The 218,575-nt window shown below is 40.1% G+C and overlaps 1 protein-coding gene across 1 annotated transcript; it reads left to right on the forward strand.

The window, feature by feature from the left end:
• Positions 1-58,185: 58,185 nt before the first annotated feature.
• On the forward strand, positions 58,186-198,691 carry ncanb (neurocan b). Its single transcript, XM_085347851.1, has 16 exons — positions 58,186-58,211; positions 58,694-58,776; positions 73,516-73,745; positions 73,852-74,020; positions 78,591-78,765; positions 81,907-82,034; positions 89,182-89,475; positions 90,414-91,283; positions 97,291-98,490; positions 121,582-121,698; positions 160,744-160,857; positions 182,950-183,108; positions 187,461-187,543; positions 187,758-187,902; positions 196,306-196,488; positions 198,555-198,691. Exons 1-16 carry the CDS (start codon positions 58,186-58,188, stop codon positions 198,689-198,691), a joined length of 4,113 nt encoding a protein of 1,370 aa, XP_085203977.1.
• The last annotated feature ends 19,884 nt before the right edge of the window (positions 198,692-218,575 follow it).

The raw sequence follows: 218,575 nt of genomic DNA on the forward strand, positions 1-218,575 counted from the left end.
AAGTCCACTCTAAATTGAGCGTCTCTGTCCTGCATAAAAATGTTGCCAAACTGCCTAAAATGCTATATTTATAGTCCAGACTTTTCTTGTGTTACTTATTTATGTTCCAATTTAAAACACGGACACAAATGAACAGCTCTTTCAGTTAATCCAGATGGAGCAAACTGACAGTCTTCATGCACTCCCTGCATTTTAAGATTTCACTTATTTTCAACTCAATTTATATACAGCGCCAATCACAGCAACATCGCCTCAAAGTGTTTAATAATGTAAGGTTAAGATCCTATAATAATACAGATAAACCCCAACAATCAGACGACCCCCTTATGAGCAATCACTTTGGCGACCATGGGAAGGAAAAACTCCTTTTTAACTGGTAGAAACTTCACACAGAACCAGGCTCAGGGAGAAGCTCTGGGAAAAACTCCCAGTGAGTAGAGCCTACATTTCTTTTTCTATTAACAAAGCGCTATATAAGAATCAGTCCATTTACCATTTCCCACGCTCCAGCCAGCACACCTGTTTTTTTTTCTGTTTTATTTGTTTTTATCAGTCTAATCACCTGCCTGCATATAAGGTCTTGCTCTATCAACCTTCACCAGATTGTGTCCTGCATGGCTGCAATTCTTCCAGACTCACTTACCTGATTCCATCAAACCGATCCATGCCTTCTGGAAATCTCAGGTCAAGAACTCATCTCTTGGATCTACCTATGTACGACCTACCTGTCTCTACTTTTTCCAAAAACATGACCAGTGGCTTTGCCCGCTGTTTACTTCAAGTGTCTCCAAAGTGAGAATACCTACCTGCATTCAGAAACTGCCTCTTACGTTGTTAGTCTTACGTTGCAAATCTAAACATATTCCAATATAAAAACAAACAAAATAATAAATGTTACTCTGTGGTCTTCTAGTAGAAAAAGCAATGGAAAATGTCATTAGTCAAAATGCACTGAAAATATGCTTTGTTATCAAATCGAATGAGATACAGTATCCAGACACCGTCATCCTAGCTGTGCTTTTCTTTTATCTTCCTCGAAGGCACGGCATTACTTTAGATGTCTGTTAGAAATTCAGTGTATTAAAGTGCTGGGGTTACAAGGGTTTGATCATGAATGTATATATGCAGTTTGATGTGGGTAGTGTATATGGTGCAGTGTCTCTTTTCTTGGTCCAAAGCATGCATATCACATTGTTGAGATCAGCAGTTGTGTTTCCAGCAAAGATTAGTCATGACACTGGCTCTGATACTGTCTGCTTACGGACTCATTTATAAATTCTTATATGTTTTGACAGGTACGAAATATGTTTGGACAGCTGAAACACATCAGACTGCATATTCTAGTGTCAAACACCATTTTAGTAACTGTTCTGAAATCTGCAGTGTTAAGACTGGCTGCGCGGTAAATATGTGTGTTTCAACAGACGATAATGAGCGACAGATACAAAGTGAGAGCGAGGAAATAAAAGACAAGAGAAAGCAGATTTTATACATCCTTAATTGTCTTCCTCTGCCAACATCAAACAGAACAGTGTGTGGCATCTTGAAAGAGACTTCATCCATAATTTTGAATGCAGCTCCACAATGTGCTGTGTACTTGCATAAATAAAAAAAATACACATAACATGCAGAGGAAACATGATATGAAGACAGAGAAGGAAAAGTTACGAGGCACTGCTCAAGAGTGGCCTCAACTGCTTACAGCTACAAACCGTCACCAAAATTTAAACTAATGATGAATGGAAGTGGTTGATCTTATTTTCTAACCTTAAACTGTACTCTAAAATTTAGTGAAGGAACATTATGCAGCACTGTATGATGCAATAACTCAGATATGGCATTGCTCCATTCTCACTTACCCAATGGAAATTATTTTTTTCAAAGAAATAATTTGTTTAATTACCCCAAGTGGTGGAGCCAATTAAGAATATAAACTCAATTAAGTCTTAAGTGTGAATTTTTACTTGGAAATCAGATAATGAAGTGAAACAGACAGGAGCCTCTCTGATAAGTACAGTCATTCATAAAGAGGATTGTTTACGTGTGTAATTACTCTCCATGGCTTTTCTACCATGACGGGCTTGCCTTGAATTTTGACTTTTTCTTTGTGTAAACCTTCTGTGAATGTGTTGGTGAGTGAAAGTGACTTTCAGATCCATGTTACTGATGATGGCTGGACCTCTGAACCTGCTGTCATTGAGTTTCAAAAGTCTGCCAAGATCTGCTGAGATTTTATAGATGTATTAAGTAGCTGATTTTCAACAACTCTTTTATTTATAAATTATACAAATCGATGGAACCACATTGCTGCAGCTAGAGACAATATTTCCCTGCCAATAACAGAGAATTTGTTTTTCCGCTTGTGCAAAACTAATGGACGTCTGGCAACTTCCCTCTTGGGTTGCTGCCAGTGTGGTTATATAGATGATAATAATGAGCCTCTTTTAATTTGGTACCATGTTGTTGGGTTTTTTTTTTGTTTTGTTTTTTTTACTTCTTATTTAGTACTACTGCGATTTAAAAAAAAAAAAAAAAAAGCAGTTGGTGTATTGAACAGAATATTTCATTCTTGGACTATATTGTCCCGAATGTCCATTGTAATTTTAGTTACAGAAAGGTAGTGCACTCTTTAGTTAAAATGTAATTTCAACTGAGATGCAAATTAATTGCTCCCACTTTTGTAAAAAGGCATCTCTTAGCAAGAAAGTAATTCTCTCCATCATAAATATTTCCATCTCTGAGTCCACCCATTGTTTAAGATTTGGAGTTCTTTGTAATTGCTTTGTTTTCTTGTTTTTTTTCCCCGTTAGCAGTAATGAGTTTTAACAACGTTCTCTTTTTATTACCCCAAGGTACAATATCATGACATCTTGGGGATTTCATTTCATCAGCGGTTTTGGTGCACATTGACATGACAGCATCTCACAGTTGCTGCAGATTCGTCAGCTACACATCCATTGTGCGAATTTCTCATTGCACCACATCCCAAAGGTGCTCTATTTTATTGAGATTTTATGGCTGTAGAGGCCATTTGAATACAGAGAACCAATTGTAAAGTTCAGAAAACCAGTTTAAGATTATTTGAGCTTTGTGATAAAGTGCATTGTCCTTTTGGAAGCAGCCATCAGAAAATGGGTACACTGGTCATAAAAGGATGGACATTTTCAGAAGCAATCCTCAGCTAGGCTGTGGCATATAAATGACCCTTAGTTTGTACGAATGGGCCTAAAGTGTACCCAGTAAATATTCCTCATACCATTATACCACCAGCAACCTGAACCGTTGAGATGAGGCAAAATGTATCCATTCTTTCGTGTTGTTTACACCAAAGTCTTACCATACCATCTAAATGTCACAGCACAAATTGGGACTTGTGAGACCAGGCAATGTTTTTCTGGTATTGTGTTACTGAGTTTTGGTGAGCCAGTGTAGACTATAGCCTTAGTTTTCTGTTCTTGGCTGTTTCTCCAAATGAGTCTTCTGCTGCTGTAGCCCATCTGCTCCAAAGTTCGATGTGTTGTGCATTCAGAGATGCTCTTCTACATACTTTGGTTATAACAAGTTACTTTCGCCTTCTTATCAGTTTGAAGTAGTCTGGCCATTCTCATCTGACCTCTGGTATCAACAAGCCATTAGTTTTCTGATTAATTCTCTTTAAACCCTAGAGATAGTTTAGTTGGGAAATGCTAGTAGATTATTCTCAGAGAAGTCTATTTGATTGGTTGATTAGATATCTGTGTTACCAGTAGTTGAAAAGGTACATCTAACAAAGTACCCAGTGAGTGTGTCCACACTGTCTCCAGTAGGGCTGAACGATATATCGCATTTGCGATAATATCGCGACATGATCAAGTGCAATTTTCTAACCGCAAAGGCTGCGATTATACTCTGGACATGTCCAAATTCATGGGCTGCATCCTCCTGAGGCCGCATTTGTAGACCGATTACGTCACAGCGACGCGCCGAAGGCTGTCCAAATTACTACCATATCCCAGAATTCATAGCGCGGCCCAGCCAAACTCCAGTTTCCAACAATGGCGGCCGCTACTAAGTTTTAAAATTACTCATACTAATCTTTCTGGGTCACAAAATAAACTTTTAAAATATTTTCAGGCGAGAAAGTAGTTGTGTAAACATCAAATATCTGCTCGGTTTATCAAGATATCCCATATTTGCAAAAGTGCTTCGACGTTTTCAGAGGCGTCTGCTACCCACCAGCTCGACAGCTAGCCGGGAGCTCGAGGGTTACTGATGCGGCCGAGAACGGCACAACTCCCGGCACATCATTTTCAGATCACCGCGGAGTTTCGCTGCTCGGGTTAAACGTGATATATAAGTCACTTAGACAACCTAAAAATGTTATTGTTGGGCTTTTTTCAGTGTTTTGTTTGTTCGTGAGTAAATCGGTTTGGCTGAGATTAAAGTTATTAGATTAGATAAAATAAAACTTTATTAATCCCCCGGGTGGGTTCCTCCTTGGTTTTCACACAGCTGACTAAACGTCAAACAGAAAACTTATTAAACAGAAGTATGAGACAGTCGAGAATTTACACCAGTGTCTGGTTATATTTTAGATAGCAAGAAGCAGACGGCCGAGTTTATTAAACTCCACCGAGACAGCGGTGACGCTAATCAGAACTAGCCTTCTGATTCAGAAGGCTAGACCGTCCAATTTCACGCCTTTAAATTTTAAAGGCGTGTTTGTGTGTGTGTTTATACAATTGCTATTATGTTTGCACTTTATGTGTAATGTTACTGACTGCAGAGATCAGTAAGATGTGTGTATTTTTTATTTATTAGTTTTATTTATTTAATATTATTTTTTAATTGAATGACTGTCTAGTAGTTCACAGATGTCGAAAAACTGAGTGTGGTAAAGCCACTGATTTTGTTTATGTATATTTCTGCAATCTGCACATTGTACTGACTTTCATTTTAATGTTTACACCAGGGTTCCTTGTCAGCACTTTATGCTCAGATGTTTGTAAGCTAAAAATAAACTATTGTGTATGTTCAAATATACTGTTGTGATTGAAGAAGTTAAATAAAAATGTCAGTCATCAATTCATGCATCACCTCATGTCATCATAACAGAGGTCTGTCTTCCAGGAAAGAACAGTTTAAAATTAATGTAATATAGTATTGGCCATACTATATGATGTATTGCTTGTCTTTGTTTAATAATACAGAAGACAAAGACCTTAAAAAATAATCGCATATCGCATCGCAATCGCAATATTGGGGCAAAAAATCGCAATTAGATTATTTTCCATAATCGTTCAGCCCTAGTCTCCAGCATGGCTGCTATGACTAGAATTGTGTGCTTTTCATGTAAAAATGTAAGTTAAAAATAAAAATATACAAAATTCCAGCCAAATTCTCTCCACTTGCATGAGCTAGTAGATGTGAGTTGTATTACCAAAATGGAGTGACAATCGTCTTCAGATTTCTTTATTTAGTTATTTTTTCCATTTTTTTTTTTTTTTACACATCTAGTTTTATTTGCACATGTATCTGTTTCTGTAGATACTGGTGTAATTTAGAGATGGTTTTCATATTAGTGTGTTTATGTGGTTCAGTCAAAATGTGTACTATCTTTAATTGGCAGCAGCTTATCTACAAGAAAAAATCTAAAAGGCAGTTTATTTAAAAACGAATTTTAATATATTGTAATAGGTAAACATGTCTAAATATAAAGATGAAAGAGAAATCAATTTAAGAGTGAAAGCAAGCCAGCCTCCCTTCAACATCTACTACAAGGAAAATATAACTTCTAAACGATCACATTTTGAAAACCTAAAGTTAACTACTACTACCAGTTTAAAAAAATGTTACATTAAAAACTCATGGTCTGTAAGGCTATGTAGCCAATAAAGCTTTTCACCTGGAAAACTCTGAAGTCCTTGTTTTATTACCTGCCACTTTCTATACTGTTTGTAATCTGAAGGGTGTAAAAAATACTGGTTATATTATATTAATTTGGTGTGTTTTTAATTAATATCTGATGTTCAGATAAAAGCCCCGGGACTTAAACTGTGATGTAAAGACATAAAATAATAAAATAATCTTAACCTCATTCTAATTCTCCCTGACAAGCACCTCATGCCAGACGGCTCTCCTGATAGGCGATGCCAAAATGAGGTGAAACACAGTGCGAGGAGAGGGCTCTGCATGCAAGATTAAAGCTATGTTGATTTTGTCAGCAAGCAGAGGTTGTCTGGAGTTTAACAAATCAGGGAAATTCACACTCGCAGGACTGGGGCTTTTTCAGGACAGGCCAATAAAGAATAATTTTTTTCCCAACGGACCTGCAGTGTAGATTCCCCTCTGCCATTACTGTATCACTTCCTCTTTGCCTTTTACCTCCCTTTCGCCCCCTCTACTTCTCCAAACCAAGTCCCCTGGCACATAGCTTCTTACTCATCTTCTGTCTTGTCTTTTATGCCATATCTTTTCTCTTCACCTACTATTCTTAGCCAGAGGCATTTTGTTTTTTCTCCTTTTTGCCCTCTCAGCCTCCCTCGAGCCTTCTGTCTCCTTATCTGTCTCTGTCCATCTAGTCTTTTGAGTCACAAATAAAATTTTCTGTCTGCCATAGATGGTAGAGGAAGGAAAAACCAGTCTCAGTAAGGTGATGGGCCGACACATGCCACCAGAACACTAATTCATCGTGGCATTGATTCTCCAAGTAGTTCGGACTCTACTGGAAGGATGGAAGACTATTCTCCCAAATATATGCCCTTACTTGGTGTTTTGATGATGTCAGTGATTCAGTTCAGTGACTGCACCTGCCTTATGGATGAAGCATTGTAATCCCAAAAGAAAGTGACCCTATTAGTTGTCTTTTTATAGGATAAATGAAGGACTTTGCACTAATTTTGCAGCGATCTTTCCTTCTTATACAGCAGTCACAATGGCAAAGTGCACCCAACTACTTTGTTGCAGAGTTGCCGTGGAAATGATGGTCTAGTTTTCACCAAACTCTTCTTTTGTGTATATCTACGACCATGAAAACATAGGATTGGTTAATGCTTTATCATGTCACTGTAGAGCCAAAAAACGGAATACTGTTTATTAACATGCTTTTTCTTATTTTTTGTCATATTTATAATATAGATCATATATAAAATAATGAGATCAGCCTATATAGAAGTAATCCCTGTGAGCAACAACCTGAGGTTTCAGTTTGCTTTAACTATGTTGCAGAGAATTTCTACACTCTGCGTCATAGAGACCAGATATGAATAATATTGTCATCTCAGACACACAGCTTAGTTTGCAAATAGAGAAACCCCACCTACCATCAGATCTTTTGTTTGCCAGTGGCAGCCAGTCATTGGAAAGTTAGCTTGAGGAGGCTTAAAAGAGTCCAAGAATAGAGTGGAAAATGAGCAAAATCCCACACTTTACCACTGTTATTACCTGAAGCAGATTTAAAAGTGTGTTAAAATGTATAGGACATTCAGTCACCCAGGGACAATATAACAGTGCTATCAGAATGACATTTATTACTCCAGGCACACAGTAATGATATATATCATCCTACCTTTCATAATACTCTTGCAACCAGCAGTGTCAGTAACAGAAATGTTATTCCCAACACACTCACATCTTTATATATAAGACACATCGGATCAAGATCAAGAAGTTTCAAAGGTTATTTGTAAGGAAACCGACAGGTGAACAAAAGCCTTGTGAAGATAACGCACAAAAAGGAAAATGTCACTTCTGAGAATGTGGGGGAGCACATGTATGTAAATAGAGTGTATTTACATACTGGGCATGTTTGTACGTGTGTGAATGCAAGGAAGAAAAATTAGAGACATTTTAGCCACAGACAAAAAGCACATCTGAAGCGTATGTTCTGATTACCAAGATTTCTCCTTAAAGCAGAGATGTTTTTCAAAGTGAGTTTCTTTAAAAATGTCATCTCCTGCTTAGATAAATGGTTTACACCTTCTTTGCTGCCTATTGAGCCATCATAGTTCCTTTGTGTCGTAAAAAGAAGAGTATACTTAGTGCTATATAAAACTATAATAAACTTGCTCCCTGCAAATGTCTGCAAATCCTGATATTTATTCTTCAGGAAGATCATTAGAGAGGAACTGGAGGCAACCATATGGACACGAATGCTGCTCAGCTCAGTCCATTATTTAAATACAGATCTTGGTAGACACCACCAGTAGGCTTTCTCCATCTGCTGGCACAAACACATACCTAGGATGCAAGGCAGTAACTTGAACAAAATGTGTTATAGAAAATGTCCCTGTTCAGATGGTTTATTTTAAGTTGAGTTTTATTTCAATACTGAAAGTAAAAATAAGACATCATATTGGGAGCTGATAGACAATGACAGGTAATACTGTTGAAATCCAGAACAGTCAGCTTTATGAGAAATGTCTCGAACAGACAGTTGTATCTGAAAGTCAGCAAAATTGTTGCAAATTTCCCCTGAAACCATTTTAACACACATCCAAGCAGTTCATAGTCTCAGGATTCTGTTTGAATCATTAACCCGTATGAATGCTTAGAAATTACATGATTTGTTTTTGCAAAACAAATGTGAGCAAATGTTTTAGCTTTTAAAATTCAACATTTACACAGATTTATATGATAGCTGACATTATACATTACTGTAGCAACACGATCACAGTTTCTTTTACGACATCACCATAACGAAGGCACTAAACAGCAGCTTGGCTGCTCTTTTGTTTCATTTGACTCCAGAAGACAAGAGAAAGATCAACATGAAAAAGAAGCAAATTCATATTGCCCCCGGCATGCTTTTCCATGCTAAAATATGCATCAGAGGCTGTGATTATTATGCCTGTCTCTTTCTATGGAAACTAGTGGAGCAAGATTATTTGGTTCTACATAAAATGCAGCTGAGGATGCCTAATATCAGAGTAGTTCTGCTGCTGTATAAAGTTTTTTATAAGTTAAGGTAGATGAGTATGTGAAATTCTTGATGGTTTATGACATAGTTGATTGTTTATTTTTCACTATTCAAGTAGCCATCACATCACAGATATATAACATTTTGTGGTTGGCAGTGTGGCTATTAGGGAATTCATGTAGTACAATGTAAGGCAGAGGTCCCCAACCTTTTTTGCGCCACGGACCGGTTTATGCCCGAGAATATTTTCATGGACCGGCCTTTAAAGTGTCGCGGATAAATACAACAAAATAAAACTAGTACCGGTACCGAAAAAAATAAGATTTATTCATAACACATGTGAAAAGACCCAGGAAAACCGAGTAAACGATAAAAGCGATAACAAAATAACGCTGAAAACCGATAAAAACCCTGAAAACTATACATTTCACATCTGAGCCTCAACTCTCGCGGCCCGGTACCAAACGACTCACGGACCGATACCGGTCCAAGGCCCGGGGGTTGGGGACCGCTGATGTAAGGCACTCAACATGCTTAAATTAGCAGCAGGAATTGCTGGAGGTTGGAGAAAAGAAAAAAGGTATCATGCAAGAAAAGTGGAAAAGGAGGGCTGGAGTTAAATGATATGCACGAGATAATTAGAGATTGTGAAGTGAAGAGATGAAAAGAACCAAGTGCCTCAATATTCCAATACATGAGGGACCCTGCAGGTGGACACCAGGCCTTTAGGCTGAAATATATACACTCATTTTCTTGCCACCAATTGTACAAATTGTTCTCTGCGCTGGTCTATCTACACATGCTGTCTTTTCAGATAAAGCCAAGCCAAGGGAGCCGGAACGGCATGCTGTGTTTGGAGGCTTGATTATGCAGAGTGGCAGACTGAGAGAGGCGTTTGGAAACGCTTCAGCAGACAGATCACTGCTGGGCCTCTACGCGGTGTGTGTTTGCTGTCCAGTAGCCGAGCTTCACAGATAGTACTGCTTCCCTGTTGACTGGCAACTCTTTAAAGGCCCCCCTGGACTGAATGAGCTCTGTGGGAAGAATGAGAGGAAAATGGGTGAAGAGACCACTCAGGACAAACAAATTTAGAAGAAACAGGGAAAAGTGTACCTTTAGACAAAGGGATAAATACAAGAACTTATTAAAGATGCTTTATGAATTGTATTGTAATGAATTTTGAGAAGCCCAGAAACATGTTTGATTTTACTTCTCAATGGGGTCCGATGTATTACTTTCAGTGTAGTGAGCAATATTAAATACTGCCGACTGTGACTTCCGTACCTCAGCTCTTTATCAGATTGTTTCTGTCATTGCTTTCCTGCCCTCCACCTCATCAGAGACACTGGAGTGTCCGTGGATGAGACTTCTGCAGTGAAAAAACAGTTGCAGGCATCGTCTCTCTGGTTCCCTGCACTGACACTGCGATTTGTAGAAGTCACACACTACGGTGATTGCAAATAATGATGAGCTGGTGAAGAAAGGCCGAGGGAGAGATGAGGTGGTGATTGCTGCTGCACTGTGTAAGTCAATAATGGAGAATATATGTCATCTGCCATTATGTATCTTACAGCGCCCCCGTAACCCATATGCTAATTAATGCTGATTTATGCCTCATTATGTTGATTTATAACATGGCTACCAGAGTGCTGTTGACTGACTGCAGGACAAAACCCCAGTTTGAAACATGTTAGCATCACTCTCGCGTGGTCTTCGGGATGGCTCGGTGAAGCTGTGTCTCGTTGTTTTAAAAAAAATCTCACTTAGAATAATTTTTTGAGCGATCATGATAAATCTATGTCATAAATTTTTTTTATACTGCACCATTAAAGGGCCAAAACTGTAGCTCTATGTGATTCAGTCCATTAACTGCAAATCATGTACACTTTGCATTACTGATGGCCATTTTCCAAACCATAACTTTGATTTCCTACGTTCGAGTCACTCATTCATTTGCCTCATTTCAATAAAATACATACATCAACTTGCTGAGACTTGAAGCTTACTCGAAATAGGCAATCCATCATAGCTTTTACTGTATACATGGCAACTCATTTAAAAGTTTTAAAATATGGAGTGGCGGTGCTTTTATAGCAGCCTATGACATTCAAGTTTTCATTGTTACCTAGCATTTTGTACTAATTAGCTATGTTAGAAAAAAAAATCTCCGACCAAAACACGAGATGGAAGGCTGTTATTTTTCTTTCTCCTAAACTCTACACAAAGTAGCAGTACGAAAAGCCAGAAACACAAAACTGATCTACTATCTCTTCATAAAAAGTCATAGCAAACAAGTTTTAACCAAAAGTTGCCCATTTTCACATTTGTCAGACATGTAGCAACATTAGCATTATTTTGACTTATAGTTCAAGCCAAGTGATGGAAATAATTCCAGAATTCACTCTCATTTTAGCTTTGTTTATGTCCCGAGAAAGAGAGATATATGAAATATGTTAATGACAGAGCTGAGTTTGATCAGAAACAATAAAACTGTGGACCATAAATCAAAACCAGAGGAATGGAAGATGTTTAACAACATTGCAGAGCTGAGAAAAACTGAAGGATACCATTATTTGTATCTTCGTCAGGGCATAATATTACACTTTATTATTTGATTGATTATTAATATGTAAATTTAAATCAGAGGAGCTTTAAGGAACTATTTTTTTATGACCAAGTTTTATGCATGTTGGAATGATGGGGTCTATATTGCATGAATGAAAAAATCTAAAGCCTCCACTAAAGCCTCCACTAAACACGATCACAGACTTTAGAGGGAAAACCAGCACACCGCAGACCACGGCCTCTCTGTGTGAGGATCTAAACGTATTCTACGCTAGATTCGACACAGCGAACACCATGAGACCGGACAGTGTGCGCACCGCGGATGACGTCAGTGCGCACACTGTGTCTGAGGAGGATGTGCGGAAGTGCTTCAGGAAGGTGAACGCACGCAAAGCTACTGGTCCGGACGGGATTCCCGGCCACGTCCTCAAGTCATGCGCGGCTCAGCTGGCTGGAGTGTTCACGCACATCTTCAACCTTTCCCTCTCTCTGTCTGTAGTCCCAGCCTGCTTCAAAATGGCCACCATCGTCCCTGTACCCAAATCCTCCACCATCTCCTCATTGAACGACTGGCGACCTGTAGCCCTGACCCCCATCGTAAGCAAATGCTTCGAGAAGCTGGTCAGGGACTTCATCTGCTCTGCACTACCCGACTCACTGGACCCTCTACAGTTTGCATACCGCCACAACAGGTCCACTGATGATGCCATAGCCCTGACACTACACACTGCCCTGTCACACCTGGAGAAGAGAGACACGTATGTGAGGATGCTGTTTGTAGATTACAGCTCAGCATTCAATACCATCGTTCCCTCGAAGCTGGACAGGAAACTGCAGGATCTAGGACTGAGCAGCTCCCTCTGCAGCTGGATCCTTAGCTTCCTGTCTGACAGACGCCAGGTGGTCAGACTGGGCAGCATCACCTCATCCCCCATCACACTGAACACTGGTGCTCCACAGGGGTGTGTACTGAGCCCTCTCCTATACTCACTCTACACCTACGACTGCACAGCCACTAACAGCTCCAACATCATTGTGAAGTTTGCGGACGACACTACAGTGGTGGGTCTTATCACCAACGGTGATGAGACTGCTTACAGGGAGGAGGTCAGCGCCCTGACCCACTGGTGTCAAGACAACCATCTCACCCTCAACGTCGCAAAGACAAAGGAGTTGATAGTGGACTTCCGGAGGTGCAGAGAAGTACACAACCCCATCACCATCAACGGCGCTGCTGTGGAGAGAGTGAGCAGCTTCCGGTTTCTTGGCGTACACCTGGCTGAGGATCTTACGTGGTCAGTACACACAAACAAAACAGTGAAGAAGGCGCAGCAGCGCCTCTTCTTTCTCAGGAGACTGAAAAGATTCGGCATGAGCCCCCGCATCCTCAGGACCTTCTATCACTGTGCCATTGAGAGCATCCTCACTGGATGCATCACCACCTGGTATGGCAACAGCACCGCCTACAACTGCAAAGCTCTCCAGCGAGTAGTGCGGTGCTCTGAACGGATAATTGGAGGTGAGCTTCCCTCCCTCCAAGACATCTACAGGAAGCGGTGCCTGAGGAAAGCGGGGAGGATCATCAAGGACTCCAGTCACCCCAGCCATAAACTGTTCAGACTGCTTCCATCAGGAAGGAGGTTCTGCAGCATCCGGTCCCGTACCAGCAGACTGAGAGACAGCTTTTTCCATCAGGCCATCAGACTGCTGAACACGTCATAGACACCTCAGCTTCACTACTGGAACTTCAACATTATGCACTCCACACTGTATATAAATGCCACTTGTTTTGCACATATTCAACTCTGTATATTTTATATATTTTATTATTATTATTTTATTTTATTTTTTTTTTTTTAATTTTTAATTTTTATTTTTTTTTACTATTTAATTTGTAAAAATGTGTATATACACACACACACACACACACACACACACGTAGGAAAATATTTAGTATACACATCCAGAAATGCATACACTATTATATATTGTACATATATTTATTAGTTTCAGGTTGGCCATTCTTGTATTTTGCTCGTTTGTGTTGTTGTGTTTGCACATCTCTGTTGCTTGTGGGGCTCGCACACAAGAATTTCACTCGCATGTGCTGTGCCAGTGTGCCTGCACATGTGATGTGACAATAAAAAGTGATTTGATTTGATTTGATATCAAAAGATCAATGGCAATAATGTGAAATACACTGGCCACTTCATTAGATACACCTTACTAGTATTGGGTCCACTTGCTTTAATTCTTTGTTTCATAGATTCAACAAGATGCTGGAAACATTCTTTTGAGATTTCCTATTGATGTGATAGCATCATACGGTTCCTACAGATTTGCTACCCATCATGTGAATCTCCCATTCCACCATATCCTAAAGGTGCTCTGTTGGACTGAGCTCTGGTGACTGTGGAGCTCATTTGAGTACAGAGAGCTCATTATCATGTTAAAGAAACCAGTTTTAGGTGATCTTAGCTTATCCTCCTGGAAGCATCCATCACAAGATGACTACAGCATGATCGTCAAGAGATGAACATCATCAGCAACAGTTCTCAAGTAAGTTGTATAAATGATCTTCAGTTGGTACTAAGGGGCCCAAAGTGTACCCAGAATATTTTCCCCCTACCATTACACCACCACCACCACCAATCTGAACTTGTAATACAAGGCAGGTTGGATCCATACTTTCATGTTGTTTACCCCAAACTCTCACAATACCATCCAAATATTGTAGCAGACCAGAAAACATCTGTGATTATCCAATTTTAATGAACCCATGCAAATGTTATCCTCAGTTTCCCGATTTTAGCAGACAGGAGTGTCACCTGGTATGGTCTTCTGCTGCTGTAGCCCATATGCTTCAAGATTTGATGTCTGTGTATTTAGAAATGTACTTCTGCATACCTTGTTTAGAACATCTTCTGATCTCTGACATCAACAAGGCATTTTCCTCCCACAGAACTGGCGATCACTGGATGTTTTCTGCTTTGTGAACCATTCTCTGTAAACTCCAGAGATGGTGGTGCAAGAAAATCCCAACAGATCAACAGTTTCTGAAATACTCGGATCTGCTCGTCTGACACACCAATGATGCCACGTTCATAGCCACTTAAATCATCTCTCTTCCCTATTCTATTATTGATATGAACTTCAACAGTTCTCTTGGACATTTCTATTGGACGTGCTTAAATACACTGATTTGCTGGTGTGTGATTGGCTGATTGGTGTTTGCACTAACAAGGTGTACCTAATGAAGTGGCTGGTAAGTTTCTAGTTAATGGGCTAAAATATGGAAAATTATCAGTAAGTGCTTGTGAACACTTCACTAAATGCTAGAAAATGCTGATTGATTATACATATATTCAATTCTACCTTCTATTTCAGGCAGCAGGTTCAGAGTGGCCAAGTATACTGATATTTGTAAAGAAACTGTAAAACTGGCATTTGACCTACCTACTGTTTTTGTGCATGCTCCCTGGATTTAAAGCTTGTGTTTCATCTCAGCCTTCTGGACCATGGCAGACACATTTACTTCAGGCTTTTTCACCAAACAGTCATCTCCACCTTAACAGTCAGTCTTCAAAAGAAGAAAAAGTCACTGGTATCAGTGCTGATGGTGCTGTTAGTGGCTCCCATAGAAGTTTGTAATTCGGTCCCAGGATACAGTCTTTGATCAAATCATGCAGTTTCTGAAGCAGTGTCAGTAAAGAAAACAGAGTTTTGGCCACACTTGACTGAGCCTTTTACTTAGAAGCACTCACATGATGAAGGAAATGCATTAATTTTATTTGTAGTATAATATTTATATACACGATGTGATTTTCTTTGATAACACTCCTTTGATCAGAAGGGGGAGAACTGTCAGCAGATTGGAGAAGGGCTGGCGGTAGAAATACAGCTAAAATATGGTTTCACAAATAATGCTGTTCAAATGGAGTTCACATGCCTTTTTGAATTTGACAAAAACAAATCTGGTAAACTGGTTTGCTGATGAAACATCCCAAAACATAACATTTCCATAATTCACAACTGTCAAAAAAAAGGTTAGGACGCAAATGGAGGAAGTTAAAGGCTGATTGACTTAAACGAAAAAGCTTTAATGCTGAAGTAAATCCAATTTAAACAAAGTCCAAACATGAAAAGAGAACTCTATAAACACTAAAGGCAAAAAAAATTACAGTGCTGAACATAAGGAGAAAAAACAGGAAACGAGACGAAGGTCCAGTCCACAGTTAAAGGTTTAGCCTTGCTGCCTGATTCTGGCCGCCAGGCAAAGGCATTTTAACTTAATATCTCATGGTCATGATGACCTCCTTATAAAAGCCTATTTCATGAGCAGAACATACAGGAACACACTCAAAGTCGATACATTGCGCAATTGTCATTCTCGACCTCCATGACCATATCTGTGTGACAAGACAATCCCAAAGGCCAAAACTAAAACAGCTATACCAAAAGGTGATACCATGAAACAGACACTAGAAAAGAATATTTCAGTATGTCGTTCACATGGATGGCATGTTGCCTGGGTCCAGACATATGAATCAGTCCACTCCACTGAGTTGTCTGATTCATATGGGACGGGGAGATAAAAGGTGAATGTAGTCACTGTGACCTCACCCGTTGGTCTGTGTACTTCAGTTTTAAAGCTTAGGTTTCTTTAGATTTAATGTCAGTATCTTGATTTTTTTGAAGAAGAAAAACAGCAAGGAATAGGTCTGATGGGAACCCAGAAACAGATGGAGGACAAAGCATACCCTTCTATATCGTCTATTTTACCCTCAGTGTGACCATTATTTATAGAATAAAAAATATCCTGTAATGAAGAAGGCTTGAAATTACAAACTGAGACCATAAACTCATTAGGAAAATGTTTACTGAGGTAATAAATCAAGAAGTAGAAGAAAAGTTGGGCCTTTGCTCATAGGCTTCTATACAAGTTGACGTATTTTTGCAAGCAGAGGAGTTGGCCCCTGCTGGTTATGATATTTGCAGGTTTAATGCTGAAGGGGCAGTCTTCATGGACCACATGCTGTTATTTTTAATCTGATTTTTTTGGATTTGAGTTGTAAACTGATAGGGCTTATACACTTTGTGTTTACTGTATTTTTACCATAGCCAGCAATGCCAGCTGTTAGTAAAGAGACAAAAGCAAATATTGAACAAACAAAAATTGAGTAATATACAAGGTCAGTAAAAATAAAACCTGTGTAGGATGGCTTAGATATTTTTGTTTTAACCCTGCAGTGAAATTTGAATCTGTACATAATGGTTTCTAATCCCAGTTCTTATTGATTTTAGTATGTTGACACTTTGCCTTTATTATGTCCTCCCTGCCACGACCCTACAAAAACAGATACTGATAAAATACATTAGCAGGAAAACGCTAGATTCTGGCTACAAAAAAGCACATGTATTCTTTGTGTTATGCCTTTACTGGGAACATCATTAAACATCAAACCAAACCTTTCTTGCTCCCTGCCTTCCATCAGGGTCAGTCAGAGAGTCTCTGATTGGCTGTCTGTTTATAATAGGCTAAGCAAAGCCCAGCTAACAGCCTCTTGTCTCCTCCCCTCTCACCTTCATTTATTATAGATCACCTGCCCCCACCTGCATGGCTTCATTACTCCCTCATTTACAGCTTCTCTGGTCTGCTGACTCTTCTTTTTTTCCTCGGTGCCTAACAGCTCTCCTGGTGCTGCTGTTTCAAACCCCGCCAGCATCACCCCTCTCTTTGTCTGTCTTCCCTCTCCTCCTCCTATCCCTTTCTCTCGACCATCCTGAGTTCTCATTTTCATCCATTAGGTAATTTAAACCGTCATGCAGGCAGTCGTTCGCAATGATGGCAAATGACTGAGTGCAGTTTGCTGATAGCCTTTTAGTGCTAGTGTCATTCATTTCTGGGTCAGTAAGCTGCAGGACCTGGATTGGCACCAGTGGTGACCCTGACATATGACACACACAAATATCCCTCTCTATTTGTCAGACACACATGCACTGTTACTCCCTCCCTCTGTTTAGCTGCTTACCGATGAGCCTATCTAGAAAGCTGTCTAATGACTTGACAAAGCCATATAAACAAAAGAGAACAAAAAGTTATTGGCAGCTGGGCCCGGGAACCTTTTGCTGCCTTCTTATTTCTCTTAGTCTACTTATACGTGAAGGTGTAGTACTGTCTAAATAGTAATAAGCTAATTGACCAAAGAGTATTTATTTGATTGGCATTTACTAACCTTGCTATACCGGATTTTTACCTGCGTGTGCTCCCTTTATTTGTATGTTTAGGCTTGAGTTGCTTTCTCTCTTACCTTGTTTGGCCCTCAGGAGACAAGCTATCCTGAAAAAACAAAACAAACAAGCACAAACGTAAAATAAGCTTAAGGCCAAATCACTGTTGCTACCTGTGTACTATTGCTAGTCTGTGTATGTGTGTGTGTATTTTGAGTTAAAGGAAGAATAAGGTTTTAGAAATCTTGAAATGTTTGAATTTGTTGATGGAAAATTATTTAATGGGGAATGCACTCAGCATCAAGTCTTTTCATGCGCTCTCTTACATATACAGATGCCTTGAAACACAATAAAACCCACTGCTGCCTCCTCCACTTTTCACTTGGTTGTTTACTCAGGCTGGATGTGCATCACTTTCAGCTTTCTTTAAATGAAGGCAGCTGGTGGGAGTTTGTGTATTACAATTCTAAAGATTAACATCAGTTTGTCAGGATGCTTATGTAACTTATTAAATTTGTTTTCCATCACTGTGACCATTTAAATGTGAGGATTTCTCTGAATAATTGGAAGCAGGAAAATGCCGAGGTTGGCTGCGCAAAAAGTTTGTGTTCTGTTAAACAAGTTTAAACTCAATGCAACAAAACCATTGGGGATTAATTGTGATTTGTTACCACGCTAGCTGTGGGACACTAAAATGTTGTTACAGCAGGGAGAACACAACCTGCTGACCTTGGTAATTCTCTAATTTGGCCTGTGCAGTCACCAACTTTACTTGAACATACAGGTGTTAAAAATATGGCCCACAGGCCAAAATCAGCCTCCCAAATGAGTCAATCTAGACCATTTATGCAACAGTATTTTTGCACTTAACACTGTATTTTGTATAGAGGGACACTATGTTGCAAGATGCTTAGAATGAACAATGAGAGCAGCTGTCTGACCTAACACATTTCTGGTAAGAAATTTACATTCATCATGGGCGTTAATGTCTTAGTAATTTGGGGCTTTAAAAGATTTCTTTAAACTTTTCTTTTTCTAGGATGGAATGATTGCACAGCATACATAGTGACAAGTAGGGGCTTCTTTCTTGGTGAGCACACTGGCTTCACTGTGGACAGTGGTGCTGGTATTCCAGCAGTTTTCAGTTTATGACAGGCTTCAACCTTGGTGGTTTCTGGGTTCTTGAACATCAGAACCAAATTTCCCGTCATGTAAAGGTAACAGTTTGGGCCATCACCCAGACCATGGCAAAGTGGTAACACATCCAAATAACTTGTACTCATGTATTATTGTTGAAGGAATATACCATTATTTAAAAATCACTCCAACAGACCTTCCCAATTTTTGTAAAATGTAGAATCTCCTTAGAACTTCACTTTGGCCCTTGGACTTGCCTGTCGTTCGTAGTATTGGTCATCCAATGAGTGCTGTCAAACAAATGCTTTTTAGGGTGGCAAAGTGAAACTACCAGTTGCAGTCAATAAGGATCATGAAAAAGACCTTTGGGCAGATGTGTGCTGTAAAGTTATTCCAACTTGGAAAAAGAACAGTTCAAAGAAATTATTAAAAGCCCCAAATTACCACCACATTCATGCTCCTGATGACTGTATATAAATTTCTGCTCACAACTGTAGATTATTCTGGCCTACAGTATAGAGACTGAATGTGGAAAATCTGAGACATTGTTGAAACTGCATAATTTTTCTTATGATACTCATGTTGCTCATGAATGTTCTGAACGTAGTTCTTCACACCAAAATAAAGGACATTTGACGGTGTTTTATTGGTTTTTAATAAAATTATGTTAGTCTGACTAACTTGAAGTCAAATTAAGCTATCCCATGATCTAAAATGAACATGTTCAGGATGGATTGGCTTATCATTTTGTACAGATATTCACGATTTCCTGATGATGTCACAGGTCCAAACAGACTCAAGCGCAGACCAGGTTTATTTCAAAATGAAAGTCAACAGTTTATTTACAGAAACACCAAGTGCAATATAGACAATGTGCAGGGCCCGGGGCTTTCAGGGATCCATGGGGAGGAAGGGAAAAGGTCCCCACACACACGCAACGTTCCTCTTCAGTCACTCAGGCTCTCGCTTCACGCACATCTCGCCACTCAGCCACTCTCAGATAATCCAGGGACAGGAAAACGGAACAGGTCCAGAGGACTCTAAATACAGGAGAACATGGTCAGAAACAAGCTAGAGATTCGCACAGGATAAACAGGTTTGCTGGAGCTGCACTAAGACAGGTTACTCAATGATCTAGTGGCAAGAAGCGCTAAATCACCATCTTAAATAGCGGCCAGGTAATCAGGCAGATCAGCTGCCCGTGAGTAATCAGGCCAGGTACATGGGCCAAAGGCGGAGCCCAAGATGAGCTCCGCCCAGGTAGACCGAGGATAGAAGAGAGGACATCTGAGTTTCTAAAGGCACCATAAAGTTGACTTTTGTGGTTTTTCATGAATTGTTTGGAAAAATATTTGATGTGAACATACTGGCTGTCTAACCAGGGTGCAACCTGTTTCTACAACAACAGTTGCAGCCTGCATTTAATAAGTGGTTAAGAAAATGAATTGGTGGATTTGATGTTCCCATTATGAATGTAACAACTTAAATGGATCATTAACTTAATGTCCAGTGCCACCTTCAGATGAAGATATCCTTTTGCATTTGCTTTCACTTTTCTTCAGTTCCCTCTGTGTTAAGAGCTGATTGGTAGAATGCTAATACTCTGACTTCACATATTGAGCATGGTAAACATTATAGTAGTTACAAAGCAGTATGATTTGCATCCTATTGTTAGTTGTTGTTTTTTTGGGTTTTTTTTAAGCAAAAACTCCTAAGTGCTTCATTGCAATACTATTAATTTTTATTTTTGAAATTAAGGGCATAATGTGTAATGACATAAAAGATGGCTTTGTTATAAGGCTGCTAAATAGCTGTTTTTTGTGGATTGTCATTATATACATGCTACAGTTTATTTCGTATGATCAGGTCTAGTGTATGGCCAGGGCTATCTTATAAAGGGGATTTTAATCTCACTGGGATTTAATGTTAAATATATGTAAAATGGTAGTTCTTAGTGTTATAAATGTAAAGCTGACTGAATGCAAAAAGAGATATAGAGTGTAACAGGCCCTGTGATTTATAGCCAGATGGAGTCACTGATGCATTCAAGTAACTGTTTTAAAGATGAAGGTAGCTCACTGGGTAATCTTGCACTCTGGGTCAGAGTTTAAACACACATTTGTTATGTCTGATTGAGACTACAGAGAGAACAGATTATTTAAGATGGGAAAACAACAATGAGCACAAAGCTTTAATAGCAGAAGTCTGTCTGGGCGTCTGCATGTCTGCTGACCTTTTTCCTGATTTCCTCTTCCTCAGTGGCAGAAAAACAAGCTTCAATCAGTTTGTTTTAATTGCCAAACAAATATACGTTCTGTTAATTAAAACTGAAATACGATGGCTTTTCTTTGTGTTGACTTCACTCGAGATACTCACCCACGTACAGTACCGTGAGATGTTTTCAATGAGTTTCTGGGGATAGAAAATGCAGTGTTGTTGTCATTAAAGCTGATGTGTGCTTCTTGATTGTTACGCCTCTCAGAGTTAAGTCTGTGTGCAAACAAAAGCCCAGTTCCTGTCAAAGACTAGGGGGTAAACTTTATCCCAGAATCCTCTCAGGGACGAACGCATTTCTCTGCTCTGTCTAATTATTCCTTTGGGTTTCAGGGGTGGCTGGACAATGTTTTAAGAAGACAGTTCTCCAGGGATTAATTTCTCTCATGCTTTGCCTAATTAAGGTATTAACAAAATGTAATAAACTCTTGCCAGAGGATGCTTCAAAGCAGTGCATTGCTCATTGCTCCAGTTGCCCCATCAAATATATATTTAATCTAAGTATAATGTAGTGGCTACAGAAGATAAACACATTTACCCACAGCTATAAAGCCTAGGAATCGATATAAACCATTTCTTTGTTTACTCTCTTGTTTTGTTGTTTGATTGCCTTCAGGGAAACAGAGAAGCAGGAAAAACAGAGAGGCAAAGATTAAAACAAAAAAACAGGGAGTAAGAAAGCACTGTCTCTGTAGTCTTCGTCATCATCTCAATCATCACCACCATCATCAGAACTCTTCAAAGGATCCTGCCCTTTTGAAAAGTCGGGATATGAGGAGATCTGATAAGCTTGGGCTCAGGGTGGTGCTGCAGTCCTTTTGGTGTCAAACTCACTGGAGAGTCCGCCTGGCTTCAACCATTCTTTAAAGCTGAGGATAGTCTCAAGCACTTAGCCAGGATTAGCTGAAGAGCACTGCTTTGAACAGGACAAAGATTTCAGCCATCCCCACAGTACAGCCATTATGCCATCAGCAACCTGTCTGTAAGCATCAGATGATTTGCTCTAAGTGATGAGTTGTTTAAGTCTTTTTCTGCCAGTGATCATTAGAGTTGCCTCCCATGTTTTTTCATCAACTCTGAAATCCAATGATATTCCCAATATGCCTGCAAATAAAATCTGCTGTATGCCTGTTTATTAAATGTAAGTTGAGAGCAAATAAAATAATTGCAAAAAAAAGAATGATATTGATTGTAAGGCTCATTTTATAGTGAGCAAGCTAACTTTGATGCACAGAAACAAGGCTTATGAATTTCATGAGGTATCTTACAGTTTGTCATCCCTATTTGAATTATGAAAATTACATCATCACAATCAAAAATATTTTTTAATTCTAATTTGAGCATTTCTCTCACAGTCACTTTATAACTTCATAATTCTTGATTAACTGTCTTTTTCTGGTCTCTCCTTCAAACCTGCAGCATTACAATTGGCCAAAAGAAGATAATACATGATATACTTTCCAAAGTCTCACTCTTGGCTTTTATTTTATAATATATTTTATGATATGCCTTATGACACTGCTCAATTTTTAATTACTCAGGGGGCTAGCTCCCAAATATATAACACTTGTGGTTATTGGATAAGTCTTGTCTGCATCTTTATGTTCTCTGGCCTTTTTGTTGCTCCCTTAGCTAGGACTAACACTTGTGTTGAGGAAGCTGTAGTTTCATGGCCCTTTCCTCTAAAGCAGCCATCCAAAAGACCGGGAGGCATTTGAACCTGCTGACAGCTCCACAGAATTTCAAGTTATACTTTGTCAACAAAGTATTTAAATAATGGCAAACAGCAGCTGGGGTCAGCGTGAAGTATTTTTAAGTACCATCGAAGAATTGTTTTTCTTATTGCCTTTTCTCTGTCTTGTTATGCTTCTGCTATAATTAATAATTTAATGCCTTTTTAAAAAAAAAATGTACTGGAAGTACTATGGAGCTGGTTTAGACCACATTTAACCACTGACCTTCTGATTTGGGAGATAGCCAACTCTTCCTCCTGAGGCACAGCTACCCAATGATGAAAAATAAAATAACTAAGAAATGGTAAAAGTAATGTGTAATCATAAAAATAGAATTTAACAATGAATCAAAGATTTCTTTTGCTTATGTTCGTTCACACTTAACTATAGGAACAGAGAGCTTTAATGGTCTGCTGTGAAAGGAAAGACCTTATTTTTGGCTGTGTCTGATGAGATTAAATATAAAGTCTGTTTCATGATTTATTGATCATCATGTGATGATTTTAAGAGCTGAACTTCAAGGTGTCTTTTTCTGTGTGTGCGACTAGAATGGGAGAAAAAAAGTGAGCCATGGAGAAACCTTTTAAAGATTTTCTTTTTCTTGTTTTGCTTGTAAAAAGATATTGATTTAAGTCTTCCCAACTTAGAAAAAACATTTTAAAGCAAAGATGATAGACATTGTTTCGCTATGCATTTGATATTTGTGGCATGACAATGATTTATAACTGCCAGCTCTTTGGCGAGCAGACATGCAATCATGCTTTGGTAATGCCAATGATTTAAAATATTATGTCATTAAATCTAAGCAGCAGCCTAAACCATACCCCCGCCATGCATCCTTTCCACAGATGCAACCAGCAAACAGTGTATTGATTAGCACGAGGATAGCAAGATAAACAAAATGTAATTTGTGACATTTATATGTATCGTACTCATTACACAAGACAGACTCAAACAGACTCGAACTTTATCTCATTCTTATGTTTCAGTAAAAGCAACCGTCATTCAATACTTACTACCTTCAGGTCCAACATGAGCTGCTCACTTTCACTTGAGAAGGCAGAGGGAAGGCAGACACGGGGCACAAGTATAAATGGAAACAAGGTCCCTCCAGTTGTGGAGATTTAACGCAGGGCTATTCACACTTTATGCCGCTCAAAAGCTTCAGCACCACGGACAGCTCCTTTAGTCTTTAGATGCCGTGTGGTCTCCATTAGCGACCCTTTTTACAGCAGCCAAGAATACTGGAGGCATGTGGTAAAAACGCACTCTGCCTATAGAAAAAAAATATATACATGTAAAATCAACAAAAATGCAAGCTGCCCCAGTTATGCGTAAATTATACAACTCTGCTGAACAATGCCTTAATCTTCCTGTCCGCACGGGTCTCACGGGGGATCATTATTCTTTAACAAAGCAGTGGGTCTTTCAAACTGCCCGTGAATGTATACAAGCACCACTTTTGCAAACTCTTTCAAATGACCGTTTTTATTTTTATTATTTCACAAGCACCACAGTAATTATGCTAATGTTAAACTCCCACCGCGCAGACTTTACAGTGCAGGGTAGAAAGCCAGTAAGCCTCGCTATATGTCCATGTCAGATTCGCTCTTATGTGAAAAATGTTGATTCAACGTTTGCCGCTTAGGCCTGCCAACTAAATCCTTGGCGATTTGGGCATTAATCCAATTTGATAGCCTAAGCTCGCTCCATTGCAAGTAAATCTCAGGTTGAGGTCACTGCTACGCTGCCAAACAAGGTAATTCTTTCCCTAAAGTCATTAATTACAGCGCTCAGACAAAGGCCAAACGGGATTGTGGGGGCCTACAGTAGGACAGAGATGCCAAATCACGTCTTAAACTAAACCCTCTCCCTCCCCGACTGTCATAAATTCCTTGAACAGATAATGACTAATGGATTTGTGATTGTTGTGTGCCTGGGTTTATTACAAGCAACCACACGTCTTGTCAGGCGGTCTACATGCGTTACATTAGATGGTTTTCAAGAGATGCTCGAAGTACAAACTTCTGATCTTTATATCAACCTTAACACTAAAGGCCCCCCCCCCCCCCCCCCAAACACTCTTACACACACTCACACATCATCCTCCTCCCCTTCGTTCCGCACACCCAACCACCAGCACCCCCCAATCTTCGTTCATCCCTCTCTCCTGCTATTTGAATAGAGAGCCTGCGGAGCACTCTTTTGTTCAGTAGCGCTCAGCTGCTGGAGAGGTGAGCACCACTCTGGCTGGCGCTCATCCACTCATCGCTGCTGCTGATTCGACAAGTCCCCGAAAGACGCAAGGACACGTCTCTGCATCCAGGCGCACTGCACACGAAACGACACAGACCCTGTCTCCCTGTCTGACAGAAATTCCTCGGACTCGCGGGGCTTTTACGCGTCTCTTGGATGGTTCAGCTTCCCTGACTGTGGCGCTACCACCTGCACTGTATCACACAGACGCTCCTGTAAAGCTGCGGCATCGCTCTACATTCCTGTAGACGGGACCTGACTTGATCTGAAAGGTGAAGGCGAGTAGTCTTGTGTGTTTTTGCATATCTATTTATTTATGAATTTGTCTGACTGTATTATAAAATTAAGTCAATTTAACATTATTTTAATTCCACGAAACGAAATGGGTGTTTCACGAATTTTGTTCACTTAAAGTCGATCATCATTTGGAAATGTCCTTGTCGGTACTATTCAAAGACAAAGATATGTGGCTGTTACCAAAAGAAATGTGCTTTATATCGCAAAAGTGTGTAGTCTTTGCAAGCATGCGATTCACTGCTTGAAGCTAGTTACTGCTTCCATAAGGCTATTTTTCAATTAATCCTTTTAGGTTTTGCTGTGTTGGTGATTTAGTTTTAATAAGACTTCAAAATGCACTTTGACAAAAGTTAAGCGATTTTGCTTTTTTCTGTCTGTTTGAATTACGTCGTAATTGTCCAATTATGCAGCATCTGTTGAAAAGTAATAAATGTAGCAAAGCGTCGCTCCCTCTTATTTTCTCCTTTGAGGCTGCTTATGTTCAAAAGGATGTTTGACAGCGCCGGTTACTGTACGATTTGGATCTGTATGACCATGAGCTCACTTCTTTGTAGTGAAAATCCCATTTTCTTCTCCTTTGGTAAGCCTTCAGGTGAGGCAGATGGGGACAGAGGGAGCTTTTGGAGTGGGTGTAAGTCGATAGGCAGCGCAGGCAGGGCTGTCAGCGCTGTCAGCGAAGCAAAGGAGGGAAACCTGAGACATTATCTTGGATGGCACTTGTACTCCACCTAAAGGGTCTCTCAATTATTTCTACTGAAGAAAGGCTGGCATCTGGCAGAAGGAGCTCTAGGTCACAAACTGACTGAAAAGGAGGAGGTCCAGCCCAGCCTGCATGCCACGGTTCAGTCCTGTGTGGACATGGCTTTCATTTGCCTGTGTAGCAGCGAGGAGTGTTTTTTGTGGATGAAAAAGAAAGTAAAGTTTTGTTTCATTTTTCATGTTTGTCAGAGAACGGCAATGGAGCTGGAGTGGGGTTGCTCATGACCCCCTGGGAAATTAAGCAGAAATTCAGCCAAACTGTTTGTGAAATGGTTACTAGCCTCCCTCCCTCCCTTTTCTCACTCTCGCTGGGTTCTTATTCTGTCTTATAATTGTGTGTCTCAGGTATTTGCATACATGTGCACACATTCACTCAGCCAGCCAACCTAGAATTTGTCTAAGCAGTCTTCAGCCAAACAGATTATGCACCATTTTTATCTGATATTCCATCTCTCCAAATCTCCCACAACTACACAAATCTTTTGAATCTGTTTGGGCTTAGCATTGGCAATGTGATCCTTGATACTCCAGGTCTGCAAACTGACCAGCCTCATTTTCATTCTGTGACTGATTGTAGATAAAACATTCTCCTCTCACTGGTTGGGCAGCCATGTGTAGGTCTTTGCCTATCTGATAATTGTGTGTGTGTGTGTGTGTGTGTGTGTGTGTGTGTGTGTGTGTGTGTGTGTGTGTGTGTGTGTGTGTGTGTGTGTACATTTATGGCCACCGATGCTTCCAGTTGCTGAGTTTTGCTGTTGGATGATATGGGCATCATCAGCTCCTGTTGCACTATTAGTATCTGGCTGCACATTAAACTGCTGTTTAAGTCCCTCTGCTTCTTTCTGCCTTGTCCACTCATGCATATTGCAGAAGGTTTCTGTGTTTGTCTTTGTGTCTCTTTCTCTTGCCCTGCACTGTTTGGACTCTCACTCATCACTCTTGCACTGGATCGCAGGCTCTACTGTTAGCGCTATTGTTCTCAGAAGAGGTATTCTTTTTCTGTGGCATTGCCAGTTCACTGCCCCCATTTTCACATTTTCTGTGTGATGAGGCATTACAATGGATGAACAATATTCCTTTAGAGAGTGGTTCATCGCTTCTTAGTGGCTCCTCTCCAACTGCGGTCAAGGCCAAAAGCAGTTCGGAAATGTTGTCATCACATCTCATGAGCATGGACAGAAAAGCAAGACAGAACGAAAGAGGAAAGAGAGAAAGAAAGAAAGAGAATGAAGAAGGGATGTAACAGACTGTGGGAGTTTTACAGCATTATCTGCTCTTTGCATGAGGTTGCGTTGTCACATATTTCAATAATGTGTCTTTTCTGGTTGGCTGCGCTCAGCTTAGTGCAGACACTTGTAGCGGAAGACGTGAATGGGCCAGAATTCAATTTTGCACTTGAGTAGTGTCCAAGCAAGTAAATTGGAAACTGTGAATTTTTACAGAGATTTCGCAAATGTAAGACATTAATATTCCTACAATGAACCTTCTGCTATGCTTAAAACAAACAAAGCCGCCCTGGCACAGGATGAAACAAGGGAAAGCTGCCAAGCAACTGCACAATATCAGTACAGAAGATCTCTGGGCTTGAGTTAGACTGTTTGACTGGCAAAGGCCTCCAGCTTGAAATCCTGTAGTTGGAAGAGTGTGGCGCTATGAATCAGCTGTGATCCTGCTGTGTGTAATTTTACAGTGGGAAGGAACATTTATTAATATGTTTTTTCTTTTGTGTGTTTTCGATAAAGGTTCAGAGCTGTAGGCTCACGACGTATGTTACAAATGGGGGTAGTTTTTTTTCCCCCCATGGTGGGAGAAGGGCCAGGAGGGATACTGGAAGACTCCTGCAGTGAGAGACTAATTTACACACTTACAGTACATAACCTGGATCCAATTAGGCAGTGAAAACACTCACAGCAGCCTACGCGCATATTCAATTCTGTTTGTATAAATGATCATGAGAGTGTGCGCTTGCTATTGTCTGTTCAAGTTACACGTGTGTCGCAGCAGAACCCTGAGCACACACGACCATAGATCACATTTTAGGCCAGGATCCACTTGGCACCTCTGTTCCCCCAGCCCCAGGGTCATTTCATTGGTTTAATGAATGCTGTACCTTTGCTCGCTGGACGACGTCAGTCTCCTTGATAGACAGCTCTGGGTCCCTCCATTCCTCCAACCTGACACCACCAAGCAGATGGAGCGGAGCCTAAGTGGGCTGCTGCTAGCTTTGCCTTGGCTAATAATATAATAGCCTGGCATTAACCATGTTGAACTAGCCACTGTGCGTAGCGCCAAGCAAATGAGCAGCGCAGCTGGGCCATCATGGCAAGTGGCAGAGCAGACAAAGCCCAGGAGGCACAGAGGCAGAAAAAAAGGTAGTTTAGCACAATCCCTCCAGACGCAGCTTGTGAATATTCATCAGTCAACCTCTCCATCCCCACCTCCCCAAATCCAGCGCTCTCACCAAATGTATTATTCAAAAGAAGCATTTTCACTATTAAATACTATAAATAAGTAATGACATCTGGTAACAGTTTTTGTCTGCTGAATTAATGACAGGAGCACAGTTGAGTATCTTCCAGTGATTGGAGAAATTATTCCTGAAGGTGGATTTTTGTTAAGCCTTCCTTTCCCCTTTGTCTTGCCAGTTCAGTGTGTTGCCTCTTTTGTTAAACTCATTTGGCACATCAGTAAATCTGAATTGGCCCATGTCTCTATCATTCACCTTCTAAAACACCCAAGAGGAGAAGCAAATACTAAGAAGCTGCTTATTTTACCATTATGTCTGCATTTCCTTGCCTGAGCTAATCTTCGGAAAATGAAAAGCTCCCTGTTGGCTCTTTCTGTGGTTTCAGCACTGGACAGCACCTGAAGAATTGCCTGTTTTGTCTACCTCATTGTTTTTCTTTCCTGCCTAACAAAAACTCAACAGGGTTCCCACATCTTCACGCACATAGTGTACAACTGAAAGACGTCTTACTGAAGGATATCAGCTATAAAATGCTGGAATTATTGTTGTACAGACTGTATCTGTCAGACTCTGATGAGCTGGTAAACAGGGAGTGCTTGGAAAGCCTACAGATGGTCAATGTTTTCCACTCATGTGTGCTCCATTTCCCAAAGGAGAAACCCACATTTTTGTTGTATGTGACAACAAAAGTGTTCGATTTTAATCTGTAGCGGTACAGAGGAGTCCCCTGGATCTGCTCGTTGATTTCCAGACAGGAAGATCATAACTAAAGTTTGAGAAACACAAGACATAAGTGGGGAGAACAATAAGAAGGACGTCTTGTTACCAAGAGTGATTTCTGTCTGTCTTCCTCTACTTTAGCCTGCCGCCTGGATTCTACACAGTGGGGCTATTTATGAAGCCGAGGCACCAGTATGATACTTATAAAGCCCTCCTCGCTAATAACAGATCTAGCTCTGGGGTTCCTGAAACCAATCACAGGGATTTATGGGAGAGAATTGGAAAGTAGTAAAATTAATTTTATTCAGAACCTTTGCACCCAGGTTAAGCTTATCCATGCACGCTGCTGCCAGGTGGGGAGCACATTATTCTAGTTCTGCAGCTGTTGATATTGGTTAGCACTTTTGAGCCACACAAAATAAGACACAATGTGATTTTCCCTGCTTGGTGTTATTCACGCAAATGTTGAAAAACTATTATGTTCAGTAGTCCTTAGTGCATGATTTCTGGAAAATTATTTGGCTTCAGAAGGTTTCTTGTTGGTTTATTTTGTCATTGTAAAAAAAAATAATAAATCAGTTCCGCTTTTTATTCTGTTCCCCATCCAGGAAAAAATAGGTTTCTGTAACCCTCCTGTCTGTCTCCCTAGAGGCAAAGAACTGTGAATCATATTTTTCTTAAAGGTTTTTATTGTTGTGGTAATATTGGCTTTTACTCTTGTTCACAGTTCTTCTGATGAAGCAGCTCTGCTCATTTTAATGAATCCAGACGCTCTCACAAATTAGATTAAAATATAACCGTCTTGGACTATGACAATCACATAAAAGTCACTCTAAAAATATAGTCTAAACTTTAATATGTAAATCTACTCTGACAGAAAGACCAAACCAAGCCTTCTTATGTTGTGTTTTATAGGGTGTGATCAAAAATATTTTCTACCTGGGATGTACCAGTTACTTAAATCCCTCCTTTTCCCACCATAACACTATTTAGGAATTTTGCATCCACCATTTGCTCCTCTTGTCACTTACTTTTTGGTTGCACATCACCTGCTGCTCATATCTCCTCCTTCACAGCTTGGTTGTAATTGATGACGTTTTTGTTTTTTGCCTGTGTGGTGAAACAGATTAGTTTCCACTTTTAACAGTTTCCTTCATATTTTGCAAAGTATCAAACTTTGTTGGAGGTCTGACCTCTTGTATCCCAGCCACTTCCTGTTATTGAAGTAGCTCCCTTTTTTAGGTACTTGGATTTTAGGTAATTGGATGCTGAAATGCTGGACTCGCTCTTAGGCATGTTTGGGCTTGTGTTGTTGTTGTGGATAGTAGGGAACATAACGCATGGCATTACTATATCACTGAAAGCATAATACTGTTTATACAGTAAGTGTACGGTATGAGGAGGTGGCATTTGGACTCCTGGTTTAGAGGAACTGATTTAATCAATTTTTTGGGAAGAGAAGAACTCATTTTCCCAGTGTTCGTGGGATTGCTAGCAAGATCACAGCTTGTTTAAAGAACAATTTTCAATTCAAATAGCTTTTCCTGTTTATTTTTCCAAAGCACTGATCAAACAAAGAAATAAAATCTCTGTTGTCTGCTGTCCAAATCATGACGAAACCAAGTTACTCACCGGGTCATCCAATTTGTCACACTACATGTGGAGGTCCATTTTTGTGGTTGCAAATTTTAATGTACAAGGCTGTTAAACAATTACCGAGTTGCGGCTTTGCACAGACTCTCTGCAGGCCAATTCCCCTCAGCGCTTAGAGTAGCTTTTCAGTTCTGCTCTGGCAAATTCAAAATGAGCTGCTGGGGTGCATACCAGTACTGTTTTGTAATTAACTGTCACACTGCTAAATTAATAGAGAAGAAAATAAAGCATGGAAAATGCAGAAAATGAAGAGCCCTTGCTGCAGTCACTCAATCTTTAGTCAGACAGGAATTACATTAATCAGCCGTTTTTCTTTATGTCAAAGTGTAAATCTTCAACCCCAACATCTGGTTTCTCTGTCATTGAGGCTTCCTGCATCCCTGCCTCTTGCATCCAACAAAAAGCCACATTCAGTTTGTGCCCCTTATGTTCTCTCCCCATCCACTCTTTCTGGGATTTTTTCCCCACAGCTGTAATTAAAGGGGCTGTCTCTCTGACTTTCTAACTGTCCTAATAATTACACATTGGTGCAGAAGTGCTGGAGCCCTCCGGATTGCTCCTGGACCTCTTTGATAAATTTGGCAACTGCTCCCAGAGCTGTTGCTGGGGCACCTCTAGTGACTGTGAATGCCCGTGACTTGGTGGATCTGTGTGTGATAGAAAGGTTGGTGTGAGATCACTGCCACTGTATCCCCAAGCGTTCAGTTCTCTGCAGAGATTGATTGGGGTTGCTGTTTGTGATGGACCCTTCTGTGTGCACTCTTGTTTGCACTGCAAAGGGGTTTCTGCAGTTGCACTGAGGACTGTGTGTGATTATGTGCACACATTCATTACCAGATCATCCGCATTTTAGTCTGACTCTTCTTATCTGTTTTGACTTGCTCCAGCCGTTACATTGGAGTCCATTGGCTTCGTGGATAGCAGCCAGGAAAACGGTGCATAATAATTGTAGTAAAATGTCTCTTCTCACTGGTGTCCTCTTTTTGCTTTAATGTGTGTTGGGACATATGGTTTCATAATGTTTGACTATCCAAATGCCTGCCACCCCCTCCCGTGGTCAGAAGCACACATGCAAACCCTCTAGACAAAGAAAAACACAGAGATTCTCTTTGCTCACTTCAGGTATTTGAGGCCAAGCTCTAATTGGACCTTGTCTTAGTCTGACCTTCATTGTTTTCACAGAGAAAAGATCGCAGAGAGACATTCCTCTCCTCTCCATGTCAAACTATCAGGCTCAACAGTAAGGAGGCATGTTAAAGCAACCTTTAGCTGCCACCCAAAGCTTCTCCAAAAGGGTCAGCGCTGTCTGAAGCTTTGGAGTTTATTTCTTAGCACTCTCCTCGGTAGGTAGTCAGTGTGTGTGTGTGTGTGTGTGCCTTTTGATTGTTATATGCACATTTTGTGTGTGTCTTGCCTGCGACTGCAACAAGACAAGCACCCAAGAATTGCAAGTTTCAAATAGTGAGTCGGCTTTCGAGTTCGTGATGTGATTTACCACTGAGCCATTAGCAGTCAAGCTGGGTATGCTTCAGGTGTTCTCAGAGGGAATGGGAAAAGAAATACTCCCCACTGCACTGCACACTGATTTTAAAAGCTCCCTTGTGATTTATTAGGAAAACACCCGCAATCACTTCACTGCCTTAGAACGTATAGATGCAGAGTGTGCACACAATCGCAAGCTCGCATGCTGAAGTAGCAGGAGAGCAATTTGGGGCGGATTTTAAGTGGCCATTGGAGATTCACAGTAAATCACTAGATTTTCTCTTCTCTGAGCTCTAAATGTCCTGTCATCGTAATGCTTTGGTAGGTGCTTTACAGAGCTGCTTGTGCCAATATCTACATGTTTTTGCTGTCTACTCCCACTTGGGGTACGGCAATATATCATATAACCTTTAATGTGAGCTACTCTTGTTTTCGTTTGTGCTCCCCCGTCGATCCTTTAGCTTTTGCTGTGCTGTGGAGAAGACAGATGTCTTAATGTTCATTAATTTCTTTGCAGTGGTGAGAAACTGAAAAGTCAAAATTGTTCACTGTTTCTGCTTTTCATTCATTCCACAATAATCTTTCGGTCTTTGTTTCTTTTATCTTCTTTGTCTTTATTGTTACTCCTGCTATGATTGTTCCCTTTCCAAGTTTTAGACCAACTGCCATTTCAGCCAGTGGGTAGCATCATCACTGCTGGGTAATACTCCAAGCACGTGTCTGTTAAGATGCTACCAGAACCAATTCTTACAATAACTTTTTTCTAAATTTCAGCATTCAGAATTGTTTTTTTAATTACTGTTTTTTGTACTGTAGGTGACATTAGCAGTGTACATACCAAGTCTGCAGTTCCTCCAGAGCTGTTGGGGGCAGCATAAGTTTACAGGTGTTCTTGTCTGACTTTACATCCTGAAGAAGGAGGAAATTTGCAAATCAGGGATAAGCTGGATTGGCTTGTGTTACTGCAAAATTGGGCTGACTGAATACCAAGTAAATACAGGGCCAGTATAATAGATACCCCCCCCCCCCCCCCCCCAAAAAAAAAACAAACAAAACAAACAAACAAACAAACAAAAAACAAAACAAAACAAAAAACTTTTAATTTGTAAAGACAGCTTATGTAAGAGACAGTGGTGTGTCTCCTGAAAAAATAACAATAACAATAACTAGGTTTAACACAAAAGGGTTATTATATCTGGATATCTTCATACTTCATGTTTATGTATGGTTTTCAGTTCCAATAATATAATTCATTTAACAAATGTCAGTGCGCTAAATATATTATGTGAATTTCTGAATGTGTTTTATAATCAGTGTGCTGAAGTACCAATTATGATGACTAATAACGCTTTGAAAATTACCTTTGATTAATGCAGATCTGACATGAGTCATGACTGAATCATCATTTTCACCACTATATGAGCTACCTGGTTATTCTTTGCTTCTCTTAAAGGACTTTGCTAGTGGGCAGATAAACCCAGTCGGGTTGACCTGGGTTTATCTGAAAGATTCCCTCAGATTTTCTTCACTCCAGCAAAAAAAATTTTTTTTTAAAAAAAAGTTCCAAAGTTTTCATGTTTTTTCGTATATTTCTATAAATTGGTTTTGCTACCTCAGTAGAGAATTTCTTTCTGCATCGTTTGGGAAATTTTCTTATACAGCTGCAACATATCTCCACGTGATGCTCCTTTTTTTCACTCACTGAAGCTTGCATCTGTCTGCTTAGTGCAACTGAGTCACATGGAGATAGCAAAACACAGCCGAGGACGGGGAGGGGGTGCTTGCATAAGGGAAGTTTGCACAGACATGTGTACTGTTTGATGAAATGGGAACAACGTACTGAACATAGCTGAGAGAAACAAACGAAAGCATTGATCCTATCGTGCTAGCATCAATCTGACACCAGTTCAATGTTGGTATTGAGACTATCAGAAATACTACACATGGACTCTCAGAATAGCTCTGCCTGGATGTCATTCATATCCCAAAATACAAGTTACCATTTCGTTGGAGGCAGAGGGCATTGCCATTGTGAAATCATGCATGATTCCTAAGTTAAAAGGTTTTTAATGGATAATGTTTTATCAACCAATGGAAGCCTATCCAGGAACCATGTAATGTTAACATTTTATGGCTTTCCATCACCGTCTCATTGATTTTGAATGGTTAAACATTTAAAACTTTTTACTGAAGGAGTTTATCAAAGTCAAAGTAAACTTTATTGTCATCTCTGCTATATACAGTACAGTATATATAGAGACGAGACGACAAGGCTCCGGTTCCATTCAGTGCAAAAAACAACAATAAATCTAATTGTAAGAAATAAATATACTCTTTAAGACTAAGGTAAGGGGAGTCAATATGCACTTAAACTAAAAAGGATCAGTCACAGTCTAGCTTTACAATTTACAACTGAGATTTAAAGTGACCTTGAAGTGGTTTAAAGAACATGGGATAATATGATTCTTTATATTTCATTCTGGTAAAAGAATTGGTTATTGAGTAATGTGTAATTCTACTTGTACGAGTATCAGCTGGTATTTCTGGTATCATTCCCAGTCTTTGTAGTCTCTACATTGCTAACACTTTATTACAGGCATTGTAAATTAAATAAATAGTAAGGCTTTTTTAAAACTGTTGACACATAATCAAATTATAATTAATAATGTTTACTGATTTGCTTATGACATAAACATAGATTGACTCATGCTTACTATTTATAATTAATTATCATTTGATTGTTTACAAATGAAAGAAGTCTTATATAAACATATTTTATTAACTGCCAATGCACAATTTATGAACAATAGTTGTTATAACCTGCTACTGATTTCCCATAATCCTTTCCACATAGATGGAGAGCTAATGGATATTGTAAAGAATGTGTCTAACTGATTATGCATAATGTGTGTTGTGTTTAGTACGACTACTACAAACATATTACATCTCCACACAAGGAAATCATTGATTCTTTCTTCCTCCTGCTTTTTTTTTGCATCTCGCTGAATCAAGGTCACATTTGAACTTTAGCACGTTTAAGAGGCCAATCCTGCAATCACGCTTCCTGATTGGGGTGTTTATTCTCAATCAAGATCTCAGGAAGGCCAACATCTTTAACAGCCCATCATCACACCTCACAGCAATCACAGCATTTGTCATTTCTTGTCTATTACTACAAACACCCTTAATTGGCTGCTGTATCTCCCTGGACCACGCTGCCGCTACCGCTGCTGCTGATGAAGTCACTCAGGATTAATAGCCCTTTTTCATAATGCAGACTCTGAAATTAGCTCTGTAAATGAATTCTCAAGATTATGGCTTGGCTGCAGTTTTTGTTTTATTTGATTTTAAATTGTGTTTTTTTAAAAGGTCTTGCTCCAGTTCATTATGGGTTTTATGTTCCCCCTGACCTGGCTGACCTTAAGCTTTGGCCGAGCTCTGTTTTAAACTGCTTGCCTGTGTGCTGTCCAACACCAGTGTTTGTCCGAGCAGCTTTGCCTTTTCCTAAAGCCAGGAGCTCGGGCTGCTCATCTTGTCACTACCGTGGATCCAACTGCCAGCTCCTCAGGCCCCCAGTGACATCTGCTCTTTGCATTTGGCTGCCAGATAAATGAGGTGTTTGCTTTTCTTTGGCACATCAGTACCTTTTGGAAGGTCATTGAGGGTGATTTCACCAGGGAAAGTGAACACTGTTGATATTAAAGGACAAGTAGTTCTGAATGTGTTAGCCCATTAAACACAAATCATATACGCTATAGGTTACTGCCAGCCATTTCCCAAAGGCGACTAGGTATTTACATAAATTTCTTTGCTTTACCTATCCCACAGCAAAGTGAATATTTCTTGATGTTAGTAATCCATCAGGGTGAGCATTAAGTTCATGAAACCTCTTTGTGTCCAACCTCTTTTGTTCCATTTGTTGAAGGTTGCAGGCTGTAGATTTTGTAGCTACTGAAAACTACCAGAAATACAGTAGAATTCTCAATCCTCTCAAATTTATCAGAATGATTAATCCCCTACCCCTCTCACAAGTTTGTAGTCCCTTCCCACAGTAAAGTGAAGTTTTCAAGATCAAAAGAGCTTCTATTGGAGACTTCAGTTAAAAGAAAGGAAATGAAAAGCTTCTTCGATATCTGACCATTACTTTAAGTAACATGCAGTATTCACATTTCTCACCAGGCGTCAAGACCAGGCATTAGTGGCAGTTTGTTCATTCTGTCCCATTTAGGAAATGCTTTTACTGGTGAAAAAATTATACCCACAAACAGGAGCAGTCTAGTATTACCATTTTTGTGAATGTGTCAACGTTACACTCAAAACGCAGCTGATGAACAGCCTTGCAGAGCTGCTAGTATTTTAGAAAAGTATGTGCTTTTTGTTGTTTTTATATGACTGGGAAATGCATGATAGCAAGCTCTGACAGTCATACAAGCAAAGCCAAGGCAAAGTACAGGGTGTACTGGTTTAGGAAGAAGTTTAGAAAGAAGTTTAATGTGAAAGCACATGAGTGTTTAGTTTTAAAAGAAAAAGTCTTAAAAGAAAAAAAATCAGGATAGGATTCGAGATAGTTACCTTGATGTCTGATGAATGTCTTACAGACAAAAACATTTATTATATAATGTATTATATTAATACAGTTATTACGGATTGTTATAGATAATGTGAATCTGTAATTCACGTAAAAAAAAAACCTCAAGCAGAGAACTTGAGCAACCCCAGACAAAGGTAGCATGTCTAAGTCTCCTTATGTACACAAAACATATCAAATTTAAAGCTGCAAATTTCTCATCTCTCCCTTTGACATGCCAGTGCTGCTACCATCCATTGTTGGCTGCTGTTTCAGCTCCTCTACCACCTCAACATCCACTCAGGCTCCATGTGAATAATTACTCATCATTCCCCAATTTTATATGTAACATATTTGCAGCGACACGCTTGGCACCTAGATGCCAAACTCTAATTATGTTCCTCTGCTGTAATCATTTCAACTGTAAGATGTCTGTCTAAACTATGCTTCTTGCTTTCTTTTGCTCATGTACTGCAGTTAGCTGGCATGCAGCATCGGTCTCTGGCTTCAGAAGTCAGATTCAAAGCTCCCAGAAAATTGAAAAGGAAAAGAAATGTGATATACAAAACCACAAACATGTTTAGAGGATATCTTTTCTGTTAATGGGTCAGACTGGTCGAAGCCCAGTGTATCCAGCTCACGAATCTGTCTCAAGGAATACACTAAATCTCTTTATTATGCCAGTGCCTTCTGCCTGCACATCTTTCTCAGTAGGCAAATGTTTTGTATTCTTTTACTTCTCTCTACCACACCGATCCTCCGCTCATCCATTTATAGACAGCTCTGTATTTGCCCTCCCTCTTCTGATTCTTTCAAGTAAATCCTCCCATGATCATTTACTTAACATAGCTCCTACTCAGACCCCCCATCACTTCACCCAGCCTCTGCATGGAAATGTGCTTTGAATTAGCGCCAAGTGTTTGTTTTTCCTCTTTCAGTAAACATTGTTTGATGAGATAAATTAGCTTTGCCATGCCTTCTTCTTTAGAGCAAAGGTACGCCACAGGAACAAGAGTGCGTCACACACACTCCGTGAAGCTTTAAATTCCCTCATACAGATCACCGTCACCTTTGATTAGCTTTGAATTTTCTCTTGTGTCTCATTTAGGACTTCTCTTTCCTCAGTGCTTTTTGTGGCCACTGTGTAACATGTAAATCTTCCTTCCTTGATCTCAAACCTCGGTTGCTGGAGTGCCTACTTTTATGTTCACTGTCATTAATTATACAGTACCTACGTAAGTACCGTGCATAATTATCTCACAGCCTCAACATGGAAATGTCTTGTTGCTGTTCCTGTTCCATATGGGAGTTATTTGTCAAGATGCAAAACAAAATGTTATAAAGAAAGACACTTGTGTTATTTACCTCTTATGCACTGTAAATAAATGAAATTACACAAGAAAATGATGTAGTAAAAATAGTTCCTTAACTTCAAAAGGCACTTTTCCCAAAATCTAAATATTTTTCATTCTTTTAGATCTTATTTCTCTATAAATATTATTGTCGCAACATATATTGCATCTTTCCACTAGTTTTCACAGTCTTTTACCACTGTCTATAACTCAGACAAGTAGTATTTTCATTGCCCGACAGCATGGCACATCCCACCTCTTTGACTTTTTCTTTTGTCAGGTTATAGAGATTCATCTTGTAGCTGTCAGAATGAATGAGGTGAAACATATGTTTGAGGTAGAAAATGTCCAGTCCGTATCTGGACAATCTTTTCCATATAAATATTATATTTAAAGGATGAAAAAAATATTGCTCTAAAAGTTTTACTTAGGGAGTAAGAGAAACATCAAAAGAAATAACTGCCAAAAGACTCCTGAGTCCAGGGCATCACTACAAATTCACTTAACATGCTTAGTATAGTTGAAGGACTAGTGTGGTGTTTTGGAAAATACACCTGAGGTGGCTGCTTGCAGGTTAGATGAGAATACTGATTAGGATACAGTCAATTAGACTGGAAGAAGGTTGCACCTCATATTTTGTTTCCAGGTACAGGTAAACACATTCTGGCAACCCACTGGTTAGTCCGCCACAAAAACACCGATGACACATGTGGGATGGTTGAAGAGTCCAGGCTCAGTTATGTAGGTAATCTTCTGATGTATTTGCCACCACTTCATATCTTAAATAATGCTCACTGGTAGCTTCTTCAATGATGTGTCTCAAAGTTGTACTAAGTTACTTAACTGAATGTTATTTCACCTCTAATTGCTACAAGCTTCTAAATTTCATTTAGGACTTCAAGTTCTGTCCAAACAAATGAAGCATGAGGACTTTGAAATGCTAAATAATCATTTTTTAGCTCTTACAACCACAGCGGCTTAAACTTGGGTGGCCAAGAGAACCTGGACTGCAAAGGGACTGCATGTGGAAACTGGAAAGCTTCAGGTGTCTCCACATATCTAGTGTAGCCATATGTTTAATCTGTTTATAATGATTAAACTAAATATGATTCAACCCAAGGATACTGATGATTGACATGAGCAGGTGGTAAATACATTAGAGGATTACCCAGGCAACTGTAGCCTGGAATGCCCACTAGCTATAAGTGGTCAGCAACAAAATAATGGGCATAGAGCAAATCCCACATATACTTAATTTTTTTAACTCTTCGGATTGAGCCGGAATACGTTTTTAGTTCTGTCTCCTGACAAATACAGGTTAGTAGGAAACACCCTCAAAGAGCAGCATGAAATTACATGTATCCAACAATAATGACTCATATGATGCAATTCGTGCATAATTTACATTTCTACTGTGCTTATTTCACGGTTACAACATCCACCTGCTTCTCAGAGTTACTCTTTTTGAGAGAAATTCATCCACCTATGAAACAGGATTTCTGTTCTGACACTACTCTGATGGGATTAGCGCTGTTCAAATGTGCAAAATACTCAATTTATCAAGAAGCCAACAACTGGGAATCATGTGAAATTAGAAATGAAATGCTGTTTCTCATATAAACCTGTACCAAATAAAGACTTGGATCTCTTTCTGCAAATAGGGTGCATAAAGACCTAGCCACTATTTGAGCATTTACAGTATTTATGGGGCACATGTAGTATAAGATACATAAACCTTGTGATTGAAATTCTGAAGATGTTATAGTCTTCCTTGTCATTTGTTGCACAAGCCTATTGGCATCACACTTTCTTCTCTTCCTTCCACCTGTGCCTCTCAACATTGCAACACTTTGGCTTTCTCTCAGTCAGCTGTTATGATATGTTGTGACACTTTCCCCTCAAGTAATTGTGTGTGAAGGAGATGTCGCTGAACTTGAACTGCTATCACGGCCATATTACTCCCACCAAAAGCAGAAGAATACAGTAGCTTTGTTTCTTTGTAACTTTACCTCCCCTTTGACTTAATCTTTTCACCACTTTTCATTCACCAGGCGGTGGGTCAAAACCATCAACGGAGAAGTAAAAAAAGAAAAAGAAAAAAGGGAACAAAAAAGGAGGAAAATGGGAAAATGTAGAAATGGTTATTTGCAACGAGATTTTGAGGAACTGCTGAGTTCACCCCACAATCAAATATAAATGTTTTCCCTCTGAGTGGTAGTGCCAGATTTACATTTAGATTGTTTTAGCGTGAGATGTACAGCATTGGAGATATCGTCTTTTTAAATGTTGGTGCTCCCTCTGATATGTAGTAGAGCTAACTGGCAGCAATGTCAGTGCACCAAAAGTCATGTTTTGTGTTCCTCAAAAAAAGAAAAAAATCCACAAATGTTGTTACGTTAGCTTCATGAACTATTAGTGTGAAAACTATAAAGTGTGAAAAGAAGCTCATGCTAACACAAGCGTGGCAATGCTAAACTTCTGCACAAAGACAGAAGACAATGTTGCTGAGCTTTTAATTTTTGGGTACTTGAGCAATACAAAGCAAGGGGACTTAGTTTCATTATAATCAAGGCAAGGCAGACACCTCTATAGCTGAGAATCCAAAAACTGGGCAATACACATCAATACAGGCGAATGGAAAATACATACTTTTAATTTTCAGTTATCGAAAGAAAATCATGTTAGAGAATAATTATAGAATAATTGAAGATGTGGAGCAGCTATTAAAATCAAATGTGTCCCTAAGCTGCCAGTGCTGTATCCTGAGGAAGACAGGTAATGGGCGGCGGTCGGGGGGATGAGAGGCATCCGCTGCTTGAACAGTTGGCTACACTGACAGGACAGCATCCATCAGGGCTTCATGGATGACGGCAAGTTACCAGGTACGAGCCCAGAGAGAGTGAAAGAGCTGGCCGCATTGACAAACACACATTCACAAATCTTATCCCAATATTTACCCATCATTGCTTGTGAAATATGAAATGTGGGTTGTTTATCCTGAAGGTAATAACCAACCATGTCCGTAATTTGCCTCAGTTGGTGTAGAGGGAACTATTATTTGATGCATGACTCCACCTCGGAATTGCAGATCATGCCTATGAAGTCCCACTACAGTGGTAATGCAGGAGGACAGCTGAGAGCCTGTGGCTGTGTGTGGTCGTGATGAGATGTGTAATTATCCAAAGCAGCCTGACAAAGTGCTGCAGGTGCATGAGAGATGAAAGGAAATGAGCCAGGAGAGAGGTCAGGCAAAGAGGAGAGGAGTAGTTATTGTAGCCTGCAAAATTCAAGGTTGATCCAGTTTGGTGAAGTCATGCAATGATATATTGTTTTTTAGTCTTTATGTCAGTGAATTCAATACTCTCTTGCTACGTGCTCGAGTCAAAGCATTTCTCATTCAGTCTGGAAATACAGTGCTTTGATAACCACTGCTGAGGATGACTATCAAGGCTACAGTATGAATCAGGTACTTTGTTTGCACTGCCAAGAGTCCAGGTGGAAGAGGTGGAGGTTAACATCACCGATCAGGGTAATTAATTGCTCCAATTTAGTCATTAAGTGTTGAGCTGGAACCGATAGCTGACACCTGCAGGGTCTCTGAGAGAGTCACAAAGAGAAATGATAGGGGGAACTGGAACAGTGGGATGGAGGGACAGGAGAAAGGTAGTGACTGTATCGTTTTAAAAATAAAGGGAAGTATATAAGCTAAAAATGAATGCAAATGACCTATTCTCGTAAATTGAGTGATATTACTACAAGAAACCTGTATTGATTTGTTATGTAGCTCATTTTGGCTGCAGTTTAAAATTCAGTGGCAGTTCATAGGTGGTTACTGTGTGTGTGTGTGTGTGTGTGTGTGTGTGTGTGTGTGTGTGTGTGTGTGTGTGTGTGTGTGTGTGTGTGGGTCTGTGGCCACTGAGGTAAATTCTGACAGGCCCCTGGAGTGACACCTTCACTGGTTCTGCTTCTGCCAAGACACTCATCAGTGATCCCACGGAGAGGGAGGAACAGAGCAGAAAATTGGAAGGCAAGAGAGAAAGAAAAAAGTTAGAGGAGAGGCAGAAATGTGTACAAAAGAAAATCTAGGCAAAGAGAACAAATGGCAAAAAGTTTAAAAAAAAAAAAAGATGGCGTAGCTATTAATCTGCAGAAAGACTTTTAGAATAGCACAAAAAATACATATAATTTTAGGCTTCTGAAAAAGTGCAATTATAAAATGAGACTTTCCTGATTGGAATCTTGATTTAAATTCAGCTCAAGTAAAAAAAATACTTAAACTCTGTAAAATCTGCTTCCCAAATAGTTATAATAAAGCCACAATAGAGGCCACATAACATTCCCTGTAATTTTACCTAGGTCATTGTGGTTAAACGGTACAAAAACAAAAGGTTGCAAAGACTGAAATTCTCACATGAAATCCACTGAACTCTAATTAAGTTTTGTTTTGTTGCAAGCACATCTAAACGGAAACGTTTCAATAAGATAACCACAATTTGTGGCTTAAGCTCATTTTTACAATGGAGACCAAAGTGGTATGGATGTTCTCATTAGATTGTGAGAAACAAAAGCAATAATTTCTCACAAATGCAGACTATTCTTTGAGTTGTTGCGTAAAGCATTTGGGTAAAGAAATACAGATAGAGAAAGAGCAATGGGAATTAAGCACCCAGTGAGTGGGGTGTCATCCAGAAAAGGCTTTCCATCCCTGTCTGTTCTGTACAAGTAGGTTTTCGTGCAACAGATGGTCCAAGCAAAGCTAGCCAGCCACTTTTTACCTCAACTTTTAAATAATTTCTCACTCTTACAGTCTTTTCCTCTACTTCCCAAGTTGCCTTGACCTTTTCTTCATCGCTTTCTTATTCCTCCCTCGCTTTCAAAATGCTTCTAGAGCTCCTTCACCTGCTTTCATTGTCTTCAGCAGTGCCTGCTCTGTAAATCCAGTGTTTCTTCTTGGGTTCCAGTGCTGAGTAATTACAGCACAGGCTGGAGGAGGTTACGTTTGCCACACCAGCACTCTTTTTCTCTGATATTCAAATGAGCTTTTGCGTCCTCATTTGTCATCTGTTCGATGTTGCGTGCACGCGCGTGTGCTTACATGTTTGTGTACGTTGCGTCTCATCTCTTATTTAGTGAACGTCGGTGAGGTGAGAAATTAGAAACGGGGCTGATTAATTCCTGGAAAAAAGGAATTAAAGGGTTCTTCCCTGCCATCCTCTTTGTGGAGGAGCTGGGATTTACCTGCAGTGTGATTGAAGGTGGCTGCTCTGCGCTGCCACTGTCATTAATAATCACCAGCCTTCAGAAAGATTCATGCTGCCATGTGCTAGTTGGTTCAAAACACTTAGCCATTACACATGACACCGAGGGCTTGATAAATGACAGGCTAATAGCTCTCCATTCCAGCACCAAAGTTGTGGGACAACAATAAGAACCATTAAGCTTTTATCAAAAAGATTACAAGAACAGGTTACAATTCAACAAAAGTGGCAGCTTGTCAGAAAACTGAACAAAAATGAATGACTGTAATGGAAAATTAGTACAGCTTGGTTTATTCTCTATTTGTTTGGCTGGTATTGTAATAAATTTTAAAAAGAATCAGAGGCTGTGCATTTCTCGTTTGGGGCCTGTGTGCTTGGAATGAATATTACTGGGGAGAACACAGGCGCTGTTGACTCATAAGCAAGAAGCATCTTTCTGATGGAATGGCTTTGCTTCTGTGATGCTCTCATTTAGTCAGCTCACAGAGTAAAACCTTTAAAGCCCCCCTACTCCACTTCTTCTTCTCATGTACAGGGAAAAATATAATAAATGTGATCAAATTTACAGGTTGCTAACAGTGTTCTCTCCTGTAAAGCAGGTTAATTTGTCTCCAATAAAGAAGCAGTCGGAGCAAAATCGCTTTATTACTTTAGATTCAGGATGGAGTGCCTTAGTTTTTTTTGTGTTTAGCGCTGCAGCACAGCCTTTTACCTAGCCCGAACTCTTCATGTGTTGCATGCAAAATGAAAAAGCAACACAAATGACAGCATGTTACACTTTTAAAAAATTACATATTAGTAACGGCCTCAAGGATATAACTGAAACAACCACCTGTAGTGTAAGAGAAATACAATGGCACTTATATATTGGAGGGCATAAAGTATTTCCATGCTTAAATTTTGCAGGTTGCACGGGAAGCTTTTGGGATCCAAAGTCTGTCAATTACTGACAAAAACGTGATAGAACTGAACTGATCAAAGGCTGTCCTGATGTAGTCTGGCCTCTTTGTTCCTTTCTCAAGGGATGGGGGAAGGGGTTGTATTGATGCTCTGCTGCGACTTCACATTCAAAAGGCTTCTCTCCAGACCAGAAAGCAAACAGAAATTCAATGCATATGCTGAAGACCAACGCACATGCACAGTCACAGACATACAGTATTCGTACAGATTGACTCACCCGAGCATGAGAATGGCTAGCGACAATTTGTCACATCAGAGCTACGCGCCTGTACAGGTGCACGGTCTGCCCCAAACTGCGTTAGAATGATATCATATGTTTTCCTGTCGCCCTCCCAGAGAGACCTGCCTGACCAGAAAGATGATCGCCACGCCTGAGATTAATTCTGGTTTTTGCTGCTAATTATTTTATGCCTTCGTTTGAACTGTCTGATGAAATCCAATTATCAGGCAGTCTGTGTAGCTTACAAGATTGGGGCGGCGACGAGGGGAGGGGAGAAATTGGAGGGCTGGGAGAGAAACAGGGACAGGGGAAACACTGTCTGCTTGTGAGATATGAAGAACCTCACAGAGCAATCCTTTATATACGATGCTTTTAAACGCTTGTTTACTTTGAAATGGTGACTGTGTTTCTTTTTGCTTTTCAAATCACCAAATAGGCAAAAGGCTTCAAGCAATAGTTTGTCTGGCTGGAGCTGGTTAGCTTGGATTAGCTTAGCCTCTGTAATTGGGGTGAAACACTAGCATGGGCTCTGTTTAACAACATCAAATATCTATCTACTAACACCTCTAAAGGTCACTAATTAAGACACTGTCTTTTTTTACACAAAAACTGAGGAATAGCACCAGCAGCCCCACAGATTAAGTAACAAGCTAACAAAATTAAGGCTTTGGAGATCTTTGTAGTATAAATCTAGAACTATTTCTTGAGAAAAACGGGTACACAAGAGAAAAGATGGAGTCAAATGGACAGGAAGTCTCCAGATATCTTCATTGTTGACGAAGAACTTAAATGACAACAGGAGTATCGACTTTGCAGCAGGGAGTGACATGTTGCTCATGTTAAAATCGACTTGTCTGTATGTAGGATAAGTGAGCCTAACAACAAATAGCCTAAAACTAACAATCAAGTGAACCTTAAATTGAACTACACACCTCTGAGAAATGTCAATTTGTGTTGCCTAGCTGGTTCTGCTTTATGCAGCTCATGGGTTAAATCTGTGTTCTGCTGCATGCTCAGTGTCCCGCTCTTTCACATCCACTCACATGTTCTGAAATTGGTTGTCATGCTTGGACGTGGAGGGCTGCTGGTAGCCCCAGCAGGTAGCCACTTTATTCCAAGACAGCCAGGAGCAGGGCTAGAGCAGACACCAGATAAATAGGTAAATAAACCTCTGCCTTAGGCAGGTATCATCAATTTTGATTCTCCCAAATGAGTGTGCCTGAGAATCGATATACCTAGGGGATCCTGGTCCATCTCCATCTCAAACCGAGAACTCGTGCTTGGACTTAGACCGCACTGTGGCACTTTGCAATAAAGCCTGAAATAAGCCAGACTGCACCATCGCCTCTTGCTTTCTATCGCTCTTTTCCATCCTCAGTCGTTCTACTTTTTTACAGAGTTGCCCAAACTTTCCATTCTTCTCTTCATCTCCCATGGCTTCACTTCCACCAGTGCCTCACACCTTCCTCAACCTGCTTGTTTACACGTTAACAGCAATTATACTCCTTTGCCACGCTTAAAGAAAGACTGGAGACATCTGTACATTTCTACAACTCATTAACACTTCTGCATGTGACTTTTTAATGCATTTAAGAGCAGTGAAGCTACTCCCACTATTATGTGCCTGCTTCATTTCACCTTGCATTTTACACCCCACCCCCCACACAGAATTTCCTTTCTTAGTGCTTTGAGTATTTGATTCCCCCCCCCCCTTTCTATTCTCACACTTCGATTCTTCCGCCTCACACAGTTATCACAGCTCAGTGTCTTTCTCCTTCATGCGGTTTCTTTTCTTACACTCTCTGTCTACCCTGTCAAAATCAGGTTCCCTTCATGGCCCGAGTATGCTCCAATTCCAATTTCTGCTCAATTTATTCACTGTACTTTTCATCTTGTCTTGGTCTCTCAGTTTTTTTTTTTAAACCTCCATTTTTTCCCCAGTTTCTTTCCATGTTATTTCCTATATATCCGCTATCTGGTACAATTTGTCAGAGCTGATTCATTGTCAGAATCTTATCAGCAATCTCATTGTCACTCTTCTATATTTCAGTTGCCTATAAGACTTCGGACTTGTTAATCAGCCCTTTTTCTTTCAGTCGCACTTCAATTTTAGACTGAGATTAACACAACTTCACGTTTCTAGTCCTGAACATTTTTAGTCACATCTCACTGCTCTTATTAACTGTACTCATTTATTTGTCTAAAAAATTAAGAATTTTCTTCTAGGGGCTATAGCTTTTAGATCAGAGTTGTAGAATGTGGATGTATTTTTAGTCAAATCAAATCAAATCAAATCACTTTTTATTGTCACATCACATGTGCAGGCACACTGGCACAGCACATGCGAGTGAAATTCTTGTGTGCGAGCCCCACAAGCAACAGAGATGTGCAAACACAACAACACAAACGAGCAAAATACAAGAATGGCCAACCTGAAACTAATAAATATATGTACAATATATAATAGTGTATGCATTTCTGGATGTGTATACTAAATATTTTCCTACGTGTGTGTGTGTGTGTGTGTGTGTGTGTGTGTGTGTGTGTGTGTGTATACACATTTTTACAAATTAAATAGTAAAAAAATAAAATAAAATAATAATAATAATAATAATAATAAAATATATAAAATATACAGAGTTGAATATGTGCAAAACAAGTGGCATTTATATACAGTGTGGAGTGCATAATGTTGAAGTTCCAGTAGTGAAGCTGAGGTGTCTATGACGTGTTCAGCAGTCTGATGGCCTGGTGGAAGAAGCTGTCTCTCAGTCTGCTGGTACGGGACCGGATGCTGCAGAACCTCCTTCCTGATGGAAGCAGTCTGAACAGTTTATGGCTGGGGTGACTGGAGTCCTTGATGATCCTCCCCGCTTTCCTCAGGCACCGCTTCCTGTAGATGTCTTGGAGGGAGGGAAGCTCACCTCCAATTATCCGTTCAGAGCACCGCACTACTCGCTGGAGAGCTTTGCAGTTGTAGGCGGTGCTGTTGCCATACCAGGTGGTGATGCATCCAGTGAGGATGCTCTCAATGGCACAGCGATAGAAGGTCCTGAGGATGCGGGGGCTCATGCCGAATCTTTTCAGTCTCCTGAGAAAGAAGAGGTGCTGCTGTGCCTTCTTCACTGTTTTGTTTGTGTGTACTGACCACGTAAGATCCTCAGCCAGGTGTACGCCAAGGAACCGGAAGCTGCTCACTCTCTCCACAGCAGCGCCGTTGATGGTGATGGGGGTGTGTACTTCTCTGCACCTCCGGAAGTCCACTATCAACTCCTTTGTCTTTGCGACGTTGAGGGTGAGATGGTTGTCTTGACACCAGTGGGTCAGGGCGCTGACCTCCTCCCTGTAAGCCGTCTCATCACCGTTGGTGATAAGACCCACCACTGTAGTGTCGTCCGCAAACTTCACAATGATGTTGGAGCTGTTAGTGCAGATTTTACTGCAAACTCTTAAAACTAATGATGAACAAAACCCACTTTATTGCATTTTATTTTAAGAAGCACCACAAAAAGATTAAATTGGATCATCGGTATGCTGTTTCATTCAGCAGTCACAGACATTACTCATTAATCATTCACAAATGGTGGGTGTATTCTTAAACACACAATCTTTTTTATGTTTTTTGCAGCTCATTAGCTTCACGTCCTTGTTTTTGCCTGAATGTAGTGTTTTAATAGTTTCAGTTTGTCGTCAGTCCTGCCATGATATTTTCTGTTTTCCATTTCTCATGTGGCATACTCTCTCAATGCCCGACTTCCTCTAGTGATGCCATAACATCAAAGGTATGGCTTAAATTCAAATTTTCTGTCACAAACACTCAGTGTCCAACTCAGGAAGAAGAATATTTATATTTTAATATTTTACAAAGCCCTTGTATATCTGCTACACTGTCAGACCAAATAATGTTATCTTCTGGATTAGCAAAGAATGATGCTAACGCTCACGCTCTAAAAGTAGAGCTGCACTCTTCAACTGGGTGGGGACCAGAATTGGCCAATTTTCAGTGTTCTTAATCATGACTGGCAAGTCTGCATCATACGTTTCATCCATGTGCAAACCAAGCAAATAGTTGCATATGCAATCACAGCTAAGTGGTAAAAGGTCATTAGTGTAGAAGCTTTTCACTGTGGGCAAAGACACAAACGTAGCCATGAAAACATTCTTAACAAGAAACCTAATCAGACACTTAAATCACATTTTAAAAGGCTTAAAGAGGAGAAATGGCCAAAGCTATAGATATCCACCTCAGAGCCCACTGTACGCCAGTGTCAAGGTGACGATGTGTGGCAGGCAGGATGTGGACCCAAACGCAAGACTCAAGACGAAGGAATAAACTCAAAACGGCAACTTTATTGCTGGAAAAACTTCACGTCAAGTACAAAACTAAACTAGGAACTGGAATCAAGAAACTCGAACACTAGGAAATAAACCAGGAACTGAGAACTAGGAATTAACTAAGAACACGAAGGGGGGGAAATACAGCATAGTGAGAGTACAACATGACAACGGACAGAGGAAAACACAGGGCTAAAATATACCAGTGAGTAATGAGGGAATGGAAAACAGGAGGAAAGCACAGCTGGGGCTAATCTGACATAACGAGACAAAGGAAACAAAGCAGAATACGCTAACATAGGACACAGACTGTCAAAGTAAAACAGGAAGCACAAGGCATTCACAAAGACGCAGACTAGAAAGAGACATGGAAACATGACAGACTCTGGAACAGAAGGAACACAAAGCGAAGAGACGAAAGTAACAAGACATGGGACACAGGGAAGAGATTAATTAATAAATAAGCTGGAGAAAAAAAACAAATGTCAGATACTTACATTATTGTTACTTACACTGTTTTGTTATATAAATCTGTCTAAAAGTGGGTGCACAGCAGCTCGTTTTCAGTTAATTACGTGTACCTTCTTTCTAATAGCAGAGCAATTTTCAATTATTTAAATGAGAGATGATCTTTAACTTACTACAAAATATTATTGTGAATTAAAAGAAACATTTATATTTGCTCGTGTAGGATCTTAAAAAAAAGAAAAAGCTCTTAAAAAGTCTGACTAGCTTATCCTAAAAAATCTAATTATAATAACTGCTATTGCTGTTATCCCATAGATTCAGTTCTTTCAGTGATGTCTCTCTCTCTCTCTCTTATAACGTCTATGGTTTGACCGTCAGTCAGCCAGAAACTGTGACACCAAAGGTCACAGTCCAGTCCAGTTCCCGCTCAGGGGGCTGCAGTGTTAGCTGAGCCATACACACAAACATCCAACCCTTGTGAACATGATACAAACACACCATCTGTCCATCTGCATCCTGGTGACTTCACGGTTAAGTTTGTGTGTGTGTGTTTCAGATGGATGTCTGTGTCTGGCAGTTGCAGCAATCGTGATGAGATGTAGACTGATTTAATTGCACATCAAAGCAGCAATTTACCCCTGCCACAGGGCTAGTGTGTGTGTGTGTGTGTGTGTGTGTGTGTGTGGGAGAGAGAGAGAGAGAGAGAGAGAGAGAGAGAGAGAGAGAGAGACCACCTATGCATAGTCTTCTCAGTGTGTTAATTGTGATATGGTTTAATGAAAAATATAAAAGTGGATTATATGGATCTCGCGTACACACACACACACATACACCGATTTTGTGTCATACTGGGGTGTTTCTATATAAATATTTCTCTTATTTTGGTCAACCCTCCCAGAATGGCTTCTCAGCTTCCTTTTGAAAATACAAGGGACAATTAGATAAGTCCCTAAACGACAGGCAGCTCTCATCCCTCTGTTAATTAGTCTGCTCTCTCTGTGTGGCTGACTTGCATGATGAGGGAGGTGGAGGAATGAAGGAAGGAGAAGGAGCATGTGTATCACCAAGGGAGGAAGGATGGAGTATTCAAACTCATCCATCATAGACAACTGAAACAACTGTGATGGCAGTACTGGGTTTAGTTCATTAAAATCCTAAACTTTAATAAATGTGTATCACAGGAATAATTATCAGAGTATTGATATGAATATTGATCAGATGAGAAAATCACATCTAAAATGATCTAATTTATTCTCAGTGCAGCTAATTTTGCTCCACAACTCTTCATATGCATTGCATACTTTTGCAGATTTGATAGCATTACATCATGTCACAATACTAAAAATAGAGGAGAATACACCAGCCACCCTTTTCTGTAACCCATCATGCCTGTGGTGTGGTGGTTGAAAAGCAAAACTCGAGTCAACTCATGCTACTGTACATACTGTATGATTGTGCTGATCTATAGACTGCTGTTCTATTTATTCTAATGGGAGAATCTGGTGCACAGTTGATAGTGCTGGTTTACTGACCAGCTCCTTGGCCTTTGCCTCAGCATGATTTAGTGCCGCTGCTCTGCTGACATTGATTAACTGAGGAGTCTTTACAACCTGCAGTCAACATCCTGGATTTACTGTATCCCATTCGTCCCTGGATCCTGAAAACAGACCAAAAAAGGGACAAATTGAGAGAGGAAACACAAAGACGTACGAGCTGGAGTCAGATGACAGAGAAGAAACAATGTAGAAAAGAGAGAATAAGAGAGTGAAAGAAGTAAAGAGAGGAAAAATCTTGGCAGCTTTCCCAGAGAAGTATGTCCTTCTCCAAGACCTGCTGTAATAAACTGATAACATCCTTTCAGCACCGCCATGTACAGTGGTATACAAAATATGTTTGAGCCTGTGTTTAGTAGCTATATTGAGAGGAGGATGGTTTATATAGATAAATAGATAGATAGATAGTCTAAACGAGCCCTGACGGCAGATGCAACTTTGCCTCTCGTGTTCAAGGTGTTGAAACCATTTCTTTCCTACACCCTGCCTCAAGCTACATTTACTATTCCAGGCGAAGGCAAGTAGGCAGCCAAGGGGACCTTGATGTCACCAGAACAAGTTTAACATTTGCCACCATATAAAGTGGCTTTGCAGGCAGGCCAATGAGAAGCCTCAGACATTTGAAAATTGCCTGGCCACCCTTCCCGCACATAAAAAGCTTTCTGTCACCTCATTTTTCAGGAGAATCTCTCACTCTGTTCCTCCCTCTCTCTGTTCGTTACCTTTCTCTTTCTATCGTTCACTCTTGCCCTTTTTTATTCACATGTAGGATGAGCTCGCCTTTTCTGGCCACAGAGAGCAAGGTAATATGTTTTAGAGAAAGTAATGGGAGATATTCCACTTCCAGCTGACTCTTTAACAGGAGCTCGGGTTGTGGTGGCTGGTGTGTGGGTGCGCTGTATGAATGAGGGAGACCAGGGTGGCTTTCAGCTGTAAGTAATGGCTTTCTGTATGGTTCTGGGCAGCCCTGAAGCCTATTCCCACTCGGCACCATCAGGGTGCTCAGCAGTGTCAGCCCTGCTTTCTATAGCATAGAAGCTCTTTCTCTTTTTTTAACCTGTCCTTTGCCACTCAGACCATCGTGTTTATTGAAAATTTGAGGAATCGCAGCAGAAAAGCATCTAAATGCAAACATTCAGACAGACAAATGGACTTGATAAAAACACCTGTCTGGGTTTGGGTAAGTGTGCGCACGCAGTTTTGTGCAGTAAAACACAGTAATTGACAACACTTTTCAGCTCTGAGGCACACAATGGTGGAGGAAGCGCAGTCTCATCCTTGCTTTTTATTCCCTCTTCCTTCATGGCTTTTTATCCCTCTGTCCCTCTTGTCCCAACTCCTGATTAACTGCACCTTTTCATGTGAGTACGAGGAGCTCCTCATTCATGTCCTACAGAGCCTATTAAAAAATAATCTGCATTCGTGTGGGACCTTTAAATATAACAATTACAGAGTTCTTTGTAAAATAAAATGCCTCACTTGCAATATCAAAAGAAAAGCGAACAATAAGAAAAACAAAAGCATGAAACTCTTTGTTTAAAAAAAAAAAAGGCACAAATTATCTACAAAAAGCATTCAAGTGTGTCCTGAGTTGAGATGTATGCGCAGGTGTATGCACTAATGAGTTTATATCAAGTGCATGTCTGCATTCGAGTGCGTGCGAGCAAGCATCTGTTCATGTCATCCACACTTCATTCACACTCTTAGCACACAGGTATATCCACATTCCCATAGGTATTTTAAACATTACTTATTCAGTGTTCATAATATTCCAGGCTTCATTTTAATGCAGATCAGTTCTCCTCCCTCATAAACAGTGCCTTCTTCAGACTTTCAGATTCTAAGGAAAATTTTATTGCCTGTATTTGCACTGTTGGCATGCATACGTGCGTGCGTGTGTGTGTGTGTGTGTGTGTGTGTGTGTGTGTGTGTGTGTGAGAGAGAGAGAGAGAGACAGAGAGAGAGAGATGGAATAAACCTGTCTCTGAGTTAACCTGTGTGTCTAAGCCCATATGGTGGTTTCTTAATCTCATGGCAACTTTTGCGTTTTGGGAGTCTTGCCATATTCCCTCACCCTGGTCTACGAGCTTCTGTTCCCTTCCAAGCATATACAGAGAGTGCAGGCATAGCAAAGCATCAGGGGAAATTTATGGCTGCTTAAGATTCAAGTTCCCCTCTCATCCACTCAGGCTTGGCATTTGAGTTGGGCTGAAATAAGCCTTGGCTTTCTCAGTACCGTTTTTGTTTCTCTGTGCCTTTTCACACTTTGTTTACCTCACTTCCTTCCGCTTTTATTTCAGCTACCTGCCCATTTTTCTTCCTCTCTCAATTTGGATGGTAATTGAGGAGTTATCAATGAGTCATCTCAATTGTCAGCTGTACAACTTATTCTCTTCCAGCACACAGTATATGTTCCTTTTTTCTTTCATTCTTTTTTCTTGTCTGAACAGCCGTACGGTCCTGCTGTTTTGCCTCATACAGGTTTTATAAGCTGGAATATAGCCACCCACTCAGCCATTGTTTTTATTTAGGTGTTTCATGCTGTAGCTCGCCAGCAACAAAAGAAACCCACCCAAGGATAACACATGCTTCAAGACAAGATAAGATAAGATAAGATAAGATAGAACTTTATTAATCCCTCGGGTGGGTTCCTCTGGGAAATTCGATTTCCAAAAAAGCACAGCACCGACAGAAGTTACAGAGTTATACACACACACATATATATAAATACAGAGACAATATAAATAAAATATACGAAGGGGATAAATAGAATAAATAGGAATAAAAATAAAAATAAGGTGCAAACACAGAACAGTCCCCTTTTGTGCAGAAAATGTGAAGTGCTAAAGCCATTTATGTATGACACAGCGTGACAGGTTGCTTGCTAAAACCTTGGTAATATCCTCCTGGAAGGAAAACAGCCCTTTGTCACTCGAAGGGTAGCCTCATTTTTCACTCTAAGGGACTTATACACAGACACTGATGGGACTAACTCCCCCTGTGAAACCAGCATTAATGTGTGCGTGAATGTGTGTGCATGTGTGCTGCGGGGACAACAGAAGTGTGTGGCGATGGAGTGACAGGCAGCCCGAGTGATTAATGTGCCTCCTTAATAATGCAGCATGGCGAGGAAAGAGTGTTGCGACAATTTGAGAAAAGCAAATAAATGAAGCAAGATCAAACTTGTGTGTGAGAAAAACACACACAAAAAAAGACTTCTTTGAGCCATGGGTAAAGATGGTGGCAGACGTAGACTGGCAGCTAATTTTATCCAAATATAGATAGACAGAAAAAGGTAGAAGGTGAGATTAAGATGGAACGACAGATGGATTGAGCAAGTCATCCATGAAAGGCTGAGGTTGGACCAAGGTCTTTGGAACTGAAAGGAAAATGCGACAGCTTGGCTCTGTATCTTTCTTTCAGGATGTCTCTGTATTTTTGTCCGTCTGTCTGTAACCATCTAGCTGTCTGTCTTATCTACAGTATCTGTGACAGGCATGGTGGGGAACAGGGCACATCTCTGACATGCTGAGATCTGGCTGAATCTTTCCTGCTGATATTACCACACAGCAGGAGAGATCATACTGACTTTCAGTTGCGATTAGTCAGCTTCGGTTGGAAGACTTTCTAATAGCATTAATAAATCAAGGAATCTCTGTATGTTTTTCTGCCTTTATTTTCTTTGCATATCTCATTAGCTATTCACCCGATCCACTTCACACTTATATTATGGGGGACCTAGATAAGTGAAGCGTCAGCTTTGAGGCTGTATAGATGAGGGGCTGGGCGGTAAAGGTAGTATTTGTAGGTTCTTATGCTAGATTTATTACTTCCTGTCTGTGATCTCATATAACATATTCAAGTCACATAGTTCAAAAAATAAACCTTCATTGACTTGTTGTCATTTATTCTCCTTTTTTGGTAGGAAAAATCATATTAAAAGTAGCTGAACTCTTTTAGTCTTTCAGTTTCTCAGCATCTCTTAACGTGTACTCAGCACAAAATGATGTGACACAGCAATTGTAATCTTATTTTTCAGTTGGTGTCAACAAAGTGGATATCTTCCTTTATGAATGTTTCGACAATATGTTGCCACATCCTTACAATTTACTGCACAATGGAGCTTAATGTCAGCTGCACCGGATAGTTAACTGATTCTCATTTCTAGTCAGTTAGCAGTGACTTAAATAGAGACTTAAATAAAAGAATAGTAAATAGTAAAGAAGTAGAAGTAGAATAAAAGTAGTCTTAAATACCAGATCTTATATGGTTTGCCTACTCTGATGTCAGTGGTAAGCATACTGAAGAGTCCATCCACAGGTGATACTTAAAAAGCACGTGCTACTGGTAGGATCAGGAAATTGGTACAAGATAAAAGACCTAAGCTGATCAAAAATCTACATCAACATGTATGGTATGATTCTTGTGAGGCAGAGCCAGTTAAATGGTATATTATGTTGCAGTATTATAGTTCATCAAAAATGAAGAGTGGAGCAGAACGTCTTTAATATTTAACTATCAGACCAGCTAATATTCAGGCTCCATACATAGTGAACTCTGCTGCACCTATTTAGTAATTAAACAGCCCTGATTCTGACTGGAATTTGCCTGAGTTCAATATATAAATGTGGAGCCAAGACTGGAGCCAAATTCACATGGATCAGAATATTTTTCTTGCATCCCCCAAACTCTTGATGGAGAATTTACGCTGCTGAATTTAGACTCGATGTGGGAGTTTAATGTCAGGTCTGACTCAAGTGAGCTGATGTTTTCAAAGGACAGTCTCAGCATGTTGTCTGGAACATACTTTGTAGAAAGCACTTAGAATACAGATGTAGAAAACCGCTCTCACTTATACAACATTGTCCTAGAATCCTTGTAACAGCCAGAGTCCTATTGTGGATATACAAGAGATAACCTTGCATCACAAAAGAGGAGAGAGGAGGAGAAAGGAGGGCACAGCGGTCTATAGAAAGGTGTGATGTACCAATGCAAAGCATTAACGTTGTCCTGGAAGAGTTTAATACACAATTTGCAGAAAAGGGCATACTAAGATAAAATGTTGTACTTTTTATTTACTATAGCTTTGTGGAGGCCTTAAATTTAAAATGCAAAGGGAATGAAAAGCAAACACCATGAAAAAAGTGAAGGAACGATGGATAGTAGACTAAATGTAGAGATGATGGTTGGGTAAAATAAAAGGAAGCGATGAAATTGGTTGGTCACAGTAAACAAAATTGTGACCGGAGAGTGCACATGAGTAGCTGCTAATGATTAACAGCTTTGATAAACTGAGGAGGGAAAGACACAAGAAAGAGTCAAACCTAGCAACCAGTGAAGGAAAAATAAAGCACAATATCAAACTATGATGAATATGGAGCTGCAAGACAGAAGGAACAGAGGTGGAAAGGAAGATTCATGAATGCACTGGAGGAAGATGTGGCTCAGTATACATGAAGAGGATGCAAGAGATAGGGTGAGATGGAGGCAGATGACCTGCTGTGGCAGAAGCTTAAACTGTGACTGTGTAATTACTTAAGCAATTTTGAAAACAATATGCTTTTATTTTAGAATTAATTAAAAAAGTTCCGAATGTTAGAAAATACAGCACCAAGCCAAAATAGCAATTAAGATAGACTTTTAATACATGCTGTTTGGACTTGCAGAGTCTTCTGTGTATATTCTCATGAAAGTTGAAATTAAATACCTGATGCTGATCTAGCTTTTCTAAAAAAAAAAAAAAAAAAAAAGAAAAGAAGAAAAAACAGATCAGTTCAGTTAAATTGAACTTGTATTGTGATGCCTGTCCTGCACATAATTAAGGCTGCAGGCTTTTAATAATTACTTTCAGAGAGTTTTGTAAAATAGCTGCATTTATTTGCCTTAACCATTTGCTATCAAGCAGGATTTTACAAAGGTTCAGCTTCAAAAATGTTCTTTTTGCAAACTTGCTGTTTTGACGTGTGCTGCCACCGTGGACATTGAGCTGTTGCAGAGCATATGTATTTGGTATGAGGTCAGTGTTTTTGTCCTTGGCTGTAACGTTGAGATTGAGTCAGAGAGACCAGCGCTGCCGTAACTGACACTGGTTATCTATGTCCTGCATCTCTGCGACCAGCCACTAAATCCTCCTCCATCCCTCCCACCCAGCTCCTCTCCTGCCCTCAGGCCCCGCTCGGCCTGCCATGTCTCCAGAGATGCCATACTCATTATTTACACCCGGGACCCAACAGCAGGAGGCCGACTTACCTCATTTGGTCTCCATCCCCTTGCTTTTGTGACTTAAAGACATTATGTTATAGTCACATATACATAAATAAATGCTCAGATAATAGTGTTACTTGAGCCTTGTTTGTATGGTCGTCCATCTCTTGTTTTCTTGTTGGCTGCTGTAAACTCTCGGACAACTACGATGAAAAATACAAAAGGTTGCAAAGATCTTGGCAAGAGAGAAAAAATATTCAGTCCTGTGATGTACACTGGCATTGGGTAGTCATTATCAGCATGTTTTAGTTCCTATACTCCTTGAATTTTAAAGTGAAAGCTAAGCCAGCATCGGTGTAAGTCACAAATATCCCTAGTTATTTAAAAAATGTTTTCCAGATAAACTTATACAGACATACCATAGACACCTCCTGTCAACCTACCTCTCAAATACATAGCTTTTTTTGTTGAATGTGGCAGACTCGATCCTGCTTTGATTCAGCAGAGTTTTCAGCAGGCAGTGTGGAACAAGCGAACCCAGAGGTCCATCATGTTAGATTTGGCTCTAGTATCCTTATCTATCTATTTTTATTCTTGAAATCCATCAGCATCTCTTCCTCTTCTTCAGCATTTTTCCCAAAAAGTCTCTTTTGCTTTCCCCCCCTCCATTAAACCTTTGAACAGCTTGCTATATCAAGCAAGCCATTAGGCACATTATATAGTTAATATTTTTTACCAGAATTTTCATCACATCTATTGCCAGTTGGTTGATGGCTTAGTGCGCAAAGATGGTATGGCATGGTTTTTGAGAGCTTGGATATAAGGTGAAAATTTATGCCATGAAATATTCTGAGAAAGAAGCACATATTGGGATAGATTTAAAGATAAAAGGTAAATCTCAGCCTGTACATTTAATTCTGAGCAATAGCTATTTGTGAAGTGTAAAGATAATCGTCTATTTCTTTATTGTACTTCAAAAGGATTAAGCACAATGGTCACATCAAGTCGAGGTATTTATTACATAGCCTTTAAAAGCCTTTAATCACCATTGTCTGAAAAGGCTTCAGAAGACTTTATCCCACCCACATTACGAAACAGCAAATTAAACTGAAGAATGAACTGTATGTGTGTCCTAAGGCCTTCACTGAGCAACAGGGGGGGAAAAAATCCCTTGAAAAGGAATTATTAATGATGACTCATCCAAGCATGTCTAGTGTATTAGAAGAACTTCACAAGGGCAATGTGTTGATTACAGTTTCCTTTGTGTACTCACATTTCCTCCCTCTCTCTTCATCTCTGTCTCCAGGTGCAGCAGGATGCAGGGCTTACTGCCTGTTTGTGGACCGCAGCTCCTGCTGGCCCTCCTTCTGCTTCAAACTGCGGTCTGGGGTGAGTCCTCATTAAACTGTGGGCAGTCCCCATCGTCTGACCTAGAGTGCATGTAATACAGAACTTTCTGATAACCATCTGCACACATAGCCATTAAACCAGTGTCTCGGAAATCTTCCCAGAAGCTAAAGTTTCTACAAATTTTCTCTTACGTGTATGATTCTACAGTGTGCATTAGATTAATTATAAACAATTAAATCACAAGATTTAGGTTCTCTGATACACAGACCACTCTTGCCTCACTTTTCTGACCCAGAAGTTATATCCGAGTTTTATATCTTTTGTTTCTTAGCAGTAGCTGATAATGGCTAGCTGTGCCAATTAAGGACAATATAATATGGATAATAGCTATAGTCATTTAGATGTGGCCAATTTGTGAAATATTGCGTGTTGTGAGCAGTAGCCCTCCGCAGCTATCTTCAAGGAGATTAAAAAACCACATCTCTTTACATTTCTCATTAGCTCTTCTCGGTCGTGCTGACATTTTCTTTGTCAGTGTGTCCATTTCCCTCTAATTCTGTAGCCGCGCTCACGATGTGAATGCTTGGCAGACCTTCACCACCAGCCCACTTACTTTCATTTCATCTGCTCGTAATTACCCCAATGGCTCATGAAAGGATGAGAAGTACAACAGAAATCACATCTGAGATCTCCGAAGCTAGCTTTCACCCTCTCAGCCATTTTAGAGAGACTGAAATGATTTTGATTGAGATTTGATAAGTCTCTGAGATATTTATTTCTAATATAAATTTGCAGAGCTCATTAAACTTTTCTTTGATTGGGCTCAAAAGCTGGACTTTACGATCCTAATCCTCTCATTATGTGTCAGCGAGTTAGCCAAACTTTTGAATGTTTGTTTTACTGACTCACTAAACCTTTGAGTTTAGAAAAGGACATCGTGACAGAGAAACATGTAATTGGGTGTATGAAAAGAAATCATCCATACAGTTAAGACGGAACTCTAAGTCTTGTCAGCCTGTACGCCTAATCTGGTTAACTGCTATCTTATCTGTCTGTTTAGTAGTGTTATCTGTCCATTACAAGGACACAGTATGCAATACAAGGATCTACAACCCACGGTACTTCTTTGCCCTCTCTAAACTCTCCTTGTACACTCCTGCTGTGTATCTGTGTGTATCTGCATGTGCTGGTGTGTATGTAGGACAGACTGCACGCCCCCTCACTGCTCTCAGTGGCCTCCCCAACCGTCTGCTCAGTGTATTGCATTGTTTCTGCCTTCTGTGCAAGAAAAAAAAATCTACTGTCCTGGCAGCAGGGCCTTTCTGTGACTCAGGGCTCTGATTCCACAGCAGAGAGATGATGAAAATGCAGCCAACTCTTCTGTCTTTCTCTGTGTGTATTTGTTTGTGTGAAAGCCTCAGGTTACATCTGCCAGGTAGTTGCAGCCAACTTACAGAGAACTGTAGCCCGCACACACACAGAGCATCTCCAAGGAGTCTGATAACACACTCGTGACAATTCAGAGTGTGTATGTCATGCGAGAAGACACTCCCTGCTTCTGTTTTGGAGTTTTGGAGGAGTTTTTGAGGCCATCAACATCGCCTGTTCTCGCTTTCTTTTTTTCCTCCTTGCATTTTGTGCTTTTTTCCACTTGAGTGGCTCTGGAAATAGTCAATGGTAGGGGACTACTGGGAGGGGTGGCACTAAAGCTCACCCTGTGACACTTTGCTTGACAGCCCTGAAATGGAAAGATGGTGGGGAAGGAACAGATTAGGTGTGAGCTTTTTGCACATGTGTCTGTCTGTGTGTTGGCGATAGTGTGAGCTTGCCTTGCACTCCTGTACAAACGCTGATATACTTGTATATATGCATGTTTATGAATTTTAAAATGTCGGCAGTGTGCCAAGCAAGATAAAGGTATCATTATGCCTCAGAAGGTCCAAAATTAGTCATGGCAGCAGCCTCAGGGAAGTTAGTGTGAAGCCTGACATGGCCTGGTAAAAGTCAGCTCAGGCACAGAGAGCTACAGTGAGAGGGTTAATAACTGTCACCTAGGAAGGCGGAGGAGACAAAGCATGTAGTCAGATTTAGAAAGGATTTAAGGCATGATTTAAGATTACAGTAGGTATGGGGGAATATACCTGATCACAAAATACCCAGGGAGTTGGTAACGAGGGTCATTTACTTTAATCACCTGCTTAAATAGATTTGTTTGATTTGATTGTTGCTTGCTGGCATCGTGACTTGTGCAATAAGTTGAGCTGTTGCTTTCATGGTAAGGCAAGGCATGGGAGAGAGTGTCTGGCACCGTCAAGTCCTGCATTGCACGAGCGCTAGAGGATGGCACTGGTTCGGATGGTAAGAACAATTTGTGGAGTGACACAGTTTGCTGTGTATGATAGTCTTTTTCAACGCTGGACATTAAACAGCCAAAATGCCTCCACATTCCCATATTCCGTCTTTTCTACAGTGCCCTCTTTTGGGACATGTGAGCCTTGAGCTGCGTCAATTGGGGTGCCATGTTTGGTAACGTTGTTTTTGTCTTTTATCTCGCTCACACTCCTAATGTACTGGTGTACATTAACATTAGTAGAAGTGGTACTCTTGCAGGCTGTGCCTCAAACCTACCCTCACGTGGCTTTAACTGTATTCAGACCACATGCCTGGTTCAGGATGGGACTGTTAAATTAGAGCTTTTCAAAACCAAACCCTAGTGAGCAGTCTGGAAATAGCAGCAGCACTATAAGCAGTCCAGAATTGCATAGGAAGGTTGCCTTGAAGAAGCGATTGGTCACATTTAGATCATATATGTTTTTTGCCTTTTATGATTATGCTTCTTGTACAGAAAAAAAACGTGCCTGGCTCTAACCAGGTCAATAAGCACTGTGTTCATTTATCAAGGCTTAATTATAACAGACGTGTATTAGATAAATTCCCACCCTGCAAATTTCACAGCACAAAATAAATCCATCTTTAATCCAAACTCTGGCTGTTTGAACACTATTATAGTTTCGAACACAAGTCACAGTTATTCTTTCTCACTTGATCTGATTGTTGCAAACTCTGCTTTCCGCTGCAGTGTGATCATTCAGAAGGCTGACTTGCTCAACAAAGCACCGACTGTCTGCGTTTAGTTACAAGCAGATAAAATATCTGTTAAGATCCAAGTAGAAAGATTTCTGCAGGTGACATTTAGAGGAAGGAATAAATGTCTGAGACGCAACGTCAGTCGGCCATTCATTTCAGCCAGTATATCAAACTGAGCATAATCTTAACTTTATTGTATAGCCACATTGTATATTCCTGTTACATAGCACAGCATCAGTTCAGTCTAAATATCAGAAATGTTTTCCTGATTTGTCTCATCTGTTCTGTCTTGTTTTCGCTAAGACTGTGGATTCGCTCTATCTTCCGTCTGTAAATCTTTTTTTCTTCGCACAACTGGTAACATTAGCACACATCTCTGGCAGAGACATAAAGCAGCTAAAATGCAAAATGCTGCTCATTAGTGTGACATGTCAAGTGGCAGAAACAGTTTGTGAAAAAGAAATCCTTTTGCAGAGGATACATTTTACAAATCAGGAACATAACAAAATACATGTCTGCATATGGCTGCTGTTAATTAAGTAAGACAGGAATTTGCAATTAGTGCATGTGTACATTCTCCTGTCTGTCACATTAGGTTTTGTTTCCAAAGGCTACTTTTCATTAATTTTAGTCTAGCTTTGAAATAGGATTAGGATTTATATGAAGAAAAGCCAAACTGAGAAAAATGAGGAGCAGGCGTTAAGAGAGAAAGAAGTCGGTTAGGCAGAAAAGCATAGGTGGTATATAATAAGAGCACAAAATACCCAATGGATGGAGAAGAAAGACGTGAGCGCAATAGGAAAGAAAACATCAAGAAGCTGAGGAGGACTCCTGGAAACAAGTGGGAGTTGAAGGGATGCTTTGGTGGAAGATATCATGAGAGAGAATGTCAGCAAGAAGACATTAATTCCAAACCCTGCATGATGTCCGCCTGGCAGATCTGGTGTGCTTAGAGAGGTGACATGAATGTGCATGGACACAGACACACACACATACACACAGACACAGAAAACTTAGTGTGTCTTTGAATGTCTTTGGTTTAGAAGATCCAACTGTTTGTGTAACTTTGTATATTTACAGTGTGCGTCTCTGCAGATGAGACTGTGTACTTCCTGTAGGGGTAGTGCAGCTGCACTGCAGTGAAACACACACCACTGATCAAACACGATGGAAAAATGAGGAAACCAGCCCTTCGTTTAATTTACATTATACAGTACATAGCATCAGATCTGCTCTTTGAGGAGGCCACCGACAACGCACACAGTTAAAGTGTGTATGCATGTGTGAGCGCGCGTGTGAGTGTGCTTTTAATCAGAAGCTTCTTCCCGCCTTTTTTTGCACTTGTGGCGCCTCTGTTGTCATGGTTATGGTTTCTTGGCTTGGACAGGGCGGCATCAGCCTCAGCGTCGTTTACTGTGCTCTTCGTAAGCGATAACGTGGCAGTGCTTAAGGATCAGCCATCGCCGTTTTCATGTTATTCATCTTGTTCTCTCCATTTGTCTTTGTGCATCATCCAAGGTCTTTTTCAAAGGATGCATTTCTTCACAACCAACAAAGAAAACCCCAAAACAATAAAGACAGCAAACGAAATGCTCTCAGGAAAACAAAACTAACCCCCACTTACCACCATTGCCCTTGACGTGTTTTATTCACACAGAAGGCAAAACTTATACAGCTTCCACTTGCTCTAAAAAGTTCGACTTTACCCTCTTTCTTTTGTTTTCCCTGTTTACCAAAGAAACTTACCACAGTAAAATACATATAAATATTTCTCCTTGTGTGTTAATTTGAATAATTTCTTGTGAAAAAATTTAAATGCAACTATAACCTCATACTAAGCAGCTACATAGTCAGTTTTGAGGGCCACTTTGAGGTCTAATGATTTTTAACTTTAAACAGGAGTACCTGTTTTTTTATTTTGTTGTTGTTGTTAGTTTTTTTTTAACTTGCAAAGTATATGGTTAATCTGATTATTATTAATTAAACAACTGAGCAGTATTTGAGTATGCAGAGCGGTAATGTGCATCTAAAATAAACAGCATCATTAAAACACTTGTCATGTGCATTAAGTGCATTTTATCGGATGTCTTTGAACACAGAACTTTCATTTCTGGCAGATTATTTAACCCAGTTCTGTGTTTTTTAGTGAGGTATCAGAGCACCAAGTGCACAGGAGGCCAGTTAAACATACAAAACTGTTACAGTCTACAAATAATCAGAACTAATCTAACCGTATCATAAATAAATACTTGAGTAAAAGTGCAACAGAAAATTTCTTAGGAACTCAACAGTTGCAAATCTGTTTATTTTTACACAATTATGTTTCTGATAATCATATATGAATTATTAGTAAGGCATTTACCTATTGCAGTTAAATAAATATAAACCGCTTCCTGTGAACTGTCTCTTTATGTAGCACCTCCCAGGTGAAAGCAAAATCTCAAAAGAGTTCAAGCCGTGCCTGCTGCTGTGCAGTTGTATGTGTTGTATCGACTGTCATTTCTTAACACAGTAATCAACAAATAGCGGCGTGACTCTGTCAGACAGCTCGTCTGTCATGATTTATGACCTGCACACACTTGTCCACACACACACACTTACACAAACATATAATCAGCTGGCATGCAGGCAGCAGAAGTGGAGTGCCGACGACTGCAGAGGGATATACTCGATCAGTCCCGGGAGCTCTTGACTGGCAGGTTGGCAGCTGTGATGTTGGCAAATTCAGAATCAGAATCAGAATCAGAATACTTTATTGATCCCTGGGGGAAATTATTTTTTGTTACAGTGCTCCATTTTAAACCAACATTAAGACAAGACAGACAATACGCTAACTAAGAATAGTACAATATATACATATATATACATACATACATACATAAGTCACTTATAAATAAATAGTTGGAAAAGAAACATGTGTAGCTGTAGCAGCAAACAGTGTGTTAAGTGGATGCGTTGTACAGGGAGATGGCCACAGGCAGGAATGATTTCCTGTGTCGTTCAGTGGTGCTTTTCGGTAATCTCAGTCTCTCACTGAACGTGCTCCTGTGACTGACCAACATGTCATGGAGTGGGTGGGAGGTGTTATCCAACATTGTCTTTATCTTGGACAGCATCCGCCTCTCCGACACCACCTTGAGGGAGTCCAGCTCCATCCCCACAACATTGCTGGCCTTACGGATCAGTTTATTAAGTCTGTTGGCATCTGCGACCCTCAGCCTGCTCCCCCAGCATGCAACAGCATAGAGGATCGCACTGGCCACCACAGACTCATAGAAAATCCTCAGCATTTTCTGGCAGATGTTGAAGGACCTCAGTCGCCTCAAAAAATAGAGACGACTCTGGCCCTTCCTGTAAAGTGCTGTGGTGTTTTTAGCCCAGTCCAGTTTATTGTCAATGTGTACTCCAAGGTATTTATAGTCCTCCACAATGTCAACACTGACCCCCTGAATTGAAACAGGGGTCAAGTGTTTCCTGGTCTTCCTGAAGTCCACGATCAGTTCCTTGGTCTTTGCCACGTTGAGCTGCAGATGATTCTGCTCACACCACGTGACAAAGGAGTCGACCACAGCCCGGTACTCTGTCTCATCATCCCTGCTGATGCATCCAACCACCGCAGAGTCATCAGAAAACTTCTGAAGATGGCAGGTCTCTGTGCAGTGGCTGAAGTCTGTGGTGTAGAGGGTGAAGAGGAAGGGGGAGAGGACAGTCCCCTGTGGTGCCCCTGTGTTGCTAATCACCTTGTCAGACACACACTGTGGGAGACGTACATATTGTGGTCTTCCTGTCAGGTAATCAACAATCCAGGACACCAGAGAAGCATCCACCTGCATCGCTGCTAACTTATCACCCAGGAGGGTCGGCCTGATGGTGTTGAAAGCACTGGAAAAGTCAAAAAACATGACCCTCACAGTGCTCGCCGGCTGGTCCAGATGGGTGTAGACACGATTGAGCAGGTAGATGATGGCGTCCTCTGTTCCGAGACGAGGCTGATAAGCGAACTGAAGGGGATCCAGATGTGGTCTTACTATGGGTCGCAGCTGGTCCAGGATGAGCCTTTCCAGGGTCTTCATGATGTGGGAGGTCAGTGCCACGGGCCTGTAATCCTGGGGGCCACTGGGACGAGGCGTCTTTGGTACAGGGACGAGGCATGATGTCTTCCACATCACCGGGACCCTCTGCAGACTCAGACTCAGCATAAACAGTTTATGAAAGACTCCACACAGCTGGGGGGCACAGGCCTTGAGGACAAGGGGACTCACTCCGTCTGGTCCAGCAGACTTGCCTGAGTGAAGTCTCCTCATTTGCATCTCAACCTGGTATTGAGTGAAGGTGATGGGTGGGGGAGGGGTGTCAGGAATCTCACAGGAGGCAACATGTGAAGAGAGAGGCTGGCACATTGAAGACAATGCTGCCTTTATCTTTGGAAAACCCATTGCAAGCCCCATGGAAAGAAAGAAAAGGAGGAAGAATAAGAAAGAGAGAACGAGAACAAGGAATGATGTTCTCAATTGTGTTCCTATTACAGTGAAAATGCCATTACCGCCCACCTTGTGTCTGTGTGCAGCTCCGTGCCAGCTATATAAAGGCTCTCCGACTGTTTAATAATTCGAGAGCACCTCTAATGGAAAGACAGATGGGTCAGTGGTGATGATCACGCAGATGCCTCTGTGAACCAACAGAGAAAATGGGAAAATCTAAGCTCTACCTGCAGGCTGCTGGAAGTGGATCTTCCGGGAAGAGTTGCACGATGTGTCCTGTTACACCTTACCCTTCTCGTACCCATGCAGGCAAAGACACAAGATGAGGTCAATAAAAGATCACCTGGTGACATTTAGAAGAGTCCTCCATAGCACCTTGGGTTTTGCTATCCAATGTTGCCAGTGGACAAGTTTTACTGAGCACACGCTCCCTTTTTGAGCACCTTTCTGCTTTGTATTGACATTCAGGATTTCCTCTTGTCTTTTTTCACCTCACAGCCAGCCAAGCCTTGTTTAGAAAAAAGAATGACAATGAGAAATATGAAACAAGGATAGATAACAAAACAAAAGAGCCTTGTGTGGGTTATGCCTGTGACAACATTTCCATCTAAATGCAGATTTCAGATAGAGGTGGCACTGGCGCCCTTGCTTGTTTACATTCATTACCATGGAGGAAGAGAGCAATGTTGTTGTTTGTCTTGTTTTTTTTTTTCTTTCAAAATTCCCCCAGTCCCCTTCGAGATGTAATTTAGGCTTTTCAACAAGTGAATCGGCAATTTATTTTATTTAATTTCTCTGAGCAAATTGCAGCACTGGCCATGTAACAAAGATAAGCATTTGTCCAAATAAAGTGGACAGAAAGAGTGAAGAGTGGGCGGGAGAATGTGAATGAGATTTTGATTGTGAAACTTGGTTGGCTACATTTAAAGCTTTGTATCGCTTTTGGCAACATTGGGGTTGTTACCCAAATGACACTTACGCAGGTGGAACTTGGCAAGAAAATGGCAGGCCAATTAAAAGAATAAATTTGCCTATTTTTGTTCTGTGCACGCTTTAGGCAAGGAAGTTTGTAGGTTGATTGTCTTCTGGGAGCGCGTTTCACTCTATTTGTGTGTGTCCGGGCATGTGTGTTGGGAGGAGGGGCACGTGCATGAGTGTGTGACAATCAAAGACGAGTGCCACATCCTCAAGGGGGATAAAGCAAAGAGCGTGACAGCAGGTAGTGGAATCTGATAGCCTCTCTTCTGAAAGATGTTTTTTTTAAGTGCGCTTCTGTTTGTGTTTGTGTGTATGAGCATGAATGTCTCACTTTGTCAATCTTTACACATCTCCTGCTGAATCATAACAGTGCATGTCTACTTTTTCCATCATCTTCTCTTGACTCCCTTTCCACATCACATCACTTCAATTTTCCTGTTACACATACCCCCTGTTTCTTTTTTCCTTTTCTTTCTGTTCGTTTGGATATTGGGTTTGTTTCTCTCCCATTCCTTACCTCCTTCCAAACTCATCATCCTGGACTCTGTCATGATTGAGTCAGTTGTGTATCTTTTAGATTACTTCTGCAAGTTCTTCTATCAATGCAAAATGATATTGTTGCTGCCATCAAGTAAAACAGAAGTCAGAAGTAAATTATTTCCTGCACGTCTACTCTCATACCAGAGAGCTCAAGTATTTTCTGTGCTGTTATTGACAAAATTAATATGAATAATTTATTAGAAATTATAAGCATCCCAATACACCTGGTAACCTTGATGCTTTGATAAACTTAAACCTTCCACTGAGTCAACATTCAGCCGATGTGAGCTGCTCATTATATAAAAACATTGCTTAGTAATCAGGACTAGTGAAAGTGCCTGAAGTCATTTCATTATTATTTGCAAAAAGGGACTTTCTCAGTGTCACCGCTTGCCTTGACTGAAGGTGTCTAAAATATGTGGCACTCTAAAACACTTTGCAAAAACTTAATCAGATGCATTCCCTGTGCAGCTAAGCAGACCAACAGTGACCACATGAGCTGCCAGGCAGGAGGAAAAGAGGAAGACCACAGAGGAGATTTATGGAAGCAGTGAAGGAAGACATGCAGAGGGGTGGTGTGACAAAGGAGGATGGTAGAGATGGGATGAGCAGAAAGTTAGATGAATAGAAGAGAGAATGACATCACAGTCCAATAAACCCTCAACAAACATGGTTGTGGGAATATGCTTTACTTTCTACAAAATCACCTGACATAAACCCCAATGGGAGCATTAAATACTGAGAAAGTCAAGCATTCATTACATGGCAAGAGGCTATTTGGAACAGCCATGCTGGCAAAACAGTGGTATCCATGGTTTACATGAACGTGTGGTGTCTGTTCAGCTGAGATGTATGGTTTCATATATATGTTTTATATTTTGATAATAAAATTAATATTGTTATTGATTGAGCCTAACAACGCAGGAACTCCAGCAACACGTAAAGCTAAAGAGGAACAACTTTTGTTGCTATTTACTGATTGAGCCACCAGAAAATAAATATGAGCATTCATCTAACTAAAAAAACATTTTTTTAATACATAGGCGAGAAAAAACAGTAATCAGAAAAAGGTGTCTTCTCTAAGTAGCCACATGGTAACAACCCACACTGCTTTGCTTATTTATTCCTCACCTCCCCTTCTTGTCTTATCGTTCTGCTTTCGAAAGCTTCATGCATTTTGTTTCACAGGTCACCTCACTCGACGGGCTGAACGCCTCTCGAGTGCAAAACGAGAGGCCATTTCAGAGCACAAATGCTGTTTGATGTTGCCATGCCAAGCAACACAGATCTGTCGGTGAGGGAGTTAAACAAGTAGCATTTGTCTAAGGCGATGTCACTGGGAGAAGCAGAGAAGTGGGTATTAATGTGTGTTTATGCGTCTGTGGGGAGGTGAAAATGTGATGGGAGGGCTGATGTTAAGCTATCAGGGAAGAGGCACTCATCCTCTTAGCTTGAGCAACTGCAACAGGATAAGGGCTACAGGAATGAGCAATGACAGCTAATCATGCACATTTTTTATGTGTGTTCAAAGGCACATTAACTATCCAGTAAGGGATGAAATGTGGCAGCAAGGTTTGTGTGTTATGTGTGTGTGTCTGTGTGTGCAGAGCAGAGAGTGTGCACTTGATGTTCCATGAATAGTAAATAAGAGATAAGATTTTTTTTTCCACTTGCAAGTACACACACACATTCACATCATATTCCCCTGTTGGGAGCATTGCATTCAGTGGCTGTCAAAGATAAGGCAACTAATTCAAAGTTGAGTCAGAATGGTGGAATAAGTGAATTTTTACAGAAGGGCTAAGGAGGATCAAGTCCTGAAAACAATAATAATAATTAAAAAAAAATAGTATATCTTTATACATATGTGGAATAAAAATACAAAAATAAGAAAAAGTGAGTTGAAAAGCTCATCTGAAAGCTGGCAGGTGGTTGTACTGCAGGGGACGAAGAGGGAAAAGAGAATGGCAGGAGATGGGGAGAAAAATGACAAGGATGGGAGAAGGACGGAGGGGTTGAGCAGCTCACGCAGCGATGCGTCTGTGATCACTGGAAAAGCACTGTTCCAGAAATATGCCATTTAATTACAGGCAGGACAGGCTGACCTTATAGCGTGTAGTACTTTAACATGGATTCAGACAAATAGGAATGGAGCATGACAGCGGAAACCGACACTAATAAAAGAAATCGGGTAGGCTCATTTTGTCACGGCGGGGTGCGCCGATGTGAATGGAAACAGGACCCAAAAGCAGATGAGGACAAGGAGTAGTAAGGTCTTAACAGAAAGGTGAGGCTTTATTAAAATGACGGCAGGGTTAAACCAGGAAACCAAAACGAACTGGCAAAACACTAAGAAACAAAACACTAAAGGTACTAAGACCAAAAACTATAACTATGACTGAGGTGGAAATAAACAGGCTAAGACTATGACTAACGTGGAAATACAGACGAAGACTAGAACTATGACTGAGGTGAGGTAAACAGACGACCCGACAATGACATGCAGAAAACAGAGGGCTTAAATACATACATGAGGTGATCAGGGGAAGTGGAGACACATGGGGGAAACAGCTGACTGACATAAACCTAAATGACAGGACCAGGAGGAGGAAAGCTAAATGCAATGAACAAAGAACACATGACACTGTCAGAATAAAACAGGAAATACTAAAACTAGACATGACAACACAACTTAACAGACCTAATACGTGAAGAATAATACAAGAACCCAAAACATAGAAAACCAAGGGAACAATAATAAATAACAGCTTAAACTAAAGCTAGATAGGAAATGACACAAAAACTAATCACATATCAAAATGAGAAAAATACAAACATGAACTCAGAGCGCTGGGTCAGAGACCCAGCCTGTGACACATTTTCCCCACCTCACTGTCTGTTTCACAATCCTTGGCTGTGCTAAATTCTTTATTTGTTTTTTCTCTCTACTTGTCTTTTGTCACTCATTCTTAGCAGCAGCTGTACCTGTTTGATATAGATCTTCAACTTCTCTGCAGGTCAAATTGTGTTTCTAATTATTTGCTGACTGACTGACACTACAGGCCAGTTTTAAAACATGTTTTATTAATAAAGTAACTTACTGTGGACCCTGGTCTGTTCCCAGAGTTTTTGAAGTCTCAGTTTCTTATTTATTTTTAGGTACTCTCTGTTTCTTTGCTTTAAGGTTTCTTTTATTCTTAGTATATTGTTGTTTAGTGCTGAGGTTTTATTTTCAATTATTCCTGACCATTATAATGCTTGTTATCTTTTAGTAATAGATACTGTTTACATTCATGAATTTATTAATCCCTGTGTGTCTTTCCTCATTTTAAATGAAACTGGTGTTTATATAGTGCTTTGCTATTCCAATCATTTTAGTAGTACAAGCCTTATTAATGCATTCACATTCATACAACCACTTTTATCTATGGCTAAGACTTTTAGCCTAACATTCAGACGCTCACACTTTGATGGATGCATCAAGGGCAACTCTGTCTCACTCAGGAACACTTTAACATGTTTTATTTTTATAGTTACTTGTCTCTTCTGTCTTGATTGTCCTCACAAGTGACTCAAGTGACTCACACTTGTGTCTCAGCTGTTTCCACTTCCCTGATTACCCCATCTGTATAAATAGTCCCATCTTCTCCTCAGCCTTTGTCTCACTATCTTATTAGCTCCCTGTGTTAAGTTCTCGTGTGGCCTGAACGATCTTGGATTCTGTATGGGACTTTTGTTTACCAAAGACAGACAGCAGCATTAAAGATTTAAATGCAACTCATGTGAGATAGTTTTACAGTCTAGGGTTAGAGGGCAGAGCAGGGTGATAGTGAACAGAGTTCAGTCTTCTAACATCCTGGTGAATGAAGCTGTTTATCAGTCTAGCAGAGCGAGCCCGGATGCTCTAGAAATCTTCTTCCCGAAGGCAAGAAGCTGAAAAGGAAGTGTGAAGGGTGGAAGAGATGGGTGTTGAAAATGTCCATGAGGAAGGGCAGGAGGGCACAAATAATCTTGTTGGCTGCACTCACTATGGCTTGCTGGGTCTTCCGGTCAGCCGGTCTTCTGGCAGGAGGTTGTGCAGCCTCGGTTCCACACAGCAACCAGCGAGGACACTTTCAATGGTGCCCTTGTAGAATGAATACATGATAACAATTGCTAATGACAAAAAACAATTACAAGAGCAGAAAGCTAATCGGGGTATTCCATATGTATTTTTCCAGCAACTAACAAAACTTTAGTCAGCCTAATTGTTTCCTGTTCTTCTTGGGGAATCCAGAGACACTGCTGGGCCAGATAGATATCACCCCTGAAATTCCAGGTCTACCCTGAGGTCTTCAAGGGAAGTTTCCCTGGAGGAATCCTGATTAGAGACCTGCACCACATCGCATGGCTTCTCTTTGACACAAGGGAGCAGCAGCTCTATATTTCTAAAGCTATTCCCTGCCAGCCTACGGAGGAAATTAATTCATCTAAATGTATCTGCAGTCTAATTCTTTTGGTCACTACCCAAAGCTCATGACCATAAGTAATAAATCAAAGGATTTTCTTTCTTGCTCAGCTCTTTCTTCACCATAAGTCTGCTACACAACCCTCATCACTTGCAGCCCTACACTAACCCACCTGTCCATCTCACAGTCATGACTTCAGATTTGGAGGGAACAATTCTCTTCAATTAAACGAACAAAAAATACAATGAACCTTTCATGTAAGAATTGCTTTCCCAAAAGATTGAACCCTCCTGGAGTCATGGAGCTCAGCCAGGCACGGCTGCAAGAAATATCATTAAGCCACCCATCAGCTGCTGCATACACACAACTGTACATTGAAAATGAATGTGTTTCTTGGCTGTTTCTTGTCTTTGGGGCAAATTAGATAAGACAGCAACATTTTTTATCAGGATTCTTAGAAATAAGAGAAAGGAAGTAGTGACTGATAAGCGAACTATAAAAAAGTGAGATGAGGGGAAAGCGTTTACAGGTAAACCTCATTCATACACTGTGCACAAGAGAAACAAAGAAGTGGATAAAGCTCAGAAGTGATAAACTGCATCACTGTGTTGTTTTGTTTCCCTCTCCAATGTAAATGAGCTACCTATATCTTTTCTGTGAAGGTGGCACCGGATTAGAGCATAAAGATAATGTATGATGTGTATTAAAGAAACTCTACCATTGAAAAAAGAGTTTTACACTGGTTGAAAACAAATATCAATAACAGAACTTTGCAGGATTTTGCTCAAGACACTACCTTTTCTTAAAGTCATTCATTTTAATAATATCCTGTCCCTGCATTTAGGATAAAATATTTTTATTTTTACGGTGGGGATGGTGGTGACTTAAACTGCAAAAAGAGGTGTGTAATATTGATCCTATAATTCATATCCACATTTGATGTATGGTTCATGAAAGCACCTTTGAAATCTTTTATATATATGCCTCCCAGTGTTAGATATCAAGCTAATGGTCTGTTGGATCAATGACGGATAATCAATAATCATAGGGACACAATGAGCTTGTGTTTTTTCCCTTCTACTCTACTACAAGAAAGATCTGATGGGGTAACGGAACTCAGAGGGAAAGCACATGCTTGACTCTCAAAGAAGCAACTAAGAGAAACCTGCTTAATGAGACAAAACATTTTGTTACTTCATTTACAAATGAAAAGCACTGATTTATTTCTCCTCTCCTCTTCTCAGGCTTAACCAGTGCAGATACAGTGGTGAATATGCGGAAGGTTACCCATCAGACCATAAGTGAGGAGCTTTCTAAAACAGTTCTGCTCCCTTGCCTCTTCACCCTCCGCCCCAGTGCTGGTTCATTCCATGAGCCGCCCAGAATCAAGTGGACTAAGGTTTGGGGCCAAAGAGGCTCTGATGGCCTGCAAAAGGAACAGTCAGTCCTGGTGGCCAAAGACAATGTGGTCAAGGTACAGTAAACATATTTACCGTTAGTAAATGCTTGACTTACCTGTAATTTAGCTATTTCTCTCAAACATTTTTTTTTCACTATTTTTCTCACTCTCTGCTCCTCAGGTGAAGAAGGCCTTCCAGGGTCGTGTCACACTGCCTGGTTATAATAAGAACCGCTACAATGCCAGTCTCGCTCTGACTGGGCTGCGCTCTAGCGACTCTGGTCTATATCGGTGTGAGGTAGTGGTGGGCATTAATGATGAGCAGGACACAGTTCCTCTGGAGGTCACAGGTGAATAAAATGTAAACTTTTCTTTCACTGTGATAGTTATTTTAAATTTAAGGTAAAGTTTTCAACATTTCACCTACATTTAAATTACTTCTGGTAAAATATAGTGAGTAGTCACACTAGCATCACCCGCTCCTCACCCTACCTCTAAGGCAGAAAACTCCAGAAGTGGAAGATTTAGAGCTCGATAACCTCATCCACAAACTAGTAGGAAGAAAACTAGGCGCCAAGCATTTGGTGGCCAGATCTGTAACCATGATGCTCGGTCAATTACAGTGGAAAGAAATAGCATGAACCCCTGTCTAGCAAAGTCCATGTATCTACCCCATCCTGTGGATGCACCACCTGCAGGGATAGGCATTGATGTTGCGTTCAGTGTGAGCTGGGAGGTAGGCAAAAGTAGGCTCCAGGGTCTTTTTTTGTAAGCAGTTGCAAAATAAATATACCTGCAGTGCTGAATTACAATAAAACAACAGTATAATATTTGTGACTGGATGACTGATTCTGTTTTAAAATTGCTCCAGTTTCATTTCAAAATGATCCCAGTTACGGTCCAGATGATTTTAAAATTATTTAAAAGCTTACACTTCATTATTTAGTAGTGTGTACAATATCTGTGCAACTGATTCAGGATGTAGTATCTGTTATATAAAGAAACAACTTGGAATACAACGCAGTAGCAATTTAAAATTACTGCTAGTTCATCTGGTTAGATGTAGCATCATTAGGAGTGCAGACAGAATTACCAGTAATAAAAAAATCAAGAACTAAACTAATAAAAAGATTCAAAAACTCAAACAGCATATTTGGGGTAATCTTCATTAATTGTTTGTGTTATTATTGTAGTGTTCAGTTATACCACTGCCTCCTCTCATCCTAATCAGAGTTTGTACATGTAACAAACTTAGGACGTGACCAGGTTTTGTTTTAATTTGATGGCTATAAGACGAATTATTAACACTATTTTCAATGTTTTGTAAGAAAAAGAAAAAAGGTAGAAAGCAGGAAGTATCTTCATAAAAACTGATTATTTCTATTCAGTGTGTGTTGATGTACGCGATTACATTATGTATGCGTTATGTGTGTTTAACCAACACAAAGAACTGTCTCAGCAAATAACTGCCGCGCTGGTTGTGTATAGCTCCATTGTAGCTCTCAAGGTCTGCCACTATGAATAATAATGACCCTGTTTCCGTGTCAGGCTAGTACAATCATTACAGCAAGGGTTGTTTACTGTTTATGTAGAATGTATGATGATAGGGAAAAGGTGAAGGAACTCAAACACATTAAACATCATTGACCTGGGCCATTCAGGTGCTGTTCATGCACTGAAAACCTAATGAAGCCAATAAGGTAGAAACCCAGCAGGGCACAGTGTTGTCAAATAGCATTGCACCGAGAGCTCTGTGTGGCTCTAGGTGGCTTAACTAAATAGGCAAACCATTTGTTCTGTCCAGGAAACCGATATTTGTGGAATACCACGCTACTTGGAGGTAGCTCGCTCTAGTGGAACTATTATTACCGTGTCTGGGTGTTTTATCTGCAAAGCTATCATAGGTTTTTGTTGGGGCACTCACTATTTTTAATAATAACCTACTATCATAATGACTGCCGGGAACTGATTGATGCATTAGGCACTGTACACCACGCCACCACTTACTACGAAGCCATGCTACCGCTAACATAACCAACAGAAGCTGTAAAAGTTCAGAGGACTTTTGGCTCCATTTTCACTCTTCATAGTAATAGAGACAGACTGCACTCAGTTTCTGCACATGGTTCAAATGTGAACACGTGCAAGCTTGTTAATGTCTGTGGGAAATTTGTGTGTGCCTGTTTGTAAAGACCACTATGCCTAATGCCTAATTTCAGTACTTCAACAAGGATGCCATCTGGTTTTGTCAAGTATGAAGAACACCTAATAGGTGCTCATAGAATACATTTCATAAGTGAGACCCCTGCCACTATGCTTAGGAGACCCTGTGTCCTCCCATTCTTGGCCAATTGATTAATACACCATGAAAACCACTCCTTCAGAGAGAAGCCAATTACGTAGCTGGCGAGGAGTAGCCTTCTCCAGGGCTTAGTCTTAATTGGAAGTCATGGTACATGGCAGACCACAGCCGTCCTCTCGCTAATTCTACCAACTGCTCAACATGTTAATTAGCAGGTATTGATACTGCTCAGCTGTATTAATATCATATTAATCCACACCACTCTTCTTATAGAGTAATTTGTGTGTTCCCTGATGTCCTCTTCTGCCATTTGTTTTTTTTTTTTTTATTTCTCCCTTGTTCCCTCTGCCTTTCTTCCTCCTTGTTTTGTCTCCATCGTCTTCCTTTCTCCTGGCACATATTGACTGACCAATTGGCTGTGTCTCACCAATTACAACGCAGTGCTATTGATTGTGTTTGTCAGACTTTCTCTGTGGTGACATATGGCAGCTCACTGCTGTAAGAGCAGTGCATAGTGTATCTGCACTGACTATTGTTAATGTAACCTCTGAATGGAAGGAAACTACTTGAATGGCCAGATCATGTCAGCTATAAGACGACCATCTAGAAAAGCTGATATCAACTCTGCAAGTTTCTGAAAGTTTACTGGAGAGATTGAAGTTGTTTTCTTTTTTCCAAAAGTTTGTTTTTGTTTTGTTTTTTTCTTATTTTGTGGATGATGATTGTAGTGCATCGAACAGCAGTGTCTAACACACTAGTCTAAAATGTCACTGCTTTGAAATGTTTCCTCATATAGCGCTTGTGTAACTTACAGGTCAGCACTGCGACTGTTTAATTTTACTTTATGTTCTGTTGTTTCCTTTGTCACCTTTTCTGCGTTGTCACAAATTAGGAATGAAAGTGTGGTTTAGAAATCACACTCTGAACTTAAAATACATCAGTTGCAGAAAGATGATACAACCAAGAGGTGGGAGTAAACTATCTTTAGACTTGTAATGCATTGCTCAGTTTGTTAACTTCATTGTGACACATTCATTATTTACATGTTGTGCCTTTAATCCAATTGCTTGCAGTTCAGACATATGTGTTTAAAGTGATATGTAAATATCACTTGGCCCAATGTAGTAGAGTTACTGTTGCTCCTTTCAGAATGGCACAAAATGTTCAAATGCTGTCAGACTAGCTGTTTCTGTATTTGCTGTGTTTATATTGTCAGACTTGAAAGTGGTTCTCTCATCCATGGCCAGAAAGCAAGTAAGTGATTGTATTTTCAAAAAAATTAGCACTTTGAAACAGCTCTTACCGCTCTGTAATTTAAACAAAAAAGGTTGATCATTTATTCAAAATTGCCTCATTGTATTTGTTGGGTTAAATAAAGAAAAATAATTATACATTTTTAAACACTAAAGCACATTGCGCCATATAATAATTCAAGTGTCAAGAGACACCAGCTCCTGATTAGTGTAGCAACGAGGGCATCATATGGTGGCTTTCTGTTTTTCCCTTAGGAGACTGTGTGGGGATGTACAAAGATGCATCGTGGTAAAAATAGATGAGATGAGGTATTGTGCATTCCCTGTGGAAAGGCACTGGGTTTCCCATGCTGAGAGGAAACCCATTTATCTCTCTGGTGCATGTGTTAGCCAGCAAGCTACAGTAGCATCTATGTTTGGACAAAACCCCGCAGCCTCAAAAGAGAAGGGATGGAGGCTGAGAAATTAGGAGAAGAGAAAAGAAACAAAACATTTCTTCTGCCCGCAACAGCAGATGCACTGCTGGTGCTGTGGGAACTCTCTCTGTCTACAAATGGCCCTGCTTACTCTCTGCGCTAAAGCCTGGAGTGTTAATGCTCAAATTGTCACAAGGGCCCTACGTCTCACATAGGAATATCTATCACTCTCCCAGACAATGCCAGCGAAGATAAAGGCGATGTATTAGTTGCCAAACAGCCACTAGCTTTCATGTTGCTGGATGCACATCAGGGGCACAGTGTTGTGTGAAAGGCAACCAGAGGTGTGAACTGAAGGATAAACACTTGAACTTGGATAGACCTTCTGATGCAGTTCTATTCCAGGTTCGATGGAATATACTGTGTCATGTCTTTCTACTTCAAAATTTTTAACCAAGCTTTTCATATTCTCTGCCTATTTTTCTTTTCACTTTGGTTTAATGCACGCATGGTTTTCCTTTTCTTTGTCTGTCTTCTTTGTCATTCCATCATGGGTTCAGAGGCAGGCGGCGTGCAGCAGGGGGACACTGTGTTTGTACTGTTAAATCAGTCAAATAAACATCACCACTGTTTGTCAATCTCTGTATCCAAGGGCAACATCTCTTTTCTCAAATAAGCCAACAGACTATCCGATGCAAATGAGACTCACGTACAGAGGTTCCTGAATCTGAATCCTGTAGTTTCATATCACACAGATGGAACAATGTCAACACCTGATGAGGATGTCAAGGGGGCTTTGTGCACATATGCCTGTGAGCATGTACATGCTCATGTTTCGATGGTGCAAGGTTATAGTTCATAAATACTTTGGTGAATTGAAGGTTGCATGTTATGTATTCGTGTTTTTTGAGCTTCCTCTTTATTTCTTATCACAATTTCTTTGCTCCAGGTGTGGTATTCCACTACCGGGCCCCTCATGACCGCTATGCCCTGACCTTTGCTGATGCCAAGAGGGTGTGCATGGAGAACTCAGCGGCCATCGCAACACCTGGTCAGCTGCAGGCTACCTTTGCTGATGGCTATGACAACTGTGACGCTGGCTGGCTTTCTGACCAGACTGTACGGTGAGGCTTTTCAAGCTGGGTACAAGAGCTATTTGGGTTTTGTTGGAATAAAATTCAAGAATACATTATTCAATATGACTAGTTAATATACTGGCTGAATTACTACATTCTAGAAACTGTATATAAACAATGTAAATAGCTTCCAGGTCTTAAAAAAATATATCCAGTTTTGAAGTGCATTAAATCTGCTTTCTTTCTCCTCTGTCATTACTTTCTTATGATGTGATGGCCCAAATCACTGGTTTCAAGTTATTTATTCACAATGTCCGTTTTTTAAAATTCTGGCCCAACGTAGAATGGCCTGGCTAACCGCCCACCTCACTGCTGCTAAATTTAGATGTTTTTTGCTTCTATCATTAATTACCCTTTTATTTACCCCAAATCACTCAAATCCACTCCCCACTCATGGAGTCTGCTTTAAATAACACAAGATGTTCATAGCCAGTTCACAAACCCAAGTGACTCCTCAGTCTTTTTGTGGAATCTGTGCAACAAACCCCCATTAAATAAAGGGTATCATCAGCAAATCCAGAAGAAAAATTGTGAAAAAAAAGACATATTTTCCCTCTGGCTAGAAATGACAACAAATAAGCTGTGTGACTCTGAAGTCTTGTTCTGTATGTCTGTAAATTTTCTCCCCAACAAACACAACAATGTCGACAAAACGTCGTCACCTGCAGGTGTCTTTGGTTTCATTCTACAATACTGGACTTATTTTTCTACAAGGTTTGAACTTTGAGTGTTAAACAAGAGAGAAAAGTGTGAAATGTTCATCCCTGTCTGAGAAAAGTGTATAAAGTGTGTAGTGAGGGCTTTTACAGCCTTAAAACATCTATAATAATTGGCTAATTTGCAGATTTCACCTATCGCGGGTTATTTTTAGAACGTAACTCCCGTGAAAAACAAGGGACCACTGTAATGGGAAATGGCATGGGTTCATGCATAGTTTCATAACATGTGTAAGAATTGGTACCCTCAATTTATTTGAATTGTTTTCTGCTAATCCAATTGAGAAAACCTGGGGTAAATTTTAAAAGGTCATTAATGATAGCTGAAATGAAAAAACAGTGGTGAGCAGTTAGGCAGGACGCTATGGGATAATGATCTAATAGTGCCAAAAATCACAATCACTTTCTGTAAGCTCTGTCTTTTCACTTTCATAAGGCTTTGTCTGAAGTTCATCTATGTCACTTGATTGGTGCTTTTCATTGGCTGTGACTTAAGAACGCACATGAGTTATTTAAAAAATCCCAACAACATTTGACTGAAGGTATTTTTGGGGATGACTGGAAGAGGTCTTCAAAACATCCATTACTTTGGTGATTTTGTATGGTGGAAATTGACCTTGTAACATGCTTTGAACGCTTTGCTTGATCCTTTTTGAATCCTCATTTATGTGGTTTAAAGATATATGCACAAAATTACTTTCAGCAAGCCCAACCCCATTGGTTGGGATTGCTATGCTCGAGGTGTAGTCATGAGGTTTGGTGAAAAATATCAGTCAGTGTGCCAAATTTCAAGTTTTAGAGAATCTGTGAGGAAACTGTCTTCGGTTACAGGCAACACATTATTTATCCTATAGACACTGACTGACTCATAGATTGCAGCTGAACTTGACTTTTAAATAAGTTATCTATCTAGTTCTCATACTAACACGGTTTGCTGAAGAGAGTTATCGTATAAAACCTCTTTCAAGCAGTAGATAAGACTAATATTTGTGATTGCTTTCCTCACTATCAAACATTATAACAAAAGACAATCTCTAAATAATACGTCTACAAAAACACAAGTTAATGAACTATCTATAAGTATAAAGTATCAAAGTTTGAAAGTCATTGTGATATTTTGGGGGTTTTCATAGACTTGATACTGTGCAACATAATTGGACCTAATAGCTTGTTTGTACACTGGAAAGGCAGTTTAACTACATCAGCCCCCTCTGAGCTGCCTGTCAGCCATGTACTTCAGCTTGCCACTTTCTGTTAAATCCCTTTTTACATTACCAGTCAGAGCCTGCCTCTCCACATTGTTTTCCATATCAGCATTTTAATTTCAAATTGCCGTTGCTCCACTTGGCAAGCACACTGACTGTTGTCTGCCTGACAGTTTTTCACAGACTTCCTGCGGCACGACTTCCTTGCCTTTTTCTTTCTCGCCTTCCATCCCGCACTCCTGTTGTTTTCACTCGGGAGCTACCTAATTGGTCTAGATCCAGGAGGCTCTGACTGCACATCAGCCAGGAGGAAAGTGTCCAATTAATACTTGGTGAAAAAATATAGACATCAACCGCCATTTCATCAGACACCAAGCAAAAAGAAAGTAGCTGCGGCCTGAGACACTAAAAGATTTTGTTCTCTTCTTATATCACAAGCATGTCTGTCTTCTTCATGTATATTTGATTGCGCATCTTTTCCAAGTGCTTCATAAAGTCCCTGTATGCCCAGCATAATCTTTTCAATCAGCCTCTTTGTTTGCACTGTGGTGCTGCAGGAAACAATGTTCTTGTGGAATAATTGCTCAGTTGGAGCCTAAATATAGATTGTTGATGTTGTTTTTTTCTTTTTAGCCCCACAGGCATGCCAAGCCACCACACAAATTCCTGATTCTTTTAACCTCTTCTTGACTTTCTATCTCTCTTTCTTTCTCTTTCTAAAAGCTCGAGCATTGACAGTCTTATACTGCTAGAGCACTAAATGCATTTTCAAATGATTTAAAATGAAACGATTTGGTTGTGAAACTCACACCGAGGGCAGAACAATTAAAACAAACAAGATAGTGTATCCATTGAAGTGCTTGCCAATTATTTTCCCGCGGTTGTTGTCGCATATTGTGAATGTTACTATATTTCTTGCTTCCAACCAGATTCAAGAGAGGACATCTCTGTGTTTATTTTTCATTAGTATTTGGGAAATATATTTTGGTCAACTCTGAGAGGAAGATATGTTTAAACTTATTGTATTTCAGGGCAGGCAATGATAAAAGTGTACCTTTTATCTTATTTTGTATGCGTGTGAACACAGACTCATCCCAGGGGAGCCAAGTCTCTGGCTGCTTTTTTCATGGCCAGGCTATATTAATCTCACTCTCTTTTCTTCTCTCACTCTCTCTGTCATTGTCCCTATCTCTTGGGTTCCTCTGCAGGTATCCCATCCAGTCACCACGGCCAGGTTGCTATGGGGATTGTGAGGACTCACCTGGAGTTCGTAACTACGGCAATAGGTCCCCTGATGAGCTGTTTGATGTCTACTGTTTTGCTAAGCGTCTTCAAGGTAGGAGTCAGGAGCTTCTACCATAAATTTGAGTTTAGTCATGCATGGGTCCACTAAGCCGAGGGTTCGCAGTGCCAGAAGGCTGTGACCAGGCCTTAATACTCTGTTAGCACAGTGTAGAGAAGAGCAGTGGGAGAGGAAAGGGAGGAGAGTTTGTTCAACTGAGGGAGATGCAGAGGCCTGAAGGCAGAAGCTAAGTGGGTCAGTAGTGTTATCATAAAAGTTTGCTCTGATTTGCAGCGCCACAAGAAGAGGTGGCACTGGGCACATCTTATGTGTCCAAAATCTTATTTACCCCATCCCCAATTGCTGCATGTTGTAAACGCAATAGCTTACACAATAAAACTGGGAAATCTATAGATTTGGTGTCATGCTTATTCCATTTTTATCGTTTTAATCTTTATTGTGAGATTTTTACAAGGATGTAATAAAGATGTCATGGACTGTGTGTCAAAGATCGGCTGTGTGGGAGTCGAAGGTGGACTGCAATAGAAAAAGCAAAACAACCTTAATCCTGTCTTGCAAAATGTAAACAACGCCTAAAAACAGGGCCATAAAATACAAATAAAAGACAACAAGGAACAAAGGAACGCAAAGCAATGAGGGACGACGTGGCAAACAACAAGGCGACTCAGACGACATATACTCACATGATAACAAGGTGGAGAGGTAACGGGTGAGAACACAGCTGAGGATAACTTAACATAATGACTCAGAAGGAATAAAAAAATAAAAATGGGAACAAAACAGAGACTAAACAAGCCATGAAAACACAAGGGAGGCAGGAACACACAGGAACTCAGTGACTTAAATACCCAACTTGAAGTAAAAGTAAAAACAGAAAATATAAATATAAAGAAACCGACCAGGAAATGCTATTACAAGAAAAATGTCAAAACAAATGATTCTCAAAGCCAAAAGAATAATATTATACAGAAAACTCAGAACCCTGACAGCACACTTATAACTGCAAAAAGGTAGCGGAAAGCTCTCTTTACACATTAGAGACTTAATATAGATTTACTTTGCAAGTTAGGGGGCATATCCTGATTTCATAAAGTGTTGCTCCACCTTTAAGTTGTTCTCCAAGTTGGCTGACTTTTTGCCTATAGCCTAAATCTGTTAGCGTCACATCATATAAAATATATAACAATTGAATGCATGTTTGAAGCATTTTTACAGAGTATTCTGTTCAATGCCAGTTAGCTGGAAGCATTGCAAGACAGATGGAGACAGAGTTGGTTTTCATACATCAAAATCAATGGTTGTTGGCTAGAAATTGGAGGCCTGCTTTGGTTTTCTCTCGCAAATGTCCATAAATCTTGAATGATAGATCTGACAACTATGTCAGTGTTTACTGCATCACCTCAAAGCCTGACGATTATAGCAAGAGTAGCTGGTAGGCTGCACCTTATAAAGCTGCTACTGTGCAAAATGAAAGTCCTCCAAATCTACAAGAACTTCAAACCATTTTTAAGGATTAGAGAAGAAAGATGGCCACGTGATCAAGCTATTTAAACGTTATTTAAAGAAAACATTTGTACTTACATCTTGAAATCAAATATTGCAGTGATGAAACATTTTCTGTCATTGTCTGACTTTTTCTTTTTGACTGAATGACAGAAAAATCAGACGGCCGTCCATCATTTTTGACAGATTAGAAGAATGGCCTGTATTTGTATAGCAAATAATTCATATGCAATAGTGACAAGAACAGTGCTCACAGCATTGGTGACTTCTCTTTTTCTAAACATAACATCAAACATTATACAGAAATATCCTCCCTCAATTTCTTTGGGTGCATCTGTGACCACTGCAGGTCATAGATGGATTCTGTTGCACCCTGATACAGAAGAAACGCATGTGGTCTCATGTAAAAACAGTATTGCTGACCTCTGATCGCCTCCCTGGGGGCAGCGTTTCTAGACTCGTCCATCCCACCCATCCATTCTCTTCAGCTATAATAGAGCAAGAGGCGGGGTGCACCCTGGACAGGTCGCCAATCTTCAATATATGAGGTTATGATGAGGGTTATTATATGATTACTGACAGTGGCCCCATCAGTTATCTTACTTTATCAAGCGAGCATCCTGTTTTCGTCACATTTGGTTGTTTAATAACAATGGTTGGAGTATTTTAGTGTCACTTTGAGTAAAAACTTATGTGCTTCTTGTGGTGTTGACATGAGGAGTGATCCCAAGGTCTGTGAAACTGTCTGTCCTTTCCTGATAAATGCATGTTCTCTACTCTGTATTAAACAGTGACTGAGTTGTTTCTTTATTATCTTTTTATTGAATATATTTCTTTATCAGGATAAATTAAAATTAAAATGACTGGTAATAATAGATTATGATGGACATTTTATGACCCTGTCTGTCACAATGACAGATGATGCAACCTCAGCTTGAAAGACATCAAGTCAGCCAGTGACCTTTATGATGCTTATTCCTCTTAAAGAGTCATTGATGTGCTTTGAGATTTGCCTTCTTTCTTCTCAAACGTCTCAGTTACATTTTTAGCCCTCTATTCTTTAATCTCAACATTGGATACACAGTATTTGTTGCCATCTTGATGAGGACTGAGCAGCGGCTAAACACCAGGGGAAATTATGGATATAAATCAATTAAACTAGTTGATAAGTTTTATTGTTTTTAGGTCAAATTAACAAACATATCTAACATTTTGCTCCTCCCGTTTGATTTAATTGGTGACTGAAGCCTCTCCACTCATTACTTATCTTAGATAGATGACAGCTGTGCAAGTGTGCTCAGGCATCACAAGTTCACTACCGCTCATACTACATGACAAGCTCTATGAGTGCAATTTACCGTACGTCCAGTGTATCCTTTGTGTAACGCAGTATATTTAAGCTGTCAGAGCTCTGATTGCTCTCTTGTTGCCACACTGCTATGATAGCCCTTCTTTCAAGTGTTAGTGCTGTTTTTAGAGAATATTAGATCACCTCCAAAAATCCAACTGTAGATTGTAAGTATGTGTTCCTCAAGGGGGAAAGTGATTATCATCTCTCTCTCTCCTCCCTGCTGTGCTGAGCGTGGTGTTTCCTCTAGGGCAGGGGTGCCCAATCCCAGTCCTCGAGAGCTACCGTCCTGCAGCTTTTAGATGCATCCTTGTTCCCACACACCTGAATCAAATGAATGGCTTGTTATCAGGCCTTTGCCAAACATGATGGCATGCTGAAGAGATCAAACCATTTGATTCAGCTGTGTTGGAGTAGGGATGCATCTAAAAGCTGCAGGATAGTAGCTCTCGAGGACCGGGATTGGGCACCCCTGCTCTAGGGGAATGATGGGCTCAGTGCTGAAATGGCAAATATTAACACTGCATATATTCGTCATTCACACCATAATCACGTCTATGCCTGACTGAAATTAAGTGTTTGTCATACTTTAACCTCGTGCAAATTCCAAAGCCCAATTATAATAACCGGCATCCGTTTTTCTAATAATTTTAACACCGCATTCTGACCTGCAACAGGGGTTACTTTATCTAGGTCTCTCAGTATGAGGTGTGCAACTGTCATTAAGCATCATAGTAGTAAGAAAGCCATTCCACTATTTAAAGACAATATTAACACCTAGTATGGGACTGATGTGCTGAGAAGAGAAAATTGTACGACAATCTCTAGACTTTATATCCTGCAGTTAAGAATGTTGTTCAGTGGAATTAACAACCTGATTGAAGTAATCAGCAAATAATTGTCTGCAGTCAAAGCAAAATTCCTGGGTGATACATAGCTGGCGTTTCATTCATTAATAAGAAAACAACAAAAACTAAAAGATGAATTAATAAACTCAGCAACAGACCTTTCTCTACATGTACAAAAGCTCAATGGCGTATCCAGCGGGGTGGCCTGGGGGGGCACAGGCCACCCCCCCAACCAGACTGGCCACCCCAGGTGCCACCCCAAAGGCAAAACAATAAAATTCAATCAAATATCAAATGTCCGATTATGTTTTCACGGTGACGCTCAGATATCCGAGTGTAAGTGAATGCAGCATCGGCTTCTGCGCTATGTGCATCACGTTAGCAAAGGTAGGAGAGCCAAGCACGAAAGACGTCACTGCAGGAAACAATTTTTCGGTGAAAGAAAATGAGGACAGAATAAATGTCCCGGTAAGTAATATTAAGTTTGTTGAGTTTAGTAAACTTCGGCGAAATTAGAATACCAAGGAAAAAATAACACTTAAAGAATTATTGCAGCCGTGGAATATTTCAGACAGTATGCTACAGAGGGCAGCTAACATAAGAGTTATGAGTTATAAGATGTAATCTAAGTCGTAACATTGCTGTATGGAGCTGCAGATTTGGTTGCAGGTTAACATAGCTGGACTGGCCATCGGGCTTATTTGACTTATTTTTTATTTTTTTTGTAACGGCATGAACAATGAGAGGTGGTGGATTGGCCAGATGCAGGTCGATGTGTAGAAATAACTCCGTTGTTTGGTGGTGGCTATGGCGGGGCTTCCACAGAGGCAGCAGGTGGATGAGGGAAGGGGAGGCAGGAGGAGAGACCCGAAGCAGCCACCAGTCCGAGTGTCAGGTGAACTGAACTTCAGGTAAGAAGTCATGACCTGCAGTCTATCTGGGTCAGATATAAACTAAGTTTAGGTGGAGTTTATTTTCGTTGTGCTGACTTTTTACTGTCAGTTGCAATAACTCATACTGCGTTCTAGCCAGCTTGGAGTTTTTATACAGCTGTTCGGTTGCTATGATGTTACTGATAGTGAACTTTATTTTATTCATAAGGTTAGTTAGTAGAGTTGCCAACGGCTCCTTAAAAAAATGGAATGGTCCCTCAATCAGAGAAAATATTACACGTTTCGTAGTGAGCTGAGAAGAGACACAGTTTGTCCCGAACTTCAGCTAGAATGGAAAAAGACACAAAGCTGGATTTATTCTGTCTTTACGCTGCACAGCTGCCTCTTCTCTCATCCTGCCTCTCCTGTTGCTACTTCAATCATGAAACTGATCGATGATCAGCTGATCGGCTTTTCTCTCTTGTTTGTTTATCGCCCACTTTGCGCCAGAAAGACGAAACCAGCAGATGTCGCGCTAAACAACAGCAGCACGTTTAAGCTTGATCGGCTGTTGTTAGAATTTATTTAATATTAATTTCTAGTATCAGCTGATGTTTGCTGGAGCCACAGCTGTAAAGCTGCTGGTCATGATGTCGGTTTGGATATCTGGTGAGAGGGAAACGTGAAGACCACCCACCAGGATCCTTTTTTATGTAGCTGACAGCTGGTAACTGTGCAGGGGCGGGTCTAGCAAAGTTTTGCCAGGGGGCCAGGTAGGGCATTAACAGGGAAAGGGGGCACAAAGAAATACTTTTCTTTCTTATTCTCATTTAAAATATCTAGCTTTTATTAAATAATTATCTAAATCTTACAACCAAAGTTTTTATCTGACGTAAAATGTATAGAAATCATACATATACCAACAAGACTGTACATCACTGTCACAACAGCATTTGTTTTCATTCAAAGTCTTTATGGCTTTAATACCTGGTGGGTCGGTCTGTAGTCAAAATGCCCGATTTTCTGTCCCAGTCCAGCCCTGCAGGTTATACTGGCAGTGTCACCATGCCAGCTGAATGTATTTCATCATCAGCCAGTGTTGTTCTTTATCAATATTACCAAAGTTTACCATAAGGCAGCATAGAAAGTATTTACTTGCTTTCAGGTTTTATTCAAATATTAGTCTTTTCAGTTGTTTCTCCACTTTTTTCCTGTTTCAAAATCAAACACCAGTTTGTGAGAAGATTATCTTCTTTTTTTAACAGGCAGAGAAAGTTTTACATTGGAACTGGCTAATTTGTCAATTGTTTGCTACAAATGTTCGTATTTTAATATTCAAAAATGTTTTTGCCCAAAACATATGTGCAGTATATGTCAGTAAAAATACTATGCAAATATTGCTGTCCTTGAATGCTGAGTAAACACTGACAAAGCACTGATTGTATCTCTTGTACTTTATCAACGCAGTATCTAAAAACTTTGCACCGTAGTGGTTAAAATCTCATTCTAATAAGAGTTAAAAGTGCATTTGGTTATTAGGTTTATAGGATTATTGAATTATGGTTAAGGGTTGGTAGAATTTTTTTTTTTAAACATTATCTGCCAATTAAATCTGCCACCCTTCTCCAAATCTGTGCCCCTACCTGGCCCCCCCAACAAAAATTTTCTAGACACGCCACTGCAAAAGCTCAGCTGGGCTTGATTTGCACAAAAAAATGACAGTATATAGGTCTTTCGCTGATTTGTCAATCTTTTCTAATTTAATCTGCAATCTATAAAAATTAGCACATTTTCAGCACCTTTTAAATGCCTATTTAAGCATCTTCTAACTTTAGTTCTGACAAATAACACCTCATATATCCCCTTTCTGGCTCTTTCCCATTTTATTTTGCTTGGATCTTGACCTTTTTAACTGTTCAGAAAAACTGAAGTGACATTCTTCTTTCTTGACATAAATCTCCTAGATCCTCGTATCAAATGTGTTCTTCTGGTTTCTGCTCCTCATTCTTACTGTCCAACCCTCCAGCTTATATATTTTTCATCACCACACCCTGAGCTGCCAGCGATCATATAAATGCATTTGTGCTATGTTCTTCTTGAGCACTCTCTGTCTTGCCTGTTTTTGAATTTCTTCTTTATCAGCATCAACAGCACCATTCTTCAGCCTCTTTTTTCTTCTTTTCTTTTATTCGCTGTCTGTGTACTTAGATCTTCTTTTTTTAAATGTCTTTGATTTCAAACAATTTCCTTTAGTCAATACTTTGAATTACTGATTTCCTTTTATTATTGCAGGCAACAATAAATGCCTTCTGCTTCCTCACTTCTAGTCTACACCTCTTACTTTTTTTACAGTTCACAAAGGAGAAAGAGAAAATGTCTAGAACTGATTGCCGTTATAGCACCTTAAAAGAAAATACTAATACGGTTCAACCAAGAAGAGACAGACACAAACCCAAATTCATTTAACATCAGTTTGCAATACCAAATGATCCAAGAATCAACCAGCACTCAAAATCCTGCTACTGCCAACCAACAAAACAAAAATTTTCTCGAGGCTGAAGTGCTTTTGCTCTGTAATACAACTCAACGTTTCTTTTTACACCTTCCAGGTGAGGTTTTTCACTCCACAGTGCCAGAGAAGCTGAGCCTTGCCACCGCCTCCACTCACTGCCATTCCCTGGGAGCCCAGCTGGCTACTGTTGGGCAGCTCTTCCTCGCCTGGCAGGCTGGTCTTGACCAGTGTGATCCCGGCTGGCTCGCTGATGGCAGCGTTCGCTATCCCATCAACGTCCCGCGGAAGAACTGCGGCGGAGACGAGCCTGGGGTACGGACTGTCTACAACAACCCGAACCGGACTGGGTTTCCTGACACCGCAGCTCTGTTTGATGCCTACTGCTACCGAGGTACTAAGCCTTCTGCGATAATGAAGGTGATGCAGTTACATTGTGGTAATTGCCATGGTAACGAGCGTTGTATCTGGGGAATTGTTTCCCCTTCTGATTTTTAATTAACATGAGATGTTGGTGTCACACATGAAGGAGTTGTGAAGAGACTGCGACATTTGTTTCCCCTCAATGGATATCAGGGCTTGTATGTTGTGGGTTGCTGCGCTTGCAAGACAGAATGGAAATGTGGATCAAATAAGAGTGAGAGCATGACTAAAGCAAGTCTAGCTGGGGTCTGCAGTGACTGTGTCTGGCCTTGTCCTCTTATCTGCTGACACACGAATAAGTTGGGCTCATCTTCAAACCGAATGAACTATTTTGTTCACTGTTTGTAGCCAACTTCTTCCACCAACACACACAGAATAAGAACTGATATTATGAGAAGACTACAAATTAATATTTAGGTAGGAAAAAAGAAAGAATGACAATTTCATCTTTCACATTGTCAGCCCATGAAAATGTAACTGAAGTGAAACATCTGCATAACCCAGTAATTTTAAAGTAAACAAGAACAGCGTGAGAGCAGAGCAGCAGTGAATCTGTCAAAACAAACAGCTGACAGATGAAGGTTCATAGCACCAACAATGCTGAATGCAGATTTACAAGAATAATGTCTTTCAGATAGCTAAAAGTAGATAAAAATGGTAATGGATTTTGTTTATTAACATAGATATGGTTCGTGTGAATAATATTGTGGATACAGTCACATTTATATATTTGCTGATTTCAAATGGTTGTAATTTTTTGTAGAAAAACAGATCTACTTGTGATATCTATAACACATGTGTGTCCTACTCTGGATTTAATCTTCTTAAAAATAAGGAATGTGAGGTTTTGGGCTGTGTTGTAAGGTAGAAGACAAAACAAGTCAATTGATGTTTGATTGTGTGTTTCAGCCCACCAGCCAGCAGGGGTGCAGGCTGCGGAGCCACAGCCTTTGTATCAGACACCTCACCTGGCAGCAGAGGCCATGTCCTTATTAACCGAAGCCCAGGATAGTGCCTCTATTCCTAAGACTTCCACCTGGACTGGCCTTGTTGACTTAGATGAAGTACGAGTCCCGTCCATTGCTGGAATCAACAACTCATCTGAGATCTCCGAAGAGCATGTGATCACCCACTTAAGGCCTGAGGAGGGTTGGGATGAAACTCAGGATGGACCTGGAACGCCAGAACCCAGCCAGAATGAGTCACACAGCTTAAATAACAGCAAGACTCTGGGCGTTTCTGACCTTGAAACCTTCGAGAAGCATGGAGGCTCTGCCCATGAGGAAGAAGATGGAAGCTACTTTGGATCTGAGACCCCAACATTATCCTCAATTTCTACTTCCACGCCCCAAGTTCAAACCAGTAATAGTATTCTGACTGACTTTGTTAACACTCTTATGAGGCCTTTTAGATACTGGACTCAGAGTGAGAAAGGCGATGATACAGAGAAAACACCCATGGTGCCAGACGAAAAGACAACAAATAACCAAACACAGGGGGAAGCGCCCAGCAGGAACCCAAGTTTTCCAAAACCCAGTGGGAAAAAGGGCAGCATAGATAATGCCATTATGGAGCACAGAAGTGGCACTTTTTCTTTCAGGAGTCCGGTGACTGAGCTGCAGAACTCAGAAGAAGGTCTTTCCAGTGAGGAGAAAGAGGTGATGCCATTGATTCAGTTAGTACCTGCAGTCCAAAGCACAGAGGCAAGTGGTACGAGCAGCCCTCCAGGAGAGAGAACAACGAGCCCCATCGCTGACCACACTCAATCTGCTGTTAAAGGTATGCGTTCAGCTTTTAATTTGTATGTATATTTCTATCTACAATTCAACTTTACCCTTTAAAACAAATAACTACATGTGAAATTGAAACAGAAATGAGCCTAAATTGAAGCTGTTTTGTTTCAAATGGAGGCGGGGTGCATTTGAATATCTCTGGTAAATATAGAATCTGTTTGTGTCATGCCTTTTAAATAGTCTCTGCCTCTCCATTCCACTCTATCTTCTTTCCCCTCGAGTATGCCATAATATATTCCTCCGCAGGGCAATTTGAAGTATCGCTGTAAATTTAATTAAACAGTAATTGCAAACAAACAAAGGGGGCACAGCACATACAGTAATGCAGGGTGTTGGAGTGTTCTGCCTTCATTCTCATATTTATTCAAAAAGCGCTTTGTTTACATTGCAGGCTGTAAGAGTAACAGCTATGCTTACTTTTTTAAACCTATTTGAATGTGATGAAATGTGTTTTTTTTTTTGTCTTTTGTATTTTTGTTTAAAAGAGGACAACTTACAGCCTGTTTTTTTTTTTAGGAAATGGAGCTATATTAGACTATATTAGTGGGAATACCTGTGGCTAATATTATAATATAGAATAATATAGAAACATTTCAAAATCCATCTTTCATAGTGATTAACAAGGATACAAAAAAAATCCAAACATACAAGTCCTAAAATCCTGAGATTTAAAGGAAGACATGAGAATCTGGAGTGCAAAGTCTGATATATAATACTGTGCTAAAGTCTTGAGCCCCTCATTTCTTTTTGCTTTGATTCCAAGGAGCCAGATTTTCTTGTGATTGTTTTAAAGTGGCGTTGGGCTATAGTTCTCTCAGCTGTCTGAAGGTCTTTCAAAGTTTGTCTTTGATCATTGGCCGCTCTTTCACACATTTTCCATCCAGTCCCTGTATGTGGCCATTTTGAAGATAGAGTGCCTCTTTGCTTGTTAAGCCACCTAAGACTGACCTTTGAATCCTTCAAGCATAAAAAGGGGCACCTAACTCAAGGGACGAGCCAGCGTTGTGACAGACAGCTTAGCAAAGAAAATTTTTAAACTGTTTCTTTAGCTAGCCTTATAATAGCAGCCTGTTGTAAAAGCACGTCATTTGTTGCTATTTCTTCTGTTGAATCTACAGAAATGCCAAAAATAACACAGTTTGATCGGCATAAAATAGTGTTTGTGGTACAATAAAGTAATTTTCGAAGAGTTATTAGCCAAAAACAGGCATTTTTAGGATAGTTTGCTGTGTGTCCTTAAACGTTTTGAGGAAACAGGACAAACAGAGGACAAAAGAAGAAATAGCAGGTCTAAAAAAAACTATCTGCAGCAGAAGAGCAGTATCCAGCAAAGACCTGACAGAGGACTTGAGAGAAGCAGCTGGCCCTTCAGTTGATTCATCATCCATTCACTGAAGCCTTGTCGGAAATGGTCTCAATGGAAGTGTAGCTGTCAAGGAGCCATTCTCGGATAGACAACAGCAAGAAAAGCCTGACAACTGCCAAATTACACAAGAGCTGGGCTGAAAATCAATGGCAACAGGCCTGATGGAGTGATGGCTCTAAATGTGAAATTTCTGGTTGAAACCGTGATCAACAAGTGTGGAGCAATTCAGAAGAGAGGCACAACAGTGAGTGTCCACAGCCATCTGTAAGACATGGTGGAGGCTCTGTCATGGTTTGGGGCCACATTTTAGCGAGTGGTGTTGAAAATCTTGTCAAAATTGATGGGAATTATGAATGCAGAGAAGTACCATCAGATTTTGATCCACCATACAATACCATCTTTAAAGTATTTGATTAGTAAATAAGTTAATTGATTAGGTCAGTGCATACAAGCATACCTGGATGGAAAAAGACAATGGAACACTATCAGTCATGGATTGGCCTCCCCAGAGCAACACTCCCGAAGCAACGTTGCCTCATCTTGACAAAGAAAAGAACAAAAAGGTAGCCAACATCCAAAGAAGAGCTTTGAGTGTCCTTCAGGAAGAATGGAGAACTATTCCTGAAGAATAGTAAAAGGAATTACAAGAAAACTGTCTAAGAGAGTTCAGGCTGTGTTAAAAAATAAATATGGTGTTACCAAATACTGACTTTAAAGCTCATCAAAATTGTACACATCAACTGTTTTGCCTTATATAGTGTATTCTACTATAATACTAAATTAGAGCACATCAGAAAGAGGTAAACAAGCAAGGCTAAAAAGAAAGTGTACTACAACCTTGGGTTGATGGAAGCAGGAAGCTTTTCTTTAATGGCTGCCACAAATAACACATCCATGGCGCCAGCTAAATAGGAAAGATCCAAAGTAAGACAAACATTCACACCAGCAGCCAAAAGAATGATTCAATAAAGGTGCAAGGCTTTTCTCACCTAGCGATTGCTGGCTTTATTAATATAAATACTCACTGCTGTGCTACCTGAAATCCCATAGCAACCCAATCCCAAGGTATTAATGAAAATCCATCCTTTAGTCCGCATGCATTATTCACAACCTTATCCAATTAACATGGAGGCTGGGCTGCAATGCCGTTCACTCTAACCACCATCCATGTCTCTGCCAATTAGGCCCCAGCTCTTTGAAGGTAGGCAGTAATGATCACTACAGTGTGGGTGAGCAACACACGAGGAGCGTGAGTATAGGAGGGAAGAAGCAAACAAAGGGAAAGATGGAGGAAGGACTGTGAGGTGTAGTTTTTTTTTTCTTTAATGTTGCTGTGATGGAAAACTGCCCAGCTGATGTCTAGTAGAACCAATGAACTAAATTAGCTGTTGTTGTGCATCAAGGGCTCAACACTTGATAGCGATTAACATTGCTGTTTTGTCTCTTTGATTGAGGGGAGGAAAACATTTGTTAAGATGGGAATTTATATAATGATCACATTTATTTCAGATGCTTAAAAATTCTTTGCATCAAGAGCATTCAGTTAAATTATTTGCCAAGAAAATATGAGTATTTTGAACATTTTAATAAACTGAAACAGCATGTTAACAAATTATATTCAGGTCAAGAATCACAGCTGAGGAAATATTTGCCAGCTTCATACCAGTCTCAGAAGACAGTGAGGTCTTCACACTGACACTCAGTGTGGCTGCTCCTGACATGATTCACCTGGCCATGCAATAACTTTGCCTCAGTCTTTTTTTATTAGATGCCATATCTGTAGATGGAATGAGCTGGCATTAGTACCATCTTCTGTCTCGCGCGCCTTCTCTTTCTATCATTGTCAGTCTCCTCGCTCGCAATTTAATATCATGTCTGCCTGACCTGCAGGGATTCTTTCAGCCCGTTTACTCCACTAAAGTGGAGTCAACACAGCAGAACCACTCAGTGGAAGCACACAATTACTGTCTGAATGAGGTTCATTATAAGTTTATTTTGCAGCATTTTTGCTCTGAGTTCTGGCCATTTCCACCAAGCCCTCCACCAGCAGATTTACAGCAGCTGAGCTGAACTCTAACCATGCTCTAAATAGCGCCATGAAATCACCCAAACCTATGCCTAATTGTCTCATTTTATTTATTACATGGTTCATTACATAGATGATCAAACCAGATTAATGTGTTTAATTATTCTCACTTCCATCAGTGTGTGTAGTAAAAGTATGTAATTAGCTATTTGGATTATTAATAGGACAATTACACCAGGCTACATGGCTCTTATGGAAATGAACCTCAGGCTCGTAAACCTCACTTAGGCATACGGCAACAGCGAACCTTCTGAATAATTTACATACACTTTAATATTTTATGCATAGACATATTTGTGCATGTTGTCCATCTTGAGGTAATTTGTTGTGCTGTATTGCTATACTTTTCTGGCACGTTAACCGAACTGAGGGTAGCCAAACTGGGCTGAATGATTATAAAGGTGGGATCACTAACTAGACCTCTCAGTAATGTGACTGCACCACTCTCCTAAAAAAAATCCCCACGAACATCATCCATGAGTTACACATGCAGACAGAATGAATTATTGATGGTGTAGACAGAGTCTGGTTTAAAGCTGTAAGCTGATAACATACAGTGGAACATTTCATCTAAATAAACAGATCGAGATGGAGCTTGTTGTGGAGCCAGTCATTTGCTTATCGTGCTGCAAGTGCATCTGCATTTTTCCACATGGCTTCTCTCACTACAGGCAACTGTATACCAGCAGGAATTTGTTTTAGGTAAAAGAATCCACAGGGAGTGGAGAAACAGGGACAGAGAAGTGTGAAATTACATTTGAATACATCCTCCCATCCTTTTGGTGTGAGTTTATTCGTGGGCATGTGTGCATATACTCCAGAAGAGGAGGTTCCCATTTTTGTCTACAAACTCCAGCAACTTTAATACCCACACTGATCAGCTCCAGTGGTGCAGAAAAATATCCAAAACATCCAGCTTACAGTAAATGGCAGTTAACTGCTTCTTTTAGTTTGCCAAAATTATCATTTGACTACAGCTTCAAGGAACACACAGAAGAAAAAATTGAACCTACATCTCAGGTACATTGCGTCCGTAGTAAACGTGTAAAAGCACAGTTAAGATTTTAAAGACATTTTAATACACTTTAAGTTGTTGCAGCAGTGCATAAAAATGTAGAAAATATAGTTTTATGGAAATAATAGAAAAAGATGGCATGGCTAAACTACAATTGTTCTCTGCAGGTGATTGTGTTACAAACCAAGACTAAGAAGAGTAAATTCTACTCGAGAATGCAGCTTTGAGGGAAATGGGCTCCATAGGCAATAAACACATCTGAGAGAACTCTAGATTGTTTACTTTGTTTGATCTTGGTTGATATAATTCATTCTGAAATAATGTGTTTAAATTATTAACAGCTTTAGTTTATTACATGATAAATATGATGAACAAAAACTGTACTTTCCAAGCTCAATTGGAAAGCGCAGTGTTGGATATTTCTGTGCTCCGGTCAAGCACGAGGAACATTTTGCTGTTCTTTTTTTTTGCATCCTGATAGATAAGTGTGAATGAAATCAGTTTGAAGCCATAGCCACTCAGCCTGATTGGTCAAGTAACCAAGAATTATTCTTTGTTTATTTAACTTCTTATAAAAAACCCCCAAAAAAACAGGGATATTACTGATGGAGATTATGGAATTGTTGCTTGTGTAATCAGGAATCAAATGGTGAAGAAAGGCATAAAAGGAATGACTTCATGGCATTTCAATCTACATTGTTTCATGGTGAACTCCCTCTTCATTATTTACATGCATTTTCACACACTTGATTATTTTTACACATTTGGACCTGATTATTTGAGTGTTTCTCTCACCAAGACTTAGCTAAGACTGGCTGGCTGTGCAAGCCCTTTCTGACTTCTGTTTCCCTACTGGCAGGCTGACAGCCACTGTATCTAAAATCCTCCATTGGATAGATTCCAACTCCACTGTCTTGTGTTGCATCTAATGATGCTATTCTTTGCTTTTAAAGTTCACTGTTGGTCTCTAACCAAACGCTGTGCAGTGCAGAACAAGGACCACTGTTCTTAACTGCTCTCCAAGGGCACAAGGTTGCTCATGGCTCTGTGGTTTATTTGCCGTAAAGTAGAGCAACTTTTATTTGCAGAGTTGCATCGTTTATGTCGTGTTATTTATTCGTTCTTGATCAGTGAGTGGGTGAGTGGTTGCACAAACCAGTGAACCTACCTCATTCTTCAATATCCACCCTTTCCATTACCGCAAATTGAATCCAATTCCAGTTCGGTTGGGAAAAAAGCAGAATTCTATTATTTCATAACTGCGTACAATGTGTGTGCAGGAATAAAGGAAATATGCAAATACTATGAATGAAATCAGATACAGTTAACACACAGCATTTCCAGCTCAGAGCACTGGCCACAGCAAATCTGTGTTCTTGCTGTTATCATTCATTTTTTAACTATGTTCCCTGAACAGTCTCCATGGGGTTGATGTAGTCTGTGCTTGAGTTTTAAATTGCTAATTCTAGATAACGTCCCCTGATGCTTTGCTTAATTAGTCTGTTCTGTCTCTGTATTTTCTATAGAAATCCCTGAATCGGATCCCACTGAGAGCTCACCATCCAGTGAACATGTCAACTTCTCCAGTCTTCAGGGTCTCAGGCGACACCCTACCTTTGTTCCTGCTCCCAGCTCCCAGTTTCAGTGGGCCATCAAATCAATGCGCATTCCCAAACTAGGCCTTCCTAAAAATGTGGGCTATGTGGGTAAAAAACCCACCTGGGAGCCAATGGAAGCTAAAGCAGGACCCATTGAGATGATGACCCTGCCTACCTTCCTTCGACAGGACTACACAGATAATTATTCAGGTGAAGGCAAAGAGCAGGATACAGAGAATGTCAATACTCCAACTGCCAGAAGCGCATCAGGAGAGGAGAAAGTGATAGAGGGTAGTGGAGAAGGGAGCAACGTGGCGGATGGATTTGGAGTGAAAGACAACAATTTGGACAGCAGTGGCATCAAAGTGATTACTGAGTCGAAATCTTCACTCAGCCACAGTGATTTTGCCACTGTGACTGAGCGCACAACTCTGTCCCACTGGCAGCTGGTGGAACAGCCCACCACCCCACCTCAGGTCTCCCAGGAAACAGAGTCAGCAGAGGAGGCTAGGGGCGAGATCTTCTACATTCACAGGCCTACTGACAAGCTCTCATCTACCTCCTCACACAGCGGGGAAGTTAGTTCAAACTCCGGATTCACCCCAGTTTATAGAAAAGACAGTAAAGATACAAGCACTGATGAGGTGATGATTACTGCACATGAGGCTTTGATAGAGATGCTGACAACTTCTGAAATGACGACGGCAGAGCTTCTGGGCAGAGATGCACAGACAGTGGATCCTGCTACCACAGCAGCCACTATAGAAAATAGATCTTATACAGAGGAGCCATCTATTTCCATTTCATGGGCTCAGGAAGACAAGGAGAAAGCTACAAGTTTCCCCAACATGCAGGGCCTCTCATCGACTCCCTCACCCGAAGGAGCATCCACAACCACTTCTGGAGTCATTCACTTGACTACTGCCGTATCAGACATCAAGGTTGCTGCTACAGAAATGGAATCCAGATCTGCCGTTTCTGAGTCTTTTGTTGTGGGAAGCCATTGGACGCCATTCAAGGGCTTAAAGTCAGAGGAACATAAAACCCCGCCAACAACAGAAGATACTGGTACAAAGAATCCTTTTGGCATTCTTGTACCCAGCTGGGAATTTGGGCTCATCCCATCAGGTAGGTTAGCTTCATGTTGTTCCCAGTGAATTAACTGTCATTATTGTCTTCATCATTGTGATTGTCTAATCAGCAGAGATTTATTTAATTATGTATGCAGATTAGTTGGAGACAAAAGCATCAGTACCCTCCACCTTAAAACTAACTCAGATATAAAACATATGCTCCCAACTTGGTCTGTCTGTCACTTGTTGTTTCATTCTACATCCTGTTTCTGTCTCCTGCTTTGACATATATCATGCATTCTTAATCCAGCCTCGTTTGCCCTTTGTGCCTTCACATTTACTTTCATTCCTTGTCCCACCCTCCCACACTGGTATGGAGACAACTTTAGACAGAGAAGTAGTGCAGTGAAGTGAGACCAGCTAGGTCTTAGTGAAGTAATTAGCGGGTCACAGTGAGTGCAATTAGGTGAGCTGGGAAGAGGCAGAGATCCTAGTCCCCAACAAATCAATGTAGACACAAACTACAAGATGGAACTCGTAATAGACTGTGGTCTCTTCTTCTGTCTCATTTTCTTTTGTGTTCATGTTTATTTGACTCAGTCTTCCATTTTTGGCTCAACTATGTTTTCTTATACACTCACAATAATTGCAATGTCTGTGCTCTTTGTCTCACGACAATCACATCGATTTCTTTTGATACTTAATGCACCTGCTACTTGTGGCAGAAAACCTCAAAGTAAATGAACACGGAAAATGCTGCATGCTGTATAAGTCTACTCAGGTCTCTGAAATTTGTCTGGTTTTAACAACCAAAATGTGTTTGCTCAATGTTTAATGAATCTATGTGGAAGGATTGCAATATTTATTGCTCCTTAACTAATGCCTTATATTCATCCTCAGATCTGTGCTTCTAGGTTTTGAAAATGCATTTTTAACATCATGATTTGGATTATGAGTCATCCTGCTCAGTAAAGTGCATTTCTTTTTTTTTTCTTTTTTTTTTTCTTTTTTTTTTTTAAATGACATCAGAAACAGCAGTATGCGACATTACGTGATGGCAGAGCTTCAGTTCATCCTTTGTCATTTTTTTTTTTTTTTTTTTTTTTTTTGATAAATAGGACAGGGAGAATGAATGAGAGAAAGAGGAGAGAAAGAAAGAAAACCAAAGGGGAGAAGAGACGGTGAGAAGGGGGGGGAAGAGAGAGAAAAAAAAAAGAACTCCTGGGTCACCTGTATGGAGAAAAAAAAAAAACAAACAAAAAAAACAAACAGAGGAGACAGCAAACAACAAAGAGCAACATAATAATAGAGAAAACAAAGCACCATCACAATAAACTAGCTAGTCATAGATATCAATATTTACTAAATAATAAACGATATTGTGCAGCACGCAAGATAGACAGCGCACAGTGTGCTTTGAGGCAGCAGCCAAGAAAGCTTTAGTCCGCGTCTGTGAATACCCATGTGTGCATACCTGTGTGGATCAGCATGCTTGCATTCCAAAGGTTTCTCCATGTAATGATCTGCTAGGGAGTGTGGGGGGGCCACAGCCCCGTCCTCCAGGGTGTGAAGCGGGTATGGAGGAGATCAAAACTCCAGACATCCAGAGGCCCCCAGAACACAAGAGACCATGGAAGACCATGGATTGCAATATTTATTGCTCCTTAACTAATGCCTTATATTCATCCTCAGATCTGTGCTTCTAGGTTTTGAAAATGCATTTTTAACATCATGATTTGGATTATGAGTCATCCTGCTCAGTAAAGTGCATTTCTAAAAGTTTTATGTCATCACATGGAGTTGGTGCTGTTGGGAATCACATTGCACGTGGCCCACATACTGTACAGTTTTTTATATAGATAGATAGATAGATAGATAGATAGATAGATAGTGTAAATCAATCAATCAATCTATCTAACAGTCAAAAGTTTGGACGCACCTTCTTATTTAATGGTTATTCTTTATATAGGCCAAGGGTTTGCAGCACTGTCAATAAAACAAAGGGTGGCTACTTTGAGGAATCTAAAATATACGCCAATTCCATATCTTGTTTTAAAATATTTGATGTTTTCAGTATGAAGACATTGAGAAGGTGTGTCCAAACTTTTGACTGGTATATGCATTTAAAAATTATTATATATATTAAAATAAAAAGTCTGAATATATCGAATGAAGACATCCCCACAGGAGAAATCAGATTTGGTCGAGTGATGTTTTCTAGTTTACAGGGAGCTGTAAAGCAGGAGATGAGCTTTCATCCGTTTAATAACAACAGGAGTAGGAGATAGATTTTGATTTCAGTCGAATGCACCCCAGCAAACCAATAACGTAGGCTCAACTCTGTCTTGTTTGCTTCAGGTGCATGCAATCAATATATTTCACATTTTATGAATGCTTTCCATGGAGCATGACCATGACCCATTATGCAATCATTTAATTTAGTGAACGTGTAAATCCTGCCAAATTATTTTATTCAGAGAAGGAAAAAACTGTTTATATAAGTGCAGCTCAAGGGCATTTAAAAAAAAATGTAAACACTATATTCTCTGTGTTCAACTGTTTATTACATCAGAAAAAGAAAAGAAAACAGTCAGTAGTAGAGGACATTTTGTCTTTATCATGGTGATATTTGAATGGACTGAGTGGCCCTGCTCTTGTTGAGTGATTAGAAGCATGAGACCACTTCCTCTGTGTGACCTTTTATAGTTGTCAGTTTTTAGTACAGAGGAAATTACAGCAATGGTTGTCTGCCCATTACTTCAGAGAGATAGAGACAGAGAGAAGGGAAAGGGCAGGAGGATGGACAGCCCTGGGAAGTAAGAATAGGGGGCGGGAGGGTTGAGGCAGTGCTTGAGAGAGGTGAGCATGTCCTCCACAATGCTGTGGGTAGGAGAACATAAAGCTCTTTAATCAATGATCAGAGACTACACTAACCATAGTCCTGTGGGCATCCAGAGAGCACATTGTTCCTCCCCATGTTTTCTTTTTCCTCTCCTCCTTTTTCTTTTTTAAATTTATTTTTTTACATGTCTGTGCTTCCTTCCGATCTTCATTCATCGCTGTCTGATCAGGCTCAGCTCCTCTGTGTCCTGTTTGGCTATATATCTCTGTGCTAAGACAATGGTATATAACGAAACACCCAGCTTTTCCAATCCCTTGTTGCTTTGCCCTCCAGCTAAACCCACACAGATGGGTGGACACACACACTCAAACACAAACACATACATAAGGGGGAAAAAGATATGTGAAGAAGCACCAGCATGCACAGCTCACTCTGAAGTAAACCTCTCTAATCCATCCCACATGTCACACCATCATATACAAACACACACACAGGATATGTGCTAATCCCTCTCTGTGAACACTGTGAAAAGTAGAGACATTTATTTTCTTTTTAAAATTTATTTTATCTTAATTTCCATATTGTATAATCCTAAAGACGGCATTTGTTGAAGTTTGCAACTACGAAAAGTTACAAAAATTGATTTCCAATCCAACGTGTCTCAACAAGCATGGAAATTTACCAAATGCTTCGGAGCACTGGCATCCGGCCCTTTAGGGTGATGAAGCGAGGCAGGTGTATACAGTAATATTGGCTGTCTATCCAACCTTTAAATTACCAATGCTGGTCTGATACTCTGGCAAACAGGGAGCAGGATGCCTCTGACTTATAGCCATTTTGACTGAAGCCTTGTCCCAGGCTCTAGATGGATCAGACCTCTGGCAACATCAATAACACGGCAGCCAGCCCTCTACCAAATTAGAGTGTTAAATTTGGAGGAGAAAAGCCAGTAGGTTGAAGTGTGTGCATGTGTGCGTGCGTGTGTATGTGTTTATGGGAGGAGACGGAGATAAATGGAGACAGGGACAGACTGGGGTGGCATATTATGAGTGTGGGTCTGTGGATAGATGTTCAGTTTGTCTGCTGGCTGTTGGAGTCCTTGGATAGGCTGTCTGGAGCAGCAAGAGGGCACATTCTCAATGCTGCATATAGAAGTGTATTGATTTTTCTGCCTCTCGCTCCCTGTGTCTTCCATCTTTTTTTTTTCTTGACTATCCTTCTTTCCCTCTGCCCTACTAGCTTTTCTCATCTCCCTCCTTACCCATCTCCCTGACTTTATGTCTTTTATTACTCTGCTGGTCATTGTTATGACTCTCCCTGGCATAATGTTTTGATAGCCTCTTGAACTCCAACATGATACAACACAAGGCAGTCAATTGCTGTCTAACTATATCTGTCCCCTGTAGGATCCTCTGCCTCAGCAAAATCACTTGTGTTTAAAAAAGAAGTCACCTCACTTTAAATCCATTCATTGCCTAATCAGTCATCCTCCCCTCTACTTTCCATCTCCAAGTTTCTCTTCTTTCTTTTCATGGTGTAATTCCACCATTTTTCCATATCAAACACTCCTGCCGAATCGAATCCAGCGCCACTGGCTGCTGCTTATTAAATGAATGGGCTTTGTGAAAGAGGAGCCTTAAGGGACTTTTGGTTCTATCGTGGTGTGGGATGAAATGGTGTTACATACCGCTCTGTGCTGACTGAGCATAGGCCCTTTGTATCCCGTTAACCAGGGAAATAACAGCACTACCAAAGTGTTGAAAATGAGCTCAGATCAACTATGCTGAGCCTTTTGTGTACATCATTAACTGTTAATGATATTAATGCAGACCAGTCTTAAATCCACTGAATTTCCATCAAATCCTACTGTCAGTTTCTCTGTAAACAGATGTATAACTTTGAGGATATCTCAGTGATTAGTCTCAGGTGAAGTCTACTAAGGAGAGGATGTCATTCTTTGAGGAAATAATCATGCAGGGACCCAAATACAGAAACCACGGAGGCAAAATGGAAATTTACAAAAAATTCACTCCTTTATTTTCAGCACACAAGTATGACTGAACAAAATTTCATTCAATACAAGTCTATTTTTCAAAAACATACACTAAAAGTCCTAATCAAAACAAACAAATGTAGTAGATTATCTTGAGATCACAAATGAATTATATGCAGAAACAGAAGGGCTTTGTGACAGCAACCTGACGAATATGGAGGGAGAAAATGCATACTAAATAAATACACCAGGGAGAAGGGTAAGAAGGTGCAGGTGAATTCAATTAAGACAATAATGAGGATGGGAGACGGAAAAAAAGAAGACAGTAAGATGCAGAAATTAGCATGAAGAACTAACCTACAAAATGATTACTGATTACTACAGCTATAAAAAAAAGTCAGTAATTTGCCCCTCAGGGATAGGAGAGCAGAGACAAACAGAAACAAACAAATCCATTGTTTTACTGACAAACTAGTCTTTTCTTCATTCTTGCTACAGTTACTTGTTATGTTGTCAGTTTGTATTCCCTCAATGATCAGACACAGTGTTACCACCCTAAGATTAGCCTTTAGGTCCGTATCCTCAGGTAAACAAGATGGTCTCAATTTCCAGTCAACTGAAAGATCTCTTACAAGTGTGAATCGATAACCCCTGTTTTACCCCCAAATCACAGTTTACAAGAGAATGTTGGACAGCAGGACAATAAGTACAGCTGGTATCAAAACCTTCTTTCATTTGTTCTTACAGAACAGAGCAAAACTACATCAATACTATCACGCTGTTAGTCATGGCATTAACTCCAGCAAACTATAGACTGGATGGACATGATGGATGTAGCCCTTTTTTAAACTCTATATTGCTCAGCCAGCTATACGTGCAACTTAGGTGCAGTTTGTTTGTTTTTTTAATTATGGTTGGATCTGCCCCTTAATGCATCTCCTCATACTGTGTTTCATTCTTAATCATAGTAAGAATGAAACATTCCATTATGCAAGAACATAATTCATTAATTTGAACTTGGAAGAGTTTTCATTTTTGTTGTTTTGTTCCTTTGAAAATTGATAATATGAAATATACCATAAAGTACATGAGGAATAACATAAACCGAGTACATAAGAAGAAGAGTAAAGATTAAAGAGAGCAATAAAACAAAAGCAGCCTTGATGAAGTACAGAGAGCTCAGTCAAACATGATTAACCTTTCCCAAGTCAAGCTGAGCTTTACTTGCTGAGCAACGTCCAAGAAGTGGGTAAGCACAAGGGCCAGTGATACAAACGCTGTGCCTGGCAAGGTCATCATCTAACATCAACAGCAGTGATATAAAAAACAAATTCTTGCTCCTTTGCAAAGCACTGTTGGTTTTCAATGAATAAACTCAAACCCATCCTGAGTAAATTTCACCAGGGAATTTTTATTTTCATGCTTTTCATGCAATTTTTTATTTTACATCAGCCAAAACGCTCCAGCAAAAATATCTGTTATCAGTGTTCACTGTCTTCTGGGAATGGAGAGCATTCTTTAAACATGTAAAAGTCAATGACATGCCACTTAAGTTGGTAAAGCTAATACTCTGTGAAAATTTTTGGTTTATTATTCTGCAGCAAGCTTGGAAAAGCATAGAAAAGTCTTGAACAGGCGTTTTTATGGCATCATAAAAATGCTTTATTATGTTTGCTGCCACAACAAAACCTGGTGATTATTCAGCCTAGGAGCCCCATCACAGGCAGCTGTATTTTATTTTTTAGATTGTGTGACCCAGAGCTCCCATTATGGCAGATGAATGACTGCATCTCTTGACTGTTCCTGGTAGCAAATCCGCAACAGAATTGATAAACAAGTTTTGTTGTTGTTTTTATGACTATTTTCTCATCTCAAAGCCCTCTAAAGATCAGTTGGGAGGCAGACAAAAGTGTGGCGTTAACTCTAGTAATGCAGTAACAATCGATACTAAACTTCAGTTTTTTGTGTCCCTGGGCACAACATATGTCTTCTAATCATGCATTTGTCTTTTTATTACTCAGCTTTATACTCGCATATGCACAAAGCCCCTTTGTGTGACCATTTGTGGTCTTTTCTCCCATTCAGCTCTCAGTAACTTTGCATTTTTGTATTGCAAGTTTACGATAATTGATCCTAGTCCCATACCAGCCAAAATATGGCAAACATTTGCTCCTGTTGCCTTTATGAATGAGTCACATTCAAACCAGCTGACTCAATGAGGAGTAAAACAACTAAAAGTAAAATCTCACAGCAGATACAGCCATCAGCTGCTTGGTGGAGCATTCAGGCAACCTCATCTCTGCCTGTTTTATGGTACTCATTTTCATTTTGAAGCTGCTCAAAAGAAGATGAATGAAGACCCATCCTGGGTTGTATGTCACCCTATTTAAAAAAAAAAAAACAAGAACAAAAACCAAAGAGCATTTCACTCAGGGATTTTTTTTTCTTACCCAATGAAAAACTGAGTGTTTGTTGTCAGGCACAGACTTTGGGATCCTGCTGGTTTGTAGAGTTTCAGTGAAGCAAAGAACAACATCACCTCTGTGTGCCACCAATTGTGAGGTGATAGGGGCGATGGATGGAGACAGAGAGCTGGACATGGTGCTGTCAGACAGAATAAAATCCTTTATGTGGAGTCATTGTGTGACTGTGCAGAGTAGAAAACACTCACCTGGTTGCATGATATAGGTTACAGTGGAGCATTCAAGTGCCATCAGATTAGATGTCAGGAATCAGCTTCCTTCTGCTGAAAGAGACAGGTAACAGTTCTATCCTCTCCGAGGTCAGAGAAATGAGACAAAATATCAGCTACTTTTATTACAACCAAATGCGGAGCATGTAGGCATTCATTTTATGGTAACAGGTCACTAGGCAGAGCATAAAAACAATGGCTGCCAAACATGATTTGAATACCAGCATCCTTGCGTGTTCCTCTCACGTTTTCGCACTCCATTTGCAGTCAGACACACGCGTGTACACCTGTCAGGATCTCAGCAAGTCACACATGCATGCACTTGCCGTCAAAAATGGAGCTGCCTGCCATCAAGGTTAACAGCGAAATGTATGATTTCGAATTGAGGTATTTTCTAGCTACAGACGAGTGGCAGCAGAGGGGATGAGTGCACTCAGCTGGGGGTTTTGAGTTGCCAAATTGCCTGACTGACTTTGCTCCTTCTCTGTGGTGCTAAAGGCAGAGCAGTGGCAGCGGTGTTTGGCTCCCAGCATCAGTCACAACGCATCATGTAGCAGCCAGCCCACAGCGGGTGCAAGGGCTGAGCGGTCTCTTCATGTAGGGCATGTCAGACACACCCACGGATCTGTCCCAGCGAGAAGGATTCAGAGACGAGGAAAAATTACAAGTCACAAGAGGGGGAAGGTCTCTAAATGGGTAGAGGATATGAAGGTGTAAATTATACAATTTTCTGAGTTTCTGCTGGCAAGCAGCACTCTGGGGTCATCTAAAGTAGTTCTTCTTTGTTGAGTTTTAAATATTTCTACAGGCAAACCCTCCTGCCCACAGCTTGCTTGTAGTAATAGTGCTGCAATGCTGTCAGAACAACTTCCTCGTGGTAACCACAGTGGGATAGAGACATACACACAGGGGAAGATGAGATTCCCTAACCACACACGCGTGTGTGTGTGTGTGTGTGTGTGTGTGTGTGTGTGTGTGTGTGTGTGTGTGTTCCCTTCTATTACCAATTTTCTGACCTAAATCCATTTAGATAGTTGCATTGGGGAGACCTGACTAGATTTCAGGGACAAAAAGCAAGTCCCTAAAGTTTAACTCATTCAATATAAGGTTAGGCAAGAAGTAGTTATCCTTAGGGTTTAGAACCCTGAAACGAATAAAAGTGTAATGTCCTCTAAAGGAATAGAAATAGAACTGCTCGTGTCGCCTTTCCTTTTCATTTAAAGCAAAAAAAAAATGTCGCGTGTCCAAAGTCAGTGAGGGTGTTTCCAAGCATGCTTGGCATATTTGTAGATTTTTGCAGAAAAGATTTGGAAAAAGTAGAATAGAAACTGAAGTATTTTGGAGTTTAATCATTGCCTTCTCAGCCAGTCTCAGCATTAGCCTCATCTCTTTTAAGCATATGTGTCAATCGCAGTGAGGAAATGGCTCATCATTTTCAAGTGTGGAAATAAGCTTCACCAAGCAAGAAAGTATTTTTGTTTTTGATTCAGTTTAACTAGACACAAATGTACACCATCGCACTGTGTTTCCAAGGGAGGTTATTCCTTTTAAAATTTCATTTAAAATTCTAGTGTGTCTCAGTGATGTGCACCTAGTGCTTAGTTCCATGATTTCTAACAATCACAGTTAGAAATGCAGTGTCTTTTAGGTGTGAAATGTTTCTGATCTATACACCCACCAAGAGTTATATCCAACACAGTCCAACACAGGTACAAAAATTAAATATGAATGACTTCAAAGAAACCCTCTCAGAGCAGCACCAGCTTCTTATTGAGAACAGTCTGGGCTTGGGTGAGGTTGGACAGGTAGGTCACCATTAACAGGTCATTGATGTTGGAATTGAGCATGTTCTCAAAGTCCTCAGGTGAGATAGTGGGTACTTTGTTTACCAGATCCATCAGGAAATGGCCCACGCTGTTGTCTGCTGTCACCTTGCCAGACAGCACATCCTCAATGTATGCCAGCACTGTGGTCAACATGTACAAACAGCATTAGATGACATATAACAGAAATATAAATGATAATTGGTTTTACAGCTTATTTGAAACAATGTTTAACAAATCATCAAAAGCATTTTTTCTTGCTAAAACCTCCTTATTATTCTGAAAATGCCGAAACTCACAAAATTCAACCATTTTCCAACCTCTTGCTTCTGATTTGCATGGAACTCCTTTGTAAATCTTTTGCACCACATGTGCTACAAGGGCATAAAAATATCAGAGGAGGACTGTGGATTTCAAGGTCAAAGCATACCATCATGTTCCTTGCACTTCATGTGGCACATTTTGCAGTGCAGCTTACTGAATACTGAAAATATGAAACAGCGTACTGCACTCGTTGCACACTTAATTTGACAGCATATTTTTCATTCACCGTGCATCTTGATGGAATTGTTCAATCACTTCATGTGTAACGCTGCAAATTCTTTAAGTCAAAATATAAATAATTCATAATCATTGGCAGTGTTTAAGCCCCTTTTTAGTTCTGTGGGTATATAAAATGTTATTAGACAGTTAAAAATGGGAGGATGTGGTTGATTCAATATTCTATTTCACAAAGCTCTGAAAATGAAAGCAAAGACAAATTGAAGAGAAGGGGGAAGAAACCCAAAGTGGATCGAATGTGTTTGTGATGATAAGCCAGGATGGATTATTTTGCTGCCACTCTGACAGTCCAGATAATGCAATTTATTTAGCACGATCGGAGACGCTACAAGTGCTGCTCTTGTAACAATGGACCCTCAATTTGTTCGTCAGTCTCGCTTTACAGGGCTGTGGAATTGGGTTGTGTTGAATCCCTGGTATGTTACTCCTCCCTGGTCCTATCCAGGCTGATTCAGTGTGACGCTCGGCCCACAAGGTGCTCACTAAGAGTGCATCGGCTGCTTTCTGCTGTCTCGGGCTGCTGGTGCTGTAGCTAATCGCAAGTGTCATGCTTTTTCATATTTTGTGTTGTTGTGTGTGCGCGCTTGTGTGTGTGTGTGTATGTGTTTGCTTGGAGAAAAAAAAATTAAATATAGTTAAAAAGAGATGAAGTTGAAAGTGGAAAGTTTTATTTAAATTTGCAATGGACCAAAAGCCAGATTGGGCTAAAGTAGATTTCTAAACTTTCATCAGCTTCAGCTTTTTGTATATATATTTTTTTCTTGTATTGTGAAAGTGCAAGTTTGTTTGAATTAATTGTTTTTTCTGTAACGCATCTGAGCCTGTTTGCTTCTCTTTTTGTTTTGGGTTTGTTTTTGTGTTATATTTTGAAAAAAAAATTGCAATGGACTCTCGGGTTGTCTTGCTATTTACACAAAGAAAAATTGATAAATAACTCTAAATATGCTTTATATCTTAGATTCCTGAGAGTAGCCACCCTTTGCTGGTTTATTGACAGCGCTGCAAACCCTTGGCCTTTTCTCAATGAGCTTCATGATGTAATCACCTGAAATAGTTTCCACTACACAGGTGGGCCCTGTCAGGGTTCATTTGTGGAATTTCTTGAACTCTTAATGGTGTGGGGACCATCAGTTGTGTTGTGCAGAAGTCAGTTTGGTACACAGTTGAGAGCCCTATTTGACAACTGTTAGAATTCATATTGTGGTAAGAACCAATCAGCTAAGTAAAGAGAAACAACAGTCCATCATTGCTGAACTGAAGGTCAGTCAGTGGAGAAAATTACTAAAACTTTGAATGTGTGCCCAGTCACAAAAACCATCAAGTGCTACGATGAAACTGGTTCACATGAGGACTGCCCCAGGAAAGGAAGACCAAGAGTCACCTCTGCTGCTGAGGATAAATTCATCCGAGTCACCAGCCTCAGAAATTGCAAGTTAACAGCACTCAGATTAGAGCCCAGATAAATGCTACGAGTTCCAGTAGAAGACACATCTCTTCATCAAATGTTCAGAGGAGACTGCGCGAATCAGGCCTTTATGGTCAAATAGCTGCTAAGAAACTATGACTAAGGAAAAGCAACAAGCATAAGAGATTTTTTTGGGCCAAGAAACACAAGGAGTGGACATTAGAGCAGTGGAAATCTGTGCTTTGTTCTGATGAGTTCAGATTTGAGATCTTTGGTTCCACCTGCTGTGTCTTTGTGTGACGCAGAAAAGGATGGTCTCTACATGCATGGTTCCCATTGCGAAGCGTAGAGGAGGAGACGTGATGGTGTGGGGGTGCTTTGCTGGTGACACTGATGGGGATCTATTCAAAACTGAAGGCCACAGCATCCTGCAGTGACATCCCATCCGGATTGTATTTAGTTGGACCATCATTAATTTTTCAACAAGACAATGATCCCAAACACACCTCCAGGTTGCGTAAAGGCTGTTTGACCAAGTAAATGAGCCATGGAGTGCTGTCCCTGATGGCCTGTCCTCCACAGTCAGCAGACCTAAACTCAGTCGAGATGGTTTAGGATGAGATGGACCACAGGGGGAAGGCAAAAGAGCCCTCAGTGCTCAGCATCTGTGGGAACTCGTCCTCATGAAGCACATCGAGAGAATGCCAAGAGTGTGCAAAGCAGTAATCAAAGCAAAGCGTGGCTTTAAAAACCATTAAATGAGAAGGTGTGTCCAACCTTTTGACTCGTGTGTGTGTATATATATGGTCTTGTTTTTCATTTTAATTTTTTATTTGGTAATACATCTTATTTGGGCTTTTTTCCTTTATGCGTCTCCACAGCTCTGTCTGTTTTGTGTCACATACACCAGCAGGGTTAACTTACCCCATTGAAATATGACTGAAATTGATCCCCGTACGATTTAAATAAATAATACTTTGGAACAGTTTAATATATTGGCAAGGTAGTAGGAGTCATTTGAGTAATCCAGTGTTGATTGCAACTTTAAGCATTCTTATTAATAATTAATGGAGCACTGTTAATGGTTACTTGTGGAATGGCTGAGCAGTGTGTTTGACATCTAGAACTACAGTTTAGATCCAGTGTTGCTTTCACCCCTTTTCACCTCTGGACACACTCTCTCTCTCACAGACACACAAAGGTGTGTAACGGCAACTAGACAAGGGACATCATATGTGGTCAGATGGACAGAAAAAGCTTCTCCCTCCCCTGCAGTGCTCATAAATCCTATTTTGTCAGACTCAGTGCAGTAATCACATCACTACACCTGCTCCATGAACAACCTTGCCTCTAAGATGTGAACACATTCCCAAAGGGTGCAGGCTTCTGTCTGCAGCTTTTGAAGTACATCAGGTGTTCTGATCATCCAATCAGCTCCTGCGAGATCAGTAGTCAGGAGACTGATCGATAGAATTACAAATGACTTCACACTGTTTGTAGTTTTTTGGCCTTTACATTCACCTACCCTAATCAGTTTTATCACTACATTGACAATGTGACTTTGCACAAAGAACTTTCCGGTGTTTTATAGATTAACACTGACAATTGAAACCTTTGACTTTTGAGAGACAAAAAACAGATTTAGATGTACATTTACAAGCCGTTCAATAATGACATTAAATCATAGAGAACACACTTCTGAGGCAGCTGCTCCTAGACTTTTTTTTTTTTGCAGAATTTGCCTGATTGCTATCCCTTGGTCTTCCAGTTAAATGCAGACTGTGTCATTTCCACCCCTAGGGGTTTCTCAATAAAACTGATAATAAAAAAGGTAATTTGACAGCGTTGTGAAGGAGGATGAGGTTGTAGAAGTTGTTGTCTTACTACCATTGCCGCAAAAGTCTAGTGTGGGTAAAACTTTTTAATATAAAACCTCATGGTATCTTTCAGGGAAACAGGGGTAAGACGATAACGTCCGTCAGTGAATATTATTTTAACTCGAAACACGATATCTTGATGTTGGTAAGATGATATTTCAAATAAGCCAACCCTATCCCAAAACGCTTTCTCCAGATGAACAGATTCAACTTTTTGGGATTTACTTACCTGGATGATTGAGCATGCATCAAGACAATCTAACTCTATCAATTCATTCTAATGAAATATGTAACTTTAGCTAAGATAACGTTATTTTCTTACCTTCCCACTAAACATTGGCTGTTGGATAGATGTACAGATCATTTTTTTATTGGATTTTGTTATTTATAAATATCAACATTATTGTTTGAAAAATAACACAAAAGAACAGATTATTTATAAACAAAAACAATTTATTACGTGTTGGCCAATTTATTTTTTGTGCTTATTTTACATTTTCTTGTTTTTCCTTAATTGGTTTATTTATTTGTTGAATAAATCAACTTAATTGTTTGTAACCAGGCTAAAACTTTATTAAAATGTGTTGAAAGATTAAAAACATTGAGATCCATGTTAAAATATAAAATAATAATAGTATTTAGTATTTAGAAAAACTTTTTGAAATTCCTTTTAGAAGGAGTACAATGTGTTTACTAAGTTTAAAAGAGCTTTTGCACTATATATGATTATTTTTTATGAGTACCCTGTTTTATTGTGAAGAGCTTTGAAAGAGGAAGTCAATGTTGTTGTGATCGGCAGCAGGACAGACAAGTTGCGATGGAGTTTATACAAGTGTATGTATGAACTGGACTATCTGCTCGACAGTCTTTGTTGATGTGCACATTTTGCAAACTGTCTGTGAGAAGCTGGGGACATATCTGGTCGAAATCCACCATGCAGCTGCTCACTTTTGTTTTAGCTTAAGAGCCCACAAAATCTTGGAGATGTCCGCTGATCACTGCATTCCTTCACACACAACTTTTTGTGTACAGGAAACATGCCCTCCACTCTTTGGACACATGGGACTACAGAGCCTTCAGAAGCAGTATAAAAACAATCTCTATAATGAGTCGAAGTTTGCCATTGAAAAAACGTCCACAACAACCACATTTTGGCCCGTACCTGGAGGTCATATGGATAACAACACTAGACGTTGCCTGGTGTTACAAAACAAACCCTTCAGTAGCTGAAAATTGCACGTCCATAGTTGCATATGCAACTATCCATAATTAACATTTAGCTGATTATCCCTTCGAGGTCATTTTTTTTGTGTATGTTCAAGCAGCTTACTAAGCAGCTTCTGTTGTTAGGTTTGCCACTGGCAGTCCTGCTATATTGCCTTGCACCATTTATGGTGTATTACACTGAATCTGTTCTGTACACTGAAATGTCTTCTGTTTATCACCTTCGCCTCTCCGTGTGGGATGCACTGGCATTTGCCTCCCAGGTAGACACTAAGCCGAAGTTGTTGGTATGATCAAAAAATGATGGCATATGCAGCAGGTCAGGTGTTTTCTGCTGAATATTCCCCATCAAAGGCCACAGGATGTTATACAAGAAGTCAGTTTTGATAATCTCACCGAGGGACAAATTGGAGGCGCACAACATCTGGAAAGTTGAAAAAATAGCAAAGAATGGTCCTGGTCCCAGCCCTTGACTTGACACATCACTCTAAGTTTTGAAAAAAGTAGAATTTTGAAGCAAAAACTGCTGTTTGGTTTCTGAGTCATAGCTGGAGATCCAGCATTTTTTACCACCAATGATCCTCCACTCAAAAGTCAGGCCATTTGAAAACAAAATTGGTATTTGACCTTGGGGTCAGTGGTAAAATCACACAAGTACATAGGATCAGAACAGGTCTACCAGGGACTGTTCTGAAAATAGTTGTATGCAATAGCTTGGTAGCTGGCAAGAGTAAAGTGCAAAATTTACATTGTTCAGTTTGTAGCACAGATGCAACTGACTTTTCGTTAAAACCATGAGATTATATTTTTAAATCCCCACTTGTTTTAATAGAGTAACCAATAGGAAGTGAAAATATTGCAATTATATAGCATTTCACCAAGAAAGAGGAAGTACAAAGATAATTTTTAAAACCTGAAAACCACAGTTGTGATAGCCTCCAGCTCCCTAATGACCCTTAACTGGATAAATACAAGAGGATGGATGGATGGAATGAATTGCATTCAGTTAAACCATATTTAATTTTCTTCTAAAAGGCTACCAGTCTTCACACGTATCTTGTGTACCACTGCTTTAGACTGGTAAAGGGAGAGCAGGAAGCAGCTTTTTCCCAGGGAGTTGAGACTGGCTGTTGTGTACATGATCCCTTAACTTGTAGGCCTGAGAAGTTTAGTGTAATGCTCCAGACTGCAGACCGACAGCTCTTGGGTGCATTAAATTGACGGTTGGGGCACCGACATCAGTAAGAGGCGAGAGCTGCACTACCCACAAGTAAACTTAACCTCTGTCTCACTCTATCTCTTCTTCTGCCCTTTTCCACTTTCTTACCTTCCCTTTCCACCTTTGTGTAGCTCACCTCTGTAAATCAATCACTTTGAAGTAATCTAAGATTGCATTGGGGTCTGCATCTCTGTGCTAGAGAGACGTGTTATCTATATTTCAACACAAAGCGGTTTTATATTTCCCCAGTGTGTATTCAGCTTGCAGTGGCAGTAATTGTGGCTGATCTGCACTGAGTGACTTTCCTGCCCAGGGGACACTGATACATGGCTAATGTTCAGACATGTGAGTCTCTATGTCATTCCTGTCAGAGGCGAGATGGAAATTTGAAGTCATATAGGTCATACGGATTATTGACTGAACCGTAGACTTTGGCAGAGCAGACAGTAGAGCCAACTTTTTACAATGGGTGTATTTTTCATCATGGAAAGTCATGCCGCACCTAATTATCTTAAAGAGCACTTCTAGTTTTATACAATCTGGCCTAGTACTCATTGCTGAGCTGTGCAAACACTAGAAGTATTAAGGAGAAGATAAGAATGATTAGAACTTAGGTGTGAGATCCCTAAAAGTTAAATGGGCTTTCATTGCTTTCTCATTTCCTGTGTGTCTGTATACCATAAAAGGTGTGACTATGAAGTTCAGCAAGTCTGCACCTAAAAATTAAAAACATTGTTTTTAATTTTTTGACGTGCACATCGTTTCTGAAACATCGCCAGGAAGTCACGTTTTGCCCTCTTCTTCTTGCGTGTCCGCAGCATTGTTTCAACATTTCTAGTTTTTTGCGTATTTTACTCTATTTTAAATTCTAGACTCCCCAAGTGTGGGGAATTCTTGGAGTTATACAGCACAGATGTTGCCACTTTCATATACAAAAAATGAACTTGTGATAAAATAGATGTTCACGGTGGCCATTGAACAAGTGACTATATAAATATTTCACACTGCACACACAGATGAGCTGCCACAGTGATGACAACAACTCTAGTGAAGCCCATACTTTGCAGTTTAGCCTGGCATTCATCTGGCTCTAACATTTCTGTGTGCTTCGGTACCTTTTCGGAATGTATTGTAGCATTAAAGTTTTATGGGCCAGCTCTTTCTTGGGCCTAGGTGATGGCTTATCACGCTCAGAGAGGGGGAACACTTGAACAGGCTGAGGTATGATCTATGTCTCAGCAAAGCTATTACAAGGTTCACTGAGTCCAAGCACAGCTAAATGGTGGGTGATAAGCAGGTGTATATACAGCAAATGTAAGTGCATATGTGTGCAGTTTTGCCACATGTGGGTGTGCGTGTCACACATTTATTCATGCAGACTTCAGTGTTTCTGTCAGCACAACCTTTTCAGCAGGCTTCCATTCAGATGAATTTGCTAACCACTCAGCCTCAGACTTCATAGGACTTGAGACATTTCCCCAAGTGCAATCCTCTTTTATGGTCCATTCTAAATCCTGTGTGTGTACGAGCACACATCGAGGAGTAGCTTCCCAAATATGCCACAACTCTAAGATAATCTCTCTCTTGAGAGGCTTAGAAAAAAACTAAAGATGACCCAATGGAGCAGTAAAATGTCACCCAGCAGAACATATTTCATAAAACTCTGCAGAGGAATGAAGAGATGTTGCAATATCTGCTCATTGTCAGGGATGAAGACTTTACATTATCTGTTTTGTGAGTATGAATTTGTGTCACACCGCAGACCTTAGCCCTGGAAGTTGAAACCCTGCAAGGCTGAAAATGTCTCTCTTTTGCTATATCTGCCTATTTCCGTGTGTCTATGTCAGGGACAAGTTTCTCTATCTTTCCCCTTGTCTTTTTTCGTACTCTAGCCTCCAATCTTTCTTCTTCGGTCTTCGGCACAGAAGGAGAAAGACACACAGAAAGGATAGAAGGAGCGACCTATTTAAAGACCAGTGTGTAATTAATCATAAGCTAGCAGCATTAAGAGAGGAAGAAATGTATGACAGTTCTCTCTGTGGCTTTCTGTCCCTCTCTAGTTGGCATTTTCTCATACTTGTGCTTCTCTTTAATAAATGTGAATTTCTATCTTCTCCTCCCATCTGTGTCACGGACCAGGGGCTTTATCTCCTCCCTCTCATACTTTTTAAAAACTGTTTTCCAATTATATAATAACCGCAGTTAATATACGTGTACAGACATGCCCACAAGTACACTGTTCCAAAAAATAGTAATGTCAAAGTATCTTACTGTATATTTTACAGTTTTGTACTGTCTTTCTAGAATATCATTAAATTTACATAAGTAGACTGTAATTTTACATGTCAAAGGTAAAATAACATATCATTACTGTAAATATAGTAAAACACAATTTACTTCTTTTCTAAATATATTTTTTGTACATATGCATATTTAGATTGTAAAAATACATTCAGAAATGTATCATAATTTCACAAATATTTGTCTGTTATGTGAGAGAATGATCTGTTAAATTCAAATTTAATACTATGGAAAAATATATAAAATGATCAAAAATTAATGAGAATAATCAATAATTTAAGGAGTATTTGAATTATAATTTTGCTGAAAATTTCATGTCATCTAGGTCTGATTCAATAATTCAGAGGTAACAAGTGAAAATATAATTAATAGGAATAAAAACTAAAAAAAAAAACATATAAAACATTGCACGGCCACTCTGTGCTAATTATATATTTTAAAAAATAAATGTAGAGGTAGGAATTGCAATTAATATAAATCTCAAAGTATTCACAACATTCCTGAACAGAAATAGGCCTCTGCACCTGGGGTGAGGGTGTGGCCATGAAAACAATGTGACATGCCATTGGATGTTGGGACACATAATAACATGACGCTAAGCATCGGCCAATGAATGTGAACTAACAACCACAAGGTCGCGGGTATGGCTGTACTGTAGGAAAAAATCCTAATATAAAAGTATTTTACTGCATTTTACAGTTTTGTTCTGTTCTTCAAGAATATCATTAAAGTTAGGTAAATAGACTGTGATTTCACATTTCAAATGTAAATTAACGTTAAATCACTGTAATGCAATAAAACATAATTTTATTGATATATTGATATATTGATATACCTTTATTAGTCCCACAAGGGGAAATTTCACAAATATATGTCCGTTATTTGAAAGATTGAACTGTTGAATTCAAATGTAATGCTATGGATTTGATTTGATATACCTTTATTAGTCCCACAAGGGGAAATTTCATAAGGCTGCCGACCTATTGCACGCAATGGCGGCGCCATCTTACCCTCCGACCATACATACATTACACAAAACATCACATGGGGAAGACAGGTCAGAGAGGTATAACAATGGAAAATGCACCACATGAGGAAAGATAAGGAGAAAAAAAGAACTCCCCCCAGACTGAGCTCCAACAGGGTGATCAGTTTGAGAACAGAAAAAAACACCTCTGCACATAGCACATGAAAAAACTCTTAATACACCAAAGAGAAACATGACAAGCAAGCAGGGGTGGGTAAAGGGTGAGAGACAGCCGATTTAGACAGTACATCCGGGCCTGCAGCCTGTACGCTGGTCTCCTTGATCCACCGTCAGCATCAGAGGGGAATAAGCGTCGAAGGCGTTTGGAAAGGGAGGGGGGGATGAGTGTGTGGAAAAGTATATAACATGATTCCTATAACCTTGTGTTACATCACATAAGTATTATTATCATTGCTATTTAGGGCAATTGCGGCTCAAGAGTTGGCAGTTTGCCTTGTGATCAGAAGGTTGCCGGTTCGAGCCCCGGCTCGGACACTCTCGGTATTGTGTCTGTGGTCAAGACTCTTCGCCTACTGGTGATGGCCAGAGGGGCCGATGGTGCGATATGGCAACCTCGCCTCTGTCAGTCTCTCCCAGGGCATGCAATCCATTATTATTTAAACCAACTGTTAACTGTATATTTCTGTACATTTACGTATTATGATTCATATTGCCACATTCATTGACCTTGTTTATAGGTAATTTCATTGTTTGATCACGTTAAAATGTTCCTAATTTGATGTCTAAAAGCACTTGGAAAAGGCAGAATCCCATGTGAGATTAGCGTAACAAACTGTATTTTCATTACTGAAAATAACTGTATTTTCATGAGGAAGTTATTTTCTGTTATTTTACGGTAGTATTTTGGCGCCCCAGCTGCCAGAATATTACAGTTTTTTTAAGATGTTTTTTTTAACAGTGTACTAGATGCAATGGGCTGGCTTTGTGTCTTCTTAAACATTCAAGCAGAACCTTGATGTGTACTGAAACTTTCCTGTACTCAATCCATACCTATGATTTCAGCACCAAGTCTGCAGGCTATTGTTTGTGGACAGATGGTGAAGAACACGGTCTCATTTGTGTGTAATAAGTCGTTACTAATTGTCTGCAGATTGGATCAATGTTCTATTCTGCTACAGCTCAGCTCCTTGTCTGTGTATTACCATAGACTGCACTGCCACCATTTATCACTGCTGGTAGAGGAAAAGTCCTTTTAAACTCATTATTAAGGCAATTTTGCTAGAACTACTTTAATTATAGCAAGAAATCATTTCTTTTGTGGCAAAAATTGAACCAATAGGAATTCATTTATGAGGTTTTTAAGGCATAAATGCATACATTCCCATATACATGAATAAACACAGCTGCCACACACAAGCTTTGCTCTAATTTTTCCTATCAGCTGGCAATGCCATTCACTGATATCTTAAAGAGCTTATGGATTACTTTTGAAGATCTGTCACTCTAATTTTTCACGATTGCAAAGAAGAGCCTTGTGCGACATTAATTCCAACAGCACCACAAGCCAAATCTATAGTGATACTCTCTGTGGTTTGACTGAATGGGGGTATAGTCATAAGGAGTTTGCCTTTTGGGTTCTGAAGCCTTTTTCACTGATAACCTGGTCCTCAGCTGCCAGTTACTTTGTGTGCATCGCTACCTTTTCTACTGCACCAGTAACTTGAGACATTTGTGTAACTGATTGAATGCCCCAAAACTGACAGAGATAATCAAATGGTAGACCTATTTTTGGCAGTATGTGGTAAAGTTTGAGTAAGTGTGACTCAAGCAGTTTATTTAAGTGGGAAAGAGACCATTGGTTTATTTCATTGCAACTTAAATGTAAACATTTAAAAGATAACATGTAGAGGTTTGTCGAAGAAGCCATATAGATATTTAAAACTCCAACATATTAGACTGTCTTTTTTTCTTTCAAACATATGAAACATAAACAGATTTCCCTAACATTTGTCTTGCATATTTATTTTTCCATTAATACTCGGCCAATCTCTGCTGGGATCAGCTAGTCGTTGTTTTTTGAGGCGTTCCAAACTGTGTTACCAACAGGGAAACTGCAGAAAGTCTCTACCTTCAAACTATGGAACATCAGCACTAACAATAGTTTAAGGATGTGTCTTGTCTCTTCTTTACTTTTTTAATTTTTGCTTTATCAGCAATTATAGATGCTGATACTGAAAGGCATTTACTAACAACATATAGCCAATATGGGCCAACCAGTAAATTGTTGGTGCTCTAATATAAAGTTGTATACTTGAAGTCTTGCTTCAGCCAGGTTGATCTCTACCTTAGCATATAAATTTGGTTTTAATACGAGCAGACGATACTTTTTATGGGGAATTAGACAATTATTAGCTCTTTTATATTTGAAGTGCATACCATAAGGGTATCTCGCTGATACTGATACCTTCAAACACTGCACAACAACATTGCGAAGGACATTTGCTTCGCCCCCAATTCCAGTTAATGGTTTTATTTATATTATACAATGTAAAATGTAAAAAAGTACATTTTACAATGAATTACATTTTTTTAAATTAAATGTGGATTTCTAAGATTTGCAAATCATTGCATTCTGTTTAAATTTTACAAAACATCCTAACTTAATTGGAATTGGGTTAAGTTAATATTAGCTTTGAGGCACTATGATTTCTCTCTATTCAAGAGAGGTCAAGAGAATAAAGTTCAATAGAATCTGTGCCGAGCTGAAATAAAAAACATTATCGTCACTACTATTCATCACTGATTATTTATCCCTAATTTTCCATTAAAAAGAATTCTATGCATTTCTCCTTTTTTATTTTTTATTTTTTGAAGTATGAAACATTATTGACTTTCAAGTCACTCGCTTTGAAGCTAAATGCATGTGTGTTACATGTGCACTGGTATTTATGGCGGCTAACCACCATTTCCACATTACCAATTTACCTTTAGCCCTGGTGGATGAATTGATAGACAGATAACAACTCAGAAGGTGTCTGTCCTTTACCTCTTTCCTTCATTTCCGCAATTTTTCTTTACCCGACATTTTCAAACCCAACCAAGCCTTCAAATTGACCATATCCTAAGTGTGTTTTCACTTTGTCATACACTACTAGTACTTAGAGATTTCCCCATTTCCATCAGCACGTCATTAACCTTTAAGCAATGTATGTTTTCAAATCACGTACAGTGTTGCTTTTTCCTCCCCACTGCTGAATTAAGAAATGAGCCTGTCTCTAATGGTTTTTCTCATTCGGCGAATCACTTTTATGTATTTTCAAAGCCAGCATTTCCATCATTGCCCCTGCCCGCTGTATCAACAGCAGCCCCTCTGCAACAGCAGGAGTTTATCACCATGTTTCACAGAAAATTGAACACGCGGCCACATTATATCTCGTGTGCATGCAATGAGTCAGGGTCAGAGAAACATCCAGATATTCACACACATATGCTTCCAGATGTGCACATGTATAAAGACAGTAATGCATCCACCAATGCAAGTGTTCCCACACTTTTAGACCAAGTGTACTCTGTGTTGTGCACAGCATCTCTATGCTCATACATCATTAAGTGAGCCTGGGTGTTATTATGGAGAAGATGCAGTGTATTAGATGCCCTGACAGATTGTGTCAGGGCCTGCAATCCTATCAGGATTGGATAATAAAAAGACACTTAATCTAGGCAGTTCCCTACAGTCCTTTGCACACAGAATAAAAAATCCTGATGATCATTCTGTGCTCTAACTGTCCTTGTCAAATTTTCTCCTCCCTCTGTCCCATACTAAAATATAAGTTCAATAATTACAAGTTAATCTCAATCTCCACCATTCATCTGCCAAAACATTTCCCATGAAAAGGCACAGAGTTATAGCCCACCAACGTAAAATGCGTTTATTATTTACTATCATTCATGATAAATAGGGGCATGACAGACACAACAACAGCCAATCCGTCACCTTGTTGAAAGTCATAGAGTCTGAGACATACTGTCTGCCTATGCTCTTCTTCTATCCCTGCCAGAGAGGAGCCAAAAATGAGCTCAGTAAGGGTAATGACAGAGGTATAATGCGGGCACATTGCCTGTTATAGTTTGTGAAGACACTTTTATAATGCTCTCTATCTATAGAAATATACCTGATAAATTCAGTTAACTTCTCCCTCGTCTTGTTTTCTTTCCTGACAGTGGAGAGTAATCCATGCCAGACCAATCCTTGCCTCCATGGTGGAAGCTGCCTGCAGGAAGGGGATGGTTACAGTTGCTACTGTCCTCAGGGGTTCTCTGGAGAGAGCTGTGAGATCGGTGAGTCACTGCCAGGTCAGGTATGAGTGAGGGAACCTCAGAGGTCAGCAGCTGCAAACTGCTGTGTCCCTGAAGCATAGGGGGAAATAATGACAGGCATATTCTGACTTAACATTTAACATATGCAGTCTACTGTGAGGTGACTTCACGAGGAAATGGCAGATTGCCTCTGTGGGCCTTGTTTCCATATTATGTGTTTGAATAACTGATTACAATCTCAGCCGCTTCACTGTCAGGTCCAGGAGGCCTGGGTCAAGCTCCCTGACTGAAAATGAACATGGAATCTCCATATGCTGCAAGTCGGCCGTTTGTGCCAGAGGCTGTTCAAGATGAAGTATAGAGTATGTGCCTCAACTGTGTGTGAGTGTGTGTGTGTGTTTTCACCTTCTGCCCTGAGAGCAGTGGGCAGCTCATGTTTCCACTCAGCTATGTGATGTGAGAATGTGTCTGTCAGAAAATGGCAGTGCAGTGATTTAGGTGAATGAGGCTGTGTGTGTGACACAAGGACATATAGGCCACAGAGGAGCTCTGAGCTCACTGAGCAGTGGAGCAGCTGATTAAAGTATTGTCGAAGCGGTGCACGCCGCAGTGGATGAGGGAAAATACAGGAAAGAAAAGGAAGATGTGGCAGTAGTAGAAAATATCAAAGTGACTTTACTACTTTGAATGGCACTTTAAAAACTGAGAAACACTCAGTGGAAGACTTTGACTGAGCTTAAACACATCACCTTTGATGCAAAGTTGTTGACAGCATTCAGTCTGACATTGATTCTGGGTCCTGGCCAAATTTCTGTGGGAAGACTACAGTAAATGTTAGCTTGTGCACAAGAGTTACACGATGTTGCAGTATGTGCATATCAAGCCATGTCCTGTTTTTGTGTTGTCCTTGCTGTAACAGCTCCAACAGATGAATTACAAACATCTCCAGTTGTGGTTCCGTCGTCCATGGTCTGATGTCTATGGTGTGATGGTCTTTTTCAGTTTTTCACAGTCATCCATGCAAAGACATTCGGCCACGCTGTGGTTTTAATGATCAATACTTATGGAAAGGAGTCACAGATCAGGGGTGAATATATTGACCTGGCTCTGATTATTCAATGCCTTTTAATGCTTTGACTCAAAAGTACCTATTATATAACATTTAGGCATGCCTGTGCATGAATGTCATTGAGGATCAATCAACACAACACTGGATCAATGAAAATTGATGCCAAATGAATGTATAACATCCACGAATGCACTTTGTAATGATTTTTAGCCATTGGATTTGGTTAAGGCTGCATAAAGCTTGATGGTTTATAGAAGCAGCTAGAATAAATTGTGATATTTTAGCTAAAATGTTTGGGCAGAAAAGCACTAAAAAGTCACAAAATATTGGTTATTTACTTATTTCTTCATTTCTGTGTCTCTCTTTGGCTTTCTTTTCTTTGAAGTTGTTATTTCCCAATGTAACTAAATTGCTGTGATGGCAATTAGAACAGCTGCATATCTGATGTGTTTTGCTATTACTTACCGCTAAAGGCAAAAAAGGTTAGCAACCTATAACAGAACATGCTTGACTACAATTTAAATATGTGCTATTTTGAAGAGGGAGTAGAAAGTCAGCTTTAATAACAGTGTTTCATTTCACATGTGTAGCCTCAGTGTCCTTAATCAGTCACTGATGGACAGCTTATTGAAGAGCTTCCATCTTTTTTCTTCTGGTTCAAATTGATTTTAGACAGCCAATACAATCCTATTATAGCCATAAAATCCAATAAACCAATATTCCACCCATTGCCCCTACTCCATACAAGGTGATTATTTAGGCAAAATGATGCAATGTCATCCTTAGGGACTGTCTCTGGAACTTTTGGGAATTCTTTGGCGAAAAGCATTTTAAAGAACTGGTGTCTTCATGCTTTTTGTTTCCTCTGTGAGTTTGTAGTTAGTATTTATGGAGGTGTGACAGTGTAAAAATTATCTTCCAACTCCACTCTAACTTCTATTCAGGGCTCTAACTTTATCTAAACCCACAGAAGGCTGTCAGTAAGACATATGGGCAGTAATAAATCTAAAGACATTAACAATCTTGTTTGAAGTTGTGGTATCCCACTGATCATGAGAACCAATTTTTAGAATGCTGCAATAGAAAAAGTGGTTGATGAGGCACATCAAAGCCTCTAAGTTTGATGGCCATGTGTTGATACACAGTGATTAATTATATTATCCATATCCCACAGCTGGAATGAGTTGGAGATACAGAATAATTTAATAAACATTTACTGCACAAATAAAATAGTTGAAGGACTTGTTGAAGTGATTATCTTTAATGATTCTTGTTGTAACAATGAAGTGTGTGGATTGCAACGTTAAGGTAAGGAGGCAAAGTTGACAGTTAACAGAAAGCTTTTAAATGCTATCCAAACAAATGCAACTTGAGCGGGGACAAACAAGAGCTTGTGAAAGGTAGGACACAACAGGTACATTCACAGAAAGCCTGACAAAGAGGGCAGGACTATTTATACACTGGAGGCTAATTGAAAACTAGAAAAAAGAAGCACATTCTGAGATGCATTACAAACCTAATAACTAACGCAGTTCACTATACAGCACACTTAATTATCAGGGCTCTAGACTAACTTTTTGCCATGGGCGTACTGGTACGCCTAACTTTAAAAAGTTAGGTGTACCGGCACAAAAGTTAGGCGCACACAAATTTTATAATAATTTATATAATATAATGTGTTTTTCTGGATACACTGTGCTTTTTCAGCATTCAAAGATTGATGACACCGTGTCAGAGCACTGGCTATGAATTTCAGAAGGATCAGGCCTTAACTTAACAGAAAAGTTATCAATAGTTCTTTTCCTATTACAGCTACATCCACTTCTGTCGTGCCTAGGCTGCTCACTAGGGCTGGGTATCATCACTGATTTCTATAATCCATTCGATTCCGGTTTTCAAAGTCCCGATTTGATTCAACTTAGCCTCAGACAGTCAGAAATATTATAATTCTGATCATTTATCAGTACTGACTTCATCAGAATTGTGAACATCACAGCAGATGCCTTTGTGTGAAAGTAACTGAGAATAAAACACAGAAAAACATGAAGGAGATTTTCCTGGTCTGGCTTTTTATAGCAGATAACCTTAAAAATATTCTACAATGTTCTGTATATAAAGTTTAAATTTCTTCAGTATTGAACAACAGAAAAAATAGGCTTTCTTGTCCGAGGTCATTTAAGTGACAAAAAGAAAAAGAAAAGAAAAAGACAGCAGCCGACAGCGCTGTAAACAACGGTAGACTGGTGGGTAATAAGCGAATGAATAATACAGAAAACAGAGATTGGAGACGGGAAACTGTTCTTGAAGTACAGAGAGAGATAGAGAGAGAGCTAGCTGTGCATGAAGTGTGTTTTTAATAGTCGTGGAAGCAAAACAGCAAAATTCATGATGACATTGATCAAATGTGAAGCGTAGTTTGCTGCTTCTTTTGCTGCTGGCTTGGTGAATTTTGGTTGGAGAGAGACAAAACCTGCAGCTCAGAATCAGCGCAAAAAGACGTAATCACAGCGCGGACCGGACGCATCAGAATCGCTAAGCTCCGACAGCGTGTCCGTCTACGGGCCATCGGGTGAGAAAGCCGAGAAAGACAAAGCTGATTCTGATGCGTCGGCTCTGTGTTTACGTCTTTGTGTGGAGTCCGTGTACCTGCTCTCGTTTGCTGTTTGGTTGTTGTTGAAATGGTTTTGTGAGCTTTAATCTGAGAATCTGGCGTTTCTGGCAAAACACAGTTATATTTAAAAGTCGATTCAGGATTTAATGAATTGATATCGCTTTATTCAAGCTACTCACCTCCCACTTCCACCTGCACTTTCAACTGGACCACGGCCAATCAGAGAGGTCCCGCCCCTTACTATCTCTGATTGGTTTAGTCCACGATAGGGGCATAATGTGTCTGTTGTTGACCACAGGGAAGGTTGCAGATTTTTTTTTTTTTTGCTACCCGAACAGTTGGTCGCACAGGTGCAACCAAATATTTTTTTTTAGTCGCACCACTGAAAAATTTGGTCGCATTTGCGACCAAATTGGTCGCACTCTAGAGCCCTGATTATTGTTGAGTGATGACTAAAAGGCTTGTTGAGAAATGATAGGTATGTGTGGGTGCGAAATGCTGGGTGCTTTTAATTAAAAAAATGAAAGGACTTAAGTTTGTGTGAGCCAAACAACTTTAACAAGAGCACAGCAGCACAACAAGCATCGACTTCGTACATCTACTTTTCAAAACAGAGATCTGCCAGCCTTCTACAACTGAGGTTAATAAAAGCCCCATTTACTTTTTTATGAAAAAACACACAAACCAGATGCAGTGCCCCCAGGCATTAGTGTATCCCAAGTAACCATGATAATAAATATTAAATCTTGTTTAAAAATCTTTCTTATATTTATTAATACTAAAATCTCTAAATTTCACACACACTATAACTTTATCTGCCAGCTGTAAACACTGATTGAATCCTAATGGAACAGACCTGAGGGGTGTACTATGAAGTGAGATTAGTGTCTTAGCTATGCTAAGCTTAAAATCAGAGGGTTTTTTTTTTTTGTATCATGAAAGAGGCTCCTTTCTCACCTGGCTAAGTCATAGTGGTAACTTTAACATTTCATTTACACCATGTTTTACATTAAGTGCATTATAGATTCTCTGTTGGCAGATCTGTTTTATATGTGGAAGTTGTTAAGCCACACCTTACTAAAACCACCACCAAATGAAGTGCACACCACAATATCACAGGAAGGTGCATAAATTAATTTAGTGATGCCAAAAATGTATAAATGCCATTATAACTGATCCTAATCTGCTGCTAAGTCTATTTTACACTGCTGGAATTGCAGCTACTAGAAGACAGAACACACACCAATATTACCTGTTCAGTGAATGAAAGTAATTTCACTTTGATCTGTTGACAAATTTCCATGTCTCCTTTATTGGGCTATGGGACAGTAACCTTTAATGTTCAAACGTATCCAGTTTAAAGTTTCAGAAGTCTAATGTGCAGCCAACAGCGTAGAAACAGACAGCAGTGCTGAGAGCGCACGCAGCAATAAAATGATTAACTCGCATTGGAATTGTTTATTTTACTGCTCTGTGCGCTAACGCGCCAGATTAATGATTTTCTGAAGCATTAATCTCGTCTCTTATTTGCGACAGTTACATTTTACTTTTAGGGTTTTTTTTATGGGCTTTATAGATTTTTATCATCATCATCTGATAATGTCTCTGCTTGGAATAAGCAGCACTCACAGAGATTATTTTGTGTGGAAGAAATGTCATGTGACCCACCAATGGCCCATTTTTATGTGAGTGTGCACAGAGCCAGAAGCACGAAGCTCTGCTTAACAGAGAAAGTTAATAATCACAACTGTGATACAAGTCAATGGGGTTTAAAAATTTTGTGAAATCCTTCCTCTACGAAACTAGTATTAGTACACCTCTCTGGTCTGACTTTACTTGACTGGACTCTCATAATCAACTTGAGAGTGTCTCCACTTTACAATGACACTTAAATGCATGAAGTAAACTAGATCATTAACTTTTCTCAGTGTTAATTTTTCAACAATACACGTGTAATACTATTAACCAACAGTTTAAATGCAAAACCTGAAACCAGATGCATATGATAGTCCACAAATCATCCAGTTTCTATAAAAGAATTAGGTAGTAGTGAGAATTTGTGCAAGTCATGGACATACATGACATGCACACGCAGTTTCCTAGTTTTAGTGATAACTATCCTTTCATTTTATCATCAAGTATTAAATACTTTATGAGATCTTTTAAAGTGCGAGCGCTACAAATGTTTTACATTAATGGTACAGCTTCTATGAATATCCACAGCCATATGTAGCAGTTGTTCATGGTGACAAATGCTCTGGTGCTTTTGGAGGGTTTTGCCCATGTGACACAATGTGTTCATTGCCATCCATTCTGTTAAAAGGTCTATTAAGTATTAACTGCACTGCAAACTAATATATTTATGCCCATTTCATTCTAACTGGAGAGGGAAAAGCAGCCTTATGCACATAAATTCATAAAGCAAAATCAAGTACATGTTTAGTTTTATCTCATACTATTTTTTTGTCTGTGTATGTTCACAGTGTCACTCGTGGGTTTTTTGTAGTTTTGTGTGGTATCTTTCCTGTACTCCTATGTTTTGTAAAAAGAATGCTCCCACATTCATCACATAAAACACCACGATTACATTTTAGTTAGAGTGATTTTGTTTGTTCATGACCTTGAAAATGGCAGCAGCCATACACTTCATTCTTCAGTACTTCCTGCCTGTATCGCACATTCTGGCAAATCCAGCAGGTTTATTTTATTCAGTTGTTGTGTTAAATTTAAATCAACATGGATGAGAAGTCAGAGTTCAGGATCCTGTGGCTTCTAATCAAATGTACTCTGCTGTCTGTATATAGTATATTTAAAAAACAAACAAACAAACAAACAAAAAACTCCTGCCATGCAACACCAACAGGGTTATAATGGTGCAACATTTGTAGTTCTTTTGATTTAGAATCTGCAACCAGAGCAATAAATCACAAATTTAATAGATTCCTCCAAGATTAGGACCGTTGTTTGCCTTTATTTATAGTATAAAACCAAAATCCAACTCTTTCTGACAGAAGCAGCTTTTTCTGTTTAGTTCAAATGTGGTTTGTCGAGAAGGAAATGCATTAACCTATCTCCATCTATTTCTAAAGACTGGCCAACAAATCACAGTGATTCTAGGCAGACCAGGAATTATGCAAATTATTTCAGGTCAACTGCTATTTGCTTTGCCAGAAGATCTCAATCACGCCATCAGTCCGTCAATCAGGACAAAAAAGGGAGCAGGCAGGTAAGCAATTTCAGGCTGTAAATCACTCATATGCATCTAGATTAACAACAACACACTGTTATTACTGGCAACACATACAAGTCTGAGATAAAATCAAAGCTAAAAGCTAGTAAATGAACTGTGATTTTTGGATTTCATATTCAGCGTGTGTTATTCAGCGATCGTGGCTCAAGAGTTGGGCGTTCGCCTTGTAATCGGAAGGTTGCCGGTTCGAGCCCCGGCTTGGACAGTCTCGGTCGTTGTGTCCTTGGGCAAGACACTTCACCCGTTGCCTACTGGTGGTGGTCAGAGGGCCCGGTGGCGCCAGTGTCCGGCAGCCTCGCCTCTGTCAGTGCGCCCCAGGGTGGCTGTGGCTACAATGTAGCTTGCCATCACCAGTGTGTGAATGTGTGCGTGAATGGGTGGATGACTGGATATGTAAAGCGCTTTGGGGTCCTTAGGGACTAGAAAAGCGCTATATAAATACAGGCCATTTACCATTTACCATTTTATAGGGTGAAGAAGGTAAATGGTGGTGTTAAAAGTGGGAAATTACTCTGGTCATCCTATTCTCACTTCCTGTGTTTTAACCCCTGTCTCACTTCATCTCTGTCCATCTTACTCATGGCCTGGTGTGGATTCCCCTCCTCCACTTTCTCTGTCATTTGCATGATGAATTGGAGGAGATAATAGTACCTGTGCTGCTTCATAAAGTTCGACAGTTTGGCCGAACTGACATGGTCACAGTTGCCTTGTAAGGACAAGCTCCCATTCTCATAAACTGCAACTAATGATCTGAGTAACTGCTACACAAATACTGATCATCGAAACTGACGACTATAATTGCCACATACAGTAATAGAATATTGGTAAATAAGACTCACACACTGTGTATTAAAATACATGTATTGTTTGTTTGTTGAATTGTCACATTATCACGGGAGTGATACGGGGCAGGGTTGTTCCACTTGACTGTAAAACATATTGTATGTATGTGTCATGAAACGCTGTGTGGCAGGCAGGGATTGGACCCAAACGCAAACTCACGGGGACAGAACTTGAACTCAAAAGCACAGCTTTATTGCTGGAAAATAGAACACAAGCAATACAAAACTGAACTGGGAAAAGCTAATTATAACACATACCAGAAGACATGGGGAGAATCACACACAGCATGAGGGACGACGCGATACTGACTCAGAGAAACACAGGGTTTAAATACAATGGGAAGTAACGAGGGGAATGAGACACAGAAGGAGAGCACAGCTGGGAGAAATCAGAACTGACGAGACAAGGGAGCAAAGTAGGATACACTCACATGAGACACAGACCTTCAAAGTAAAACAGGAATTAGCAAAGATGCAAACTAGACTAGGGGAGACAGCAACTAAGAAACACAGAGGGCAGCTACTAAATACTCAGAGAACTAAACAGAATACAAGAACACCAAACTAAGACACTACACTAAAGAACAAGCTAGGACAACAACGAGAACTAAGAACATAATACAGAAAACTCAGAGGCACAAGAAACTCAAAACACTGGGTCACTGACCCAGGACCGTGACAGTATGATTTATTGTTTGCTAGATGCCGGCTGAATAAAAAGGCTTATGCTAACATAAGCCAGTAAAGGCTGCATATTTTAATTCATCTACTGAAGAAACTTAACTCCCAGGGTGTTCAGGCAAAATAGTTCTTTGGTTGCAACCTTTTATTAATTCTGGGAGGACAACATCAAGTGGATTTTAGGTAGCAGGGTCTTTGGTTTTACTGGTTAGATGCACAATTGGAGTCAAAGCTTTATATATATTTATTATGGGCATTAATGTCATGGTGAGTCTGGGCTTTTAGTGATTTCTTTAAACTGTTCTTTTTCCAGGGTAAAATTATATCGCAGCATACATCTTTAATGACTTTAAAAAAATTAGAAATGCACAAGTTTTAATTTATTTAGGATTTTCTCTAATCCAGACAGGGTCAAAAGAATGCTCACTAATATTTGGTTAGCAAGTTGCGCTTCAGCCAGCCACCTCACCTTTTGATAGTCATCAACACGCGTCTGGTATAGTTCTGAATGGATTCTGAATTCCCTACTGAATTTGTTGGATTCATTTAAATTGGTTACCTGACGAGGACCAAGCTCTTAAGCATAGTCCACAAAGTTTCAGTAGGGTTGAGGTTGGGGGTGTAGGAAGGCCATTCCAGAAGCTTAACGTTAGGCCGCTTTATGCATTCCAAAACCATTTGCAATGTGCTTGGGCTCATCATCCTGTTGGAACACCCAACTGTGTCCAAGTTTCAACCATCCAGCTGTTGATTTCATCAAAAGTGTCTGGTTAAGTTTTCCCTTGCTAAGGGACATTTATTATTAATGTCCATAGATTCAGTCTGATGTAACCTTTTAACTACAACTTTATGTATTTATTGATTGCTGTTTATTTGTATTTATTGGGCGATGGTGGTTTGTTAATGTGGATGGAGATTTTAAATAATTTAGGAAAGGGTTTTATGTAAGAAGTCTCTTTGAATCTGCTTATAGTACACATCCAGTAGTATTTAAGCAGAGGCCCACTTAGTGTGTCAGTTGTTGTCATTGATGGGATTGACTTGTGTTGTGTTTGAACTGGTGTTGGGATCTGTCTGTGGAGAGTGCTAGTCAGAATTGTTTCTTATGTTATCTGGTGGAACAAATAAATGTGTTTCATGTTTCAAAACTCCTCTTGGACTTGTGATTTCCTCTTTCTGCCTCTTGGGTCACTTGACCAATTTCACATGCCTCATAAACTCGTCTTATTTCTTATCCATAATCAGCCTTGCTCATTTCTTCTCAGCTTTCCAAAAATTTCTCAAGTAAATCAGTCAAAAACAACACCACGTCTAATAGGCATAAACATCTATCCAGTTCCTTTTCAATTTAACAGAGCACATTTGCTCAGACTTACAGGTGGTTTAAAGAACTCCCTGGTCAATTTCAGCAAAATAAATTGAAAAGCGACATCTTTTGCAGTATGTTTGCACATAGCAGAGTCATTTGTCATTTGTCGCTCTTTCACGCTCCATCTCCTTATTTTCTTTCCTAGTTGCCATTTCCTGTATTTTCCTTCTCCTTCTGCCGTTCTTTTGCACCCATTTCTTCCCTCTCTTCTGCTCAGACCATCATTTTTTCCTTCATCCTTCCTCCCTTCCTTGACCCCTCCAGAACATCGCTCTTTGGCAAAGCCTGCAGTGTAGGGCTGCATTGAAATCGCGCTGCAGTGCAGAGATTGGGGTGAACACAAACCCTCCACCCCACACTATCACCTCCAGTTCTCCCAAATAACACATTTTATTTCCTGCCACACTTCCTCACTCTCTTGCAACCCCGAACCTCTCCCCCCACCTCTCTCTGTGGCTCCATGCCTTTTTTTCTCCCTCTCTTGCTCAGTATTTTTCTGTCAAAGGCCAATACAATTATTCATACCGAAATGTCTCTGTACTCATGCATAAAATGAAACTTATTCAAGCTCACACGCTCACTCACCTGCATACTCGAATTGCCAAATATGCTCACAAGGGCGTGTGCAAAATGTATTCTCCTTTTTATGTCCATTTTTTCTCTACACAGATATGACCTCCCCCCCACACACACACCTGTTTGTACCTGTCTTATGTTAAACTAATATGTACTCAAGACTATAAGAAGAGCTAATGCACAACTCTTGTTTAAAGAGGGCATTAGAAATGCCTCCACTGGTTGATGTATTAACTAATTCATCCTCTAGGGCCAACTCCTTTCACATCAGCTCATATGATTGAGCCTGAAAGATTCATGAGGTTGAGGCTATTCATATCAGCGGCCCATACCCACTTCACCAAAGGTCCATACATCTAAGCGGTGAGGTCAAAGACGATTGTGAAAGTGGAAAGCACAGACTGTAGCTGAACATGGTGGATGTTCTATGGCAGATACACACAGGCTGTTCAGATATTTGTCAGCAGATTCTCTCAAGATTAACAAAGTGTGAAGCTAAAGTTGGTATTCTTAGAGCTAGAGGTGATTTATGCAGTAAAGCAAAGAGTTATAATCAGAAGTGTAAAAAAGTAAGAAAGAAATGTGCAGATCGATAGATCCTAGGTGAGTTGTTAGGTTACATATAGGAAGATAGATGGAAGGAGCAGGAGCTGCCGTGCTGCTCCCCTCAGGACATCTCATTCATTCCATCATTAATGATGCAGTGGATTTATGTGTTTGGCTCCAAATCCTTCTAGTTCTAGAGGTTAGGCCCATATGTTATAGAGTTTCTAGTGCTTTTTCTTTGCTTCTATTTTTCCTGCAATAGTAGGGCAATCACCACCAGGTAGGAAAAAGTGATATTAAGAAAAGGTCATTCATATGCCACCAACAACTCTGACAAACTCAACCATGGGAAAATACAGTCCTGGTCTTTAATGATCCTGGATTTTTTTTAATCAGACGTCTTTTAACTCAAACAAGACGCTTTTAAGAGCAATCTTTGCTGAAAAATATGGGGTGGTGATGCATTTTGTGGTTAAAATAAGACTTTTTTGGTGAATTCTTTTGGTTTGAAGGCGGTATAACAACAAATGACTCAGCATTGTGACTCAAAATGAACAATCCATGAGCTACCATGTGATGGCAAGTGTGCGAATGGCAGAGAACATCTCTTTTGGTGTGATTGATGACCGGCAGTTTTTCACAGTTTGTCAGCAGCTGACGAGTTCTTAAAGGGCTATGATTGGCTGGCTCAGCCAGTACCCCATGTCTCATTAATTCGTCCACATCACTGGATTCCTCAATCAGCATTATGATTGGCTGTACCCCCGCTGCCACTACCATGCATACTCTTACCCCAACACCACCAAGAATGCCAAAAAAAACCTGTAGTACTGATTGACACTGTTGCGCCTGCAGCTGACTCAGTTGGTGGTGCATCCATTAGACACATTCAAAAAAACGCCACAAAAAAAAACATTAATAAAAAAAAAACCAAGCATCTGCAGAGGGGTACTGGAGTGTAGGCAAACTCTGTTCACAGAAGATATGAGATACAGTGGGGCAAAAAAGTATTTAGTCAGCCACCGATTGTGCAAGTTCCCCCACTTAAAATGATGACAGAGGTCAGTAATTTGCACCAGAGGTACACTTCAACTGTGAGAGACAGAATGTGAAAAAAAAATCCATGAATTCACATGGTAGGATTTGTAAAGAATTTATTCGTAAATTAGGGTGAAAAATAAGTATTTGGTCACCTCAAACAAGGAAAATCTCTGGCTCTCACAGACCTGTAACGTCTTCTGTAAGAAGCTTTTCTGTCCCCCACTCGTTACCTGTATGAATGGCACCTGTTTGAACTCATCATCTGTATAAAAGACACCTGTCCACAGCCTCAAACAGTCAGACTCCAAACTCCGCCATGGCCAAGACCGAAGAGCTTTCGAAGGACACCAGGAAAAGTATTGTAGACCTGCACCAGACTGGGAAGAGTGAATCTACAATAGGCAAGCAGCTTGGTGTGAAAAAATCAACTGTGGGAGCAATCATCAGAAAATGGAAGACATACAAGACCACTGATAATCTCCCTCGATCTGGGGCTCCACGCAAGATCTCACCCCGTGGGGTCAAAATGATCATGAGAACGGTGAGCAAAGATCCCAGAACCACACGGGGGGACCTGGTGAATGACCTGCAGAGAGCTGGGACCAAAGTAACAAAGGTCACCATCAGTAACACACAACAACGGCAGGGAATCAAATCCCGCAGTGCCAGACGTGTTCCGCTGCTGAAGCCAGTGCATGTCCAGGCCCGTCTGAAGTTTGCCAGAGAGCACATGGATGATACAGCAGAGGATTGGGAGAATGTCATGTGGTCAGATGAAACCAAAGTAGAACTTTTTGGTATAAACTCAACTCGTCGTGTTTGGAGGAAGAAGAATACTGAGTTGCATCCCAAGAACACCATACCTACTGTGAAGCATGGGGGTGGAAACATCATGCTATGGGGCTGTTTTTCTGCCAAGGGGTCAGGACGACTGATCCGTGTTAAGGACAGAATGAATGGGGCCATGTATCGTGAGATTTTGAGCCAAAACCTCCTTCCATCAGTGAGAACTTTGAAGATGAAACGAGGCTGGGTCTTCCAACATGACAATGATCCAAAACACACCGCCCGGGCAACAAAGGAGTGGCTCTGTAAGAAGCATTTGAAAGTCCTGGAGTGGCCTAGCCAGTCTCCAGACCTCAACCCCATAGAAAATCTGTGGCGGGAGGTGAAAGTCCGTGTTGCTCGGCGACAGCCCCAAAACATCACTGCTCTCGAGAAGATCTGCATGGAGGAATGGGCCAAAATACCAGCTACTGTGTGTGCAAACCTGGTAAAGACCTATAGTAAACGTTTGACCTCTGTTATTGCCAACAAAGGCTATGTTACAAAGTATTGAGTTGTATTTTTGTTATTGACCAAATACTTATTTTCCACCCTGATTTACGAATAAATTCTTTACAAATCCTACCATGTGAATTCATGGATTTTTTTTCCACATTCTGTCTCTCACAGTTGAAGTGTACCTCTGGTGCAAATTACTGACCTCTGTCATCATTTTAGGTGGGGGAACTTGCACAATCGGTAGCTGACTAAATACTTTTTTGCCCCACTGTAGGTGATGGCATAATTTCTCAGTTTTCAATCACCATGGACACTCCCTCCTCTCAAACCTCCTCAGGACAATGAGAATCAAAGGACACACTGGCTGCAGAGTTGAATAAGAATGAGCTACAGGGCTCATAATGTGCGTGCGTCCATGTGTGAATACATGTGAGTGCAGCACACCGTATCTCTTTGGTGTGAACACATCTGCAGATTAATGAGCTCCTGGCCAAGTTGCCAGGATTCACCTCTCTCTTTTTATCTCTTTTTCACTCTCTCACCAGCTCACACATACACACTCACCACCACCTTGAGTTGACTCATCTTTTCTGCCACTCTTTGTAATTCACTTGTCAGCTGGAGTACCGAATATGCATAGAAATTGAATGAATATGCATGTATGTGGCTGATATGCGTTTGATTTAGCTCAGTGAGTATGTGTGCGTTGTGTTGGATGGAGAGAGGCAATGGTTCTGTATACATTGGGTGACAGCTGTGGGAGGAAGTGAAGCATATAAAGGCTGGCCACGTAGAAAGCGGGACAAATTGATTTCCCATGAAGACCGCAAACTGGGTTTTACACGGGAGGGTCTTATCAGTGTTCCAGAAACACTCACACAATGACACTCAAGTACAGACACACAAGCACCTGCAGACTGAGACTCAAACTTATGTCAGCTGTAAATATGAATTAAATACTTCTTCAACACAGTGCGCTCATGCAAGAAAATAAAAACATATGGCATGGTTTAGACAGGAACTGTATATATAAGATGGACTTAGCCAGTATGACATCATCGACTGGTTTTGACTTCACAGTTTGAAGCTGTTATCATTTAGCTGTCACCGTGTTGGCATGTTGGCTCTATGCAGACAGTCATTACCATATTTGAATGAAAGTGATTTCATTAATTAAAGAAATTAATTTGTTGGTGGAGCCAACAAATGTAGCAATGCACCTAAAAACGACAAATATGTAGTAGTTAACAGGCATAGGACATTTTTACACATGTAGTCTAAACAATGCCCACTTCTGTGCTGTTAATTCACTTACCATTAGTATCCATGGATACAGACTTTGTACTATGTGCTAGAATGTAAAGACAATTTAATGTCTGATTCATGCATCTGCATTCACCACCTGGTAATGACTAGATTAGTTTTGGAGCCCCTTGTAGGGGCTGAGCTGTCAACTGATCACCACCTGGTGGTGAGTTGGATCAGGTGGCGGGGGAGGACGCTGGACAGACCTGGTGCACGTAAACACGTAGTGAGGGTGTGCTGGGAACGTCTAGCAGAGGCCCCAGTCCACGAGATCTTCAACGCACACCTCCGGCAGAGCTTCAACAGCATTCCGAGGGAGACTGGGGACATTGAGTCCGAATGGACCATGTACAGTGTCTCCATTGCCGGCAATAAGTCGGACTCATTCCCGGTGGGTGATGGGCTCCGCCAGGGCTGCCCTTTGTCTCCGGTTCTGTTCATAATTTTTATGGACAGGATTTCTAGGCGCAGCCAAGTGGCGGAGGGCTTTCGCTTTGATGGCCTCAGAATCTCATCTCTGATTTTTGCGGATGATGTGGTTCTGTTGGCTTCATCGGGTGAGGGCCTCCAGCTCGCACTGGAACGGTTCGCAGCCGAGTGTGAAGCAGCGGGAATGAGGATCAGCACCTCCAAATCTGAGGCCATGGTTCTCAGCCGGGAAAGGGTGGAGTGCCCTCTCCGGGTCGGGGATGAGTTCCTGCCCCAAGTGGAGGAGTTCAAGTATCTCGGGGTCTTGTTCGCGAGTGATGGGAGAAGGGAGCCAGAGATCGACAGACAGATTGGGGCTGCAGCTGCAGTAATGCAGACGCTGCACCGGTCCATCGTGGTGAAGAGGGAGCTGAGTGTAAAAGCGAAGCTCTCAATTTACCGGTCGATCTACGTCCCTACCCTCGCCTATGGCTACGAGCTGTGGGTAGTGACCAAAAGAACGAGATCGCGGATACAAGCGTCAGAAATGAGCTTCCTCCGAAGGGTGGCTGGCCTCTCCCTTAGAGATAGGGTGAGAAGTTCGGCCATCCGGGAGGGGCTCAGAGTAGAGCCGCTGCTGCTCCACATCGAAAGGAGCCAGCTGAGGTGGTTCGGGCATCTGACAAGGATGCCCTCTTGGCGCCTCCTGGGTGAGGTGTTCCAGGCATGTCCCACCGGGAGGAGGCCCCGGGGCAGACCCAGGACACGCTGGAGAGATTATATCTCTCGGCTGGCCTGGGAACGTCTTGGTGTTCCCCCGGATAAGCTGGAGGAGGTGGCTGGGGAGAGGGAGGTCTGGGCCTCTTTGCTTAGGCTGCTGCCCCCGCGATCCGGCCTCGGATAAAGCGGATGAGGATGGATGGATGGATGGATAGTTTTGGAGCTGCATGTGTAAGAACAAATATAAGTATAAACACTGTATACTTTGCATATATTTGACATTTTTAATGAGGAATAAAATGCAAGAAACACTGTACTAAAATGTATGAGCAAATGCATTACTGTACACCTTGTGGTGGCCCAACAGTGTAAAGGATTTTTTTTTTGTTATATCTCCATAGCAGCAACCCAGAGGGTGGAAAATAACCAAAGAGATGAATGAGGTAGAGTGAGATGAAGCAAGAAAGCATGAAAGAGAAAGAGACAGAGCAAAGATGACTGAGGGGATAAAGTCCTTCACTAGGCTCATGTCTGAATGACTGTCAGATCTACACTGGCTGAAAAATAGTAAATAATTCCTTCTTAGTATTTACCAGAGGGCAGTTTTTTTTGATTTTCATTCAATTTCCTTACCAGAAATAGATTTAAGAATTCAACATCAGAGCTCTCACCACTCCGGAAAACATCCTTATATAATTTTACTGTCAGTGATTAATTGATTCTGACAGGACAAAGGGAAAAATAGATAATTTTAGTCTACTATTTCCTCTTTAACTATGTCAGAAATAACGACAGGAGGCAAAGAATAGCCTGTCACTCACCCCTCTAGGGAACTGCTCTACTTAAAGTTATTGTATTTTTTAAGTGTGCGCACTCATAGAGGTAAGGACCAAAAGACAAGGAGGCGAGGAAGGATGGAAAAGCATGCAAGGAAGGAAGCACAAAAATGAAAAAAATATAACAAAGTATGCACAAAAAGGAGGAACACAGATGGAAGATGGAGGACTGGAAAAAGCTTCAAGGAAGCAAGTGGAGAAAAGTGATATCACAAGCAATCCATTGTAAGATTTAGACGTGTGGCTCCTTTAAGCTGTGATGAGACGTGTTAATGATAACACCTGGCACCCTGGGTGTTACGGGCAGACAGAGCTGTCAGAGAACAGACCTTACACCACACAGCCTTGAGGGACACCACCACTGCTAACACCAGGAACCCTAAAGGGACACCTGTAAACCTTGTAGACTCAAAGGAAATCAGCCTGGTAAGAGCCACAGGGTGAACGAGGATAAACTTGCCATTAAAAGATCTCCAGAGGGAGAGAGAGAAAATAGAAGGTGAAGAGACTCGGAAGTGACTAATATAACAGTAGTAGCGAAGACAACGAGGGAGGAGAAATAGAAAGGAGAGGAAGAGGATTCTTTGGATCTGTTCTGCATGTTCTGTCACTTTACAGTCCTGAATATCTCCAGTTTCCTTCTTTCGACTTCTGTGGCGAGACAAAAATAGCGTGAGGCTGTAAGATACTGGTGGCATTGTGGCAGCTTGCTTGGCTTCTCCTGTCCCTGGCTTCCATTTCTTGGCCATTGGCCCCCTCCCACACAAAATATAAACAGACCCTGAAGATAAAGCCAGTGAACACACACAAACACACACACACAGCACTGGGGAGCGGAGTCAGACTGTCAGAAGTGAAGGCTAGCAGAGCGATTTGAGATGTTGTGACACTTTAGCTCATTACATTTTCCCAGGCTGTTATGAATGTTGCAACAGTGCTGTCAACCAAAGCGAAGACCTGTCTGAAACATACTGTGGGCACACACATTCACAGACACGCCACTGACGCAGCCTGCGCATTGCCACATCCACATTGCAGGCCTTGAATTAAGATGAATCTTTTGCTGTTTTTATTCTCAACGTTGCAGATTTTTGGGGGGAAATGTCTACAAGGACGGCTTTAGGCTCACTTTGCTCACTTTCCTTTGACACAAGAAAATCTGGTAACCCCTGACGAGCCGGATCCCTGCCTGCATGAAGCTCTTAGTACATCATCTGGGCTCCCACATGATGTACTGGTGAAGTAATGTAGTCCTGTTCAAAAGGGGTGAAATACTTTTCTCTATTTCTAACCAGAAATGCACAGTAAAAGATTGTGTTATCGTCAGACTGTGGATCCTCTGATCAGCTGATCACGCCCAAGCACGCTCTCTTGAGAGCAGCATAGAGCCTTGGGCAGTACCAGAGCTGCTGTGTAGTCTCCTCTTGTCCCTGCTGATCCTGATCCGTTTGTAATTCAGTGCACCTAAAGACAGCTTAAGGCCCAGGACTCTACTGTGTGCTGGTGGTACACACACATGCACACACAAAATTCGTATCTCACATACATTCATACACGTCCATGAGCTAAACACATATTTACACTGATTGCAGCTATTTTGTCTCCTGTCTGTCTGTATTTCACTGGCCTCAAGGAGACCTACGAGTACTGACCGTCGAATTTTGTTTTTTTCCCTTAAGTCAATATGCCGCAACCAAAAATTTTAGCTGTGATATATGACATATGACAGGTATTATTATTATTATTATTATTATTATTATTATTATTATTATTATTATTATGTCTGCCTCACCCTTAAAGGTGCAACCTAAGAAGATGGATACATATTTCTCGACTGTATAAATAGACAATGTCACACTAACAACTGTTTTTACATTTGAGGCTTGAGGTTGCTGTTCCCTCAACATAGTCCGCTGAATGGTTAATGTGGCTGTACTAAATTAAGCCCATGGTGAAATTGGGTTACACTATTAATGTAAGCTACATTTGCAAGAGAAAAACCAATAGGCAGAATTTTGTGACACTTGGTGTTGCGGTGGTTCACAGGCAACAGAAATTGTTATGTTTTGGTGCAGACTGGGACGACTTTCAAATGTTGGAAATAGGGAATTTGCACTTGCATCAGCAGTGGCAGTGACAGTGGTGGAGGACCTTGCTCTCAGATTGCCCCTTTTGTGTTAGCATGGCATACAAGTTAAATTTGTTGTATTTAAGGCTGTCTGATAAATATCAGTGAATTAGTGTTATTGCTATTTTTAGCTGCTGAAGACACTTCTATGTTCACCAGTTTGTTAACAATTTTGTCTGTTTCTGTTGGACAATGTAGAGGACTGGTGATCTTAAAAAAAAAAATCACAATCCCGTGTTGAAGTTATTTTTGGTAAATTAATTCAAAAAGGATAATTTTATTCACCTCCTTCACCACAAATTACTGCTCCATAAGGCGTGACATGGAGAGAAGCAGCTTGCAGCAGGCTGAGATGTTACTGAAGCCTAGCAGTGTTGGTCAAGTTACTTGAAAAAAGTATTTAGTTACTAATATTACTAATAAATGCAGCTGGAAGAATTGATATAAATAAGTAATAAATCTGCATATTCCAGCATATAAGACAAAAGAATGTTTTGTGTTTACACTCACTCTTTCAAATAGATGCAAGTAAAAACAAAAAGCAAAAAATAAATAAAATAGTGCTTTCAGTGTTATTCTCGTTAAAATGATGTTAACCGCATCCGCCATAACCGCATTAACGCGGCAAATCTCCTTTAGCAATCTAATGCGGATTGCCCCATGCGTGGGGCCGCACAGCGCTAACACGTTAACGAGCTAACCATGCTAACATGTTGACGTCATGCAGCCCCACGCACGGGACCATCCACATTAACTAACAGAGATTTGCCGTGTTGATGCGGTTATGGCGTTAACGTCATTTTAACAAGCTGGTAGCACTAAAATAAAATCAAAAATTGAGCGGCACTAAGTCCTGTTGCTCTTAAATCTATTGTCACCTGTTTAGCAGGAGTGGGGTTTGCCCAGTACCAGGAGTCATGTCAGTGGGGGGATCCGGGGGTTTCTCTGTGAATTTCACATTCCCGTGGCAGCTTACCAGGTGCTTGCTCAGATTTGAAGTTCAACTTTTTGCTGTAGAAAGAAGTTTTCTTCCCACGCAGAGTGTACAGAGGACGCTAATGTTTTTGTCACTTGTTACGGAATAAAACTTAAAGTAATGTAAGTACGTCCACGCTTTAAACGCTGCATGGTCGTACTCTCCCCCACACTCCATATTATCCATTGTTGATCTACACAGGTCTGTTGCTGCCACGAGCGTCGCACGGGCTTACGTCATTGTCACAACAGTTTAATAACGCAGTAACGCAGCATGCTTATGGGAAAGTAAGTAAAGAATAGTAATCCCTTACATTACGCGTTACTTGAAAAAAGTAATCAGATTACAAACTGCTCATCTCTGAAGCCTTCACCTTCTCTAGTTTTGTGTTAAGTGTTTCTCAACTTCCTCTTGATAATACAGTCATGTTGACTGGTCAGTCAAGCGCAGTAATAACATGGTCAGTAAATAATTTGATAGTAGTTTTGGCACTGTGCTTCTGGAAAAAGAAATGGTCTCCATTTGTCTGCAGATGGATGTAAGTGCTCTAAAGTCAGTCTCCTAGTAGACAACTGCAGTTTGCATTTGGTAAAACACAGCGTACCAAACAACACCAACACCAGAAGATGGCACGTCAAATCATCACAGAGTGCAGAGACTTCATACTGGAGAACAAACACCTTAGATTTTGTGCCTCTCCACTCATCCTTTCACTTGGAACTTCCAAATGAAATGAAAAACTTAGTTTCATCTGAAAAGAGAATTTTGGAAGTCCAATTCTTTTCCTCTTTAGCACAAGTAAGACACTTGTGATGTTGTTTCTGTTTCAGGAGTGGTTTGATATGAGAAATGTGACAGTGATTTTTGTGTGTCATAGTTCTTCATGCACTGACACCAGCCTCAGTGCACTCCTTGTGATTCTCTCCCAAGTTTTTGAATCAACATTTCTTGACAGTTCTCTGCAGGCTCTGTTCAGCCCTGTGGCTTGTGCACCTTTTCCCACCACACTTTTCCCTTCCAGTCACTTTTACACAAACATGCTTGAGTACAACACTCTGTGAACAGTCAGTCCTTTCAACAGTGACCTTATCCTGTCAGTGATATGCACAACTGTCAAATCAGCAATTTTCCCCACGATTGTTGTGTGCATTTCACTTTACATGAAATAAATACAGAATATATGAACGTTTACATTTTTGTGTGAAATTATGAAAAAAAAAATCAAACAAAATGTAACATTATGCATTAGAACAGTGGACATATCTGAGCTGACTTGTGATGCTGGAAATTATGTTATGAGGATTTATGATTTGCGAGTTGAAACTGGATTAAATGATGAAAGCAATATGCAAAAAATTAATAAATGAACCAAAATAGTTAGCTGAATGACACTAAAGCCCTTTCTGTTCAGTAAAACTGCAGAGCCGGGTGATAGTTCTCTTATATTCACATATAAAAAGGAAGACATCTTTTTATCCATTTTTAAATATAAAAATGGTAATTAGTGCTGCCAAAAATGCAAGCTAAAAGGGCTCTTGCTCAAAACAAAAGCGGGAGAATAGAGATCCATTTAGGCATCTTGGCACTAACACATACTGAAACACAAGTACATCGGCTGCAGCTGCAGATATGCAGTCTATAAACACACAAAAACATATAATTGTTTTCTCCTACACACTCATACACAGCCGTTAAACACACATTCACAAAAACATAACAAAATTCATTTTATGCTCATTAATGTCGCTGTACACACCCACACACACACACACAGCACTCACCTACATTATGGTTATTGACACAAAGCAACATGGTCCATTGTGTGCTGTTTGGACGAGCGGGCGCTCAATAGAAAGGTATCCTTCTTTGTAGAAGGGCATGGAAATGTCAATGCCCCTCAGCAAGCTAAAGGAAGCCAGTCTCCTAGGGTCTTTTAATATGAAAGATGACGAACACAAAAAAAAAAAAAACCTTTTAGCAAAAAACACTTTTTGTCATGAACATTTCAATGTCAAAGCCTCCATTTTGCAGGATCACATGTCAGTTTATCTTTGGATAATGTCAGTTGTCGTTCTTAGGCAATTAGAAGAATGCGTTTGTATATAGGTGTCTGAAGGCGATAGCGTCATTGGGAGTGTGTCATGGTTAATGTGCATTAATGTGTATTTTTCTGCATGTTACCCTCCCTCTGTGGTAATAATACTGTCCTTTCATCCCTTCTATGCCACACTGTCAGGTTTAGAAGTCCTCGGATGGCATTTAGTGGTTCAAAGGTTCTCTGTGTAATTGATCAGACTGCTACTTGATCTGTACAGCTGGCATTTAGTCCACACAGAAAAATGTGCTTTTCCAGCTCTGTTAGGATAAACTTGCTTTCAAATGTCAGTGCCTGCCACCGACAGAAGTTTGACATGGATGAATTGTATACAGAGCATAATGAGATTTCAGTTTCTCACCTTCCATCACTTGCTTTTGTGGGCATACAGGTATTTACATAATGAGTCAACACAATTATAATAGATGTGCCATACTGCAAATATACGCTCACTAATGGCTTTATTTTGTTATCTGAATGTTTCAAATTTTCTCTGTTGCTTTATTCTTTGTTTGCTTCTTCTTTTTTTATCATTTAACAAAGCTCTTTTTGGAAGGGTAATTATTTTTGACCAAAGCAGTTACACCATTTTGCAAAAACGACACTGTTTCTTTGTCAGAATTTTCCCTTAAATGTTAAATAGGTTTAAAAAGAAGTCAGCTGCAGCACTAAATTTCACAGCTCCTACTGCTCTTTCAAACAGTCATTATGTTGACAGGTAAATGGCTGCAATCTTGACCCTCTCAATAGGTGTTTATAGTGGTTTTGGGTAATCAGAATGGGCACCCAGCAGCTTTACTCCCTTCTCACTCCTCTCAAGCTACAAAGCAAACCCTAGATGCAGGATCATTAAAATCAGTTGATCAGAGGGAATTGTTACTATTTTTATATCAAAGCCCACAAAAAGTAAAAAAAAAGTCTTAAATGCTTTTCTTTTTGACGTTTGCTATCATTTGATGTGGTAGGTGAATATTTATGAGTGTCTGAAATAGGGATCAGGACATTTGCAAAAAAAAAATCAGAAAAGATGACCAAAAAGGACATAGTCACCCTTCAGTTAATTTTAATGAGAGGGGACAGATAAGAATATACAGATTTCAAGCACTGTCTTTCATCTGTGGAATGTGTTAAGGTTCAAAATTGAGGAAGGAGAGTACAAACCACCCTTGGTCCAGAAGGTCTTGGTCAAACAATGATTTTAATGAACACACGTGTGGGAAGAACACTCTGTACGCCGACAGCAAGTGATCTCCAACTTAATCAAAGCATGAACAGATATTTTATAGCATCAGGGTTTGATTTACTGACGCCCCTTCATGCGTCACAGATACATTTTATACATAGATCAGATCAACACCACAATGGCTTTTAACCCAGAAGATCATCTTCTATTTTCATGGCTGGTACTTTCCGTTCTTGTCTTAAAGTAAATTGTTCCTCTTTCTTGCCGAGACAACAAGGACGGTTCCTCTTTTACCGAGACACTTTTGCAGTTACAACCAGACATGACTAATCTCTCCTCTAAATAAATTTAACTCATGTGTGTGTGTCACGACCTCACATGCTCTTTCTCAATTCACCTGTTGCACTTCTGACCTTTCACCAGACCAGAGGCTCACTGAGACTATATGTATGTCTTCTACTAAATAAATGTTTTAACCAAGAACCTCTACTTAAAAGCTTAATATAAAATGACCTGATATATAAGTGTTTTGTAAGCATGTACTGCAATTCCTTCTATGGCTCCAAGTCACTTGCACAATAGATTGCCCGGACATCGCGCCGAACAAAGCTTCCAACCCCCAATTAATTGACCGAGCTCCAACTCTTTAATAAGCACAGATATGCATTGTGTATAAAATAGTCATAACTGCACCTGAAATACAAGGTCAACATAATAACTGTATGCATAACATCTTAAGGCCTTCTTAAAGCTATCTGTTACATTGTTAAAGCCTCGTCTTAGCCTGCTGCTCAAAATAACTTTCACTTCTGCAAAACTCTCCAAGCCTGTTTCCTGTCCTGTTACTTTTAGCCTTTCTGAAAGACACACACTGTTCAACCCCTGAATGCAATATAAACTCCAGGTTATATTATTAATGCAATGGTAATAATGATGATTATTTAACAATAGCAGTAAAATAATTTCCCTGCTCCACACTCCCTCTCTCGACCTCTGGAACACCAGAGGTCGCAATACATTGTGTCCTCGCTCAGACCCTCTCTAGCCGTCCTCTGGCTCAACCAGCTCCCATTCGAGAACACTCCATGCGTAAGCTTAGGTTTTCTCGGTCCCTCTCTGGTAGTTCAGCAGGCCTCGAGATCTCCAGGATCCTCGCCCCTCCTGTGGTCGCCGAGATCGATCTTCTGCAAAGGAAACAAAACACCTTTTCCTGCACCTCCCTAACTTATCCTATCTGGGACTCTTTAATCAAAAGCCTGATCCTAATTATGTTCTTAACTTATTGACTTATATTTATATATATATTCTTCAACGTTACTCATCACTTTAAAACTCTTTAAGCCCTGCTTTTACGTCCGGTTGCTCGCTCTATTTTTCCCTATCTGATCATCAACATCCTGTATACATTTCATCATAGCTAAATGCTGCCTTGAAACAACTCCTGTGTGTTAACACTAACTTCATTTTAAAACCTCACATTTCCTATGTTATCACCTGTTTTTGGTATAGCCTTTTTATTTCATTTGCTCCCTTTAATGTAACAATACCTTCTAATTCTAATTTATCAGACTTAACCAAAATATATGCTTTCCTTCCTCTTTGGTCCTTCTTTAAGTTCAATCAAAAAGCTAAATGAATTTGAGGCCTTTTGCCTGGAATCAATACTGTCATGTGTGTTTCTTAACTCTGTGTCTGTAAGCGTGTGCAATCCTTCAATAACTTCAATAACTCATATCAAAAAATGCAATATGTATAAAAATCATTTCTATTTACAAGCTCTCCCCTTTATCCTAAAAATACCTCCTATGTAATATCTGTATGTGTAAGCCTACATTATAACCACTACTTCTAGAAATCAAAAAGAAATCAAAGCTGTTCTACTCCTTCAACCCTCACTAATTTTCCCTCTAAGAATTATTCACAGCTTTGAAAAACCGGCATTGTATCTTCTAAACAGGATTCAGTTCTGTCATGGTCCTGGGCCATGTTGGCCCAGTATTCTTGGTTCCTTGTATTTTCGCTCCTTATTTAGGCCAGGTTTTCTGAGGTGTCCTGTTGTGGTGTTCCCTAAGTGTTTTTCCCTTTGTGACTCTTACCCCCTTGTGCCCCTCTGTGTATTTATGAGCTCTCGTCTCTCTTTGTGTTTATTCCATGTTTCCCCCAGCCTGTTATGTCTGTGTTCTCCCCGTGCTTTCTCTCCTCCTGTCTGAACCTCTGTGTACTTCCTGTTTTACTTTGACAGTCTCTCATCAGTATGCGTAATGTTGTGTTCACTCCTGCCCTGTCTCGTTATGTTTATCAGTGTCACCTGTGTTCCCCACCTGTGTGTAATCTCCCTGTGTTCTCTGGGTGTATTTAAGTTGTGTCTTCTGTTATGGTAGTTGCTGGTTCGTCTGTGTTGTTTCCCCTCGGTCTCCCTGCGTCTCTTGTGTATTTCCCCGGACCTCCCTGCATCCTCGTTTCTGGTTTGTGTTATTAGCTTACCCAGTTTAGGTTTCCGGTTTCTTGTTTTTCCACCAGTGCTGTTTTGTGCCCACCGTTGTAAATAAATATTCACCTGCACCAGAGCTGCCGCCTTTTGGGTCCTTTTCTACAACTCCACACGGCTTGCCCCGCAAACCGTGACAAGTTCACTTTAATCCTTTAACCTTAACTTAAAAATAACAGTTTCAGTTTTACCATATCCAAATGATCAAAACCCAAAAGGTCCTGAAATGATCCTAAATTATTAAACAATTAAATTATTAAACCCTAAACCCCCCTTTATCTTGATACATTTCATGTGTCAAGATACTATACAAAACTTAAAAATGCTCAGTTTCCCCACTCATGATCCAATCTATGTCATAAAAATAAACTTAAAACAGAACAGTTATCAGTCATGTGTTTCTTCAATTAATGGTAACTGAGTTACATCAAAAAATATTTCCCCTTTAGCATTTGGCATTCTCCCAACAATATACTATAATCCCATAATCTAACCCCACTTAATAAAACAAAACAGAAATTTTCTCTGGTAAAAACAAATTGTTTGTCCACATTTATTCATCCTCACATTCACTCACACATTCACTCCATATTTTTGCTAATAGTGGAGCTTCCCGCGTCAGATTCTCCACCCTCAGCAAAATGAGCTCAGTCATTTTTTATTTTCCATAGGAAAATATTTCTTTATGCTTTTGGACTGGATTGACTCGCATAAAATCCTTTTTACAGGGACTTACGACCTGAATAGTCCCCAGGTAGCTTTCTCCTCAGCCAATTGTAATCTGGAAAGCCCCCTTATATTTGCTCTTCCCGAGAATTTTCAGCGCCGTTATTCACTGTTGCAGGCCTGCTTAAAACAGAAATGAAAAAATAGAGCTGATTATTAGCTCATGAGAACACAAAACAAAATCACCTGACAGGTTTTCTTTAAGTGCACTGTTACAAAATAATGGGCCCAATTTTTAGACATGTCCATGTTTCCTAAAACTCCCTCTATTAAAAACAAAAACAACAACAACCCGAACCTTAAACACACAAAAGTTTTGCCACCACATAATTTCACCTCCTCAATACACCGAAAGTCTCATTAAAACCACACAATTTGCACACAAAAATCACCCCCTTATGCTCTGTAACATACTTACATTCAGCATAAGACCCCCTTACAACAACATATCACTAAACTATAAATTATTTCCTACCCAAATCTGCACTCCTCTTGTCTGCCGTGCTTCCTCTCCTGAAAGTCACTTCCTCAGTCACACACACACACACACAGGAAGTTCCTTCGTCACCACTCACTCCAACTAATTTGCATACTGAGTCATCTCTCAATGAGTTGCTGTAACAACAGAAACATATGTTTAAACATTACCACCTTATTAAATTATTTTATTTCTTTCTACAGTGATCACTGGTTTTGATCACTCAGTACGAGAGAGCACTCCTAAGTCACTCTTTTAAAACTACTTTAATCACTTTTTGTTTACATAACTCACTCCCTTTGTCATATGGCTTCTTCTATTCCTCAATTACAAACTCAAATGTATTTTATTAAACATTCACACCATTGTATCATTCATACAAAATAGCAAGCTGTTCTTCATTGCATATGTTTGTGTTCTTAGCCAGGTTTAATCAGTGTCTATGCATTAAACTCCATGAGCTTGTCTTGTCTTTATAAGGTTAATGCATTTTCTGTTTGTGTGTGTGAATTTGCATATGTTGCTTTTGCAGTGTGTCAGACTCCTTCATAATTTTGCCTTTAAACAGTCAATTTTCTCCTCCCCAAATTTACTAACCCAAATTCTGATTTCCTACCTTAAATAGCAGCATTCCTTGTCCTCAGCCAGAAGGTAGGGCTCCACTTGCCACTTACCCCCTCTGCCTCAACAGTGAATAACGGCGCTGAAAATTCTCGGGAAGAGCAAATATAAGGGGGCTTTCCAGATTACAATTGGCTGAGGAGAAAGCTACCTGGGGACTATTCAGGTCGTAAGTCCCTGTAAAAAGGATTTTATGCGAGTCAATCCAGTCCAAAAGCATAAAGAAATATTTTCCTATGGAAAATAAAAAATGACTGAGCTCATTTTGCTGAGGGTGGAGAATCTGACGCGGGAAGCTCCACTATTAGCAAAAATATGGAGTGAATGTGTGAGTGAATGTGAGGATGAATAAATGTGGACAAACAATTTGCTTTTACCAGAGAAAATTTCTGTTTTGTTTTGTTGACTGGGGTTAGATTATGGGATTATAGTATATTGTTGGGAGAATGCCAAATGCTAAAGGGGAAATATTTTTTGATATAACTCAGTTACCATTAATTGTAGAAACACATGACTGATAATTGTTCTGTTTTAAGTTTATTTGTAAGATATAGATTGGAACATGAGTGGGGAAAACTGAGCATTTTTAAGTTTTGTATAGTATCTTGACACATGAAATGTATCAAGATAAAGGGGGGTTTAGGGTTTATTAATTTAATTGTTTAATAATTTAGGATCATTTTAGGACTTTTGGGGTTTTTGATCATTTGGATATGGTAAAACTGAAACTGTTATTTTTATGTTAAGGTTAAAGGATTAAAGAACTGAATCCTGTTTAGAAGATACAATACCAGGGTTCAAAGCTGTGAATAAATCTTAGAGGGAAAATTAGTGAGGGTTGAAGGAGTAGAACAGGTTTGATTTCTTTTTTGATCTTTAGAAGAAGTGGTTATAATGTAGGCTTACACAGACAGATATTACACAGAAACACACATGACAGTATTGATTCCAGGCAAAAGGCCTCAAATTCATTTAGCTTTTAACTGAACTTAAAGAAGGACCAAAGAGGAAGGAAAGCATATATTTTGGTTAAGTCTGATAAATTAGAATTAGAAGGTATTGTTACATTACAGGGAGCAAATGAAATAAAAAGGCTATACCAAAAACGGGTTATAACATAGGAAATGTGAGGTTAAAATGAAGTTAACACATAGGAGTTGTTTTTAGGCAGCATTTAGCTATGATGAAATGTATACAGGAGTAATTGCTTATATGCTTAAACTTAATTGATTAAAGTGGTTGTTTTCTTTTGGATCTTTTAGAGTAGAGGAACTTGCAGCAGCGACAATTTGTGCACAGGATGTTGATGATCAGATAAGGGAAAAATAGAGCGAGCAACCGGACGTGAAAGCAGGGCTTAAAGAGTTTTAAAGTGATGAGGAACGTTGAAGAATATATATAAATACAAGTCAATAAGTTAAGAGCATAATTAGGATCAGGCTTCTGATTAAAGAGTCCCAAATAGGATAAGTTAGGGAGGTGCAGGAAAAGGTGTTTTGTTTCCTTTGCAGAAGATCGATCTCGGCGACCATAGGAGGGGCGAGGATCCTGGAGATCTCGAGGCCTGCTGAACCACCAGAGAGGGACTGAGAAAACCAAAGCTTACACATGGAGTGTTCTCGAAGGGGAGCTGGTGTTTATTACTGGACCAAGTAGATGACAGGAGGTTGTCTGATTTGCTGAGCGAGGACGCAATGTATTGCGACCTCTGGTGTGCCAGAGGTCGAGAGAGGGAGTGTGGAGCAGGGAAATTATTTTACTGCTATTGTTAAATAATCATCATTATTACCATTGCATTAATAATATAATCTGGAGTTTATATTGCATTCAGGGGTTGAACAGTGTGTGTCTTTCAGAAAGGCTAAAAGTAACAGGACAGGAAACAGGCTTGGAGAGTTTTGCAGAAGTGAAAGTTATTTTGAGCAGCAGGCTAAGACGAGGCTTTAACAATGTAACAGATAGCTTTAAGAAGGCCTTAAGATGTTATGCATACAGTTATTATGTTGACCTTGTATTTCAGGTGCAGTTATGACTATTTTATACACAATGCATATCTGTGCTTATTAAAGAGTTGGAGCTCGGTCAATTAATTGGGGGTCGGAAGCTTTGTTCGGCGCGATGTCCGGACAATCTATTGTCTTAAATGCTTTTCTTTTTGACGTTTGCTATCATTTGATGTGGTAGGTGAATATTTATGAGTGTCTGAAATAGGGATCAGGACATTTGCAAAAAAAAAATCAGAAAAGATGACCAAAAAGGACATAGTCACCCTTCAGTTAATTTTAATGAGAGGGGACAGATAAGAATATACAGATTTCAAGCACTGTCTTTCATCTGTGGAATGAAAAGGGCTTCCTCTGTGCAAGTAAATGCTTTTATAAGTAACATCATGTTCCTTGCAACTAGAACGTTCTGAGAAATGGACCTGTAACTGAATTTTCAATTTTATTTTTTTTTTAAATTCATGAAAAAAGAGGAAATATATGTAGACAAAATAATTTGGAATATTCAAAGAACAAAAATGGGGCTAATTTCATGCAATAAATATAAGACCTAGTATTTATTTCCAAATTGGTTTTATATCTTCAAACAGTCTTTAAACACAAAGTCCTGTACCAGGAAGCAGGATTTGGGGTTATTCTGGTAACTTCAGGGTAATCCTGTACAACACGGGTGGATTACTTCTTACTGTGGTGCATTGGCACACTAATGGTAGACCTAAGTTGCTCCAGAGAAGGTTATGTTCCAAATTAGAGATCAACAGGTTAAAAAACAAAATCACCTCTTTCTGATCTGTCAATTCTCCAGAAGTATAAAGTTTTAAACAACATTTCAAGGCTTCGTCTTTCGCTGATGGGCCTCAGCAAATATTGATGTTTAGATATAGCTCTATTCCTGTTAGACTAAAGAGCTTAATAGAAGGATAGTTCCAATCTTATAACCGTGGTATATATTTTATAGCATAGTTACTAGACCGCTAAAATAATATACTATGTTTTAATGCATAGTCCTTTGCTGAAATATTGATTTCTTTCTCGAAGCCTTTATTGCCCCCTAAGTGAACTGTCTCTTTGCTGTACTCTTCCTATTTTATCCCGATTCATAGCCATTAAATAATGATTGTTTTTCAAGTCTTGTTTATATAAAAAAAAGAAAAAGAGCTTTATACTTTTTATTTGGCCTCAATATTCAGAAACACGCAGGCTGGGGCGAGTGTTAAAAGTGTAACTCTCTCTGCTTGAAAGTAGAAAAAGACCCTCTGGAAGCACAAGCATGTCAGATAGGTCGACCGGGTGATGGAGTTGAACTTTAGCGTCACAATGCTCTGGATGAGTAAGCAGCTAATAGGAATTTAATCTGATCTATTGAACTGAGAGATAATCCAGAAAGGGAAATGGGGGAAAGGCTGGACCATGTTATTCTCCCACCCATTTTCTGTTGACTCCCACTCTTATTCTCTCTGTATCTCTCTGTTTCTTTCTCTGTCCCTTTTCGATTATTCATACTATGGTTTTGACACATGCCTGCAGTAAGCCTCCAGATATTCTGTCAAGTGACACCACCCCCAGTTTGTCTGGCTGCTCTCTCACTATCCTCCCCCATATTCCTCTCTCTATTTCCCCTTCCTCCATCCTCATAACTCACCAGCTCTCCTCAGCTACACACAGGAAGATGAGGATAAACAACAAGTGGAGGTCAAATTTTCATCTTGCAATCAGAAACAGCCCCATTCAAATGATGTAGTTAAACCTTAATTTGATATTTTTCATCACAGTAACTTATTAAGTTTTTGCATTCATTTGCTTCCTGCCGATTCAATTTAAAATACTGGCTCAAATAAAAGCTAGTAGGGTCACGAGTTTGTAAGCGACACACAGAAATTACCACAGTGGCTGGCACCTGTTTATTCCTCCATCCATTTCTCTGCCAGTAGATAAGTGGAGCACTGCTCTCCTCAACTCCCTGGAGACTGTACTAGTGCCCAGGCCTGATTTGGTTGTGCTGGGGAATGAGCCAGAGAGTGTGGACACACATACAAATTCTCAAATCCAGTCTCACACACACACTGCCACCTGCTTAAGTTGGATGGTCCTCTCATTAAGTCAGCCGGGCAGACATCGAGTGGATAGGCCCTACCGCACTTTGGCCCTCATCTCACTGTTTAAGGAGAGGAACAGTGTTTTCATGGCTATATAGAGCACAATGGTAATATTATATTTTTTCAGCAGCTTTAGATTTAGCATCAAAAGTTAACCTGAATGTTTGACCTTTACTGTGCTGAATGATGTATATAGTTCGGACTGCTGCAGGTACAAGGTTTAGCATTGTTTTGTGACAAGACAAGCAGCTTGGAAACCAGTGATGGGCAAGTAGGTAATTCCCACAAGTATACAGTGCAAACCTAGCCTCCAGCTCTCATTCACTGTGAATGGACTAGGAGGTAAAGGGCAGCCACTGCACATTCATACAGCCCTTCTTTTGAATAAGTAGGAAGATAAAGTAACACCTACTCAATATAGTTTAAAAAATGAACTATGTAATTAAACTTTTATACCAATGAAAATGTAGTTAGCAAACCATTTTAGTTGGACTTATTCTTTGGGTTTTTACTGAAGTCCTGTGATACCCACACAGTTATTATTATACTTTTAAGAAGCACATTAACATTTTAACAAATGATCCCTCATTTTTTAATAACTAATAGGTGTATGTGGGATATTTTACTCTTACTCGGTGGACAAGGTGATAGCAAATGCATTTTAGGTGTGTTTTTTTTCTTTATGCTTTTAATGTAGTGTTTCTCAAATGCCTGATTTCCCAAAATGTTTGATTGATAACTGTTTTATTTTAAAAAGGCTGTGTAAAGTCTTACTTGGTTATTTTCCCTATAGATATATATGTTACTTTAGTTTCACTTCATATTTGTCAATTCGTTTTCCATGCCTCCAGTGGCTCTGCACTTGAGAAACACTCGCTTAATCCAAAGTGACAGCAAATTTGAGTGAAGCCTACATCTATACATGCTCTATTAGGTCTTCAGCTGCTACTCCAAAGCTCTGTGTCATCAAGGTCACAGAAGTCTGAGAAAAATCTAGACAAAAGACTAGTGTGCTTTTCCCCAAGGCTTTTAAATTGGTTACAAGAAGATGAAATTACCTCTTCAGAAACTACACATGTGTGTGCACTTTTCTCTACTGTGAAAAAGGAAAAGGAAACCCATTTCCTACATAATCTTTTGCTTCTTTTATTTGGTCTCACTGAGATCCACTCTTGGTAATTGTACAGCGATGGTCCAATGCTAATACAGAATATGCGCTCTCTCTCTCGCTCTCTCTCTCCCTCTCGCTCTGCCTTTGTGTGTGTCTGGGGGTGTGTGTGTCCCTCAAAAAAGAAAAGAGGTTAATCAGAATACTGCCATATCCATAAATCCCATTAGAACTGCAGAGACACTTGCACTTTCAATTTAATTCCCTAAAAGTGTAGCTTTTTAATTAATACTTGACTCTTTCTGGTCAATAGTGCATATATTTTTGTGAACATGTCATCAGAGGAAACTGTATATACAGTGGTGGTTTTGTAAAAATAATAAAACAATTAAACAGGGTGATACAGAAAAATACCTATATTGAATGACTTGTACCAGTGGATTACAAACACTTTATTATTATGTTTCTTTACTTGAACATCACGTTTGTCTGCTTATTCAGTTAGACACTTTGTTAGGTGCACCCATTCAGCTGCTTGTTAACTTGAATCTCTAATCAGCCAATCATTTGACAGCAACTCAGTGTTTTAAGTGCATTAATCTGAAGTTCAAACTGAACATCAGAGTGTGGAAGAAAGGTGATTTGAGTGACTTTGAACATGGCATGCTTTGTTGGTGCCATATGGACTATTGTGAGCATTTCAGAGGCTGGTATTCCACTGGGATGCATTGTCTCAAAGCTGGACACATCAAAGGTGAAGTTAGTATGTAAAGAGATCTGTGAAAAGATCATCAGTGGATTAAATATCAGGATATTATATGCATATTTCATAGATGATTATCCAAAGTCAAGGATATTGTCAGTATCTGTGACAAATACACAGATACCAATTCACTGCCTAGATAGTACCATAGTTTAGTGCTTTTATTTCAATGAGGTTAGCCATCTCTATAGTTTATCATTTGCAGAGAAAATATGCAGTGAGTAGCAGTTCTCTGGTTGAAAATGGCTTGTTGGTGACAGAGGTCAGAGGAAAATAGACAGATTGTTTGTAGCTGGCCTCAGCACCATAAATCAACACTTGAAGCAGATGGACTGCAGAAGCAGAAGACCACACTGTGAACCACTCAGATGCGACCAGAACCTGAGGATATAATTCAGCTCAACAAAACTGGACAACAGAAAATTGGAAAAAACATTGCCTGGTCTGGTGATCTTTGTTGCAACATTTAGGATTTATGGTTTAGAATTTGGTGTAAGCAACATGAAAACGTAGATCCATCCTACCGTTCATCAACAGTTCAGGCTGGTGGTGTAATAATGTGGCATATGAATATAGTTGCTGGAAGTCCATCCCATATGACCACAGTGTACTCATTTTCCCGCATTTCCAACAGGAAAACCAGAGGTGGGAAACAATGAAGTTCAAGTACTTTACTTGAGTATTTATTTTTTTGAGAACTTTTTATTGTACTCCCTAAATTTTTAAAGAAATATCTGTACTTTGTACTCTTTACATTTTCAAAACAGGCTTGTTACTTTAGGTTAATTTACGTCTTTTATACCCAATTGGCCGGAGGGAGTGCAGGTGCCCGCCGTATGTTGTGTACGTGCTACTTCAGCATCTAGCTAGCACTACTGAGGAGGACAAAGCATGAAGCGAGTGCCATTTTTTTAAGTGGCATTTAATTTCAAATTCAACGTTTTTATCAGCTGAACAAACATCAGAAAACACACAAACTGTTTGTTTGGAGTTTGTCGCACAGTTTGCTGCTAGCTAAAGGTCCAGCTGCTGGATTCACAGGGAGACAAGAGAATGAGAGCTAACGTCGCTCTGAGATGGAGAAAGATGTAGGAAGACAGACAGAGAGGAAGAAGAGTGGTGAGATTTAAAGGTAAAGACTGCTCACTGATAAACTGCAGATTTAAAGCTTACATGTCATTTTAATCACATATTGAATTTGTGTATTTATAAATTATGTTTTTTTTTTCATTTTGTGAAACGTCCTGCTAAACAAAGAAAGCTATACTAGTTGTGTGTTAGTCAAATGTTTGAATGAAAATTCTGGGTAGTTATGTGAAGGATAAACAACTGTATAGGTCTAGTATAAAGATAGTATAAAGGGTATAGTGTCAGTGTAGGGGGTGGACATCGGACTTTGATACTAGCTTTGAAACATCTGATGACATCTTGTTGGATAAATCCACAAAGAGCAGAAGGTTAGCTGATCACAGCCAGTACACTACAAAAGCCTACTGAGGCTCACATTAGTAACTGTGAGATGTTATTCTTTTCCGTGCACTGAGCCACTAAACAGATATTAGTATTCCCCACCTGCTGAGTCCCACTGTAACCTTTGACTAGACTAATTTTATTGTTTAGGTGTATGCGTTTGCCACCTCTAAGGATAACACACCATGTCACTAAGCTTGTCAATGATTGTTAGTTCACTCTACTGAAATGAGCTCCACAGTCAGCATTTTGTTGAATGCCAAAAGAATTAAGGCAGTTCTGAAGGCAAAATGGGGACCAACCAGGTACTGGCAAGATGTACCTAATGAATCGTCCAGTGAGTGTATATACAGTAAAAGCATTTTGTCCTTAAATTTCTTCAGATTTCTGTGAACCTGACAACATGAAGCTATTAATATCCCCTGTGCTCTTGGCTCTCAACTGAGAAAATATCTGTCGTCTACTGTGGCCCCACTAATAGCTCATGTACAGAGCTGTACTTTATTGACCCTGTTGCTCCTAAAATCCAAGGGGTGCCTTGAGTCTTCGGCTTAGCTCTCTTCTGCAGTGCTTAATGAGACCAGATGCTGGCTCATATTAGGGTTCTTTTTTTTCTTTGAACAGCTGTACTGGCAACCTGCTCATCTATTGGCTCGGTGTGGCTGTGGAAGGAGAGACATTTTCTGGAGTTTCTGAGAGATTGGTTCAAATTATCATTTTTTTGTGCAAATACATTTTATGTTTGCATTCAGCTACACTGAAGATACTTAAACTCACGTTTTTCAATTAAACAGTTCTGTGTAACCATGTTTTCGGTGTTTATGATACGGTGTTTATGTTTATGATACCAGTCTCCAGCTGGTAAAGTCAGACTAGGTATCAAAATATTCAATGCTGATTTAGAGATCATATGTGTAAAATGGCCTGGTAAATGGCCTGTATTTCATTCACACACTGGTGATGGCAGCTACATTGTAGCCACAGCCACCCTGTGGTGCACTGACAGAGGCGAGGCTGCCGGACACTGGCGCCACCGGGCCCTCTGACCACCACCAGTAGGCACAAGGACACAACGACCGAGACTGTCCAAGCCAGGGCTCGAACCAGCAACCTTCCGATTACAAGGCAAACTCCCAACTCTTGAGCCACGATCGCCCCTACTATATCTTATAGGTTAACTTTTAACTGTCTCACTCTTTTCTCTTGATCTCTCATTTAGATACAAGCTAAATTTCACCTGCTAATCTTGGTAGCGTATTACTAACCTTTACTTTTGGGCATTATATTGTAGTGATGAAGGAAAAGGCACAGAGATACTGCTGTAACATTTCTTTCATTTTGCCTGTATTTTCTCTTATGATACAGCAAATGGTACAGCTTTTGAATTTCTGTTACACTGAAATATCTTGATGCATGCTCAATCATCCAGGTAATGAAATCCAAGAAAGCTTATTCTGTTCATCTGGATGTAGCGTTGGAAGAAACATTTGTCACTCATCCAGGTGATTCATCTCGATGAACACAATCAACTTTCTGAGTGTTACACTGAGAGTTGGCCCTGTCTACTTTATGACTGATTTCACTAACTTAATCACCCCTGTGCCGTTCACAATGGCTGAGGCCTTGTGCGTATTGCTATCTCATACAGCGAAAGCAAAGAGAGAGCTGCTGACTTTTTGTTTGGCTGTTTAACTCACATTTACAATAATGTGCTGAAGTGTTGAATCACCCCTCATTTATTAATTTTTTGGCTTCTAAGGAGACAGCGTTAATTTTTTAAATGTGGTTTTGAAAAATAGTTCTCTGGGCTTTTCCAAGCTGGACTTTGATCACTTTTTAACTCATCTTCAGTCCAGTCTTTCACTTTAGTCCAGGGGCAAACAAATGCCAGCGAGAACACACTTTTACAGACATACTGTTAAATTGTAAGATAATTCCCAAAGAGCTAATAGCTTAAAAATTTACCATATCTCAGTACACTGTGCAGTGTGTTCTTAAAAAATCAGAGGAAACTGGACACTTGGAAACTGGAGGACAAAAAAGAAAAAAGATGTGGCAAGCCTAAAAAAAAGAAAAATCTGCAACAGATAAACAGTATTTGAAAGCCCCCAAAAAATCCAATTGAGACCTGACACAGGCCGACGATATAAATCTGGTGCTTTAGTTGATTGCGCTAGTGTTCAATGAAGCCTCATCAGAAATGGTCTCAGTGGAAGGGTGGCTGTCAAGAAGCCATTCTTCAGATTTTGATCCACCATGAATTCAACAGCTTTATTTTTCAGCAGCCATCCCAAACACACTGCCAATGCAGTAAAAGCAAGCCAGATATAAATAAACTTTTTTTTAGTAGAGGACTATACAGTAATATTGTATCATTATACTTTGAGGCTTTCATTGTAGTATCTTATTGTATATCATCATTTCTCTGAAGCATATGTGGCTGTGGGTACTTGCTGTTAATTTTAACTTTGCATTGCTAGTCCAGTACTTCACATGCCATTTGGGTTATTAGTATTGATCCGCCCTATCCTGTTTAGCAGTTTATAAAGCATTTAACAGTCCTGCTGCAGTCTCCAGCTGTTTAGTGTTGCACTTTTTAAAGATTGTGAGAGTCATAAAAGACAGATTCAAACCAAAAACGGTGAAGATGAGCGATGATAGTATAGTTTGATTACTGGCACAGTAAAATCAATTGTATAACAACTAACTCTGATAACTCTTTGCAATACTTCACCAGGAATCGATCGGAATAGATTTCTTTTTTTACTTGTGTAGCTCCCCCATTGGTTTTCGCTTTCCCATATATGGAACTATAATCCAGTGACACTGGTGTGTTTGTTTGTTTCTTTTAAAAGATCAAACCTCCAATTTGAATGAAATTTAAGCAAAAGAGCTGAGCCAAGATAACTCTGTTGACATCAGTTTTTTTTATTTCAGTGAAATTTGCCCTTATATGCACTTATAATAACCTTTTACATATCAAACTTCTTGATAAGTTCCTGAGCATTTAAGATAAAAAAAAATTAACGATGTGCTGCTTTAAAGCCAAACAATGATAAAGCCTTTCCATTCACTGCCCCTTAAAATTTGGACCAGCCACCCACTTATAATGTCAGATTATCTGTGCCAGACCTAAAGCTCATTTTAATGGTGTGGGAAGTGTTTACTCTCTGCGTATCTCTGCTTTGTTATTTTGTTTCTTCGTGTACTTTCTTTTTCCACCCTGTCGTGACTCAGACAGAGGCAGTTATACACGGATTTCCAGTGATACACTAAACCAAGCATCTCATTCCGGTTCCTCTGGCTGGGTCTCTACCTCCTGCATCAAATTCAGCTTTTGATATCAGCCAGCCCAAAGCGGGGCACCAGCAATGAAGCTGTCATGCTGTTTTATCCAAACAGACTCTTCCGCCCCAAACAGAGTCTGCCTGCAAAGCCGCTGTAATCCAACCCTGAAACTTGCCAACTTCCCAGACTCACAGAATCGTATCACCTCTCCGAATGGCTTTCTCCACCCATCCTTGTTTTCATCACCTCTCCTTCCTAACTCTGCTCCTCTCCATGTTTGTCAGTATTTCTTTATCCTCTCATCTTCCCTCAGTCTTCTGTCTTTCCGCTGCCTCCCTCCTCTCCCTTCACCTTTCCTCCCCTCCTGTGACCTCTTGCCAAAGCTCCAGGGATTCACTCAGTTGTTGTGATGGCAGAGGACTGTGGGATACCAGCTGCAGTTTTAATGATTTTGCCCCCAGGCACAGATCAGCCAGAGAAATACAGCTATCATTTTTCAACAGAATGGGAACTCTCACCCGGGCAACGCCTCTGTGAAATATGTGTGAATTTGGATATGCCTGTGCACAAACATCTAAACTTGTTTTAATATCACATCTAAGCGATGGCTTCGGCATTTTGTTTCTGGTCACTTTGAGAAATTTTAAATTGCATTATTATACATGTTTTCATAGCTGCTAGCGAGATAACTTTTGAGTGGGAGCAGTGTTGTTGCTGAAGTTGGAAGTTCATTTTAACTGTTTTTCTTTGTTTTCCTCCATGCCGCTTTGTCTCTCTTCATAGCTTCCACCGTACTCTCCCTCTCTCTTTTGGCTCAAGTTTGACAGCAGAACTGCGGCACGTCCTGCAAACACATTGCAATTAGCATCATGCGCTTCAGTGCATCCCAAACCGCTCGCTGATGAAGTTCAATCAATTCGCTTTAATTATAACTTTCTCAGAAACAGCTCTAATTTCTGCAAAAGTTTGATCTCTCAGGGTTTTTTTTTTCAGTAACAAGCTGTGGCAGGTAGTTTAGAAAAGTAGCCATTTGGAAAGTGCTGTTTATACGTCTATGTTTCTGTCTAATCTCACTCACCTCCTCATGTTCTCTCTCTCCCTGCAGACATTGATGACTGCCAGTCGAATCCATGTCAGAACGGAGGAACCTGCATCGATGAGATCAACTCTTTTGTGTGTCTTTGTCTGCCCAGCTATGGTGGCGCTATTTGCGAAAAAGGTAAAGGTAAAAATGGGATTGCTTCCCCTTTTACTCATTAGTTCATTTTAGTAAACGCTGCATGTGTGCAGGGATGAAATACATTCCCTCTTTCTAATTTCTATTAGTTCTTAGCTTACCTTAATTTTTGGATCAACCGGAAACTTTAAAAGGGGCTTCTGGGACAACCTGATTATACAAAATTACAGTAGTAAAAATGATAAAAGGAGTTTTTCAGCATTATTTCCAGAGAGTATATTCCTAATGTTAGTAATATTGTGCTGTTGAAAGTAGCTACTCCAGGATGAGGATAATGCAAAAAAAATACAGAAGAAAAACAGAGCTGTGCAGGACCAAAAGGAAGAGATGATGAAGGTGGAGAAGCAAGGTAACAAGCGAGGATAATAAAAAAAGAAGACTGGGTATTCCTCTGTGTATATGCAAAAGAGAATAAGAAGATGGTTTAAGACCAGTATGTGGAGACAAAGGTAGATTTAGGAAGATGGAGTTAATGAGTTATGTGTCAGTGAAGACAGAGGAGATAGAGGAAATGGAGAAGGAGGGGGTGAATGTAGACAAAGAAGTTGAGGAGGGGGAGACAGGGAAGCCCTGTGGCATAATGTATGGGTTTATAGAGAACACCTGCGTCCAGCTGGTTTTGTTTCTCATTATGGGAATTCCCATGTGAGAAAAGGGGCATTTCATGGAAACGTGGCCTACATGTCACTGCAGAACACCACTGAGGGGTACTTACAGCTACTGTTTGCATTAGGGTTTGCTTTGAACAGATTTTTACCCAGATTCTACGACAGACATATTATTGGATATTTTCTAATGTAAGAACCGTGTAATCAATGCAGTCTAAAGAAAAGAAGGTCACATAACGCTGACAGTTGAGACTGAAAATGAAACCAAAATTGAAGATAAAAATGGAGAAGAAATGTGTACGGCCCTCACCATGTCTCAGGTTAAAAACAAAGTACAGTTATTGCATAAGTACCTTTGTAGTCTCTCAGGCAGATGCTTGTCTAAATAAACAAATGCTGATTTTCTTGGAAATCATTAGAAAGACATCCCAATTAACTTTCCTGAGAATCTTGATAAATTTCAGGGTTTCTTAAGCATGAAAATAACCTAGAATTAGTTGTCTCTGTATACTCGATACAGTGCAACCAGGGATTTCTCATAAGTAAATTGGCTCATTTGTGATGATGTAATAACTTGGGATGTCAAGTATTAACAAACGTTGGCAAAGAAAACACATTTGAGATATTGAGGGGGGCAATAACTGCGTAAAGCAAACTGTGAATCTCCTAAAATATGAGCCTTAAGATAGCGCAATTAAATTTAAAAAGTGAAAACCAATGAAGACAGCTGAGCTGACGAGTTTTAGGTAGAGGGAGAGTTAGAAAATTGTGCTTAATTAAATGCAGCCAAGCTAAGTTCCTGCCCATTCAGGTTGACCTTTGACCTTATCTCAGAAGAAGAGTTGTGTCTCTGAAGATGTGTCTTTTCTTTTAATGCAAGTTTTGCTTCTGGTCTCTTTTGCTTTTTACTACTCTTTTCTGATCTGGGACTTTGAGGGAACAACAATCGATGCTGCGCAAAGAGCGGGAAGAGAATGAAGCACAATGGACATTTTAAATGTTGAAAACTTTAGTTTTGGTTTTGGCAGGTTGCAAAAAGAAAAGTAATGACATGTAAGCAGAACAAAAACACAAAGCTCCAAATTAGCTCTGCTCTTTGACAGCGTGCAGGTTAGTTTCCACAGCAGTTTGACACTCTAGTCCTCACTGACACATATTGACTACTGTATACTGACTTATACTGTAACATTTCTGCTCATGAATTAGCTCTTTTCTTTTCTTATGTAGGTGCTTTTCTGTACATCAAAAGTAAGACTTAAAGTGTACACTGGTGTTTATCTATTAAACTCTTAGTCCCTTTTCTTTTCTGCACTGAGATAATTATTAAAAGAAAACTAATGCATTACATTACTTAATTACTCCCAAGAGACAATAATTTTTTACGCTTCATGTGACATTATTTGTGCGTCACTCTTTAACATAACCTAAAGCGCACTATCATATTATTACAAGTTAACAATGTAAGCCTACAGCCACATGCCGAATCAAATGCCTATCCCAATGAGAACATGCTTACAATCTTTCTTTTAGTGTTTAAGTTTGAATATAAAAGTTGAAAATCATCCCAAAGAGATTTCAATTTAACTTTCAATTCAATTTCAATTTATTTATTTATTTATACAGCACCAAATCACAAAAAACAGTCACGTCAAGGCACTTTATATTGTAAGGTAGACGCTACCGTAATACATACACAGAAAAACCCAACAATCATACGACCCCCTATGAGCAAATGGGTGTGGCAACAACTCTGATGTAGCAAAGTTGTTGCCACAGCAATTCTACAGTTGAACTATGTAAAGGTAAAAATGGAGGCTGCAATATGTTGGCTGTGTCAAAGTCACTCACCACTGACTTTGTTACCTGTTGAAGATCGGGCTGTGGCCGCTGTGCTCGGGTCTGCATACAGACAGACTAAACATCACTCTGGGTTCTTCACCTACTGTAATAGTATGTCACGATCCTGGGTCTTATGACCCAGTGTTTTGAGTTTTAGTTCATTTTGATGTTTATAGTATGTTTAAGCTCATTAGGTCTCCTATGTTCATTTGCTTATTAGTACCCCCTTGTGTTTCCAACCCATGTTAAGTCTCCCCTGCTCTTCATGTGTTTCATGTCTGTGTCTTACGTTGTCAAGTTCTGGTTGTCATGTCTGCGTCTCATTATGTTTCCTATTTTATTTTGAAGAGATCTCGTGTTTTTATATTATGGATTATGTTTTGAGTCCTTTGTTGTACTGTTTCTTGTTTCCCTAGGTCTCAGTTATGGTTATCATAGGTTTAGTTCTTTGGCTTTGTAATATGGCTTCCCTGTGTTCCATGTTGTGTCTACTGTGACGTTTTTGTACCATGTTTCAGGTTCCTATGTTCTGTCTTCCCAGTTGCTGTTAAGTTTACAGGTCTAGAGTTCAGTCAGTGTGTTCCCTGTTTTACTTTGAAGGTCCGTGTCTCATGTCAGTGTTTCTAGTTTTGCTTCCCTTGTCTCGTCCAGCCTGATTACTCCCAGCTGTGCTCTCCTTCTGTGTCTCGTTCCCTCGTTATCCCTCTGTGTATTTGAGCCCTGTGTTTCTCTTTGTTAGTGTCGTAGTCTCCCTCGTGGCCTGTGTGTCAGTTTATCCATGCCCCAGTTTAGTTTTGTTATATTTTTGTGCCATTCTGCAATAAAGCAGCTTTTTGAGTTTTATTCCTGCGTGGTGAGTTTTGCGTTTGGGTCCTTCTCTTGCCTGCACACAGCCGAAACATGACATAGTATTCTGTCTGTGCAGATGTTTGCAATGAGCCCATTTTGTGTTAGTATAATGCAGCTGTTTCTGCCCTGGGTGTGATTTGCCATGTACCACAACACTCGTCCTTTTGTGGAATAAAAATAAATGTACTGTCCATATCTGTGCTCCTGAGAAGTCATAGACTGATCTACCATGTTCCTTCTTCTTTCACACAAACTGAAACCAGCTGATTTTAGTGTAATTGTGCAGAGGGAAAAATGCACCTTTGACATTTTTTTTTTTTTTTGCTATCCACCTATCATGCAGACAACTGAAGATCATTTGTAATGAATATTGGCATAATTGTAACAGAAATGTGATTATTAATTTAGTACAGTAACACATTACTTTGTAAAGCAGTCCACCCAGGATTTAAAATCTTATTATAGTTTTTATTTTTTTTGAAAAAGCACACACAACATAATTGAAAGCAATGCAACACACACTACAGAACATTGAGCTTAGCATTATCTCAGAGCAACACAGATGTAAACAATAATGGAGACTTTGGTGCCACAGCTTGCTGCAGTAAGAAACAGTAAAATCAGAAGGCTGAAGTTTGGATGAAAGTGCTTGGAAGGATGCAGCTTTAGTGAGAAGTGATGAGTGCTGAGACTGTGTGCAGTTATAGTTGTCAAAAATAAGTATGTTAGCTAACATTAGTCTAAGCATCAGCTGTTCCAGGATTGGCATTGTACATAAAGTCATATTTGTTGTGTACTAAAAAGCTTTTACTCCATTTCAGCTGTCCAGTGCTCCCGTACAGTAGCTTGTTGTTTTACAGTCACTATTTCAAGTGCTTTCTCATTCACTTCTGTCTGCTTGTAGACTGAAAGTGCTGATTTAACTATTACCATGCTGTCATATTGCAGATTTTAATAAATGTCACAGATGTTTGATGTTATTGAGATTCTTTTGGAAGGTTTCAAATGAGTTTTGTAAACCCTTTACAATACCACTGTAGGGCATTTTGACTTGAATATATTTCTTGAAAGTCCAACAACTTCATTCACAAGCTGTGTTAAATCTTCTAAATGCTGCCTTTAATCTCACTGGTCCCTGTATTTTCATTAGTTCTCATCTACCTCTTTTTGATCTTTAACCAGAGCAAATGTTACTTTGGTCACAGCATTTGTAATTTTCCTTGAGCTTATGATTGTCTCTTTAATATTCATTCACTTCCTCTGGTGCAGATCATGAATAAACAAACAAAAGAAAAACATTTAGGCATAGTTTAAAAGTCCCATAAAAATGCAGAGCTTCTTCAAATCAGGGTTGGTTATTAAATGCTTGATTGATCTCACGAATTAGACTTTGATATCCTTCAATATTGCATCTATAAGACATATAAGAAAAAGTGTAGTTTTTTCTTTGCCAAACACAGAGTACCTGAGTGCGCCTGTCGTTTGACATGCACACGAGCTCTGCGTACGTTTCCTCTCCTGCTGCGTTGCTGCCTTCATGGCTGATTGGGAGCAGCAGGACTGATTGTGTAAATCTAAAGTCTCTGTTTTCCTGTCGCTTTTATCTCTCGCTGCTCTGCACTCGCAGAAATGTGGGATTCAGCTGTGAAAAGTGCGATTCGCAACAGGCGTCGCTCTGCCATTTCAGCGTGATCTCAGTTTGATATCCAGAGGGAGGTCTCAACTGCGACAGAAACGGCAGAAATGAACTCATTTGTTCCGCCGAAGCTTCCATCCATTTAAATGTCATCCAATTGGTCCCCGTCTCACTAAAGTGGTCCGGGTTTTTTTTTCTGTCTCATTGGTTGTGTGTACTTGAGTGCAAGTGTGCATACGTGTGTGACTGTGCTTGTACACGTTCAGGTCTATGTGTTGTGAGCTCACAGCCTTGGATGCAGGGTAGATCCAGTCAGCTGCTTCCTCCGGCCTGTTACCATGGTGATCCAATCTGAGAGTCAATAATAGTAAGTTGACAGGGCTGAAATCCTTCAGTGAATGTGCCGAGAGAGAAGGAGAAGGCTTGTTACTGTGCAATTTTAGCAATTCTATTTACATTTCACATTTTATTTCTTTTTCTTGAAACAAATTGTAGAGCTTTAGATTTCAGAGACATTGTTGATAATCTTGTCATTCGTAAAGCCTTTAGCAGGATTTGCTGTGTAATAACTTAACAATCCATACTTATGCAGATTTTTTGTTGTTGCCAGCAATGAAAGGAGATTTGATAAAAAGAATAGGAGGTTTGCGCTTAGCTAACAAAGACACCAGTCAGTTGTTTCACTCGCGTTGCGCTGTTGAGTCTGTCCCGCTGTAATTTGGCTCACTGCCTAATCAGCGGAGGCAGAAACCACATCTTGCTTGGCTTGACTGAAGTGAAAAGTGACGGGCAGAGAATTAACTCCCATCAGCTTCTTTCCTGCTGTCTGCTTTTTTTTATTCACTCCACAGTTCTTTTCCCTACATCTTTCTAGGGAGAAAAACGACATAATGTGTACAGCTGAGAGTGTGGATTTGTTTCTTTACTATTCCACTACAGCACACACCTGTGTTTCATGTCAGCTTCATTTTTGTTGTTTCCTCTCCCTACCTTTCTGCTGTCACTCCCTGCGATTCTGGCATCCTTTTGCGCCTCTCATCTCCGGTGCACCACAGGAGTCTTTGTTACGCTCTGCGAGTGTGTGTTTGTGTTTTTGCCTGTGTGAGCGCATCTTTGTCAGTGTGTCTGTTTGGGTGCATCTGCTGTTTTGTGTCTGTGTGTGTGAAGTTTCACAGAGCTGTGAAGTTACAGATCTTTCAGCTAAACTACCTTTACTCAGCCACCAAACACTCACATGTCCTAGCGTTTCTTTTGTGAGGATCCTCGTTGACATTATCCAAAATTCACACTCCCTTAACATGAGCCAGAACTTTACTCTTAACCCACCAACAGGCCTCTGAAGAGAATGAGGACCAAAAATGGTCATCACTTTGCATATCAAAAAAAACATATTACATCAATCCTCAAAAAGAAAAAAAGGCACAAAAGTATAAATGATCTCAGATTCCCTCTTTTTTTCTGTTTGTTGACAGATTTATTGACAGAACTGAAGGAGTTAACTATGGACTGTTAAACTAAGAACAGTGTTGTCAGGAAATGCTGGAGGTTTCTGTAGGCAGGGAAACAGGCAGTTAGCAAGGACCAGGGAACTATAACAGTTACTGAAGACTAACAGTGATTAGTCCTGTGACCTTTTGTGGAGATGGAAGCAGGTGATGTTGGGAGGCTTATAAGCAAGCAGTCAAGTTGTGACTGAAGGTGAATTTGCTGGAGAGTGGACAGGTAGTTGACAAACAGTTTGATTCCACTGTGGAACGAATTCCAGCATGGATGGAGGTACGTAACCTGCTGCATTGTATTCTGCACTTCTTACTGGAATGTGGGAAACAACTCCAATGAACCTGCATACACAGGTAACTGGAAAACAGGCATGCAGAAAGTGTTACATGCTAGAAAAATGCAAGTGCAAAGACTAAACTGGGAGAACCAATATCCCACCACTGCTCACCATCTTGAGCAGTAGGTCAGTGCTTAAAAACACAAAGTTTGATTAGGGAATGCGTTGCAATTGAGCGACCGGATTGCTCCACCTGTAGGCAGAGCACAGATGGACCCACCTCTCCGCTTGAGAACAAAGAGTCAGCAAAAGGGAAAGAGAGGAAAGAGGAAGGAAAATGAAAAAAACAAAAACAGTGCATGCCTGGATCCTGACAACAGTCTATGAATGTGTACATACATCCCAAAACAGCCAAAACACTTTACCTATCCATGTATCCATCTAAATGCAATGTTTTCCTGCATGTCTAGTTATTAAATGGCTGCTTAGATTGCAGCTGAACACTTTCATTTAGGCAGTGAAGTCAGTGTGACACATAACAAAGTTACAAAACCAACAGCTTAATAAGTTTAAAATCCAATCCACCGGAAATAACTTCTGACTCCCACTCTCAGTGTTCCTTTATAGAACAATAATCTACAAATTAGAAATAAAAAGCCTGTTTTAAAAGGATTGTGTTGCTAATTAATCCCACGATGTCTGGTTGCTGCTTGGTTATCTTTGAGAAATGTGTTTGCTGCCACCCTAAACACACAGAGTGCCGGCAAGGAGTGGTTCACATGTCATCCATCTTCTCTGACACCCCTTTCTGTTCCTCGTACGCCAAATCATTAATATTTATTGTGTGGTTTTTGGAAGGACGTGCTATAGCTTAGTAGGCTGCACAGCTGTTAGCGGAAAGCGTGACCGCTGAGTGCTGGTTGAGCACATAAACAAGCATGCCAGAAGTTTCTCCCAGAGGTGTGTTGGTGATGATTGCAGCCATCAGAAAGTGCAGCAAAAACATCACATGCCACAACCATTCATTGAAATCCAATATAAATTCAGTGGAAGTCAAATTGTTCCAGACAGGCTGGCTCACCTTTTCGACTGGCATACACATTGTCAAACACAAACAAGCATACATTACATATACGAGCATAGAACTGAAATACTAAGTTGTTTCTGACAGGAAAACAAAAACTCAGAGCATTACAGGGAAGGGGAAGCAAAGTAGAGCACAACCCTCCCAAAGAGGATGCCAGGTGAATCTGGGACAGAGAGCTATGAAGACTTTTGAATATGTCAATTCCAACAGCAACACCAGTGCTGTAGATTGGAAGAAGACAATCTAGTGAAGCCTACACACTGCGGCTAATGAGGAGCAGAGCAGTCTGAGTCGACTAATAGTAGGAAGTGTCTCAGAAAGCACCAGATGCAGTCCTCCAGTCAATCTGTCACTGCTCAAGTTTTTAAATCACTTCCTCACACTAACTAATTTCCTCTTATACCAGTTTAGCTTTTTCTCTTGCTTACACTGAAACAGATTTTCTTGTAATTTTGAGTTAGGAGGGATAATAATTTGTGCACTTTTTTACAAGGATTGTGGGGGGAATATTTTTCCTCTGTCGTCCCAAAAAAAACTACCCACATTCTGCACCTAATGATTTAGGTCCACTGTCACCACCTCACTAACCTCAGTGGCCTAACCCATCCTCTTGTTAATGTGCCTTAAGCACAATCTATTCATAATTTCATGCAACTTCATACATTAGTCTGTCTACGGGCTTTTGGAGAGTGTTACTACTAGAAAGCATTTTTTAGAAGTATAGAAAACATACTTCGGCTAAACTGAAAATGACTAATATTCTGATGGTTTGGAGATAAAAACAGAGGAGAACTTTGCTCCTCATCTTGGTTGCTGCATTAGATATTACCCAGTTTTTACACTTGTACTGCATCCCTAAACTAAAAATCTGAATTTCCCAGTGGAGCTGTATGTGAGTGTGTAAAATGTGTAATCTGAATCTGGGAGACTGATGATTAAACTGTCTTTTATCCAGTGAATTCCTTGGGAGCGAGTGGCTTGCTTTATGCACACTGTGGCCAAGCAGCAATTTCACATAAAAAGTATTTCCAGTTGTGATAAAGTGTCAGATGCAGAAAACCTCCTTCTGTGTGTTACATGTACAAAAGGTCAACAACTGTACAAACATTATCCTAAGAAATATTTAAATCAGTGTGGTATACAAAAACTGGTATACAAAACTCAGTTTTCAAGGTCATTCTTTCAGATTTATTGTATGAAAGGTGTAATCAAAAACAGGATTTTAATGTATTTTTAAATACCTTGATCTGTAATGGTGCATAATACTAAGTAAAGCTTTAAAATAAGAAAAAGTACAATGTGCAGTAACTGTGTTCAAAGTGAAGTGGATTAAAAGCAGGAAGCAGCATAAGATGGAAATAAAGTAAAAGTATGTTAAACATAAATAAAGTACTTGAGTGAATGTACTCAGTTACATTCCTACTGGTTTAATGGCTTTGATACTTCCCATACCTCCACCCCAAACACCTTCCTGTATTTAAATTGAATTATGTAAGTGCAAATTGTTGAGAAGACCAATGAATGCATGGAACTTAAAAGCCAGTATCTCAGATTTTGTTTTATTTTTATTTAATTTTATTAATAGTACTCTCTGAAATATATAGTATTTTCTAAGTTTAAAATGAAGGAGACTGCTTTGTATGATGAAGAGGTCAGGCATTGTTGCAAAAGTCAGCGACCAAACGCTGTATGACTAACAAGTAGTAGGCCCGGGTTCAAGCCTCGGACCTTCACAGCATAAGAGATTGTGAGGCAGTTATATTTTTTTTCTTTGACGTGCTGCAATAATACAAAATCTATAAAGTTATTCACACATTCAGATTTCTACTGAGTCAGATTCATGCCAGGTTTTGCCCATTCCAGGCCAGTTCGTCTTCATCACGTCAAACTGGCCTCTTGGCAAGATGATTCCATTCCGGAAATCCTGTAGGTCAATTTAGATGTTTTCTCTACTATTATAACACTAAAGTGCAGTGTTGCGGTGTATTTTCACTGCGTCTGAGACAAACAAATAGAGACAATGTGTCTTGGTGTAATTTGTGGTGGAGCTGCAGCCTTTCTTCTCTGACTGAGACAAGCAGAGTGTACTGAGAGTTTACAGCTACACTTGTTACTGTAAGTGCAATCATCACAACCTTTGTGAGTAAAACCCTAACCCAAATGTTCATCCAAATGGTGATGAACTGTATTTCTAACTACTTTGCCATCCACTCCACTACATTTACGTGACAGGCATATATGTAATGGACTTTATGCAAATGATAACTTTATTTACCCTGCTAAACAAGTACTTAATGTCTTCTTTTTATTGTATGAGCTTACATTGTTTGCCTAACAGACTGGTCTGTGTGAACAAGTTCAAGCTGGCCAGTAGTTACAGCATCTCCTCCAGTCCCATAATGGTCACAAAACACTGCCTTGCACTTACGTGTTTCAAAAAGACCACAAGGTTAAAGCAAACTGTTAAAAAACGATCTAAAATGAAAGCTGGCTGTGTGTGACTAAACTGCCAGCTCAGTTTGTCACTTATCTTCAAATTTTCTAAATTGTTTTAAACTTGGCTCCAGGCTAAAACAGCAGCCACCCCCACTCATTCTTCAGCTGCATTAGACAGGTGCTTGCTACATCAGCTGCAGAGGGAGGGGGAAGAAATGAGCGATAGTGGCTGATGTCTGTCTTCATCATTTCTTCTAAACTTCAGTGAACTTCATGTCAGAAATATGATTTAGTTTTCTGACATTTTGCATTTGTTTCTGGTGAGTTATTATTTTGTGACTTGGAGGGTTGCCCTAAACTGCTCTGGAAACTTTTACTGGTTCTTTTCGTTATTCAGAGTATTAAAAAAAACAATTTTAGGGGGATCACTAAAGTAAAGATAATATTATATTTGTAGACCTGGTTAATAGTGTTTCCTTGACTATATTAAAGCAGAGAACCACTGCCATCTTCAACCTGCATTTTCAGAGCCTAAGCCCTCCAGAAACTTGGAGAATATTTGTCTCTACAGTCTTGGTCTGCCACTGTACCCTCAGCACTTTGGCTAGACATGTGGTAAACAAGCCCTGGTTTGCTGTTTAAGGTCAGCCTCTTCTTGTTTAGGTGAGAACGGAGACGTTGTTTTGATTCTGACAATACTGCTGCTGTCTAAACTGGCGAAAAGCTTGACTCATAATTACATTTTGTGCATCCTGTGGGTCTTTAGAGGCTATTACCGGTAATGAAGATCCAAGCGTTCAAATAATATGTCGACCAAGACATGTGCAAGGCTTCTTGGATTACCTTGCCCACAGCAATCTCCTGAAGGAAAACACGTGCACAGTGAGAAAGTCAGGTGAAAGCACACAGAGGCAGGTATTTACATAAAATATCCCTGAGGTTTTGCCTAAGCCTGGCAGAGACTTTTCAAATTGAGCAATAGCAAGGCTTACTCTCACTCCATATGCTAGTGTGTTCAACACTTGCCAGTTCTCTCTCCAAGCAGTAAACCTTGAGAGATGAGAGGTAATTTTTTTCTCATTCAGGGTGCTTAATTAAACAATGTTCCTGAAGCAACTGTTATCCTCCTCCCCGAATGAAAGAAAGTTCAGGCTGAAGAGAAAGAAAATGTGGAGAAGAGAGCAGAAACAGAAAGGAAGCATCTGAACAGGTGCTAAGAAAAGATGAAAAGAGAGGAAGTGTGTTCCAGTGGTGTGCATTAATGAACATTTCGGATGGAAGGTTGTAAAAAGTAATACTTTGAGGTGCGCTGGAGGTTTACCACGATTCTGTTCTTCTTCTTTCTGATATTCCCAAGAAAATTGTACTCTGATACTGAAGTTCTGAAGCCTGCCTTGCAGTATCACAATCTCTTTTGTCTTTCATTTGTTATCTCAGAGTTCATTTTCAGCACAGAAAGTTTTCCACATAGGATTTTACCCTGAATTTCAACCACAGGTGCAGGTTCCAGGTTTGTACCTCTTCACACAGCATTACCTTTGAGTAATAACACAGAACCAGTCACTTGGGGGTATTACTTTCAAGTAATATGCATTTTATTAACTAATTTGGTTTTAATGGGGGAAATCATTATTTGATCCCCTGCTGAATTTGTAAGTTTTCTCTCTTATAATGTAATGAACAATCATATTTTATCATAGTTACATTTTAATTAAGAGAGAATTCATCTCAGTGCTTCACTGTGTTCTCTGGGTCATACTCAGCATTTTTCTTCCTCGATGAGTCGAGTTGATGCTAAAGAGTTAGATTATGGTTTCATCTTTTCCCCAAGCCTCTTTGAACCATTTAGATGTTCACTGGCAAACTTAACACAGACAGGAGGACCTTGCGGGTGTTGCAAGATTTCAATCCATTACAGTGTAGTGTGCTACCAATGGTGTTCTTGGTAACTGTGATGCCAACTGCCTACAGATCTTTTACAAGCTCCTCCCATGTAGTTCTGGGCTTGTCCACCACCTTTCTCATGCTCATTCTTACCCTGTGGTCATTTATGCTTCTTCCAATTCCAAATAATTGACAGCTGTCACCTTCTCACCCAATCTTCCTGCTGATTGTCTTGTAGCCCATTCCATCTTTGTGCAAGTCTTCAATCGCATCCTTTCACAGCTCTTTGGTCTTGCCCATGGTGCTGGAGAAATTGGAATGGGAGAAACAGATATTTGGGACAGGTGTGTTTTTTAGAAACATAGGCTGAGATCAGCTGTATTTGTAATCAATGGATTTATTGATTTCTGGCTGGGTTGTACGGGATAAAATACCTATTTGCACTCATTGATGTGCAAATAATGTTATCACTTTTATTTAATGTGGGTTTTTTCCTAGATTTTTGTTGATATTCTTGTAAGTGAGCAAGCTTAAAAATTCAGCAGGAAATCAATTATTTCCCCGCACTGTAAAAGCAATCATCAGATCTTTGTTTTGATAGAGCCAGGTGGGTGCTTTTCAGTGTGAACATAATGGCAGGTCTCTTCCCCTACTTCAGTGCAAACATCTGACAGTCACTGTGTTCCTGTGTTCTACGCAATAATAACCAATCTGTTGTTTGTTTAGTTTTTTTATTGGTCTAATTTCCCAAAATGTTTTTTGTGGTTTTTCAGATGGTAGTTAAAACACAAATGTGCTGAAGTCATAATTCAATTGTAGAGTTTTATTTTTCTGGCTGTGTGATTCCTGGCAATTCTCTTAAACTCTATTTTGTTCATTTGAGGCTGATTAACAAATGATTAGCAAACAGATGCCTGTTTATACATCCAGCTGATACGGCTAATGGTTTTGGGACACTTCATTAAAAATACCCAGTGGCCACTGTACAGGCTCTCCACGGTTTCCAATATCTGTCTCTTTAGGAGAGATTCTCCGATACTAATTTTCCAGTGCTAATTTTCTCTGTCTAAGACAAAGGGCAACTTCAAGAGCTAATTAAAACAAAAGTGGCAAAAACTGCAGTTCCTCCATGTGCCACTGGAGGTTCACTCCAAACAGTAGCCGCCTAAGTTAAAATGTTCAGCTTTGCAGCACTCAAAAAAGCATTTACACTCTGGTACAAAAAAGGCTTTGGGTTCTATTAAACAAAATTATAACTCAATCACCTGGATACTAGAGGCAGCGTTGATTGGCACATCACTGAAGTGGATGTAACTATTTTGACTGTAGAGTTATATGTATATCTGTACTTTGTACCTAAACAGTTTATGGATGCAGCTGGATAATCAAACTTGTTAGTAATGTCTGATTAACTAATTCTACCTTTTCATAAGGTAACTTCTGGCTCTAGAAAAAGAGGCCTTGAAGCTTTAAAAAGGCAGAGTCCAAAACCAGTCAATGACATCACGTTGGCTACATCAATGTTTTATTCTTTCTCTAGTCTAAACACTGGGTTTGGATGAGCTTTTTGCTTCCTACTGCTGGAAATACTGCTGATCAGAATGTTGAAATTCAACTACAATTCTAAGCACAGTTAATCTGCTAAAGTAAGTTGACCAGCAGCTTTTAGAAGTCTCTGACATTCTGAAATGACCCTCTCCTCAAGATGAGGTCATCTACCTTAATAATAGTACTCAGGTCTTGATTAAAACATACCATTTCTAATCAATATGAGGGCCCGGTGGCGCCAGTGTCCGGCAGCCTCGCCTCTGTCAGTGTGCCCCAGGGTGGCTGTGGCTACAACGTAGCTTGCCATCACCAGTGTGTGAATGTGTGTGTGAATGGGTGGATGATTGGATGCGTAAAGCGCTTTGGGGTCCTTAGGGACTAGTAAAGCGCTATACAAATACAGACCATTTACCATTTTTTACCATAATATTCTAAACTTTTACGATGATCTTTGTGGGTACAATTTGAATCACTGTTAGGTTTTCCCAATGGGTTACTTTTTTTTATTCTTTTAAGCTGTGTCTTGAACATTTTCGTTTTGCTTATATGTTTAATCAGTGATTTAGTTTGGAATGCTTAAAAAGGACTATTCCATTGGTACCTACTCGGATTGACTCGCCACAACTCAACTCGAATCGACTGGTTTTCCATTACAGTTTAGTATTTCCTAATGGTCATTGTCATAGCAACACGGATGAGCATCCGGCAACGTAATTAACATACAACACAAACACTACCACAAAGGTGGACGTAAAAGCAAGAATATATCTGCTCGGTCTATGGCTTTTCGTCAGAATCGGGGACCATGGTGTTGTTTTTTTGTAGCTATTTCCCTCATTGCCAGATTTCAGAAATAGCAGTTTTGATTTTCATGAACAAGACACTCATGACTCATCTAGTGACTCTACTGACTAACCAATCAGTGGCATGCAGTCGGTCACATTTTAGTACCTGTTTGGATCGCTTGAAGCCCCAGCCAAGCAGGTACTACAAAAGTACCTGCTACCAGGTACTATGACCTGATATAAAAACCCTGAAAACTGTAGCGAACTGTGCTGAGTCGATTCGAATAGGTAGTAATGGAAAAGAGGCTATACTGTGAAGCACTGCTGTTGTCATTTGCTATCCGGTCGTTAAGTGATGACGTGACGAATCCTACTTCCGGGTCTAAAGTAGTCTGCGTTTAATATGGCTTTTGTGTTGTTAACATGTTTAATGTTATGTATTTTCTTCTATTTAATCTCAAAAAACTCCTAAAACAGTCAGTGATCACTGTTGACCTCCCTCGGCTTTTATTACCGCTAATCATTTATTTAAGCTCAGTTTTTAAAACCTTAGGATGTAACTACAGCCCAGCCCATGCAGCAGTATATGAATAACTAACCTCGTATTGTGGATGGATTATCTCAGTTGTTCTCCTGGCTGAAGTTTGGTCCTTTTACAGCATCCTGCCATGCGATTACAAATGTACCTGACCACCGAGAACACTCACGTTAACTTTTATCGAGTGGAAAAAAAGTTAGCTTGTTTATATTATGCTAACATAGCTGGTAAACTGACATGATTTAACAACTAGTCAGGTAGAAATTTTCATAATTTAAATAACTAGAAAAGACTTAGATAGGGGTGGTAACTCTCTAGTGATTTAGTTGCAAATAACTTCTTTCATTTAAACATTGACATGTGTCCATTGTTCATTTGAATACTAATGTCTGATTTAGACTTCTGAGGTAAATCTCTCTGTATAACATAACCTACATAAGTGGTTGATATTGTTGCCAACAGAAGAAACACAGAGGGAACTTAAGCTGCTACTAAAAGTAACAAAAACATTAACTAAAACAGGATGCAAAAGTGAAACTCCTGACCATAATAAACATAAGGTAAAACAGGAGTCAGGGACTCAAAGGTTTTACAGAGAATTAAGCTTACAGTGTAGCAGAATAAAGAAATCAAAACCCAACAAACACAGAATTGAAACACTTGGAATAACAATATAAACTCAACTAAACCCAAACTCACTTGTATTCACAAGGAATTCAAAACCCCAAAACATTACACTTTGTTAATTAATGCATGTGAGCGCCAGTTTAATTCACTAGTTAAGCAGGCAACCAGTTGCGATGCAGCGGCCTGGGCAGGCAAAAATGTAAAAATCAAGTACATACTTTTTTTTAAAGTGTATTATACAGTAATAAAATGTGACCTGTCACCTGCTATAGGTGTGTTTACCTACCTTAAGCTTTGCATTAGCTGCAAGCATTTAAAGCCATTACCGGCCTACTCTTAGAATAACACTGGCAAAGATGCAGACAATGGATGTACACCAATATATTAACATCATATGCTAAGTGCACACTGTGCCCACCCGTATAAAACAGACCAGCTGTGTGCCTGCTGTGTGAATTGTTGCCTTTTCCGTCTAAAGGCTCCTGCTGCCCTCTCTTTTACCTCAGCCTCCTACATCAGCATCAATCTGCAAAGACACATCTATGGGATAATTATGCAGAATGAGCGCTCAGACTGGCATCAGTCATTCATGTTGCACTCTGAAGCTTTTTTTACTGTAACATCCATTACTCCTAATTGTGAGAATCACACTATTAGAATGTTCCATTAATCAATGCAGCACTCATAATAACCATTATTAATTCCTCAGCCAGTGGCACATTCTCGTCACATTCTCACCTTTATCAACAGATTCTCGCTGTCTCTCTCACTCATTTGCTCTCTCTCTGGACTCCTGTCATCTGCCCTCTTGGAAATGGCAACACTGGCCTGTCAGCCTTCAAAGTCTCAAACGGGGAGAACACAAAATGGCAGCACACGCAAACACGCGCAAACGTGAGCACATGGCATTTCATCATTCAGGAGATCTAAAAGAGGCGAGTAGCAGCAGAAGTATCACTTGGTGATGTGGATAAACGACCCAATCAGTCAACTGGAAGTGTATGGCCTTTTATTTCCTAACTGCTGTTCACTAAAGTCTGTGGGAATATTAATCGCTGAAATGTACCCCCTACGTCTCCCTCCTCCTGACAGAGGGAAAACGGGAAAAAGAAGACGACTTGAATAATGTCTAAATATTTGAAGAGGTTGATGTGATGTCTGGCTTTGAGCCTCACTGTCAGAGAGTGGGAGAAGAAATCAGCAGAGACTAGGTTGAAGATCTGAGGGGGAGAAAACATGCCTGTTTATTTTTGATCTCTCCTTTTTCTTTCTCTCTGTCTTGCTTTACTTTCGATTTCCTTTTCTGTCTCTCTTTTCTCTGCCCTCCCACACTGTAGCTCACTGCTTTCTTAGCTCCCGTTTTTCGTTCTCCTCAGACTCCACTTTTTTCTCAAGCCTATGTAGAAGCCTATGAAAAGCCCCTGTTTACTGTTCACAGCCCCTGTTTTAAAATGACTGGTTAATGCCTAATTGGGAGCAACGGTAACCTTAAATACTCACTGACTCCCACTGTGGACCCCATAGCAGAATGTGTGTGAGTCAGTCAGTGTGTGTGTGTGTGTGTGTGTGTGTGTGTGTGTGTTTCGTCTCTCTCTTTGTGACACCTACCCTGATTCTCCTGTCCCTGTTCCTGTAGATAACAACCCTTTCTCCACTTCCATGAGCCAAACTGGACTCACTCCCGATTGTAATACAATGTACCAGCTGCCATGTGGGTAAACACACTAGCAGGTAGCTAGCGGATGTGATGACAGAGTGAAAGAGTGTGTTTGCAGTCAGCAGAGGAAATGACAGCAGCAGTGACTGATTTTTGGTCCCAGAAGACCAAAGATAACACTGTGCTGGCAAATGCTAATCGACTTTGTGTGTTCAGAAGTGTACTATCTGCACGAAGGACAGCTGGAAAATTCAGCACGTCCCCTGCGAAGCATCCCTAATCCATCCCTTTCCTTCCTTAGGGCTCATCACAGACTGTATATAAAATACTGCATCAAACATTCATATAGTAAGCTTTATGCCAACAAAATACTGCATAGTCAGTCATGTGAAAGCTCTGTGACAGCATTTTGCAACTTTTTGGAACTTTTTTATCTTTTGGTCCCACCCACGTGGTAAGAAATATAGATACAGTTACAAAGTAATGCACCAGGGATGTGCGGCTGCATGGATTTAGCTGATTTTAGATGATACTGGGTTGCACTGCAGAAAAAGTTGAGCCAGGTTCAACTTATTCAACTGTGTTGTTTGGCTGGAGCCCAGGGGTGCAGCATCAACAGAATAGCCATATCCAAACAAATGAAAAAGCTTTTCCACACAGGCCTTCTGTTGGTTGAGCAGTCTGTTCTTTTTCTTTTGAAGATTATTTAAGCAAGCATTAAGGGGGGGAAAGGGCTATTGGCGTCCTATCACTAATAAACATGCAGGCTTAGGGAACCAAGAATTAAAGACAAATGTTTGTCGGGGGTATTTTGCTGTTTTATGCTTCTTTTTTTCTTTTTCTGTTTTTACTGTATGATCTTGCTGGAGTTCAGTGAGCTTCATAATACTTAATGAAACTTTTTATGAGCCATGAAAAAAATAAAAACTACCACATTAGTCATCCTTATTTTGAATGAAAGTAAAAGACACAGAGATAGCTTTATATTTTATATACAGACAGATTTATGAACACTTTCAACTGGTCTGTGCAAATCAACAAGTTATTTTTGCCTCTACCAGCCAATCCTTTTTCATGCTCTGTAACAAGAAGAGTGCTGTTAATGGACTTCAGTTCTCTCACCTTTATCTCCTTGCCTTTGCTCTCTGTTGCAGTCATTAGTGACATTTCTGTTCTCAACAGCTTTAAAATGGATTTAACTCAAAGATGCCTCAAAAGCCATTAGATTCTTATTTTGTCATCAGTGATAGCCAGGAAGTTATATTTTTAGGTTAAGTAGTGTTTCTTAGAGTGTCAGCTGAGCTTACATGTGAGGCTTTTCACTTGTTGAGACAAAACCATTTATACCATCTTTTTTGTTTAAAATTTGAATCATAAAACACATACTCTTCAAATTCAAACTGTAAAGGAAAAGAACCAGCAGCACTAAGTCCCCATAATGTGAAAGCAAATTCATTCTAAAATGAGCAACAACCTCCACATAAATCCAAACGTGATGTTAAAGCCAGGCTCATCTTGTTCTGAAGCAGCGGGGTGGACCAGAGAGCCAGTGAGCTGCCCAGAGGAGGCTGAAACTGTTAAAATGGCTAATTGGGTTTCATGTCATTAGCGCGTTTTGAGGTCATCAGATTAATTCCCCAGACTACCAAGAGACATTTGAGCAGGAAAAGAAATGAAGTGATACTCCACATTTACATCATTTACAATACAGTAGTAGCCATCTTACACCACTGTCCAGAAGTCAGTGTTATATCAAACAAAACCAGGGTAATCTGGAAAGCAGTCCTCTTGATGATTTTAATAAAATGACCATTTACTTTATGAGTAAGTCATCACAAGACGATAAACCTGATCAGACATTTGATGGAAGCTTTTGGGCTCTGACGCATCCAGAGATACTATAGACCAGCGGTCCCCAACCTTTTTTGTGCCACAGGCCGGTTTATGTCCGAAAATATTTTTACAGACCGACCTTTAAGGTGTCACGGATAAAAACAACAAAATAAAACCAGTACCGATACCAGAAAAAAAGAAGATATATTCATGACACACAGGGAAAGACCCAGTGAAACTGAGTTAACGATAAAAAAATAATGATAACAACCGCTAAAAACTCTGAAAACCATAAATTTCACACCCGAGCCTCAACTCTCGCGGCCCGTTACCAAACGACTCACGGACCAGTACCGGTCTATGGCCCGGGGATTGGGGACCGATCCATTTCTTGTGTGGGGGGTTGTGCTTTTGCAGGTGTGAATATATCTTTCTGTGGACAGATTTAATCAATGCTTTGCCATCAAAACGGTCACAAAACTTTAAAGTTGTACATTTGAAAAAAAACAAATTGAAAAAAAATTGAACAAGTGGTTGAGTTTGAAGATGGTAATGCTACAACCCATAAATAGTAAAAAGATCCTGCAAAGTGTGACAAGGAGGCCATTTTTATCTCAAATATAGGATAAATCAACAAGTATCTAAATTATACTCTCCCAAGTACTCAAGGAAAACAGTGGTCTGAAGATTCGCTGCTGTACTTTTTGTGACTAAAATGTATTTATATATAGATGTTTTTGTATGTTAATGATCCACATCAAACAGCTGACATTTTAAACCTCATTTCATATGTAAGGAAGTGCTAAATCTTCTCGTTTTAATAAGTATATGTTGATCCATGTCTTGTGGACGCTCAAATCTCACTTCCTTTAGTCAGTCTTCCTTAAAGATGATCTGCTCATCCTGCCCAGTGTTTAAACCCATGTGTGCTTTGCTGTGACAAGATTTTGGATGTTTTTTTTTATTTTTTCGTAATTGCCGTAACCAACATATTAGACTTTGAAATAAGAACAAAGTGGGTCGGCTTTTTCAAATGATGAATATTTAAAAACATCAGCCTTGCCCATATGAAATCCTTTAAAAAACCGACCATGTTTTATTAGTAAGTCAACACAACACGATAAACCTGATCAGACATTTGATGGAGGCTTTTGGGCTCTGACGCCATTTTATACTCAGCCCAGTAAAAACATATTGTTAGCAGCCCAGATATATGTCTGACCTTTGTGTGACTGCAACTCATTTTAGAGAATGGACTTCTTGTTTTATGTAGGAACCGATTTTCTTCAGGCCTCCTGCAAGGGGTTGAATGAATGCATGTCAAAGAGGCCAGTGGATGTATGTTGAATTTTAAATAGTGGAGAGTGCCACCAGGGCTTTAACGAGTAAGATAATTGGACAGGCACTTGCCATGACAAATTTCACTGACATACTGTGTGCAAACATTATTGTCATTAATCATTTCTCTGCATCTCTTTCTGGCCCCACGTGCACATGCATTCAGCCAACATGATCATCTGTCTATTTTTTTAATGACATAGCACTAAGCCTAAAGTACAAATATCCAGTAACATGTTGTTGCACATTGTGCAACCGTTTTATACTTTGCTCATTATTGTGGCTGACTGACAATAAGTTTGTCATTCTAACACTCAGAAGAGATACTTGTCATCTTCTGAGTCAGCTAATGCATTGAGCAGCAAAAAAGAAACAATGGTTCTGTATTTCATAAGTTTGGACTTTTATATTAATTCAAGGAGAGTTTTTCCAAACTTCCCTTTCAGACAAAAAATGTAGCTCTACCTGAGGAGGCAGTGTTACGGTGACCCAGTGCAGTGCATTTTGTGAACTTGCGTCATTGCACTTCACAGCAGAGTACCTCCATGTCCCTGAACACTCTGAAAGGAGGAGAGCTTAACAGTATAAAAGGCAAAGGTTTGGAAGCCCTTCTTTAATATTCCTGTAAAGAAAAGCTTTCATTACGGACTCCTTTCCTCTTGTCTTCTCTCTTCTCTGCTCTCCTTCTTCTTTCCATGGCCAAGACAGCATCTCTCTGCATACTAAGCAGGGCCCCATACGGCCCAATTTGCACTGCCCAATTTACTGGTGTCGCTTCACATTTGTTGGGGGAGAAGCTGAGGCCATTTCCCTGATCCTCACAAAGAGGGAAGGGGCACGAGAGATGGTGAGGATGAGGGAAAACTGGAGGTGGCTCAACTGACAGATCAAGCCTGAACCACATCAACTATGACATTTAAACTTATACACGTTATATTCACAGACACACATGCACACATACACAGTCCAAAGCATAAAATGAGAAGCCAAACACACACCGCATTACAACTCACAGTTGCACAGCTAACCCCCAGAGAGATGAGGAGAGAATAGATGGGAAAGATGAAGGGAAAGAAGGAGGAAGGGTTTGGGGGGTGGGGATAAGAGGGAGGGACAGACACTGTGCTGACAGGGCTGTGACAGCGCTTAATTACCAAGCGAGCACTGCACACTGGAAGCAATTTCTAAGGATTGTTGTCATTTGAATAGATTAAAACGCCCTTTCACTGGACTAAGCTGTCTCACCAGCGACTTGGCTCTGCTGTAGATGAAAAGTCCGAGGCAAATCAAAGAGGAGAAGACACCAGCAGAGCCAGAAATGGAGGGAAGGAGGCAGAGAGGGGTGTCACAGAGGGCACTAACAGCAACACCATGTAGGGTTTTTTGTTTGTTTGTTTTTTGCTGCAGAACAGGAACATGTTGTGTGTGGATGCAAACATAAACACTAAATTAATGATGGTCTCCCTCTCTTAATGCCCAAATCGTCCTACCTCTTTCCCTTGCAGCACCATGTGGGTGTTTTAACAATTAAAAAAATCTCACTTGTCTTCCCTTGTGGATTTAAATTGACTAATAACTGTCTTTTTCAATTATCTTCCCCTTCTCTTTCACTACCCTCCTACATACCCGCAGACACCGAAGGCTGCGAGCACACTTGGAGGAAGTTTCATGGCCACTGCTACAGATATTTCACACGCAGACACACCTGGGAGGACGCTGAGAAAGACTGCAGGGATCACAATGGCCACCTGGCCAGTATCCACAGTGTGGCTGAGCAGAACTTCATCAGAGGTGAGTAAGGAGAAACAGGACAATAGCAGATTTGGCACAGAGTGCAGCTCTTTCTGATGTTGTTACTCTGCAGAAAAACTAAAGTTAGGAAGACAAATTTGGACATTCAAGGGCCAGTAAGTCTTGCTAGATGACAGCTCACTTGAGCATGCCCGAGGTTAGGTGGACATAAAATCTCCAAGTTGAAACCTCAGTTAATGAGACTCTAGCAACTTTGACACAGCCATTCTAGGAGCTAAATGCTCACAACAGCATAGTAACAGCAGCACCATGCTGATGCCACCTCCTTAGTGTTTCCGCCTCATGTTTACCGTGTTCATTGTCAGGAGCTGAGGCCTATGTGCAGTTCTGTTTGCAACATAGCCGTCCACTTAGTTTATGATTGTTTATGATACCCACATCCATTCATCCATCCATTTTCTGCCACAGTCTGGGTCACAGGGACAGAGATGCCAAGACCTACTTCTCCCTAGGCATCCCCTCCAAGGGGACAGTGAGGTGTTTCCAAGCCAGCCAAAACATATAATTTCTTCAGTTTATCCTCCATATGCCTCCTTATAGTAGAACATGCAGGAAGCATTTTAGCTAGGAAGCATCCAGGAGGTGCCCAGGAAGTACATCCTATTCAGAGGTCCAAACCAACTGAACTAATGCAGAGGAGCCGTAGCTCTCTGCTGATTTCCTCCCGAATAACCAAGCTCTTCATCGTATCTCTGAGGCTGAGCCCAGACACCCTTTGGCCAAAGCTCATTTCGACTGTTTGTATCTGCGATCTTGTTCTTTTGGTCACTAACCAGAGCTCATGGCCATAGAGGAAGGTAGGAATATAAATCAATAGCTCGCTTTCTGTCTTCACCACAATCAACAATTTCTGAGTCACTGCCACATCAGTCCGTCTGTCAGTCATCCACTCTACACCTTCCACATTTGTGAACAAGACACTGAGATACTTAAACTTGTCCACTTGTGGTAACATCAACATAATATGCTTCCATTTTTCAACTGAAGATTCTTATGTTTTAGTGTTGAGGACATCTGAAGATTTAGATAGGCATCCTCACGCTTTCTATTTCACGTCGCTATATTTCAGAAATATCTGGTGACACTTGTAATCACCAGTCACTTTTAAAGAAGACATTGCTCAGTTTAAATGATAGTACTGATTTAGTAATAATAGCCTAACCTGCTGTCACTTGGATGGCTGCCTTTGCCTCCTGCACAAAGCTTTTAGAGGCCAGTGAGTGGTATCTACTTTTGTACTTTATTATCATACTTGGAGATGACACCTGACCTTCCCTTTTATGTTTTCCCTAACTCAGTATTAAATATCTTTATAGTTCAGCTGTGGATGGACCTTAAAGGACTTGATTTTGCTGCCGTTTAAAACAGCCTTAAGGAGCAAAGTCCGAGCTAAATAAATCTATATCACCATTTGTTGCAGTGAGTTGACCCTGCAGGCCCTGATATAAGTGTCTGTACAGTAAGTGATATTGATTGTGCTATATTCTTTCTGCAAATGTTATTTTTTTCAACTTTTGTGATAGCTTCACCAAAGCAAATGAATCCATAACCTGAAACTTAATAGGAAAAAATTGATTTAATTACAATTATTAGGACTTCTGAGTTTTACGTATGTGAAACAAGCACATGCCTTGGAAAGGTTTATGACTACTTGAGTATGATCCATATCTTTTAACATAAGGATTTGCATTTTAGGTGGTAGAGGGCATTAAGTTACATGAATGGCATACAAAAAAGGTGTGTGACATCACCAAAATATCATCATACATCTCTTTTCATGGGCACTTATCTATTCAAGGTCATCTCCTCATGCACCTCCAGTTAGCTTCCTGCATAGCTGCTATTTTTAGAGCACTTAAACAAGGTCTATTCTGACTAATCGGGTATATAGATCTGAGTTTTTACCACAGACATCAACCTACTGGGACAGCAAACATAATCTTGTGTAATGGAGTTAATTTTTGTGTCAAGGATCATCCCTGTTGATTAGCTCTGTATCTCAGTGTACAATCCAGAGGCCAAGCAACAGCTTTTTGGGTTAGAATCTGCAGCGTCCAAAATAGACATTCACAGTTTTGTCCACTGAAGACTGTCAAGGCTGAGGTCGTAATGGAGAATGTGTGTATTGAGGTTGAGCTTTTGTTACCTAGTGGCTACACAAGCCACGAAGTACCAACGGCCAGATTTGGTGTGTGGTAGTAACAGGTAAATCCATCCCATTATCCAGTGCACATGTCAGACCCACATGTGCAGGTGGTCAGCTGAGAAGTTAATGATCATGCTCTATATTTGTAATATGAACAGAGAACCCGAGATGTGTTGCTGTGGTTGTTTTAGTATGTAATTATGGTGTTTGGTGTCCTTTCCTGTTGTCCTGAATTGTTTGCAAATCCTATTTTAAATTAAGCCAAACAGTTGAAGAGCTAAATACATCTCCTTGGCTCTTCAACTCATGTTCATTGTGGACTTAAATATTTGGCCACAGAGAGCAGTTTAATTAGTGCCAGTCAGCATTACCATGCTAATATCCATTCAGTTTTTCTTTGGTGCTCCATAAAGCTTCATCTCTTTATTCTTAAGTTTTTGCCCTCTGGCAAGCTCCACAGCCACTTGTGTTGTAATAAGACCTGATCAGCAGCAGCAAACTATTCTGGATCAGCCGTCTGTCCCGACCAGATGCCAAGAAAAGACAGTACCACCCACCTAGAACTGATCTTTCTCCTATTTGCTCACCATTACCAAAAAGTGTGTTTAATTGCCTCGAAAATGGACGTCTCCACCCCTGCAATAAGAGGATCACAGCCATTAGGAAGATTAATGGGCCTGGTAATGATGTTAATCAGATTCACCATGATTGAAATTCCATTACATACAGTATGTGCAAGCACATGCACATGGCTGGCCTACTGCGCACAGAGACACCCACACACACACAAATGAGATTAACCCAAAACACCATTAGGGAAATATCCTTTCACACAAACAAAAATCTCATCACACGTATACCGTAGACAGAAATAATATATCTCTATTAATGGTCATCATTCATCTGAGGTCAGCCAGCTCCAGGACTGTCAAGCTTGAGTCGAGCTCATGTGTGAAACCTGCACTAAGAAGAATAAGAGTACCCTGAGTTATACTACAAAGCCCTCCACTGTTTTACACCAAGGGCAGGGCTGGACTGGGACAAAAAATTGGCCTGGGCATTTTGACTAGAGACCGGCCCACCGGGTATTATATTATAGCCTCGCCTCTGTCACGCACTGACAGAGGCGAGGCTGCCGGACACTGACCACCACCAGTAGGCAACGGGTGAAGTGTCTTGCCCAAGGACACAATGACCGAGACTGTCCAAGCCGGGGCTCAAACCGGCAACCTTCCAATTACAAGGAAGGGTTTTTTTTACAGGACAGTTGGCAACTCTACTAACTAACCTTATGAATAAAATAAAGTTCACTATCATTAACATCATAGCACCCACCCAGCTGTATAGAAACTCCGTCATGCTAGCTAGTACGCAGTGCGAGTAATTGTGACTGACTATAACAATTTAGCACAACGAAAATAAACTCCACCTAAACTCGGTTTATATCTGACCCAGATAGACTGCAGGTCATAACTTCTTACCTGAAGTTCACCTGACACTCGGACCGGCGGCCGCACAAAATACCCTCTGTGCTATCCACTTGTATTGTCGGACCAAGGCACTTTTGGCTCCCCGTTTGCAACATCTGGACCAAACCTAGAACGTTTTTTGGGATGTGTGTTTGTTTTGTTTTTGAAAGAGTGTTGCGACACCAAAAGCATATGGCTTCCCTTCATCATCTCAGCAGACACTTTCACACTATCCAATGAACAGTCTGCCTCTATATAAGATCCAGCTTATTTGGTACAAACTTTCTCCACCAGGTAATGTCCTCAGAATGAGGCCAGTGCAGATAAAGTCATATGACGAGTAGTTGGCAATAGTCTCCTCTTTAGGTGCTGGATTTTCAGCACTGGTGATTAGGTGTTTTGTTGCTCCACACAACAAAGTGATCAGTTTCCCACCTGAATCAGGGTTTGTGATGTGTCACAGCCTCATGACAAATGTTTTTAAAGGATTTTTTGTGAGAAATGAGTGCGTATCATGTACTCATACAGTAAACCATAGAACAACAATTCATTCCTAACAATTTTTTTGTAGTATGTTGTAATAATTATCTATAGATGTCAAGCAATACATTGAATTGCCCCATATATGTCTTTATTGTTTATTTGTAGGTGTGGATACTGTGTGTAGTGCTCTACTGTTTTCTGCATTAATTTTTTGTTTGCAATTTCTTACTCAGGTCTAAGCCATGACAACACCTGGATTGGGCTGAATGATCGGACAGTAGAAGATGATTTTCAGTGGACTGACAAGATGGACCTGGTGAGGATCCAGCTGTTTTTGTTTTGTTTTGTAGTCAGCTGATTCCAGCGTACTTAAAGCTCCTGGAGTTGCATAGCAAATTTTGATGTGGTCATTGTAGCAGCAGTCGTGATTCCCAACAAAATGTTTTCTCCACTGCCTGTAGTAAAAAAAAAAGTAGCACTTTTTGCTCAAGTTTGTTTCTTTAACCTTGCCTGCTTGTGTATGTGTGCAGCAATATGAGAACTGGCGTGAAAACCAGCCAGACAACTTCTTTGCTGGAGGAGAAGACTGTGTGGTGATGATTGCTCATGAGAATGGCAAATGGAATGACGTGCCCTGCAACTACAATCTGCCCTACGTCTGCAAGAAGGGAACAGGTGAGAACAACACAGGGGGAAGAAGAGGAGAGGAGAGTTTTCTGCAACTGAAACAGTTGATAAAGATGACTGAGAAAAGAGGTGAGGAGGCAGAGAGCAGCAAGATGTAAATTGGAAAGAGGAAGAGGTTGCAAAAAGTGAGAAATGTCAGATCTGAAGTGCGAGGCAGCAAGGGATCGGACTGAAGAAGGCAGAGACAGAATGAGGATGTACAGCTCACCGCGCTTTGCTGTCAGCTCTTTAGTTTCAAATCCTGTACAGCCTTTAAAATAGAATCACAAAATAGAAAGGTGATGAAAAGTTCTTGAGACTGTGTTTTTTTTATGTAAAGCAGCTCGAAAATGCTGCACACCGTCTCTATCAAAGCACAGAGACTGACAGCGCACGTACCTTCAGGTGATTCTGAATATCCTGACTGTGTCATGCTTTACATTACACACAACTGTGTGCGGTGCAAGAGATTAAGACCAAGCCTCTTCAGTCACTCTGCATACCTTAGAGTCACACTGCTTGCGTCTTACAAGCCCTCTCTTTCTGATGTCCTGTCATCCTCCAGCATCAACTTTAACAAGTTTTCCACACACGGCTCATGTCCTGACTCGATTTTTTTTTTACCCATGTGCTGTTTTAGTTATCATTGTATACGCTGCTACCTCTTCTTTATGTCTCCTGTTGCAGCTGTCCCATCTAAGTGTAGGCTTCTACGTGTTCCTCTGAGAGCATATTAGAGCTTATTTTTTCATACAGGTCAAACTTATGATCAAGAGCGGGTGGCTTGACATATAAATAGTAGGGGTGCAACCATACACAAAATTCACGGTTCGGTTCGATACTTTGGTGTCACGGTTCGATATTTTTTCGATACAAAAAAATGTTCATGCTTTTTTAATTTGTCATTTATTAAAATTATAAATATATATTTTAACTCAAAAGTACAGTTTTTAAATGTAATGTTGCTGAAACAACAAAATAAAAATAAAAAAAAGAAATCTATCTGATCGAGAAATCACTCATCTTTGGAAAAGAGAGTTTATTACAGAGAAATGGCTCTTTCCAAAATAAAAGCTATACTATAGGCTTCTTCTGGGCTATATTCTCAGCAGCATATTAAACATATCAGGTCCCCATAAGGAGAATCATGTGCTAACGGCTGTCTAAATGACTCGGGTAAAGTTTGTAGCATGCGTGCTTGTTGTTTTTGTCTGCTTCCACTTGTCTTTGAACAAGGATGATGTCGGCGTAAATGTGCAGTGATATTCGTTGTGTTCCCACTAGTGCTGTCAGCGTTAATCTCGTTAAAATGACATTAACGCCATAAGGCTGCAAATCTCCATTAACAAGTTACCGCGGATCACCCCGTGCGTGGGGCTGGGCGGCGTCAACACGTTAACGAGCTAACTGCACTAACGCACTAGTTCCCACCGATTGAGCATTGCGTGGCACATCCGACATACTGTTTTACTTTTGTGACGCGCTTACCATCAGGGTCATGCTTCACATGAAAACCAAGATAGTTCCAAAGGCCAGCTCTGAATGAGGGTGGGGGAGGTTCAATTTGCCATGTTGCAACGAGCTTAGCTTCTGTCTTGCTAGCTTGCGCTGCTCTCAATGGATCTGCACTCGACAGTGCAGCCTAGGTGGAGTAGTCGAACGCAGATCCACTGAGCGCTCAACACAGACAGCTTCGTCAGAAGAAAAGTTGATAAAATAAAAAATAAAATTTGTATTGTTCGATACATATGCGTACCGAACTGAAAGCACTGTATCGAACGGTTCAATATCGATACGAGTATCGTTGCACCCCTAATAAATAGGTAAGCCAGGCTGGTTTAGAGCAATACTGGGGCACAAGAAGACACTGGAGGCTGAATTTGAAAAAAAAATTATAAATAATAATTATAACTCTAGTACTTCTTATATGTTTGCAAATCATCGATATGTTGGCTTGCTCTTTATTTCAGGTGTTAATTGCCTCTCAATCTGAGGCAATGCTTACGCTTTGCTTTAAGAAAGCATAAAGATGTCTTGTTGTTGCTTTTTTATCACACTTGATTTACTTCTAAGTTGCATTGTTACAACATCTAAAGCATTCTGATCTTCTCTGTTAGAAACGCGTTTTTTTATCATGTCCCTGCGTTTCTTTTGGAGTTTTACACCTGGATTCTCTGGCCAATTTTTTTTCTTTCCCTGCTTGCCTCTGTTAGATCCTGTCACCTGCTCTTCCTACAGGCTGACTTTAAACTGATAAACCTAACATGAAAACCTCATTGATGGTCATCATATCAAATTAACCTAACCATTTGTGCTTATTTGTACCAGGTATAGAGAATTTAATATTTGTAGCCTTATGAAGAGTGTCATCATTTATCTTACAAATACTAAATGCAAAACCAGTGTGTGAAAAGTCTTCCTGATTCAACAGCTAGTAGAACCAATTCAATAGCTGGTAAGGACCAGATTGTTCTATTATTTCCTCACAGAATTGAAACGTGTACTTTCTTTTTCTCTTGATTATATGTGTTTTTTGATGGATAGACAGTTCTTTGGTTAATCTTTCCCCGGTACATGATGTGCTGGTATCTGATTGAAATGTTAAGGAATAAATGAAAAAGTGCAAAAGTGATAATTACAAAGTTGTGGCACTTCAAAAGAAAACATCTTTGTCACATTTAATTGCTTTTGGTTGAAACTTCATGTCTTTGACTGATCCTCATACTCAACAGTCTTTTTCTGTATTGTCCTTTACTCTGAGGCCTATGCAAAGGCTCTCTTACCTCTCTTACCTTAGATTTAGTTTATTTTTGTTCTTGGTTTAACTGCTGGCTTTGCTGTAGTAGAAAACAACATTTATTTCCGTAAGAGCACTATTACTTCAAAGGTTTTATGTCTCAACCACTGTTTGCCAACCGCCCTTTTTTATGCTCTGTGACTTTAATTTTGTGCAAATCATTCGTCTCACTGTCCCCCCTGTCATCTTTCCTCCCATCATTGAGTTGAGTATTATAACTTTGAGTATTCATATATGACCGTGGGAGTCTGCGGTCTTCTCAGGAGTTGGATTGAGTTGTTCTTTTCAAGTCTTTATGCGTGTTTTTGGAAAATAGCATCAGCAGATGTTGGATCAGCCAGTTGATCGTGGAGACACGTACAGAAAACAGGCTGCTGCTATATTGGTGTATCAAAGGAGAGCTGTTTCCCTTGTGAGCAAGGTGTTGCAGCACCTCTGCTGCTCACTGTCACAAGTCCCAGGCATACAGCCCACCTCTGACCTTAATCAGTCACTTACAGTCACCAGCATCTTTTCATCTTTTCCCTGCTTCCCTGTCATCCTCTTTTTCACTCACTCAAGTAACCCCCATGTACTGTCTGATCGTATCAGTGGAGTTCTCAGCTCCATGCTGAGACTCATTTCTAATTACCCCAGCTCATGTGATCTGATTGTCTTCTCATCACACGAGCCAATCGGGCATCTTGATCAGCTGCTTGGGGGGTCAGTTAGGGTGGCGTGTTGTACAGATGGTGATGATTTCTTTTATTTAAGCAAAAAGACCTGATGCAGTCATCTCATAAGACAGTACAGTATTAGTACTTTGACTCTACTCATTTTACTGTACTCTATTTTTGAATTTGGGTTGGAATAGTATTTCTCATGTACTAATATTTTGTACATTTTTATAGAGGAACGTTCAGTTACCTTTTTGTCCTTCAAGGACTACTTTTTACTTTCTTACGTTGGGGCCATTTCAGAGCCTGTACTTTCCCACTTTTACTTGAGTAAAGAAGTTGCTTGAGTATTTTTAACACATTTACCTTACTACTTAGAAAGAAAGTCTGTACTTTTGCCACCTCTGTAGAAGGATATATATATCTATATCTATATAGCTCTGGCCTTTTTTACTAAAAGTGATGCTCTTTGTAGGATTGATTCAACTTGTTTCAAAATTCAGATGTAATATTTGATTGCTGGATCAACGTTATCCAAGTAAGGGATAAAGAAAAAATGGAAAAAAAGCAAAACTGATTGAGTTCAACATTTACATTTGGATTACGGTGACAAGAATGTCACACAGTCATCTGCCTCTAAGCTCTTCTAGCAAGGATGAGAAGAAATTTACCTACAACAAGACATGTAAGAATTATAAAATTATTCAGTTTTTTTATGGCTTATTACAGAGGGGGGAAATCTAATTTTGCATGACATACAGACACTGTGAGCGCGTTGGGAAATAATAGGTTGATGTCAGTGCCTTCAGCAGTTCATGTGTCCACTGGGGTGTAATATAGCCACTGTGTAATACACACAAACCTGCTATTTCTGAATTCTATTTTGTATTTGCAAGAGAAGCTTTACCAGCTTCCACCTTAGTGTGAGACCTACAAGCCTTTCAAATAATTCAAAGGAACCGATATTTATGAATTTTGCTGGAAAATAGTGCACATATTTCCAGTGTAATAATATTTGTTTCGTTTGTTTGGTCTGATGATGAGTTTAGCCATTCAGAGAGAAAATAGAAGGTAAGAAGAAGATCGCTCTCCTCGCCAACCCTTCCTGACCAAGCACAAACTTCCCCCAAGCTCCCCACATATTCTCCACAGGGACATGCCTGTAGGAACACAGCAGAAGGTCAAGGCCTGCAAGCGGCCCTCCAAGGAAATGCTGTCTGACCAAGCCAGACTGCTTACCAGCTTAAAGCTATAAGCTATAAGCTACTTTTTCAAATAGTCTCCTTTTAATTTAAATCAAAATGGAGAAAAAAAAATCCTACTTGCAGTTTTGTGTTATTTGCTTCTTAATATCTGTATGTTTGGGATGCACAGACTCGATTAAAACGCACATTATCTGCAGCTACACAACACTAAGGAACCCTCTGCTTCCTTATTACACTGTTATTCTCTTTTGTGTGCTTTTGCAGCTTTTTTCTATTCCCTGATGTTTTCTTAATTTGCAGTGCATTTGACCTCTCAGAGTTGGGCATGCTCGAAACATCTCACTTAGGAGAAATTAACCTCCTAAGACCCGAACTCTTTCATGGCATGCGTTTTTAATTTCTCTATTCTATTCTATTTGGGCTGATTGGGACCTGATGAATTTAACGACATTCGTTTTAAATTTCGATAGAACAGTGGAAATATAATGTCCTCGTAAGTGGATATCAGGCCCTTGTAGAGCAACATTTAGTATTTTGGTCTAGACCAGCGGTCCCCAACCTTTTTTGCACCACGGACCGGTTTATGCCCGACAATATTTTCACGGACCGGCCTTTAAGGTGTCGCGGATAAATACAGCAAAATAAAACTAGTACCGGTACCAAAAAAAAGAAGATTTATTCATAACACACGTGAAAAGACCCAGGAAAACCGAGTTAACGATAAAAACGATAACAAAATAACGCTAAAACCGATAAAAAACCCTGAAAACCATACATTTCACACCTGAGCCTCAACTCTCGCGGCCCGGTACCAAATGACTCGGTCCGTGGCCCGGGGGTTGGGGACCACTGGTCTAGACAACCCAAAATGTGATATCCACATATGTGGACGCCAGGAGGTTAAGGATGCATCCTAGTAAGATGCATCCGAGGTCACTCCCAAAGCTTGTAGCCATAGGTGAGAGGAGGAATCGGCACATAGATCGACCGGTAAAAAATCATTTACGCTCAGCTTTGTCTTTGCCACAGCAGACAGATACTGCATCCACATTATTGCACACATTGCATCAGTCAATCTCCAACCTACTTCCCTTACTCATGAAGATCCCAAGATATTTGAATTTTCCATTAGAGGCAACAACTCTTTCCCAACCCAAAACAGTCACCCTTTTCCAACAGAGGCTGACTGCAAAAAGCAAGGAGAAGATGCTGCAACCACCAAACCTGACATTCTTCCTTGGCTGTGTGTGCCTAGAAATTCTAAACATAATCATTGGCAAAGCGCAGTCCTAGTAAAGTCCAGCCATCACTTATGGCTGGACTTTGGTTCTACAGGAATTGAATAGCCTGTACCACTGGGCCTAACACTCCCAAAACTATTAGGCTTCTTTATGTTCTATTTATAATCAAAGTAGCCTCCGCTAAATTTGATATACTTGCACGAACAGCACTCAAGGGATGCAAAGCGGTCTCTACATAAAAGATTTTTTTCCCCTTCATCTCACAGCTGTTCTGTTTTATCTGTAATAAGAATCATTTAAAAAGTAAATAATTTTCATTCTGTTTTATCTGTCATTTCAAAAATACAGCAAAAACATGACATTATTTTAATGGAAATGCAAAGTTAAAGAGCCAAAATCACTGCAGCTTTTAATTATTTACACCCACGAGTAATGTTGATAGGCTAATTAATAATTAATAGGCTTCCGCAGTGATATTATTTGGGAGGAAACCTGCGTTTGATAGTAAAGGTTACTCATCCTAACCTTGAATTAATGTTACGTAGTTGTATGAGCCGTCAGACCAACCAGTCAGGTGGCAGTTGTTACATTTATCCATATTTAGTGAAGACACTGAGCAAAGTGTATTTTAGATGTTGCAATGACAATGCTTCAAATATGGACTTTACTGTGAAGAAGTTTCTAAAATGATTCATTGTCATGCAAGCAAAGATGAGTCTTTTACCAATCACACGTCCTAAAACACTGAACAGGTACTTTTGGTGTTTTTTATAGGTTTTTTGATGGGCTTTTCTAAGACCCAGCATCCTTTCACTCGCAGCCCTCTACTCTTTACTATAAAAACCACCTTTTCCAGCTCCATTTCCCTTTTCTGAGTTTTTTGACGTTTTATTTTATACCTACTTCAGTGCAATCTCACTTAGCTTGTCTGCACTGTGAGAAAACTTTCAACAGCGTACATAGGTGACAGCTAATGAAAAGCTACCTTTTAGCCTTTCATTTGTGTCAAGACAGTAATAGTCTCAAGTGAGGGGGAAGTGCTTATTGCCCTTTCCATCCACAGTTTATTAAACTGTAAATGTGACGTTAAACCCTTCATCGGAGTTAATGGCATTGCTTTCCCTTATTAAGAATTTAAGAGGTATTAGGACACAGAAAAGGGAATTAAGGACTGTAAACATTTTCTGATTGCTGATTAAGTCCTCTCCTGACTGGTTTGTTGCTGAACTGTGCAAATGGCATCCAAGGATGAAGTCAGGGGCCATCAAAGCTGACTTTAAGTTTCCTGTCTGAAAGGACCTCAAGCTGGGTTTCAACTCCGGGACGAAGGCAGGTTGACATAGTGGGGACTGATAGTACCAGTAATATCAGTTGGGGGTTCGAAATAGTGCTGTACTGTAGTTATATTTAACTTTATTTTTCATTAGTTTTCATAGAAATTATTAAGTTCCCCCAGTGGTAAATGGAAAAGTTTAAAACTACAGCCTGTCTATATTTTATTTAGTTAATTTAATAATTTACATAATGGATCAGATGGAGTTAATGACTAAAACCTAACCATAGTTTTTCCATTATTTTGTTTTGCATTGTATTGAAAGATAGAACTGAAGTCAGCCTCGACCACTGCAGACTGACACCCCGACGGGAGAGCTAAAAAAAATTGGTGAAGTTCTTTGAGTGCCTCCCTGAGGCTTGTCCATCCTGTCAGTCTCTGCCCAGAGTGTCAGTTCTCTGTCTGTCTCAGCTTGAGTAAACAATTTTCTGATTCTGCCTCCTCTCTTTTATGTGTCTAAAATGCTGTGTTACTTTGAATCCCACCTACTCACTCGCTGACAGACTTGGACAGACACCCTGTCCTGCAGATGCTAAATCCACAGATTGAAGCGGTTTTCAAAAAATGTTTTATCCAAGTCATAGTCATAGTCATAGTGTGTGGGATGTGTTCTTAAAATCTAAAACACCATTTGGAACCATTTGTTTAAGTGAAGCACACTAATGGGGTGAATCCAGGTTCAATCCAAGTCATTACTGTTTAAAGACGACTTATTATGGTCAATTCCAGCTCCATGTTCTTCGTCTCTACTGCTTCACTGTTCCGAATAAACAAATAAAATAAAATGTTTTAATTTCTTTTCCCTCCATTTGACGCAACTTTCTTTTGATTGAACTTCCTCTTAAAAATAAGGATTGAATCGCAGGTAGGGGGTTTTTGTGATCCCACTCAGAGCTGTGTGCCTAAGAGGAACGTATTAAGGATATCTCTTCTCACTGGTGTCATACAGAGCCAAGGGAATAAAAATAGCCTGAAACCGAACATTCAGAGGACTCTGAAGCCTGAGATTGTTGCTCATAGGGATCACTTGAGCTGATCACGTCAGAGAATAACAAGGAAAACAATGATAAGAACCTTTTAAGAATCTTATTTGATTAATAAATACTAATGACACAGCAAGAAGTAATTACGATAAAAATAACTAACCTCATTAATATTCTGTCTTTCTCTGTCTCTATAGTGCTTTGCGGGGCCCCTCCAACTGTGGATAATGGCTTCCTGATTGGTCGGAAGCGTACCCACTATGACATCCACTCAGTAGTGCGTTACCAGTGCGCCGATGGCTTCCTGCAGCGGCACGTGCCCACTGCTAAGTGTCGTGCTAACGGCAAATGGGACCGACCTAAAATCATCTGCATAAAATGTGAGTGTTAACAAAGAGAATATGGCTGCTTGGTAAACAGCAAGACTTACAGAATTTTTTAGGTCATTTTCACATTTCTGTTTTGTTTTTTTTAATCATTATTAATATTTTTAGCATGCACACCAAAAAAGACTGAACCCCAAACATCAACAGCCCCCAGGAGCTGCTGTCACTTTGTGTATTCTCGGGCTTTCCATCCCCGCTCTCATTATTGATAATTGCAGTTTTTAGTCCCTTGGGCTTGCTTAGAAGTCGCAGGGTGTCCTTTGAAGTGTTTCGTGCTCGAGGTAGTTTTTTTTCCACTTTTCCTTTGTAGACTTTTTCAAAACTAATTCTAACAGGTTGAAGCTTCATGTAAATCAACACATGTGCAAGAAAGAAAGAAAGGTCCAGTGATTTACTGAAAGATCTGCAAACAAATACAGGAAATGCAGTATATGATGCAAAAATAGCGGTTATGCAGTTTTAATGTGTTTGAGTCAATATTTGGTGTAACCACCTTTATTCCTCAACACAGCCTGAACTCTATTAGCCAGCTTTCTTGTAATTTCTTTAAATAGTAATAACTCTCCAGGATTCTTGAAGGACATTTAAAGCTCCTTTTTGGATGTTGTATGCTTCAGTAAACAGTAGATGAATCAGTTAAACGGCACGGTGCATTTTTCAGGTCCTGTATCAGGTCTTTGCTGGATTCTTCCTATTTCTTAAGGACCTGGCCTTCATATACTATTGTTTCACAATTTTTAGACGTGAGAGTTTTTCTTTGTACTCCACTTGTTTAATTTCCTCAACTTTTTAAGAACATACTGACAGGTTTCCAGCTAAAGCTCTTTGAAAGTCACTTTTTTGGTCCAACAAAATTTTTATTTTTGGAATTTTATGTAGATTAAACTAAAGAAGTAGGGACAGGTTACATGCCGCTTGTAACAAAGTGTGTCTGAAATTGTCATTTAAAATTGGATCTTTGTTAAGTTGCGTGTTGTGTGTAGACACATCACCGATTCATCCCTCGAGTTAAGTGTCTTTTTCTGCTTGAATGATTAATAGGTCAGTGTTAAGTGGTTTGATAAACAAAAGCGCAGTCCTCTAAAAATGGTCAAGTACAAGACAACACTGAAAATTAAAGAAAATACAGTCAATATCTAAAGAAAATCTTTGGTAGACGTTCATTAAGCGCTGAAAATTACAGCTACAACTTTAAAACGGCTCAAGTGGCTCAAAACTTTTCCACAGTACTGTTGTTTTGCACATGTAAAACATCTGCACAAAATAATCCTGCACAGATGGTGATAGTGATGACATTGTGGTGATATTGCACTTGCTGCCGGGTATTTCTAAAACAGCACAGAAAATCAGTTTCTTTCACTGAATACCTTATCTTATAACATAAACTTTACTTTTATCAATTTTTAAACTGCTCACACTAACCGCGACAGAATATACCAACTTGATGTCATAACTTTTCACCATAATTTTCTCTTCCTCATAGGCCGGTTGATCTATATGAAATATTCAACAAACTGAGCCTTGTATTTCACTTCACTTTGCTCACAGTGTGACAGTAATGATGAAATACTGAAATAATGTAACTTCTGTTCAAAGCGATAAAGATTCCTTTGCTTGTGACTCTTTATCTTTGGACAGAGTTGTTTTTATGGCCCAGAGTTATGATGTTGTTATCATTCATTGCAGACGACATTTCTTTGTTGCCAAACCCAGAAAGGGACGGAGCAATCTAATTTGGCAGTACACACCAGGAACAAGCTTATACCGAGGCAGTGAGTGGGTGGCTAGCTCATTGTGCCCTTGCTAAAGGCACCCAGTCTACTCAATGAGAGATAAAAACAGATTCCCTCAGTGTGGTGGAAACAGTTAAACCATCTGCACATTTTGACCTTCCTGCGTTTTGATCCGTTCTCTCGCATCTTACCTGGTTTCAAAAACTTCTGATGCTTGCCAGTGATTCATCTCCCGCTTGCATCACTTTTCTACCCTTCACTTTCATCTCATTACATACTGAATTACTCCTTTAATACTTCTCTCTTCCACTTTGGTTGTTCCTCCAGCCCGGCGAGCTCACCGTTACCGGCGCCACCACCACAAGACCAGGAGAGAGCGCAGAAAGCACAAGAGGCACAGCCACAGAGAGGGAGGCCACCACGGCAGAGAGGGAGGCCAGGGTCACAACCACGCCCGCTTCTGAACCAAAAAAAAACATCATCCCCCCCCCTTTTCTCCTCTGCTGCCAGCTGCAGTTTGCCTGTCTCCCTGTCGTCCCCATTTCCCCAAACAGTTCTTCACAATAACAGCCCAAAACTCTCTGACCAAGCCGCCTCCCTCCGGCCTTGTCCCGCACTGCATTGTCCTGCCCTTAGCTCTCCAAGTCAGCCTGTATCATAGTCAACTGCATCAACAGGACAATAATAAATCCCTTTGTACTCTTTTTACTTTCCTTTCTCGGTCCGACGTTCTGGTCATACCCTTGCTGTCTCTTACCTACCTTCTTTCTTGACCCACTTACTCTTCCCTCGAGCTCAACGATGACCTGAAACATGGGGCTACGCTGACCTGTTTTTAAAAAAAAAAATCTTTGAGAGCCACACTGAACATTCTTCAGAGAGAAGTTCCTAAATAGGGATTACATCATTGAATTTGCTGTATCGAAATCAGACGAGTCAAGGAAGACGTGTTGTTGACTTGAGCCTTTTGTCTGTTGAACACATAGTTATTTTTTACAAATACTCAGTGTTTACTTCTTGACTCTGCTGCTTTTGGTTCGCTCTTTGTAAGGCATTGTACTTGACTTAAAGCGACGCTGAGTTGTTCCGAAACAGATTTAATTGATTTTCTTTCATTCAGAAGCAGTTGTAATTGAATTATTTTAATTGTTAGCGTTGTATCTTCTTGTCAGTGTAAGACCATTACTTTAGATCAGATGCTTGACCCCAGAGGAAAATGGAAATCGCATCCCTTCCCATTGCAGTTTCATCACATCACACATCAGTCACTTTTCAGAAGTGTTGAACAATATCAAACACCTCCTGCTGCGTCATACATCCACACCTGTCATTGTAGAGGGGGAATCTGAACGTTTGATGTCAGCTTGTCTCAACTCAGCTCAGCAGTCCCGCATTTGCTTTGTCTTTTTTCACAATTTGAGCTGCTGTGGGATTGTGTGCTGTGAATTAATCAAGGTGATGCAGCAGGGTGAAGAGCCTCTCACGTATCTGCTTCGCCTTTATTTTGAAGGTTTACTGCTGTTTTTGCTGCATTGTGTATTCAACAAAAGTATGGGTACATTCATATTGGGGTGTGTCAGACCAAGGACTGCATTAGCTAGGTGCATAAGTATTATTCAGTCCCTCTCTGAGTGATGTTGTCCTATTGTTCAATTTTGCAATTAATTTTATGTAGACGTGCAAATGATTAGCAAACATGGCAGTGAGATCACACTTTTATATATCACAAAAACACAGGACTTTCTTTCATCAGGACAACAGGTCAAGAAAAGTAAAACGCTGATTTGGCCATTAATACAGGGGAAAATGTTGCTATAGAAACAAACTTAAATCTTCACTCCCAGGTAGTTTAAAACATATGTTTTAAAAGCATCCACTTTTTTTATCTGTTTCTCCAGCTTATGCTACAGTCACACTAGGAAAAACAGGGACAACAAAATTATTGGGACAGTTTACGATTAACTTGCAACCTCGCTGCCTTTAAAACGGTTGTTTCGAAGACTGAAATCTGGCCCGTGACCATTTGCACTCAGTTGCCATCTTCAAAGTAACTTTGGTTTGACAAGACAGAGATAAACTGGAAATAAGCTTATCCCAGGTGTTATATGGGTAGAGCCAGGGTACTCCGAGCACATGTCCCATCAAAGGGCTAACACAGAGACACAGACAACCACACCCTCTCACATCCACACCAGTTTGGAAAATCCTCAGAGGCACAGGGAGAACTTCCAAACTGCACGTAGACACCCACGCTCACCATGAGGTTCAAATCAAGAGCCATATTGCAGTGAGACAACAGTGTAACCACTGTGCCACAACCTTTTCATGGCTCGGGATTTGTTTGTCTCAATTTTTAAACATCCAGCCTTTGTAGGGCATTATTAGCAGTGAGTAGTTAAAAGTTAGCTAGCTGCCTGCTAGATTTGTATCATTTCATTAGGTTTTTTTTTTTTTTTTAAATTATTATTATTTTACTGAAAACAGCCAGTTGCTGCTTGTGGAAAGAGTGCTGATGAGACTGAACCAAAAAGTAAAGTTAGGGGCTACAAAGATTCAATCTCTCAGATGCTCTGAAAATATTAGTGATTTTTGTCTGTGTTTGTCACTGAAATCATAATTTGATCTGTTGTCATAACACTGACATTCAGAACAAGGTTTAAAGATTAAAGGACTGAAGATGTACATTTTTGTAGTGTAGTCTTCAGCCTTAACCAGCCCTCTGAAGCAGGAAGAATTGAGCAAGTAGTGGGAAACAAGCACGACAACAAGCTGAGATTGTTGCATCATGAATCAGAGCTTTGTGCAGAGTATGAGGATGAATATGATGCAGAGGAGACGGAGACAACAAGCTCTTGCTCGTCTCGTGTCTGTCTGTGTGGATGCCGCATGTGTGCGTTATGGCTGAAGACGCCGACAATGGCTGAGGTCCCAGTGGATGACGATATAAAGGATCAGCAGAGATTAAGGCTTGCCATTTCTGGAGTCTCGCAGCTGTTCACACCTGAGCTCGCCCCTGTCGTGTCTCCTCTTTTAAAGAGGGGATTGAAATGGATAGAACAAGCACTTTGCTCCCTTTTTCTTCCCCTTTACTGCCAGGTTAAATTGCTGTTTTTTAAAGCCAGCACTTGGGGTTAGAGCTTCTGGGATTACACCCCAGCACTTTTATCCCTCATTTCTCTATCTCGTTATACTTTTATCATCACCACCTATACACTTTAGTACCTTTCATCTTTGTCGGGAAGTGGACAATAAGCACACCTAAATTCAGTTTAACTTGTTTTTTAGTGGAGAAAGCGTAGACTCAGGGTTTTCAGCAGCCTCTCGCGCATCTTATGAAAACACTAAACCAGGATCGGGTTATATAAAGTCACTTGAGGTAAGAAAATCTATCCTGCGCACATAAATCCCCCCCCGTCTTTGTTTATCTCCCCTCACCTTGGCAATGACAACGCTCCTCCACATGGAGAAGAATAGTGATCGTAGATCCCTGTATCAGTTTAATTAATCTGCTGCATGCCTAATTAACAAGTTGCATTATCTGCAGAACCCCAGAGCAGCCATGACAAGGGGAAGGTTTTGCTGACGGACAGCGAGTGGAAATTAAAGAGTGACAGACAGGAAGCCCAAAGAACTGTCATAGCTGTCAAACAGCTGTCACTCGACGATGTCAGACTGACACAAACTTCTTTTTTTCTGTCTTTCCTGTAAAATAGACTGATAAAAGAAAGCGGATGAATAAAAGGGCAGACCGAAGACCTAATTCAAATCAGAGTTGACACACAGGGACGGTTTAATTACAGCTGCGTAAAGGTTGAGCTGTGTGACAGGACTAAATTTTAATGCGATAAAGTGATAAGGAAATGAATACAAGCCAGCTTCTAGTGGTTAATAAGACTAGACATTTGTGTTTAAGGAGAGTCTGACGTCTGTCAATTTTTCATTGCCTCTGCAGAGATTTTTAGGCCTTCCAAACAATATGCAGAAAATATATTTAAATCTTCTATCCTACATGAGTTGATAGGTTGATATGTGTGGAATTTCTACTGATAATGTTCCATTTTTTATTTAAAAAAAGAGATAAGTCAGAAGTATAATAGACAGCACATAAAAGATCCGTTTGAATTTAACGCAGAGCTTCGCCCTCTGGACCGAGGGTAATGAACAATTTAGCTTTTGCACATCCGCTGGGACTGAGCTGGTCTTTTAAAGGTGGTTAACCTTTCTCACCGGCAGAGAGGAGAAAAAAAAATCTTTCAATGAATTCAAACAGCCACACTTTCCCTCTTGAAATTTCAAACAGTGTCTGTCTCTCTTTGCTTTTGACTCCTCCTTTTAATCTCCTCCACCCACACTCCTCTCCTCTTCCCTCGTCGGGCTTTCTAGTCAGAGCCCCAAGGGCAGGCAAACAGAAAGCGACAAACTCTTATAATTGTGAGTGTTAATTATGAAGATGAATGAGTTAACAGCGGTCTCTGCCAGCTGTCTCTTGGCTCAGCACCACACCTCGGGGGGGAAAGCAGCGGGCAAAACGCTGAACGTCTTCGCAGCCAGAAGGCCTCTTCTCAGGCTTAGCCACCTATCGTAATTGTTACCCACTTACTGAGTTCCGCATACATGAGATAAGAATTGGATTGATGGGAGTGCAGTGGCATCTTCTTGTGCTTGTAGCTGTGACTGTCTGATTGCCCTCTGTCTGAATGTTGACAGCGGGAGCGCAGCTCGGTTAAATGTGTTGTACATGTTTTTGATGAAGCACGTGCCTAGTTGGAAGAGTGTGACCGAGGCGGGTGCAGCGGCCTTCATAAACACCAATGTCATTTCCAGTGTACGTGGAGGAAAAAAAATCTAATATCCCAGCATGAAATTGCAGATAATAAAACAACGTTACAAGAGAAAATCTTTCTAGGATGACGACTTGAAGGCATAGTTCACCCCATTATCAAATATACATGTTTTTCCACTATCCTTCTCAGATTGCATATGGTCTGACTTATCCAGTTCTGTAGTTATCTGCAATTGAGAGATGGCTGCCTTCTCTCTCTAGAATTAAATGGAACTTGTAATGACAAACTATGCATTTGAAAAACATGGCAGCAATGTGTTTTCTTTGCAGAAGTCACCACCTGTTAATTATTTAAAAGAAACACATCCTGTATCAGTTTGTCTGCCAAACTATACCTCTAAATTAAAGGAAGCTGCATTAGTATTCAGCTGAAGGATCATTAATGTTTACATCCTGTCACAGTGTCATGGGCACAACCTCTTGTCACAGATATATGCGTGCTTCCTTTTGCAAAGTGATACTGCTGGCAAGGCTATCTTGATTATAGAAAAAATATTTCTGAGGAAAAAACATTGAAGCTTAGTTTTTCAAGGCGCTTCAAGCGCTACAAAACCAACGCCATCGTAGTTCTGTTATAGTCGAGAAAACAAAAACAGCTGTTTAAGAGTTTAACATCTGTAAAATTGGGCAACTCATAGTGTAAATGGAAAGTATCAGTCACTTTGCACATACCTCGAGGATTGATCAGTTAAATGCCTAATAGTACTGTGATGCCTGTTAGTGTTATAAATGAATTTTCTGAGGAATGATCAGAGCCATTAATCATATTGCAGCGATTTTCACTTAAAGCGCTTTGTGCAACAGGCTGCTTTCACCCATTCAAACACACATTTATAAAGTGCTTATTCCATACATAAAGCATTCACACATCTGCACTCACACACTAGCGAGACTACGACTAGGACACCCTGACCTGCAGACTGGAGCAGCCAGAGGTCAAAGTCAAGTCTACCGCCTGTTTGCAATGACAAAGAGCGTATGTTTGTGGGGATGAAGGAAACCAAGAACTTCTTTCCCCCATGTATTGTAACATCTTTCTGTTCTCTGGACCTGATGCATTTGAACAGGACACTCATCAGTCATGACAGCCTGATAAGAGCATTAGAGGCTGTTGTCCTTCCTCAATCACACGCAGACAGACTATTGATTTCGTGATTAGGCTGTCTGTCCTGGGTTCTTATTAAGTCCGTCGATGGCATCGGCGGTACAATTGCATTGACTGACTGCTGAGCGTTTTTTAAATGACAGGAAAACAGACTGGTGTAGCTTATACCACTCCTATGTGTCCATAAGACACTCCAGGTAGTATCCTGTCCCATATGCATACTACTACTCTCATAACTCCCTATCTCAATCTCATAACTATCTCATGAGGATTTTTTTTTAAACTTTCGCCTCCCTCCTGAGGACTGCTGCATCACTTATCTAACATAGTGGAAACCACACTGCTGGTATTTGTATAACATCGCAGCTCTGTCTGATGCTGAGTTGAGACAATTTATCACTGTAAAGAAAATGGTTGGGATGGATGGATGAATGAAGATATGTTACAGTGGGATTATGACAAACGCAAAGCAGGAAGCAGTGAAAATGCTCCCTTTTCTCCTCTGTGATATAAATACTCAAAGTTTTTTGTTAGAACAATCCATTTAAACTCTGGGTGTGTTTGTTGTTTAGCCTCTCTGGGCCATATTCACACAGCCTCTGTGGATGAAAAACCCATCGCCTGCTTTCTGTTCCTCTCGTCAGCTCACACGCTGCTTGTTTATACCGCTGCAACAGAAAAACAAGAGGCGCTCGGTCAACAGGAGAGATGGAAGCAAAGTAATAGTTTGCCAAACTGACAAACATCACTTCTTTGGCTCTGTTCCCTGCACAACACTTCAGTCTGTGTGTGTTCGTGTCGACTGTGAGCACAGACACAATATCGCTGACGCTGGGCTCATCTACAGCTGTGTGAATGTGGTCCACAAGTATTTATCCATATTTATTGATGTATGTTCTTATGAATTCCAGTCCTGTCCCTGTATTATATTCTTTACAAGACAAATGATCATTAAAGGAAACCCTTGTTTGGATCCGTTAACTTCTTGCTCAGCGTGGTTATTTGTGTTTGAATTACTAAAAAACAGTATGCACCTTATTTTGCATTGAATTAAGCTTTTCTTTATTATTATTATTATTATTATTATTAGCATTAGCATTATTAGCATTATTAGCATGTTGTCATTTATGTGCCGTACACTGTTCATCACTGCAAATTACCAGAATCAGAATCTTTCTAAGCCACCTTGGTGTGTTGAAAGAGGATTTAATACAAATTATATTAATCACTTTGTTTGTATAATCATTACTAATCAAAATAAAAAGTAAAACATTAGGTGATAAATAAGATTTTTTTTAAAAACTGTAAATTCATTTTTAAAAACTAACAAATATTAAAGGAAAAAGCCTTTGAAGGCAGATGTGGCAGATGAGCCATCCAGCCCTAAAACATATATATGTTTATTAAAAAATAGTTTGTCGTTTGGTGAATGAAGCAGCCATAAACTGGCTGGTTTAGGTAAGCATAAATATTGGAAAAAGGGGAGAGAGCTAAATGGCTATAGAGGAAGAGACTATATATAAATGTAAAAAGCCAGCATCTTATTTTGGAGGGCTTCTTTTTATCTATGATGACACATATACCTACCAGTTGAAAAAGCTTGTAGTTAGGGCTAGATCAGGTGACCCTGAATCATCCCTTGGCGATGATCCTGCGAGCAACAGGGTCAGACTGCTGCAGAACTTGAGGTGATATACGGCGATACGACAAGCATGTCTTGTCCACTCACCTCTTTTGACTGTCCAGGTGTTCGCATACCACTGCAGCGTGTCAAATGTTGTCTTTTCTCTCCAGTTGTTTGTGCTTTTCTCCTGTCTCTCTGTGCTTTCCTTTTTCTTTTCTCTTCTCTCTCCCTTCACCGTCCAACCAGTCGCAGCAGATGGCACTCATCCCTGAACGTGGTTCTGATGGAGACGTCTTCCTGTTGAAAGGGAGTTTTTCCTTCCCACTGTCGCATTCATGTGCAGTAATGTGCAAAAGTCTTGAGTAACCCTTTGTTTCTTTGTTATTTTGCTAGGAAAATAGGAAATACATGAGGTAAGTTATTGAAATATCTGCTAACATAAATGGAAATGCAGTTTATATAAGACAGAGTTTGTCATGTCTGTCCCGTTTGTAGCAACTGAAAATAAAATAAATTCATAATTATAATAAAGGTCAATCAAATATCAATATGGCAAGGCCATGATGATCCACTTGGTAAAATAAATCCGCTTGGCATCTTTCTTGGCCTTAAGACAACAATTCTGATGGCTAAAGATCCAAACGGGACAAAAAAAAAAAAAAAAAAAGACAGAGTTTGTGAAGTTCTGAGGAGCTCAACAGAACTCCTCTTTTAATGTTCACTGCCTTTTGTTATGTCCTCTCTCAACATGATCTCAAACTGCTTGTCAGGGTCCTGGGTCTCCTGACCCAGCGTTTTTAGTTCTTTGTGATTTTTGTATTATTGTACTTGTGTGTGATTTATTCTATGGTTTCTAGTTTTGATCCCTTGCCCTTTATGTCTCTCTGTGTCCCCTCTGTTCTGTGTAAGTCTGTGTCTGCATGTTTGAGTTTCCCTCTGTGTCTTTTGGGTCATCGAGTCCTCTGCCTTACTGGTTATGTCTCTGTGGTTCTTAGTTGCTGTCTCCACCGTGTCAAGTTCGCGTCTCTGTGTCATACTTCCTGTATTACTTTGAAGGTCCGTGTCTCATGTGAATGTGTTCAGTTTACGCTTCCTTGTCTCGTCAGTTCTGATTTCCCTCAGCTGTGCCCTCCTTCTGTGTCTCATTCCCCTCATTACTTCCCAGTGTATTTAAACCCTGTGTTTCTCTGAGTCAGTGTCGTGTTGTACCCTCAATAAGCTGTGTGGTTTGCTGCTGTGTTTCCAGTGTTTTGTCTCCAGCTACAGTTCAGTATTTCTGCTACAGTGTTTTAGTCCACCAGCGTTTTTTGTTTGTCTTTTGGTGGATTTAGTTTAGTAAGAGGTTTTCCCAGCAATAAAGCTGCGCTTTAAGTTGTACTTCTGTGTCTGAGTCCTGCATTTTGGATCCACCACTCCTGCTTGCCTGCCTGCCACAAAGCCAACCATGACAGCTTCACTGGGGAGGCCAATCCATGACTGATAATATTCAACAGTTTTTTTTTTATATATATATCCATGCATACTTTTACTGTACTGGCAGTAGGGATGGGTACACGGTAGTAACCAGACTGAAAAGCAGCGCACATTTCGGTGCTTTATTTTTTCCTGAAATGTCATACACTTTGGATTCTAGCCAATCATTTTACCTTTGCAAGCGTAGTAGGCGGGCCCAGGTACGTACGTTCTTTTAGAGCCGAGCGACAGATAAAAAATGCCCAAGGCAAAGCGGTCAAAAGTCTGGCTGTACTTCACAGCAAAAGATGCAAACTCAGCAGCCTGCAACAAGTGCTTTAAGGTGATACTGTGATACTGTCAAAGGAGGTAACACCTCAAATCTGATGAAAAACCTGGCGACGTATAGCATTTTGTTAAAAGCCGAGAAATGCGCCGTATTTCATAGCTTGCTGCGAGATCTCACACCTTGCACATCTACTGCGGGTGTGGTGCCTGTTATCGGACCCGGAGTTAGCAACATCCCCCAAGAACCCGAAGAGGAGAGTCCTGGCCCCTAGCCCTGCCAGTGTAGCAGAAATGATGACGGATGATGATGGCAGCAGCAGTCGTTCTTCTCTGCGTGAGTAGCTTAATGTTATTCGTGTGTAATTTACGTTGAGTAGGCTAACCACGTTATTAAATTTACGCATGTAAGGTGAACCAGCAAACACCGTCGTAGTTACATGCGGCTGTCTTCTTGTTTGATGGCAGATACTCCCTTCACCCTGGCCAAAAAGGCTAAAATGACCAAAGAAAGAGTGGGAAACAGTTAAACATGAGAGGTTTTTGGACAAAGTTTGTGTTTTTTGTCCATTGATTAAGCACTGCTTCCAGCCCAGAGTGATACCATATATCCCCTATAGCTGCAGAAAAGGCTAACATTGTTATCTTTTTACAACAAAACACCTGAACATGAGGTTTTTGGACAAGGTTTGTGTTCTCCATTCTTTAAGCACCGGTTCCAGCACCGGTTCCAGCACCGGCACCGTTTCAAAAGTTCAGATTTGGTACTGGTATCGGATAAAACCTAAACGATACCCATCCCTAACTGGCAGTGTGTTTGACATTATTACCAAGACTAACAAGTTGAACCAAACTGTTCCACACCATGCTGAGATGTGCCAGGATTTTACTATTAGCTCTTTGGAAATCACATTGTTGATACAAAAATACTATTTTATTTCTGTCAAACTATGCTATCTTTGTCTATTTTCTTTTCTTTGTAGAGTCAGCTAAAGAAACAAATGGTTCAAAAGATGAACATCATTTGTGTTAGGTGCCTTTTTACGATTGAATGATTCAGTGTTAAGTGCTTTACCAAAAAAACTGAAACAAACAAAAAAAACATTGCTCTGAAATGTTAAGGTATAAAGATCCACTGATAACAAATGGAAAAAATAGCTAATGTCCAAAAAAGACATTTGAAAACCCTCCAACAAGCCTGGAGAACTGTGGCTCCAGACCACTTTAAATAATTGCAAATACTAATAAAGAAATGAGGGGTGGCTCCTGATTTTTCCAGAATTTCATTCACAAAATTTGGACCATAGACTTTCTGGATAGACCATTAAGTAAATTATGGTATCTCTCATATAATTACAACATTCTCCAAAAGACAGCTCCTTGACACACAAGGATGGTTTCAGTTGTTCAGTCAGGCTTGCAATAGGTTGTGCTTGTTAACAATTGGAGACTGAGACTGAGATTGTGTCAGTTACTTCGTTACTGAGTCACAGGTCACCGGGCGATCGTGGCTCAAGAGTTAGGAGTTCTCCTTGTAATCGGAAGGTTGCCGGTTCGAGCCCCAGCTCGGACAGTCTCGGTCGTTGTGTCCTTGGGCAAGACACTTCACCCGTTGCCTACTGGTGGTGGTCAGAGGGCCCGGTGGCGCCAGTGTCCGGCAGCCTCGCCTCTGTCAGTGCGCCCCAGGGTGGCTGTGGCTACAATGTAGCTTGCCATCACCAGTGTGTGAATGTGTGTGTGAATGGGTGGATGACTGGATATGTAAAGCGCTTTGGGGTCCTTAGGGACTAGTAAAAGCGCTATATAAATACAGGCCATTTACCATTTACAGGTCAACAGCAGAGAAGGTGAATGTTTAGTAGATGATGCTGTCCTTTAAAAATAGAAATGTGAGTTTTTTAAGCTTTTTCAGTCCAAAACCTGTGCTGATGTAAAAGCCTTCTGTAAGAAATAATTAAGTGCTGAAAAACTAATGTAACCAATGGCTGTAAACTCTGTTTTTGTCGAATTATTTTATCGTCCACGGTCTCAACCGTGTCCCATTCATTCCTGGAAAAACCAAACTGAACGTTTTTGCTTGTGTGTCATCAGAGTGTGTCCTCTCCAGTTACCATTGTGTTCATTTATATGTGAGAGATTCAGTTTTGCTCTAAGCTCCATCTGCTCCTCGCTGACCAAAATGTGCTCAGGACATCCTTTCCAAATATCTTTAGATGAGACGAAATATTTTCCTCACATCCAAGACACAAATAAAACTAATACAATTTTGGCCTCATTTTTTTTTTCTTAATATTCCAACTCAGTTCTGGCTGAGGCAACAGGGTAGGCTGCCAAGGGCGAATCCCTCAGTGGCACAAGTGAAAAAGCGTAGGAGGAAAAGACGAAAAGAAGGAGGAGACAGACAAGTGAGGAGGATCAAAGGTAGGAGGAAGGAAGGAAGAAGGTGAAAGGGGAATTCGAATGAGTGGGAGGGCTTTTGTTTTGGAAGCAGTTTGTGAATACTTCTACTGTTGCACCATCTAACCTCGGAGACCTTCACTTCACCTGAACTTCCTCTGATGAGTGCTCTCCTATCAATGCATGGTTTCATTGCCTCACAACACTGTTTTGTGTAAGAAGCCAATCTCATCTTCACTCCCTCAGTCTCTTTCTCTGTATTTCTTCCCTGCATTGCTCTTCTCATTTTTCTCAACTCTTTTGATATGTGACTCACTCATTTCATTATTATTCCAAAACACCGGAAGAATCCACACTGCTGGGTTCAGTTTCACGACGACAATCAGTCACTTTGAATGTAGCGTCTCTTTTACGCTCCCTGCTCAGGCGTGTTCGCTGATGTTTTTCATTCAGCTCAAGTTCCAAGGACAGTGCTCATTAAGAGTGCTTACTGGGAATTTCTGTTAAATTCAAAGCTGAAAATGACCTTCAGCTCTCCTCTGTTGCTGTGTTGTACTGAGAGATTTGTTACAGGCACTTGGAGCAGCGCTCCAAAAAAATCGCTTAAATTTCATCCAAAGCCCTCAAATGTTTGGCTCCGAGGACCAGTATGCACCTACACGCTCTGAGCCGAGTGTCCATATGGCTTATAAAAACATACAGAGGGTCCTACAAGAAGATTTTTCTCTGAAAAGACATTAAAATGCATTATTTTTTAGGTCAGATTTGTGCTATTTCTTGCAATACAACTTGGCTTTGAGATGAACAGATAAATTAGGGGCATGAAAAGACTTCTCATCCTAACCTTGTTCTTGGGTCGATATTGGCCTCATCTGGCAGGCATGGCGAATCGATGCGGATCTCTGGCATTATCTTGCATTATCGCTTAATGACCCTGCCAAAGTTCAAGAAGATTATGAAAAGCAACAAGGGGTTTAGCATCATCTCAGGCCTGACAGTCTCTTACTCCGTCTCCACTCCGCCTCTCCCATAAGTACTGTCTGTTTTTATCTTACACATTAACATAAAAGGCTCCAGGCAAGAACGCACATATACATGAACACCGAACTGCTTATCCAAATCAAAAAAAGATTAATGTGCATCTTAACCCTGTTTATCTTCCTCATCTTTATTGTGGCCAGGTTGTTGAATAGCTTTGCTCATGAATCTGCGTTCAGGCCCGTCTTAATGATGGCGCGCCGCAGATGGCGGCCTGTCAGCTCTCTAACAGCTTCTTTTACAGTTGTGTGTGTGCGATTGTGTGTTTGTGTGCATGCATAAGTCAGGGCGGAGGAGCAATGCCAGCAAAATCATCAGTCTGAGCCAGGTCTTTCACACACCGGCGACCACGCATTCTGCTCTACCAGCTGTGTATACGCTGTGCGGTATTTTGTTATATGACCCCATCAGATGATCAGGAAATCTGGCTTGATTAAGCTTGTTTTAGCACATCTCAACTCTCATCAAACATGGGAAGCAACTAAGTGCATTTTCTCCAATGTAATGTAGCTCATTATATTTCTCTGACAGCTATTAGCTGCAAATTAAGACCATGGAAAAGTATAATAGATAGGCATAGCTGCTGCGACATCACTGGGTCTGTAGCCTCGAGACGAGCCTTTTCACTGTCATCACATCTCACTCTTGAATCACTGACCAGTGAGCATATTCTGGATAAACCTCCTTTCTGACACCTAGAAAAGCCCATAAAGTCAGCAGGAAAGAGTTCTGGGCAGAGGGCTGTTTGTCCCTGCATTTCTGCAGGACTTAGATTGTTTTTGCAGCCACAGTTATCACCTCCTGGTGGCTTTTGAAAAAACTGCAGGTTTAGTGCACTTCCAGTTGGCTTTATTTTTCAGATCCAGAAGCTATATCCATTTTTTATATTGTTTATGATTCAGAGTGAATTTTCAAAACTTAATCCCTCTACGCATAATATAAGGGTGATCTGTTACCTTTTCTTTATGGTTAATATTCAGCAACTTAGTTTGGTATTTGTAGTTATAGTACTGTAAAAAAATACTCCATTACAAGTGAAAGTCCTGCAGTAATGCTCTAGTCAATGTACTTGTGTACGGAAATGTGTACCAAAAACGGCAACATTATAACAATCCATAATATTTAATTATCACTGCAAAGCAAAGTTTATGAATTTTCCTCTCTAATTTTCTAATTAACGAAATGTTTATTCCACTGTCGGGTTGGTTAATCTGTAACTTTGCACATGTTTTGTTTGGTCTTACAGTCCTCATTTGTAAAGAAGCCTATAACTAATAAGCAGAAAAATGCAGTGACAGTTGCAAAGGCAGTGTCTGGTGGACTGTAGGCAGTGTCTGGTGGACTGTAGACATGTAAACAGTGAAAGCCAATTTTCAGCACAAGTGTTTTAATGGGTATGAATGGGTTGAGCTATCATTAACATTCACTTACTGCGTTACTGTTAAAAATCAGTATTGTATGACTGTATAATTGTGTAACTAAAAGAAGCCAGAACCTATAATAATATCCATGAAAATGAATCAAATCACGAAATAGTTAAACATCACCTTAAATATGCTCTATGCATCCTGCTAACCCTCTGTTAGCAGGATGCATAAATGGATGGATGACCTGAAATGCTCATAGCTGGTTTCTGTTGCTCAGTTCTGATCAGTATAGTAAAGTTTGCTTTCTGTTGCTAACCATTTTCTCCCTAGAGCTTGTTGTGTTGGTTGCAGGCTATATTTGTTATAAAAGCGCATCTGGTGCCTTCATTTGTATTCTTTTTCTTTCTTTTCTTTTCTTTGTTTTTTTTGGATAAGCATGACACATTCACTGAAGGGGCCACCTACTACTAGCATGACTAACATGTGTAGGTTTTGTTATGCTTCATCTCTGTAACATTCGAGTTGGTAAAGTTGCAGTTGAGACTCTTTAGAACAGGTTTAATAACATCTGCGTCAGTCTTTATTGTTGATGTTAAATGTTTACAACTGATGGAAGCGCACCCACTTCACACATTAGGGTGTTTAAAAGTTTTTTGTAAGCTGTACCCTCACGGTTCCCAAACTTCCTCATGGGATGCCACTTGGCACAGCTGGTTGAATAAAAGTGAGTTTACCAGATTTTACTGATCTCTGCTTAAGGTGTTGTGGAGATAAACTGAAGGGCACAAAGCTAGTTTGTCTTTGCAAGGAGTTCAAACAACAGTACAGAGTACAACGGAAGTGTGCATGGTTTTTGACCATGTAAACCTGGAATATTTTAAGAGACTTGTGATCTGCCGTGTTATAGTGTTATATTCCATTATAACACTATAACTCGTACATCAGCATGCGGTATATCTGAAAGATTACATATATAGACAAAGTAAGACAGTATGAAGCCTTTCATTCAGTAAGGTCAGCTTGACAGAGAAGTAGCAGTCTTACAATTTTTCATTACAAAGGCTAGCCAAGGCCTGCAGTTACAGCTACTGCCATAAGCAGTACTATGAGGAAGAATAAGGTGTTAAACAAAAAAGACAACCCAACCTTTAAAGTCTGACATGATTAGCCATTTCTGGGTCCAAAATCCTCTTCAGTTCCCAAATTGAAACAAACACTGCAGCATCACTGAGAGTTAAAAACTCTTTCATCTTTAATAAAATGATCCGTGTGGCTGCTCTACCAGGTGTAACAATTAAGTTTAACATCCGAGCATTCATGAAAAGCAGGATTTATGAAGTTTAACATGGGTAGAAGTTAGCAGGGAGTTAGCTTGCTAGTTTTAGCTAAAGATGATACACCATATTCTGACTGAGGGATTTCTGAAACATTAACACGTACATCTCTGCTGCCACTTCGGACATAAATGAAGACAAAAAGCTAAACAGCAGCGACAGCTTTAAAATGTGCTGCAGATGAATAGGGATAATAAAAACCCAGAGAGGCCGGCAGTGCTCACCGACTATTTTTCAGGGCTTGTTCATTAAAACTCGCTAAAAACCAAGAGCCTTAATAAACACAGTGTCGTTTGGACCCAGAGCAGGGTTCATATGTCATTGCTTTATATTTCTGGTTGCCAGCCTGTCACGGGCCTAACACAGCGAAACAGACAGCAATTCACACTCACATTCACATCTATAGACACTTTAGAATCAGCAGTTAACCTAACCCCGCTAACTGCACCTATGCCAAATGATATTTAACAAAACTTAAGTTTTAGTCATTTCTCTCCAGCTTTTAGCTCAGAAGTTTGGATTCTTTGTGCCTCTTTAGGAAAGTCACTTAAAGTTTCTGTGAAAGATCAAAGTGCACGCAGGCCTTTGGGTGAATACTAGGCATCGTCATGACTAAGGCTGAGCAGTTTGTGTACTTGGATCCATTCAATTCCTTCTCTCTCAGGCAGGACCACAATAGCTCACTGGCTTGCCAATTTCTGCATGCCACTGCAAGGCCAGATACCCGAATCTTCCTGCATTCCCCATCACTCTGCATTCCAAACGTTTTTCAGCCTCTCCTTCCTTTTCCTCTTATATGTCTTTTTTCTTTTTTTCATTTCATTCCCAACAAACCTTTTTTTTCTCCCACCTATCTCTCTTCCACTCCTCTTATTCTCTCTGTTGCCATTCACACTGTCATTTCCTCTGACTTTGTGTTTCTGCTGAGGCTGTCTCCTTTCTGTCATCTCTTCCAAACAGACCCACAAACTAACACCGCACCTCTGTCCATCTATACACACACACACACACACACACACACACACACACACACACACACACACTCACTCAGACTGTTTCATTACCCTCCTGCTATTTTCTTTCGACCCAATCCGGGAGAGCTGAAAGGACCCAGCATCAGCATGACAGCCAATGTAAAGTTGAAGGCTGGACTGTGGTAAAACTAAAATTCACTATCTTTAGAAGCATCTATAGATGTCAGGGTAAACTCTCCCTTTCATTAGCCGCAGTGCACTCCATTAGATGGTTAACGCTTTCATTAAACTGAACACTGCTGCCTGTTAAAAATGCCCCTCACTCTCGAGGAAAAGTACTCACAATTTAGCCAATTAACCATCTCCAAAAACCAAGTGTTTCTGATGCATAATACGTATCACCAGCATTCTCCTGCCGAATTACACACAGAACACACAAGGCGCTATGAGAGACTGTTCAGAAGGATTGGGTAATTTCTAAATCTATTTCCCATGGGCTCATGTTGCATGAATATGGGGCCATGTTGGTTTAAATCATATAAATGTTGAGAAGTGATTAATAAAAAATATAACTAACACCTAAGGGGATCGTCTCAGGGACATTGCATCAGTTTAATCTTTGCTTGTAATGTCAAAGGTCAATAAATGAATGGTGTCTTTACACATTTGTAGAAAGTTTCTGATACTAGTTTCCCTCTAATCATGGAATATATTACGAAAGCATTAATAAGCTTCCAAAGAGAGTAGAGGTTTCTTTGTTATTTATTGTGACACTGGCACAGCACATGCTGAGAAAACAGGGCAGGATTGTAGTTTCTTTGGAAGATGAGAGCCAGCAGCAGAAGTGTCAAGTTTTCCCTTCAGCAAGCAGTTTTCAGGGACATAACCACACTATCTGTAGTCCACAGAGCCTCAGTGATGACATGCTATCAGTAGTAAAAAATTATAATCTGGCTATAAGATTAGTAATTACAGTAGTTATGAATTATTATGGACAATTAAGTTGTGGCCTTAAGTTGATAAGCCTTGAGTTAATAAGCTATGGCCACATTATAACTAAATTATGCCTATATCTTTATATTGCATATTTACTGAGCACACTGGGTTAGATCTGCACAGTTATTATGAAAGATGAGGCCCGGATAAATTTCAAAAATGGTGTAGAGAAGAAGAGTTGAACAATTGGGGGGAAAAAGCAGCATTCAAACTGTAAAAACTGGCAAGTAAGCACAAGTTCTAATATGCATATTGATTGCTTATTATTATTATCATCATTATTATTATTATTGCAGTCATTTGTAAATCTCATAAACCCATATTTTGTTGACAGTACAACATAGAAAGCAGAGATGTTAGCTGATTTTTGGATTTGATGGCAAAACGTTTCAAAGGATTGGGACTGGAGAAACAAAAGTCTGGAAAAGTTAGTGATGCTAACAAGAAACAGTTGAGGGAAGATTTGTTCTGCGGTCAGACAAACGTGGACATCCCATCGTCCAGAAAGAGAAAAGGGATGGTACCGCTTGTCATTAGCTCTCAGTTCAAAAGCCCACATTTCTCATGGGCATTAGTGCCTATAGAATGGGCAGCTTACACTTCTGGAAACGCAGCATCAGTAAAATATATACAGGTTTTGTGACATCTTTTTCATAGGCCTTTCATATTTCAGCAAGACGCTGCTAATTCAGATAGTACATCTATTACAACAGCATAGCTTCATCTAGTCCAGCTGCACAACTGGGCTGCCTGTGGTCCAGACCTTTCACCACATTAAAATATTTGGAGTATCATGACATCATTACAAATAAGACTGTTAAAAGAAGACAGGATGCTACACAGTGGTAAACATGGCCCTGTTACTGCCATCAAATTCAAAGTGACCTTATTTTTTTCTTTTGCATTTTAAACATTTAATATGTTTTATGTCTTATTGAGAATTAAACACTGCATTCTTTTTACAGCTTGGGAATTTGGGTTGTAACTTAAACTGATTTTTCTGCATGCCATCAGTAACATGACTAACACTGTCTCTAGTACATCCATGAACATCTGCTTATATGCATATCTGTCTGCTGATTTTTAATGGTTATTGTGGTTCTTAATTTTTTCTTTATCGTGACAACTTTTTGACATGATCGCTAAGGTGGGTTGTTTTGAGAGTTGGATTCTTGAGTGATCTTATTTTGGATCCCTGTCTCAGTCTCATTGCTGCATTGCTGCATTGCTGTTCAGTTGTTGTGATGTCATTACCGCTGGTTTCTCTCTTGAGTTTATTTTCCTTTGCTTTGTACTTTCAGATCTTTTTCTCATCTGTTCAATTCTAACATCTGGCACCTGTAGGCTGTGTGGAGGTTTTTTTTAGGTATACTCTTTCACAGCCCTGACCTGCCAAAATAACACAGTTTCTGTGTTGAAGTTCCTCAGGATTGCACTGCATAGCTTAAAGTCTGTGTCAAGCTGAAGCCTCATGTAAAGACTTCAATAACTGTATGTTAGAATAATCTCACAACATGATAACTACTCAAAGATCTCATTAAAACTCCTGCCAGTGTTAAATAAAAGTTGATTAAATCTTCTATTTATCCTTTGTGTAATAAAAGCTTTATGAAGCCTGTCCTGTGTGGTCAGTAAACATCAGATTTTATATGTGGTCTAGGATCCTAATTTAGTTATCACTTTCCCACATCTTATGAACTTGCAGCCATGGAATATTATTATTTTCACCCATGTCATGGTGGAGCTCTGTAGATAGTAGATAATGTGTGATAATTTTCCACAAAATATCTTGTTGAAGAGGAAGCTAGGTTGAAAAATGTGACCATAAGCAAGGAGGGAGTATAAAGGTTAGATAGAGAGTTTATCAAAAGGCTTTTTTCAATAATTCACATAGAAACTTGATGTAAAAAAAAAAAAAAAAACATAAATATATAGTTTTACACTAAAACCTACAGTTTGCACAAGTGTTAAAGGGTTAGTACGTGTTATTAATCTCTGGCTCTCTCCAGCAGATGGCCCCGCCCATCCCTGAGCCTGGTTCTGCCAGAGGTTTCTTCCTGTTAAAAGGGAGTTTTTCCTTCCCACTGTCGCCAAAGTGCTTGCTCATAGGGGGTCATATGATTGTTGGATTTTTCTCTGTATGTATTATTGTAGACTTTACCTTACAATATAAAGCACTTTGAGGCAACTGTTGTTGTGATTTGGCGCTGTATAAATAAAAATGAATTTAATTAAATAAATGTGTTTCCCTCTGGACACATAGCATATGTCCGTATGATAGTCATACTCATCCCATATTTTTACATTCCAACTGTTTTTTACTGTTATTACACCACATGAAATACACAAATCTCTTTCTAACAGCACATTGTGTGTTCCAGTTATTACCCCTTTAAAGCACTTTGTGATTCTTTTTGAAACACCCTGTAAAGGTAGTGTCCAATATTTTGTTATGACCTGAGTTTGTACTGATGAACTTATACTTTCATGTTTAAACGGGATGGATACCAAAAATTCTTTAGATGAGTCCATCACAGTGTGCCAATGAAGCACACCACAAGATGGTGCTAATTTGAGAGGAAAATAGTGGGGACAGGTAGTTTATATACAGGTAAGTGACATAGATATAGATGAGCCTGATCAACTGCGATGTAACTGATCTATGGAGTGCATTGGGTCTGTTATAAAGCAGCTTGTAAGCCAGCAGGTCTGATCTCACAGATGAAGACTTAAATTGAAACACTTGGCTTTGGTTCAGATTGATGCTGCCATAATAAAATAGATAACACACAAAACCCAGAAAAAGTCCTACATTTCCAGTTTGTTCACCTCAAAAACTTCAGGAGCTGTACAAGTCTTTGTTAAGGTCCTTCTTCAGTTGTAATGAACCCCATACCAAAGTGGCCACTAGTGATTAAAGTGTGCTGAAGTAT

The sequence above is a fragment of the Diplotaxodon limnothrissa genome, linkage group LG23 (assembly GCF_057381915.1).
Source record: "Diplotaxodon limnothrissa isolate DT_005_m linkage group LG23, D_limnothrissa_male_GT1.1, whole genome shotgun sequence".
Lineage (NCBI taxonomy): Eukaryota > Metazoa > Chordata > Actinopteri > Cichliformes > Cichlidae > Diplotaxodon > Diplotaxodon limnothrissa.

Bases quoted from the DNA above. Each gene is read 5' to 3' on its own strand.
- ncanb (XM_085347851.1), top strand. From the start codon at position 58,186: ATGGTTTTTGAGAGCTTGGATATAAG. The intron at 74,021-78,590 runs GTGAATAAAATG...TCTTTGCTCCAG, and splicing joins AGTTCCTCTGGAGGTCACAG to GTGTGGTATTCCACTACCGG. The intron at 82,035-89,181 runs GTAGGAGTCAGG...TACACCTTCCAG, and splicing joins TTTTGCTAAGCGTCTTCAAG to GTGAGGTTTTTCACTCCACA.